The sequence below is a fragment of the Salvelinus fontinalis genome, chromosome 3, assembly GCF_029448725.1.
Source record: "Salvelinus fontinalis isolate EN_2023a chromosome 3, ASM2944872v1, whole genome shotgun sequence".
Classification (NCBI taxonomy): domain Eukaryota; kingdom Metazoa; phylum Chordata; class Actinopteri; order Salmoniformes; family Salmonidae; genus Salvelinus; species Salvelinus fontinalis.
This window is the reverse complement of record NC_074667.1, coordinates 26,574,797-26,854,381: the sequence shown is the minus strand read 5'-3', so window position 1 is coordinate 26,854,381 and position 279,585 is coordinate 26,574,797. Positions and strand designations below refer to the sequence as shown.

The 279,585-nt window shown below is 45.3% G+C and overlaps 7 protein-coding genes across 27 annotated transcripts in view; 3 read left to right on the top strand and 4 right to left on the bottom strand.

Annotated features, from left to right (window-relative positions):
* LOC129842265 (ERC protein 2-like) overlaps window positions 1-42,988 on the bottom strand; it is an 83,952-nt gene extending 40,964 nt beyond the window's left edge. For 3 of the 8 annotated variants that reach the window (XM_055910778.1, XM_055910804.1, XM_055910770.1), the window contains exons 1-2: window positions 42,704-42,986; window positions 32,393-33,232 (exon numbers count right to left, since the gene is read on the bottom strand). In XM_055910778.1, coding sequence (XP_055766753.1) covers window positions 32,393-33,073 — 681 coding nt within the window. In that variant the 5' untranslated portion in view covers window positions 33,074-33,232; window positions 42,704-42,986. Of the gene's footprint in view, window positions 1-2,128; window positions 2,153-32,392; window positions 33,233-42,703 lie in introns of all 8 variants that reach the window. The other 5 variants (XM_055910748.1, XM_055910764.1, XM_055910755.1 and 2 more) reach the window with 4 other exon arrangements.
* A 29,020-nt stretch (window positions 42,989-72,008) lies between these two features.
* On the bottom strand, window positions 72,009-191,584 carry LOC129842252 (protein bassoon-like). Of its 2 annotated transcripts, none has more exons than XM_055910733.1 (13): window positions 191,265-191,584; window positions 179,690-180,071; window positions 160,163-161,143; window positions 109,822-110,688; window positions 100,399-107,040; window positions 86,188-88,294; window positions 84,735-85,765; window positions 84,481-84,595; window positions 83,926-84,081; window positions 79,592-79,647; window positions 79,333-79,469; window positions 78,329-78,552; window positions 72,009-75,704 (listed from the first exon to the last, which is right to left on the bottom strand). In XM_055910733.1, exons 1-10 carry the CDS (start codon window positions 191,441-191,443, stop codon window positions 79,607-79,609), a joined length of 12,501 nt encoding a protein of 4,166 aa, XP_055766708.1. In that variant the 5' UTR covers window positions 191,444-191,584; the 3' UTR covers window positions 72,009-75,704; window positions 78,329-78,552; window positions 79,333-79,469; window positions 79,592-79,606. The 2 variants fall into 2 exon arrangements, with proteins under 2 accessions (XP_055766708.1, XP_055766715.1); XM_055910740.1 differs by having other exon boundaries at window positions 110,479-110,688.
* Window positions 191,585-193,994: 2,410 nt separating this feature from the next.
* LOC129842229 (ubiquitin carboxyl-terminal hydrolase BAP1-like) lies at window positions 193,995-206,947 on the bottom strand. 5 transcript variants are annotated; one of them, XM_055910693.1, is made up of 17 exons: window positions 206,659-206,927; window positions 206,300-206,329; window positions 206,134-206,188; window positions 205,840-205,972; window positions 205,540-205,659; window positions 205,386-205,447; window positions 204,989-205,131; window positions 201,923-202,001; window positions 201,608-201,809; window positions 201,276-201,423; window positions 200,866-201,038; window positions 200,537-200,667; window positions 199,808-200,277; window positions 196,075-196,304; window positions 195,709-195,801; window positions 195,526-195,598; window positions 193,995-195,234 (listed from the first exon to the last, which is right to left on the bottom strand). In XM_055910693.1, exons 1-17 carry the CDS (start codon window positions 206,693-206,695, stop codon window positions 195,101-195,103), a joined length of 2,313 nt encoding a protein of 770 aa, XP_055766668.1. In that variant the 5' UTR covers window positions 206,696-206,927; the 3' UTR covers window positions 193,995-195,100. The 5 variants fall into 5 exon arrangements, 4 of the variants coding, with proteins under 4 accessions (XP_055766668.1, XP_055766677.1, XP_055766684.1 ...); XM_055910702.1 differs by having other exon boundaries at window positions 201,632-201,809; window positions 206,659-206,926; XM_055910709.1 differs by having other exon boundaries at window positions 201,686-201,809; window positions 206,659-206,921.
* Window positions 206,948-211,351: 4,404 nt separating this feature from the next.
* LOC129842205 (helicase ARIP4-like) lies at window positions 211,352-252,245 on the top strand. 4 transcript variants are annotated; one of them, XM_055910654.1, is made up of 22 exons: window positions 211,353-211,610; window positions 220,734-220,923; window positions 222,370-222,775; window positions 226,382-226,515; window positions 227,584-227,754; window positions 228,787-229,016; window positions 229,576-229,758; window positions 229,866-229,999; window positions 230,128-230,324; window positions 230,854-231,196; window positions 231,666-231,843; window positions 232,233-232,457; window positions 234,689-234,807; window positions 235,025-235,149; window positions 235,759-235,858; window positions 236,318-236,523; window positions 237,008-237,183; window positions 237,294-237,490; window positions 243,539-243,723; window positions 244,226-244,315; window positions 248,151-248,243; window positions 248,478-252,245. In XM_055910654.1, the coding sequence occupies exons 2-22, from the start codon at window positions 220,788-220,790 to the stop codon at window positions 249,425-249,427; spliced, it is 4,578 nt and encodes a 1,525-aa protein (XP_055766629.1). In that variant the 5' UTR covers window positions 211,353-211,610; window positions 220,734-220,787; the 3' UTR covers window positions 249,428-252,245. The 4 variants fall into 4 exon arrangements, with proteins under 4 accessions (XP_055766645.1, XP_055766629.1, XP_055766644.1 ...); XM_055910669.1 differs by lacking the exon at window positions 211,353-211,610 and adding an exon at window positions 218,347-219,066; XM_055910662.1 differs by lacking the exon at window positions 211,353-211,610 and adding an exon at window positions 219,074-219,220.
* A 1,643-nt stretch (window positions 252,246-253,888) lies between these two features.
* Window positions 253,889-256,274, bottom strand: LOC129842221 (transmembrane reductase CYB561D2). The gene is made up of 4 exons (XM_055910680.1): window positions 256,125-256,274; window positions 255,647-255,897; window positions 255,476-255,513; window positions 253,889-255,305 (listed from the first exon to the last, which is right to left on the bottom strand). Exons 2-4 carry the CDS (start codon window positions 255,771-255,773, stop codon window positions 254,802-254,804), a joined length of 669 nt encoding a protein of 222 aa, XP_055766655.1. The 5' UTR covers window positions 255,774-255,897; window positions 256,125-256,274; the 3' UTR covers window positions 253,889-254,801.
* Window positions 256,275-262,590: 6,316 nt separating this feature from the next.
* Window positions 262,591-272,607, top strand: rassf1 (Ras association domain family member 1). Of its 3 annotated transcripts, none has more exons than XM_055910591.1 (7): window positions 262,591-263,093; window positions 264,601-265,196; window positions 267,057-267,190; window positions 270,050-270,154; window positions 270,432-270,720; window positions 271,246-271,361; window positions 271,548-272,607. In XM_055910591.1, exons 2-7 carry the CDS (start codon window positions 264,824-264,826, stop codon window positions 271,695-271,697), a joined length of 1,167 nt encoding a protein of 388 aa, XP_055766566.1. In that variant the 5' UTR covers window positions 262,591-263,093; window positions 264,601-264,823; the 3' UTR covers window positions 271,698-272,607. The 3 variants fall into 3 exon arrangements, with proteins under 3 accessions (XP_055766566.1, XP_055766574.1, XP_055766582.1); XM_055910599.1 differs by lacking the exon at window positions 262,591-263,093 and adding an exon at window positions 263,160-263,373; XM_055910607.1 differs by lacking the exons at window positions 262,591-263,093; window positions 264,601-265,196; window positions 267,057-267,190 and adding an exon at window positions 267,970-268,403.
* Window positions 272,608-272,770: 163 nt separating this feature from the next.
* LOC129842184 (tumor suppressor candidate 2-like) lies at window positions 272,771-276,147 on the top strand. Of its 4 annotated transcripts, none has more exons than XM_055910643.1 (4): window positions 272,771-272,936; window positions 273,431-273,678; window positions 274,065-274,185; window positions 275,154-276,147. In XM_055910643.1, exons 2-4 carry the CDS (start codon window positions 273,524-273,526, stop codon window positions 275,217-275,219), a joined length of 342 nt encoding a protein of 113 aa, XP_055766618.1. In that variant the 5' UTR covers window positions 272,771-272,936; window positions 273,431-273,523; the 3' UTR covers window positions 275,220-276,147. The 4 variants fall into 4 exon arrangements, with proteins under 4 accessions (XP_055766618.1, XP_055766599.1, XP_055766594.1 ...); XM_055910624.1 differs by having other exon boundaries at window positions 273,394-273,678; XM_055910619.1 differs by having other exon boundaries at window positions 272,771-273,108.
* The last annotated feature ends 3,438 nt before the right edge of the window (window positions 276,148-279,585 follow it).

Genomic DNA, 279,585 nt, shown 5'->3' with positions numbered 1-279,585 from the left:
CTTGTTCTGGTGCTGCCCCTTGTCCCGGTGCTACCCCTTGTCCCGGTGCTGCCCCTTGTCCCGGTGCTAGCTGTTTATTTAGGGGAAGGTAGTGTTAGGGTGGTCAGTAGAAGGGGTAGAAAGAAGAGGGGAGTGACTATGGTGGTGCGGGGACAGCGTCCTGAACCGGAACCACCACCGTGGTCAACTGCCCACCCGGACCCTCCCCTGGACTTTGTGCTGGTGCGCCCGGCGTTCGCACCTTGGGGGGGGGGGTACTGTAACAGTCCTGACCTATTTATGTTAGTTTTTATGTGTTTATGGTCAGGGCATGTGTTTTGGGTGGGCAGTCTATGTTATCTGTTTCTATGTTGGTTTCGGTTTGCCTGGTATGGCTCTTGATTAGAGGCAGGTGGTTTGCATTTTCCTCTAATCAAGAGTCATATTTAGGTAGGGCATTCTCACTGTTTGTTTGTGGGTGATTGTCTCCTGTGATGTCTTCGTTATGTTAGATGTATTCACTTTTGGAGCTGTTTGGCTGTTCGTAGGTTTCGATGTCCGTTCCTGTTCGTGAGTTTACGTTTGTCCATGTAAGTTTATGTTCAGGTTGCGTGTACGTCGTTTTCTTATTTTGTAGTTTGTTAAAGTGTTTGTTTTCGTGACCATCGTATTAATAATAAAGATGGCATATTTCCCTGACTCCGCATATTGGTCTGAAGATCCTTCTCTCCTCACCTCATCTGAGGATGAGGAAAGCGACAGCTCTTACAGGTAGGAATACTAAGAGAGCCACATTTAAACAAAGCCATCCAGTGAATGACTGAATCGTTGTGTTGCTGGGAGAAACTGATTGTGCACAATCCTTCCCTGTATAGTAGGAAAGTGAAGAACTTGTAGAACCGTGATCCTTCGATAACAGTTTGACAATCCCTGTCGAGTGTTCAAAGTTGGACGGCTGCGTTCAACAGCTTGCACTTTCAAAAGAACGCTTTGCCGCGCTGTCGTCGTGTATGATTGCTGCAGCATTATTGATCATTATCTATCATTATTGTAGGGTGTGTGCTGTCCGTACTGCTGAGTGGAGAGCAGCAGAGATCCGTGCACAGCGCAGTAAACAGTGTTCCCACTGAGAGCTGGAAGTCAACCAACAGCAGTAGACTCAGTGGACCTCTGGGTCCATGCCCATCCATTATGCTGTGTGTTAGGGAGGTGTGTGCGTGCGTGCGCGCGCGTGTGTACGTGTGCAACTGGTGGCTGCTGAGAGGAGGACAGCTCATAGTAATGGCTGGAATGAAGTCAATGGAACCGTGTCAAACATGGAGTTCCATACCATTCCATGATGTCCCTTCCAGCCATTACTATGAGCCCGTCCTCCCCAATTAAGGTGCCACCAACCTCCTGTGGCGTACGCATGTGTGTGCGCATACAAAGAGACAAATACATTACTTGTACATTACTTGAGAATAAAAAAAGACACATCCATTATAGGAAGAAATAAGAAGGAGACTGTGGCTCTGTTCCAATATCCACCCTAGCATGCCACTATACACTGATTGGGCCATGCATTCTTAGTGCTACACTAGTTTGGATATTGGAACGTAGCCTGGGTGTTGAGGTTTAGGGGGCGGGGAAATTGAACAAAACACAGCCTATTTTAGAGTATACTATAGGGTCACAAGGGTCACACAGCAGCCACACCCCTATAGTAGAGCCACACCCAGTAAAGGGAGAACACAGAAGAATTCTACTTGGCAGTGTGTAAGAGCAGGGAGAGGGTCTGACGGACGCGGGTAGGGCTTAGGGAACGGGACAGGCTAAACCAATCACACTCCTTTCGGGTGTGTGTATGGGGTCCAATTAGGAGTGTGTCCAAAATGGCAACCCTACTCCCCACATAGGCCTAGTGTACTACTTTTAGGCAGAGCACACAAGTTCTGGTCAAATGTAGTGCACTCAATTGGGAATAGGGTGCATTTCCGACACAGCCCAGGAGTGTGTGTGTGTGGGGGTGGGGGGGGGGGGGTGGCAGAGGAACAGGACTGCCAGATCTCTGGGGGCACCGAAGACACACGACGACGTCACTCTGGTGGTGACTCTATGTTGTGCAGACACGGCAGCCAGGGCAGCGGTTGCAAACATAGGGACAAACCTTGGTTCTCCTGGCGTCCAGCAGCTGGAGTAGCACGGGCGGAACCAACAGAAGAGAAACATAGCGCACGGAGAACACAGCGTCAGAACAGTACAAAACACGAAGCGCACGTGGAGACCGTGAGCTACAGTGAGAGCTCCCGTGAAGAGCACAAGAACAATGTTTGAGGGACATGTGAGGATGGGTCTGGTTATCCATCCATCCAACCCTCAGATCATTTATCTCTATTCGTTCTGATGGAAATGGTACGCTAAGGAACCTCATGGTACAGTAGAGAACCTCGTGGTACAGTAGAGAACCTCGTGGGATGGTGAGGAACCTCACAAACTCGCACAAAGACATATCAGTCTAATTAGTCTAAAACATCATGGAAACCTTTGTGGAAAAAGAAGGTGAGGTTATTTAGTGGTGAACACTTTCGGCATTAAGTCTCACCAAATCAAATCCAATTTGTATTTGTCCCATGCTTCGTAAACAACAGGTGTAGACTAACAGTGAAATGCTTGCTTACGGGCCCTTCCCGACAATGCAAAGATAATGAAAACAAATATAAATAATAGAAACATTTTTACAAAATTATAACAGAAGGAATAAATGCATAATGAGTAACAATAACTTGGCTATATACGTGGGGTATGAGTACCGAGTCGATGTGCGGTGGTATGAAGTAAATGATGTTGATATGTACGTATAGGTAGGAATACAGTGTTTAGGAAGGATAGATAATTAGCAGAAGCAGCAGCATACATGATGAGTCATAAGAGTTAGTGCAAAAATGGTCAATGCAGATAGGGAGGTGTTTAATCCCGGGGTCCTGAGTTTAGTGATGAGCTTGGAGGGTACTATGGTGTTGAACGCTGAGCTGTAGACAATGAACAGCATTCTCACCAGTGGAAGCTCCTCAAAAGAGGAAGGGGAGGACCATCCTCCTCAGTGAATTTCAGAAAAATGTAAATAATAAAACATTAAAAAAGTTATCATTTTTAGATAGAACTTTACAAATTATATTAATGTCACCAAATAATTGATTAAATCACACTGTTTTGAAATGAAGGTCCACAGTAGCCTGAAAAGCACTCTGTAGGGTAGCACCATGGTGTAGCCAGAGGGCAGCTAGTTTCCATCCTCCTCTGGATACGTTGACTTCAATCCAAAACCTAGGAGGCTCGTGGTTCTTACCCCCTTCCATAGACTTAAACAGTAATTATGACAACTTCAGGAGGACGTCCTCCAACATAGCAGAGCTCTTGCAGCATGAACTGACATGTTGTCCACTCAATCAAAGGATCACAGAATGAATCTCGTACTGATAGCAAAAGCTACAGCTAGCTGTAACTGCAGTGAACAAAATGTAGTGAGTAGCTGACTCAAAGAGAGAGAAAGACAAGAGTTGAACAGTTTTGAACAAATACATTTCTTCAAAAATGAAGGAGAAGCAAGAGAGAGTGAGAGAGAAAGAGAGAGAGAGAGAGCTAGATTTAAAATTCCTTTCACTTACTTAGATAGTGAATGCAGCTAGCTAAGTTAGCCTACTCAAACACCTGGCTCAAACAGAGAGGGATGCTATGTTACCTAGCGGGCTATGCCTATCCAACACTGGAACTCTTCCAAGTCAAGGTAAGCTTTTGGTTTTATAAATGTATTACCACCGGGGCCCGCCGGTGTAACTGCTATACTGCTTTACAACTGTACACTGTACTGCATGATCAAATCAAATCAAATGTTTATTGGTCACATACACATGGTTATCAGATGTTATTGCAAGTGTAGCGAAAGTACAGTATATAGTATATACAGTATATACATATGAGATGAGTAATGTAGGGTATGTAAACATAAAGTGGCATAGTTTAAAGTGGCTAGTGATACATGTATTACAAAAAGATGGCAAGATGCAGTAGATGATATAGAGTACAGTATATACATATACATATGAGATGAGTAATGTAGGGTATGTAAACATTATATTAAGTGGCATTGTTTAAAGTGGCTAGTGATACAATTTGACATAATTTCCATCAATTCCCATTATTAAAGTGGGTGGAGTTGAGTCAGTATGTTGGCAGCGGCCACTAAATGTTAGTGGTGGCTGTTTAACAGTCTGATGGCCTTGAGATAGAAGCTGTTTTTCAGTCTCTCGGTCCCTGCTTTGATGCACCTGTACTGACCTCGCCTTCTGGATGATAGCGGGGTGAACAGGCAGTGGCTCGGGTGGTTGTTATCCTTGATGATCTTTATGGCCTTCCTGTGACATCGGGTGGTGTAGGTGTCCTGGAGGGCAGGTAGTTTGCCCCCGGTGATGTGTTGTGCAGACCTCACTACCCTGTGGAGAGCCTTACGGAGCAGTGGGCGGAGCAGTTGCCGTACCAGGCGGTGATACAGCCCGACAGGATGCTCTCGATTGTGCATCTGTAGAAGTTTGTGAGTGCTTTTGGTGACAAGCCGAATTTCTTCAGCCTCCTGCGGTTGAAGAGGTGCTGCTGCGCCTTCTTCACAACGCTGTCTGTGTGGGTGGACCAATTCAGTTTGTCCGTGATGTGTACACCGAGGAACTTAAAACTTTCCACCTTCTCCACTACTGTCCCGTCGATGTGGATAGGGGGGTGCTCCCTCTGCTGTTTCTTGATGTCCCCAATCATCTCCTTTGTTTTGTTGACGTTGAGTGTGAGGTTATTTTCCTGACACCACACTCCGAGGGCCCTCAACTCCTCCCTGTAGGCCGTCTCGTCGTTGTTGGTAATCAAGCCTACCACTGTAGTGTCGTCCGCAAACTTGATGATTGAGTTGGAGGCGTGCATGGCCACGCAGTCGTGGGTGAACAGGGAGTACAGGAGAGGGCTCAGAACACACCCTTGTGGGGCCCCAGTGTTGAGGATCAGCGGGGTGGAGATGTTGTTACCTACTCTCACCACCTGGGGGCGGCCCGTCAGGAAGTCCAGGACCCAGTTGCACAGGGCGGGGGCTCGAGCTTGATGAGGGTAGACCCAGGGTCTCGAGCTTGATGACGAGTTTGGAGGGTTCTATGGTGTTCAATGCTGGTTACCTTGGTGTTCTTGGGCACAGGGACTATGCTGGTCGGCTTGAAACATGTCGGTATTACAGACTGGGTCAGTGGGAGGTTGAAAATGTCAGTGAAGACAGCGCATGCTCTGAGTACACATCCTCGTAATCTCTCTGGCCCTGCGGCCTTGTGAATGTTAATCTGTTTAAAGGTCTTACTCACATCGGCTACGGAGAGCGTGAGCACAAAGTCATCCGGAACAGCTGGTGCTCTCATGCATGATTCAGTGTTTCAAGCATACAAGGTATTTAGCTTGTCTAATACTCTCCCTTCACGGGGCAGCTCGCAGCTGTGTTTCCCTTTGTAATCTGTTATAGTTTGCAAGCCCTGCCACATCTGATGAGCTTTATAAAAATAAATAAAACAGAGTACAGCAGACAGAAAGTACAGCAGTAGTGACATCAACAACATCAGCTCTAGCCTTTAGATCAGTGCAGATGTTGTCTGTAATCCATGGCTTCTGGTTGGGATATGTAGGTACGGTCACTGTGGGCACGAAGTCGTCAATGCACTTATTAATGAAGCCGGTGACTGATGTGGTAAACTCCTCAATGCCATTGGATGAATCCCAGAACATATTCCAGTCTGGAATACATACAAGGCATTGCAAATGAACACTAGTAATCACACTCCAGGTGAATCATTACACAGTACTGTGATTTATAAAGAATAGGTGTGGTACTATGGGGCACGGTTTCCGGGTAAAAGATTTAGCCTAGCCCTGGATTAAAAGAAAGCTCGATGAAAGTGCTTTTAAATCCAGGGCTAGGCTTAATCTGTGTCTGGGCAACAGCCCCTATATCCTGTGCTGTGGTAATGTGTTCTTCCGCCCAGCAGAGGGCAGTGATCACTCTAGCAGAGTGCTGTCTCTTAGTCTGTCTACTGGACTGTGCCTGTGCCTCTTACTTCCACTGCATTGGGCAACACTCACTTATGTAAGCATCACAGTCTTTTTGGGCCAGTACGCTCAAACCACTTAAAGCCTCTCAAATCTTTACTCATGCTCACAAAACCACATTCGCACACGCTCACCCTGCGTTCTACCATCCTCTCTTACTCACTCTCTTTATCTCCCTCAATCTCTCTCACCCTATTTTCCTCCCTCTCTCTCTCTCTCTATGTTATTTTCTCTCTCTTTCGAACATTGATACACAAACACACAAGGCTGCGGACACCATAATAGACGTAATATGGATTCCATATTGTTGCAAAAACGCCAATTAAAGGGGACAATTAAAGTAAATATGTGGAGAGAGTGCTAAATAAGATTCATGTTTATACATCAGTCATGTGCTGAATAATCATCCATTGAATATTCAACATATCAAAATGCTGCATGTTATTAACTACAGTGCCTTCGGAAAGTAATCAGACCCCTTGACTTATTCCACATTTTGCACGATTACAGCCTTATTCTAAAATAGATTAAATTATATATTTTCCTCATCAATTTACACACAGTACTCTACAATGACAAAGCAAAAATTGTTTCAGAAATATTTGCAAATGTATACAAAAGAAAAAACAAAAATACATGATTTACATAAGTATTCAGACCTTTTGCTATGAGACTCAAAATTAAGCTCAAGTGCATCCGGTTTCTATTGATCATCCTTGAGATTTCTACAGTTCGATTGGAGTCCACCTATGGTAAATTCAATTGATTGGACATGATTTGGAAAGGCTAACACCTGTCTATATAAGGTCCCACAGTTGACAGTGCATGTCAGAGCAAAAACCAAGCCATGAAGTCGAAGGAATTGTCCGTAGAACTCCGAGACAGGATTGTGTCGAGGCACAGATCTGGGGAAGGGTACCAAAACATTTCTGCTGCATTGAATGTCCCCAAGAACAGTGGCCTCCATCATTCTTAAATGGAAGAAGTTTGGAACCACCAAGACTCTTCCTAGAGCTGGCCTCCCAGGACCAAACTGAGCAATCAGGGGAGAAGGGCCTTGGACATGGAGGTAATCATGAACCCAATGGTCACTCTGACAGAGCTCCAGAGTTCCTCTGTGGAGATGGGAGAACCTTCCAGAAGGACAACCATCTTTGCAACACTCCACCAATCAGGCCTTTATGGTAGAGTGGCCAGACGGAGTTTGCCAAAAGGCACCTAAAGGACTCCAAGATTGAACTCTCTGGCCTGAATGCCAAGCGTCACGTCTGGAGAAAACCTGGCACCATCCTTACAGTGAAGCATGGTGGTGGCAGCATCATGCTGTGGGGATGTTTTTCAGCCGCAGGTATGGGAGACTAGTCAGGATCGAGGGACAGATGAACGGAGCAAAGTACAGAGAGATCCTTGATGAAAACCTGCTCCAGAGTGCTCAGGACCTCAGACTGGGGTGAAGATTCAACTTCCAACAAGACAAAGACCCTAAGCACACAGCCAAGACAACGCAGGAGTGGCTTTCGGACAAGTCTCTGAATGTTTGAGTGGCCCAGCCAAAGCCCGGACATAAACCCGATCAAACATCCTTATCCCAGTCTGCTGTTCCCACATGCTTCAAGAGGGCCACCATTGTTGCTGTTCCCAATAAAGCTAAGGTAACTGAGCTAAACGACTACCGCCCCGTAGTACTCACTTCCGTCATCATGAAGTGCTTTGAGAGACTAGTCAAGGACCATATCACCTCCACCCTACCTGACACCCTAGACCCACTCCAATTTGCTTACCGACCCAATTGGTCCACAGACGACGCAATCGCAACCACACTGCACACTGCCCTAACCCATCTGGACAAGAGGAATACCTATGTGAGAATGCTGTTCATCGACTACAGCTCAGCATTTAACACCATAGTACCCTCCAAACTCGTCATCAAGCTCGAGACCCTGGGTCTCGACCCCGCCCTGTGCAACTGGGTCCTGGACTTCCTGACAGGCCGCCCCCAGGTGGTGAGGGTAGGTAACAACATCTCCACCCCGCTGATCCTCAACACCGGGGCCCCACAAGGGTGCGTTCTGAGCCCTCTCCTGTACTCCCTGTTCACCCACGACTGCGTGGCCATGCACGCCTCCAACTCAATCATCAAGTTTGTGGACGACACTACAGTGGTAGGCTTGATTACCAACAACGACGAGACGGTCTACAGGGAGGAGGTGAGGGCCCTCGGAGTGTGGTGTCAGGAAAATAACCTCACACTCAACGTCAACAAAACAAAGGTGTAACAGTCCTGACCTGTTTTATGTTGTTTTTATGTGTTTATGGTCAGGGCATGTGTTTTGGGTGGGCAGTCTATGTTATCTGTTTCTATGTTGGTTTTGGTTTGCCTGGTATGGCTCTTGATTAGAGGCAGGTGGTTTGCGTTTGCCTCTAATTAAGAGTCATATTTAGGTAGGGCATTCTCACTGTTTGTTTGTGGGTGATTGTCTCCTGTGTCTGTATGTATGTTCGTACCACATAGGACTGTAGCGTTTGTTTGTTTCGTTTCGTTTCGATGTCGTCTGTTTCCTGTACGTAAGTTTATGTTTAGTTATGTAAGTTTATGTTCAGGTTGCGTCAACGTCGTTTTGTTATTTTGTAGTTTTGAAAGTGTTTTGTTTTGTTTCGTTACCATCGTATTTATAATAAAGATGGCTTATTTCCCTGAACCCGCATTTTGGTCAGAAGATCCTTCTCTCCTCACCTCTTCCGAGGATGAGGAGAGCACAAGCCGTTACAGAATCACCCACCAACAAACAGTGACCAAGCGGTATGGGAATGCTCGACGGAGCAACAGGAACTTCTGGACTTGGGAGGAGATCTTGGACGGTAGAGGACCTTGGGCTCAACCAGGGGAATATCGCCGTCCAAAGGAGGAATTGGAAGCAGCGAAGGCTGAGCGGCGCTGGTATGAGGAGGCAGCGCGACGACGCGGTTGGGAGCCCGTGAGTAAGACCAAAAAATTTCTTGGGGGGGGGCACACGAGGAGTGTGGCAAAGCCGGGTAGGATACCCGAGCAAACTCCCCGTGCTTACCGTGGAGGTAGAAGGCGTTGTACTGGTAAGACACCGTGTTATGCGGTAGAGCGCACGGTGTCCCCAGTACGCGTGCTTAGCCCAGTGCGGGCTATTCCACCTTGCCGCACTGGGAGGGCTAGGTTGGGCATCGAGCCGAGTGCCATGAAGCCGGCCCAACGTATCTGGTCACCAGTACGTCTCCTCGGGCCAGTGTACATGGCACCAGCCTTACAGGTGGTGTCCCCGGTTCGCCTGCATAGCCCAGTGCGGGCTATTCCACCTCGCCGCACTGGCAGGGCTACGGGGTCCATTCAATCTGGTAAGGTTGGGGAGGCTCGGTGCTCAAGAGCACGTGTCCTCCTTCACGGTCCGGTAGACCCGGTGCCACCTCCATGTACCAGTCCTCCGGTGGCAGCCCCCCGTACCAGGCTGTCTCTCCGGGTTCTCTCTCCTGCTGTTTCCTCCTCTCCAGCGCAGCCGGTGCCTAGACCACGCACCAGGCTGTCTCTCCTTCTCCTCCCTACAGAGCTATCCGTCTCCCCAGCGCCATCTGAGCCATCCGTCTCCCCAGCGCCATCTGAGCCATCCGTCTCCCCAGCGTCATCTGAGCCATCCGTCTGCCCAGCGCCATCTGAGCCATCCGTCTCCCCAGCGCCATCTGAGTCATCCGTCTGCCAGGAGCCTGCAAAGCCGCCCGTCTGCCATGAGCCTGCAAAGCCGCCCGTCTGCCATGAGCCTACAGAGCCATCCGCCAGACAGGAGCCGCTAGAGCCGTCAGCCAGACAGGAGCCGCTAGAGCCGTCCGCCAGACAGGATCTGCCAGAACCGCCAACCAGACAGGATCTGCCAGAGCCGCCAACCAGACAGGATCTGCCAGAGCCGCCAACCAGACAGGATCTGCCAGAGCCGCCAACCAGACAGGATCTGCCAGGGCCGCCAGCGAGCCATGAGCAGCCAGAGCCGTCAGAGAGCCATGAGCAGCCAGAGCCGTCAGAGAGCCATGAGCAGCCAGAGCCGTCAGAGAGCCATGAGCAGCCAGAGCCGTCAGAGAGCCATGAGCAGCCAGAGCCGTCAGAGAGCCATGAGCAGCCAGAGCCGTCAGAGAGCCATGAGCGTCGAGAGCCGTCAGCTTGCCATGAGCGTCGAGAGCCGTCAGCTTGCCATGAGCGTCGAGAGCCGTCAGTCTGCCATGAGCGTCGAGAGCCGTCAGCCTGCCATGAGCGTAGAGAGCTGTCAGCCTGTCATGAGCGTAGAGAGCCGTCAGTCTGCCATGAGCGTCGAGAGCCGTCAGCCTGCATGGACCTGCCAGAGCCGTCCAGTCAGGACCTGCCAGAGCCGTCTAAACAGGACCTGCCAGAGTCCTTCAGCCGGGATCTGCCCCTTGTCCCGGTGCTGCCCCTTGTCCCGGTGCTGCCCCTTGTCCCGGTGCTGCCCCTTGTCCCGGTGCTGCCCCTTGTCCCGGTGCTACCCCTTGTCCCGGTGCTGCCCCTTATTCCGGTGCTGGTCCTTATCCTGGTGCTGCCCCTTGTCCCGGTGCTGCCCCTTGTCCCGGTGCTACCCCTTGTCCCGGTGCTGCCCCTTGTCCCGGTGCTGGCCCTTGTTCCGGTGCTGGCCGTTTATTTAGGGGAGGGTAGTGTTAGGGTGGTCATTAGTAGGGGTAGACAGAAGAGGGGAGTGACTATGGTGGTGTGGGGAGAGCGTCCTGAGCCGGAGCCACCACCGTGGTCAACTGCCCACCCAGACCCTCCCCTGGACTTTGTGCTGGTGCGCCCGGCGTGCGCACCTTGAGGGGGGGGTACTGTAACAGTCCTGACCTGTTTTATGTTGTTTTTATGTGTTTATGGTCAGGGCATGTGTTTTGGGTGGGCAGTCTATGTTATCTGTTTCTATGTTGGTTTTGGTTTGCCTGGTATGGCTCTTGATTAGAGGCAGGTGGTTTGCGTTTGCCTCTAATTAAGAGTCATATTTAGGTAGGGCATTCTCACTGTTTGTTTGTGGGTGATTGTCTCCTGTGTCTGTATGTATGTTCGTACCACATAGGACTGTAGCGTTTGTTTGTTTCGTTTCGTTTCGATGTCGTCTGTTTCCTGTACGTAAGTTTATGTTTAGTTATGTAAGTTTATGTTCAGGTTGCGTCAACGTCGTTTTGTTATTTTGTAGTTTTGAAAGTGTTTTGTTTTGTTTCGTTACCATCGTATTTATAATAAAGATGGCTTATTTCCCTGAACCCGCATTTTGGTCAGAAGATCCTTCTCTCCTCACCTCTTCCGAGGATGAGGAGAGCACAAGCCGTTACAAAAGGAGATGATTGTGGACTTCAGGAAACAGCAGAGGGAGCACCCCCCTATCCACATCGACGGGACAGTAGTGGAGAAGGTGGAAAGTTTTAAGTTCCTCGGTGTACACATCACGGACAAACTGAATTGGTCCACCCACACAGACAGCGTTGTGAAGAAGGCGCAGCAGCGCCTCTTCAACCTCAGGAGGCTGAAGAAATTTGGCTTGTCACCAAAAGCACTCACAAACTTCTACAGATGCACAATCGAGAGCATCCTGTCGGGCTGTATCACCGCCTGGTACGGCAACTGCTCCACCCACAACCGTAAGGCTCTCCAGAGGGTAGTGAGGTCTGCACAACGCATCACCGGGGGCAAACTACCTGCCCTCCAGGACACCTACACCACCCGATGTCACAGGAAGGCCATAAAGATCATCAAGGACAACAACCACCCAAGCCACTGCCTGTTCACCCCGCTATCATCCAGAAGGCGAGGTCAGTACAGATGCATCAAAGCAGGGACCGAAAGACTGAAAAACAGCTTCTATCTCAAGGCCATCAGACTGTTAAACAGCCACCACTAACATTTAGTGGCCGCCGCCAACATACTGACATCCAGCCACTTTAATAATGGGAATTGATGGAAATTATGTAAAAATGTACCACTAGCCACTTTAAACAATGCAACTTATTATAATGTTTACATACCCAACATTACTCATCTCATATGTATATACTGTACTCTATATCATCTACTGCATCTTGCCATCTTTATGTAATACATGTATCACTAGCCACTTTAAACTATGCCACTTTATGTTTACATACCCTACATTACTCATCTCATATGTATATACTGTACTCTATACCATCTACTGCATCTTGTCTATGCCGTTCTGTACCATCACTCATTCATATATCTTTATGTACATATTCTTTATCCCTTTACACTTGTGTGTATAAGGTAGTAGTTGTGGAATTGTTAGGTTAGATTACTTGTTGGTTATTACTGCATTGTCGGAACTAGAAGCACAAGCATTTCGCTACACTCGCATTAACATCTGCTAACCATGTGTATGTGACAAATACAATTTGATTTGATTTGATTTGACATCTCTGGGAGACCTGAAAATAGGTGTGCAGCGACGCTCCCAATCCAACCTGACAGAGCTTGAGAGGATCTGCAGAGAATGGGAGAAATTCCCCAAATACAGGTTTGCCGACCTTGTAGCATCATACCCAAGAAGACTTGAGGCTGTAATCGCTTCCTAAGGTGCTTCAACTGTAACGTCCTGACCAGAGTTCGTATGTGTTTTGCTTGTTTATTGTTGGTCAGGACGTGAGCTGGGTGGGAATTCTATGTTGTGTGTCTAGTTTGTCTGTTTCTATGTTGGGTTAAATGTGTTGCCTGATATGGTTCTCAATTAGAGGCAGGTGTTTGACGTTTCCTCTGATTGAGAACCATATTAAGGTAGCCTGTTCTCACTGTTTGTTTGTGGGTGATTGTTCCTGTGTCAGTGTTGGTGCTACACGGGACTGTGACGGTTAGTGTGTTTTGTCAGTTTGTATAGTGTCTTGTTTTTGTTTGATTAAATTCATTATGTCTAATTACCACGCTGCACATTGGTCCTCTGATCCTTCTCGCCTCTCCTCGTCCGAGGAGGAGGAAGAGCTACACTGCCGTTACATCAACAAAGTACTGAGTAAAGGGTCTGAATACATATGTAAATGTGATATTTCAGTTTTTTATTTTTAATACATTTTCTAAATTTCTAAAAACCTGTTTTTGCTTTGTCATTATGGGGGTTTGTGTGTAGATTGCAGAGGAAAAATTAATATGTTTATACATTTTAGAATAAGGCTGTAACATAACAAAATGTGAAAAGTGAATTGGTCTGAATGCTTTCCGAATGCATGGTAAGTAACACTCACTCGCTAAGTTGAAATTAATTTCTCCTGATTTATGACGTTTTTTTATTCATATTAATATTCCCAGCTAGTCAGTAACATTATGTATTAGTGGGGGAAAGAGGTTGATGAAGTTTTGGCCTTGCAGCGAAGCAACAAAGCCTGGAGTCACTGCAGCAGCTATGTGAATCATAATCTATGACCTGCACACGCACACACGCACGTACACAAACACACACACACACATTATGTGCATCACTTATGACTGTCCAGTATAACTGTCTGTGACCATTTGCTTTATCTGACTATGCATTATACCACAGGCTGTTACGAACGCAAGCTGAACAAAAGACTACACATTCACATACTATATTGGATGAACAGCACTCCCATGCAAATCAATCATCCACCTGAACACTCAAAGACTCAGACCTCCTCCGTACGCACAGTCATGATTCTCCTACCACACAAGTACAGACTCACACACAGAAATTCTCAAATAAACACCCACAACTACACAGAAACACAGAAAGCCAGAAGAGATTATATTTCTCTCTGTCAGGGGGTTCAGCAGGGCCATTGCACATTTATCTTTCTCTCTCTCTATCCCTCCCTCCCTCCCTCCCTCCCTCCCTCCCTCCCTCCACTTTGTCATTTCTTATTTCATTCTATATCATTCTCTCTTGCTCTTTGTCTCTCTAGCTCTCTATCTCTCTTTACTTATCTCTCTCCCTCATGATCAATATTCTGACCTGTTGGAACAGAATTGGAGGATGCGGTCCAGTAAACCATGTTTCATAATTAAGGTTACACACAGGGTTAAAACGAACATCCTCTCCTCTCCCCATCATCCCTTCCCATACACCACCTCCCCTCCTTTCCTCCCCATCCTCCCCTCCTCTTCTCTCCTCCTCCTCCCTTCCTATACCCATTCTCCCCCTCCTTTCATCATCCTATCCTACACTCCTCTACTCCACCCATCCTCTCCTTCCCTTCCCCTCCTCTCCTCCCCCATCCCCCCTTCCTCTCCTCCCCCATCCTACCCTCCACTCCTCCCCCCATCCTCCTCTCCTGTCCCCATCCTCCTCTCCTGGCCCCACCCTCCTCTCCTGTCCCCATCCTCCTCTCCTGTCCCCATCCTCTTCTCCTGTCCCCTCCCTCCTCTCCTGTCCCCATCCTCCTCTCCTATCCCCATCCTCCTCTCCTGGCCCCACCCTCCTCTCCTGTCCCCATCCTCCTCTCCTATCCCCATCCTCCTCTCCTGGCCCCACCCTCCTCTCCTGTCCCCATCCTCCTCTCCTGTCCCCATCCTCCTCTCCTGTCCCCATCTTCCTCTCCTGTCCCCATTCTCCTCTCCTGGCCCCACCCTCCTCTCCTGTCCCCATCTTCCTCTCCTATCCCCATCATCTTCTTCTGCCCCATCCTCCTCTCCTATCCCCATCCTCCTCTCCTATCCCCATCCTCCTCTCCTGGCCCCACCCTCCTCTCCTGTCCCCACCCTCCTCTCCTGTCCCCATCCTCCTCTCCTGTCCCCATCCTCCTCTCCTGGCCCCACCCTCCTCTCCTGTCCCCACCCTCCTCTCCTGGCCCCACCCTCCTCTCCTGGCCCCACCCTCCTCTCCTGGCCCCACCCTCCTCTCCTGTCCCCACCCTCCTCTCCTGGCCCCACCCTCCTCTCCTGTCCCCACCCTCCTCTCCTGGCCCCACCCTCCTCTCCTGTCCCCATCCTCCTCTCCTGGCCCCACCCTCCTCTCCTGGCCCCACCCTCCTCTCCTGTCCCCATCCTCCTCTCCTGGCCCCACCCTCCTCTCCTGGCCCCACCCTCCTCTCCTGTCCCCATCTTCCTCTCCTATCCCCATCATCTTCTTCTGCCCCATCCTCCTCTCCTATCCCCATCCTCCTCTCCTATCCCCATCCTCCTCTCCTGTCCCCATCCTCCTCTCCTGGCCCCACCCTCCTCTCCTGTCCCCATCCTCCTCTCCTGGCCCCACCCTCCTCTCCTGTCCCCATCCTCCTCTCCTGGCCCCACCCTCCTCTCCTGTCCCCATCCTCCTCTCCTGGCCCCACCCTCCTTTCCTGGCCCCACCCTCCTCTCCTGTCCCCATCCTCCTCTCCTGGCCCCACCCTCCTCTCCTGTCCCCATCCTCCTCTCCTGGCCCCACCCTCCTCTCCTATCCCCATCCTCCTCTCCTGCAACTATACTCCTCTCCTATCCCCATCCTCTTCTTCTGCCCCATCCTCCTCTCCTATCCCCATCCTCCTCTCCTGCAACTATACTCCTCTCCTATCCCCATCCTCTTCTTCTGCCCCATCCTCCTCTCCTATCCCCATCCTCCTCTCCTGCAACCATCCTCCTCTCCTGCCCCCATCCTCCTCTCCTATCCCAATCCTCCTCTCCTATCCCCATCCTCCTCTCCTATCCCCATCCTACTCTCCTATCCCCATCCTCCTCTCCTATCCCCATACTCCTCTCCTATCCCCATCCTCCTCTCCTATCCCCATACTCCTCTCCTATCCCCATCCTCCTCTCCTATCCCCATCCTCCTCTCCTATCCCCATCCTCCTCTCCTATCCCCATCCTCCTCTCCTATCCCCATCCTCCTCTCCTATCCCCATCCTCCTCTCCTATCCCCATCGTCCCCTCCTGTCTCCATCTTCCTCTCCTATCCCCATCCTCCTCTCCTATCCCCATCCTCCTCTCCTATCCCCATCCTCCCCTCCTGTCTCCATCTTCCTCTCCTATCCCCATCCTCCTCTCCTATCCCCATCCTCCCCTCCTGTCTCCATCTTCCTCTCCTATCCCCATCCTCCTCTCCTATCCCCATCCTACTCTCCTATCCCCATCCTACTCTCCTGTCCCCATCTTCCTCTCCTATCCCCATACTCCTCTCATGTCCCCATCTTCCTCTCCTGTCCCAATCTTCCTCTCCTGTCCTCATCCTCCTCTCCTATCTCCATCCTCCTCTCCTGTCCTCATCCTCCTCTCCTATCCCCATCCTCCTCTCCTATCCCAATCCTCCTCTCCTGTCCACATCCTCCTCTCTACTCCGGGCTCTATCTCGGGGCCAACTTCAATACAACCATCGGTTGCTCATCTGTGTTCCCTACATATGCTGTTTTAAATGAAAATGTGTACCTACACACTGAAGCAGGATGCAAAGCCGAAATGTCTGTGTACGCTATACCTGATGCAGGGAAAATCACACACACACAAAAAAAGAATGAAGTGTGCATTATGCAACATACTTTTGAGTGCAGACCCATTACACCTGTTATTTGTCTGAATTTGCAGGTTTTACGAACCAGCCAAGCTTCTGGGAGGGTGCAATGGTCCTCTTTTGATTACCCACAGGGGCCCTGGCCTGTCAGTCGTGACTCAGCAGATATTGGGGGAGGGAGAAGGCTGTGGGGGGGCGGGGGGGGGGGGGGGGGGGGGGGGGGTGGTTGTACGGGGAGATTTGGGGGTAGGCTGAAGGGGGAGGTTGTCTGTCTCCAGAGAAGGCTTCTGTTTCCCTACAGAAAAGTCTGTGAGGGAGATTCTGAGGTCTGATGAACACAACACACTCCATCTCCTGGGGTCAGGGAGTAAGATTGGCTGTCCATACCTCTCATAAATACCCCAAGGAGCAAGGGACAGGGAGCAGGCATATCAACAAACACCTTACTATCTCTCAGTTGGTGGAGCATGGTGCTTGCAACAGAAGGGTTGTGGGTTCGATTCCTACTGGGGCCACCCATAAAATGTGTTTTTGCTAGAACATTTCTACTTAAAAACGGCAGATGATTGCGCATAATTGACAACGGAGTGTAAATGATTGGTTAGCGTTTGCACATGGGCTAAGGGGGCAGACACACATAAACACACTGACATGGTTGTGCCAGGCAGCAGAGGCGGTAGCAGCTGCGTCCCCCTGAGAGTGTGTGGGGGGGTAGTGTGTGTGTGTCTGTGTGTGTCTGTGTGTGTGTGTGTGTGTGTGTGTTCTCCCGCTGTTCATATCTGACACATGGACTGGAGCTAAAGCGCTGAGTCAGAGAGAAACACAAATAAACCGCTCACAGCAATGTGTGTGTGTGTGTGCGTGTGTGCGTGTGCATGCATGTGTGTTTCTCACCCACTATCAACCCTGCCATGCAAGCATTGCATGAATAATCATTCAGCCTGAGTTGGCCAACAGGGAATGGCAGTGGAATGGGGAAGAGGAGATAGTGAAGTGAGGGAGAGCTGAGGAGAGAAGAAATGTTGAATGACATAAAGGGTACTGAGATAGTGGAGGCACAGAAGAGTGAAGGCAAGGGAAGTACGAAAGATACAGTTGAAGTCGGAAGTTTACATACACCCTGGCCAAATACATTTAAACTCAGCTTTTCATTGCTGATATTGCTGATATTTAATCCTAGGAAAACTTCCCTGTCTTAGGTCTGTTAGGATCACCACTTTATTTTAAGAATGTGAAATGTCAGAATAATAGTAGAGAGAATTATTTATTTCAGCTTTCATTTCTTTCATCACATTCCCAGTGGGTCAGAAGTTAGCATATACTCAATTAGTATTTGGTAGCATTGCCTTTAAATTGTTTAACTTGGGTCAAACGTTTCTAGTAGCCTTCCACATGCTTCCCACAATAAGTTGGGTAAATGTTGGCCCATTCCTCCTGACAGAGCTGGTGTAACGGAGTCAGGTTTGTAGACCTCCTTGATTGCACATGCTTTTTCAGTACTGCCCACAAATTTACTATGGGATTGAGGTCAGGGCTTTGTGATGGCCACTCCAATACCTTGACTTTGTTGTCCTTAAGCCATTTTGCCACAACTTTGGAATTATGCTTGGGGTCATTGTCCATTTGGAAGACCCATTTGCGACCAAGCTTTAACTTCCTGACTGATGTCTTGAGATGTTGCTTCAATATATCCACCTAATTGTCCTGCCTCATGATGACATCTATTTTGTGAAGTGCAGTCCCTCCTGCAGTAAAGCACCCCAAAACATGATGCTGCCACCCCCGTGCTTCATGTTTGGGATGGTGTTCTTCGGCTTGCAAGCATCCCCCTTTTTCCTCCAAACATAAGGATGGTCATTATGGCCAAACAGTTCTATTTTTGTTTCATCAGACCAGAGGACATTTCTCCAAAAAGTACGATCTTTGTCCCCATGTGCAGTTGCAAACCGTAGTCTGTTTTTTTTTATGGTGATTTTGGAGAAGTGGCTTCTTCCTTGCTGAGTGGTCTTTCAGGTTATGTCGATATAGGACTCGTTTTACTGTGGATATAGATACTTTTGTGCCCGTTTCCTCCAGCACCTTCACAAGGCTGTTGTTCTGGGATTGATTTGCACTTTTCGCACCAAAGTACGTTCATCTCTAGGAGACAGAACGCATTTCCTTCCTGAGCGGTATGACAGCTGTGTGGTCCCATGGTGTTTGTACTTGCATACTATTGTTTGTACAGATGAACGTGGTACCTTCAGGCATTTAGAAATTGCTCCCAAGGATGAACCAGACTTGTAGAGGTCTCCAATTGTTTTTTTGAGATCTTGGCTGATTTTCTTTTGATTTTCCCATGATGTCAAGGAAAGAGACACTGCGTTTGAAGGTAGGACTTGAAATACATCCACAGGTGTACACCTCCAATTGACTCAAATTATGTCAATTAGCCTATCAGAAGCTTCTAAAGCCATGACATCATTTTCTGGAATTATCCAAGCTGTTTAAAGGCACAGTCAATTTAGTGTATGTAAACTTCTGACCCACTGGAATTGTGATATAAGTGAAATAATCTGTAAACAATTGTTGGAAAAATTACTTGTGTCATGCACAAAGTAGATGTCCTAACCGACTTGCCAAAACTATAGTTTGTTAACAAGAAATTTGTGGAGTGGTTGAAAAACGAGTTTTAATGACTCCAACCTAAGTGTATGTAAACTTCCGACTTCAGCTGCCGATGTACTGTACTGTAAGTATTTGAATACTATAGTCTCCCCCTCTCTCTCTTTCTCTCTCTCTGTTTCTCTCTCTCTGTTTCTCTCTCCCTCTGCCTCTCCTTCTCATCCTTCTCGTTCCACCACTCCCTCATCCTCTCCCTCTCCCTCTTCCTCTCCCTCTCCAATATATGCTTTCTGGTATGTACTTGTTCTCAAATCAAACCAAATTGCATTTGTCACATACACATGGTTAGCAGATGTTAATGCGAGTGTAGCGAAAGGCTTGTGCTTTTAGTTCCGACCATGCAATAATCTCTAACAAGTAATCTAACCATATATACCTAAACCATAATGCAGGACAGTGTTTCTCAATCCTGGTCCAGGGGCCCCAAAGTAGTGCACATTTTTGTTCTTGCCCTAGCACTAACACACCTGATTCAATTAATCAACTCATCGCCAAGCCTTTGGTTTGAATCAGGTGTGCAAGGGCAAAACCAAAAATGTGCATCCCTTTCGGAATCTGAGTGTTGGACTCACACTGAAGGGATAGTGGCCTAAATGTCCTAGATCAGGGGTCTCCAACAGGTCGATGGCGAGATACCAGTAGCTCGCAGCCCACCTATGAGTAGCTCGCCAAACAATTCCAAAGGTATATGCAATGTTTCACGTGTTCCATCGCAAACTGTCATAAACAAATCTCACAAGTATCCGACAACGCAAGCTCCCGACTAGTATCTAACATTGTCATTATCCCTGATTAGCCACTATTGGATTAAGAAGATATACATAACACAATATCTGCCCGTTCATTTTCAGCAATATGGCCCCTGTCCCTCTGTGTGGTGCACGCATTTGTCTATCACTGTGTGTGTTGCCAGTTGATGTGATAACCATCTTGTGGGTTGACAGTAATACTTTCCCCCAAAACATTCTCAATTAAATGTTAACTGCAAAGTAGGCTTACCTGGCAGAAGTATATCATTTGTATCTATTATTCGTTATTTTCATCTTTACCATGAAATGAGCAGCAGCAGTACAGAACCATCGCTCGACTGGACCATTAGACGGCACATCCCTCACTCACTAGACAATTAAAGGGCCAGATTCGCAACTAAAGGGATATTACACCAACAACAAAAAAATGTGTTAGTTTTCTTCCAGAACTTCTGATGTGATTTAACCATTGACATGGACTCCGAACATCCAATTCCGTTGTTTTTCCACTCACAGTTGTAAATTTGAGAGTGAAAAACAAAAACAATCGAAAAACCAGGAAGAGTAAAACAGAGAAAACATTTGGGGAAATATCAAACGGAATTTTTTCGTTGCTTGTTGAGTGTTATTTGACAAGGTATGTTGACTGAAAATAGTGCACTACTTCCTCTTGTACACTAAGGACCCGGGAAGAGTTGAAGGGGAGAGGGGAAGAGAAGAATGTGCCTGTTTGAAAGCTAGGGAAAAAATGAGTAGCTCGCGACATGTTGATTTTTTTTTTAAGTAGCTCTCATGCTAGAAAAGGTTGAAGACTCCTGTCCTAGATATACTGTAGCAGAAAAATGACGCTACATGACATGGCCATCATCTATACTCCATTTCTGGGCAGACCGGGTTAACCGTTTGTCATACTGCACAAATGCACCTACACACACACACTGTCATACTACACGAATGCACACACAAACACTAATATCTCTCCCTCGCACTAAGTGTTAAATCATCATCTCACTCACACATCCCTCGACACCTATAGCGAGCGCTCGGCTCCCACCTCATTTACGTCATTGATGTGAGGAAGGTGTGTGTGTGTGTGTGTGTGTGTGTGTGTGTGTGTGTGTGTGTGTGTGTGTGTGTGTGTGTGTGTGTGTGTGTGTGTGTGTGTGTGTGTGTGTGTGTGTGTGTGTGTGTGTGTGTGTGTGTGTGTGTGTGTGTGTGTGTGTGTGTGATGAAGCAGAGGCCTTTGAGGATCAGGTGAAAGACACAGTCATCCACATAGCTATTCATGCTTTTCATGCTTACCACTTGACTTCTACTCAGCAGTATAATCCTCACCCACGGAAGGAATCAAAAATACAAGTAATTTCCGTGCCTTGGCTCAGTTCAAAGAAACTGACTAAAACTAGATATCTGTAATCAGTGAGATGACAAATTTTATTTACACACAAATTGCTGAATTAGCCTAAAAGCCATGACACGCGTTGCTGTGGCGACGGCTGGCTGATCATTCGCTAGGAGCCGACTGGAGCGTCGGACCGGACACCGGGGAACGTTACCATCCGGGAACACACTGACAGCTCCACTCCACCTCGTTAAGCCAGGGAGCTCTGGGAACGCCGAGCGCCGCTCCAGGACTGATAATCCCAGACCGGGATTACTGGCTCTAGGAATGTACTGTTCAGTCCAATTGTCTCATGTCTCAGCTATACTGCCTGGATAGATGGACAATGAGATGCTGTATACCTAACACAAGCTGATCTGGCCTGCTTGGAATAATCTGCTGTTATATCCAGTCTATATATCTACCCTATTTATCTCGTATATCTCTCATTCCGCTCTCCCTCTCTCTCTCTCCCTATTTCCACTCTTCTCATATATCATCCTTAGTGAACTGTCAACTTTTTCCCCTCCCCTCCTCTCCACTCATCCCCTCCCCTCCTCTCCACTGATCCCCTCCTCTCCACTCATCCCCTCCCCTCCACTCCTCCATCCATCTTCCACTCCTCTGATCTAGACTAAAACCCTGTCTGTGATATGGGGCCAACATGTTACTCTAATAAGGCCTCTCCTCTAAAGCTCAGAGGGAAATTGGCCACATAATATTTCCCAAGCAAACAGTGGGCACAGCAACACATTTGTCACCAACCTGCTCCCACATACACACAAACACACACACACACATACACACACACACACACACACACACACATACAGATACACATTCTCACAGCCTGGGAGGAGGATGCAGGCTGTTTGGATCTAAGGAGCTCTGAGGCTGAGCTAGGGGGCTGGCTGGCCATTAGAATGCAGAACTCCCAACAGGAGTGAGAAAACCAACAAGCTCTCACAGTTTCACTGCAGAATTAGACGTTCATCCACGTTCCCCAAACATAACATTTTAAAGTTGCTCCAAATTGTGTTTTTGTTGCTCCTGCTGCTCCATATCATTCCATTTCTCCAAACATCACATTTCTAAGTTAGGGGGGAAAGTTTTGGCACTCATTCCAAATGGTTAAGGTAAGGGTTAAGGTTTTGGATAGGGTTAAAACCCAAATAAAGTACACAACTGTGATCGAACACACAACCTTTTGATCCAGTCATGGGATTACGACCATCCACCACCCCCGTCCATAACGCCCTAGCAAAACCCAAGCCTACTTGATGGTAATAGCACTCATTGTTGCCCCTAGTGGACGGTTTTGAAAGCATGTGGCTGTTCATGTCTGTGTATATGGCTGTTTAGCAGGAACCAACAAACTCACATCTGTGGAAACTGCGTCTCTGTGGCGTGTCGGAGCATAAACACAGCAGTGATATGGGGATGTGCCTCCATTTTCGGGGATTGTGGGGATGATTTTTGACTGCTCATGACTCAGTCGGATATCACACGCTAAGGCCGAGAGCAGCCTCCAGCCCAGCTATCACATCGCATACTCACACATTCACACGCGCACGCAAAAACACGCACACACCGTTATGAGTCGGGATGGCAGTGTTTGACAGCGTGCTCAACTCAACTGGATGACAGTCAACCAAGCCGATGCTAAACAACGATCGCGGTGGCCAGTGTTCAAAATGGCGTGACCAAGGCAGCTACAATAGCAGTGCCTTCAGGTCAGCTAAGACCATCATCCAACTGCATGTTTTAATGATAAGATACTGTTAGTAGAAAACTAGCAGTTCAAAGAAACAGATGTAGGCTAATTGTGAGTCGTTTAAGGGGGTTTGAACCTTGCGTTAAGTCGTTTGAGTGGCTTTTCTCCCCTAAATCTGTCATGCAGGAGAGAACACACTCTTGCTATATTTTTCAGTATATAAATAATGTCGGTGTCACGCCCTGACCTGAGATATCTCTGTTTTCTTTATATTTCGGTTAGGTCAGGGTGTGACTAGTGTGGGTACGTTAGTTTTTGTATTGTCTATGGTTTTTGTAGGTCTATGTGATTTATATGTCTATGGTGGCCTGATATGGTTCCCAATCAGAGGCAGCTGTCTCTGATTGGGGATCATATTTAGGTAGCCATTTTCCCTTTGGTGTTTGTGGGTTCTTGTTCTATGTTTAGTTGCCTGTCTGCACTACTCATATTAGCTTCACGGTTCGTTTTGTTATTTTGTTCAGTGTTCGTTCTTATAATAAAGAAGAATGTACGCTTACAACGCTGCGCGTTGGTCTCCTCCTTACAACGGCTGTGACAGACGGATATTTGCTTCGGCTAATAGTGGCTGTAGGCACCTGGGGCTATTGCAGTGGGCTGCTGCCAGAGTAGACAGACTGAGCTAGACACAGACGGGTCAGAAATGAATACTTCATAATTAATAAGGTAATTTTCTCTTCAGTCAGAGGCTCAACAAGCCTATCATTATTTGGGGTGATAGAACCATCGGATTGGTGCGTGTGTGAGCGCAGTTACATGCACACAATAACACAACTATTGTGGACAGTCAGATTAATATAATAGTTTGATGAAAACATGCACATGATTTGCAAGAACAATTTCCCTAATAATGCTGTTTACGTGGACACATCTGAAATCCGGCTACCTTATGGCAGAAAAACTGCATTGAGAATAAACGTTCTACCACAGCGAACATATTGTTTTAGGGTCAGGACATATACAATTAGTCTGTGAAAACGACTTCTAAGACGCATACATTCAGTTGTTCCGAACACACTTCACGCGCGCTAAAGAGAGAGGTCGCTTGGCTGGCGCTGGCACACGAGCAGATCAAATGCACCGCCCGGAATGCGGATGAGGGCGTGTACATGTCCTAATAATTCAAAAGATTGCTCAGAAAACCAGGTGTTTAAATCGACGCGTGCTTACTTACCATTATGACCGTACACTGATTACGATAAGCAGAGTATGCTGTTTACGTGTCTATAACATAATCTGCCTACTGCCATAATCTAATTTTAATATCCAATTATTAGTGTGCATGTAAACGTACTCTGTGCGTGTGTGTGGGCGTGTTCCTGTGCATGTGCATTCCTCCTATGCACATACGCGTGCACGTGTGTCTGGGTGGGTGTTTGCCTCACAACGCCCTAGCTATGCCAAAATGACTCCCCGATGACACCCCTGTGAATCGAGATACAAGTGAGCAATTACAGTAAGAGCTAGAGTTGCAAGACACAGCTGCTTTGCATTAGCCAAACGCACATTTATTCATGTAGGCTTACTCTGCCTCTAGGGAGGGAGATATCATTCGCGGCAATCAGAGCAAGACCTGACTGTCGTGAGGGCAAGGCAGAGAATCAAAATGGACTCCTGTCCCCCCACACTGTATTTCTTCTCTCATGTTACTCAGTCACACAGACCAAACCTGATGTTCCATTCTCTTCACATTCTCTATGGAAGGTGCAGCGGGACTTTCCCCTCTCACCATAGGGCCCTGTGGTCAAAAGTAGTGCACTAGGTAGGCAATAGGGTGCCATTTGGGACGCAGGCATGGTCCTCTTATACTTGGATGGGTCAAATGAAAAGATCTTCAACTACCCCCCCTACCCACTCTCCCCTCCAGTTCCCCTCTAGTGATCCCAGACTGAGGGTGGTGATACCATCAGGCCAGGATGTTGGGTATCTCTCCCCCAGGCAGCGTGGCAGCGTGGCACAGCTCCAGAGAACCGTGGAGCCACTGAGCCTGGGCACTGCAGACTCTCCTGGCTCCACTGAACAGCACAAAAAGACTTCCTTCAGTTTCAATCTCAACCTACACACACACACACACACACACACACACACACACACACACACACACACACACACACACACACACACACACACACACACACACACACACACACACACACACACACACACACACACACACACACACACACACACACACACAAGACAATCACACAACACTAGAGGTTAAACTAAATACAGAAACGCAAACTCATTTGGGCACAAGGCACGCACAAGGCACGCACATTCACACACACACACAAACACACAGGTTGGAGCCCCAGCCAGACAGGCAGACAGCGTCCTGCTGTAACCTTGAGACTGTGTGGCTGTATCCTGTCTGTAAGTAATGATGAGGGAGGGACCTGTTGGCCGCTAGGAGAGAGCGTCAGAGGAGCTCACTATGACACACACTGCGTCTAGGGTGACCACATGTCCTGGATTGTGCGGGCCCTTTGTCCCTTTGTCCCTTTGTCCCTTTGTCCCGCAACTAAACAATCATGTCCTGCATTTGATCAACAAATTCAAACACCATTCATTTAAAAAAAAAAGTTGCTATGTCCCGTATTTCAGTTAGACATTCCAACCTGTTTGTTTTTCAGTCATATTGCACTTTTGACAAGATATATATCATAAGAATGTGGTACTGGGGAGGTTAAGCACTTCTCCAATCATTGTTGAGATCTGATATTCTGTGCAGGGCAAGACGAGACGTAGGCCAATGTCATATCGCAACCAATCACATTTGTAAAATCCTTTCGGGCTAAATTTCAGCTAACTTGGAGAGGACAGTTAACTACTCACAAAAAGCGTGCTTCTGACGAAGAGATGTACAAAAGTAAGTAAATAGCCGTATTAGACTGAAAGATATAAGGTGATTTCGTCAAACTTGTGTGGCTGTCCATGCTCATTGCTCATTCGACATGTTTGCTGCTACTTCATTCAATCCAGTTTTCAAAGTCTCCCTTCCTAACTGTTCTACCTTCCCTGAGACCAACCAGAAATGTTTCCTTGGCCAAAGATTCCCAGATTATCAGAGAACACATTGGTCTCTCATTTCTGCATCACAAATTTGCCGTAAGGCAAAAGAAAAGCCTATCGGAGCACTTCAATTAGCTTGTTCGGTGCAGAGAGGAGATATTTGTGTGGTGGAGGGGGTGCTTCACAAGAGATGTATGTAAGCTGTCTCGTAAAATCATCAATTCTCCCCACATTTGGGTATTTTAAATGTGGTCACCCAGGGCTACGTCCCAAATGGCAAACTATTCCCTACATAGTGCACTACTTTTGACCAGAGGCCTATGGGCCATTTTTAAAGTAGTGCACTTCATAGGGAATAAGGTGCCGTTTAATTGACTGACTGACCACAGACAAGACCAGGTGGGCCTCACTAGTATGTGATAATGCCCGAGAAGCTGGTGTTTGGAGGATATATTGGCACGCGCGTTGTTCTGGTATGGCAAATATACCCTCCAAACACTGGCTTCATGGGCATGATCACTTTTATACATCGGGTTACCAACATATTCAAGTAATGATTTACATATTTTCATTAAACATCTTATTTTGATTAATTAATTTATACTACCTCATCCTTCCATAAGATATAGTCCCGACAGAAATCTAGGGTTGCTACCCAAGCCGGCTGGTTGTTCATTCTATCGGTTCAGTTGCCAGAACCGTGACCCAGTCGTTAAGTCGTTTTGTTCTAAATCAATGGACGTGACACAGACGTTTGTTCTAAATGTTCCGTTACTATGATGGCTGGCAACGTTCTTATCCCTTGCTTGCTAGCTAGCCATCTTCGGCTAACAGCGTCACGTCAAACACTGCAGACAGAATAACAGAAAAGTTGCTGCCTTTGCGTTTGTTTCAGATGTTTTCATCTGTAAACATCCACAAACAATGAGCTAATGATTCGCGATATCGACTGGCATAGAGCATTTGTTCTCTCGCCAGGACACTGTTCAGAGGAGCGAGCCAACTACACAGCTAACAGAATCACTTCAAATTGAAGCTGGAATGACAGAAAACTAGCTGCATTTTGGGGTTTTCTATTGACATTTCTTTGTATATATCCAATAAAATGATGCTGATTCATGCTGCCTGCCTGTCACGTTCCTGACCTGTTTCTGTTAGTTTTGTATGTGTTAGTTGGTCAGGACGTGAGTTTGGGTGGGCAGTCTATGTTTTCTGTTTCTATGTTTGTTCAAGGGTTGCCTGGTATGGCTCTCAATTAGAGGCAGATGTTTGGCGTTTCCTCTAATTGAGAGTCATATTAAGGTAGGTGTTTCACACTGTTTGTTGTGGGTGGTTGTCTCCTGTGTCTGTGTATGTCGTTGCGCCACACGGGACTGTTTTCGGTTTGTTTGTATGTTTGTTCTTTTATGTAGCCAGTTTTCCCTGTTCGTGCGTTCTTCGTGTTTCATGTAAGTTCGTCGTCCAGGTCTGTCTACATCGTTTATTTGTTTTGTAATATTCCAAGTGTATTTCGTTTCGTCTTCGTCTTTAAATAAATTCATTATGTCTACATACCTTGCTGCGCATTGGTCTTCCGATCCCTCTCTCCTCTCCTCGTCCGAGGAGGAGGAAGAGCTAGAGCACCGTTACACTGCCTGTCTGTCTCATCCCAACTCCCGACACGTTCATTACTATGGGACAGTTTCCCTCAGGATTCAACATTGAAACAATGTTGCAAATATCGGAGAGACAGACAGAGAGGTTAATACAAATCTCCGATGTTGAAAACCAAACGCCAGACTAAAAGAAATGGGAGATAATGTCTAGATGCTTTTTAAAGTGGAGATCAAGTTTATAAATTGGCTGGCTGGGCTGATGGGACAGTGGATTGCGCAGTCAGATGAAATAGTGAATAGGCATTTCAACATAACTTGTGGAATAGACACCGGCTGGAACGTGGTTTTAACCAATCAGCATCCAGGATTAGACAGACCCATTGTATAAAACAGAAAGCACTTGACTGGTTAAGTTAAAGGCTAAGGTTTAGATTAAAAATATAGAATAACGAGTGCCTAGCAATGTATGCTCGCGGCTTGCTAGAATGTTATGGACGGGGATGGCGGATTGGTCTAAGCCCGAGCTCTGGCTGGAAGGCACTAGTTTTGAGTCTTTTTTGCTCCAAGTGGCCATTATTCACGTCATCTCCCGACGTTCTGGGAACCTGGATGCACGTCAAATTCTGCCGTGGAGGTTGGTGGCTTCTTAATTGGGGAGAACGGACTCATAGAAATGGCTGTAATGGTTTCCAAGTGTTTGAAGCCATTCTATTTGCTCCATACCGGACAATATTATTGCCGTTCTCCCTTCAGCAGCCTCCTGCGGACTTCACTGGGGTCCTACACATCACTGTATGTCAGATACTATAGGTGGGCCTCATGTTCAACTATACATCACACACACAAACACACTATACATCACACACACACGCTATACATCACAAACATACTATACATCACACACACACGCTATACATCACACGCACACACTATACATCACACACACAAACACACTATATATCACACACACACGCTATACATCACACACACTATACATCACACACACACTATACATCACACACACACGCTATACATCACACGCACACACTATACATCACACACACAAACACACTATACATCACACACACACACGCCATACATCACACACACACACGCTATACATCACACACACACACACACTATACATCACACACACACACACACACTATACATCACACACACACAAACACACACTATACATCACACACAATATACATCACACACACACACACACTATACATCACACACACACACACACACACTATACATCACACACACACACACTATACATCACACACACACACACACTATACATCACACACACACACTACACATCACACACACACACACACACACTACACGTCACACATTGTGGATGTTACTAATGTTTAACTATACATCACATTGTATGTAAGCCTAACTTCTACCATAATGGACCCTATTCATCTAAAACTGTGCCGTATGTATGAGTTAAATCTATACAGCATACAAGTGTGCCTCCCTTGTCCACTTTCATTTTAATGCCATACTGACAAGGTCACCACGTCCATCCTCAAAGCACTGTATCAAGACAAGACATCCTATCCGGTATGGTAGATATTATGTAATTACCATCTAGCTTTGCCTGCCTAATTAGGTATACAGATCTATCTATTTCCATCTAATCAACCTTCATTTGATAATGTATGTCAGAGAAATCCCATATGGTGCCCTGCAGGACACAGAGAAAATTAAGAGGGAGAGGGGAAGGGGCGATATAGATATAGATATAGAGAGAGAGAGAGAGAGAGAGAGAGAGAGAGAGAGAGAGAGAGAGAGAGAGAGAGAGAGAGAGAGAGAGAGAGAGAGAGGAGAGAGAGAGAGAGAGAGAGAGAGAGAGAGAGAGAGAGAGAGAGAGAGAGAGAGAGAGAGAGAGAGAGAGAGAGAGAGAGAGAGAGAGAGAGAGAGAGAGAGAGAGAGAGAGAGAGAGAGAGAGAGAGAGAGAGAGAGAGAGAGAGAGAGAGAGAGAGAGAGAGAGAGAGAGAGAGAGAGAGGGAGAGAGAGAGGGAGAGAGCGACGGACACAAAGACAGAAGAGAATGGGAGGGAGATAGATAGGGCTAGACAGGAAGAGAAAATGAAAGACAGAGCGAGTGAGAGTAAGATAAATAGATTGAGAGGGAGAAGGGCAGATGGGGAGAGACAGAGAGAGAGAGACTCTCAGACAGTGCTTTGTCCTTGACATTCCTCTCCAGGCCCTGAACCTCCTGCAGACTGGAGACTGGAGACGTGTGAGTGATTTAACTAGGCCGCTCACTCCACCCCCTTACAAGTAACAAACAGAGATGCAGGGGAAAGGCACAGAAACAAAATGAAATTGCGTGTGACTGTGGACATAGCCCGAACAGGATCGACCTGTGGCCCAGTGATGGCTTGTGGGCAAAGATACAGGGGGACAGGCTCATTGTAATGGCTGGAATGGAATGTATGGAAAAGAAACCATGTGTTCGATACTGTTCCATTCATTCCATTACAATCAGCTTATCTTCCTATATCTTCGCCCACCAACCACCACTGAGGTGGCCATTGCCCTGAAATCCCCTCTGGCCTTTCTGTAGCCACTTGTTGTCAAATCACTTGTTGTAATATTGTTGTTGTAATATTCACATATCACTCGTGGACACAATCTAAACAAGCCACCTAAGTGATAAACCAGGGTAAGCATTACGCTTTTACAAAGGGCGGAATTTGTTGTGTTAATACAGTTTATACACTGTGCGGTGTGCTGCGCTAAGACGGGAGAGTTGCGAAGTTGTACTGAATAACGATTTTTATTTTATTTTTATATTCACATTAATATTTAATGTACGCTTCTTACGGTACTCTTTTCAACCTCCCTCTCTTCCTCCATCCCTCATTCCTCCATCCCTCCCCCTCTCCTATTCATTCTGGGGACTATTAGAAACGGAGGTAGAGTACGAGTGGATGACGAAACATTTATGACCACCAACGCCTCTTTCCAAAAAGGTTTCCAAATGTATTAAACAAACATGACAGTGGGATAGTTCTTCGACGTCAGGGAGTGGAGACAGTACCTTGGGAGGAAAATAGAATAGTTAGAGTGACGAGACAGGAGGGAGAACAGTGAGAGATTGTGACCGGAAGGGAGAGAGATAGAGAGAGAGGAGACATATGTCTGTGTGAGTTGTAAAAGGGAGATTGACTAGAAGCGGACAGGAAAACTCCACCCAAAATCTTTTGGTATTTGTTTCAATAGACCATTGATGATATTGTCCCAAAAAGTTTTGTGTGTCAATAATCAATTTTTCAAGATACACTACATATACAAAAGTATGTGGACACGGCTTCAAATTAGTGGATTTGGCTATTTTCAGCCACACCCATTGCTGACAGGTGTATAAAATCGAGCACACAGCCATGCAATCTACATAGACAAACATTGACAGTAGAATGGCCTTACTGAAGAGCTCAGTGACTTTCCGTTATAGGATCTCCGTTATAGGATCTTCCAACAAGTCAGTTCGTCAAATTTCTGCCCTGCTAGAGCTACCCCGGTCAACTGTAAGCGCTGTTGTTGTGGAAACATCTAGGAGCAACAACGGCTCAGCCGCTAAGTGGTAGGCCACACAAGCTCACAGAACGGCACCAAATGGTGAAGCGCGTAAAAATCGTCTGCCTTTGGAACGTCAGCACAAGAACTGTTCGTCGGGAGCTTCGTGAAATGGGTTTCCATGGCCGAGTAGCCGTACACAAGCCTAAGATCATCATACGGATTACCAAGGGTCGGCTGGAGTGGTGTAAAGCTCGCCGCCATTGGACTCTGATGAATCCCGCTTCACCATCTGGCAGTTCGACGGACGAATCTGGGTTTGGCAAATGCCAGGAGAACACTACCTGCCCCAATGCATAGTGCCAACTGTAAAGTTTGGTGGAGGAGGAATAATGGTCTGGGGCTGTTTTCATGGTTCGGGCTAGGCCCCTTAGTTCCAGTGAATGTAAATTGTAATGCAACAGCATACAATGACATTCTAGATGATCATGTGCTTCCAATTTTGTGGCAACAGTTTAAGGAAAGCCCTTTCCTGTTTCATGATGACAATGCCCCCGTGCACAAAGCGAGGTCAGAGACCACCAAACCACAGAAATGGTTTGTCGAGATCAGTGTGGAAGAACTTGACTGGCCTCCACGCCTTTGGGATGAATTGGAACGCTGACTGTGTGTCAGGCTCACTAGTGCTCTTGTGGCTGAGTGGAAGTCCCCGCAGCAATATTCTGACTGCTAGTGGAAAGCCTTTTCCAGAAGAGTGGAGGCTGTTACAGCAGAAAAGGGGGGACCAACTCCACATTAAAGCCCATGATTATGGAATGAGATGTTTGAAGAGCAGGTGTCCACATACTTTTGGTCATGTAGTGTATATAACGTTCAAAATACAGAAATACAGCCAGTATGAGGCTGCGTTTTCTATCATATGATGCAAAAAGCATCATACCGGCTGTATTTCTGTATTTTGAAAGTTGATTGCTGACAACAATGGACATTCGACAATGGACTAATGAAACAAATACCAACAGATGTTCCTTTTTCCAAGTACACACTATCAAGTGTGCACTACGAAGTGTACACTATCAAGTAGCAGCATAGGGGAGACGAGGGGAGAAAACATGTTGTGTTCTAACCTGGTTCTCCTCGTGAGTCACCCTCATTTGCTCCTTGAGGACGGAGGTGCGCGCCGCCTCCTCCTTGCGTATCATCCTCTCCTTCTTCAGCTCGGGGCTCCAGAAGCTCTTGATGCTGTTGGTGGACGAGCCCAGCTTGCTGTCCTTCAGGTCCAGCTCTCTCCTCAGCAGATCGTTCTCCCGCTGCATGTCCCGGAGTGTGGCCTGCATCTCCAGGAGCTCCCCCCCACTGCCTCTCACAGCTTGCCGCAACAGGGCCGACGACACCCCCTGAGGGTGGTGGTGGTGGTGCTGCAGCATGGACAGGGAGCCCAGGTCGCTGTAGGACAGCAGGTCAGCGTGGTGGCCCAGCCCCACCGAGGCGATGTTGGGGCTGCTGCCCATGGCCGTGACGCGGCCCCCGTACATGGCCCGGTTGGAGGCGCGCCCCAGCGTCATGGTGCCCTTAGGGTAGGTGGCGGTTGAGCCCACTCCCTCGTGGTCGCTTAGGTACATGGGCCCGGACGTGGCGTAGGCAGCGTTCAGTGACTGGATGTTCTCCATGGAGAGCGTCTTGCCCCCTCCACCGCCCCCGCCCCCACTGTTGGCCCTCCGGTGGCCCAGCCTGGGGGACCTAGGCAGGCGCGGGGACCGTGCAGGGCTGCTCTCGATGTGGCCGACCGCTCTGGCGCTGCCGTACATGTTCTGGGTGTGGGAGGTGTGGCCTGGGCCGGCCGGACGCTTGCCACGGGGTCCTTACCAGGGGTACGCTGCGACGATCACAGTGCACCCTCACTCTGTAACACACATGGGCGGCTCACTGCATGCCTGTGTGGGTGAAGGACCTCGACATCGACAGATCTGGGGAAAGAGGAATTTGTCATAATAATGACAAGAAATATGCTGCATATTTTATCTGTCAAAAACATACACACAGCATACTCTCTCTTTCTCTTGCTTTCTCTCTCTCTCTCTCTCTCTCTCTCTCTCTCTCTCTCTCTCTCTCTCTCTCTCTCTCTCTCTTTCTCTTGCTTTCTCTCTCTCTCTCTCTCTCTCTCTCTCTCTCTCACTCTCTCTCTCTCTCTCTCTCTCTCTCTCTCTCTCTCTCTCTCACTCTCTCTCTCACACTCTCTCCACCCACACACACACATCCCACACTCCTTCTACAGGGTTTGGTAGGTGTAGTGTCATAAGAAGCAGCTCCTCTCCTCCTGTTCACATTGAGAGCTGGGTGAGTGAGTCACACCCGCCTGTGGCTCTGTGGGCTTCTTTTGCAGGGAGGGATTCCAATTCTAAGTGAACCCACTGGGAATCGTAGCATCACCCTGGCTTCCCCCGGCCCAGGCACTCATCCCAGTCCTATTAGTGCTGACCCCATCAGGAAGCAGAGAACACCTACCTCACTGTGCATAGTATTTAGTACATCTAGTATAGCAACCACAATATCACATATACTCTATGCATAGAACCAAGTATCATACCCATCTGGCATGCCAAGGCAAATGCTCAAAGTATTTGAAGATATTTCAAATGCAGTACTATTAAATCCCAGGATTGCTCTCTATAAATACACTAATACAAACACTATATTCATATATAATACATGTCAATAAGCAGTAACCTCCGGAATGGGTATCGGTTCAAGAATACATCCCCCAGAGTTCAGCTGTGCATGCTTCCATTTCCTCTTCTGGAGCACTCAGCCACATGTAATCACTCCTATCACTCCACACACCAGGGTCATATTCACTAGACCCCAAAAGGAAGCAAATGGACTGAAACATGTAGGGGCTATCTTGATCTTGTCCAATAAGAAACACTCATTTTCATTTTTCGTTTCAAAACGCTTTGCTACATTTTGCACTAACGAATATGACCCAGGGGTAGGCAGAAAGTATACTGTACATACAAATGGAACTTATGCTGTTGTATTGACTCCTTATCAACAAAGGGCAGAACAACTGTATTTTCACTGTCCATCTATAGACCTACATCATACAGGTGTACCTTATATAGCATCCACCTCTTATGTTACAGCTAATATAGCTAAATGTATGTGTACTGCAAATCAATTGTAATTCCCACTCATGAAACAGTACAGAGCAGCGTGTGTATAATACTTATTGTGTAGGCTACTGCTAAGTCGGCCAGATTGTGTTGCCCAGTAGGAGTCAACTCCCTGTGGAGTCACTTAACACCAGAGACTTCAAATGGCAGTCATGTTTCTGGCCATCACATACATGTACATTGCCTTCGGAAAGTATTCAGACCCCTTGACTTTTTCAAAATGTTTGTTACATTACAGCCTTATTCTAAAATGTATTAAATAAAATTAAATCCTCAGCAATCTACACACAATACCCCATAATGACAAAGTGAAAACTGTTTTTTAGAAATGTTTGCAATTGTATAAAAAATAAAAACAGAAATACATAATTTACATAAGTATTCAGACCCTTTGCTATGAGACTCGATAATTGAGCTCAGGTGCGTCCTGTTTCAGGACAGGTGCATCCTGTCCATTGATCATCCTTGAGATGTTTCTACAACTTGATTGAAGTCTGGTAAATTCAATTGATTGGACATGATTAGGAAAGGCACTGTCTATATAAGGTCCCACAGTTGACAGTGCATGTCAGAGCAAAAACCAAGCCATGAGGTCGAAGGAATCGTCCGTAGAGCTCCGAGACAGGGTCTGGGGAAGGGTACCATAAAATGTCTGCAGCATTGAATGTCCCCAAGAACATAGTAGCCTCCATCATTCTTAAATGGAAGAAGTTTGGAACCACCTAGACTCTTCCTAGAGCTGGCCGCCCAGCCAAATTGAGCAATCAGGGGAGAAGGGCCTTGGTCAGGGATGGTCTCTCTGACATAGCTCTAGAGTTCCTCTGTTGAGATGGGAAACACTTCCAGAAGGACAACCATCTCTGCAGCATTCCACCAATCAGGCCTTTATGGTAGATTGGCCAGTCGGAAGCCACTCCTCAGTAAAAGGCACATGACAGCCCACTTGGAGTTTGCCAAAAGGCACCTAAAGACTCTCAGGCTATGAGAAACAAGATTTTCTGGTCAGATGAAACCAAGATTGAACTCTCTGGCCTGAATGTCAAGCGTCACGTCTGGCACCATCCCTACGATGAAGCATGGTGTTGGCAGCATCATGCTGTGGGGATGTTTTTCGGCGGCAGGGACTGGCAGAAGGGTCAGGATCGAGGCAAAAATGAACGGAGCAAAGTACAGAGAGATCCTTGATGAATACCTGCTTCAGAGAGCTCGGGACCTCAGACTGGGGAGAAGGTTCACCTTCCAACCGGACAACGACCCTAAGCACACAGCCAAGACAACGCAGGAGTGGCTTCAGGACAAGTCTGAATGTCCTTGAGTGGCCCAGCAAGAGCCTGGACTTCAACCCGATTTAACATCTCTGGAGAGACCTCAAAATAGCTGTGCAGCAACGCTCCCCATCCAACCAAACAGAGCTTTAGAGGATCTGCAGAAAAGAATGGGAGAAACTCCCCAAATACAGGTCTGCCAAGCTTGTAGCGTCATACCCAAGAAGACTTGATGCTGTTATCGCTGCCAAAGGTGCTTCAAAGTACTGAATTAAAGGGTCTGAATACTTATGTGAATGTGATATTTCCGTTTTTTATTTGTAATACATTTGCAAAAATGTATAAAAAAACGTTTTTTGCTTTGTCATTATGGGGTATTGTGTGTATATTCATGAGGAAAAAACAATTTAATCCATTTTAGAATGAGGCTGTAATGTAACAAAATGTGGAAAAAGTCAAGGGGTCTGAATAGTTTCTTTTTTTTAAACCAGGGCACATATGGCCCTGATTAAAAGTAGTGCACTACATAAGGAATAGCTGCCCTTTTGGATAAAACCCCAGTGTTATCAGAGGAGGACTCGAGAGGATACAGGAGGATACAGGATGGTACTGGATGGTACAGGATAGTACGGGGATAGTACGGGAGGGTTCTGTTGAAAGAAACCTACAGATGAACGGCTGTTTTTAAACGGATAGTGGTGGTGCAGTGTGTCTTTGGGGATAACTGGGCTGTATTCTTCCTTCCTTCCGGGCCACCCTTGCATCGTTTTTTCAGAAGACACGGTTTCCATAGAGACTGCGGTGTCTGGGCTCACAGTGATAAAGCACCTGGTTTTGGCAGTCCTCTTACATAACTCTAACTTAAGTTTCAAAAGGGGAGGGAAAAAAAGGTATTCCTGTGAATTCCGGTGCGGGTGGATAGAGGAAGTTAAAAGGAAAAGTGATGAGTGACTCACAACAGATGGTCTGCTCATCGGTGCCACACACTCTTGTCTCCATGCCAGGGCCAGGGTGAGGGTGAGGGTGGGGACAAGATGGCCACTAGCTTTTCGGAGCCATTATCCGCATGCCCTACAGCCAGACCTGACTTTGCCTATAGCACTGTGCCACCTCCCCCTTTCAGAATCAACTATGTGACGTGGCTGAACGGCTGTCTATGAACTCACACAATACCTGACTTTGCCAATATCTTTACAGGAAATCTCTGCCACCATTCAGAGTCAGATAGCTTTGTGATATGACAACACGCCAGTCTATAAAGGGTATTTGAGGTAAGGAAAGCATTAAGTAGCCTGGTGTTTGGCAATTACAATGACAAGGGGGAGTTGACAAGATGGCATAAATAGATCTGGGACCAGGCTAAGCATTTTGGGGACAAGAAAGAGATGCTGAAGAAATACCTGCGAGAAAACACTTCAACAGAAGCAATTACAATGATACAATGACAGGCGAGAGCAGACAGGGAGTTCAGTAATAACTATAATTTCAGTTTGCTGCAACAAGAAACTTTAAAATGGGATAGGAGTGTTACAAATACAAAATGGCAAAAGTGAATGAAAAAAAATCCATTGGGAGGGATGTAATATGTCAGCCTACATTAGCTGAAAGAAGTGGAGCGGGTGTAACATTAGCCAAACAAGTTGCTTTTTCAGTAGCCAGTCCCTCTGAGAGACTGTAGCTAATTAAACTCAAACGAATTATACAACACACATACTGTATCAGGAAGTTCTGCAATTATTATCTTCAATTGGTTGGCAATGGCTGCAGTGTTTGTGAAGTCTGGAGTGAAAATGTTGGAAAAGCGGCAAGAACTGCATGTGGCCGGCTGAGTTTAGACCCCGGGTCTCCTGGGCCCAACAAGACTTTTCAATCCCGCTGAGCTAAAGCCAACACTCTTAGAAGTGAAGGAGCCTGGAAGAACCTTTTGCGAATGGGTAAATTGCCACTCAGGGGGGAACCTTTTCCGGTGACAAAGGTTCCTCGAGGAACCCCTGTGACATGATGCATATATTTTCGCAAAAATGTCACAGATTGACGTTTATATGCTGATACTGGGCTGCCTATGTAAAGGTTCAAACAGGAACCTTTTTGTGATGGGAAAAGTTAAATGTTTTACCTTTTTAATAAAATATTGCAGCAGCAGCCTATCAGAATATTAGAGGCACGGCTTTCAGATAGTTATTTTTGGCTACGGGTAAGAGTAAATGTCATTTCTGTTTATCATATGAAGTTGAAAGTTCGTACAATAGAAATGTCTATTTTCCTTGAATGTTTATGCATATTACATAATCTAATATTAACAATGGTGACTACATATAGAGCATTGACAGTCATCCAAATGCAATAACTTCTTTATATAGTAATAAAGTGGTAACAAATCCAACATTGGGATTTGCATAGGCTCTTGAGGAACTCATACATGTCTGTAAGCCTCATTGATGCTACAAAAATATCAGTGTTCAACCTTAACATGAGATGACAATACAACAGAAAAGATTAACAGGAAGGAATTTACTCTCACGGGTGGCCAAACATAATTATGTGACTGCCACGCCCTTACTAAGCAACGCCCCCATTCTTCTCATCTGACCCGCTGAGTCATATATTATGCTGTGTTTATATCCAAGTGGGAAGGTTGCATTTTCCAGTTGTGAAGTAGTAAATACAATTTGGATGCATTCACGTGCTTTGAACGTGATGATATACAACGATTGGCTAATGGAAAACAAGCTGTGTCAACCATACACTAAAAGTACAGCTATCATGCTTGCAAACAAATTCTAATGTAAAAAAAAACGGTATAATAGATTGCTTGCCGAAAATGCTGTTTTCAAGGTAATTTCCTTAGTAGGTGATGTCAAAGGTCAGTTTCCCACTAGTGATGACCAGATGGAGGGGCGTTCAAGTTGATGTTTCCCAGTCGTTTGTGGTAAATACCACCTTCCCACTTGGTTATGAATGCAGGGTTAATAATACATTATAAATAACCCAGCATCAACCACCCAACCTGGCTCTTTTTAAAGAAAACAAACCAACTAAGTGAAACAATGCCTGCAACCCAGATAGGTCATACAAACAACCAAGCATTTTTAAGAGTGTAGGCTAGGTTGAAGATACTGTAGCTAACTGCTGACCTAAGCCAACACCTAATAATTATCCTCATAAACAAACGTCATTACCATCACAATAAACTTTTCGGAATTAAAACAGGAGGCTACAGTCATATAATACAATTGGCTTGACAGACAATGTTGTATTATTCAACATTGCTATTAAAATAGTACTCAAATAGGAGTGGGTTATTGTTTACAAGTTGCTAGCTATCACATAAAGCCATCACCAAAAGTCACAAATTTCCATTTTCTTCTGAGTCTGGCAGCACAACAAATCCAATGATAAAATAATAGTATATATGGATTTATAATCAGTGCTTTGCATGTGCCAGCAAAAAAGGTTCCTCCTGGAAACATTGAAAACATGAAAGGTTCCTCCAAGAACCCCTCAACTAACCAATGGTGCAAAAATTAACCCATTGACTGCAATGGTTCCTTGAGAATCTCCAGGGTTTCTCGAGTCACCCCAAATTCAAAGAGTCTTTCTGTCTGTGAAGCCACACCAACACAGTGATGGACTGGGACCATAAATTGGCCCAGGAATTTCTAACACACTGGCCCATTTTCTTCCTCGAGGACCCCATTATTAGCAAGATAATTATAATTTTGTGAAACAACAAAAAAGTTAGACCCGCCCACCTGGCAAAAAAAATGGACCAGACCATCTGGCATTTTCAAGAAATGCTGGATATCCGGTCTGCCCCTTGGTGCATACATCCTCTCTCATGTATTGCTGTCCAGGGCTGTGGTGCTAAATCGCCCCAACATAGTGCCGAATCCACCAATCGCGGTGCTGTCCATGGTGCTGAACTAAGATTCAATCAACACATTGCATAGTAGCCTACCGTAGTAACCACCCCGCACTTATATACATTGTGTGGATGAAGGGCGGGTCGGTTGAATAAAGACATAACATCCATGGTTTATAAGCGCAGATATCGACTCTGCCGCACGAGCATGCTTTTGCGGCACAGTCAATAGCGCGCTGGACTTCGGGTTAGAAGGTCAAGGGTTCGAGACCTGCTCCCTGCCTGTTTCATTTCAATACCTTAAAAGATCCAGAAATGTATCATTCTTGTGTAATTTATATCTATAGTCTACATTGAGGTTTTTATTTTAGGCTATCTGGCATTAGTGCACGAGCCTAAACTTCAGGGCCTAACGGTACTCTGCCAAACAACCTACAGGCCAATCGTCAAATAATTTTTGGAATGGGCAGAAAAAGTGAATGTTGATCCATGGAGGCAAAAAGGACGATGTTGGAGTTAAATTCAATAAGAGAAAAGCTGCGAAATTGAGAGTTAAAAATAAAAGAGAAGGGAGGGCCAGAAAAGTAATGTTTGGAAAGATTTGGTGAAGTGGTAAAATAAGATTATATGTTATGTGTGATGATTGTGAAGCGCTGAACAAATTCGACAGTCACAGGATGGGGGCCTCAAATAGGCCTATGGCACGTTAAGAGAACTGTAGCCTACTGTTCAGATGGGTTAAATGGAAGCTGAAATCTGGACACTGACTCTAGGTCTATACCCTCTCACATAGCCTTAACATTAACTCTTGCAAAAATAAACATTTCTTTCAGTAAAATGATACTCGGGAACAAGAGTGGAGAATTATGATATATTTCTTTCAGCATCTTGAGAGAATGCGACTGCGCAGTTAAATACCGTCTGATAGTATTTCAACCACACAAAATATGAATAGTCGCGGGAAGTATGGGTGCTGCACCACCCACTGAAAAATCAGAATACATTTTTTTTTTTTTTTTTTTTATATTTTTTCACAAAACTAGTGCACTGGGCCTTTAACAGTGCTCTATTTGCGGACCGAAATAGATGTCTTCAGCCGGGACAAAAACTTTTTCCCACCACCCCACAAAATCCATATTTCAATTGTCTCGAGGCTTAAAAATCCTTCTTTAACTTGTCTCCTCCCCTTCATCTATACTGATTGAAGTTGATTTAACAAGTGACATTAAGAAAGGATCCTAGCTTTCCCCTGCATTCCCCTGGTCAGTTTATGTCACGGAAAGAACAGGTGTTCCTAATGTTTTGTAGGCCTATATGATCAGTGTATAGTCTCGGGCGGTGCTGATGGGTTATTTGCAATTGCAGGTGAAAAAAACAGCTGATCCGCGCACCACTAGCCTACTGGTATTTGTATATTTACACCTTTTTTGGCTTCAATCAACCTGCCCAACGATGATAATATTGTTAGACTCGTAAATGCACGTGGGAGGCCTAAATATGGGGCAGCTAAACGCAAGCAGCTGTGATTGCGAGGGGCAACATCACTATTAGATAGGCCTAGTGGCATGGACATCTTCGCGCAGATAGGCCTTACAGATGCTCTGAAAGCATGACTTTCACCCTTTCTGTGCCAATTAATAGTGCTTTAGGTTCTGGTGCTGGCTGCATTTTTATAAGGCAATGTCATTTCCCTTTAATCAACCACATGCAACCTATAAGTCCATCCCTTAGAAACCCTTTATTAGGCCCATAGTGTCCTTTATCTTTGCCATCTTGTTGGACTCGAAATCCACATAAGATCATAGCAGTGTCTCTCTAAATGTCATTGTAAATCAATAATTATACACATCAATGTGGCATCATCGTTGCAGTCACAAATGGTCAATCTTTCATACATCAATACAGTGTCATGGGCTAGAGTGCGAAAACAAACATGTGCACGCACACCTGAACATAATTTCAAATTCACTCCACATCGGCACAACTCTTGCGGCAAAAGGTCAGCTGCATAGGCTAGTGTGCAGAATGGTCATGAAGGAAATCCTATCTGAGCGGAGGCAGGGACATGTTTGGAGATCAATCATTTCAATGAGACAGTGCAGCAGGTTGTCACTTGACCATAATAACACGGGGGGAAAGGATGCATATGGTCTACTTACTAGGTAGAAAATACTGAATGACCATCAACAAGCCCTGTTGCTTACAAGACACCCCACAATTAAAATCCCTCCCCTTGCCTTTCATGATTGGTTGAGAGGATCAGATAGCACAAACACGCCTTTCCTAGTGGCTGTCGCCTCTGTCAGTTAGCCAAAATGAAACGTCGATTTCCGAAGGGGGTTTCGTTCGTTTGAGGGGGACACATGGGTTCTTCTGGTTCTTCTCAATCGATTATTGAAATTATTGAAACATAATACGCTAATGTTAATTAGCCAAATAGCCTCAATTATTTATAAATATGATCCTGGTGTCGATATTGCATAATATTTCTTATTCATAATGACAGCATCTCCCAAAATGTTCCTCTTGAATTCCCCTAATAAGGAAATATATTACATAACGTAAGCCTGAGGCATTACAGACGTTTCTTATGTCGAATTGTTAGTGCCCATGATGTCTCGTGTTTCATGGGAATACATCGTTCTTCTCCAATGCAATGTGAGAATATATGACAGCTAGCCACTATAGATAACATCACATACATTCCAGAGGATTAGGCGCTTTCAGGATGAAATACTACTCTAAAGCCCTGGAAATCTTTTTTGTTGAAAATTAAATAGAGATATGTAATTCGTTTCACCTTTCCTTGATACCAATTCTACTCGAAATGAACTCACAAACCAATTCGATGTTCAACCGAATCAATGACTGAAATATACAAGATGAAAACACATATTGACTTCTACAAATTAGCTTACAGTATGTTTTTCCCATGCATTCATCTACTATGCAATCCAACGAATGAATTGGGAGTGATATTTTACGCACAGATGCATTCCCTCAATCCGTCTAATCGAAAGAGAACCGTCAACCCCATAATATCGAAAACACTTCACTATTTCTGCATGTGGTGATTCGGTGCCGTTCTCTATCATACGTATTTGCGTTGATCTTGAATTAGTCAAAATAGAAATGTACCTTTTTCTACCATTAGTTCCTCTCCATCACCATCCAGAGACAGTAGCGTCTTCCAGCCTCCATTCACACCGGTCTCAGCATCCTGCACTGTCATTGGGTAGCGGACACGCGATCTCTCCCCCTACCCGCTAGGGAGCTGCACAGTCTGATTGTTAAAGGGACAGCCAAGAGAGTCTCGAGCAGAAGGGATGGAACCCATCCTGGAAACGTGACTTTGAGTGTGGAATCACAACATCGAAATCTCACAATTCAACTCACAAACTCAGACTTCCATCCTTATCCTCCTCGCTCTTTGTGGTCACAGTCCTCACGTTTGTATGGATGGTGTAGGTTTCAGGAGTTTCAGCATTGAAAATCCAGCCTAATTTCAGGTTTAATTGGTTGAGGTATTAGGTATCTGAGGTGGAAAATGTGACAAGATCTGCCCCCCACTCCAAACCAACACCCCTGATGATTACATTTACATTACATTTACATTTCGTTTTAGTCATTTAGCAGAAGCTCTCATTTATAGCGACTTACAGTTAGTGCATAAAGGTAGCTATAGGTAAGACAACCACATTTCACAGTCTTAGTAAGTCATCCTCTAGGTTAATTTCACAGTCACTGTGCCATCATCTACCAACAAGCACCATCATTAACTGTGTTCAACCAGAGATTGCTGTTCATCAAGGCGTGCCATCCCCTATAACTCTTATCATTTGTGTGCTTAATTATGTAACCTTTTCTAAATGTCGCAGATGCAGAATAGTCTGTGGTGATTGGCTGAACGATCTCAGGCCCATTTTATTCTAAGCTCCTGCATTGTGAGTGCTCTGATTGGCTTGGCTGCCTTTTGCATTCTAAATGGAACCCTATTCCCAATACATTTATATATATATATACAGTTGAAGTCGGAAGTTTACGTAGACTTAGGTTGGAGTCACTGAAACTTGTTTTTCAACCACTCCACAAATGTATTGTTAACAAACTATCGTTTTGGCAAGTCGGTTAGGACATCTACTTCGTGCATGACACAGGGAATTCTTCCAACAATTGTTTACAGACATATTATTTCACTTATAATTCACTATATCACAATTCCAGTGGGTCAGAAGTTTACATACAACGTTGACTGTGTCCATAAACAGCTTGGAAAATTCCAGATAATGATGTCATGGCTTTAGAAGCTTCTGATAGGCTAATTGACATCATTTGAGTCAATTGGAGGTGTACCTGTGGATGTATTTCAAGGCCTACCGTCAAACTCAGTGCCTCTTTGCTTGACATCATGGGAAAATCTAAAGAAATCAGCCAAGACCTCAGAATCTTTTTTTTTTAGCTTTCCACAAGTCTGGATCATTCTTGGGAGCAAATTCCAAAAGCCTGAAAGTACCACGTTCGTCTGTACGAAAATTAGTACGCAAATATAAACACCATGGGACCATGCAGCCGTCATACCGTTTAGGAAGGAGACGCGTTCTGTTTCCTAGAGATGAACGTACTTTGGGGCGAAAGTGCGAATCAATCCCAGAACAACAGCAAAGGACCTTGTGAAGATACTGGAAGAAACAGGTACAAAAGCATCTATATCAACAGTAAAACGAGTCCCATATTGACATAACCTGAAAGGCCGCTCAGCAAGGAAGAAGCCACTGCTCCAAAACCACCATAAAAAAGCCAGACAACGGTTTGCAACTGCACATGGGAAAAAATATGTTTCTTTTTGGAGAAATGTCCTCTGGTCTGATGAAACAAAAATAGGAAAAAGGGGGGTGCTTGCAAGCCGAAGAACACCATCTCAACCGTGAAGCACGGGGTGGCAGTGTCATGTTGTGGGGGTGCTTTGCTACAGGAGGGACTGGTGCACTTCACAAAATAGATGGCATCATGAGGTAGGAAAATTATGTGGATATATTGAAGCAACACCTCAAGACATCAGTCAGGAAGTTAAAGCTTGGTCGCAAATGGGTCTTCCAAATGGACAATGACCCCAAGCATACTTCCAAAGTTGTAGCAAAATGGCTTAAGGACAACAAAGTCAAGGTATTGGAGAGGCCATCACAAAGCCCTGACCTCAATCCCAGAGAAAATTTGTGGGCAGAACTGAAAAAGCGTGTGCGAGCAAGGAGGCCTACACACCTGACTCAGTTACACCAGCTCTGTCAGGAGGAAGGGGCCAAAATTCACCCAACTCACCCAGCTCTGTTCAGTTGCACTGGGAATGGATGGAGGTCCATAATTCTCCTATCAGGCAAAGACAGATGTTTTGCCACCAACTTTAGCAGGGAGAGCAGAGAGAGAGAAAACAGAACAGGAGAAGAGAGAGATGGAGTGAAGGACAGGAATGTTCTCAAAGCAACCCCTGCTTGGAGGAGATGAAATATCTTGTTGGGATAGGAGGATTATCTTTTTACGACACCAAGGAATCACAATCAACACACAATACAATCTAGTTGCTTGTTTATGAGGCATGGGTGGTCGTTAACGTGCGTGCAAGGTGTAATAGGATGATGAAATAGATTCTTTCTCATGGGTTGGGTTGGAGGTGGTTCCTGACTGTGGTTGTCCTTGTCCTTTAAGCCAGTGAATCAGCCAGCGCCTCTCTCTCCCAGCCATGCCTTGGCATCGTTAATCACATGATGGCTTCTCCCATCGTCATGGTGATGTCAGCCCAGGTTCCTTCCATCCTGTGTACATCCAGGACTGACTGAGAAACGAAGCTGCCTTCGCCACGGCAACCCAGCACGCGTTAAATCAATCTGAGTGCATTACACTTGCATCGCACATAATGACATCACTATAACTGAAACTTACTGGCTCTCCTGAGGATGTGAGATATGTTGATGTTGAAAACAAAATACAGCCTAAAATACAATCACCTTCACCCCTCCTATACAACCAGACATAGACACACACACAGACACACACACACACACACACTCACACACACACATATACACACATATACACACACACACAGACACACACTCACAGATACACACTCACAGACACACATTCACAGACACACACACTCTCTCCGTCTCTCTCTCTCTTTATGAGCTGTCCCGATATGCTAGGGCCTGGAAGGCCCGAGGGCTATAACTGTGATGCAAACATTGACGATGAATGGCGGTGACAGGGACAGGCCCAGGAGACAGGAGCATCAGCAGCATCAGAGTTTAACACACACACACACACACACATACACGTACACACGCACACATGCGAGCATGCAACACACACACACGCGCACACACACACACACACACACACACACACACACACACACACACACACACACACACACACACACACACACACACACACACACACACACACACACACACACACACACACACACACACACACACACACACACACACACCACAGAAGTGGAGAGGGACCTGTTCATTAATCACACATTCATTAATCTATTAGAACCAATTAATCAAAACAGAGCTGACAGTTCACAGGCTGACAGTAAAAGGCACGCTGGTCACAATCTATAATGAAATCTCAATCAGGAAACACAGTGTAAAACATTGTACTGTTTGTATATAGTCAGGTAAGAACTTTCTTTAGCTCCCATCTATTACAGGCCCTATGGAGTTATTCAGTGGGTGCATCCCAAATGGCACCCTATTCCCTATATAGTGCACTACTTTTTACCAGGGCCCATAGGGCCATTTGGGATGTAGACAGTGAGATTTTGCAATGTATCCCTGTCCACATTCTGTCACCGGCCCCGTTAATCCAGTTATTTTTCTCTTCCCAGAGATGACGATCAATACATTGCAGAGGGCCATTAAACCCCCCTGCAGTCCAAACAGCAATGATTCCCATTTTCGGGGTAAAACAAGCCTCTTAAGAAAGCGTAGAGAAACGGGGAGAACGGGGGTAAAGGATTGTTTAATTAACATAGCAATAGGCATAGGCATTATCAAATCAAATCAAATCAAATGTATTTATATAGCCCTTCTTACATCAGCTGATATCTCAAAGTGCTGTACAGAAACCCAGCCTAAAACCCCAAACAGCAAGCAATGCAGGTGTAGAAGCACGGTGGCTAGGAAAACTCCCTAGAAAGGCCAAAACCTAGGAAGAAACCTAGAGAGGAACCAGACTATGAGGGGTGGCCAGTCCTCTTCTGGCTGTGCCGGCTGGACTTTATAATAGAACATGGCCAAGATGTTCAAATGTTCATAAATGACCAGCATGGTCAAATAATAGTAATCACAGTGAACAGGTCAGGGTTCCATAGCCGCAGGCAGAACAGTTGAAACTGGAGCAGCAGCACGGCCAGGTGGACTGGGGACAACAAGGAGTCATCATGCCAGGTAGTCCTGAGGCATGGTCCTAGGGCTCAGGTCATCCGAGAGAGAGAAAGAAAGAGAGAAAGAGAGAATTAGAGAGAGCATTCTTAAATTCACACAGGACACCGGATAAGTCAGGAGAAATACTCCAGATATAACAGACTGACTCTAGCCCCCCGACACACAAACTACTGCAGCATAAATACTGGAGGCTGAGACTGGAGGGGTCAGGAGACACTGTGGCCCCATCCGATGATACCCCCGGACAGGGCCAAACAGGCAGGATATAACCCCACCCACTTTGCCAAAGCACAGCCCCCACACCACTAGAGGGATATCTTCAACCACCAACTTACCATCCTGAGACAAGGCCGAGTATGGCCCACAAAGATCTCCCCTACGGCACAACCCAAGGGGGGCCGCCAACCCAGACAGGATGATCACGTCAGTGACTCAACCCACTCAAGTGACGCAGCTCTTCCAAGGGACGGCATGGAAGAGCACCAGTACGCGAGTGACTCAGCCCCTGTAATAGGGTTAGAGGCAGAGAATCCCAATGGAGAGAGGGGAACCGGCCAGGCAGAGACAGCAAGGGTGGTTCGTTGCTTCAGTGCCTTTCCGTTCACCTTCACACTCCTGGGCCTGACTACACTCAATCATAGGACCTACTGAAGAGATGAGTCTTCAATAAAGACGTAAAGGTTGAGACCAAGTCTGCGTCTCTCTTATGGGTAAGCCGACCATTCCATAAAAATGGAGCTCTATAGGAGAAAGCCCTGCCTCCAGCTGTTTGCTTAGAAATTATAGGGACAATTAGGAGGCCTGCGTCTTGTGACCGTAGCGTATGTGTAGGTATCTACGGAAGGACCAAATCAGAAAGATAGGTAGGAGCAAGCCCATGTAATGCTTTGTAGGTTAGCAGTAGAACCTTGAAATCAGCCTTTGCCTTAACTGAAATAGCCAGTGTAGGGAGGCTAGCACTGGAGTAATATGATAACATTTTTGGGTTCTAGTCAGGATTCTAGCAGCCGTATTTAGCACTAACTTAAGTTTATTTTGTGCTTTATCCAGGTTACCGGAAAGTAGAGCATTGCTGGAGTCTAACCTAGAAGTAACAAAAGCATGGATACATTTTTCTGCATAATTTTTGGACGGAAAATTTCTGATCTTTGCAACGTTACGAAAATGGAAAAACCTGTCCATGAAACAGTCTTGATATGTTCGTCAAAAGAGAGATCAGGGTCCAGAGTAATGCCGAGGTCCTTCACAGTTTTATTTGAGACGACTGTACAACCATCAAGATTAATTGTCAGATTCAACAGAAGATCTCTTTGTTTCTTGGGACCTAGAACAAGCATCTCTGTTTTGTCCGAGTTTAAAAGTAGAAAGTTTGCAGCCATCCACTTCCTTATGTCTGAAACACAGGCTTCCAGCAAGGGCAATTTTGGGGCTTCACCATGTTTCATTGATATGTACAGCTGTGTGTCATCCGCATACCAGTGAAAGTTAACATTATGTTTTCGAATGACATCCCCAAGAGGTAAAATATATAGTGAAAACAATAGTGGTCCTAAAACGGAACCTTGAGGAACACCGACATTTACAGTTGATTTGTCAGAGGGCAAACCATTCACAGAAACAAACTGATATCTTTCTGACAGATAAGATCTAAACCAGGCCAGAACTTGTTCGTGTAGACCAATTTGGATTTTCAATCTCTCCAAAAGAATGTGGTGATCGATGGTATCAAAAGCAGCACTAAGGTCTAGGAGCACGAGGACAGATGCAGAGCCTCGGACTGACGCCATTAAAAGGTCATTTACCACCTTCACAAGTGCAGTCTCAATGCTATGATGGTGTCACGCCCTGGCCTTAGTTATCTTTGTTTTCTGTATTATTTTAGTTAGGTCAAGGTGTGACAGGGGGGGATGTTTGTGTGTATTTGTCTTGTCTTGGGTGGTTGTATTGTATAGGGGGTTTTGTTGAGTGTATGGGGTTGTGTTCAGTATAGATGTTTAGGAAAGTCTATGGTTGCCTGGTTTGGTTCTCAATCAGAGACAGCTGTTTATTGTTGTCTCTGATTGGGAGCCATATTTAAGGCAGCCATTGGCATTAGGCTATTGTGGGTAATTGTCTATGTGATGTTGCATGTTTGCACTCAGTATTATAGCGGTCACGTTCGTTTTGTTATTTTGTATTGTTTGTTAAGTGTTCTTCGTTATTAAAAAGAAGAATGTATTTCTCTCACGCTGCGCCTTGGTCTCCTCACTACGACGATCGTGGCAGAATTACCCACCAAAGGACCAAGCAGAGTGGGAAAGGGCAGCGACAGCAGCAGCAGAAACAGAGACAGGACTCCTGGACTTGGGAGGAGATCCTGGACGGCAAGGGACCCTGGGCTCAGCCAGGGGAATATCGCCGTCCCAAGGAAGAGCTGGAGGCAGCGAAGGCGGAGAGGCACTATTATGAGGCGCTAGCACGGCAGAGCGGCTGGAGGCCCGAGAGGCAGCCCAAAAAATGTCTTGGGGGAGGGCACACGGGGAGTGTGGCAGAGTCAGGAGTCAGACCTGAGCCAATTCCTCCTGCTTACCGTAAGGAGCCGGTCAGGGCAGAATTGGAGGTGAGCGACGCAGACAGTGAAGGAGTTAATGGGGTAATTGGAGGAAAGAGTTATGAGGGAGCTGCTGGTTTGGTGCATGAGGCACGACATCCGCCCGACTGAACGTGTCGGGGAGTTGATGTCACGGGGGACAGCTCTCCATACTCGTCCTGAGGTGCGTGCTAGCCGTCTGGTTAAGACTGTGCCAGCCTCACGCACCAGGCCTCCTGTGTGCCTTCCTAGCCCTGCACGTCCTCTGCCAGCTCGGCGCAACAGCTCTCCCAGCCGTGCTTCCAGTGGAGAGAGGGGGCGTCGTACCGGGCAGGCACCGTGTTATGCGGTGGAGCGCACAGTGTTCCCGGTGCGTGTGCTTAGCCCGGTGCGCAACATCCCAGCTCCCCACATCTGCCGGGCTAGGGTGAAGATCCAGCCAGGGCGGATGGTGCCAGCCCTGCTCTCAAGATCTCCAGGGCGCTTTCACGGTCCGGTCTACCCAGTGCCACCTCCACGCACCAGCCCTCCGGTGGCAGCCCCCCGCACCAGGCTGTCTCTCCGTCTCATCGCTACAGAGTCTCCCGCCTGTCCAGCGCTGCCAGAGCCTTCCTCCTCTCCAGCGCTGCCGGAGTCTCCCGCCTGTCCGGTGCTGCCAGAGCTTCAGCCCCTCAGTCCAGAGGCGCCAGAGCCAATCTGCCCAGAGCTGCCCATCTGTCCTGAGCCGTCAGAGCTGCCCGTCTGTCCCGAGCCGTCAGAGCCGCCCGTCTGTCCCGAGCCGTCAGAGCCGCCCGTCTGTCCCGAGCCGTCAGAGCCGCCCGTCTGTCCCGAGCCGTCAGAGCCGCCCGTCTGTCCCGAGCACCCAGAGCCGCCCGCCAGCCAGGAGCAGCCAGAGCCGCCCGCCAGCCAGGAGCAGCCAGAGCCGCCCGCCAGCCAGGAGCAGCCAGAGCCGCCCGCCAGCCAGGAGCAGCCAGAGCCGCCCGCCAGCCAGGAGCAGCCAGAGCCGCCCGCCAGCCAGGATCTGCCAGAGCCGCCCGCCAGCCAGGATCTGCCAGAGCCGCCCGCCAGCCAGGATCTGCCAGAGCCGCCCGCCAGCCAGGTTCTGCCAGAGCCGCCAGTCAGCCAGGATCTGCCAGAGCCGCCAGTCAGCCAGGATCTGCCAGAGCCGCCAGTCAGCCAGGATCTGCCAGAGCCGCCAGTCAGCCAGGATCTGCCAGAGCCACCAAAGCGGGTATTAATTATGGTGGAGTGGGGACCACTCGCCGCCGTAGGAAGGCCCACCCGGACGCTCCCCTTCTGTGTCAGGTTTTGCGGCCGGAGTCCGCACCTTTGGGGGGGGGGTACTGTTACGCCCAAAGGTGTGAAGAATGTATTTCTCTCACGCTGCACCTTGGTCTCCTCACTACGACGATCGTGACAGATGGGGTCTAAAACCAGACTGAAGCATTTCGTCTACATTGTTTGTCTTCAGGAAGGAAGTAAGTTGCTGTGCAACAGCTTTTTCTAACATTTTTGAGAGGAATGGGAGATTCGATATAGGCCGATAGTTTTTTATATTTTCTGGGTCAAGGTTTGGCTTTTTCAAGAGAGGCTTTATTACTGCCACTTTTAGTGAGTTTGGTACACATCCGGTGGATAGAGAGCTGTTTATTATGTTCAACATAGGAGGGCCAAGCACAGGAAGCAGCTCTTTCAGTAGTTTATTTTGAATAGGATCCAGTATGCAGCTTGAAGTTTTAGAGGCCATGATTATTTTCATCATTGTGTCAAGAGATATAACGTAAACTCGAACATCACCTTGGTCCGTACAATTGCCCTTATTTTAGCGCCCCAAAAACGTAATACTTCCAGATCAACTGTAATGTTAATACCATTGTGAAGCACAATTTCTCCCCTTTACAACAAAATCAATTACATGACCTAAACACTGTCCGTTTCTGCATAATTCAAGCAGGCAATGAGCCCCGTCGGGTCTTTTTAAAAATGGCGGGTGGGGAAGCGAAACTAATGCGTGATAGTGAGAAGGACAGATGTCCTTTTTTCACTCGATCTGTCCAACTTATCACCTTATCGCCGCTAAAATGTAAATAAAACACTATAAAGAGTTTATATAATGTGTCATTACATACCTATTTGAAGGTTTGTGTCGAATTTGAATCAGATTTTTAGGGCGGTGCTAAAGTGGTCTTAGAAGTAAACAGCGGCTTTGAGAAGGATGATCGCATGCAATGATGATGAAAAAAATGACTAGGTATCCCCCCTTACTCCCGTCACTGTCCATTTCTTGTTTTTAAACGATGAGAGAAGTGCTACACCTGGTGGAGAGCGATTGTAAGACAGAAATAGTTGCTTTATGCGTGCTGTACGTTACGACATGACACGTCAAGATGTAACGGAGGGTCAGTTTTTTCAACTTTTCTCCAACACTATAGAGCCATTACCATGTCTATCAACGCTTGAATAGAAACGTAGTTCACACCCCCGATTTTGAAGTCAACACAGTCACTACAGTCCCATTAGTTTTCTTTGTAGCCTCGTTTGAATGTTGCGGTTACGCACATTTGTACGGAATGGGGTGAGTTTACATTAGTACTAAAACACTTGAGTGTAACGGAGGGTCAGTTTTTTCAACTTTTCTCCAACACTATAGAGCCATTACCATGTCTATCAACGCTTGAATAGAAACGTAGTTCACACCCCCGATTTTGAAGTCAACATAGTCACTACAGTCCCATTAGTTTTCTTTGTAGCCTCGTTTGAATGTTGCGGTTACGCACATTTGTACGGAATGGGGTGAGTTTATGTTAGTACTAAAACACTTGAGTGTCTCCCTTGATCCTAGGTCCTGGCAGAGTTGTAAAGACTCGGGACAACTGAGCATTGGAGGAATATGCAGATTTAAAGAGGAGTCTGTAATTTGCTTTCTAATGATCCTGATCTTTTCCTCAAAGAAGTTAATGAATTTATCACTGCTGAAGTGAAAGCCATCCTCTCTTGGGGAATGCTGCTTTTTAGTTAGCTTTGCAACAGTATCAAGAAGAAATTTAGGATTGTTCTTATTTTCCTCAATTAAGCTGGAAAATAGCATGATCGAGCAGCAGTGAGGGCTCTTCGATACTGCACGGTACTGTCTTTCCAAGCTAGTGGGAAGACTTCCAGTTTGGTGTGGCGCCATTTCCGTTCCAATTTTCTGGAAGCTTGCTTCAGAGCTCGGGTATTTTCTGTATACCAGGGAGCTAGTTTCTTATGACAAATGTTTTTAGTTTTTAGGGGTGCAACTGCATCTAGGGTATTGTGCAAGGTTAAATTGAGTTCCTCAGTTAGGTGGTTAACTGATTTTTGTCCTCTGACGTCCTTGGGTAGGCAGAGGGAGTCTGGAAGGGCATCAAGGAATCTTTGGGTTGTCTGAGAATTTATGGCACGACTTTTGATGCTCCTTGGTTGGGGTCTGAGCAGATTATTTGTTGCAATTGCAAACGTAATAAAATGGTGGTCTGATAGTCCAGGATTATGAGGAAAAACATTAAGATCCGCAACATTTATTCCATGGGACAAAACTAGGTCCAGAGTATGACTGTGGCAGTGAGAAGGTCCGGAGACATGTTGGACAAAACCCACTGAGTCGATGATGGCTCCGAAAGCCTTTTGGAGTGGGTCTGTGGACTTTTCCATGTGAATATTAAAGTCACCAAAAATGTGAATATTATCTGCTATGACTACAATGTCCGATAGGAATTCAGGGAACTCAGTGAGGAACGCTGTATACGGCCGAGGATGCCTGTAAACAGTAGCTATAAAAAGTGATTGAGTAGGCTGCATATATTTCATGACTAGAAGCTCAAAAGACGAAAACGTCGTTTTTTTTGTAAATTGAAATTTGCTATCGTAAATGTTAGCAACACCTCCGCCTTTGCGGGATGCGTGGGGGATATGGTCACTAGTGTAACCAGAAGGTGAGGCCTCATTTAACACAGTAAATTCATCAGGCTTGAGCCATGTTTCAGTCACGCCAATCACATCAAGATTATGATCAGTGATTAGTTCATTGACTATACCTGCCTTTGAAGTGAGGGATCTAACATTAAGTAGCCCTATTTTGAGATGTGAGGTATCACAATCTCTTTCAATAATGGCAGGAATGGAGGTCTTTATTCTAGTGAGATTGCTAAGGCGAACACCATGTTTAGTTTTGCCCAACCTAGGTTGAGGCACAGGCATTATGCAGTCTAAAGGAATCTCACGCAAGGCAAGCACATCGGACGAGCCGGGGTCTGTGATTGACAGGCGGGAGAGGCAAACCTTTGTTTCTCTCTTCCACTTTTTCATCCCCTCCCTTTTGCTTACTAAAGTTAGTGTAATTCATGTGGACATATTTAGGGCTGCCGGCTGATTCAATGTCTGTGACTGTTTCAATTAGCTCTCTGCTGGCCTCTGGTGGTTGAATACTGTGTTCTTCACTGAACATCCTCAGCAGGTTCTCTTGGGTAGTAATTATCTTCAGTAATCAGTGATAATGATAGGATACACACACAAACAATCACACATCGTCCTGGTTTCTGTTTATGCATCTGTTCCCATCCCAGCCAGCATCTCTCCATCGTCTCGTTGTTTTTAAAAATGTTTTATTCAACCTTTATTTAACTAGACAAGTCAGTTATGAACCCATTCTTATTTACAATGACTGCCTACCAAAAGGCCTCCTGTGGGGACGGGGGCTGGGATTAAAAATAAAAATATAGGACACACATCACAACATAAAGAGAGACCTTAAGCCAACAACATTGCATGGCAGCAACACATGAAAACACACCGTGGTAGCAACACATGACAAAAACATGGTAGCAACACAAAACATGGTACACACATTATTGGGCACAGACAACAGCACAAAGGCAAGAAGGCAGAGACAATAATACATCATGCGAAGCAGCCCCAACTGTCAGTAAGAGTGTCCATGATTGAGTCTTTGAACGAAGAGATTGAGTTAAAGAGGTCTGCTCTTCCAGTGTCTGAGCGAATAACAAGCAAACAGACGGGAAAGAAAGACACTGTTAGAGATGGTACCTCAGAGACATACACAGATGAAAGGTGTAGGTATTAGCCTGGTCCCAGATCGTTTTATGCTGTCACACGACAATGACCATAGGAGTTGGCATGACAGCACAAACAGATCTGGGACCAGGCTAACGGAATCTAAAGACAAATCATCACCTGGATCGTGAGCTCTGCTGTTGAACCGCTGAGCGCGAATGACAAAAATAATTGTCTTAGTCATTGAATCATAACCAGTAAGTCCATAGACTTCAATTTAATTATCTTTCCATTTCTATGAGTAAATAAGGCAGTAAATCAATAAAGTGACATCATTACTGCCAGGCAGTGAGATGCTTGGAACCGTGGACTCACATTTACAATCAATCATACGTCAGATGGTGTGTGCTATGACACATTCTTATTGTGTGTCAGAAGACCTCTTTCCTGAACGTATTTTTTCATGGTTGGTGATGTGTTATCACTGACAGGTAGACAGTTAGACGTTGTCAGACTAAACGTGGTAAAGAGGTTCTCCTCTAGAGCTTCCTCCTCTGGGTAATTTGGGCTTCTCCTCTGCTTGTCCTAGGTCACCTTTCCCATCAGCACTACAGACAGGGCGAGTCTGAACACAACACATCAACAACATCCCCCAGTGGGGTTATCGGCACAGAGCATGGGGGGGCTGATGGGTAACAAACATGAGCCTGATTGTGTCCCTTGGGTTTCAGGAACTGGCTATGATGACTCAAACATCACCATGTTAAGGCATTTCAGAAACACTTACTGTATGTCCATAACCTGGGTCATACCTGGGTCAAACCTCTGGGCCAGAAGACTTAACTCTGATAGAGCAATTTGGACAATATATTATTATTCTACTACAAAAGTTAGTAAGCCTTGTCCAAGCCAGAATGGTCCATAGACCACAACATATACAATAACAAAACACCTTTGCTCAAATGTTTAGTAAGAGAGTTGTGGTCATGTTTAAAAGGAGCATGTGTGTAGAAGGAGAGCCTGACAAAAATAGAAAGAGAGACATTAAACTACGGAGAGAGACAGAATAGAAGCTGGAATAGGCAGTTAAGTCTGTCTGTCTGTCTGTACATCAATCAATCAATCAAGTTTATTTTATATAGCCCTTCGTACATCAGCTAATATCTCGAAGTGCTGTACAGAAACCCAGCCTAAAACCCCAAACAGCAAGCAATGCAGGTGTAGAAGCACGGTGGTTAGGAAAAACTCCCTAGAAAGGCCAAAACCTAGGAAGAAACCTAGAGAGGAACCAGGCTATGAGGGGTGGCCAGTCCTCTTCTGGCTGTGCCGGGTGGAGATTATAACAGAACATGGCCAAGATGTTCAAAATGTTCATAAATGACAAGCATGGTCAAATAATAATCAGGAATAAATGTCAGTTGGCTTTTCATAGCCAATAATTAAGAGTTGAAAACAGCAGGTCTGGGACAGGTAGGGGTTCCATAACCGCAGGCAGAACAGTTGAAACTGGGACAGCAGCAAGGCCAGGTGGACTGGGGACAGCAAGGAGTCATCATGCCCGGTAGTCCTGACGTATGGTCCTAGGGCTCAGTTCCTCCGAGAGAGAGAAAGATAGAGAGAAGGAGAGAATTAGAGAGAGCCAAGACGTTCATAAATGACAAGCATGGTCAAATAATAATCAGGAATAAATGTCAGTTGGCTTTTCATAGCCGATCATTAAGAGTTGAAAACAGCAGGTCTGGGACAGGTAGGGGTTCCATAACTGCAGGCAGAACAGCCTTCTACATACGTACAGTACCAGTCAAAAGTTTGGACACACCTACTCATTCAAGGGTTTTTCTTTGTTTTTACTATTTTCTACAACGTAGAATAATAGTAAAGAATCAAAACTATTAAAGAACACATATGGAATCATGTAGTAACCAAAAAGGTGTTAAACAAATCAAAAAATGTATTTTATATTTATGATTCTTCAAAGGCGCCACCATTTGCCTTGATGATAGCTTTGCACACTCTTGGCATTCTCTCAACCAGCTTCATGAGGTAGTCACCTGGAATGAATTTCAATTAACAGGTATGCCATGTTAAAAGTTAGTTTGTGGAATTTATTTCCTTCTTAATGCGTTTGAGCCATTCAGATGTATTTTGATAAGGTAGGGGTGGTATACAGAAGATAGCCTTATTTGGTAAAAGACCAAGTCCAAATTATGGCAAGAACAGCTCAAATAAGCAAAAGGAAACGACGGTCCATCATTACTTTAAGACGTGAAGGTCAGTCAATCCGGAACATTTCAAGAACTTTGAAAGTTTCTTCAAGTTCAGTCGCAAAAACCATCAAGCGCTATGATGAAACTGGCTCATGAGGACCGCCACAGGAAAGGAAGACCCAGAATTACCTCTGCTGCAGAGGATAATTTAGAGTTAACAACCTCAGAAATTGCATCCCAAATAAATGCTTCAGAGTTCAAGTAACAGGCACATCTCAACATCAACTGTTCATAGTGGTTTCTTTGCAGCAATTCAACCACGAAGGCCTGATTCCCATAGTCTCTTCTGAACCTTCATGTCTTAAAGTAATGATGGACCGTCGTTTCTTTTTGCTTATTTGAGCTGTTCTTGACATAATTATTAACTATTAAAGGACACCAATAATAAGAAGAGATTGCTTGGGCCAAGAAACACGAGCAATGGACATTAGACCGGTGGAAATATGTCCTTTGATGATCTCCGCACGTGTGGTTCCCACCGTGAAGCATGGAGGAGGAGGTGTGATGGTGTGGGGGTGCTTTGCTGGTGACACGGTCTGTGATTTATTTAGAATTCAAGGTACACTTAACCAGCATGGCTACCACAGCATTCTGCAGCGATACACCATTCCATCTGGTGTGGGCTTAGTGAGACTATCATTTGTTTTCAACAGGACAATGACCCAACCCACCTCCAGGCTTTGTAAGGGCTATTTGACCAAGAAGGAAAGTGATGGAGTGCTGCATCAGATGACCTGCCCTCCATAATCACCCAACCTCAACCCAATTGAGATGTTTTGGGGTGAGTTGGACAGCAGAGTGAAGGAAAAGCAGCCAACAAGTGCTCAGCATGTGGGAACTCCTTCAAGACTGTTGGAAAAGCATTCCAGGTGAAGCTGGTTGAGAGAATGCCAAGAGTTTTCAAAGCTGTCAACAAGGCAAAGAGCGGATACTTTGAAGAACACTTTTTTGGTTTGTTATTTCATAGTTTTGATGTCTTCGCTTTTATTCTACAATGTGGAAAATAGTAAAAATAAAGAAAAACCCTTGAATGAGTAGGTGTGTCCAAACCTTTGACTGGTACTATATGTACAGCTTCCAGAGCAGCAGTCTCAGGCTGCCCATCAGCAGAGCTCCGGTGATGGCGAGGACAGCTATGAACAGGGACTGAGGCCTCCACTTTAGCACCCTGCGAGTCACCACCTCAGCCTGATCATCAGCTGTTCCAGGCGACTGTGTGATCACGTTCTCCGTAGCCGACGTGAGTAAGACCTTTAAACAGGTCAAAATACACAAGGCTGCGGGGCAAGACGGATTACCAGGACGTGTGCTCCGGGCATGTGCTGACCAACTGGCAGGTGTCTTCACTGACATTTTCAACATGTCCCTGATTAAGTCTGTAATACCAACATAATTCAAGCAGACAACCATAGTCCCTGTGCCCAAGAACACAAAGGCAACCTGCCTAAATGACTACAGACCCGTAGCACTCACGTCCGTAGCCATGAAGTGCTTTGAAAGGCTGGTAATGGCTCACATCAACACCATTATCCCAGAAACCCTAGACCCACTTCAATTTCCATACCGCCCAACAGATCCACAGATGATGCAATCTCTATTGCACTCCACACTGCCCTTTCCCACCTGGACAAAAGGAACACTTACGTGAGAATGCTATTCATTGACTACAGCTCAGCGTTCAACACCATAGTACCCTCAAAGCTCATCACTAAGCTAAGGATCCTGGGACTAAACACCTCCCTCTGCAACTGGATCCTGGACTTCCTGACGGGCCGCCCCCAGGTGGTGAGGGTAGGTAGCAACACATCTGCCACGCTGATCCTCAACACTGGAGGTCCCCAGGGGTCTGTGCTCAGTCCCCTTCTGTACTCCCTGTTCACCCACGACTGCATGGCCAGGCATGACTCCAACACCATCATTAAGTTTGCAGACGACACAACAGTGGTAGGCCTGATCACCGACAACGACGAGACAGCCTATAGGGAGGAAGTCAGAGACCTGGCCGGGTGGTGCCAGAATAACAACCTATCCCTCAACGTAACCAAGACTAAGGAGATTATTGTGGACTACAAGAAAAGGAGGACCGAGCACGCCCCCATTCTCATCGACGGGGCTGTAAAGGAGCAGGTTGAGAGCTTCAAGTTCCTTGGTGTCCACATCAACAACAAACTAGAATGGTCCAAACACACCAAGACAGTCATGAAGGGGGCACAACAAAGCCTATTCCCCCTCAGGAAACTAAAAAGATTTGGTATGGGTCCTGAGATCCTCAAAAGGTTCTACAGCTGCAACATCGAGAGCATCCTGACTGGTTGCATCACTGCCTGGTACGGCAACTGCTCGGCCTCTGACCGCAAGGCACTACAGAGGGTAGTGCGTACGGCCCAGTACATCACTGGGGCTAAGCTGCCTGCCATCCAGGACCTCTACACCAGGCGGTGTCAGAGGAAAGCCCTAAAAATTGTCAAAGACCCCAGCCATCCCAGTCATAGACTGTTCTCTGTACTATCGCATAGCAAGCGGTACCGGAGTGCCAAGTCTAGGACAAAAAGGCTTCTCAACAGTTTTTACTCCCAAGCCATGAGACTCCTGAACAGGTAATCAAATGGCTACCCGGACTATTTGCATTGTGTGCCCCCCAACCCCTCTTTTTACGCTGCTGCTACTCTCTGTTTATCATATATGCATAGTCACTTTAACTATACATTCATGTACATACTACCTCAATTGGGCCGACCAACCAGTGCTCCCGCAACATTGGCTAACAGGGCTATCTGCATTGTGTCCCACCCACCACCCGCCCCTCTTTTACGCTACTGCTACTCTCTGTTCATCGTATATGCATAGTCACTTTAACCATATCTACATGTACATACTACCTCAATCAGCCTGACTAACCGGTGTCTGTATGTAGCCTCGCTACTTTTATAGCCTCGCTACTGTATATAACCTGTCTTTTTACTTCTTTACCTACCTATTGTTCACCTAATACCTTTTTTGCACTATTGGTTAGAGCCTGTAAGTAAGCATTTCACTGTATGATCTACACCTGTTGTATTCAGCGCACGTGACAAATAAACTTTGATTTGGACAGACTGGGAGACCAACAGAGAAAGATAGCAAAAACACAGATGTATGCAAAAACTCACACATATTGCCCATGACACACATTTAGACACACTCAGCCATTGGCTCCAGGCAAACTCATACATTGTCATGACTCTCCTGTAAAGATCTGAAGGATCAGGCTACAGTGGGTCTGCTCTACAGCGACTCTCTCTCCCGCAGAGGGGGAGAGGGGGAGTAGGCCACTTTATAGAGGTTGTAAATACTCTGCCTGTCACGTTCCTGACCTGTTTTCCCTTGTTTTGTATTTGTTTAGTATGGTTAGGGTGGGCCTTCTATGTTGTGTGTTTCTATGTTGGAATCGTTGTATTAGCCTGATATGGTTCTTAATCAGGGGCAGGTGTTTTACGTTTCCTCTGATTGAGAACCATATTTAGGTAGGCTGTCCACACTGTTTGTTTGTGGGTGATTGTTCCTGTGTCAGTGTTTGTACCACACGGGACTGTTTCGTTTCGTTTGTTCGTGTGTTCCGTCCTGTTCGTGCGTTCATGTGTTTTGTTCTCAAGTTCAGGTCTGTTCACGTCGTTTGTTATTTTGTAGTTTGTTCAAGTGTTTTTCGTCTTCGTTTAAATAAACGTGATTATGTCTTTAAACTACGCTGCATATTGGTCCAATCCTTGCTCCTCTTCAGATGAGGAGAAAGACGAGCGTTACACTGCCTCTGAGCTCTGGACACAGAGAGAAACTTGCCAAAACTCCTACATCCCCAAAATTGGAGAATTAAACAATATTTATATTTTTGAGAATGTGGAATTGGTCGGTGGGAAATCAAGGAACAGTCATGTTGAGTTTGTTTCACTTGGTGACCTCATGAAGGACAGGAGACACATATTACTGTATATTTGTTTGTATACACTTCTCAGTTATGGGGTTTGCATCTGAATGTTGTATAAAATAAATGATTAAGCATAATAATACTTTTGTAAAGATAACAATGTGATCTTAGTCTTCTAATGAGAATTGTTTTTCCTAGTAATATCCATATTTACGATGAACGTATTCAACTGTATGTATGCAGTGGGTCCATTCTGTTCTCCGGCTCTTTATTATCTGTCCTCACCCCTTTCCTTTGTCTACCAAGCCGTCATATCGGATATCAGATATCCAAGGGTTTTCGACGTTCAGGAATGAGACTGATGAGGTAATAATACATTAATAAGTGACTGTAATCAATAAGATTCGGGAAATAGAAATTCTCTTTTTTAAATCCCGTGATGCCCCGACTTTCTAGTTAATTAAAGTTGACATGATTAGTTTAATCACGTAAGGAATAATTACACATAGAGAATTGATTTGATAATATAACAGTCTTCATTTAATGATAGTCATGTTACGGCACACATATAACACACAACATGCAGAGGTACTCACACTATGTTTGTTTATACCTACTAGCTGCAGGTAAGATAGAAAGTGTAAAAGTGGTGAGTTACCTGGATCGTGGTGGTGGTTGTTGGTCGAGTTGTGGTCCAGGGAACCACATTGGCAATGACCGTAACAGTAGTGGAGCATACAGGCAGGCCATGGTCCTGAGCCCTGACCAGCAGCTCATAAACCATGGGGTGTCATAGGAGAACTGGGCACTGGACACCAGCTGTGCTCCATCCGTGGTAAATCGGTTGTTAGTGTTCCCTGGGAGAAAAGGAATGCGGTAGTTTGTATCTAATCAAATTTACCCGCAAATCAAGCAGATGGTGAATTACATTCCCTCTGATTCATTCTGTCTTGGCTTGGAGGTCTTTGTTCCATCTGGGCTGAATGCTCTGTTTTCTCTCTGGGCTGCATTTTCCATCATTTGTATGATTTCTCTCTGGACTGAATGTTCTGTGTTCCGTCTGTACCTGGGGTTATATCTTGTGTGTTCTGTCTAAACAATGTGTTCTGTCTGGGCTGACTAGTATGCTTACACGCTTAGAAAAAAGGGTTCCAAAATGGTTTCTCAGCTGTCCCCATAGGAGCAACCTTGTGGTTCCAGGTAGATCCCTTTTTGGTTCCAGGAACCCTACATGGAACCCAAAAAGGTTCTACCTGAAACCAAAAGGGGTTCTTTGAACAGTTCTCCTAAACTCTAGATAGCAGCCAAGCCATTGATCACTGATCACTAGTAATAGAGCACATTATGTGATATGGTTGTGTCCCAAATGGCACCCATTCCCTATATAGTGCACTACTTTTGACTAGAACTCTATGGGCCTTGGTCAAAAATAGTGCACTACATGTGAAATGGGATATTTTCTCACCTCCCACAATGCTGTAGGTGAGGGTCTGTCGGGGCTTGTCCACATCCTCACAGTTAACAGTCAGTATGCCCACTCCCTCAGCGTGGAATATATACTGGCACTGTAGTATGGAGGGCTACACTGAGGCGGGTCATCATTAGAATTCTACAAAAACAAGACAGTATATTACTTTACTATAAGATATGGTGTACGTATAAGGTTAGTATTTAGTTTTAAGGATATACATTGTCTTCTGACAGAGTGTCATTCTAACATGACTGCGTTGCCATGAACTCAGTAGAGACCGAGTCGTCAGGTTAGTATTTAGTAACAGGGTTAGTATTTTGTTACAGGGTTACTATTTAGTATAAGGTTGTATCTACACTGAACAAAAATATTAAGGCAACATGTAAAGTGTTGGTCTCACTTTCATGAGCTGGAAGAAAAAATCCCAGAAATGTCTCTCAAATGGTGTGAACAAATATGTTAACATCCCTGTTAGTGAGCATTTCTCCTTTGCCAAGATAATCCATCCACCTGACAGGTGTGGCATATCAGAAATCTGATTAAACAGCAGGATCATTACACAGGTGCACCTGATGCTGGGGACAATAAAAGGCCACTCTAAAATGTGCAGTTTTGTCACAACACAATGCCACAGATGTCTCACGTTTTGAGGGAGTGTGCAATTGGCATGCTGACTGCAGGAAATGTCCACAAAAGCTGTTGCAAGCAAATGTAATATTAATTTCTCTACCATAAGCTGCTTCCAACATTGTTTTACAGAATTTGGCAGTACGTCCAACCAGCCTCACAACCACAGACCATCTGTATGGCGGTGTGTGGGCGAGTGGTTTGCTGATGTCAACGTTGTGAATAGAGTGCCCCATGGTGGCGGTGGGGTTATGGTATGGGCAGGCATAAGCTACTGTCACGCCCTGACCTTAGAGATCCTTATTTATTCTCTATGTTTGGTTGGGTCAAGGTGTGACTCGCGTGGGAAAATCTATGTTTTCTATTTCTTTGTTGTTTTTCCGAGTGTGGTTCCCAATCAGAGGCAGCTGTCTATCGTTGTCTCTGATTGGGGATCATATATAAGTTGTCAGTTTCCGTTTGGGTTTTGTGGGGTGTTGTTTTCTGTTTAGGTTGTTTCCCTGACAGAACTGTGCGCTTTCGTTTTCTCCTTTTGTAATTTCGTTTGAGTGTTTTTGTGAACATTAAATCATGAACACTTTCCACGCTGCGCTTTGGTCTCATTCCGACGACGAACGTTACAGCTACGGACATTTTATCGATGGCAATTTGAACGCACAGAGATACCGTGACGAAATCCTGAGGCCTGTTGTCATGCCATTCATCCGCCGCCATCACCTCAATTTTCAGCATGATAATGCATGGCCCCATGTCACAAGGATCTGTGCACAATTTCTGGAAGCTGAAAATGCCCCAGTTCTTCCGTTGGCCTGCATATTCACCAGACATGTCACCCATTGAGCATGTTTGGGATGCTCTGGATCGATGTGTACGACAGCTTGTTCCAGTTCCCGCCAATATCCAGTAACTTCGCACAGCCATTGAAGAGGAGTGGGACAACATCCCACAATCAACAGCCTGATCAACTCAATGCGAAGGAGATGTGTCGCTTTGCATGAGGCAAATTGTTGTCACACCAGATACTGACGGATTTTCCGATCCAGCCTCCTACCTTTTCTTAAGGTATCTGTTACCAACAGATACATATATTTATTCCCAGTCATGTGAAATCCATAGATTAGTGCCTAATTTATATTTAAATTGACTGATTTCCTTATATGAACTGTAACTCAGTAAAACCTTTGAAATTGTTGCGTTTCTATTCTTGTTCAGTATAGTATAAAAGCTTAATGGAGGCCTCCCTGTTTTTACAGAATATCTAAAGGGTCATGTTTCTTCCTCTTTCATTTGAATAAGGGCTGCATGAATATTCATTTTACTTACCCCATGAACCTCAACCCTGACAGATTTTGAGTCTATTTAAACCAGGACGTTGTCAACTTAGGCTGTTCTCTGGTTCAGTGGGTTATGGTCTTGGTTGAGATCCACAGCTTCAACCGTAAGCAGAAAAGGGGAAGTATTCAAGGTAATGAGGAGGTCCAGGTGTGCATGAAGATGAGGAGCAGGTGTGTGTAATGATAGTGGCCAGGTGTGCGTAATGTGTGAGCGGGAGTAGGCATGACACTGGTTCCCAAAGTCCAGTTGGAATAGCAGGTGGATGATTCCTGTTCCAGGGTTAAACAGAATTAGAGGGTTTGAGAGTCATACTAAATGGTGGGGCTACAGTAGTATAGGGTTTATTTAACAAGGTAGGATTACTAGTTTTAACATAAAAATTAGGGCAGCCAAACTATTAAAACATTTATTCGCATATTAAGAAGTTTTATTGCTTCTTTAATCAGAACAACAGTTTTCAACTGTGCTAACATAATTGCAAAAGGGTTTCTAATGATCAATTAGCCTTTTAAATAATAAACTTGGATTAGATAACATAACGTGCCATTGGAACACAGGAGTGATGGTTGCTGATAATGGGCCTCTGTACGCCTATGTAGATATCCCACAAAAGAATCAGCCGTTTCCAGGTACAGTAGTCATTTACAACATTAACAATGTCTACACTGTATTTCTAATCAATTTGATGTTATTTTAATGGACAAAAATGTGCGTTTCTTTCAAAAACAAGGACATTTCTAAGTGACCCCAAACTTTTGAACGGTAGTGTATATTCTTGAATTATTTGCCATCCTGCACTAGACCTGAATCAGGGTCAATATAAAACTAGTGGGTTGTTTCCGGCATTGCCTGTAATCTTCTACCTGACAGTCTCTGTCTGTGGATCAGACTATGGTTACCACGGGACCCAGAGGAGCATTCGCATTTACACCCACAGATACACAGGAAGTGAAGCCGGGATCGTGTTCACCTGAGTCACCATCACAAACACTGGGACTGTCGCTATGGAGCGGAGGCACATTTAAATATTTTACAGTTAACTGCGTTTGGCTTGATAATACTACATTAGTAGTACAGTATTATATAAAGACAACAGTGTTGCCTTTATTTGAATACTGTTTGGATATCAAATTTGAGGTCCCTCAACATTTTATTCAAGACTAGTTTTGCTGTAATACATGTGTAATTATAACCACACAGACAGGGTAACAGGTACAGTATAAATGTTCTTTCAGACTCACTTGACAGAGAAGGTACTTCGTTATCCGACACAGCAAAGTCTGCTGTGTAGAGATGGTCTCTGCAGTCAGCAGTCATAATCCAGAGTGTTATTAATCTGGTACACCTTTTTTCCCTTCATTTTATTACATTTTTACAATACATCAATTTCCCGGCTCCACCTGTAATCTTGTATCTGACCAGGTGGGGGCAGTCTCGGTCTGTGGCTCGGACTATGGTTACCACGGTAACCCGAGGAGCATTCTCATTCAAACCCACAGATACACAGGAAGTGAAGACAGGATCCTGTTGGTTCACCTTACGGAAGATAACTGCACAGCCTTTCACAAGTACAGTAGAGGAGAAGAGAGGAAAGGGGAAAAGAAAAAATGAAAGTAGTGTTGTGGCTGTGGAGAATGGTAAACGAGGGGCGAGAAATCAAAGCAGAGGGGAGAGGACACGCACAAATGAGTATAGGAAAGACAGAAGAGAAGCGAAGAGACAACAGTTGAGACAAAGGAGTGGAAGTAGGCCTGTAGACTCTTCTCACAATGTAAGAGACGGCTGGCACTCTGGGCCGATGTCATTGATGTCCAGAACAGAGACTGTGATGGTTGCTGTGGCACTTACCTTGTGGACGTAGGTCACCACCAATAGACGGGTCTGATTCAGAGAGGGGCTGGACTCTACATTATAGGTGGTTCTGATGTGATGCCTTTCCCTGGATGCATGGAATAATAGTACCCTGAGAATCAACACTCAAGGGCGTTTAGTTCAAATCAAATTAAATCAAATGTATTTATATAGCCCTTCTTACATCAGATGATATCTCAAAGTGCTGTACAGAAACTCAGCCTAAAACCCCAAGCAATGCAGGTGTAGAAGCACGGTGGCTAGGAAAAACTCCCTAGAAAGGCCAAAACCTAGGAAGAAACTGAGAGAGGAACCAGGCTATGAGGGGTGGCCAGTCCTCTTCTGGCTGTGCCGGGTGGAGATTATAATAGAACATGGCCAAGATGTTCAAATGTTCATAAATGACCAGCATGGTCAAATAATAATAATCACAGTAGTTGTCGAGGGTGCAACAAGTCAGCACCTCAGGAGTAAATGTCAGTTGGCTTTTCATAGCCGATCATTAAGAGTATCTCTACCGCTCCTGCAGTCTCTAGAGAGTTGAAAACAGCAGGTCTGGGACAGGTAGCACGTCCGGTGAACAGGTCAGGTTTCCATAGCCGCAGGCAGAACAGTTGAAACTGGAGCAGCAGCACGGCCAGGTGGACTGGGGACTGCAAGGAGTCATCATGCCAGGTAGTCCTGAGGCATGGTCCTAGGGCTCAGGTCCTCCGAGAGAGAGAAAGAAAGAAAGAGAGAAAGAGAGAGAGAGAATTAGAGAGAGCATACTTAAATTCACACAGGACACCGGATAAGACAGGAGAAGTACTCAAGAGTTAGCTAACAGATATCAGCTAAAGCTAATCTGAAGAAATACAACTGGATGTGATGCTGAACCTGCATTTCTGTTCTTAAAGTTGAAATGACATCATTAACTGTTTCTTACCAGGTTCTAATGATGTCATTTCAACCAGTTTGCATCTTAAAATTGTATTGTCAAGAGAGATGGAATAATGCAGACATGTTGATAGTAACCTAGACAACGCCAGTGGAGTAGAAACAAACCATAGCTGTACTCGATGAGTGCAGTGCCTTTATATATATCTCTGCCGATGTCAACGCTAGCATGCTACTAGCATTCTAAATAGCTAGCACGGACGTTGAGAGTCTGTGGCTGGACATACAGTATTAGTAATAGAAGCAACAAAGGGGCCTGTCTGGATACTACTGTAGAGGAATACTAATATCATAGAGAGAACAATACGGAAAAGAGGTAGATAAGAGGGACATGACATGGCGGGACATGGACTGTAGCGTGACACACACACACCTCCATCCACAATGTGTGCTTGTTTGTGTCATGCTACAGTCCAGAAGCCAGTGTTGATAATATTGTCATTTCTTTCTCATCAACAGAGATCTTTCCACTAGCTGGCTGGACTGGCCTGCCCATACGGTGATAACTCAACACAGCCTCCCTAATATTGTCATATTGTCTTTCTTTGCACCAATATTGAGATTTAAGTGCCCTTTAATATAGAAACTTTTCACCATCATGTTAAAGCCCTAGGTGCTCCGCTCTATTAAAAAAATATCTGCTTTAGCCGACATCCGCATGGCAGTTGTTTAGATGGTGTCGGAGGTGGAATTGCGTTAGAGCTGTCAAAACCACAAGCGGCTACTGGCATTATATATAAACCGGACATTGCCATTGGCTGCACAGAGTTGCATTAGGAGAAATTCCATGCAGCCTTGTTTACACGTTCAAATGTGAGATGTAATCTACACCTCAATTAGGCTGATTGAAATCCTAATTATTTAGTTTGAGCGTAACTATTTCTAATGGCTTACACTATCTCATTCTAAACTTGAAACGCAAGTGGGTTGGGTGTGGCTTCATGACACAATGATCAAGAGCAGCCGCTCACCGATTTGACAGCTCCAACACAGTTAAACCTACGACACCGCCAAAACATCACCCATGCGAGTGTCGGCTATCGCCGGTTAATAATTGATCGGATTGAATCTAGGCCTAGTTATTTTGTTGCATTGACAAAGTCATTTCTGAAGATTATTATTTATTTAATGTGATTGGTGATTCATAAAAAATGTAAAAAACTGTCCCGTTATGTGAACTGAACTGTCATCTAATAGTCAAAACATAGTGGGAAAGCAGGTGAGCTGGTTCTAGTCTCTCTGGACATTTTCTGGTGTTTTGTGGTGGAAAAGTGGTTTGAGCATAACACATCAACCCTGTTCCCCATAGATAGACAGGCTAGACAATTAACAATAAAAAAATGTGTCCCTCCCTGTTGCACAAAAAAACGTTTCCATGCACCCTGTCACCAGGGGATTTATGGCTGATTTAAGATGAAATTGTCAACCCTGTTACTTTATTTGGAACTTAATAGGCACTTCTATAGTAATTGTTTGATTTAACCTCCTGAGATGGCATTTTTTTCAAATTAAAGACCCAATACAGCCATGGTTGATTCAATATCAAATCAATTATAGGTAAGAATTAAGTACCTTTCTGGGATTGTTTTCAATGAAAATGGTCCAAAAAAAGAAAAAAAATGTTTCTTAGCAAGAGCAGTTTCTCCGGCAAGATTTTTTTCACTCTCAGTTTCACATGCTTAGCTAGCAAAAGCAGCTAGCTAGTTTAGCCTACTGAAACACCCAGCTCAAACAGAGGGATGCTATGTTAGCTAGCTGGCTATGACTCTCCAACACAACACTGGAACTCTTCCAAGGTAAGCTTTTGGTTTTACTAATTTATTGCCAGCGGGGCTCGCCGGTGTAACTACTTACTGACTGTACACCGTAACGCATGATTGTAGCGGGTTTACAAACACGTTAACTAAACTCAACCCATTCCGTACAAATGTGCGTAACCGCGACATTCAAACGAGGCTGCAATGAAAACTAATGGGAATGTGTTGGCATCAAAATCTGGGGTGTGAACTACGTTTCGATTCAGCGTTGATTGACATGGTAATGGGCTAAGAGTATTTGAGAAAAGATGAAAAAACTGACCCCTCCGACGCTGTACGTTACATCGTGACCTATCACTACAGCGCGCATTTGCAACTTATTTTGTGCCATACAGCCTCTTTCCACCAGGGGTAGCCCTTCTCTCGCAGACTAAAATCATGCTTCACCATATACACTTGTAAGAAAACTTCATTTTTCATGATTGTTGTCTAAATTAATATAATTATTGCTAATATTAAACTAATATTTCATGACTAGGGTGCCAATCGCATTTTTTTTTGCACGTCATTACTGCGAGCCATCATGACACTCAAAAGCCGGAACAGCTGCAGTTCACTTGTGAGGCTAACGTTAGCGCAGCCCTAAACCCCTCTTCAAATTCAACACAAACCTTCAAACAGGTATGTGATGAGACATTACATAAACTCTTTGTTTTATTTACATTTTAAAGTTGATTAGTTGGACAAATCGGGTGAAAAAAATGACTGTTTTCTTCACACAACATATTTCCCCCTTTCAAGATCACTTCGTAGCCTTCGCTCCCCACCCGACATTTTTAAAAAGACCCGAGGGAGCTCATTGCCTTGTTGAATTATGCAGAGATGGGCATCATGAAGGTCTCGTCATTAATTTTGTTGGAAAGGGGAGAAATTGTGCTTTACATTGGTATTGATATTATAGTTGATCTGGAAGTATTACATTTTGGGCGCAAAAATAAGGTCAATTGTACGGACCAAAGCGATGTACAAAAGTGAGTGAGTTTAAATTAGTTCCATTAGCTATGCTGACTATGACGTTACTTTAGCTATGGTGACAAAGATGTAGGTTGTGTGCAGCAGCTTGGCTTGGAAAGTTTATTTTGCCTGGTCACATACAGTTGATGTGTTGTGCACTGAAGTCCACAAGGGAAGAGGTGAGAGGAGGCGAGAACATGGATGCGAGAATGAATACAACGTGGCTGTGTGTTTACACATGATCAGGGGTGTATTCATTCCGCCGATTCTGTTGAAAAATGTTTCTTAAACGGAAGCTAGCGGGGATAAACATACTGGAATTTGTCCAATAGAAACTCTTATTTGCAACTGTTGGACTAATGATTACATCCTATATCAGCTAGATGCAGCAAGAGTGTGCAAGTATTCAATGTCACTGTCTGTCATCTCAAATTTGTCTCTAGACCTGTGTGCACCTTCGTTATAAACTTCAATTTAAAGGCTAGGTTGTAGCAACCTCATGATGGGTATAGGGAACATTTGTGTCACGCCTGCCCCGGCTCTCCCCCCCCTGGCGCTCAAGGGCGCCAGGCTGCCCTGCATTACGCACTCCTGCCAACATCATTTACACACACCTGCATTCCCTCGTCATGTGCATCAGCGATATTGGAGTCACCTGGACTCACTAAATCTCCTGTTTATTACCTCCCCTATATTTGTCAGTTCCCCAGCTCTGTTCCCCGCTGCAGCATTGTTTGTCGTCTGTCTTTGTGTTTCCGAGTTCTGACACTGTTCCTGTCCTGTTACATGTCCGTTCCTAATTAAAAGTCAACTCCCCGTACCTGCTTCTATTCTCCAGCGTCATTCCTTACAGAATGCAGCAGCCAACACACGAAGCATCGGGGAGTACTGGCGTTCCAGTTGGTGGTGAGGTTGATCCTGGGTCGTCGCCAATGAAACCGGGGGTGCTTAGCCAGCTCATCGGGCTTCCACGCCCTAGCTGGCTCGAGAGGTTTCCTTGCCCAGGTTGGCTCGGAAGGCGCCCATCCCACGTCAGGCCTCAGCCAGATCGTCAGGTCTTGTTTGCCCAGGAGTTTTCTTGTTTTGTTGGTGACGTCGGCTTGGATTCCGCTGCCGATGGACCCGGGGGTGCCTAAGCCAGCTTGTCGGGCTTCCACGTCCTAGCTGGCTCGAGAGGTTTCCTTGCCTTGGTTGGCTCGGCAGATTCCCATCCCACGTAATACACCGCCGGATCTTCGGGCTTCCACGCCGCAGCAGGATCATCAAGCTCCTATGCCTCATCCGGCTCACTAGGTTCCCACGTCCCTGCCAGTTCGTGGGGAGTTTACCCCAGCCGGCTTGCCCAGCGCCCATGTGTCGGCCGGCTTGCCCGGGTGGGATGCCGGGTGGCTCCCCTAGGGGGGATACTGTGACGCCTGCTCCAGCTCTTCCCCCCTGGCGCTCAAGGGCGCCAGGCTGCCCTGCATTACGCACTCCTGCCAACATCATTTACACACACATGCATTCCCTCGTCATGTGCATCAGCGATATTGGACTCACCTGGACTCAATCTCCTGTAAATTACCTCCCCTATATTTGTCAGTTCCCCAGCTCTGTTCCCCGCTGCAGCATTGTTTGTCGTCTGTCTTTGTGTTTCCCAGTTCTGACACTGTTCCTGTCCTGTTGCATGTCCGTTCCTAATTAAATGTCAACTCCCCGTACCTGCTTCTATTCTCCAGCGTCATTCCTTACAATTTGAGTATCATGTAGTAGCCTAAGCCTATCGGTGTTACATTGAGCTGGGTGAATGGAATATGAATGACAGTCATCCAACATGCTGTAATAGAAATAAGGCCATGCTCATGAAATGACACTGACCGCCACTGGCATCAGGAATTGTCTACCACCCAAATGACATCCAGCCAACTTGACACAACTGTTGGAAGCATTGGAGTTAACATGGGCCAGCATCTGTGGAACGCCTTCGACACCTCGTAAAGTCCATGCCCTGACAAATTAACACTGTTCTGATAGTTATTATTATTCAATGCTCCAAGGGGCTCGGCAGAGCTTTGTATTTCTCTGTCATTTCTAGGGAGACAGGCAACAATTATTTCCTTGAATACACTGTGGTGAACAGTGGTTGCTGTTGGCAACCATTTCAGTCAGTCAGTCAGTCATTCAGCCAGTCAGTCAGTGAGAGAACAAGGAAATATAGTAAAGTGGATGAAAAACAAATAACTACAAGAGAGATTTTTCATTTTCTCTTTATTCTTTTTCCTGATTGGAAACAAATTGCAGGGTCATTATTTTCATTAATCACATTACATGACATGATGCACCAAAATGTTACTCTATCTGTTTACAGGAATACACTGAATAGAACACAAGGTTTCACAATGGATACACGACTGATGTTTCGCCCATTGCACTTACAACAGTGAATGACTTGAGTTAAGACTTTTTCTGGATTTTTTGTTGCATTTTCTCTTCGCTTTTTCCTCTTATTTCAATCTCTTTTTTTTTTTTTTTTTATGAACGGATCATGTCCCATCACCTTTGAAACCTCCCGATTGAATGACAACAGAACTCCTGGATAAACCTTTTGCCATGGAGGTATTTCTCCTTGTTTTACAAACACAATATGTATAGAAACTCTACCGAGACCAGATATGTTTTCTGAATACAAGTTGTTCCACTTTTGCCAACAGTCACATACACTGCTCATTTCATCATTATAATCATAATATTTAATCATAATAAATATTATATTATACACAAAAGCACAAAAGTTGGCAGCAAGTACAGCGTGGGGATGCACAAGACGGCCTTACTATGAACTCAGACGCTGTACAGAAGAATCCATCTGTATTTACAGTGACAGTCTGTCTGTCTGTCTGTCCTTGTGTCTCGCTGGACGGCTACAGTCAGGGATGGCTGTTCTGTCACATGCACCTCTTCTCTTATCGACCACAACGTCTCCACGAAGATGGTGAGCATGCATCTATCTATACCTAACCACCACTAAGGACCCTCTGTGATTTAATTCTACCCACACTCATTCATATTAATGACATGAGGTACTTGATTTGTTTTACCTCGCCTTGAAATTGTCAACACTTTTCCTATTGGTGTGTCATATGTCTGTGTCTTTACAGACAGTATAGCGACAAACTGTTACCAGTCAGGCTTGTGCTTTCATTATAAGTGCCCTGATTTGGTAAACGACTGCCTTGGGGTCAGCAGCACGTCGAGTCTCTCGGACTTGGCTGACAGTACTGTAGGTTCCCTCTAGGTTCCCTGGAGGTTCCCTCTAGGTTGGCCTTGGATATGGAAGGTTCAGCGGTTCACTGATTGAGTTCTACACATGCTTCTGTTCATTTAAGGGCGTATCTTTTACTTCAATTTAAGTCACATTTTCACTTAGTCTCCCAGTGAAATGAATGCACGACTAAGTGGAGGTTAGGATTTCCCCCATTGTTCCTCCAACTACTAATAATACCTTGATTTGTTGTTCTTTCAAATGTACCTTTTAGTGGCTTCAAAGCACTTTAATGTTGTTTCCCACGTCATATATTACCACATGAAGCCATCCCGATATGCAGTGAGGCATACGAAACAGTTCTATTTGTTGGACGGTCTGATCGACCAATCAGATACCAGAAACAACCCCCTCCCACCCACCCTTCAGATTATACACCGACCGTAATACGCACAATTACATTTTACATGGAGAATTTCTTGACCAACTGCATCACAGGTTTGTATAGCAGCACGGATTGGACAGTCACTGTAAGCCGAACACGCCACGGCACAGTGGAAACCTGCTCAAGCCACACACACGCCAAGACTTAATGAGGTCATACAAACAGCCGGACGAAGCCAAGCAAACCCATGCTTCTAGCAACAAGATGTTGGACATTCATGACTGACAGTCTATACAGTTAACCCTTTGGCAACAAGTCCCCCGTATGGGGGGTGATGGGGTACTATTAAAACATGCCACAAAAATAAAAACAAGTCTAGATTCAATAGTTCAATATTAAGATCCATACATACAAGTACAAACATGTTCATAACCGTTTTCTGACGTCTTTCAGTTCACAATGATGTTGGGAGTCGTGTGAGTAACATTGGTCATCATGATATTCAACTTTTTTGGAGTCTTTTCCAGTTTCAAAATGAATCATTGCATAGAACATTTGAAATGATGATTGCTTCCAACCAATCCTGTGTGTGTGTGTGTGTGTGTGCGTTAGCGTTAGCGTAAATGTCGAGATTTAGGTGTGTGTGTGGTTATGCAACTCTCTCAGACACATTTACTGATGTTTATCAACATGTTTCAGATATTCCCAAGCACGAATTTAAGCAACATTAACACCATTGTGCTGTATAACGTTTTCTGCATGCTATTGCTTTTAAAATCAACCAGCAAATTATTCAAACACAAGATATTAAATAAGAAAACCATAGACCATTCAAATATAAATAGATTTACCAAAGAAAAACATGAAGAAAAAAAACAGAAGTCACAAATATAAATTCATAAATACACAAATTAATCATTTACATTATCAGTGTTCTAGCTAGATGTATATACATACAGTAGTATACATTTGTGCAAAAACATAAATTAAGAAAGGTATGATATGGACGTTTCAAAACATATGAGGTATACAAGTAAAAAATATGTACCGAATAAGGCTCTTCTTTTCCCAAAAAATACCAGGCAAAAATGATAAGAAACTAAACAAGATGAAAATAAATCAACAAATAGCTCATAAAAAGAAACGAAACAACAACAAAGTCCCAAAGTGCTCTGGGATTGACAACTGATGGCTTTGCGATGGCAAAAAAAACAAAACACAGCCGTGGCCACGCTTACTTGCGCTCCGTTTGGTTCTCTCTTCTGTGTAGATCTCACACTCTCATTGGTGGGGCACACTGGTAGTGTCCTCCTCCTCTCACGATCCTACTCGTCTAGTAATGTCTAGTGGCCCCTCTTCTGGACATGGTGGTGGAAAAAGTATCGAAGAAGATACGGGTTTCTATTCGATTATTATTGTGCGTGCATTCCCATGTCCACGTGTACATGTTGCATTCTGTAGACATCATATCATCACAACAGGTGGACGAGAAATAAAAACACATTCAAAGAAAGGGTCATAGTTCCCTATACTGGAATGTAGAGATCATAGAAACCAAGCATTCAAGGGTTTAATAACAGGGGCATTGTTTGTTTGTTTTGTCTGTCGCCGTAGTAACGTCTTGCCTCCTCCGGTGTAGTAGAGTGTCATAGTTAGCGAAGAAGTCTCTTTGGTACTAGTAAAACCTATGAGCTGTGCACCTCGATCTACCTCCTCCATTGCGTTATAATGGTGATGCTGTAAAAAGGCCCTTTGGGCACAAAAGCGTGGAGTCATGGATGATTCTGGTCAGATGTGGACTCCTCAGACAGACCCTGCATCCCAAATGGTCCCCTATTTCCTATATATGTCCTATATAATACACGACTTTTGACCAGAGCCCAATGGACCCTGGTCGAAAGTAGTGCACTAAATAGGGAATAGGGTGTCATTTGGGACTTGGCCCGAGTAGATGTGGATTCCTCAGACAGAGTGACTTCCCCTCAATGCCCTGTAGAGGGCACTATGAAGCTTCCCTCAACTACAAACGCTCCCATCTGGCCTGGTTTTCCAACAGGAGAACCTCAGCGAGTGATACAAGACATTCAGATGAAAAAACAGCATCCTCTGTTGCTGTCCCCCTGAGCTGAGAGATGCCGAAGCCAAGCCTAAGGTGTGTGACAGCTCCCTGTCCTGTACCTGGATCAGGAGTTATATCTCTCAGGAAGCAGACAACCGACAGGGAGGTGAGGATTCTATGTCTTATTCACTCTCTTACGGGAGCTGTGAGGCAGGCTCTCCCTGGCATTCTGTTGGTGTATCTGAAAACACAAGGTCAAAGATCAGTGTCCCTCACCTGGAGATCATTTCTACTGAGAACTAAAGGTTCCAAAATTCCGGTAACTTTCCCAAAACTCCCAGATTGTCCATCTTCCCGGGTTGGAAGAATCCCAGATTTTCAGTTTATTTCCTCGTGAATCCAGGAACCTTCCAAATGGGATTTCTGGAAAACCAGGGATTTCTGGGAAACATACCAAAATGTTGCAACGCTACGAGAACAATATGCACTGAATCTATACGGTATGTGTTGCATTAGGATCCAATATGTCACAGGCATTTGAATCATATGACAAACACAGGCAAAACACAGGGCATACCATTTACAGTACACAGAGATGTGTTCATTACTGCCCCATAGAGTTCCTGCGACATTATTTTGTTGACATTTTATTTGATCTCTGAGAAATGAAGCTAACTAATTGATTAGTCACTTTATATGTATGTACTGTATTCTAGACATACTGTAGCTCATCCTATGTAACTACTGCTGGACATCCGGTACCTTTTCCTACTTATACATTGTCCAGACTGCCTATACACGACCACATATTTATATTCAGGACTCTGACATTGCTCATTCTGATATTTCTTCATTTCTGTTTTTGTTTTTGTGTGTATGTGTGTGGGGGGGGGGGGGTTATTTGTGTATCAGTGTTGCACTGTTAGACACTGCATTGCTGGAGCTAGATACGTAAGCGTTTTGCAACACCTGCTTTAACATCTGCTGATCTGTGCATGCGACAAATAAACTGTGATTTGATTTGAACGATTTCAGGACTTGATTTCGCCTCAAGGGGGCAGCGGAGAGCTGTAGGGACTGTTATACTGTACCGCGGGAGGGGTAACTATGTGTGTGCGCACACGCCTGCCCTACAGGCAGACAAAAGGGCACACATATACACACAATTCCATTCTCATTCCTCACACATGGTTCAGCTCAGTGTCCTTAAAAGCGAGAAAGAGATGTAAACATACAGTATGTTTCCCATGCCAATTAAGCCCTTTGAATTGAAAATGTCAATTGAATTGAGAGAGAGAAAACAGACAAAAGGAGAGGGAAAGAGAAAGAAACGGGGACAGAGAAAGAGAACGAGAGAAAGAAATGGGGACAGAGAGAGAGAACGAGAGAACCACTGTCTTTATTCACAGTATTCCCTTAAATCCCTGAGCCAGAGCTCATGCAGCATGGAGGGTCATCCAGTGGCTAACATTCTAGTGCCAGACTCTATTTACCATGGGAACCAATCCCACACCCTAATACCAGGGAATTATTGTAAAACTCTCTATAACAATACTTTTTGATGTTGAACAAAGTCATTTATTTTTATTTTTTAAAGCTCCGAGCTCTAAAATAAGGCAATAAATACAAGCTCTACAATATGACTGATTAGAAAGTTTCATCCTAATGTACTGAGTGTTGCTCGTGACCTTTCCCCTCATAGATTAGTTACGCTATACTTCTAACGCGGCTGTACAGTAGTAGGCCACACCCACCACGAGTTGACACCTCACTAAAAGAGACCACACCCCCTATCTAAGACCTCACAACTGGCCAAAGACAGTCACGCTGAGTGCTTCCAGGTTCACTACTCCCCCCTACGTGTCACTGGGCTAATTCGTTTGGCATGGCCCGGTGCCCCGGGTGGGTGGTCATTTCACTTAAGGACCAATGTAATGGCCTAAAATGTGCAAACTCCGCCCACCCGGGCCACCAGGCCCTTGCAAAACAAATTCGCCCACTATGTCCCAAGCCCCTCCCTCCCCGGGCGGCCCACTATGTCCCAAGCCCCTCCCTCCACTGGCGGTTGCAGCCAATCAGAGCCCTGCTGGGATTGTCAGTAATCCCCGGGGCTGAGAAGGCTTGCCTGCTGCTCAAAGAGGCACTGAGCTGGGTTTATCTCTAGATCCCTGCACTGGATCACAGGATCCCTCACCCCCTGCCCCACACACAGAGAGGCACCTGGCGTCACGGCCTATGATATCACGGTCAACCCAACCCAGATGCCATAATAACTAGTTCTAGTAGAGATAGCAGTGGCCAGAAAGAGAAAGCAGGGACCCTATTAGTCTTCATGTGTTTTGAACAGGGGCCCAATAGAAATGCATTGAAATGTATTTTGTTTGCAAAACAATTCTATAGTGCTACTCTCCGTGTAAGTCCGTTCTACCATGTAATGAGGGATTGTTTATAGGTTAGTAAATCATCATTCTGTGGGTTTCACAGTTTGTGTGTGCGTGCGTGTGAGTGTGCGTGCGTGCGTGCGTGTGCATGTCTGTGTGTCCGTGCGTGTGTGTGCATGGAAGGACAGTAAAGCCATAGTTAGTCTGCTCATCCATTGGCTAATTATAGTGCTCTGTGTGGACAAGTGAACGGGTAAACCTCCTGGACCTATCCTGGGCTCTAACCTCTGACCTCTGACCTCTCCAGCAGAGTGAGAACATGGACACAGTCATTCTGTTTACCTGACTTGACACAGCAGAGAACCAATTAACTGGAAATGCACAATAAACTGAGCACACAGAGACACATACACACAGAGACACACACGCACACACACAGAGAGACACACATACGCTGGATTAATGTACATCTGATTTCACTTACAGCCAGCAGAGGCAGCAGCAGAAGTCTCTCTTGAATAGTTTGCTCATGCTTGGGACGCCCGCTCTGACTTGATATCCATCGACTTCGTCCTCTCCTCAATCCTCTGCTCATGTCTGGAGATCCCAGCCAGTGCTGACACAGCATCCACCCATTCTAATTCTGATCATGTTGTGTGCTCATGTCTGGGGAGTTCAGTGCTGACCAGGCATCCTTTGATTCCAGCCCTGATTGGTGGTAACGTGGGTTGAGTGAAAATAGCAAGTGGGAGAAAGAGAGCGAGAGAAAGAAAGAAAAGGAGAGAAAAAAAAGAAGAGAAAAACGCACCCAGCTGGTCAGACAGAATATACAATTACACTACTTAATGAGTCATCAGTTCACTCATGCTACTACATTATGCATTATGCAGACATGGATCTATGTTAATCTATGCAAATATCCAGCTGATACAACACTTTATCCATCACAGTGTGGGACTGCTGCCACAGCTTGAAGATACTGCCTGCATCCCAAATGGCACCTTATTCCCTACCTAGTGCACTTTTGACCAGATATCTATGGGCCCTGAGCAGACGTGGTGCACTATATAGGGAACAGGGGGCCATTGGGGATGCAAATCTGTATCCCGTACTGCATTAAACCTAATCTTAAACATTGGTGATAGTATTACTACTTTGAGGGGTGAGTATTTAACTTCTAAAAAGATGAAAGCTATTTCAATATATTTTAATATTTAATAAACACTCATATACATGGAAATAAGCAGAGGACAAGGGGGATCATGCTGTCCATCCATGAACACACACACACACAAACGGAGGGACACACAGACATACATGTACACACATACACACACACAAACTGGGGCCCACAGAATGATGATTCACTATCCTATAAAAAAAAATCCCTCATTACACCATTTTTCTCCGAAGTCAAGGCCCGCAGCCCCAATGTGTTAAGAAATGTATTCATCTCGCAAGGGAAGGGAGAGGTAATGAGATACTCACTGGTGCGCTCAGGTACCCTCCTCCTCCCTCCTCCTCCGTTTCCTTGTGATAGTGAAATGTATAAAATGCCGTAAACAGTTTCATAGGTTTTTCCAGTACCAAGCCTCCAATCCCTCTCCATCTCAACTCCTCATACCCTGCAAGACAAACACAAGCTGTCCCTCACCCCTGGGACTTCCACAACACACTAGCAAACTGCAAGTGTCAACTAAGTAAGCTTTACGTCTAAGAAAATCACAAAGAAATCCATCGCATTTACCCTCCTCTCTTCCGTTCACCAAAACGAAGTGAACTTCTTGCCGAGGCCAGAAATAGCTGTGTAAAAGAGATCGATGGGGAAGGGGTGGAATGAAAATAATGAAAAAATAATGTTTAAGACAGTAAGATAGTACATTAGTACATTTCACAGAATATTCTGTAGTAGGTGTGTACAGTACATCTTATAAAGGATCAATGTTTGAATTATATTCAATCACTAAGAAAGAACATCACCGACTAAGGACACACACACAGTGGTGTAAAGTACTTAAGCAAAAATACTTTATAGTACTACTTAAGTAGTTTTTGTTCACTATTTATCTTTCTGACAACTTTTACTTCAATACATTCCTATAGGAAATAATGTACTTATTACTCCATACATTTTCCCTGACACCGAAAAGTACTTGTTACATTTTGAATGCTTATCAGGACAGGAAAATGCTCCAATTCACACACTTATTAAAAGAACATTCCTGGTCATCCCTACTGCCTCTGATCTGGCGGACTCACTAAACACATACTTCGTTTGTAAATTACGTCTGATTGTTGGAGTGTGCCCCCGGCTATACGTAAATAAATCAACAAGAAAATGGTGCCGTCTGATTTGCTTGATATAAGGAATTTGAAATAATTTAAACTTTTACTTTTGATACTTAAGTATATTTTACCAATAACATTCACGTTTGATACTTAAGTACACTACCGGTCAACATCTTTTAAACACCTACTTATTCAAGGGGTTTTCATAATTTTTACTATTTTCTACATTGTAGAATAATAGTGAAGACATCAACACTATGAAATAACACATATGGAATCATGTAGTAACCAAAAAAGTGTTAAACAAATCAAAATACAGCGGCAAGAAAAAGTATGTGAACCCTTTGGAATTACCTGCATTTCTGCATAAATTGGTCATCAAATTTGATCTGATCTTCATTTCAGTCACAACAATAAACAAACATGGTGTGCTTAAACTAATAACACACAAATTATTGTATTTTTATTGTCTACATTGAATACAGAATTTAAACATTCACAGTGTTGGTTGGAAAAAGTATGTGAGAAAAAGAAAAAAGAAGCCAATGACTTCTCCAAAAGCTAATTGGAGTCCGGAGTCAGCTAACCTGGAGTCCAATCAATGAGACACGATTTGGAGATGTTGGTTAGAGCTGCCTTGCCCTATAAAAAAAGTCACAAAATGTTTGTTTGCTATTCACAAGAAGTATTGCCTGATGTGAACCATGCCTCGAACAAAAGAGATCTCAGATCTAAGAACTGTTGACTTGCATAAAGCTGGAAAAGGGTTACAAAAGTATCTCTAAAAGCCTTGATGTTCACAAATTGTCCACTCACTAGGAGTGGCCGTCCTGCAAAGTAGACTGCAAGAGCACAGCGCAGAATGCTCAATGAGGTTAAGAGGAATCCTAGAGTGTCAGCTAAAGACTGACAGAAATCTCTGGAACATGCTAACTGCTCTGCTTTTTAAATGTATTTTACCTTTATTTAACTGGGCAAGTCAGTTAAGAACAAATTCTTATTTTCAATGACAGCCTAGGAACAGTGGGTTAACTGCCTTGTTCAGGGGCAGAACGACAGATTTGTACCTTGTCAGCTTGGGGATTTAAACTTGCAACCTTTCGGTTACGAGTCCAACGCTCTAACCACTAGGCTACGCTGCCGCCCCCTGCTGATGAGTCTACGATATGTAAAACACTAAACAAGAATGGTGTTCATGGGAGGACACCACGGAAGAAGCCACTGCTGTCCAATAAAAACATTTCTGCACGTCTGAAGTTTGCAAAAGTGCACCTGGATGTTCCACAGCGCTACTGGCAAAATATTCTGTGGACAGATGAAACTACAGTTGAGTTGTTTGGAAGGAACACACAACACTATGTGTGGAGAAAAAACGGCACAGCACACCAACATCAAAACCTCAACCCAACTGTAAAGTATGGTGGAGGGAGCATCATGATTAGGGGCTGCTTTTCGGCCGCAGGACCTGGACAGCTTGCTATCATCGACAGAAAAATGAATTCCCAAGTTAATCAAGACATTCTGCAGGAGAATGTTAGGCTATCTGTCCGCCAACTGAAGCTCAACAGAAGTTAGGTGATGCAACAGGACAACGACCCAAAACACAGAAGTAAATCAACAGCAGAATGGCATCAACAGTAGAAAATACACCTTCTTGAGCGTTCCAGTCAGAGTCCTGACCTCAACCCGATTGAGATGCTGTTGCATGACCTCAAGAGAGCAGTTCACACCAGACATCCCATGAATATTGCTTAACTGAAACAGTTTTGTAAAGAGGAATGGTCCAAAATTCCTCCTGACTGTTGTGCAGGTCTGACCCGCGACTACAGAAAACGTTTGGTTGAAGTTCTTGCTGCCAAAAGAGGGTCAACCAGTTATTAAATCCAAGAGTTCACATACTTTTTCCACCCTGCACTGTGAATGTTTACACGGTGTGTTCAATAAAGAAATGAAAACATATAATTGTTTGTGTGTTATGAGTTTAAGCAGACTGTGTTTGTCTATTGTTGTGGCCTAGGTGAAGATCAGATCAAATGTTATGACCAAGTTATGTATGAAGAAATCCAGCTATTTCGAAGGGTTCACATACTTTTTCTTGCCACTGTATATTCTCTATTTGAGATTCTTCAAATAGCCACCCATTGCCATGACAGCTTTGCACATTCTTGGCATTCTCTCAACCAGCTTCACGAGGATGTCACCAGGAATGCATTTCAATTAACAGATGTGCCCTCTTAAAAGTTCATTTCTGGAATTTCTTTCCTTCTTAATGTGTTTGAGTCAATCAGTTGTGTTGTGACAAGGGGGGGGGGGGGGGGGTTGGTATACAGAAGATAGCCCTATTTGGTAAAATACCAAGTCCATATTATGGTAAGAACAGCTCAAATAAGCAAAGAGAAACGACAGTCCATCATTACTTTAAGACATGAAAGTTAGTCAATGCGGAAAATTTTATGAACTTTGAAAAAATATCAAGCGCTATGATGAAACTGGCTCTCATGAGGATAAGTTCATTAGAGTTACTAGCCTCAGAAATTGCAGCCCAAATAAATGCTTCACAGAGTTCAAGTAACAGACAGATCTCAACATCAACTGTTCAGAAGAGACTTTGTGCATCAGGCCTTCATGGTTGAATTGCTGCAAAGAAACCACTACTAAAGGACACCAATAATAAGAAGAGACTTGCTTGGGCCAAGAAACACGAGCAATGGACATTAGACCGGTGCCAATGTGTCCTCTGGTCTGGAGTACAATTTTGGTTGAATTTTGGTTCCAACCACTGTGTCTTTGTGAGACGTGGTGTGAGTGAACGTATGATCTCCGCATGTGTATTTCCTCCATGGAGGAGGTGTGGGGGTGCTTTGCTGGTGACACTGTCTGATTTATTTAGAATTCAAGGCACACTTAACCAGCATGGCTACCACAGCATTCTGCAGCGATATGCCATGCCATCTGGTTTGGGCTTAGAGGGACTATCATTTCTTTTTCAACAGGACAATGACCCAACACAGCTCCAGGCTGTGTACGGGCTATTTTACCAAGAAGGAGAGTGATGGTTCTGCATCAAATTACCTGCCCTCCACAATCCCCCGACCTCAACCCAATTGAGATGGTTAGGGGTGAGTCGGACCACAGAGTGAAGGGAAAGCAGCCAACAAGTGCTACGCATATGTGGAACTCCTTCAAGGCTGATGGAAAAGCATTCCAGGTGAAGCTGGTTGAGAGAATGCCAAGAGTGTACAAATCTGTCATCAAGGCAACGGGTGGAATCTGAAATATTACATATTTTTGATTTGTTCAACTTTTTTGGTTACTAAATGATTCCAAATGTGTTATTTCATAGTTTTGATGTCTTCACATTTATTCAAGAAAATAGTAAAAATAAAGAAAAACCCTTGAATGAGTAGGTGTTCTAAAACTTTTGACCGGTAGTGTATATTTAAAACAAAATACTTTTACTCAAGTAGTATTATACTGGGTGACTTTCACTTGTACTTGAATCATTTTCTATTAAGGTATCTTTACTTTTACTCAAGTATGACAATTTTCCATACTTTTTCCACCACTGAACAAACACACACCATACAGAATTTGTTCAACTGTAATTCCTTCCACATCAGACTCTTGTTGTGTCCCAAATTGTACCCTATTCCCTCTATAGTGCACTACTTTTGACCAAGGCCCATAGGGCTCTGGCTAAAAGGAGTGCACTGTATGGGAATAGGGTGCCATTTGAGATGCACCCAGTGTATATGTGTCAGTTTTCCAGTATTCAGGCACTCAGGGCCTTACCATCACCCAGTTTCCCTGCCTGCTCGGCAGCCCCTCCCGCCCCTCCCAGGATATTGGTGAGAACGTTTCCCCCATCCGCTGGGGGCTGGCCTGCCGCTGCACTGCCGATCCCACCAGGCCTGCTACCTATCCCTCCAGGAGGGGCTGCTTTAGAACCTGCAGAGGAACAACAATAGCACTGTCAGATGTCTTTTTTAATTATTTAACCTTTATTTAACTAGGCAAGTCAGTTAAGAAAGAATTCTGATTTTACAATGTCGGCCTACCCCAGCCAAACCCACCCCTAACCCGGACGACGATGTGCCAATTGTGCGCCGCCCTATGGGACTCCTGATCACGGCCGGTTGTGGTACAGCCTGGGCTCGAACCAAGGACTGTAGTGACGCCTCTAGCACTGAGATGCAGTGCCTTACACCGCTGCGCCACTCGGGAGCCCAAGTATGTCAGGGGCTTGTCATTCTGTGTTTGGGTAGTATGTCCTTCTGTGTTTGGGTAGTATGTCATTCTGTGTTTGGGAAGTATGTAATGTGACTATAGGGGAGATGTCAGTCTCACCAATGCCTGTGAGGGGGGGTGTGACTGTCTTGGGAGGCTGTGCTGCTGCTGCCCCCCCAATCGCTGCTGCAGGTTTCGCCCCCCCAATGGCTGCTGCAGGTGTAGCAGGAGTCACCTGTCACAGAACAGAAAGAGAGGGGAACAAAATCATTACTGTCAATCTGTTCACCAAGAGGTGGAAAGTAAGATGGCATACATTTTCACATGACATTCAATGGATCTTGAAATACCAACCTCATCCAAGATGTACTTACGGCTGTGGTTGGTGACTGGCCCGCGGTGGGTCCAGCTGGCTGCCGGCCTTGTGCCGGAGTCTGGCCAGGTTTATCCTGATGCTGTGCCGCTCCTGGTCCTGCCCCTGGTCCTGTCCCTGGTCCTGTCCCTGGTCCTGTCCCTGGTCCTGTCCCTGGTCCTGTCCCTGGTCCTGCCATGGGACCTGGCCCTGCGGTCCCTGGATTGGCCTGAGACCCCCCAGCAGTGGTCTGAGGAAGCTGGCTCTGCTGCAGGGGCTGCTGCTGCTGCTGCTGCTGCTGCTGCTGCTGCTGCTGCTGCTGGGTGCGTTGTTGCTGCTGGCCAGGCTGCTGGGCTGGCTGTCCCCCGTCTGGCCCCTGAGACCCAGGCTGCCTCCCTGACTGGGACTGCCCACTGGAACGCTGCCCCTGCTGCTGGGGCCCCCCTGGACCAGCCTGGGGTTGCTGCCCCTGGCCCTGCTTGGCCCCTGTAGAGGGCACCCCCTCCTGTCTCCTGGAAGATGAGCCCGGCGGCCTCTGACCCCTGCCCCCGGTGCCCTCGCGGTGGTGTCCGGAGGCCGGATCACGGGAGGAGTAGTCCCCAGAGTCTCGGTCTCGGTAGCCCTCCCGGGAGGAACGGGGTTCCGAGCCTCCCCTCTTCTGGGTGGAGGAGGATCCACGGCCCTCAGAGCGGGTGGATGGGTCTTTGGGGTGTGTTCTGGAGGAGCGGCTGGACGACCGGGGCTCCTCGCCAGAGTGGCGGGAAGATGAGTGCCTCGCCGAACTGCCGCCGCTACTGCCATGGTAACCACGGTGGTCACGGGATGATGAGGTGGACGAGGGGTGGCGAGGTTGGTTGTTGTACTCATCCTGAGGCCACAGGTCCTGCTCCTCGGGGGGCTCGTCGTAGTCGTGGTAGGTGTGCTTCACGTTGGCGCTGGTCTGTTGTCTACCTGTGGAGATGTGGCCTGCGCTCCCATGGTGTCTGGAGCGGTTGGCGCGAGCCTCCCTCGGCTTCTCAAACCAGTCCGTCTCCTCCTGACCCAAATGATAGGCTTTTGGACAACAAAGATTAACATCAGTCAGTTTCCTTTTGTTTTGTTATGTGTAGAGAGGAGAAGAAGAGAGACATGCAGACTGAATTGAACCCATGCAGACGACAGACAAGAAGACGGGTCCAAAGTCTCAAAAACATGCAAAGTCTTTCAGAGTCAAACAAAAAACAGCAAAAACGTGTAAAATCACAAAACTCAAAAAATGGAAATGTTTTCAGCATGCAAAAACAGAAAAAGATATACGAAACATAGGCATATGCGGTTTATGCATTGGGCACAACATGCGCGTCTTTTCAAACAGTCACATAACAGAAGAAGGAGCCGTCGTGCTGCTCTGAAGACCACACTTGGCATACAGACTCTTTCCAGCAGACAGAGAGACAGAGGAGGTCAGGCAGTTAGTGGCATTCAGCACCAGTTACCTTCGCTGTCCGACACAGCTGCGTGCATGTCGTCTACAAGGTATGGGTCATCTGGTTTGTACACGTGGCTCCTGGGCAGGTCCTTCATGTGGTGATCCTGGACGTCCGGCAGGGAGTGGCTGGAGCCGTACTGGTTCCTCACGTCATGGGGATCCCCTGGTACCCCGGTGCCGCCTCGTCCGATCCCCACAGGCTTCCCCACGGGGCTGAGGGGGCTCTCTTCCTCTGAGTTCCGTCCACCGCGGTTGCCTCTCTGCGACCGCTCCAAGGCGTCCCTCTCGTAGGACTTGCTCCTGTAGCCTGAGGAGTCCCTGGAGGAGATCTTGTCCATGCCATAGCCTGTCGACCGGGATCTCCCCGAGCCATACATCCGGTCCTCCTCTTCCAGGGCTTCCCGGCTTCCCGGCTGGCCGCCATAGTACTTCTGCTGGTCGTAGCCGCTCTTCTTCACCCCGGACCGGGACACCACGGTGCAGCTGCCGCCGGTAGAGGTGGTCATGGTGTAAGAGGCCAGGTCAGACTCCACGTCCCGCGCCTCCTCGATGGGGGAGAACTTTGAGATCTTCTGCTCCATTCCTTGCTTCCTGTGCTTGCTGCGCTTACCGGAGGAGACCACGGCAGGGGCCAGGTTCTTGGATGGGTGTTTCTGGGGCCCTGGGCCCCCTGGACGTGTTGTGCTGGGGTGTTTATTATAGTCGTCATAGTAATAAGAAGATCCCCCAGTAGTGCTGGTCCGGGGGTCCACAGCGCCCTGCTGGTGGTAGCCCGTGGTGCCTGCAGGCATGTACGGGTCCACAGGCTCATTGCCGTAGCCAGTCTGGCGCACGGGGCCGTTCTCACCGTAGCGTCCTCCTATTGGATGGCCAAGAGCATCAACAGCAGGGCCCGTGTTCTCTTTGGTCAGCTCGCTGATGTCGTCAATCATGACGTAGTTCCTGGGGATATTCTGCTCCAGGTTGGAGGTGTAGAGACCGTCTGCAGCATAGGCTGATGTGGGGCTGTCCACTCCGTGGGTCAGCACAGGTTCCGGGGGGCGGTACTGCCCGTAAGCGTTGGGCATGGTGTTAGAGGAATAGACTGTGCCAAAGCAGGTGTCTGGAGCTGATGTGGCCACCGAGACGGTAGGGTTACTGATCACTTCGTAGTTGGTGGGCAGCTTCTGTTCCAGGTCAGCCAGGGAGGTCTGACGAGGCCTCTGGTGGACAGTAAGGATCTCAGCCTGGGGCTGATAGGACATCCCCTGGCCGGGGTAGGGGCTCTGACCTGGGTAGGGGAGGTGTTGGCCTGGGATAGAGGGGTTGGGAGGCTGGAAACCCTGGTGGCTATGCTGCTGCATGCCCAGGTCTGTATGGTAGGAAGGTTGGCCATAGCCCCCGTGGGCTGGGTAGCCTGGCTGGGTCTGGTAACCTGGGCCTTGGGGTGGGTGTGGCTGGAAGGTGCCTGGCTGGGGCTGGCCAGCTGTTGGGTACTGAGGGGGCTGGAAACCGATCTGTTGGTAAGCAGCGGTTGGCTGCTGTGTGGGTGTGGGCTGGCTCTGTGGGTACTGATAGGCCATGTAGGAGGACGTGGGCGGGTACTGGGAGGCCGGGCCGAGGTCGTTGGTGAACTGGCTCAGTGGCGCCGTGCTGGGCCTCGTCAGCAGACCGTTACCATCGAACGTCCCCGTGGCCGCAACCATCCTCAGGTTGTTAAGCTCGGTGTCCGACATGTAGTCACGGGCGTCGCCCATGCAGCGCATGTAGGCCAGCTCCCTCCTCTCCCTCTCCTTCACCAGGGTCTCCTTGCGCTGATGGATGCCTAGTTCCAGGTACCGCAGCTTGGCGTCAATCTCCTTCTCCTCCTCCTCCAGCTCCTGCTGCTGCTTGCGGAGCTTGGTAGACTCCTGCTCCACGGCCTTCAGCTCGCTCAGCAGGCCAGCCTTAGTGACCCCCTGGGCGGGCCTTGGCAGCACCCTCTGGGGCTGCATCCCCGGTGGGCTGCTGTACATGTGGGACATGGCTGGGGTGACGATGGGGAGACTGCTTTCTTCTGGAGGAGGGCTAGGCAGGGTCCTCTTCACCTTTCTCATCAGAGAGTTCTGCTGCTGCTGCAGGGTGGCCATCTGGAGCTAGAGGAAGAGAAGCACCATTAGGACGACACGCACATAACAATGAACAGAATGCCTGCATGGAAATCAGACTAATTGCACTAAAGTGCTTATGTGACGATTACAGTCCAGTCTCCCTCTTCTACTCATTGTAATTTTTTTATAGCTTAATTCAGAAAATGTCAATTTCATAGAATAGCTTAGCATCAATTTAAGGTAAAATGTATAATTATGTTTCAAATTAGTTTGGGTCCATTAAAAAACACTTCCATCATAAATAAATGAGCAAAAATAATAACCAAGAGCAAGTTTCTTATTAAACAGAACTCTGTAAAAGATGAGTGCTACAATGGGAAGAGACCGTGAAGAATAATGTCCACGTGAGAGAGAATGGACAACCTGGGAGCGATTCTCAGGCATAAATAATGAATATTCTTATTTTCAGAGCCTTATAAAATTCTAATCGTAACATAGCCATCCACCTTTTCCTTACTCATCTCAAAACCAAATGGCAACAACAAACTAAGAGCAATAATAAATCATTGTTCACAGAAGAGAAAAAACAGTCAAACATGGCAAGATTCCTTCTTTCTACTTACAGTTTAGGAGTTGTGTAGACCCATGGTGAATTGAATACGTATCCGTGAGAATGCCATTTTTACAAATGTTGATGAATGGCCAGCACAAATAAAACAAGAAAATATTTGCAAAAATCCTCTTATGATTTCTATGTGTGCCTGTTCCTCTGACAGCCTTCGCACCGAGTGCAGAAGGATCTGACTTTACTTTGACCAGCTGCTAACATGCCGGAAGACAGCAGGGCTGTAGCAGGATGCCTTCACATTGTGTCTCCCCTTGGCATGTCTAAGGGCTTTGCCAGATATAGCGGGGATAGCATGATGGAGAAAAAGAGGGATGGGGTGGGAGGGGGAGTGTGTGTGTGTGTGTGTGTGTGTGTGTGTGTGTGTGTGTGTGTGTGTGTGTGTGTGTGTGTGTGTGTGTGTGTGTGTGTGTGTGTGTGTGTGTGTGTGTGTGTGTGTGTGTGTGTGTGTGTGTGTGTGTGTGTGTGTGTGTGTGAAAGCTAGAAAAGGCAAAGTAGAAAAAATAAAATGATATCAGGGAAAACTATGGAGTGAGAAACAGAGAGGATGGTATAATGGAGTAAAGGGGAAGCTTGCTTGGTGCCTGGCATGGACAGCTGCTCTCCTGAGAACATTCTGTCACGTCCTTTGATGCCAAACCCTGTGTGATGCATATGTGCTCTCACACACGACTCTAGTCTATTCAGTATCACTCTGTTCAGTATTGTGTTGTCTACTCTCTATGCTCTCAACTGTATATAACACAGTTATAATAAAAAAGTTGTTTGAGAACAAATGCTTGATCTCTGCAAAATAATAAATGTATGTATTTATTTTCATAGCAGGTCATTATGATTTACAGTGTCTTAACCCTGTTAGTCCCAAGTATTTTTGCAAATGTATTTTTGCAACACACGAAAATACCTCTAGTTCTGGCTCAGAATGTTTGTGTCTCAATTTCTACATAATCTCTATAATTTTAGAGAAGACAGGACATACACCAGTTGCTACTAAAAGTTACATCTAGGTCTAAACATGAGTTTACCCAGCAAACAGGGGATGTCCTAAGAACATTGGGCGACGTTCCCAATAGGTCCCTTTAAGGGTTTTGGCGAGACGTTATCCAACTGAACGTTCTAGGAACATTGAAACATGACGTTAACCGATGGACCATAAGAGCATGTTCAGTACAGGTCCAAGTTTGGTCCCAGTATAACGTTATGAGGTATTTTGATGGTCATTAGGGAACGTTGGGAAAATGTTCCTATTTGGTTCTGATAGGAAGTTATCCATGGGACATTCAATGACCACAAGAGGACGTTTCATGAAGGTCCCAAATGAACATTGTCTGGGGGACCTTTGTCTACTTCCTGTTATTTACCACGACGTCATTGAGGACCATGTTAGGACTTTTGTAAGATGAACCCGGGTATCTAGTGATGCCTCTAGCACTGCTCTTAAAAAAGTGTGCCATGGCTATAAAAAATTATATATTCTGAATCAGGGCAAGATAGATGTTACGTCTGCTTCCAACTCACACTCTCAAACACGTAGATCCCCTGAATGCAGCTCACTTTCCAGCCCACTTTCCAGCTCCGACTCTCAAACACATAGATCCCCTGAACGCAGATCACTCTCCAGATCCCAATCACCTGAATTCTGATCACCTTTTCACACACCTGTATGTCATTATCACACACTATTTAGTTCAGTTCTTTGCACCCCATCATTGTGAGGTATTGTTTGTTTTGTGACATTTCTATTCGGAGCTCTGTTTTTCTCTGAATTTAATCCTCCTGTGTGTGATCGTTTTTGCCTGCCTCACTAATGACGCCTTTTGCCTATTCCCTGCCTGTACCTTAGCCTGTCGGATTTCCTGTTATCAACCTATTGCCTGATCTCCCGGACGACATTACTAGCCTTTTCCCTGCCTGTACTGTTGCCTTTTTGGACCCCCTGTGTATGACCTTCTGCCTGCCCCTGGACCCAGCTACCTGCCTCCTCCTGTGTATGACCTTCTGCCTGCCCCTGGACCCAGCTACCTGCCTCCTCCTGTGTATGACCTTCTGCCTGCCCCTGGACCCAGCTACCTGCCTCCTCCTGTGTATGACCTTCTGCCTGCCCCTGGACCCAGCTACCTGCCTCCTCCTGTGGTCCTTTACAAATAAACACCTGCTGCTCCCTGCGCTTGAAACCAGCTCTCTGTCTCCCATCGTGTTCATTAAAATAGAGAAAGAAAAAATATATATACTAATTATAATTTTGCGGCAAAAAAGCTGTGGTCAATTAACCATTTCTTTGTGGATTTTGATGTGTGCTTGAGGTTATTGTCTTGCTAGAAGATCGACTTGTGGCCAAGTATCAGCCTCCTTCAGATATACTAGAAAAAAACATCTTGTATGTTATTCCAATTTTTTGTATATTTAAGTATACATTAGTATAGTTGTAATATATTGAAATATACTTTTTTTCGCTTGGGAAGTGAGATTAAAAATAGAGGTTGACGCAGTGCATTTCTTTGCACCCGCTCAAGTAGGCTTTCTACTTTCCTCTGATATTTATTTAGCAAAAGTGATAACACATGATCACTCTGGAGAGACACAAGCAAAAACTCATCACATAAATGTTGCAGCAGCCTAGTCTACACCGAAATATTAGAGATCTGACATGCTGTACGGGATGAAAATGAGACAATATTTCCGTCTGATCAACTGTAGGCTACTAATAATCAAATCAAAATCAAATCGTACTTGTCACATACACATGGTTACTCGATGTTAATGCGAGTGTAGCGAAATGCTTGTGCTTCTAGTTCCGACAGTGAAGTAACATCTAACAAGTAATCTAACAATTCCCCAACAACTACCTAATACACACAAATCTAAAGGGGTGAATGAGAATATGTACATGTAAGTATATGGATGAGCGATGGCCGAGCGGCAAAGTGCAATAGATGGTATAAAACACAGTATATACATGTGATATGAGTAATGTAAGATATGTAAACATTATTAAAGTGGCATTATTTAGAGTGCATTGTATAAAGTGACTAGTAATCAATTTATTCAAGTGGCCAGTGATTTGGTCTAAATGTAGACAGCAGCCTCTCTGAGTTAGTGATTGCTATTTATCAGTCTGATGGCCTTGAGATAGAAGCTGTTTTTCAGTCTCTCAGTCCCAGGTTTGATGCACCTGTACTGACCTCTCCTTTTGGATGGTAGCGGTGTGAACAGGCAATGGCTCGGGTGGTTGATGTCCTTGATGATCTTTTTGGCCTCCTGTGACATCGGGTGCTGTAGGTGTCATGGAGGGCAGGTAGTTTTCCCCCGGTGATTCGTTGTGCAGACCGCACCACCCTCTGGAGAGCCTTGCGATTGAGGGCGGTGCAGTTGCCGTACCAGGCTGTGATACAGGCCAACAGGATGCGTTCAATTGTGCATCTGTAAAAGTTTGTCAGGGTTTTGGGTGACAAGCCAAATTTCTTAAGCCTCCTGAGGTTGAAGAGGCGCTGTTGCGCTTTCTTCACCACACTGTCTGTGTGAGTGGACTATTTCAGTTCGTCTGTGATGTGTACGCCGAGGAACTTAAAACTTTCCACCTTCTCCACTACTGTCCCTTCGATGTGGATAGGGGGGTGCCTCTGCTGTTTCCTGAAGTGCATGATCATCTCCTTTGTTTTATTGATGTTGAGTGAGAGGTTGTTTTCCTGACACAACACTCCGAGTGCCCTCACCTCCTCCCTGTAGGCTGTCTCATTATTGTTGGTAATCAAGCCCACTACTGTTGTGTCGTCTGCAAACTTGATGATTGAGTTGGAGGCATCTATGGCCACGCAGTTGTGGGTGAACAGGGAGAACAGGAGGGGGCTGAGCACGCACCCTTGTGGGGCCCCAGTGTTGAGGGTCAGCGAAGTGGAGATGTTGTTTCCTACCTCCACCACCTGGAGGCGGCCCATCAGAAAGTCCAGGGCCTCCAGCTTGAGACCTAGGGCCTCCAGCTTGATGATGAACTTGGAGGGTACAATGGTGTTAAATGCTGAGCTGTAGTCAATTAACATCATTCTTACATATGTATTCATTTTGTCCAGGGTTAGGGCAGTGTGCAGTGTGATGGCGATTGCGTCGTCTGTGGACCTGTTGGGGCGGTATGTAAACTGAAGTGGGTCTAGGGTGGCCGGTAAGGTGGAGGTGATATGATCCTTGACTAGTCTCTCAAAGCAGTTCATGATGAAAGAAGTGAGTGCTACGGGGCGGTAGTCATTTAGTTCAGTTATCTTTACCTTCTTGGGTACAGGAACAATGGTAGCCATCTTGAAGCATGTGGGGACAACAGACTGGGCTAGAGAGTGATTGAATATGTCCGTAAACACTCCAGCCAGCTGGTCTGCACATGCTTAGAGGACGTGGGTAGGGATGCCGTCTGGGCCAGCAGGCTTGGGAGGGTTAACACGTTTAACTGTTTTACTCACATCAGCCACGGAGAAGCAGGGGTAGGGGGGGGCAGTCCTTGTTAGCGGGCCACGACGGTAGCACTGTATTATCCGCAAAGAGGGAAAAGGAGGTGTTTAGTTTGTCTGGAAGCGTAACGTCGGTGTCCGTGACTTGGCCGGATTTATTTTTGTAGTCTGTGATTTCCTGTAGACCCTGCCACATACGTCTTGTGTCTGAGCCGTTGAAATGCAACTCCACCTTGTCCCTGTACTGGCATTTTGCTTGTTTGATTGCCTTGCGGAGGGAATAGCTACACTGTTTATATTCAGACATATTCCCGGACCTCTTTCCATGGTTAAATGCGGTGGATAGCGTTTTCAGTTTTGCGCGAATGCCGTCATCCAGCCACAGTTTCTGGTTAAGGTAGGTTTTAATAGTCACAGTGGGTACAACGTCTCCAATGCACTTTATTATAAACACACTCACCGAGACAGCGTATAGGTCGATGTTGTTTTCTGAGGCTGACCGGAACATATTCCAGTCCGCGTGATGAAAATAAATCTTGAAGCATGGCTTCCAATTGGTCGGACCAGCTTTGAATGGTTCTCGTCACTGTTACATCCTGTTTGAGTTTCTGCCTATAAGACGGAAGGAGCAAGATGGCGTCGTGGTCGGATTTGTCGAAGGGAGGGCGGGGAAGGGCTTTGTATGCATCGCGGAAGTTAGAGTAGCAATGGTCGAGGGTATTGCGCATGCACGTAGAGTTTAGGTATACTTGTTCTCAATTTTGCTTTGTTAAAATCCCCCAGCTGCAATAAATGTAGCCTCAGGATGTATGGTTTCCATTTTGCATACAATCCAGTGAAGTTCCTTGATGGCTGTCTCGGTGTCTGCTTGAGGGGGAATGTACACAGATGTGACTATAACTGATGAGAATTCTCTTGGTAGGTAAAATGGATGGAATTCTAGATCGGGTGAGCAGAGGGACTTGAGTTCCTGTATGTTGTTATGACTACACCATTAATCATAAAGCATACACCCCCGTCCTTCTTTGTCCCAGAGAGGTGTTCATCTTTGTAGGCGCGATGCATGGAGAAGTATCCACCCCCCAAAGGTACGGACTCCGGCCGCAAAACCTGAAACCAAATGGGGAGGGTAGGGGGGTGACTAGTGTCGGCTCCGGTACGGGTCTTTGCCCCCACCCAGACCACGGGTCCGGCCATGGAGCCGGGTAGAACGCCGTGCCCGGACTGGGCATCGGCGCAGAGGAGGACCCCGGCCATGGAGCTGGGTTGGATGCTGCACCCGGACTGGGAACCGGCGCCGAGGAAGGCTCCGGCCATGGAGCTGAGTTGGCCGCCGTGCCTGGACTGGGCATCGGCGCAGAGGAAGGTTCCGGCCTTGGAGCTGGACTGAACGCCGTGCCCGGACTGGGCCCCGACGCAGAGGAAGGCTCCTGCCATGGAGCGGGACTGGACGCCGTGCCTGGACTGGGCACCGGCGCAGAAGAAGGCTCCGGCCATGGAGCAGGACTGGACGCCGTGCCTGGACTGGGGAGACGCACTGGAGGCCTAGTGCGTGGAGCCGGCACAGGTGGTACCGGACTGGTGACACGCACTTCAGGGAGTGTGCGGGGAGCGGGCACAGGACGTACCGGACAGGGGAGGCGCACTGGAGACCTGATGCGTGGATCCGGCACAAGTGGCACCGGACTGGTGACACGCACTTCAGGGCGAGTGCGGGAAGCTAACACAGGACGTACCGGACTGGGAAGGCGCACTGGAGGCCAGATGCGTGAAACCGGTGCAGATGGCACTGGACTGGTGTCACGCTCTTCAGCACGCCTGTACGGCAGCATTCTCATCGCTACCACCTCTCTCCGGAATAATTTCATCAAATTCCTCCTCCGACTCCAAAACAGACTCTGGCACTCTCCGCTGCTCGACAGCCAGCTCCATGTGCCCCCCCCATCCCCCAAAATAAAATCTTGGGGTTTCTGTGGCCGTGGTCCCCGGTGTCGTCGCTGTCCTTCCATACAAGGAAAGGTATCGTGTCCTCATGTCCTCCCAAGTCCAAAACTTCCTTACCTCATTTTCACGCTACTTGGTCCTTTGTTGGTGGGATATTCTGTCACGGCTGTCGTAAGAACGGGACCAAGGCGCAGCGGATGTTGAGTTCCACATATTTAATTCAAAGAGAAACTTAAACAAAATAAAATATAGCAATAAACGAACAACTAAACGTGACTACATGGTGCACATGCACAAACACAAAACAATATCCCACAAATGCAGGTGGGGAAAAAGCCTACCTAAATATGATCCCCAAATAGAGGCAACAATTACCAGCTGCCTCCAATTGGGAACGAAACAAACCACCAACCTAGAAATCTATAAACTAGATAAACCCCCCAGTCACGCTCTGACCTAAACACCATACAGAACCGAGGGCTCTCTATGGTCAGGGCGTGACATATATATATATATATATATATATATATATATACACTTCCGTTCAAAAGTTTGGGGTCACTTAGAATGTCCTTGTTTTTGAAAGAAAAGCTCATTTTTTGTCCATTAAAATAACATCAAATTGTTCAGAAATACAGGATAGACATTGTTAATGTTGTAAATGACTATTGTAGCTGGAAAAGGCTGATTTTGAATGGAATATCTACATACGTGTACAGAGGCCCATTATCAGCAACCATCACTCCTGTGTTCCAATGTCATGTTGTTGTTAGCTTATCGAAGTTTATCATTTTAAAAGGCTAATTGATCATTAGAAAACCCTTTTGAAATTATGTTAGCACAGCTGAAAACTGGTGTCCTGATTAAAGAAGCAATAAAACTGGCCTTCTTTAGACTAGTTGAGTATCTGGAGCATCAGCATTTTTGGGTTCGATTACAGGCTCAAAATGGCCAGGAACAAACAACTTTCTTCTGAAACTCGTCAGTCTATTCTTGTTCTGAGAAATTAAGGCTATTCCATGCGAGAAATTGCCAAGAAACTTGAGATCTCGTACAACGCTGTGTACTACTCCCTTCACAGAACAGAGCAAACGGGTTCTAACCAGAATAGAAAGAGGAGTGGGAGGCCCCAGTGCACAACTGAGCAAGAGGACAAGTACATTAGTGTCTAGTTTGAGAAATAGACACCTCACAAGTCCTCAACTGCAGCTTCATTAAATAGTACCCGCAAAACACCAGTCTATTTGTCAACAGTGAAGAGGCGACTCCGGGATGCTGGTCTACTAGGCAGAGTTCCTCTGCAGTGGCTGTGTTCTTTTCCCATCTTAATGTTTTATTTTTATTGGCCAGTCTGAGATATGGCTTTTTCTTTGCAACTCTGCCTAGAAGGCCAGCATCCCGGAGTCGCCTCTTCACTGTTGACGTTGAGACTGGTGTTTTGCGGGTACTATTTAATGAAGCTGCCAGCAGCATACCACCCTGCATACCACTACTGGCTTGCTTCTGAAGCTAAGCAGGGTTGGTCCTGGTCAGGCCCTGGATGGGAGACCAGATGCTGCTGGAAGTGGTGTTGGAGGGCCAGTAGGAGGCACTCTTTCCTCTGGTCTAAAAAATATCCCAATGCCCCAGGGCAGTGATTGGGGACACTGCCCTGTGTAGGGTGCCGTCTTTCGGATGGGACGTTAAACGGGTGTCCTGACTCTCTGAGGTCATTAAAGATCCCATGGCACTTATCGTAAGAGTAGGGGTGTTAACCCCGGTGTCCTGGCTAAGTTCCCAATCTGGCCCTCAAACCATCATGGTCACCTAATAATCCCCACTTTACAATTGGCTCATTCATCCCCCTCCTCTCCCCTGTAACTATTCCCCAGGTCGTTGCTGCAAATGAGAACGTGTTCTCAGTCAACTTACCTGGTAAAATAACGGTAAATAAAATAAATAAATAAACATGTTAGAAGCAGCTTTGGCAGTGATTACAGCTGTGAATCTTTCTGGGTAAGTCTCTAAGATCTTTGCACACCTGGATTGTACAAATTTTGCGCATTATTATTTTAATTCTTCAAGCTCTGTCAAGTTGGTTGTTGAACATTGCTAGACAGACATTTTCAAGTCTTGCCATAGATTTTCAAGTCATTTTAAGGGAAAACTGTAACTAGGCCACTCAGGAACATTCAATGTCGTCTAGTAAGCAACTCCAGTGCATATTTGGCCTTGTGATTTAGGTTATTGTCCTGCTGAAAAGTTATTTTGTCTCCCAGTGTCTGTCCAGCAGACTGAGCCAGGTTTTACGCTAGGAATTTGCCTGTACTTAAATCTATTCTCTTTCTTTTTATCCTAAAAAAAACTCCCTAGTCCTTGCCGATGACAAGCATACCCATAACATGATGCAGCCATCACCATGCTTGAAAATATGAAGAGTGGTACTTATTGATGTGTTGTGTTGGATTTCTTTACTACAACTTTTGCAGTTATACTTTAAATCAAATCAAATAAAACATTATTAGTCACATGCGGCGAATACAACAGGTGTAGACCATACAGTGAAATGCTTACTTACGAGCCCCTAACCAACAGTGCAGTTTAAAAAAAATATGGATAAGAATAAAAGATAAAAGTAAAAAGTAATTAAAGAGCAGCAGTAATATAACAATGGCGAGACTATATACAGGGGGGTAACGGTATAGAGTCAACGTGCGGGGGCACCGTTTAGCTGAGGTAATATGTACATGTAGGTAGAGTTATTAAAGGGACTATGCATAGATGATAACAACAGAGAGTAGCAGCGGTGTAAAGGGGCGGGGGGGCAATGCAAATAGTCTGGGTAGCCATTTGATTAGGTGTTCAGGTACCGCTTGTCATGCGGTAGCAGAGAGAACATTCTATGACTAGGGTGGCTGGAGTCTTTGACAATTTTTAGGGCCTTCCTCCGACACTGCATGGTATAGAGGTCCTGGATGGCAGGAAGCTTGGCCCCAGTGATGTACTGGGCCATTCGCACTACCCTCTATAGTACCTTGGGGTCGGAGGCCGAGCAGTTGCCATTCCAGGCAGTGATGTAACCAGTCTGGATGCTCTCGATGGTGAAGCTGTAGAACCTTTTGAGGATCTGACGACCCATGACAAATCTTTTCAGCCTCCTGTGGGGGAATAGGTTTTATCGTGCCCTCTTCCAGACTGTCTTGGTGTGCTTGGACCATGTTAGTTTGTTGGTGATGTGGACACCAAGGAACTTGAAGCTCTCAACCTGCTCCACTGCAGCCCCATTGATGAGAATGGGGGCGTGCTTGGTCCACTTTTTCCTGTAGCCCACAATCATCTCCTCTGTCTTGATCATGTTGAGAGAGAGGCTGTTGTCCTGGCACCACACAGCCAGGTCTCTGACCTCCTCCCCATAGGCTGTCTCGTCGTTGTCGGTGATCAGGCCTACCACTGTTGTGTCATCTGCAAACTTAATGATGGTTGTGTCTGGCCGTGCAGTCATGAGTGAACAGGGAATACAGGAGGGGACTGAGCACGCACCCTTGAGGGGCCCCTGTGTTGAGGATCAGCATGGCGGATGTGTTGTTACCTGCCTTTGCCACCTGGGGGCGGCCCGTCAGGAAGTCCAGGATCCAGTTGCAGAGGGAGGTATTTAGTCCCAGGGTCCTTAGCTTATTGATGAGCTTTGAGGGCACTATGGTGTTGAACGCTGAGCTGTAGTCAATGAATAGCACTCACATAGGTGTTCCTTTTATCCAGGTGGAAAATGGCAATGTGGAGTGCAATAGAGATGTAGTGCCTTATTGCAAACAGGATGCATGTTTTGAAATATTTTTTATTCTGTACAGGCATCCTTTTCACTCTGTCATTTAGGTTATTATTGTGAAGTAACTTCAATGTTGTTGATACATCCAATGTTGTTGATTTCTCCTATCACAGTCATTAAACTCTGTAAATGGCCTCATGGTGAAATCCCTGAGCGGTTTCCTTCCTCTCCTGCAACTGAGTTAGGAAGGACGTGTGTAACTTTGTCGTGACTCGGTCTATTGATACACTGTTCAAAGTGTAATTAATAACTTCACCATGCTCGAAGGGATATTTAATGTCTGCTTTGAACATTTTTACCCATCTACCAATAGGTGCTCTTCTTTGCGAGGCATTGGAAAACCTCCCTGGTCTTTGTGGTTGAATCTGTGGTTGAATTGCAGTTCTCGACTGAGGGACCTTACAGATAATTATATATGTAGGGTACAGAGATGAGGTAGTCAATCAAAAATCATGTTAAACCCTATTATTGCACACAGAATGAGTCCATACAACGTATGTGACTTGTTAAGCAAAGGTTTACTCCTGAACTTATTTAGGCTTGCCATAATAAAGGGGTTGAATACTTAATGAGTTAAGACATTTCAGCTTTCATTTTTAATTCATTTGAAAACATTTCTAAAAACAAAAAAATATGGGGTATTGTGTGTAGGCCAGTGACACAAAATCTCAATTTAATAAATTTAAAATTCAGGCTGTAACACAAAAAAAATTGGCAAAATTATGAATTAAGAGAATGAATACTTTCAAAAAAGCCCTGTAGCTGGCTCTGTGTCTGCTGCTTCTCCTTAACTTTTTAAGAAATTAATTTGTTCAAAACTGCTCAACTGTCTTTCTCTCTTTTTGAGTCAACTACTCAACACATTTTATGCACTGGAGTGCTATCTATCTGTACTTTATGCTTTCAGTACTAGATTCATTCACTGATGCTTTGATTGCGTGGACAACATGTCAATTCATGCTGCAAGAGCTCCGAATCCTCCGGAAGTCATCAAAATTACTGGGTAAGTCCATGGAAGGAGATGAGAACCATTAACATCCTAACAGAACCATTAACCTCCTAAGTGTTGTATTGAAGTCAATGTACCCAGAAGAGGACGGAAAATTGCTGTCCTCCGGCTACACCATGGTGCTACGCCAGAGAGTCCTGTTGAGGATACTGTAGGATACTGTAGACCTTCTTTGCAAAACCGTGTGTTCTAATCTGTTATTTGGTGAGGTGAATATATTTTATATATTTTTTGCAGGGTATGACCTGTTGCATCTTTGCAACCGGGGGTCTCACAGGGTTTTAATGTTACTGAAGTGAAAGTGAAATAATAATGCAACTTATTACATACCTGACTGTTGGAGAGGGCCTGCTGATGATAAGGTGAGAACCTGTTCTTGGCAGGGTCTTCTGAGGTGGGGCTGAGGGGTTTGGGGTCTGACATGGAGCGCTGCACACTCTTGATGGGCCTGGGGAGGCTCTGATGGCGCTGAGGGGACTCGGCAGTGAAGGCTTTCTGCTGGGGTGTGACGTGCGCCTTGTTGAGTTTCTCCTGGGAGGTGAAGGTGGTCTCCAGCATCCGATGGGGTGACAGCGGGGACACGGGGGAGTACAGCACCTGAGGAGACTTGGGAGGCTGGCGAGATGGGGACTCGTTCTGCTGCTGGCCTTGGTAGCCGATATCCAGAGGATCAGGTTTCCTCCTTTCAAACTTGGCCACCCCTTGGGGAGGAGATGGGGTGGAGCCTACCATCTGCATGGTGGTGGAGTATGGGCTGATGGTGGTGGGGACGCTGAGCTGAGGGGCCACCACCCCCTGAGACTGGACCTCTGGTTCGGTCTGACAGGCCAAGCTCTCACCCTTATGGGTCCTCTCTGGAGCAGAGATGTAGTGTAGTAGCTCCACCTTGTTTGTCTCAGCCGCAGTGATGTGGATTGCAGGTGAGACCCTGCCCAACTGGTCTGTCTCAGTCTGGCATGAGGAGTCATTGGTGGTCTGAATGGCTATGCTAGAGGAGGACACTTTGGAGATTCCGTCGGATTTGACCTCCGCGCTAGAGTCTGAGTGCTTGGAGAAGCGTGATCTCCTGCGCCTAACCGGTTGCTCCCACTCTGCTTGATCCTCGTCGTCTGTCTGGACGCTGCAGTCGGCGATGCGCCTGGTTCTCCTGCCCCTACGGTTCATATACCTGTCCTCACCATCTTCATCATCCGTCTGCACGCAGCTATCTGCAATCCTCCTCACTGGCTCCTCCTCTGCTTCATCCCTAAGACGAGGCATAGAGTTCCGCTTCTTCATGACCCTGGACTCCGCCTGATCCTCACTATTTCTGAAGGACATCTCAGAGGCAGAGCTAGGTATAGGCCTTGGGGTCACCACTGTTTGGACCACCTGCCCTTCCATGTGGGGTTGCCAGAACTGCACACTTTGGCCCTCCTGTTGAATCACCCTACCACTCTGGTCACAGATGATGAAACCTTGAGGGGTTCCTCCTCCAACTACTACCCCTTGAGCAGTAGTGGCTGTAGCAGCTGCTGCTGCCGATGAAGCAGCTGCCTCGGCTGCTGCGGCTGCAGCTGCTGCCTCCACCACTGCAGTCTTCTGCCTCTTCTGCTCCTCCAACTGCTGCTGGAGCTGCTGCTGCAGCGACTGAATCTGGTCCAGTTGCATCCTCTGCTGGGCTAGCTGTTCCCTCTGCATGACCAGCTGTGTCTCCCGTTCCGATTGCTGCTGATGCAGGACTTGCTGTTTGATGGTCTGCAGCTCCTGGATCTCGCGCTGCACCAGCATCTGTTCTTTCTCCCTGTGCCTCTGGAGCTCCATGCGGTCTCTCTCCAGTTCCTCATGTAGGCGCATTTGCCGAAGTTTCTCCAGCTCCACACGCTCTCGCTCCATCTGCAGCATCTGCTCTTGCTGCTGTCTCAAACGCTCTTCTACTTTTTCTAGCTCTGGGTCTACGGAAGTAGCAATAGTGGTGCTGGCTGCTGCAGCCTGGAGTGTGGTCTGGGGCTGCAGCTGAGTCTGATGCTGCACTAGAGCCTGGGGCTGAGGCTGAGTTATTAGCTGGGACTGGGTTTGAGTCAGGGATAAAGCTTGAGTTTGAGTTGGTATTTGTTGTTGCATTTGAGTTTGCATTTGTTGCTGTATTTGGGACTGCATTTGTTGATGGATTTGGGCTTGCATTTGAGTTTGTGTATGGGGGTGTGTCGTAACTTTCTGCGCTTGGATATGAGTTTGGGGGGTCTGTTGGTTTGCAGACTGAATTGGCATTGCAGTAGTTTGTACACTCTGTCCACCCATATGAGATACCGGGTGGGCCGGTGGTAAAGTTGCAGCTGTGTGCACAGCGACGGTTGCCAAAGGCTTCCCAAGGTAGACAGGAGCTTCCTGGGTGGAGGTGCTTGTGTCAGGTACATTTCCAGGAACGCCAGCTGTTGTAGGAAACTGGTTGGGAGAAGCGTAACCGTAAGGTCCCTGTGTAGACAGAGGCATCCTTGGGGTCACATGAGGCAACCTGGTGAGGCTAGCCAGTGGTACAGCAGTCACGCCTGCAGGGTAAGGTCGGTATATTCCTCGTGGCATGGGTCGCAGAACAGAGGAAGGCTGGGTGGTTATTGGCAAGGTAGAGGCTATTGGGCTGTTGATGGTGGAGTATGTCATGCCATCAGCGCCTCTCATTGCAGATGGATATAAGGCCCGTATGCTTGCTTGTCTGGCATTGATCAGATTGGTTAGGGCTTGGCCATGTGCAGTGGGCCTACCGTCAGGGCCATAGAGTAGGTTGGCTCGGATTGATGCTAAACTTTGCTGTAGGTTGAGCCTGGCTGCAGGGCCTGCTCCTCTTCCAGCACCATACTGCATCATGTCAGGGTTGCTGTACCGTTGACCGAACTGATCCATAGAGTTCAGAGCTGCACACATTCGGCTGATCTCCCTGGCAGTGGTGGCACTATACTGTGCCAGGTTGGCATCCGGTAAACCTGCCTGACCATAGCTGTAGTCTTGGTTGATGTTGGACATGGAGCCGTATCTTCGCAGGGGTAAGGGAGGACCTGTAACATCTCCTTCATGACGTAAGTCTGTGTAGGATCCATACTGCGCACCCATGCCAAGATATCCTCCTTCGTAGGTTTGATTCATGGTGCTCAGATCCACGGCCAGGTCCCCAGGGTCAGTCCTCTGATAGTACTGAAGCCCTGCATTTGACAGGTTGGTGTCAGACATGGAAGGTTGAAGTCTCCCTCCAGGGGGTATAGGGTATGGAGGGACTCCCTGCATTGGTTTAAGCTCCTCTGGTGCTCCTTGCATTCTTGATGTCTGGTAGCCATTATTTCCAGGTTGTTGTTGTTGTTGTTGATGATGTTGCTGTTGTTGTTGTTGACGTTGTTGTTGTTGTTGTTGTTTCTGCTGCTGTTGTTGTTGTTGTTGCTGCTGCTGCTGTTGCTGCTGCTGCTGTTGTTGTTGTTGTTGCTGCTGCTGTTGTTGTTGTTGTTGCTGCTGCTGTTGTTGCTGCTGCTGCTGCTGCTGCTGCTGCTGCTGCTGGTGCTGCTGGCTTACACTGTAATGTGGGGCAGGGGGTGGAAGGGCGACTTGGGAAGGTTCAGTGGTTAGATTTTTCTGAGTTAAGTTCCCTGCACAACTACCAGTGAAGGGTAGCTTGTAAACGACGTCACAACAAGCCACTTGGTTCTCTGGTTTTTGCATCTGTCCACCAGTGAGATCCAGGACCTGGGGAGGAGGAGGAGGCTCTTTGACCAGCTGAGTCACTGTGGCCCCCTGAGATGTATTGCGGTCTTCCAGTTGGACCATCATGACATGGGGCTTTCCCGTGGACAGGTTCATGACCGTGGGCTTGTTCTTCAACTCCAAAGCAAGCCCACCCTGACAATAGTCATGCTGAGTGTTAGAGGAAGGTGGAGCCACAGACACTGGCTGAGGAGGTAAGGGAGATACTCTAGGAATTGCACTGACACTGACCACAGGCTGAGCAATTCCAATGCTTGTCTGGCTCACCACCAGGTCTTTCTTCAGCAACAGCGGCTGGACCTGGTTTGCTAGGTTATAGCGAGCGAAAGAGGACTGCTGGTGCTGCTGGAGTTGCTGCTCGAGGAGCTGTTGTTGCTGTAGGAGCTTCTGCTGCTGCATCTGGAGCTGCTGCTGCTGGATGCCCAGATCCTCCAGACATGCGTCAATCTTAGGAATGGACGGGTCAGTGATGGGTGTCTTAGTTTGTGTAAGACACATTGCTGATCCAATGCCTTGCCCCAGATCCATACGGTTCTGAAGGGGATCTCCGTAAACCACTGGATGCCCCTTCGGCTGACATATAAACATGGAGGCTGCCACGGTGACTGTTGTTGGAGTGGACGCAGACACATGCGGCTGCTCTTGTGCATTCAGGTTCATGGCTGCATTCAGGTCCTGCACCGCTGTGTGACGGCTGGGTGGTTGTTCAGCATCGAGAGAATACCTCCTTGTATCAGTTGCCAGAGACGTTAGATCCATGCCCTGGTCAGTCATGATAATTGGGGCGGGCTTCATTGGTGCTCTCAGGTCCACCACAGATGCAGGTCCACTCGGATGCATTTGAATTTGGCCCTGCTCCACGACCCTAGAGGTACCTGGAACGTTGGAGATTCTACATAGGGAGATATTTTCCATTGACATTGACCCACGACTGTATGTGGTAGCTGTGGTTGTCATTGTCATGCTCATGCCAATATTAACCCTCTCAGATTGGGGCCTCTGTAAACCGGGTTGAGGGGTTTGGTGCAGTGGGTGCATTTGTGGGGATGTTGGGGAGCTTGTTGAAGGAGTATGTTGCTGATACATGGGCTGACGTATACCCTGTGTTGGCGAGGACAGGGGCGAAGTGGAAGAGTTTACAGTTAAAGGCTTGGCAGAACTGGTGGTGGTCTCAGAGCCCAGAGTTATCACCATTACTGGTGAGTCGGAGGAGGACTGTTGTCTTGCAAGGCGTGGCGACGCTGATCTTTGTGGCGTATGGGCTCCATGTTGTGGCGGTATTGGGGAGGTTGGGCCACCAGCGCCAGGCTGAGAATGTTGTGGGGACCCCCCAGGCCCAGTGGGTCGTAGGGACACCCCAGGCCCTGTGGGTCGTGGGGACACCCCAGGCCCTGTGGGTCGTGGGGACACCCCAGGCCCTGTGGGTCGTGGGGATGGGGAATGAGTGGGGCTCTGTGAGGGAGAGGGAGCAGGGGAAACAGGAGGACTGGGGCCTTTAAAATAAGAGAAGAGGGAGGATGCGATGGAGGGCACTCCAGGGTCAGGAGGAGGCACCCCCTGTGCTGGTCCATGAGTACCTGGTCTTCCAGCTGCCGGGGGGATAACACCCCCTATTTTGGCAGTCTGCGTCCTCATCCTGTCTTGGGTTTCTTTCGATAGATGCTGTGTCACACTGATTCCTTGGGGGATCCCTCTTCCAGACCCACGTGGGTCGTTTGAGGAGAAGGAAACAGGTGCAGAGATCTGTGTGGGGCTGGAGCCAGGTGTTAGGGAAGCTCCAGTGTCTAGATGTTGTTTATTGCCAGGCTGAGGTGCCCCAGCCAGTTGCCTTTGTGGACTTCCTTGTTGTTGACCTGGCCTTCCTGGCTGTCCCTGCTGCTGCTGCTGCAACATCTCTGCTTTCCTCATCATTTCTTCATAAACCTCCTCTGCACTTTTCAGTGTCTTGTCAGACGGTGAAGTGGCAGTAGGTTTTTCAGTGGGGGAGTAGAGAGACATGAACGTGGGGAGGTTGTGGTGGCTTCCTGACTTGTAGAGCTTGGAGCCCATCATTTCAAAGCCCTCTGCCTCTGAATCCATGGAAGGGGAGTACTCTGAGCAAGAGGATCTGTGGAGCTCCTCCATCTCTGCTGCCTGTCTCAGCTCCTCTGTTGGGGATGCATCCTCGATGGGAGAGAGGTTGCTGGGCGGAGTCTTGGATCTCTCTCTACGTCTCTGGGCCCTCAGCTCCTCTTTGTCTCTCTTAGTTTTCCTGGCTGTGCTGCGGATTCTCTGCAGGTCCAGATCTCTCATCTTCTCCTGCTCTCTCAAAAGCTCCTCTTCCTCCCTCAGCTCGTCTTCCTCGGATGAGTCCTCGATGGTGGGCAGGAGTGGGCCATGGGAGCGGTGGCGAGCTTTCCTCTGCTGCTTGGCTTCTTCCAGTCTTTGCCTGCGGCTGGGGCTGCTGTCACTGTCATCCTCCATGGAGGACACAGAGGTAGGGGACGTGCCGGAGGTGTAGCTGGGAGTGGTGGCAGGTAGGGTGGATGAATACTCCCCCCTGGACCGCTCCTCTGGTGATCCAGTCAGGCTCTCCATCTCCAGCTCTGGCTCTCTGAGGTCATGCTCTGAGTTGTTCAGCTCGATGGTCTTAAACCGCCGCAGGCCTCCTTGGGAAGCCATCATACCTTCGTCTTCTTCACCATCAGCGCCCTTGGTGTCCTCTTCAAAACTACTGGAATGGTGGGTGAGGCTGCGTCGTTTCTCCTTCCCCAAATCCTTTTTGTTTTTAGTTTTCTGGTAGCCGTACCCTTCCTCCTCCTCCATCTCATCCTCGTCAGCGCTCATTTCCATGATCTGCCTCCTCATGAACTCCTCATCTGTCATTTCTTTATGGGACTTCTTCTGCCTGGGCGGTAAGGGGGACAGACCACTCTCGCTGCTGTCCTCCACATAGTCGTGGCGCAGCTTTGAGCTGAGATCGTCCGACACTTCCCCATCCGAGTTGTACTCCTCGTCCTGGCCAATGGACAGAGAGTGAGGCCTCCCCCGGCCCTGGTCTGCAGCGGCCTTGGACTTTGACTCAAGCAGCGGCCGCATGGAGCTCTCCAGCTTGGTTATCTCAGAGGGGCTAGAGGGGCCTCGTTCACTCAGCTTCAACCCCGGATCCTCCTGGATCTGGCCTGTGATCTCACCCATGGAGCCGGATATCCCATCTGACGAGTAGCCCGTGTCACTGAGGCTCTGTGTGCTGGACTTGTTGGAATACTGAAGGAAAGAGAGAAAAAAAGAGAGAGGTCAAAGGGCGGTATTCGCATCAGTCTTTTTCCCCCTTGACTTAATTTATTTCTACAGCAAAAAGTCTATTACAGGCATCAGTGCACCCTTTCTTTCCTATCGTTTCACCTAACTCAACGGTAGTGTCACTTTTATGAGCATTTGTTTCACAGATGATAGGGGTTGGAATTAAAGCAATGGAGCTTATACAGGATATATTACTATTCTGGCAAGACACAAGAGAATAATTATATTGAAAGGAATTTAGTCATCTAAGCACATGCAACTATGACAGATAGTGTAACACATACAGCGCCATGAAAAAGTACTTGCCCCCTTTCTGAAATTTTTGCATATTTTTGGTACTGAATGTTATCAGATCTTCAACCAAACCTCATATTAGATAAAGGGAACCTGAGTGTACAAATAAAATAAGTATCACTTTTTTTTGTTATGTATTTAATTAACAAAGTTATGCAACACCCAATTTCCCTATGTGAAAAGAATTGCCCCCTTACACTCAATAACTGGTTGTGCCACCTTTAGCTGCAATGACTGCAACCAAATGCTTCCTGTAGTTGTTGATCAGTCTCTCACAGCGCTGTGGAGGAATTTTGGCCCACTCTTGCATGCAGAACTGCTTTAACTCAGCAATATGTGTGGTTTTTCAAGCATGAACTGCTTGTTTCAAGTCCTGCCACAACATCTGGCAGGACTTTGTGCACCCGAGTGGTGCAGCGGTCTAAGGACACTGCATCCCAGTGCAAAACGCATCACTGCAGTCCCTGGTTCAAATCCAGGCTGTGATTCATCCGGCCGTGATTGGGAGTCCCATAGGGCGGAGCCCAATTGGCCCAGCGTTGTCCGGGTTTGGTCAGGGTAGGCCGTCATTGTAAATAAGAATTTGTTCTTAACTGACTTGCCTAATTAAATAAAAAAAATCTATAATAATAATCTCAATTGGGATTAGGTCTGGATTTTGACTGGGCAAAACAACATTGATTGTGTGTTTTGGATCACTGTCTTGCTGCATGACCCAGCTGCGCTTCAGCTTCACCTCACAGACGGATGGCCTGACAGTCTCCTGTAGAATTCTTTGATACAGAGCAGAATTCAGGGTTCCTTCTATTAAGGCAAGTCGTCCAGGTCCTGAGGCAGCAAAGCATCCCCAAACCATCACACTACCACCACCATGCTTGACCGTTGGTATGAGGTTCTTACTGTGGAATGCAATGTTTGGTTTTCGCCAGGCATAATGGGACCCATGTCATCCAAAAAGTTATACTTAAACTCATCTGTCCATAGAACATTAGAACCATAGAACGTTCTTCCAAGAGTTTTGACGATCATCCAGGTACTTCCAGGTGCTTTTTGGCAAACGTGAGTTAACTTTTTGGACCAGATGGGTCCCATTATGTCTGACGAAAACCAAACACTGTATACCTTTCTTAATAAAATAAATAAAATAAGTATATTTTTTTGTGTTATTTATAAACTCAGGTTCCCTTTATCTAATATTAGGTTTTGGTTGAAGATCGGATAACAGTCAGTATCAAAAATAGGCAAAAATAGAGAAAAATCGGAAAGTGGGCAAATACTTTTTCACGACACTGTATAAATATGACAAAATAAAAAGCTTGAGATAAAAAGTGACAAAAAAACGACAAACAACAATACAACGCACAAAGAAAAAAACATGATATTTTTGCTACATGCTTGTATAATACATTTTCCAATGCAATCACTGCAATACAGTTGAAGAATGACGGAAATAAATGAACAAGTTGATCAAAATATAATGATTAAGTAAAAAAAAAAAAAAAAAGTTTTTTAAAACGGGGCATTGCATGTTAATAACACTGATTAATCACGATCGCAATGCCAGAGAAAGATGACCATATTAAAAGGTAACACAGGCTTAACATTATGATTGATGAAAGATAAAGATACTAAACCTGGTGCATGATAAACAGCTGATGCTTGGGGATAGAGATGACGAGGAGAAAGGGGATAAGAATGATATGCTGCAATGATGATGATAGCAGTGGTGGTAATTAACATTTGAGTCATTTAGCTGACATTCTTATCCAGAGCGACTTACAGGGGCAATTAGGGTTAAGTGCCAAGGGCACACCGGCAGATTTTTTCACCTAGTGGGCTAGGGGATTCGAACCAGAGACCTTTGGTTCCTGACCCAACACTCTAACTGCTAGACTACCTGCAGCATCCTATTTGATATAATGTAATGATCATAGTGATGATAATGGCAGTGATGGTGATGATGCTGATGCTGCTGCTGCTGATGATGATAGTAGTGCTGAGTGATTGACCGGTTATTAAAAAACTAATTGACCAACATCATTAAAAAAATAAAAATAAACTATGTACTGAAATATTTTACTATTTCATAGTAATTTCATATTTTTCTATTGATGGCTAGCCAATGTGGACCTGACGGAGACAATGGAATATTTTCAATGTTTTAGCAATTGAATGTTCACTATTTTTGTCTTTGAAATATCCATTAAAAAGCTCTAAAATCATTTTCATGTCATTATTTCATAATGCACTTAATCTAAAATTAAAAAACGAAAAACATTTCATGATGAAGATGGTGACACTGACGAAGAGGATGACATTGATGATGAAGATGATGACGACGTCGACAACTGTCAAGAATGACTGAAATGAAGGTAAATACAAGTCTGGCGGTAAATCAAGAACAATAACAGTGGTAAAGACGTTGAAGTTGCAAAGTTGCAGGTCGCTCACGTCATGGTGTTTTGACTTCTGCGAGTCTCCAGCAGGTTTTTTCTTTTCATCTTTTGATGTGGTGATGGTCTCAGGTGCTCCCTTCTTGGGCGAGGCTTTGACTTCTGCTTCCTTTTGAGTTTTGGTGGCGACTTCAATTTTCTCCTGGCCCTGCTGCTGTTTACCAGACTGCTTGTTGGGTACACTCTGGTTGGGTTTAGGTTGGGTAGGTGCACCCTTAGCAGGAGAGGGTGCACCCTTGCTAGGGGTGGGTGCAGCTTTGGTATGGGAGGGTGCACCCTTGGCTGGGGAGGGCTGGGCAGGACCCTTACTCTGGGTGGTGGGTCCTGTCTGTTTGGCAGCGGAGGGTGCGCCCTTAGCAGGGGAGGGCTGGGCAGGACCCTTACTCTGGGTGGTGGGTCCTGTCTGTTTGGCAGGGGAGGGTGCGCCCTTAGCAGGGGAGGGCTGGGCAGGACCCTTACTCTGGGTGGTGGGTCCTGTCTGTTTAGCAGGGGAGGGTGCGCCCTTAGCAGGGGAGGGCTGGGCTGTTTTAGCAGGGGAGGGTTGTGCCTTGGCAGGGGAGGGCTGGGCTGTTTTAGCAGGGGACGGTTGAGCAGGCCCCTTGCTTTGGGCGGTGGGCCCTGCCTGTTTGGCAGGGGAGAAAGGAGGGCCACTTACTTGGGCACCCGGTGGTTTCTGTTGCTGTTGAGGACCAGTGGGCCGTAGCCCTGCCTGCTGATTGGGCCCTCTCTGCTGAGGCTGTGGTTGATTGGCTGGAGCTGGGTGCCGTGGGGATCCCATTGGCTGAGGAGCAGGAAGTGGCGTGTCTCCCAGGGCCCCAGACAAAGCTCTCTGGGTCTGGCAGTTCAGACAGAGCCATTCTTTATTCTGAAACACAGACAGAACAAAAAGCGACATTTAGAAAACTGCATGGTACAGGATTGTATAAAACCAAACATTGTCTCCAAACTAAAGATTATACCACAACGATCATTCAAGAAGAAGAACATTTAAAGTCAAGAAGAAACAACATCAACAAAATACTTGTTGGCAAAGTTTAGTTTAAAAGATGTATATGCTGTTCACATTGACGCTCTCCATAGACTTTATCATACCATAGTGAAACATAATGGGGTAGAAGTAGGACGGCGGTAGATGAAAAGAGGTGCTATACTTGTCAAACAACGTGAAAGTACGCTTGAGTAGCATTGAGATGAAAGAGGACAGGAATAGCTAGCTGTCTACACTGCCGCTGTGCTCACAGCAGCACTTACAAATTAAGCGTGCCCTCCTAACCGGGGGAAAAAAAAAAGTAAAAACACGACTCCCCCATAAATCAGCTGTCTGGTAGAAGGTTTAGGCTGCTAATTTCACACTGCCTCTGCGTCCCAAATGGCACCATATTCCCTATATAGTGTACTTATTCTGGTCAAAAAGTAGTACACTGTATATTAATACCGGTCCCACTATGTCATTCTTCTTTCATATGGCTGTAATATACTGTAGAAACGATGTGGTCAGGCTAAGCAATAAAGTACTGTACAGTGAGACTACAGTGGCGGCAGAGAGCCAAGGATTTTAACAGGGAGTGCACTGACTCTGAACACAGGGGACTTGTTTAACATGGACCTTTATGTTGATATGAGAGTCAACACATATGGAGAAAGACTGGTTACTCTTGCTAAAAATTGATTCGATAAAGAGGGAGTGATGGAGGGGTATAAAAAAAACTAAAAGCATCCTAGGGGACCATTACTCAATGAAAGAAATAGCCACCCGCTCACACCATACGGTCAAAGACCAGCATAATAAAGACGGATTCAAAGGATCGGAACTTCTTCCGATTGTGATAAATTGGCCTCAGATTACAACAAGCAGGCAGTGGGATAAAGTCTCGGTTCAAGAAAGATGTTCCGTCCTAGATTTTGGGCAAACTATCCAAGATATATCTATGAAGAAGCGTGTTTGAGGTCAGATCAGGTGCTTCAAGCAGCAGCCGCAGCACAGACGGGTTAGGCCAGAGCTGGCTAAAGGACTCAAACCCCTGTAGTTGTTTAAGTCAACCCTTTCATCTGCATGAGAAGGCTTAATCAGCAGACAATGTTAAGCGCTTTGAAGCACATAGGAAGACGACCGCTGCATGAATACAAATCAGCACTATGGTTATTAGTGTTGAGACACACAGAGACCCAACTGCAATTAGTTCCACAGTCAACTGTTCAGATGTAATCAGCCCTTCACGGAGCAGATAACACTCATCGACAGAGAGTTAGATACAGACTGTCACCCCTCACATTCAATCAACAGCAGGGTTCATCCAAAATGGCACCCTATATCCTATAGAGCGCACTCCTTTTGACCTGATTCCTATGGGCCCTGGTCAAATGCGGTTCACTATTTAAGGAATAGGGTGCCATTTTGGACACAACCAGATAGTCTCCAATGCAGTGCCACCACACCTCTATGGGGGTATTGATTATGTCAACATTCTGCCTGCGGGGGAAAAAGGGTGTAAACCCATCAAAGACAGGATATTAGCAGAAACAGATTCCATTTCCGATTAAAAGAGCTGATCAATGAGACAGAACTACGGTGTCCGTATTAGGACAGCCTTAGTCTCAGCAGGAGTTGTTTTATTCTCAGATCAAATGGGAACATTTAAATGCTTCTATTACCAGGTTATGAAAAGCACAACGAGGGATGGGGGCACCATGTTTGTAGCCCAGGGCCCGTATTTACAAAGCAATCCAGGATCAGGCCCCTCCCTCCCTGTCCATGAAATCTCATTCATGAATGATTTAAAAGGCTAAACTGATCCTAGATAGCAACCATACTCTTCGACGCCTTGTGAAGCTGGGCCCAGAGCCTCAAGGCATGGAGAAATGGCATCTGTGTGTAACGCGTATCGTCGGCGTCAAGGCGATAACAAATAACCTCATAAACACCTCTATAGCCGATTACCATCGGTACCACTGTACCATAGATCCTATCTTTATACGGTGTCCATATTAGGACACCCTCCTCTATTGTTATGACGCCTTCTTTAACCTGCGAGGAGGCAATAAAAGGCTATAACAATAGACTACAAAACAGTCCCACAGCATAAAGCTCATAAAGGAAAAGCACAACACAGGTGTTAAATGAGTAGAGGACACCACTGCTACGCTCCCATAATTCACTGCAGTATACTTTAAATGTCACATTTTAAGCTAAAAAAAGGTGTTAGGAGTTTGGATACACTCCAGAATTGAGTGTGCAGCAGCAGCATGAGGAATGGCAAGTTACAAGTGAGTTACTCTACCTGCAACCTGCTCCCTGCACAAAATGTGTAGCGATAGCGTGTTTATGTTACAAGGAGGGAGGAGATAAGGAAATAGAATTGATCATGAAAAAAAGAGAGAGAACGAGCGAGCTAACGCGTCACATTCAGGGAAATAATTTCGTCACTTTGTCTGTGTGTCTGGACCATGGCCCCTGGAGGCTCCTGATTAACAGGCAGCCTGATATGGATGTTAATCTGAGGGCCCCAAAGAACAGCGGTTGACAGGTACAGTCTCTCCAGCGATAAGGCCTGGGAGTGCCACTCTCGCCACTACTCAGCTCCTCTGCCTTGGCCTTCTCATCTGATGAAAGTGAATTAGTGAATGTATTGGAGTTCGTATGATTGTGTAAATACAGTGCGAGGGTATGCGACTGCTTTTTGGGGTGTCAGTGTGTTTATCAGTCAATGTACACCTGTACTGTACATGTGCAAGTGTGAGACTGTGATGTAGGTGCATGAACAGTGATTGTTAACAGGTTAGAACAGGTTAGAGCGGTGTTAACCGCTGTGTTAACCCATTCCCAGAAAATAATTGCAGGCGCATAGAACCTGTAAACACTGCGCAACAAAGTGGGACTTGAAAGGGGTGTGGTTGATGTCGAGGCAGGCGAGGGTGCGAGCCTGCTACAGCTGTATGAGATGGGACTTTGAAATATGGCGAAAATCGGCAATCAAAATAAACGTTCGATCACAATGGCCATATTGTTCTTGGGAAGCCCAATGGATTCTGAGTTCGGGGGCATACAAAGCACGTATGTGAAAGCTATTTCTAAGATGCATACTTTGCATCACTTGCGCTGCTCGCTCCTTGAAGTCCACAATGTCGGCAGGACGTTCTAAGGGTTATGCTGGATGGTGAATGGACAGAGAGATCAGCCAATTAAAACCGGCGGTTGTTTCGTCCGCTCCTGCCATAGACTTCCAGTCAAGTCCCCGTTCTGAGGCGCTATGAAACCCGACGGTTCGAGAGAGCCGGCTGGTGGACAAGATTAGAGCTGTGTGTGTGTGTGTGTGTGTGTGTGTGTGTGTGTGTGTGTGTGTGTGTGTGTGTGTGATTCCTTGCTTGTGTTCTCCAGTCTAGGCTCATTAGTAACCCAGTGTGGGGGGGGGGGGGGGGGGGGGGGGTGCTCTGCTATGGTTGTGTAACACCATGAGGTGCAGAAACACTGAGGTGTACCTGAGCACCACACACACACACACACACACACACCGCTCTCTCAAACATATCTGGCACACCTTTCCAAACACACCGAGACTTACACATTCAGTAGAGGGATACCGATGGATGTTAAACTCTAACCGCGCTACATGAACGGGAGAGGGAGCGCATCCATCTTCCGACCAATCAGAATATAGTCGTCCATAAAACAATAATTGCACAAAACCACCTAGCTACCTAACCCCAACAAATCCGACTGATACTAGACATAGGTTATTCATGTGAACTGTACAGATAGGACTAGCCTATTTATGATGATGGCCTAAACTAAGCCTAAATTATACATCCTAATAATGGTAATGGTTACAGCATGTTTTCCATGGTCGGTAATGGTTTAATTAGGGACAGTGTGGAACATGGCTGCTAATGATCTAGGCAGATACATCATTTTGCCATGATGAGATATGAAAAGAAACACGACACCAGCATTATGCTGTTCCCAACTACCATGTGTGCAGTGTCCATATCAGGACACCTAACAGAAACTGGATAATCAGTCGACGACGTTACGGAGCTGGGAAACAGTTCTGACGTTAGCCAATTGTATGGTGTCCATATTAGGACAGCCTCAGACTCCGTCCTGCTCGGTCCTGCTGAGGCTATCGTAATGTGGACACCGTACATTTGGCTTCCGTCAGATCTAGAGAGTTTTAGAGCGCATTTTGATCTAAGTGGGCAGTTGGAAAATGCAATTTTCTCCAGCTGGGAAGGAGATAGAAAAAAGGGATGCTGTCAAAGGTTTGGTGAGAGCGAGGGAAAAAATGAACGAGTCTGTACTTTTCAAGGACGAAGCTAACGTATCCCTGCACACGTCTCTTGTGACACTGAAGGTCTATTAGCCACTCACAACAATAGCCACCAAGCCTGACCAATCAACACATCCAATACAGAATCTGTGTCCGAAAGTGCACCCTATTCCCTATGTAGTGTACCGTGCTCTGGTCAAAAGTAGTGCACTACATAGGGTATAGCGTGCCATTTCAGACGCAATCCCACCAGCAAACACAATCAAATGGCCAACAACACCACCAAGGAGAGAGATGGAGGGGGTTATAGGTCATCCTGTATTACATAAGCAGCAGAGAGTATCTCTAACCACAGCACCCTGTGAGCCAGATAATGCCTTCACTAATTCTGCCCAAATCCCGCAGAACCTATACTGAAACAAAATGTAAATGCAACATGCAACAATTTCTAAGATTTTACTGAGTTACAGATCATATAAGGAAATCAGTCAATTGAAATAAACTCATTAGGTCCTAATCTATGGATTTCACATGACTGGGAACACAGATATGCATCTGTGCGTTCTAATTGCCAGCGATAAAATGCAACTGTGTTCCTTGTCTGTAGCTTATACCTGGCTATACCATAACCCCACCACCACCATGGGGCACTCTGTTCACAATACTGACATCAGCAAACCACTCGAACACACGACGCCGTACACTTGGTCTGCGGTTGTGAGGCCGGATTGGACATACTGCCAAATTGTCGAAAACAAGGTTGCATGGCGGCTTATGGTAAAGAAATGTACATTAAATTCTCTGGCAAGAGCTCTGGTGGACATTCCTGCAGTCAGCATGTCAATTGCCCACACCCTCGAAACTTGAGCCATCTGTGGCATTGTGTTGTGTGACAAAACTGAACATTTTAGAGTGGCCTTTTATTGTCCCCAGCACAAGGTGCACCTGTGTAATGATCCAGCTTCTTGATATGCCAAGAAAAGGAGAAATGCTCACTAACAGGATGTAAACAAATTTGTACACATTTTGTGCGTATGGAAAATGTCTGGGATCTTTTATTTCAACTCATGAAACATGGCACCAACACTTTACATGTTGCGTTTATATTTTTGTTCAATGTAGTTGGCTGTTGAAGCGAGAAGGCGAAGGAGTGGAGGGAGTGGAGGCATGCCAAACAAACGAAACACGCTTTGTTTTTTTCTCTCCCTCAAGTGCTCTACTGAGGAGCTAAATATAAACAGGTGCAGGCAGGGCTCTCAGAACTAACCATCTGTGCAGTTTGCTTTTACGTGGAAAACCTAAATGAGATGGAAAATGTGGAATATGGTCAGAGTGTGCGTGTGATGGGGTTGTGTTGGTGTGGGTGTGAGGCGGAAAAAGGGAGCATGTAAAAAGACAAACAATTTACATATTTCGAATAATACACATTACACACTCAGGAGCACACACCCATACATGCATATTCAGACTACACAACCATACATGCATATTCAGACTCCACACCCATACATGCATATTCAGACTCCACACCCATACATGCATATTCAGACTCCACACCCATACATGCATATTCAGACTCCACACCCATACGTGCATATTCAGACCCCACACCCATACATACATATTCAGACCCCACACCCATACATACATATTCAGACCCCACACCCATACATGCATATTCAGACCCCACACATACATATTCAGACACCACACCCATACATGCATATTCAGACCCCACACCCATACATACATATTCAGACCCCACACCCATACATACATATTCAGACCCCACACCCATACATACATATTCAGACCCCACACCCATACATACATATTCAGACTCCACACCAATACGTGCATATTCGGACTCACTCAACCATCCTAACACAGTAACATGGCATACAAACATGTGAAGAAGTTGGCCTGAGGAGAGTGAGTATGTGTGTGTGTGTGTGTGTGTGTGTGTGTGTGTGTGTGTGTGTGTGTGTGTGTGTGTGTGTGTGTGTGTGTGTGTGTGTGTGTGTGTGTGTGTGTGTGTGTGTGGTCCCTGTGTACTGAAATGTCAGCTGGAAGACCCCCATCCATCAACTACAGGCTTATCAATGGATGACACCCAAACAGCAGGAAGTCCCTTTAGCCTTTTGGGGGCTGCGTTCATAAAGAGGATGCTAATGTAAAATGCTAATATGAGATGCTAATAAGCGTTTGAGCAGCTCGCTTCCTGTCACACGTTTGTGCTGCCAAATGTCCCCCTCTCTTGCTCCTTTACTGAATCAGCATAATATCACTGTGTTAGAGACAGAGGGGGAAAGAGGGTAGAGAGACACACACATAGAGATAAGAGAGAAAACGAGAGAAAGAGACAGAGAGAGAGAAAGGAGAATGACAGAGAGAGAGAAAGAGGACAGAAAGAGAAAGAGAGAGAAAATAGAGAAATAAAATAAAGAGGAGAAAGAGAGAGGGGGGGAGTAGAGGGAGAGAGAGAACATAGCCAAACCAGAGGGCTGAGAAGGGAAAGGAGAGTTGTTTATGTAGAGAGTGCTTTGGCTTTTACAGCAGTGTAAATCTCTCTCTCTCTCTCTCTCTCTCTCTCTCTCTCTCTCTCTCTCTCTCTCTGTGTCTAACCCACACCATCAGTTCCTGTGTAGAAGGATAATAGGTCCCATTTAGGACATTGCACCTTTGGGCTTCTGAGACATCCAGACATTTCTAGAACCTGTAAACACTTCCCCCAGAGCAGAACAAAGTATAGATTACTGCCCACTGTGACTGACCGCCCCTCTCCTCACTTCTTTCTGTCTCTCTCCCATCCCTCCTCTCTCCGTCTCTCCGTCTCCCCTCTCTTTTCTCTCCCCTTCCCCTCTCCCAACACACAGTCTGGACAAGACTAACACCAGCCTGCAACAACGTCATGAAATCGATGCAAAAACAGATTAGGATTTGTAAGCAAGAGAAGGATGATTATGAAGCCAGTAATGTAAGGATGACAATGGGTCACTAGATAAGCTCTCCCATAGGGTAGGATGCTGGGTTGCTACAGAAAGTCTATGTCAATGAATGATGGCCTGGGTTTACAGGAAGTAGCAAACTGAGGCACACACACACACACACACACAACTCCCACCCACACACACACACAAATACACACCCTACCACCCTCCACACACACACAACACAGATGGTGCTGCCTGTCATACTGTGTGTTAGAGCGACTTCCAATAACAACACAGGCAGTCCCAGGCAGTAGAACACCATAAACACTCCACCGGTTCACAAAGGACGACGACGACTGTGGAAAGCAACGGAGTCATATCTGTGCTGTTTAACGTGTAGCTACATCGCTATCGGAACGAATTGTGTCGCGTACATAATGGCACCCACATCAAAGCCCAACCTACTCAATCACACCCACACAGACGTATCTTTGTGCGTGTGCAGCCCTGCATGTGTGCGTATGTGCGTGCGTGCCTGCATATGTGCGCGTGTGTCTCATTTGCATGTGTGTCTTGTGCGGTGGGCTAGCTCAGCTCGTTAGTGAGATGATCTCGTTAGTGAGATGATCTCGTTAGTGAGTTGTTAACCTCATTAAGCCACGGGGGGGTAGCAGCACAGGTCAGCTCATTAGAAAGCAATAGGCCCTCGAACACAATAGCACACACCCTTCTCATTACAGTACCCTGGCTTTACGCCGTGTGAAAATATAGTAGTGCACTACACCGGCAGGGAGTAGGGGGCCATTTGGGACGCACCTCTAGTGAGGTGGGGTGAAGAGCAGGAGGAGGGAAACTGGGACAGAAACCAGAGAGAGGCCCCCAGGCCTCAGACCACGGAAATGCTGCATCGCTGGGCCCAGGTACAGGTAGCAGACCAGCCTGTTTCCTGGTGGTCACTGGTCATAACCTGTCATATGGAAACTGCAGAGGGTAAACCGAGAGCTGCCTTGAAATGGCTGGTCTAGGATCAGCCACGAAAGAGAGAGGGAGGTGTGTAGGATGAGGGTGGGAGGAGAGATGTAGGTTTCATGAAGCACTTTGTTTTTCCGCATAGAGATATACACTGAGTGTACAAAACATTAGGAACACCTTCCTACTATTGAGTTGCATCCCCCCTTTTGCCCTCAGAACAGACTCAATTCGTTGGGGCATGGACTCTTCAAGGTGTCGAAAACGTTCCACAGGGACGCTGACCCATGTTGACTCCAATGCTTCCCACAGTTGTCAAGTTGGCTAGATGTCCTTTGCGTGGTGGACCGTTCTTGATACACACGGGAAACTGTTGAGCGTGAAAAACCCAGCAGCGTTGCAGTTCGTGACACAAACCAGTGTGCCTGGCACCTACTACTATACTACTATAATATATAAATATTTTGTCTCGCCCATTAACCCTCTGAATGGCACACATACACAATCAATGCCTCAAGGCTTAAAAATCCTTCTTTAACATGTCTCCTCCCCTTCAACTACACTGACTGAAGTGGATTTAACAAGTGACATCAATAAGGGATCATAGCGTTCACCTGGACAGTCTTTGTCAAGGTGTTCCTAATGTTTTGTACACTCAGTGTACAGTAGCAGAGTATCTATTGCAGCCATAATGAATGGTTCTGGACATACAGAAACATAATTGTAGTTATGTGGTTCTGGAAACAGGGAGTGAGCCACAGCAGGATGCTTCGTGGTTATTCATTCTAATGTTCATATTCTATGGGTAGAGGTCCTTCCATCCCGGCATGGTCGGAGTTCATGTCCTTGGGGCCGGAAGAGCTAGTCTTTCCCCGCCGGCAATAATCAGGGGTTGAGAACAGCAGGTTATCAAAAGGAAAAAGGTCACCACGATTGATCCCCTCACACTCACAGAGGAACCTGCTTAGTCACTGAAACATTGAGTGCGTGGGTGCGTGCGTGCGTGCGTGCGTGCGTTCACTTGCATGAGTGTGTATGTGTATGGGAACGTGTGTGCCTATGCATGTTTGTACAAGTGTGTTTAAGACAGACAGGGCAGCCCATAACTACCAGAAATGTCATCAGAATGTCAACAGCAAATGTGAAATGATGAAAGTGTGAAAGCACAAATAAAGACACTAGGGAAAGGGTACATGTGGTTATAGAAGCGTCAACACTTGTCACCTACGGAGGGAGCCAGAGAAGACACAGTCTCATCTGAATCACAGACAGGGAGATCAAGAGAGGCAGGAAGACTGGGAAATACACACAACCATAACACCGATACACAAACAGAAACGCACAGAGACAGACAAAACACGGATACGTGCTGTGAGTGACGCACACAGATCATCACAAACACACACAGGGGCCTGAGAGCAAACACTTCATGTGTTGTGAAATCTGTTGAGAATGTATTGTAATATTTTTTTAAATTGTATAACTGCCTTAATTTTGCTGGACCCCAGGAAGAGTAGCTGTAATGGGGATCCATAATAAATACAAATACATACACAGACACATATACACGAAGACACACACAGGTACAGAAATTGCTCGTTGACACGTTCTCATATAGAAATGTGAGATTTATACAGATTAGGTGCAAATCAACATTCCTTCATAATGCTTAGAAAAACCTATAAATTTAGCCTATCATAACGATATAATAATCCTACTCAGGCCGGCACAGAATTTGTCACCAAAATCTCAAACACACACATCGGATGTGTCTCAAATGGCACCCTGTTCCCTATATAGTGCACTACTTTTGACCAGAACCCTATGGGCCCTAGTCATTCACTATAAGGGAATAGGGTGTCATGGGGACGCCGCCATCTAGGATACTCCTGCCAGATAATCAGTTCCCAGCAGGACCTTCTCTCCCACATGCTCTCTCTACTGGGTGTAGGAACACACACTGGGACCATGAAATGTCAGCCGTCATTAAATGCCAAAACACACCCCAGTGGCCAGGAATTTCTCAGGTGGTCATTGTCAATATGTATTCATCTGCTCTTTCCTTCGTTGTCTTGTTCTCTCTTTTCTCTACTTCTCTCTCACACACACATACTCTATGTCACACACATACACACACTCTCCCTCTCGGTCACACACACACCCTCTCTGTCACACACATACACACACTCTCCCTCTCTGTCACACACATACTCTCCCTCTCTCTCTCTCTGTCACACACATACACACACTCTCCCTCTATGTCACACACATACACACACTCTCTCCCTCTGTCACACACACACACACACTCTCCCTCTCTGTCATACACACACACACACACTCTCCCTCTGTCACACACATACACACACTCTCCCTCTCTGTCACACACACACGCACTCTCCCTCTCTCTCTCTCTGTCACACACATACACATACACTCTCCCTCTATTTCTCCTCTCTCTCTCCCTCTCTCTTTCTCTCCCGCTCCCTCTCTCTCTCTCTTCACACCTCTGGCCCTGCTCCTCATATCTTTCTGTCACTTGTCACTCACAAAAGTGCTCGCTTGACAGCTATTAATAACCACTTTCCCCCCACTGAAACAGCTTTGTTCTTCATTCCTCAGAGTTTCCTACAACAGCATTTTTCAAACCTCTCCTCGGGGACCCCCAGCCGTTACATGCATTTGAACAATTCCATATACCTGATTCAACTAATCATCAAGCCCTTGACTAGGTGAATCAGGTGTGCTAGTTCAGGGCTACAACAGAATTGTGAAACGCCTAGGGTTTCCCCAGGAGAAACGCCTAAAGTTTGAAAAGCACTGGCCTACAGCGTGCCCTCTTTAAGGCGCTATTGACGAGTTAGCTGAGAACGTCGCGAAAACGATGCGCGCGCTTCAATGGGCCAGAAGGCCCTGTAATGCACAGGTCAAAAGTAGTGCACTACATAGGGAATAGTGTACCATTTGGAATGCAGCCTGGCCAGGGGACCGTGTCTAACCTGTCCTGTCCTAACCTTCACTGTAAAAACAACAACCAAACAACTGTGATTGAGTACCTACTGTATGATGATTAATAAACAAAGATGGAGGTCATCATTAGTACACGGTGTAGTAGCTGGTCATCATAATGATGCTGCTCAGTAGAGGAGAAGCAGCCAGGTGATACTAAATGGCTGGCGTTGAACAGTGAAGGTTAGTGTGGCCCAGGGTCACTGTGAATTATTAACATCAGCAGAGCAGGGGGCCCCACTGCCAGCCAGGCGAGGCTGGGTGAGCCTTAGGGTACTGGGGAAATGTGTCACATACACACACACACACGGGCACACACACAGAGCGGGCTCAGTAAACAGTGGGATCCTATCATTACTCTTTCATCACAATAGTAGTATTCAGCAGTAGAGGCTCCTGAGGAAGGGTAGGACCATCCTCAGTGAATTTCCTAAAAATAAAAATGGTAAAACATTTAAAAAGTTATCATATTAGACAAAACTATACGACCTATAATCACGTCACCAATTGAAACACACTATTTTGCAAAACCTAGTAGGCTTATGCTTCTCCCCCTCATCCATAGACTATCAGAGCTCTTGCAGCAGGAACTGACATGTTGTCCACCCAATCAGAGGATCAAAGAATGAATCTGGTACCGAAAGCATAAACCACAGCAAGCTAGCACTGCAGTGCATAAAATGTGGTGAGTAGTTGATTCAAAGAGAGAGAAAGACAGCAGTTCAACAGTTTAACTAATTAATTTCTTTCCAAATGAAGGAGAAGCAAGAGAGAGAGAGAGAGATTGTCTTTTAGTTTTTACTTTCAGTTTCACTTACTTAAGCAAGCAAATGCAGCTAGCTAGTTTAGCCTACTGAAACACCCTGCACAAAAACACAGGGATGCTGTGTTAGCTAGCTGGCTATGACTTTCCAACACAGCACTGGCACACTTCCAAGGGAAGCTTTTGGTAACTGCTTACTGACTGTACACTGTAACGTTACTGCATGATTGTAGCGGGTTGACAAACACGTTAGTTCGATTAGCTATGCTGACTATGACGTTACTTTAGCTATAGTGACAAAGATGTAGGTTGTGTGCAGCAGTTTGGCTTGGAAAGGTTTTTTCACCTGGTCACAAACAGCTGATGTGTTGTGCACTGAAGTCCACAAGCGAAGGGAAGATGTGAAGGGAGGAGAACGCATTGTTGGGAGAAGGAATACAACGTGGCTGCTATGAAAGTGAACTGTGTCTACACGTGATCAGGGGTGTATTCATTCCGCCGATTCCGTTGAAAAACGTTTCTTAAACAGAAGCAAACAGAACAAAACGGGGATAAACATACCTGAATTTGTCCAAAATAAACTTGTGTTTCTAACTGTTGGACTAATGATTACACCCTATATCAGGTAGATGCAGGCAAGAGTGTGCAAGGCGGTATTGAACGTAACTGTCCATGTGTCACTGTCTGTCACCTCAAATTTGTCTCTCAACCTAAAGTCAGAGGTTTACATTCACCTTAGCAAAATACATTTAAACTCAGTTTTTCACAATTCCTGACATTTAATTCTAGTAAAAATGCCCTGTCTTAGGTCAGTTAGGATCACCACTTTACTTTAAATGTCAGAATAATAGTAGAGAGATTTCAGCTTTTATTTCTTTCATCACGTTCCCAGTGGGTCAGAGGTTTACATGCTACCAAATACGAATTGAGTGTATTGCCTTTAAATTGTTTAACTTGGGTCAAACGTTTCCGGTAGCCTTCCACAAGCTTCCCACAATAAGTTGGGAGAATTTTGGCCCATTCCTCCTGGTGTAACTGGGTCAGGTCTGGTGTAACTGAGTCAGGTTTGTAGGCCTCCTTGCTCGCACACGCTTTTTCAGATATTCTATAGGATTGAGGTCAGGGCTTTGTGATGGCCACTCCAAAACCTTGACTTTGTTGTCCTTAAGCCATTTTGCCACAACTTTGGAAGTATGCTTGGGGTCATTGTCCATTTGGAAGACCCATTTGTGACCAAGCTTTAACTTCCTGACTGATGTCTTGAGATTTTGCTTCAATATATCCACATAATTTTCCTCCCTTATGACGCCATCTATTTTGTGAAGTGCACTAGTCCCTCCTGTAGCATAGCACCCCCACAACATGATGCTGCCACCACCGTGCTTCACAGTTGGGATGGTGTTCTTCAGCATGCAAGCCTCCCCCTTTTTCTTCCAAACATAATGATGGTCATTATGGCCAAACAGTTCTATTTTTATTTCATCAGACCAGAGTACATTTCTCCAAAAAGTATGATCTTTGTCCCCATGTGCAGTTGCAAACCGTAGTCTGGCTTTTTTATGGCGGTTTTGAAGCTGTGGCTTCTTCCTTGCTGAGCGGCCTTTCAGGTTATGTCGATATAGGACTCGTTTTACTGTGGACAGAGATACTTTGTACCTGTTTCCTCCAGCATCTTCACAAGGTCCTTTGCTGTTATTCTGGGATTGATTTGCACTTTTCGCACCAAAGTACGTTCATCTCTAGGAGACAGAACGCGTCTCCTTCCTGAGCGGTATGACGGCTGCATGGTCCCATGGTGTTTATACTTGCGTACTATTGTTTGTACAGATGAACGTGGTAACTTCAGGCATTTGGAAATTGCTCCCAAGGAAGAACCAGACTTGTGGTCTACAATTTCTTTCTGAGGTCTTGGCTGATTGCTTTGATTTTCCCATGATGTCAAGCAATGAGGCACTGAGTTTGAAACTAGGCCTTGAAATACAGGTACACCTCAAATTGACTCAAATGGTGTCAATTAGCCTATCAGAAGCTTCTAAAGTCATGACATAATTTAAAGCTGTTTAAAGGCACAGTCAACTTAGTGTATGTAAACTTCTGACTGGAATTGTGATACAGTGAATTATAAGTGAAATAATCTGTCTGTAAACAATTGTTGGAAGAATTACTTGTGTCATGCACAAAGTAGATGTCCTAACCGACTTGCCAAAACTATAGTTTGTTAACAAGACATTTGTGGAGTGGTTGAAAAACGAGTTTTAATGACTCCAATCTAAGTGTATGTAAACCTCCGACCTCAACTGCATGTTGAAAACTGTCATTCATAGGCTAGGTTGTAGCAACCTCATGATGGGTATAGGGAAGATTTGAGTATCATGTAGTAGGCTAAACCTATCACTGTTACATTGAACTGGGTGAATGGAATATGAATGACATCCAATTGTCCTCCTTCATCTTAAACGGTTCTGACCACCACTGGTATTCAGTAACACCCTCACAGCACCTGTGTGTGTGTGTGTGTGTGTGTGTGTGTGTGTGTGTGTGTGTGTGTGTGTGTGTGTGTGTGTGTGTGTGTGTGTGTGTGTGTGTGTGTGTGTGTGTGTGTGTGTGTGTGTGTGTGTGTGTGTGTGTGTGTGTGTGTGTGTTTACACTATCCTTGTGGGGACCAACATTTCTCACAAGGATAGTAAAATAAGGAAAATTCCAATAAGTTTTTCTCCAGTCCCCAAGAGGAAAAAGGCTATTTTAGGTTTAAATAGGGTTAGGGGTTAGGTTTAATAGCTAGCCGTAGGTTCTGGGGTTAAGCTTAAGGAAAATAGGATTTTGAGAAATCAATCAATCAATCAAGGATAGTAAAACAGACGTGTGGGTGTGTGTTTTAGTTATAAGGTTGCAGCCTGCCACACCCCGTCATGCTGCTTCACACCCAAGCACTAACACAGCCAAGGTCAGGCCAAGTCAGCAGGTATGTGGGTTAATCCCCTGGGACTCCTTCAATGAGCGTCACATGACCAGGGCTGCAGGATTACAGAGGAAATGAAGGATCATCCACTGAGCCAGCCAGAGGGACTGAGCCACAGCTACTGCCAGGCATAGAGATACAGCGCCGCAGATCAGATCAGATCACAACTCTCATTGCATACAGTACATCAGGGGTGTCAAACTCATTCCACGGAGGGTCTAGTGTCTGCAGGTTTTTGGTTTTTCCTTTCAATAAAGCCCTAGACAACCAGGTGTGGGGAGTTCCTAACTAATTAGTGATGTTAATTCATCAATCAAGTATAAGGGAGGAGCGAAAACCCGCAGACACTCGGCCCCCCGTGGAATGAGTTTGACACCTGTGCAGTACATGGTCAGATCTATTTGGCCTCACAGGTGATTTGATACATTGATGCAATGATATAATTGATTTTTGAGAATGTGTATAGGACAATGAGCGTGGTGCATGCAGTGCCAGGGTTGTGGGTTCGATTCCCACTGGGGCCAATCATAAGAAAATGTATGCAGCACTACTGTAAGTCACTTTGGATAACAGCGTCTGCTAAATGGCGTCAATCATAATCATATAACACTGAATATTTATTAGGGCCGGGAATTACCAGGGACCTGACTATATGATATTATCACGATACTGTGGTACCGCTACGATATGTACTGCGATTCTCACTATTCTATATGTATTGCGATTCGATACTGCGATTTTATTGCGATTTAATGTTCCAAACATATTGTTCACCATATGTCCGCTGCAGAGAGACGAGAGCATGAGAAAACACATTTTGATGAGTCAAGGAAATAAAAGTGCTGAAAACTATTTGGTGCAGGTACAGCCAGCCTACTAGTGCTAGCTAACACTACACTATCTACACTAGCAAATAAAATAATAATAACTAGGAGTCAAATATCGATAATATATCGTTCAAAAATAATATTGCGATGTGCAATTGTATAAATGTTTTCCCTTATCACTAATATGCATAGCATTAATGTACCTGTGTTGTGAACCGTTCATTAACTTTCTCCATTGGAGGAATGCAGGAGGAGTACTTACTAATGTGTACAAACAACTCAGTTACTTAGGTGTTTAGGGTGGGGGATCACCTGACATCACTTCCTGTCTCTCCACTAATCGGAGTGATGGATGGATTGGAAGATGGAATGTTCCTACAGTTACAGTAGTTTTTAATATCGCATTCCAGATCTGGACAGATTGTATCGCTGAGCAGAGCAGGCCTGTATTCACAAACTGTCTCAGAGTAAGAGTGCTGATGATCTAGGATCAGTTTAGCCTTTTAGATCATAATGAATAAGATTAGAGGACAAGCTCTCCAGGAATCAACAGCTGTTATCCTCTCCTGAATGGCGCTTCTCAAAAGGACACAAACTTCGAGAGAGTGCCCAGTTGGATATTATCCAACATCGCGTGAAGTAGCCATTTGACAGGGCAGAATTCCTACAGCAAAAAAAAAACACACTTCCACGAACCTTGGACTTTTGCAAAAATAAACAGCGTATTGACCCTTTTTAATAAAGCCTACACCCATAGAGTATGACACAGTTTCTTCAAGCAGAAACAAACTGTCACAGTCAGAGACAGAGTTAGAGTAATGCTGTAGGACAACAGTCTGTCATCGGACATTAACAGTGTGTCTCTGCAGTAACTTTCCTGGGGCTTGAAAGGCAGGGTGGAAGTAGGGCCAGGTCATGTTTTTATGCTCTTTATTTACTCCTTCTGTCCATCTGTGTTCGCCTCGGGACTGACAGGACACGGTCTGTCATTCAGAACTGACAGCACCGGGTCTGTCGTTCAGAAACGACAGCGCCGTGTCTGTCGTTCACCACAGACAGGGCAGGGTTTACAACACTGACAACAGGGTCTCCAAAAGTACAACACAGTCTCTTGACTAACATGACTGTCTAACTCTCAGCACTGACAACTTTGTCCCCGACACAACTGTACATGGATGGGGACGCTGACACAGCGCAGACAGGGTCCCATAGTACTGACATCACTGAAATGGGACAAGACAGGACTAGGGGCCCAACATTTCCAGAAATCCTGGTTGGAAGATTCCCACACACAGGAGGGAATACGGATTTCTCAAAAACCTGGGAATTTGTGGAAAATTTGTGGAATTTTGCAACCCTAGACAGGATGGTCTGGATGACGGGTCTGTCTTCTTTTTGCCCTTGAAAAAACATGTCTGGATCTGTGAGGAGTGGTGCCAAAGGAGCTGGCCTTTGTTTCCACTATCTACACATTAAACCCCAGTCATCCTCCAGACCAGAGCCCACTCTTCTTCCTGATGTACACAGAGCTGGGTTCAAATCGTGTTTGCTTTCTTTCAAGGACTTCATATGCACTTATAGTCCCAAAAATCCAACTCTAGCACTACAGGCAGGCTGAATCGAACACTCAACGTATTTGGGGGAAGGGCTGCTGTTTTACAGGCTCCAAACCAATTGTGCTATTTAGATTTTTTTTTGCATTGTTTGTAACTCATTTTGTACATAATGTTGCTGCTGCCGTCTATTATGACCGAAACGAGCTTCCGGACATCAGAACAGCGATTATGCACCTCGAACTGGAAGAAGATTTTTTCTTTAATGAGTCCGGTGCGAAGGATATTCTGCTTTGTCAAGACAAGGACCAAATCCCATCATCCGCGTGAAGAAAAGACGGAGAAAAGGGGGGAGGAGGGCGGGGGGCCTTTTAAGAATTTGCCGACAAGTAGGTAAACCCCCACTACCATCTGTATTATTGGCCAACGTGCAATAATTGGAAGACAAACTGGACAATCTAAGATTAAGACTATCCTACCAACGGGACATTAAAAACTGTATCTTATTTTTCACCGAGACATGGCTAAATGACAACACGGATAATATAGAGCTGGCTGGCTTCTCCGTGCAGGGGTGTGGGTGTGTGTCTATTTGTCAATAACTGCTGGTGCGCGATGTCTAATATTAAAGAAGTCAGGTATTGCTCGCCTGAAATAGAATACTTCATGATAAGCTGTAGACCACACTATCCACCAAGAGAGTTCTCATCCATATTCTTCGTAGCCGTCTATTTACCACCACAAAACGATGCTGGCACTAAGACCGCACTCAACAAACTGTATAAGGACATAAGCAAACAAGAAAATGCTCATCCAGAAGCAGCGCTCCTAGTGACCGGGGACTTTAATGCAGGAAAACTTAAATCCGTTTTACCTCATTTCTACCAGCATGTAACATGTGCAACCAGAGGGAATAAAATCTAGACCACCTTTACTCCACAGATAAAGACACATATAAGCTCTCCCTCGCCCTCCATTTGGCAAATCGGACCAAAATTCGATCCTCCTGATTCCTGCTTACAAGCCAAAGCTAAAGCAGGAAGTACCAGTGACTCGCTCAATATGGAAGTGGTCAGATGACACGGATGCTGCGCTACAGGACTGTTTTGCTAGCACAGACTGCAATATGTTCAGGGATTTATCTTATGACATTGAGGAGCACACCACCTCAGTTACCGGCTTCATCAATAAGTGCATCAACGACGTCGTCCCCACAGTGACCGAACTTACATATCCCAATCAGAAGCCATGGACTACAGGCAACATCCGCATCGAGCTAAAGGCTAGAGCTGCCACTTTCAAGGAGCAGGACACTAATCCGGATGCTTATAAGAAATCCCGCTATGCCCTCAGATGAACCATCAAACAGGCAAAGCATCAATACAGGACTAAGATTGAATCTTACTACACCAGCTCGGACACTCGTCGGATGTGGCAGGGCTTGAAAACTATTACGGACCACAAAGGGAAACCTAGCCGCGAGCTGCCAAGTGATGTGAGCCTACCAGACGAGCTAAATTCCTTTTATGCTCGCTTGAGGAAAGCAACACTGTAGCATGCATGAGAACACCAGCTGTTCCGGACAACTGTGTGATCACACTCTCCGAGCAAGACTTTTAAACAGGTCAACATTCACAAAGCCGCTGGGCCAGACGTATTATCAGGACGTGTACTGGCCAAATGTCATTACTGACATTTACTGACATTTTCAACCTCTCCCTGAGTCTGTAATACCTACAAGTTTCAAACAGACCACCATAGTCCCTGTGCCCAAGAAAGTGATGGTAACCAGCCTAAATAATTACCGCACCGAAGCACTCATGCCGGTAGCCATGAAGTGCTTTGAAAGGGTGGTAATGGCTTACATCAACACCATCATGCCGGAAACCCTAGACCCACTCCAATTCGAATACCCTCCCAACAGATCCACAGATAACGCAATCTCAGTCGCACTCCACACTGCCCTTTCCCACCTGGACGAAAGGAACACCTATGTGAGAATGCTGTTCATTGACTAAAGCTCAGCGTTCAACACCATAGTACCCACAAAGCTCAACACTAAACTAAGGACCCTGGGCCTAAACACCTCCCTCTGCAACTGGATCCTGGACTTCCTGACGGGCCGCCCCCAGGTGTTAAGGGTAAGCAACAACACATCTGCCACGCTGATCCTCAACACTGGGGCTCCTCAGAGGTGCGTGCTTCGTCCCCTCCTGTACTCCTTGTTCACCCACGACTGCGTGGCCAAGCACAACTCCAACACCACCATTAAGTTTGCTGACGACACAACAGTGGTAGGCCTGATCACCAACAACGATGAGACAGCCTATAGGGAGGAGGTCAGAGACCTGTCAGTGTGGTGCCAGGACAACAACCTCTCCCTCAATGTGAACAAGACAAAGGAGCCGATCGTGGACTATATGAAAAGGAGGGCCTAACAGGCCCCCATTAACATCGACAGGGCTGAAGTGGAGCGGGTCGAGAGCTTTAAGTTCCTCGGTGTCCACATCTCTAAGGATCTATCATGGTCCAAACACACCAACACAGTTGTGAAGAGTGCACGACACCTTTTCCCCCTCAGGAGACTGAAAAGATTTGGCATGGGCCCCCAGATCCTCAAAAAGTTCTACAGCTGCACCATCGAGAGCATCGTGACCGGTTAAAATCATCGCCTGGTATGGCAACTGCTCGGCATTTGACTGTAAGGTGCTGCTGAGGGAAGTGCGTATGACCCACTACATCACTGGGGCCAAGCTTCCTGACATACAGGACCTATATACTAGGCGGTGTCAGAGGAAGGCCCAAAAAATTGTCAAAGAAGTACCAAGTAATAGACTGTTCTTTCTGATACCGCACGGCAAGCGGTACAGGAGCGCCAAGTCTCGGGCCAAAATGCTCCTTCCTTAACAGCTTCTACCCCCAAGCCATAAGACTGCTGAACAATTAATCAAATGGCCGACCTGGACTATTTAAATTGATACCCACCCCGTTTTTAACCCTGCTCCTACTCGCTGTTTATTATCTATGCATAGTCACTTTACAAATTACCTCGACTAACCTGTAACCCCACACATTGACTCGGTACCGGTACCCCTTGTATATAGCCTCATTATTGTTATGTAATTTTCTTGTGTTACTGGTTTTATTTTATTTCATTACTTTAGTTTATTTAGTAAATATTTTCCTAACTCTATTTCTTGAACTGCATTGTTGGTTAAGGGCTTGTAAGTAAGCACTTCACTTGTAAGTAAGCATTTCACTGTTGTGTTCGGCGCATGTGACAAATACAATTTTATTTGAATTTGATACACTGTGTGTCCATTTAATTAGAGAGGAAGGCGAGATCGAGGAAGAGGAGTGTGGGAAGAGCTATTTGTTTCTGTACTGAATGTTCCAAAAGCCCTCTCTATTTCTGCTCGCTCTCTGTTTTCCCTTCTCTCAGTAACAACACACAGACTAATTCTGTAAACACACGGACACACACAGAACTCATATTGTACCAGTCAGCTGCTTGCCACGTTTCTACATTTCTACATCCACACAACACATTTTCTCTTTATTTCATGCTCTTAGTTTTACGGTCAATCTGTCAAATCTGCTAGTTTGCAGGGAGTATAAGGAGGATGAATTAGTGTTTAAGCCCCCCTTGCCACAGAGTCACGCAGCACACGGCATGATGCACACACCGACACACGGTGGTCAGCTCAGATAAGTACTGGGGACATCTCACTCTCTGCTCATTCCGTATTTAACCTCATCTTTACGTGACAAATTAGAAAAAAAGGAGAGATGTCTTTTTCAACTCTAGCAATCCTTCAGTCACCACATGGGCTGAAGGAGTCCCTTCTAATGGTGGCAAGTCCTGGCCAAAGGGGGGTTGAGAACAATTTGTGCTGCCAAATCAAATTGAGGGAGATTTACACACCGGCCAATCAGAATTTGGTGTGATTAAATGCTGACAGAGAGGCCAGGAAGTTCTCAGCAAAGCAATCATCTGTATTAGCAGTATCTATTATCTCAATCATGTGTGTGTGTGTGTGTGTGTGTGTGTGTGTGTGTGTGTGTGTGTGTGTGTGTGTGTGTGTGTGTGTGTATAACAAAGACACTGCTTGACATTCCTACTCAAATATTGTAGCACCTGTTACCAGAACCTAGACTGTATCCCAAATGGAACTCCATTCCCTATGTAGTGTGCATACTAACTATAAAACACACTGAGACGTTTAGCAGGCAGGCAGGCAGGCAGGCAGGCAGACAGGCAGACAGACAGACAGACAGACAGACAGACAGACAGACAGGAGACAGACATCTCTCAGCAACATTACACTGATTAATAGAGCAGTCCACATTAGATCCAGAACAGCAATATAAAAAAAGACTGTTGTTCTGACTTTACAGAAACTGGCCTCAATTTAGATTTTAAAAAACTGGAGTCCATCAGCCTCATATTAGAGTCAGAATGGTGGTTCTTTGGGCTTATCTACTGGCAGATCCTGGGCCTAGGGAATGACACAACAGGCAAAGGAATATTTTTACGGCTGAAATTAGAACCAACATGGCGGCTATTTGGGCCAACTGCATCCAAGATGGTGGCTCTGTTGGTTAGTGCTCATTCGCGCTAATTTCGGAGCCTAGCTGCGAGGTCCGATTGGACACTAAGGGTTAATTAAACGAGGGGGTGAAAGTGAAGGGGACCTACCCAGGGTTCAAAGGTCAAACTCTAACCTGTGGTCCAGGAAGCTAACGTCAGATACCAAAATACACCACTCCTCACCAGCGGGCAGAGCGAAAAGAAATGACATCATAGTGATATCAGTTTGCGGTTGTGTAATGAGGTCATTTCAACCAGTTTCGACTAGTTTCGCTCGCTGGGCCTGTCCTGCTAGCGCTGATGCGTAATCCCTACTGTACCTTCAGTGGTATCTCTTATTAAACGTGCACCAAAAAAGCCCTGTGATCTCACTAATCTACCTATTAATATTTCATCTTCCTCTAAAAAGAGCTTGCAGTACCCAAGCCTTCAAACAGAAGAACATGCATAGCGGCATAGCCTACCTGCCTCTCTCTAAACCTGGATTGAACTTTACAGTAAGAGACAAAACGACTTAATCGTAAAGCTCCAGCACAGAGGCGTATATATAGAGGTCGGTTCACTGCTTCTGTAAAAAAAGACTGTTCTTCTACAGTGACACAATGATCTATTGTAAATGCCCCAGTCCAACCCACTGATACTAATGTGTGTTCCAAATGGCACCCGGTTCCTTATGGGCCTTGATCAAAAGTAGTGCACTATAAAGGGAATATGGTGCCATTTGGGACACAGAATCTAGCCCTGTGACGTCTAAAAGGCCTAACAATAATTATCGCAATGGATGTCTATTTCCACTGAGTGAGCTCTGTGGTCTTTCTCACTGTGGGAGCTGTAGTGCTTCTACTAATGGGAGCTGTGGGAGGCTGTGGGAGGACATGTACTCTTGGCTGAGTGCTGCTGGATAGTAGCCTGGAATCCGAAAAGATATGCTCTGTATTGTGAAGTGAAACAATGGTGAAACAGAGCACATCACATTGGATTCAGGCTAAATAGATAGATAGAACAAACAACAACATGGCCCTAGGTACAACACTTATTGGTTCCAGGTACCTGGAACCAAAAAGGATTCTTCAAAGATCGCACATTTGTTTTTTTGCATTGTTTCACACTTTCCTTTGCCCTTTCTCTTGCACACTCCTCCTCCTCTCCTCCTTTCTCTCGGTACTAATGCCAGAGTTAGCGGGTGTACAGTCACATGTCTGAGGTGCTTTGGGGAACAGCGCAGGCGGAAGAGGAGTGCAAACGAGGTGAATGATGTGGAGAGACAAGGGGACTCAACGTGGAAGAGGGGGTGGAGGACCTGGCCCACCCCACCTCTGAGCCTCTGACAGCAGGGAGAGACACGGCGCAGCAAGGGGCCCCTGGAGCATCGCTGGAGCTTGTTAGCACAGCCACCAGGCCTTGACGATGATGAGTAGTGAAGAGGTGATTAAGCCAACGCCGAGTATTCCTTATAGGCTCTCCATCCCTCATCAGACAGAGAGAGAGAGCGAGAGAGAGAGAGCGCGAGAGAGAAACAGAGGTAGAGAAACCGAGAGAGAGAAACCGAGAGAGAGAAAAAAGGAATGAAGGGCATCTTCAGAACAGGAGGACCAAGGAAAAGAACCAGAGAGGAGAGGAGAGGTAACCAGAGTTCAATATGGTCAGTGGCTGTGCCCTCTGGAAAGTACATTAGATTCATCAACAGAGAGCTTATATTGCTGCAGGGCAGAGAGACCTCAGCACAGCCAGAGGCTGACCACCCAGTCATCTCATAAAAAATGTATGTCTACAGTTCACAGCATCCAATGAGAAATCAAACCAGCCCTTAGATATAGACCACTGCAGTATCTATAGACTAGAAAACCACCCCCTAATACCAAACAAATAACCAAGCAAATCCTTGGCATACAGTAGAGATGCTGTGTGAAAGTCTCCAGGATAAGCCAGCTTTGAGCCCCCTGCCTACCGATCTTCCAACACAAAGGCCTCAGAGCAGAGTCGGGGGTTGGCGTTTAAGCTCCTCCAAAACCAGTAAACATATGTGCTGGGTGCCACATTAATCCACACAGGAAGCTGTCACAGCTGTTTGACACCTCCACTTCCTGTTGTCACCACACTAGTTTTTATTGGCCAATCCCAAATCACGCTAGGAACAGGGGAGGGCAGGATAAAAAAAGAAAAACAGATTTAAGGTGGACTGGTTTAAATGGACCTGAAATTATAAATATTTAGTGCAGTGCTGTTGGAACCATCTTAATTATTCCTGTACTCACAGGCCTGGGCAATTTTATTCCTCGGGGGCCTGAATGGTGTCACACTTTTCCCCCATCCCTAGCAAACACACCTGATTTATACTAATTGTGTTTTTAACTGAAGATCATGATTAGTTGATTATTGGAGTCAGGTGTGTTAGCTGGGGCTGGGGCAAAGTGTGACACCAATCAGGCCCCCGAGGACTGGAGTTGCTCAGGCCTGTAATTGTTGCACATAAACAAAGTGCCACCTTAAAGGAGAATTTTACTATTTAGGACCCTAATCTGTATTTTTGATGTAAATGGCATATTGTAGATTCCAGAGCCTCATTCTGGAGATCCAGGGTGTCCAGAAACATGTCGAAAGGCTCTAAAAACACCCAAATACGTCCTTTTACAAACGGCAACGCTCTCAGTATCATGATGCAGGTCTTTACACGCTGTACAAATTAAATTGTGTCATACCGAATTTGACCCACAAATTTGTAATCCATAATTCCCAAGCGTGCATATTGGCGCGCATGCATGTACACTACCGGTGAAAAGTTTTAGAACACCTACTCATCCAAGGGTTTTTCTTTATTGTTACTATTTTATTAATTGTAGAATAATAGTGAAGACATTCAAACTTTGAAATAACACATATGGAATCATGTAGTAACCAAAAAAGTGTTAAACAAATCAAAATATATTTTATATTTGAGATTCTTCAAATAGCCACCCTTTGCCTTGATGAAAGCTTTGCACAATCTTGGCATTCTCTCAACCAGCTTCACCTGGAATGCTTTTCCAACAGTCTCGAAAGAGTTCCCTCATATGCTGAGCACATGTTGGCTGCTTTTCCTTCACTCTGCGGTCCGACTCATCGCAAACCATCTCAATTTGGTTGAGGTCGAGGGATTGTGGAGGCCAGGACATCTGATGCAGCACTCCATCACGATCCTTCTTGGTCAAATAGCCCTTACACAGCCTGGAGGTGTGTTGGGTCATTGTCCTGTTGAAAAACAAATGATAGTCTCACTAATCCCAAACCATATGGGATGGCGTATCACTGCAGAATGCTGTGGTAGCTATGCTGGTTAATTCTAAATAAATCACAGACAGTGTCATCAGCAAAGCACCCCCACACTATAACACCTCCCCCTCCATGCTTTACGGTGGGAAATACACATGCGGAGATGATCCGTTCACAAAGACATGGCGATTGAAACCAAAAATATCTAATTTGGACTCCAGACCAAAAGACAAATTTCCACCAGTCTAATGTCCATTGCTCATGTTTCTTGGGCCAAGCAAGTCTCTTCTTATTATTTGTGTCCTTTAGTAGTGGTTTCTTTGTAGAAATTCGACCATGAAGGTCTGATTCACAGTCTCCTTTGAACAGTTGATTTTGAGAGGTGTCTGTTACTTGAACTCTGCGAAACATTTATTTGGGTTGCAATTTCTGAGTCTGGTAACTCTAAGGAACTTATCCTCTGCAGCAGAGGTAACTCTGGGTCTTCTATTCCTGTGGTGGTCCTCATGAGAGCCAGTTTCATCATAGCGCGTGATGGTTTTTGCGACTGCACTTGAAAAAACTTTCAAAGTTCTTGAAATGTCTTAAAGTATGATGGACTGTCATTTCTCTTTGCTTATTTGAACTGTTCTTGCCATAATATGGACTTGGTATTTTACCAAATAGGGCTATCTTCTGTATACCCCCCCCCCCCCCCCCCCCCCCAACCTTGTCACAACTGTTTGGCTCAAATGCATTAAGAAGGAAAGAAATTCCACAAATTATTTCAGGTGAAGCTGGTTGAGAGAATGCCAAGAGTGTGCAAAGCTGTCATCAAGGCAAAGGGTGGCTATTTGAAGAATCTCAAATATAAAATATATAACACAATATAACACTTTTTTGGTTACTACATGATTCCATATGTGTTATTTCACTGTTATGTCTTCACTATTATTCTACAATGTAGAAAATAGTAAAAATAAAGAAAAACCCTTGAATGAGTAGGTGTTCTAAAACTTTTCACCGGTAGTGTGCTTCATAATTCTTCTCGCTACTGCAAGCATTTAAGTTAGGGGGATGTGGTTCAAAAGCGCACTAGCCAGTCCACAACAACATGTCTACTGTAAACACAGAGCTGCTCGCTAGCTGCCGGTCGCTAATCTGACAAGCTAGCTCATAATTTTTTCTTTCAAACTACTCCATTACCAACATGTTTGACTACGAATACTAGGAGGAAATGTTCGAATTTGCAGGCGAGCCTTATTTATTTGAACCAGAATACACAGACGAGGATCTTAAACAGATGGAAGATGACAGAGAAAGGAGAGAGAGAGAGACGGAGCAACCAGCAGCTGAGGCCCGACTCAGGACATCTGGGAAATGATGGTGTAGCTGTGGGTAATGCCAAGCGATGCCCACTGAAGACAACTGTATTCGCTGCAGGAAGTGGGACCTGCTTATACCAGCCTTGGAAAATCTAGAATTGTCCAGCGACGAGACAACGTTAACCCGCGAGCCCACCCTACTCTGTGTAACCAGTTACAATGACTTTCCAGCCCTCATAAACCCAGCAGTTGTAGAAACTTTTTACCATGTGCCAAAAATAAACTGGAAGAAGAGAACTTAGCCAGAGGGACCTAATGGTCAGCTATCAATAAAGTAAGTACCGACAGTTTGTGTGTGATAAATAGACTTCCCAGCATTGCAGTATTCATAGGCTGTGTCAAATATCTAATCAGTCACCCATATGTTCATCAGTAGGCCTACATCATTTTATTCTGCTTTCGCACAGCTAGCTAACATGTTTATTTTTTGGGGGGGGGGTGGGCCATATAGACTTGTGGTTTACAGTGTTCTTGGAATGGGGATTGAAAGGCGATTGACTTTGTCGTGGTCAGAGACGAGTGTTACCCAGTTGCGTCGTCAGCACCATCCACAACAAGTACCCCTCGCCCACCGGTGTCGATACTGGATTCAAGGAGGCAGATGGCGCATTCAGAATCCTTTGAAGAACCTTCCAACGATGGCTCATCACCATTCCTTTCCCTTTCTATATCTCCTTTTCTCATTCATTTGTTTTTTAATTTGTTTACTGCAATCCTTCTTGTATCTGCCAATGTGTACAACATCAAATAGGCCTTACTATACATGTAACATATAGCCTTGAAAACCCCTGTGCTATGGATGTATAACAAAACCAAAAACAGTATAATCACCAAGAATTATATTTTGGGGGGAAATAATACATTTCCAATTGAGGAATGAAGAACATGTACAAGAGTTATATTTCACAGATGAAATACATAACAAAATATAGACACTATCTGTAGAAAATCCTCTCTGAACCCTCTCTCTGAACCTGGGAGTTGGGAAAACATTTCTGATTCTCAAGCTGCATCAAGTAGGTTACAATCCCTCGACTAGAGTCTGACTATTGTCTTGCCGTAGAGGGCTAAATGCCTTCTACGCTTGCTTTGTGGCAAGCAACAGTGAACCATGCATGAGAGCACCAGCTGTTCTGGACGACTGTGTGATCACGCTCTCCATAGCCGATGTGAGTAAGACCTTTAAACAGGTTAACATTCACAAGACCTTTAAACAGGTTAACATTTACAGACGGATTACCAGGATGCGTATGCAGAGCTTGCGCAGACCAGCTGACAAGTGTCTTCACTGACATTTTCAACCTCTCCCCGACCCCGTATGTAATACCTACATGTTTCAAGCATACCAACATAGTCCCTGTGCCCAAGAATGGCAAGGTAACCTGTCTAAATGACTTTCGCTCTGTAGCACGCACATCTGTAGACATGAAATGCTTTGAAAGGCTGATCGTGGCTCACATCAACACCATCATCCCAGACAACCTGGACCCACCCCAATTCGCATACCACACCAACAGATCCACAGATGTCACAATCTCTCTTGCATTCCAGACTGCCGATTCCCACTTGAAAAAAGGAACACCTACATGAGAATACTGTTCATTGACTACAGCTCAGTGTTCAACACCATAGTGCCCTCCAAGCTCATCACTAAGCTAAGGACACTGGGACTGAACACACCCCTTTGCAACTGGATCCTGGACTTCCTGACGGGCCTCCCCCAAGTGGTGAGGGGAGACAACAACACATCCGCTACGCTGACCCTTAACACTCCCTGTTCACCCACGACTGCATGGCCGCACACGACTCCAACCCCATCATTAAGTTTGCTGACGACACAGCGGCAGTATGCCTGATCACCACTGATGATGAGACAGCCTATGTGGAGGAGGTTAGAGACCTGGCAGTGTGGTGCCAGGACAAATACCTCTCCCTCAACGTCCGCAAGACAAGGGAGCTGATTGTAGACTAAAGGAAATGGAGCGCCGAGCATGCCCCCATTCACAGACAGACTGTAGTGGAGCGGGTCGAGAGCTTTAAGTTCCTCGGTGTCCACATCTCTAAGGATCTATCATGGTCCAAACACACCAACACAGTTGTGAAGAGGACACAACAACACCTCTTCCCCCTCAGGAGGTTGAAAAGATTTGGTAATGGGCCCTCAGATCATCAAAAAGTTCTACAGCTGCACCATTGAGAGCATCTTGCATCACCACTTGGTATGGCAATTGCTTGGCCTCTAACCGCAAGGCGCTATAGAGGGTAGTGCGTACAGCCCAGTACATCACTGGGGCCGAGCTCTCTGCCATCCAGGACCTCTATACCAGGCATTGTCAGAGAAGGCCCTAGAAATTGTCAAAGACTCCAGCCACCCAAGTCATAGACTGTTGTCTCTACGACCACACGGCAAGTGGTACCGATGCACCAAGTCTGGAACCAACAGAACCCTGAACAGCTTCTACACCCAAGCCATAAGACTGCTAAATAGTTAGTCCGGATGACTATCTGCTTAACTATCTACATTGACCCTTTTGGCACTAACTTTTTTGACTCATCAAATACGCTGCTGCTGCTACTGTTTACTATCTGTCACTTTATTCCTAGTTATGCGTATGGTGGAACAATTACTCAATTGTCACACTTGAGTAAAAGTAAAAAATACCTTAAATGACTGAAGTAAAAGTGAAAGTTACCCAGTAAAATACTACTTGAGTAAAAGTCTCAAAGTATTTGGTTTTAAATATACTTAAGTCCCAAAAGTAAATGTAATTGCTAAAATGTACTTGAGTATCAAAAGTAAAAGTATAAATCACTTAAAATTCCTTATATTAAGCAAACCAGACGGCACCACTTTCTTGTTTTTTTTTTATTGACGAATTGCCAGGGGCACACTCCAACCCTCAGACATAATTTATAGACAAAGCATTTGTGTTTAGTGAGTTCGACAAATCAGATGCAGTAGGAAAGACCAGGGATGTTCTCTTGATAAGTGTTTGAATTGTGTATCTATTATTACATGTTTTAATTTTCTATTATTTCTCTATTATCTTTCTCTCTGCATTGTTGAGAAGGGCCAATATGCGCACACCAGAAATGATCCGTTGAGTTCAACAAAATGGACTAGAACGTTGCGGATAAAGTCTAGTATGACACAATGTCATGTGTACAACATCTAGAGACCTGCATCACGATACTGAGTGCTTTGCCATTTGTAATAAGATGTATTTGGGTGTTTTTGCAGCCTTTGTTCATGTTTTTGGGATGCCCTGGAACTCAGGAAATCAATTGCTGGTGTGGTAAATTTCTCAAAAATAAACCTTCTATTACATCCCATTTACATCAAAAATACAGATTGGGGACCTAAATTGTGAATTTCTCCTTTAAACCAGATTGGGCTTCTGACTCACTCATCAGACATTTAATGCATTGTTTTCAGCAGTGTTGCCCTGATTAATCATCTCACAAGGCTCACTCCAGACTATTCTCCGATGACATGTATTTGTGTGGGTGGATCTTTACAATGGTGTGTTGAGGTTAAGCACCATGCTCAAGGGGATAGCAGTATTCCCTTAACACGGATTACAAGTGCCAACACCCTGGCCTATTAGGTCACCCTACATCATCCTTCTCACTCTACCACTTCTATTCTCTTCTTTCTTCCCCCTCTCTCTCTCGCCCCCCCCCCCCATCTCTCTCTCCTGCCTCTCCCCCCATTCTACCTCTCCTCGTCTCTTTCTCCGACAAATACACCACACATACAAGCCTCCTCCGTCCTCCCATGCGTAGCAGGTCCTAACTGCTGCCTCTCTGAGCTGTTGCTGCTAAATCAACAGTCAACATTGTGGGCATCAGGAGGGCTGAGTGCTCGTGTTGCAACAACAACTGCAAGCAATTCAACCGTCAGTAATTGGCAATTCAATCAATGTGTCAACGGCAAGCAGCCTCCTACTGAGGCGGGGAGACTGGGGGAGGGCGAGAGAGAGGGGGGAACGAGAGAAGACGGGAGGAAAAGAGCAGTCAACGTGGACAGAGCAGAGGAGAGGAGCTGATATACCCAGACGAACAGCAACAGAGAGATAAAGAGAAACAAAGGACCAGCAAGATGGAGAAGAGAGATGAACAGAGAAATAAAGAGTGTGACCACCAGGCACAATAATATGCACTGATGTGATTGTGATGTGCACCCCCTACACACCAAACTGAAGAAAATGGATGGACACGTGGAGGGACTAGCTGAACTTGTCCAATAACAAACTCAAATTCTCGTTGCAAAACGGTTTGGTACGGTTTGCACTAATGAATACGACCCAGGCCAGGGACACAATGCACTAGATCAATGCCTTGTAATGCTATTAATGGTGTATAGTTAAGATGGAAGCTAATTACGTTGCTGATAAAGCATGGTTCAGATGATGCTATCTGTGTGAGGTCTGAATGGCACTGCTAATCCCTATGTGGTGCACTACTTTTGACCAAGGCCCACAGGGCTCTGGTCAAAAGTAATGTACTATATAGGGAATAGGGTGCCATTTGGAATCTAGTCTGTCTCGTCATCACAGGAGAATTAGGCAGGCCAGCTAAACCCATGGTCCCAGTGGGGAGATAGTATGACTTCATGCTCATCCTTTTCATTTGGCACAGCAGAGCCATGCAGGAGAGCTCTCTGTGGGGCCTAATTTGACGCCTGTGTGTGTGTGTGTGGGGGTGTGTGTGTGTGTGTGTATGTGTGCATGGAAATGTGCAGCTGGCGTTCGCGTGTGCGTGCCCACATCCGTTAGCACATGCCTTTGTCTACACTGCATGGCCAAAAGAATGTGGACACCTGCTTGTCGAACATCTCATTCCAAAATCATGGGCATTAATATGGAGTTGGTCCCCCCTTTGCTACTATAACAGCCTCCACTCTTCTGGGAAGGCTTTCAACTAGATGTTGGAATATCGCTGTGGGGACTTGCTTCCATTCAGCCACAAGAGCATTAGTGAGGTCGGGCACTGATGCCTGGCTCGCAGGCAGGGTTCCAATTCGTCCCAAAGGTGTTCGATGGGGTTCATGTCAGGGAGCTGTGCAGGCCAGTCAAGTTCTTCCACACCGATTTCGACAAACCATTTCTGTATGGACCTTGCTGGAAAGGGCCTTCCCCAAACTGTTGCCACAAAGTTGGAAGCACAGAATCGTCTGGAATGTAATTGTATGCTGTAGATTTCCCTTTGCTGGAACTAAGGGGCCTAGCCCGAACCATGAAAAACAGCCCCAGACCATTATTCCTCTTCCACCAAACTTTACAGTTGGCACAATGCATTCAGGCAGGTAGCGTTCTCCCGGAATCCGCCAAACCCAGAATCAACCATCGGACTGCCAGATGGCGAAGCGTGAATCATCACTCCAGAGAATGCGTTTCCACTGCTCCAGAGTCCAATGGCGAGCTTTACACAATGGTGTAAAGCTCGCCATTGGACTCTGGAGCAGTGGAAACGCATTCTCTGGAGTGATGAATCACGCTTCGCCATCTGGCAGTCCGGCACTGCCAATGTTTGTCTATTGAGATCGTTTGTCTATTGTATACACAACGGGTGTGGCTGAAATAGCCGATTCCATTAATTTGGGGTGTCCACATACTTTTGGCTGTGGGGGTTGGCGCGCGAACATGTGTGAGTGCCTTACGGTAGTGATGGAAACACACTCTAGCGCCATGCTGCCGAGGTAGCATGCGGGGGGTCTGCTCTGCGTTGGTGTTTCACCACCCCCCCAGCCCCTCTCCTCACCCTACTTCCTATGAGAGAGACCAGGCAGGCTGGGCATAGTGTAGCAGGCCTGGATGGACGGTGCCAACACGCCAGTAGCCATCTGGCTCAGTATGGACCTCCTGTGGAAGAGAGCCTAGCTAGTGCCATCACCCAGGCAGCAACACTTCCCGATCTAGCATGCTCCCCAATGTTCCGGCATGTTCCGGCATGCTCCCCAATGTTCTGGCCTGCTCCGCTATCATTCCATTGTTTGCTTCTTCGTGACAACACAGCAGCCATGGGTCTGCATCCCAAATGGCACCCTATTCCGTATATTGTGCACTGCTTTACAGAAGCCATTTGGGATGCAGCCATGTTGTGCCATGGCCAGGCGTGTCCAGGCATGTTCTATCGTGTGAGAACGGCTGGTGTGTTATCAAGGGTCTTTACATGCCAGTCGTGATGGAGATGAAGCTAAACTGGAGCATTGTGCGACTGTGAGGAGGCAGCATAGCTGTGGGCGAATGGGAATCTTCGGTCTTAGTCAACGTTGTGGCCTAGTTAGGACGAGGAGTGGAGGCTATATTTATTTTCATTTAACCTTTATTTAACTAGGCAAGTCAGTTAAGAACAAATTCTTCTTTGCAATGACGGCCTAGGAACAGTGGGTCAACTGCCTTGTTCAGGGGCAGAGCGACAGATTTTTACCTTGTCAGCTCGGGGATTCGATCCAGCAACCTTTCGGTTACTGGCCCAACGCTCTAACCACTAGTCTACCTGCCGCCCCTTTATGTGCATTTAATGTTGCTCATAATGTCGTTCAGAAAAATAGAAATATTGCTGTGTAATTTACTACAACTATATATGTATTATCTATTTGATGTCTTATGTCAAAGGTATATTCGACACAGGACCAAATGTTATACTGTAGGCTAAACGACTGTGTTACTGCAAATATACTTAATGTCTACTTAGTGTCTATGTCTTATAGAGGCCTAGAATGTATGTTAGACACAGACAGGAGCATTACCGTGTGGAAGAGCTTGATATTTACTGAAAGAGAAAGATCCATCTGTGAGCTAATGTGTTCCACTGAGACTGTATTACAGAGGGTAACCCTCTTCCCCCTTTGTCTAGTCTACACCTACTAGACTGTTCATATTTGCTCTGTCACAGCTAGGCACTCCTGTGTATTTTAGGGGGCGGGGGGGGGGGGGGGGTCTGTGGGAAACAAAATTAGCGAGTGAGTGTGTGTGTTATATTATGCATGTGTGTGTGCGTGCGCGTGTCTGTGTGAGCAGTGAGCAGTTCCTGGCAGTCCCAGGCCTTTTTACACAGCCATAATCCCTGAACTACAAGAGGCAAATCAATTGGCTGGGCAGAGGGGCTGTAATCCCTGGGTCAGTCGGCATGCCAGGCTGCAGCCACACACCCACTAGGTTCCAATGACCATACTAGCATACCACAATCCATATCTATTACAATGCCTTAATTCTAAGTAGACTAGTGCTAGACTAGTGTTGCTATTTGAATACAGCCACTGGCTACAGGGGTCTCTGCCTGGATATCACAAGGGCCACTCAGGGGCCATGGAGGGCCAAAGAGGAGCCCAGACAAAGGAGTGGACTTATCATAGCCACCGTGTCTTGGTGGTTTAGATTGAATACTGTGCCTAGGTTTCACTTGGTGGGCGGAGATATAGGAGGACAGGCTCGTCGTATTGGCTGAAATGGAAAAGGTATCAAACACATCAAGCACATGGTTTCCGTATGTTCAATATATATTTCTTCCATTCCAGCCATTGTGATTAGCTCGTCCTTTGACATGTCCGCTCACCAGCCACCACTGGTATCAAAGGACCAAGAACAACAGAGTCTCTACTTCCTAAGGCGGCTGAAGAAATTCATCATGCTGCCCCGAGTCCTCTCCGAATATTACCATTGCACCATCGAGAGCGCCCTGGCATCACGGTCTGGTACGGGAATTGCTCCGTCCATGACCGCAAGGCCCTCCAGTGGGTGGTGAAGATGGCCCAGTACATCACTGGGACCGTGCTCCCATCCATCCAGAACATCTACTTGAAACAGTGCCTGAGGAAGGCGCATAGCATCATCAAGGACCCCACACAACCCAGCCACAAGCTGTTCTCTCCTTTATCGTCAGGCAGACGGTATTGGAGCATGAGGTCTGATACCAACAAGCTCAGAGACAGTTTCTGTCTACAAGCCTTCAGACTGCTGAAAATTGAACTGGACTGACAACCTGCACTGACTCTCTGCACCTTAGCACAAATGCACTCACTCATGCACACACATACACACACCCACACAAACACACATATACATCATAACTGCTTCAACCACCCGTGATATACTGCTCAATTTATACACTTGCCCCCATCCCCCCCTTCCCAAAACACGTGTATATATTGGACTATACATTGTGCCTTCCTGTATTATACTTATGCTAAAATGTTTATTCTATTCTACTGAGCCATTTACTTTATGTTCGTATTCTTATCTTCTATTATTTCTTATTGTTGTTGCATTGTCGAGAAGGAACCTGCAAGTAAGCATTTCGTCGTACGATGTATCCCACGAGTATCCCGTATATACAACTAATAAAACAAGGAACACTTAAAACGAAGCCGGTTTTATCCTCAATCAGCAGAGATAGAAGGAGTTCTTACAAGATAGTGTCTAATGGTCTGAGATGGACAGAAATAGAGATAGTGACCTGCAGGGAGTGTCATCACACATATTTAGCCTAAGTCGTCATAGCTCTACAAAACCCCAAGCGCTCATTGGATGAAGTACTTCATATGTCCCATTATCACTGTGCACGTGAAGCCCCAACACACTAGGGGTGATGTTGACAGTGACCAAAATAAATACCCTGACGCCAGTGAAACGGCATCTCTCTCACACACACCAGCACAAACACACACCATCCAACATCACACACACACACTCTCTGAACACCAGGGATCAAACGCAGCATTCTCCCTGTTCCACATTTCATACACTATTTATAATGTTCTCCCTGGATAAATTATTGATGAGCTATATTTTCTATTCCTCTCCCTGCACTTTCTGTACTGTTCTATGAAGGATCTAGTACCCTCACTAACAACCCACTCAGGGCCCGTCTCTCTCTGTGGCCTTTTCCATGGTTGCAAAAAGTGCAACACTTTTGACCATAGCCCTGGTCAAAAGTAGTGCACTATATAGGGAGTAGGGTGCCATTTTGGATGTAAATACTGCTAAAGGAGACAGAACTGTAAGCAGCGGAAGGTAACCATTTCCTGCCATTATTAAAGTATAGTCCCGTTCGGTATTAGATAGAACATCGCGGCCCTGGCCGCCTGTGGTGAAAACAACCTGTGGTTGCCTAAGTTACCCCACTAGCTCACAGCAAAAGTTTTTTCAAAAGGCACATTTTTTGTTGTCTGATTGTTTTAGTCAACTACAAAGCTACATTTAAGAAAAGTACAACATGTCTAAAGATTACTTTTCGACATTGCCTGCTCCCGAGCGTTCTCACTATTTAGAAAAATTTTATATTGTAGGGCTTCCCTCATGCCCCTTTTCATGACGTGCTAGCATCCACGTGAGTGAGCGCTAGCTAGCCACCGACCGGAACATTAAGCTAGCCAAGACCAACACAAACAAAACGGACTATACAGCGGAGGTACAAACGGACTATACTAAACAAATTAAATGTCTTACCTGCAGTGTCGACCCGTCATTCAGGGCAGGTGGGGCAGAATCCTGTTTTGAGCCGCACATTTTTAGCAACAAAAAAATATGTTTTTGGACTTACCTGTTTTGCATGTTATTTTGGCATTAATAGGTGTTTGCAAACTTTCTTGAATAAGGCAGCTCCAAAATGCAGGTGTTTCAGCCTTGCTCGGTGCTTTCCGTGGTGGTGGGGCAGCCAGTGGAAGATAAAGAGCGTAGGTGTTGGTAATGTTCTCTAGTTGCGCCATAATTAGCTGAGTGTTCGGTCATTCGTGGGGACAGTACTTCAATGCCAAGTCTAAGGGTAGACCTCGAAAATTCAAGCCCTTTGTGTGCTGCCATAGAGTTATTTTAGAAGTGCCCATCCAAGAAGTCTCAAGGTCATTGGCCACAGATAATATGACATCAAATCACGTTATATCTACAGTAGCTTTGATTGGACTGATGTCAACGTCATACTTTCAAAATCTTAGCTAGCAGTCATCATCATGAATCAAGTCGACAATCTACTGGCAAATCCTTTTTAATCCTTGTCATATGAAGATAAATTATAGATAGAATGTATCAGTGCTCATCGGTCATTGGACATAAACATTATACAACAAGTTGGAAATCGCAAATTCATCAATGAGTGGTTTGGACGGAATCAGTGACAGTGGCTAACTGCAAGCATTGTAAAGCAATCACTAGTGGCTGTGTGGTCCCCAAATCTGGTATTACGTGTCTCTTTTCCATGTTTAAAATGATAGACATTCAACATTGGCCATGCTGTCAATGAAGCATGATTTGTGCTGCGCTCAAAACAACTGGTAACTCGGAACTGCGAAAACTTGACGTCGGTGAGTTCAAGACAACTGGGAATTCTGGAAAAAACTAGCTGGGAAATACGTTTTGAACGTTCATCCAACTCGGGAACTCTGGCCTCATGATTCAACATTGTTTTTTTCTGACTTCCCAGTTGTCTTGAAAGCACCATAAATCCAGAGAATGCCAGACTTTAATGACAAAGTTGGCCAAGGAAGAACCGCCGTGCCACCTTCCTGTTCAAGTAAGCACAGCAAGGTGAGTCCAAAAATGTCTTGTATGCTGCTGCATAAATTATGCAATATGCCAGGGAGATATGTATACTGTAGCTAAGAAAGTAATACTAAGTGTATGTGCCTCACCTTAATAATTTGGTCTCTTTACCCCTCTTAATTTCCCTAATGTTCTGACTTGGTGGTACACATGTAGCCTATAACCTGTTTTACAGAAATATAATCATCACATTATGTAAGAGCTTTCATTGTCTGCTTATGTGCCCCCTTTACTTATCCTACGGTTCTGACTCGGTGTACAGGGAGAACACTGTAAGAATGTTCTGAATGTTCTGAATTCTCTCGCTGTACATTTCAAAAGTGCTAAACAAATAGTTGTACTTGTCACGCCCTGGCCTTAGTATTATTGGTTTTCTTTATTATTTTAGTTAGGTCAGGGTGTGACATGGGGAATGTTTTTGTTTTGTTGGTTTTGGGTGTTGTTTATGGTAAAGGGGTTGTGTATAGTATATGGGTTTGTGTGGAGTACAGGTTTCTAGTATTGTCTATGTATGTTTAGTTGTCTAGGAGAGTCTATGGTTACCTGAATGAGTTCCCAATTAGAGACAGCTGATTTCGGTTGTCTCTGATTGGGAGCCTTATTTAGGGTAGCCATAGGCTCTCATTGGTTGTGGGTAATTGTCTATGTAAGAACGTTTGTAGCCTGTATGTATGTGCACAACGTTTGTAGCTTCACGGTCGTTTTGTTAGTTTGTAAAGTGTTTTTGTGTCGTGTTCATCTTCGTTCGTGTTAAAATAAAAGAAGATGGCATATTTTCCAACTGCTGCATTTTGGTCCATTAATCCGCCACACGATCGGGACAGAATTACCCACCATAGGACCAAGCGGCATGACCAGCGGCAACAGGAGCAATACAAGGATTTATGGACATGGGAGGAAATTTTAGACCGGGAGGTACCAGGAGAATATAACCGCCCCAAAGCTGAGCTGGAGGCAGCGAAAGCAGAGAGGCGGCGATATGAGGAGCTAGCTCGGAGGCAGGAAAAGGAACCTACAAAGGATCTGGGTTACACTACGTGGGAGGAGATCGACAGGTGGGCGATCAACCCAGGGAGAGTGCCGGAGCCCGCCTGGGATTCTCTGGCGCAGTGCGAGGAGGGATACCGGCGAATGGAGGCAGCACGACGAAGCGGTAGGAAGCCTGTGGGAAAACCCAAAAAATTTCTTTGGGGGGGGCTTAAAGGGAGAGTGGCGAAGTCAGGTAGGAAACCTGCGCCTACTCCCTGTAATTACCGTGGAGAGCGAGAGTACGGGCAGACACCGTGTTACGCAGTAGAGCGCACGGTGTCTCCTGTACGTGTGCATAGCCCGGTGCGGGTTATTCCACCTCCCCACACTGGCAGGGCTAGATTGAGTATTGAGCCGGATGTCATGAAGCCGGCCCTACATATCTGGCCACCAGTGCGTCTCCTCGGGCCGGTTTACATGGCACCAGCCTTACGCATGGTGTCCCCGGTTCGCCTACATAGCCCGGTGCGGGTTATTCCACCTCCCCGCACTGGTCGGGCAACGGGGAGCATTCAACCAGGTAAGGTTGGTCAGGCTCAATGCTCAAGGGAGCCAATACGCCTGCACGGTCCGGTATTTCCGGCGCCACCTTCCCGCCCCAGTTCAGTGCCACCAGTGCCTACACCACGTAACAGGCTTCCAGTGTGTCTCCAGAGCCCTGTTCCTCCTCCACGCACTCGTCCTATGGTGCGTGTCTCCAGCCCGGTATCACCAATTCCGGCACCACGCACTAAGCCTTTTGTGCGTCTCCAGAGTCCTGTGCATCCTGTTGCTGCTCCCCGCATTAGCCCTGAGATGCGTGTCCCCAGTCCGGTACCACCAGTTCCGGCCCCACGCACTAGGCCTAATGTGCGTCCCCAGGGTCCAGTATGCCCTGTTCCTGCTCCCCGCACTAGCCCTGAGATGCGTGTCCCCAGCCCGGTGCCACCAGTCCCGGCACCACGCACCAGGCCTACAGTGCGCCTCAGCCGGCAGGAGTCTGCCGTCTGCACAGCGATGACTGAACTGCTCGTCTCCCCAGCGCCATCTGAGCCATCCGTCTCCCCAGCGCCATCTGAGCCATCCGTCTCCCCAGCGCCATCTGAGCCATCCGTCTGCAATGAGCCTGCAAAGCCGCCCGTCTGCCATGAGCCTGCAAAGCCGCCCGTCTGCCATGAGCCCACTGAGCCGTCCGCCAGACAGGAGCCGCTAGAGCCGCCAGCCAGACAGGAGCCGCTAGAGCCGTCCGTCAGACAGGATCTGCCAGAGCCGCCAACCAGACAGGATCTGCCAGAGCCGCCAACCAGACAGGATCTGCCAGAGCCGCCAACCAGACAGGAGCAGCCAGATCAGTCAGCCAGCCATGAGCAGCCAGATCCGTCAGCTAGCCATGAGCAGCCAGATCCGTCAGCTAGCCATGAGCAGCCAGATCCGTCAGCCAGCCATGAGCAGCCAGATCCGTCAGCCAGCCATGAGCAGCCAGATCCGTCAGCTAGCCATGAGCAGCCAGATCCGTCAGCTAGCCATGAGCAGCCAGATCCGTCAGCTAGCCATGAGCAGCCAGATCCGTCAGCTAGCCATGAGCAGCCAGATCCGTCAGCTAGCCATGAGCAGCCAGATCCGTCAGCCAGCCATGGGCCATCCCTCAGTCCGGAGCTGCAGTCCCTCAGTCCGGAGCTGCAGTCCCTCAGTCCGGAGCTGCCATTCCTCAGTCCGGAGCTGCCCCTTACCCTGGTGCTGCCCCTTACCCTGGTGCTGCCCCTTACCCTGGTACTGCCCCTGACCCTGGTACTGTCCCTGACCCTAGTACTGCCCCTGACCCTGGTACTGCCTCTTACCCTGGTACTGCCCCTTAGTCCGGAACTGCCCCTGAATGCAATGGGGTTAAGGTGGAGGGGGGTCGTTTGGAGGAAGCCTAGGAGGTGTTTAGGTACTGTGGTGACGTGGGGACCGCGACCAGAGCCGGAGCCGCCACCGTGGATGGAAGCCCACCCAGACCCTCCCCTAGACTGTGTATGGTGCGCCCGGAGTTCGCGCCTCAAGGGGGGGGTTATGTCACGCCCTGGCCTTAGTATTATTGGTTTTCTTTATTATTTTAGTTAGGTCAGGGTGTGACATGGGGAATGTTTTTGTTTTGTTGGTTTTGGGTGTTGTTTATGGTAAAGGGGTTGTGTATAGTATATGGGTTTGTGTGGAGTACAGGTTTCTAGTATTGTCTATGTATGTTTAGTTGTCTAGGAGAGTCTATGGTTACCTGAATGAGTTCCCAATTAGAGACAGCTGATTTCGGTTGTCTCTGATTGGGAGCCTTATTTAGGGTAGCCATAGGCTCTCATTGGTTGTGGGTAATTGTCTATGTAAGAACGTTTGTAGCCTGTATGTATGTGCACAACGTTTGTAGCTTCACGGTCGTTTTGTTATTTTGTATAGTTTGTATTAAGTGTTCGTCTTTCATTTAAATAAATTCATTATGACTGCATACCTTGACGCGTATTGGTCCGACCCATGCTTCTCCTCTTCAGACGAAGAGGAGGAGAACGATCGTGACAGTACTGACTACGTCCATCCTAGCTCGCTTATTAATGTCTTAATTGAAATGACGGATTACCACTCGTTGTCCCCTTATGCCATAGTTTGTACATCTAAAGTGACATTATAAACGACATTTGTTTAAGCAAGTCATTCATATCAACTATGTTTTTATAAAGGGCAGTAAATAAGGCTGAATTAACTATTTCGCTGCCAGACAAGGGTCCACTGATAGCCAGGTGTAGCAGTAGTAAGATGTTGAGACAGCTTTATGTAGGCCCAGTTTGTGGGCACTGTTTGTCACCATTATAGTGCAATTAATGTATTGTATTGTTTAGTGTTGTAGTGTGAGAGACAAATGACATATTTAACTGATCTATTTGATATTAATGGTTAACAATTAATATTTAACTAATAGTAATACATTTCTGTCCTACTAGTGTCTGTGTTTTTATGGTCTCCACTCCAGTTCCCTAATCTGGGCGTATGGTCACTAGAGATGGCTTGAGCTGACAAATTAGTTAAAGACTGCATTGCATAGACAATAATGTGTTTTACTAGCGATGGTTTAGGAGTAGAACAATCAAGCATTGTCTCAAAATCATCCTTGCAACTGGGAAACTAAGCCAGGGTGGGGTTAAGACAACAACCCATGCAGATAACAACAGGATGAACCCAGAGTGGATTATGATGCTCCTGGGTCTGCATGGGAGGGGTTGAACCAATCATGACTAATCATTCTTAGTGTCAGCTATATAAAGAACTCTGCATTTGTGTAAAGGTTAAGTTACTCGGTCAAACACTCAAGGGTGTGGGGTCGACCCACTTCATTATTGCAATAATTAATCGATAAAAAAAAAAGATGATTGTTTGAAGAAATAAAAAAATTCTCTCTCAGTATGAATTTCCACGACAGTAGTGGTTTTGCTGGCATGCACCCCACATTGTAATTCTTTTTTGCCCCACCAAGATTTACATGCTAAAATCGGCCCTGCTTACCTGTGATGAAATATTTTCCTCACACCTAGCTACTTGTACCCTACTTGGACCCCAGGTACCCACATTTCCCACGTCGAATTGCACGAAGCCACAGGGTTCTTCTCACATTCTCTATTTCCCTACTATGTGGGGGCATTGCGAGCCGAACCGTAGGTCGCGATTTTATACCTGGTTACATTGAACAACACAGCAGATTTTCAGCCTATTTTGATATTTTTTCACAATTCCTGACATTTAATCCAAGTAAAAATTCCCTGTCTTATGGCAGTTAGGATCACCACATGATTTTAAGAATGGGTTAACGGCCTTGTTCAGGGGCAGAACGACAGATTTTTACCTTGTCAGCTCAGGGATTCAATCTTGCAACCTTACGGTTAACTAGTCCAATGCTCTAACCACCTGCCTCACGAGGAGCCTGCCTGTTACGCGAATGCAGTAAGAAGCCAAGGTAAGTTGCTAGCTAGCATTAAACTTATCTTATAATAAACAATCAATCATAATCTCTAGTTATAACTACACATGGTTGATGATATTACTAGTTTATCTAGCGTGTCCTGCGTTGCATATAATCGATGCGGTGCGCATTCGCGAAAAAGGACTGTCGTTGCTCCAACATGTACCTAACCATAAACATCAATGCCTTTCTTAAAATCAATACACAGAAGTATATATTTTTAAACCTGCATATTTAGCTAAAAGAAATCCAGATTAGCAGGCAATATTAACCAGGTGAAATTGTGTCACTTTTCTTGCGTTCATTGCACGCAGAGTCAGGGTATATGCAACAGTTTGGGCCGCCTGGGGCTCATTGCGAACTAATTTGCCAGAATTTTACGTAATTATGACATAACATTGAAGGTTGTGCAATGTAACAGGAATATTTAGACTTATGGATGCCACCCGTTAGATAAAATACAGAACGGTTCCGTATTTCACTGAAAGAATAAACGTTTTGTTTTCGAGATGATAGTTTCCGGATTCTACCATATTAATGACCTAAGGCTCTTATTTCTGTGTGTTATTATGTTATAATTAAGTCTATGATTTGATAGAGGAGTCTGACAGCGATGGTAGGCACCAGCACGCTTGTAAGCATTCATTCAAACAGCACTTTTGTGTGTTTTGCCAGCATCTCTTCGCAATGCTTCAAGCATTGCGCTGTTTATGACTTCAAGCCTATCAACTCCCGAGATTAGGCTGGTGTAACCGATGTGAAATGGCTAGCTAGTTAGTGGGGTGCGCGCTAATAGCGTTTCAAACGTCACTCGCTCTGAGACTTGGAGTAGTTGTTCCCCTTGCTCTGCATGGGTAACGCTGCTTCGAGGATGGCTGTTGTCGATGTGTTCCTGGTTCGAGCCCAGGTAGCGGCGAGGAGAGGGATGGAAGCTATACTGTTACACTGGCAATACTAAAGTGCCGATAAGAACATCCAATAGTCAAATGGTATAGAGATAAATAGTCCAATAATTCCTCATTTCTCATGTTCTGAGAAAGGAACTTAAACGTTAGCTTTTTTACATGGCACATATTGCACTTTTACTTTCTTCTCCAACACTTTGTTTTTGCATTATTTAAACCAAATTGAACATGTTTCATTATTTATTTGAGGCTAAATTGATTTTATTGATGTATTATATTAAGTTAAAATAAGTGTTAATTCAGTATTGTTGTAATTGTCATTATTACAAACAAATTTTAAAAATCGTCCGATTAAATCGGGAATCGGCTTTTTTCTGGTCCTCCAATAATCGGTATCGGTATCGGCATTAAATTCATAATCGGTCAACCTCTAGTCCTAACCGACTTGCCAAAACTATAATTTGTTAAGAAGAAATTTGTGGAGTGGTTCAAAAACAAGGTTTAATGACTCCAACCTAAGTGTATGTAAATTTCCGACTTCAACTGTACATAAAACAATCAACGACAACGTTAGCTCTTTTACCATGGAGGTCAATGGGAAAGAATGTTTGTTTTCCACAATTTGTGGGCGTGGTTGAGGAGAATTCCTTTTTAAGATGTGAATATCAACTTGGAGTATAGGGTCTGACACTATTCTAGATGCTCTGATGAAAATCCAAGGTTGTGTGCCCAATGGCACCCTATTCCCTATTTAGTGCACAACTTTTGACGAGAGCTCTATTGGCTCAGGTCAAAAGTAGTGCACCACATAGGGAATAGGGTGCCATTGGCAGCCTTAGACACAGGAGGATAAAGCTTCACACTCCTATGCACACACACACACACACACCTGCCTGCAGGACCACAAACACATTGTTTTCTATCAGATGGTCTGTCTTTTATAGATGCTGTTCGCAGTGTGCTGTGACATTTTACATTTGTATAAATGTCAGGAAATCTGGTAATATCGCAATCACACACACACACACCCAGGAGCAGACACACACACACCCAGGAGCGATCATATACACACACACACACACCACCAACTCCATTTAGACCAGATGTAAATTAGAACAGTCTGCTCACACATCAGTAGAAAAAAACAACAATTTATGTTGTTTTATTTACCTGCACAACCAGAGGAACAATGACACTATAATAATATAGAATACACTAGAATAATACAGATTACAATAGAATAATCTCCCCTGAAAGCCAGCATTGGGGAAGTAACTAACACACACTCACAAGGACATCTTATTCACTAGAGACCCATAGAAATCCCACAGCTCTGATTGATGTGAATCACATAGGCTGCTGTAACATACAGGTAACTGACAAAATAATGGAAACACTTGAGTAAATTAGTATTATGAAAATCGGTGATTCCACACAGGTGTGGTTCCTGAGTTAATTAAGCAAGTAGGTGCATTGAAACTGTTCTGTCTCATGGTGGCCCAACACCCTATTAAGACACGTTATTTTGGTGTTTCCTTTATTTTGGCAGTTACCTGTAAAATCTCTCTCTCTCTCTCCTCTCACTCATTATCTCTGTCTCGCACTTTCTTCTTCTCCCTCCCGCTATCTCTCTTCATCTCTCACTTCCATGCTCGCTCTCTCTCACACACAAGGTCTTTCTCGCTCTCTTTCAGTAAACTGTACAGATTAAAATGGGAGCTAAGTCCTCATTTGATATACACTACAGTACAGTCTATATATCCAATGGAAATGAATTATGCATTATGGCTCTCATAGGGCTGAGAGGCATTGTAATCCCAAAAATAATCCCAGATTTTCTACCCCACACTCGTAGGGGAAAAAAGGTGTTATCTAAAACCTTAAAAGGGTTCTTCGGCTGTCCCCGTAGGATAACCCTTTGAAGACCCCAAACGAGTTCTACCTGGAACCAAAAGGGGTTCATCCTGGAACCAAAAAGGGTTCTCGCGTGGGGATAGCCGAAGAACCCTTTTGGAACCCTATTCTCAGAGTGTAAAGATTTCCGGGTTTTCTTCAAAAGCCATGGTCAGATGAATGATTCCTTTCCACTCTGTTGTGTATACAGTCACCTTACTGAGTGCAGTGTTGATACATGCAGTAGCTCCAGGCTCACAACGCAGATGGTCAAACACAGAGGGTTAGCATAGGGCTCTCGTCAAACGTAGCGCACAATAGGGAATAGGGTGCCATTGGGAACGCACACGTCAACACCAGCAGGGCTGCACTCACTTGAGATCCACACACAAATCTTCCATTGACGTCAATGTATTATTTATATAATGTACGGGTAAAGAGCGCAGGCCACGTTAGGATTTGGCGCCCCTGTGACCAAACACATAGGACAGATTTATTTGAATCTCGGTCACCCAGAACTAAAATCGTGCATAATTGCGCCAGTGTTAGAGAAGATACTAGAACGAGGAGCGGAAGCGGAAGGATGAGTTTGACCCTGTCTCTTTGCAAGTTACAGGCATGTCTATGGGCCAAGTGTTCCCTCCTCTTCTGCAATTCGAAAGATGCGAACACCTGCAAAATCGGGATTTGTCTAAATGACCAGTGATGGAAAATCTGCACACCGGAACAAAGTTCCTTGTTTAGTCGTTGCATCTGTTGACAGATGCTACGATAGCAGTTATGTTACGTGCATCTGCCCATGAGAGATTAGACTTCTTAAAATAACCACACACACACAAATACACACAAACACAATGACAGATCACAATGCCCAAGCCTGTATGCAATGAAACTTATGTATTGTAGAGTACACCATGTAAACCACTGACTGGTCTACAGTGGTCCCGCTTAAATGTAGAGACAAGCTATGAAATGTTCTGATTGGTCAAAGGCAGCACCTGCTAGACCCAAGGGGTATATGGGTTGGCTAGTGGAGCTGTCTGTCTGGTGGGGAATGTGGGTAGGCTAGAGCAGTGGTTCTCAAACCTTTCCTCAGCGAACCCCGGCCATTCCATGTATTTGATCTATTCCAGAGCTAGCACACCTGATTCAATTTGTCAACTAATCATAAAGTCCTTGACTAGGTGAATCAGGTGAGTTAGTTCAGGACTACAACAACATTTTGAAACATTTGGGGATCTCCGAGGAAAGGTTTGAGAACCACTGGGCTAGAGAACCTGTCAAATGGTGTCGTGCTGAACGCTGGTTGGCTAAAGGAGCTGTCCGGGGAGGTGGTGCTGAATGGGGGACGGCTATAGGAGCTGTCCGGTGATGTGGTGCTGAATTTGGGTTGGCTGGAGGCGCTGTGTAGTGCAGTGGTGCTGCATGTGGGTTGGCTCGAGCAGGGTCCACTACACAGCGGATTCGACTAATCAAAGCTTGATGATGAGTTAGTTGGTCATTTGAATCAGCTGTGTAGTGCAAGGGCTATAGGAGCTGTCTAGTGCAGTGGCGCTGCTCCTCTCCTCCTTTCCCCATGCATTCGACCAATTACAGCCACACCCAGAACGAGAGAGAGAGAGAGAGAACAGCCACAAATAAACCTGGAGGGAGGGTGAAAGAGATCAAGAGAGGGTTAGCCTACAGCCAGGACAGGAAAGAGGGTGAGACAGGAAAAAAAGAGGGAGAAGGCAGGAAAAAAAGAGGGAGAAGGCAGGGGAAACGAGGGAGAGTGTTTATGTGTGTTAGTCGGGGAAGCATACAGAAGAATCAGCACTCTCCTTACACAGTTCTCTAGCCCTTACCAACAAACATGCAGATACAGATACAACGTAGGCATTGTACCAATTACATTTACATCCGAATCTGCCACAATAGAGCCCAAACAAAACCTAGTCTGCTGATGCAATCTTCAAACACACAAAGGTTTCAGACTGACGCTGCCGTAGAGTTACTCAACACCACAGCGAGACATCTCATCACTTCACTCCGAAACTTTCTGTACCCTTTGGACGTCTCATGAAACTCCTCGGCTCGGCTTGTTCAGCTGCTTCTGAATCCACCCAGGCATCAAAGCAGCGCCTGACAAACGATGTCGCCATGTTTCCATAGCGATCTATCTATCTATCTATAATTGGCCGGAGCCACTGCTACTGGCAGCCAGACGCCGAGGAAGACAAGGCAGGCCCATAACAAGCCCAACACCGGCCACTAATCTTGTTATTACTGCCATCATTCAATTGGGCCTGATTTGCATAATTAAGCTCCGTGATTGGCCTGACTCCTGATTGGCCTGAAAGCCTAACGAGCCTTTGTTCTAACGAGTGGCTTTTTATTTTTTGGTTCTATTGGAAAGAATCAGGGGGTGCGCCTTTAACCCTGTGAGACCCAAACATAAATCCAAATGAGGATTAAAAAAATGTATTACCCTTCAGAAATACTTCTAATAGGCCTCTGATGATGAAAATAATACATTTTTGGATTTTCAAGTTTGTAGAATAATTGTATGTAAGCTTTGCAAAAATGCACCATTGACCTTCAATGGCGGGACAAATTTGAATTCTATAAAAGAAAATCACATCAAATTGGATCAAAAGTGTAAAATTAGGTCATATTTTGTCTGAAATTGCTCAATTGTTCAACTTGATCTATCCAAACGTTAGTATGTTGCAAACAAATTCATACTTTTTTTGAAGGATCAACTATTTTCTTTTCTGCGTATGGAGTACATTGACCTTATTTTTAGTCATATTTGGTTGTCCTTTCCAGTTGAACTTGGAGAGATAGCCATCCTATCTCACTTCTTCACCATAAAATGAATGCTCATCGATTCTGACCTCATACACCAATAATTAAAAAATATATATATATAAATGTTTCTTCTTTTGATACGTAGAGAGAACATCAAAGCATTTTGTTTTCCAGATTTTCATTATTTGGAATGGAAACAACCTCACTTCTGTATTAACATATGAATGTGTCCCTGTGTCTCATTTTTGCAAACCTTTAAGCGCAATTATGTGTTTTTGGAATACTTATAAAACTACCTCTAGCTCAGAATGTTTGTTTCTTAATAAATACAACAACAACAAAAAATCGACATAATCATCTTAGAGAAGACAATAAAAAAAAATGCCAAGTCATGGGCTTGTATGGATGGCTACCAACATCCAGTATGCTTGTTTTTTATATATATATTTTTCTTGAACCTTTATTTAACTAGGCAAGAAAGTTAAGAACAAATTCTTATGTTACAATGACGGCCTACCCCGGCCAAACCCTCCCAACACTGGGCCAATTGGGTGCCGCCCTATAGGACTCCCGATCACGGCCGATTGTGATACAGCCTGGGATCAAACCAGAGTCTGTCGTGACGCCTCTAGCACTGCGACGCAGTGCCTTAGACCGCTGCGCCACTCGGGAGTCAGACAGTATGCTTGTGTAGGGGGGGACCAGTGTGATCTCAGACGAGTGGACAGTTTTCTAATGTTTCATAGGCTACTGATGCCACAATAATACTGACACACACCAAGTACTACTATTTGGGTCTAAGGAGATGAACTAGGTAGTGATGACATCATTTTTTTAGTTTAGGACCGGTACTGGATGCAATTTAGGCAGCGTCGTATTTTTACAACCGTGGGTTAAGAGGGTTAAAGGGGTGAGTCACTCACACTGCCTTGTGAATCACCATAGGTCTTTCATTATGACTCATTGATATTAATGAATGAGTCATCTATTACTCTGAAAGGATCAAACCCAATTTAGTTTTATTGGCCATGTCAATGTCCCTAATGGCATCCTATTCCCCATGGGCCCTGGTCTAAACTAGTGCACTACATCGGGAATAGGGTGCTATTTGGGATGTAACCTAAATCTCCCTTTCCACCACAGGGGGGACTGTTGTGAGTCACAGCGCATCACTTCTGGAGCGACACAATCCCACGTGATTACTAGAGACAGACAGGAAGCAGCAGGAAGAGTGCCCAATAAACCACGGTTTGTATTCATTAGGGGCATTCAACGGAAAATGTTTACAACAGAAAACAAAAACAAGTTCAAGTTGTCCCTCCCTGTTTCAGTCTGTTTTCTTTCGTTTGGTGCCTAATGAATAAAACCCAGATGTATCGAATAGTAATGCCCCTGACACACACCCATGGGGAAGCTTAAATAGAACGCAGGTTTAAGAAAGACAGAGAAAGACTAGGGCAGCCAGAGTGAGACATATTCTATTGCACTATGACATGGCATTTTTATAGAAACACATCCCTAAACTATTCTATCATCTATTTCACCACAGATGGCCCAGTTTTATCACAGGGCACTTGGCCCTTATTCAGACCTGATCAAATCCACCCACATACCTCACACAAAGCTGTGTATCTCCCTCTTACACACTCCCACACACACACACACCCACACACAGGAAGAGAAACCACAACCAACTGAAGACTCCGATGATTAGAGATTAGAGATGAGACCGCTCTTACCTCCAGATGGGGTGCAGGGTTGAATCCACACAGGTTGCAGACCTGGGCGTGACATTGGGTACAGGTGTTGTAGTTGGCCGGCTCGGCCGTCACCCCCACGTTGAGACTGGTCTTACACAGGGGACAGCAGGCACCTTTGGCCTGCTGCTGGGGGGGTCCCTGTTGGGGTGCGTGGGGTCCCTGTTGGGGTGCGTGGGGTCCCTGTTGGGGTGCGTGGGGTCCCTGTTGGGGTGCGTGGGGTCCCTGTTGGCCAGAATGAGTTCCTAGTGGTTTCCCAGCCCCAGCTGCAGGTCCCTGGGGTCCGGCTGGTTTGGGGGCAGGTTTGGGGGGCTGTTGGGGCTGCGGCGGAGCAGCTACTGGGTTATCTGATATGAGGGTGCTGGCCTGGTTGAGGAGGGAGGCACCGAAGCCACCAAAGCCTCCAAACAGCTTCCCAAAGGTCTGCTCGGGGGCGGCGGCCGGGGGCGGAGGCTGGCGTGACGGGGAGCTCCCTGCGCTGCGGGTGTGGTCCTGGCGGAGGGGCAGGGGCTGGTGGGCAGGGGAGCCACGGAGGTCAGGCTGGGATGGGGCTTTGGCCATGCCTGGGAGAGGGACAGCTCCTGGGGGGAGACGAGCCCCACCCTGACCCTGGGCTGGGGCAGGGCCCCCTGGACTTCTCTGTTGCTGAGCGGTCTGTCCCGGGCCTGGACCAGTCTGTCTGTTAGGGCCCGGTGGGGGCTGGGCCTGTGTCGGAGCCTGGTGCTGGGTTAGAGGCTGTGCCTTATGTGGTGCTTGGGGCTGGGGCTGGGGCTGAGGTTGGACCTTGGGCTGAGTTTGGGGCTGGGGCTGGGGTGGGGACTGAGTTTGAGGTTCAGAGATGGGCTCTGGTTTGGCTTGGTGAGACGGAGAGTGAATCTGCTGCTGGCTCTTGGAGCGAGGTGTCTCCATGTCCATTCCCAAAGCTCTCTGCATCTGGCAGTTCAGACACAGCCACTCCTGGACCTACGGTAGCAATAAAGAAGAAATAAAACCGCATTAGCAAGAGATATCTATACAGAGTACTATACATACCCAGTGTCACCAACTGAATTCACTCAAATCATTACGCGTTACCCAATTGGTTTTATTAACAAAAATCAATACATCAATTTCTGAAAACTTTATAGACAATCGATGGATGTTTTTAAGGAACAAATCATATGTCAAATATACATTGAGCAAGAGAACTGGAGCCGTATGCATCAAGCGTCTCAGAGGTCATGTCCCCCTGTCCGTAAAATGCAATCGAAAAAGCAGAACTGATCCTAAATCAGCACTCCTACTCTGAGAAGTTTGATACACCTTGGCTTGTCTCACTAGGAGTCTCTTGTTGGTAAACAGCAGGGCTGATAAATGACGACGTAAGCTTACTGACACATGGCATGGGATCTACCCCCTTCTGTCCTCTCTCACGCTGTCTTGTCTCAGTCTTTCTCTCCTCACTTCCCTCTTCCTCCCTTTGCCTTTCATGTCTTCGCTGTCTCTCTCTCTGCCCCTGCCCTCTCTTTCTCCCAGCTTCTATTTCTTCCACCTTCTCTCTCTCTCTCCTTCTCCTTACTCCATCTTCACCAGGCAGATACTGTAACAAGACAGGAGTGACACGCCCCCCCCCCCCCCTCTCCCTCTCCCCCACAATCTCTCCCCCGCCATCTCTCCCTCTACGAGTTGAAAACCACACCGTCCCTGTCCCCTGTTCCCGCGCCATGAACAGGGGACATGGAGGGTGTGGTCTTCAACTCGGACCTTCAGAACGCAGAACCATGTGGCCCCTAGTTTCACTCACAAACCATACTAATAATGTTCACTAATAATATATGCCATTTAGCGTTTAGCTTTTATCCAATGCGACTTAGTCATGCACGCGTATATTTTTCATATGGGTGGCCCAGAACAAATCCAACCAACGATTCATGGCGTTGCAAGCACCATGCTTTACAAACGGAGCCACACACACACACACAGATTCACACACACACAATGTCAACAACAAAAAAAACAAAGGCCCTGTCTTCCCAGACATCCCTGTTTCATCAACGAAGTATGATTTGAGAGGACTAGCTCTTTCATTTAATGAGTAACGGTGCGTGGGTGAAATCACTGGGGAAGCCAATACAGAAAGAAAAGCCATATTACAACCTATGTGTTGTGATAATGGTGGCGTTTACTCTAAAACCTGGTAGTTCATTTGCCTTGCGACTGTGATATATAGCCCTAAATGCCGAGACAATAGGAAGACACAGTGGCAGAATAAATTCAACCACACGTTTGTTTCATTACAAAACCGGAGAGCAGCATCTGTCCAGTGAAGTCTATGGCTGTCATACAGTACACTCTTTTAGTTTTTGTTGTCCTAGGCTACCTGGCTAAAATACTTGCTTGCTAGGCTAACTTCCTTTCATGGGCAGCTAGTTCACATTAGCATACTACATCTAGCTACGTGTTGAACTTCCATCCTCTCAGGCCAGGGGCACAACAATGTATGAATTTATGGTTGGATCAGAATCGCCGTTATAATCACTGGCCAGTACTGAGAATTTAGTAAAACCACAAGTCTAAATCTCTATCTCCATCCATGGCTAATTTAGGAAAGGAACGATTTTTAGCTAGCTAGCTATCTAGCCACTGGAGGACAACAATACAACGAGATGCAAAACAATTCAAGTTTCTGTCAATAATAACACTTGCCATGTGATGTGATTGGCCTGAAGCCAACGTGTTTTTTTGTGTGCATCAAGACCATTCACAGCTGAGGTCACTCAGTTTAGCTCAATGCTGATTGGCTATTATTTTATAAATGTTTTATTAAGGGAGGCCAAATGCTCATTGGCTTCCCTTGCATTCAATGCTACGGGCGGCAACAATGTAATGCTCTTTCTGACCAGACAGCATCAGATAGATACGCTACACATACTGAGGCAGAGGGGCACTGTTTCGTTTGGGCGGATGCTTTCTCCGGTGAGATACATTCAGCCTCTTGCAAATTGAAGGAAATGTATGAAACACAGAGAGGAAAGATACATTAGTTTCTATGTTTTTTTCTTGATCATTTTTTATGAGAAGCCTGGCTTCCCTTGGCATCCATGAACACACCGCCGCATTTAATGGCTGTTTATGGTCTGTGGAAGTGATTGCAAGTAAATGAGTCCGTTCTTACATCATTAAGTTTCTCATTTGTACTGAGACGTAATGAATCTTGTCTCGCATATTTTTGCTCTGTCTAGCCAGTCTGTACCAGCCACTATTGATCATTGCTCATGAATATGATTCCCTTATTACTTCCATCCGTGTTATTGCTCTGAAGTTCCAATTTTGAACCCCTTCAAAAGCACACAGACACACTTTTCGCTATTTCATTTCATTTCACTCAAAAACACACATCTGTCTAATTCCGCTCACAAACACACAGACGGACACACAAACTCCTGTATTCACTCATACAAACAGACAGACACACAAACTCATATATTCACTCACACCCAGAGACAGACACACACACACACAACATGTCGCCTAAACATGCAGTTCTACCAAGACATACACAGAGTTGTATACGGAAGATTCTCCGATGCGATATGTATTGTATTTACGTATATCACTGTTGGGCTAACATGTCCAGCGACAGCCAAGATGCCATGGCTGTGTTGTGACATGCAGTCCACACCCACTTGGCACACACTGGTTGAGTCAACGTTGTTTCCAAGTCATTTCAATGAAATGAAATGGAACAGTACAGGACTGGTCGTGTCAAGCATATACAGTAAGTAGTGTCCCAAATTGCAACCCTATTTAGTGCACCACTTTTGAGCAGAGGGCAGTGGTCAAAAGTAGTGCTCTAAAAAAGTGTCCTGGTCAAAAGGAGTGCACTAAATAGGGAATAGGGTGCCATTCCAAACAGGGATCGTCAAAACGAGTGTACAAAATCACTTCCAGGGTGCCATTTGGGACACACCCATGGACAGCTAGAGCATATTACAACTCCAGCCAGCCAGGCACGATAGCGTAGAATCATTATGCCTGGTTGGTGAATGCTATAAAAAGAACCCCTCTCGCTGCATGGTGAAGGATGCCTCACCAGATCATACTAAACTTGAAATTACCCTGATATCACATTTGTGAAAGAACTGTGTGAATTGCTGTTCAAATAGTCCAGAGTTCACGAGGTGGAAGCTAAATGAGTATTAGCTATTAGCCACACCAAGTGTGAATGAGGGCTGGTCATCCGATTCCTGTATTGAACTACTTTTGACCTTTGGGACACAGCCGAGATCTCGTATTGTTGCCATAAGCCCGGCTGGACCATAGTAATGGAGAGGGCTGACAGGAGAAGGTTGTTACAGCTATTATTGAGGAGTGCATATTTCCCATGAGGCCTTTGTTGATATTTTGTTCACTGGGTCAGGTGGTCAATGACAACAAGTCAGTGTGTTCCTGGGTCAGTCTGTCTGTCTGTCTGTCAGTGTGTGTGTCAGTCATTCAGTCACAGCAGTATCCCACACCCTGTTTTAGTCCCTGTAGTCTCTCTGAGGTTGGAGTGACGAGGCATTACTTTGAACAGTCAATCAACCCGGCGCGCTCACAAACAGCAGTGTGCTGCAGGGAAAATAGATATGCAAAAAAAAACAAGCCAGGGCCTTGATCAAATCAAGGTTGATCTCTCTCTCTCTCTCTCTCTCTCTCTCTCTCTCTCTCTCTCTCTCTCTCTCTCTCTCTCTCTCTCTCTCTCTCTCTCTCTCTCTCTCTCTCTCTCTCTCTCTCTCTCTCTCTCTCTCTCTCTCTCTCTCTNACTCGTTTACCTATCTCTCTCTCTCTCTCTCTCTCTCTCTGCCTGTTCTGAGGCAATCATGTGAGTCTTTATAAAATGGGATTTCTTTTTTTTCCCTTCATGAAAAAGGCATGAAGTTACAGCAACACTATCGCGGTCTCTCCCCCATTTCATCTTCTGCCCTCCCTCCATCTTGGTCTCCCTCTACATCTTTATCACTCGTTCCCCTGTCCTCATCTCTCCATCGCCGCCCTCTCAATCTTCATTTCTCTCCCATCTCGTCATCCATTTTCCATTACTCTAGTAGTGGCTGGTAGTGTGTGTGTATGTTCTGCATCCTGTCACCTCCTGCCATGGATTGAAGCACAAATTACACAGCAGCGCTTCAGATAGCAATGTTTCAGATAGATAGATAGAGAGAGAGAGAGAGAGAGAGAGAGAGAGAGAGAGAGAGAGAGAGAGAGAGAGAGAGAGAGAGAGAGAGAGAGAGAGAGAGAGAGAGAGAGAGGAGGAGAGAGAGAGAGAGAGAGAGAGAGAGAGAGAGAGAGAGAGAGAGAGAGAGAGAGAGAGAGAGAGAGAGAGAGAGAGAGAGAGAGAGAGAGAGAGAGAGAGAGAGAGAGCGCGTTTGTGGAAATGATTTAGCAGTGAGAAGCCTACAGAGAGCTGGATATATACCATATATCACAGGAATAGACCACAGCACTACCATACTACAACACACACTGTCTAAACACCAGCGGAAAATAAATATGTTAATAAAGTCTAATCGGGATCTATTTTTCTCATACGCCATTCCTCTTTCTTTTGCTCCACTATCTTTGCTGGCTGCCATGTCAAGCTAATGCTAAACATCATCAGGTCTCAGCCAGCCACACCCTCAGTCAAGCAGACAGGCAGACAGAGACACTATCTACATCTGGAATGGCACCCTATCCCCTGCATAGTGCACTGCATAGGGAATAATTTGGGACGCAGGCAGACACAGTGGTTATGTGAGAAATGGTGTAGCAGACCGAGACAGACAAAACAGACAGAGACAGGCATAGGGGGCTCTGGTCGAAGGTAGTGCACTACATAGGGAATAGGTTTCCATTTGGGCCGCAAGCAGACACAGTAGTACTGTGAGGAACGGTGGATCGGACAGAGATGGACCCAGACACAGCAGTAGACAGACGGAGAAGCCATGCCCTGCAGACAAACCTTCTGCAGTACCACCAAGCTGCAGCGGGCTAGGCTACATGGTGCTGCTGAACACTGCAGTCTGGGGAGAAAGGAGGAATTCGAAATGCAGTGGTTTATCAACTAGCACAAAACTGGGCCAGGAGACATCAAAAGGCCTCCCTGTGCCTTTGTAGCGTACACACACACAAATGATGCAAAACACAAACGGGGCGCACACACTTTCTCCAAAAGGCGCTTCCCTCGTTACTAAATGTTGCTAGGCTGGCATTCGAGTTCTGAAGCAGAAACCTTCAGCGGCTGGAAGGAAAACGATGATAGGTGTCTTGAAGGTGATTAGTGGAAAACCTCTCCGTGTTGTGAAAGCCACATCTCGATGTTGTACACCAGGAAGTGACAGGACGTTACAGGCCCAGCAGGGGCTCCGCTAGGGATCCCATAGGACTGGCATCAGATGGAATAAACTCACAGAGTAGTCTGCTTCTCAGTGGTGGCTGGTGGCACTTCGAAATCGGAGGACGGGCACATAGTCATGGATTGGAACGGAATCAATAGAACGGTATGGTTTCCATGTGTTTGATAGCGTTCCATTCCAGCCATTATTATGAGCTCCACTCCCCTCACCAGCCTCCACTGATTCTGCTGCTCAGTGTACGACACCCGTGTTTATCAACCTCCGGTCCGTGAGATGTTGCGGATCGGTTAATAAGATAGTTAACGCCCTAAGTTACAGTAAAGTCAGTTCTACAGAGCTCGGTGTAACGCAAGCGCCCCCCAAAAGAGGACAAACCCTTGTTTCGAGAAACCATGTGTTACACAGAATATTGGGCTGAGTGTGAGGTTTGACTTCGAGGCAGAGAAGCACTCTGTTGACGTTGAAGAGTGAAGCTCTCTGCTCTCCAAATCAACGGAGCCTTCAGCCTTGGTGAGGAATGGGCACATTCTACTGAAGTGAGGTATGGAACGTCTGCCCAAATGATGCATTGGACAGTTCTGCTAGCTTAAGGGAACACATGGAATATTCTATTCAGATAAGGTATGCAATATTTTGTCAAAAGTGTGCTTGGAATGTGAAGTCCGAGGTGTGTCTTAGATGGCACCATATTCCCAACAACTGCCAACGTGCCACCATTACACTCTTAGAAAAACAGGGTTCCAAACGGATTTTTCGGCTGTCCCCATTAGGATAACCTTTTTTGGTTCCAGGTAGAACCCCTTTTTGGTTCCAGATAGAACCCTTTTGGGTTCAATGTAGAACCCTCTGTGGAAAGAGCTCTACATGGAACCCAAAAAGGGATATTTCCGGAACCAAAAAGGGTTCTTCAGTGTTCTCTTATGGGGACAACCGATAGACCCCACTAGATTATTAATAGCACCGTTTGTTCTAAGTGTGTATGGGCCCTAGTCAAAAGAAGTGCACTATATGGGCAATAGGGTACTATTTGGGGAACAGTCAGGGAGATTCTTAGAACGCTGTGGTCTAGTGAGGTACAGTTTGTAACTCTCTAGTTACCAAGGTTAATTATGGAACATTCTGCAGAGGTGACACGCATTTAAAAACAAAACACACACACACAGATGCATGCATACACACACAGACACACACCCGCGCACACACACACACGCATGCATGCATGGACGTACACGTGAACACACACACCCACACATGCACACACACAGACCAGCCCCCTACCCTGGGCGGCAGCTGTCATTCTGTCCCGTGGCTGGCAGCCTGTTATAAACCCTTATTTTATCTGTCACTGCTACAGTATTTAACGAACTAACTCAACCCACAGGCTCCTGCTACAGTATTTGCCTAACTAACTCAACCCACAGCCTCCTGCTACAGTATTTGCCTTACTAACTCAACCCACAGCCTCCTGCTACAGTATTTGCCTAACTAACTCAACCCACAGCCTCCTGCTACAGTATTTGCCTAACTAACTCAACCCACAGCCTCTTGCTACAGTATTTGCCTTACTAACTCAACCCACAGCCTCCTGCTACAGTATTTGCCTAACTAACTCAACCCACAGCCTCCTGCTACAGTATTTGCTTAACTAACTCAACTCACAGCCTCCTGCTACAGTATTTGCCTAACTAACTCAACTCACAGCCTCCTGCTACAGTATTTGCCTAACTAACTCAACCCACAGCCTCCTGCTACAGTATTTACCTAACTAACTCAACCCACAGCCTCCTGCTACAGTATTTGCCTAACTAACTCAACCCACAGCCTCCTGCTACAGTATTTGCCTTACTAACTCAACTCACAGCCTCCTGCTACACTATTTCCCTAACTAACTCAATCCACAGCCTCTTGCTACAGTATTTGCCTTACTAACTCAACTCACAGCCTCTTGCTACAGTATTTGCCTTACTAACTCAACCCACAGCCTCCTGCTACAGTATTTGCCTAACTAACTCAACCCACAGCCTCCTGCTACAGTATTTGCCTAACTAACTCAACTCACAGCCTCCTGCTACAGTATTTGCCTAACTAACTCAACTCACAGCCTCCTGCTACAGTATTTGCCTAACTAACTCAACCCACAGCCTCCTGCTACAGTATTTGCCTAACTAACTCAACCCACAGCCTCCTGCTACAGTATTTGCCTAACTAACTCAACCCACAGCCTCCTGCTACAGTATTTGCCTTACTAACTCAACTCACAGCCTCCTGCTACACTATTTGCCTAACTAACTCAACCCACAGCCTCTTGCTACAGTATTTGCCTTACTAACTCAACTCACAGCCTCCTGCTACAGTATTTGCCTAACTAACTCAACCCACAGCCTCTTGCTACAGTATTCGCCTTACTAACTCAACCCACAGCCTCCTGCTACAGTATTTGCCTAACTAACTCAACCCACAGCCTCCTGCTACAGTATTTGTCTAACTAACTCAACTCACAGCCTCCTGCTACAGTATTTGCCTAACTAACTCAACCCACAGCCTCCTGCTATAGTATTTGCCTAACTAACTCAACCCACAGCCTCCTGCTACAGTATTTACCTAACTAACTCAACCCACAGCCTCCTGCTACAGTATTTACCTAACTAACTCAACCCACAGCCTCCTGCTACAGTATTTGCCTAACTAACTCAACCCATAGCCTCCTGCTACAGTATTTGCCTAACTAACTCAACCCACAGCCTCCTGCTAGAGTATTTGCCTAACTAACTCAACCCACAGCCTCCTGCTACAGTATTTGCCTAACTAACTCAACCCACAGCCTCCTGCTACAGCATTTACCTAACTAACTCAACCAACAGCCTCCTGCTACAGTATTTGCCTAACTAACTCAACCCACAGCCTCCTGCTACAGTATTTGCCTAACTAACTCAACCCACAGCCTCCTGCTACAGTATTTACCTAACTAACTCAACCCACAGCCTCCTGCTACATTATTTGCCTAACTAACTCAACCCACAGCCTCCTGCTACATTATTTGCCTAACTAACTCAACCCACAGCCTCCTGCTACAGTATTTACCTAACTAACTCAACCCACAGCCTCCTGCTACAGTATTTGCCTAACTAACTCAACCCACAGCCTCCTGCTACAGTATTTACCTAACTAACTCAACCCACAGCCTCCTGCTACAGTATTTGCCTAACTAATTCAACCCACAGCCTCCTGCTACAGTATTTGCCTAACTAACTCAACCCACAGCCTCCTGCTACAGTATTTGCCTAACTAACTCAACCCACAGCCTCCTGCTACAGTATTTGCCTAACTCAACCCACAGCCTCCTGCTACAGTATTTGCCTAACTAACTCAACCCACAGCCTCCTGCTACAGTATTTGCCTAACTAACTCAACCCACAGCCTCCTGCTACATTATTTGCCTAACTAACTCAACCCACATCCTCCTGCTACAGTATTTACCTAACTAACTCAACCCACAGCCTCCTGCTACAGTATTTGCCTAACTAACTCAACCCACAGCCTCCTGCTACAGTATTTGCCTAACTAACTCAACCCACAGCCTCCTGCTACAGTATTTGCCTAACTAACTCAACCCACAGCCTCCTGCTACAGTATTTGCCTAACTAACTCAACCCACAGCCTCCTGCTACAGTATTTGCCTAACTAACTCAACCCACAGCCTCCTGCTACAGTATTTGCCTAACTAACTCAACCCACAGCCTCCTGCTACAGTATTTGCCTAACTAACTCAACCCACAGCCTCCTGCTACATTATTTGCCTAACTAACTCAACCCACATCCTCCTGCTACAGTATTTACCTAACTAACTCAACCCACAGCCTCCTGCTACAGTATTTGCCTAACTAACTCAACCCACAGCCTCCTGCTACAGTATTTACCTAACTAACTCAACCCACAGCCTCCTGCTACAGTATTTGCCTAACTAACTCAACCCACAGCCTCCTGCTACAGTATTTACCTAACTAACTCAACCCACAGCCTCCTGCTACAGTATTTGCCTAACTAACTCAACCCACAGCCTCCTGCTACAGTATTTGCCTAACTAATTCAACCCACAGCCTCCTGCTACAGTATTTACCTAACTAACTCAACCCACAGCCTCCTGCTACAGTATTTGCCTAACTAACTCAACCCACAGCCTCCTGCTACAGTATTTGCCTAACTAACTCAACCCACAGCCTCCTGCTACAGTATTTACCTAACTAACTCAACCCACATCCTCCTGCTACAGTATTTGCCTAACTAACTCAACCCACAGCCTCCTGCTACAGTATTTGCCTAACTAACTCAACCCACAGCCTCCTGCTACAGTATTTGCCTAACTAATTCAACCCACAGCCTCCTGCTACAGTATTTGCCTAACTAACTCAACCCACAGCCTCCTGCTACAGTATTTGCCTAACTAACTCAACCCACAGCCTCCTGCTACAGTATTTGCCTAACTAACTCAACCCACAGCCTCCTGCTACAGTATTTGCCTAACTAACTCAACCCACAGCCTCCTGCTACAGTATTTGCCTAACTAACTCAACCCACAGCCTCCTGCTACAGTATTTGCCTAACTAACTCAACCCACAGCCTCCTGCTACAGTATTTGCCTAACTAACTCAACCCACAGCCTCCTGCTACATTATTTGCCTAACTAACTCAACCCACATCCTCCTGCTACAGTATTTACCTAACTAACTCAACCCACAGCCTCCTGCTACAGTATTTGCCTAACTAACTCAACCCACAGCCTCCTGCTACAGTATTTGCCTAACTAACTCAACCCACAGCCTCCTGCTACAGTATTTGCCTAACTAACTCAACCCACAGCCTCCTGCTACAGTATTTGCCTAACTAACTCAACCCACAGCCTCCTGCTACAGTATTTGCCTAACTAACTCAACCCACAGCCTCCTGCTACAGTATTTGCCTAACTAACTCAACCCACAGCCTCCTGCTACAGTATTTGCCTAACTAACTCAACCCACAGCCTCCTGCTACAGTATTTGCCTAACTAACTCAACCCACAGCCTCCTGCTACAGTATTTGCCTAACTAACTCAACCCACAGCCTCCTGCTACAGTATTTGCCTAACTAACTCAACCCACAGCCTCCTGCTACAGTATTTACCTAACTAACTCAACCAACAGCCTCCTGCTACAGTATTTGCAGTACAATACACTTCACTTCAGCCCCTGTTGAAAGGCCAGGATCCTATCTACAATGACTGGAAAGAAAGAAGAAATAGGCTGTTCCACATGACACCCATAGGGCTCTGGTCAAAAGTGGTGCCTATATACAGTGGCAAGAAAAAGTATTTGAACCCTTTGGAAATACCTGGATTTATGCATAAATTGGTCATAAAATTTGAACTGATCTTCATCTAAGTCATAACAGCAGACAAACACTGTCTGCTTAAACTAATAACACACAGACAATTGTGTCTTTATTGAACACACCGTGTAAACATTCACAGTGCAGGGTGGGAAAAGTATGTGAACCCTTGGATTTAATAACTGGTTGACCCTCCTTTGGCAGCAATAACTTCAACCAAACGTTTTCTGTAGTTGCGGATCAGACCTGCACAACAGTCAGGAGGAATTTTGGCACATTCCTCTTGACAAAACTGTTTCAGTTCAGCAATATTCATGGGATGTCTGGTGTGAACTGCTCTCTTGAGGTCATGCAACAGCACCTCATTCGGGTTGAGGTCAGGACTCTGACTGGGCCACTCCAGAAGGTGTATTTTCTTCTGTTGAAGCCATTCTGTTGTTGAATTACTTCTGTGTTTTGGGTCATTGTCCTGTTGCATCACCCAACTTCTGGGTGATGTCCGGTTGAGCTTCAATAGGCGGACAGATAGCCTTACATTCTCCTGCAAAATGTCTTGATAAACTTGGGAAATCTGTCGATGATAGCAAGCTGTCCAGGTCCTGAGGCAGAAAAGCAGCCCCAAACCTTGATGCTCCCTCCACCATACTTTACAGTTGGGTTGAGGTTTTTATGTTGGTGTGCTGTGCCTTATTTTCTCCACACATAGTGTTGTGTGTTCCTTTCAAACAACTCAACTGTAGTTTCATCTGTCCACAGAATATTTTGCCAATAGCGCTGTGGAGCATTCTGGTTCTCTTTTGCAAACTTCAGAAGTGCAGCCATGTTTGTTTTTTTGACAGCAGTGGCTTCTTCCGTGGCGTCCTCCCATGAGGACATGCGCTCCAGTATGAACGTCTTGATATCTTGTATTTACGGTCAAATTCCAAGATGCAACTAAACGTGTGGATACACACGATAATGAGTTATTATAACGTAGAAGTATGGCGTTTAATACAGTTGGTGTTTAATGGAATTAGGACATGTGGGTTTCATGGAGAGATAGTAGCAGAAATCCCAGAGCCTCGGGATAGGAGGGTTTAGGATGCGTCCAAAATGGCAACCTATTCCTATACGGGCCCTGGTCAAATGTAGTGCACTATGACGGGAATAGAGTACCATTTCGGACGCAAGCCCTATTCTCCGTGCTGCAGCTAGCCCAGTTTTCAGACCAGGCAGTTTTTCCAACTAATCTTTCAGCCAAAAGCCGACAAGCTCGCTCTCCAGTTGGTTTTCATTGTTTGACTAAATCATGAATGACTTTGTAATTAAATCTTGATTCCATCATGTTCGCTCCTCATGTGAATTCTCTGAAATCAGCCGATCCTTCATGGCTTCACATTATGGTTTAACCACGTCTGATTTTTATCGCCTTATGCTCTAATTTCATTTCCGCCTTTTCTATCTGCTCTCTCCCTCTTTCTTTGCTGCTTTTCTTCTTATTTTTCTCTCCAGGGCTATTATCTTCCACTCTTCAATTCAGTTCAATTGAAATGGCTTTAATATCCCCAAACCAATGGTTATTGATGCCATGGCAAAGATAGCATGCGATACAGGTCTTCAAAAAAGGGACATCTCTCAATCTCTCTCTCTCTCTCTCTCTCTCGCTCTCTCTCTCTCTCGCTCTCTCGCTCTCTCGCTCTCTCGCTCTCCCCCTCTCTCCCCTCTCCCTGATGAAATGATCAGCCTGTAGACAGCGGAGGATGTTGTTATTGGGACACCTGACTCCCCCGCATAAGACCAGCATGTTATCGTCACATTCCCTTAAAACAAAGAATTCAGTGCTGTCTGATGCAGTCTTATCTCTGTCATAGTAGCTCTTGTTCTATCTAATGCAAATGCAACGCATACGCCTAAAACACACATACACACACTGGTACACACGCATGCATGTGCATCCCAACAAATACACGCATGCATTTACCATACACACCACACACACACACACGTACAAATATAAAATGGGGTCCGGATTAGTTTTTTAATTATTAGATTTTTTTTTTTTATGTAACCTTTATTTAACTAGGCAAGTCAGTTAAGAGCAAATACTTATTTACAATGACGGCCTATCCCGGCCAAACCCGGACGTCGCTGGGCCAATTGTGCGCCACCCTATGGGACTCTCCATCACGGCCAGATGTGATACAGCCTGGATTCGAACCAGGGACTGTAGTGAGGCCTGTTGCACTGAGATGCAGTGCCTTAGACCTCTGGGCCACTCGGGAGCCCAAATTGACACCCTTGATAAAGATGAGCAAAGAATACTGTATCAAATAAATCATTCAAATACGGAGCTATATTGTATGCTCAAAAATAGCTCAGAGAAAGAGATTTTATTTAAGAAGTAATATTTCTTTCCTAAAAAAGATACGGGTCAATATTATTTAATATCATTACTGTTTTCAATGCCTTTCGATATCTCACCTTGCGAGGATAACAGCAGAGGGCCTTTTTCAAAAATGTTTTATGAGTTGGAGAACACATTGAGAGGGATCTTTCCAGATCCTTGAGATCCTTCGTCTGCATGTATGTAAGCATCAATCTAGGTACACCATTAGTGAGGATCAAATAAAATAAAATTTTATTTGTCACATACACATGGTTAGCAGATGTTAATGCAAGTGTGGCGAAATGCTTGTGCTTCCAGTTCCGACAATGCAGTAATAACCAACGAGTAATCTAACCTAACAATTTCACAACAACTACCTTATACACACAAGTGTAAAGGAATGAAGAATATGTACATAAAAATATATGAATGAGTGATGGTACAAAACGGCATAGGCAAGATGCAGTAGATGGTATCGAGTACAGTGTATACATATGAGATGAATAATGTAGGGTATGTAAACATATAAAAGTGGCATTGTTTAAGTGGCTAGTGATACATGTATTACATCAAGATAGCAAGATGCAGTAGATGGTATAGAGTACAGTATATACATATGAGATGAGTAATGTAGGGTATGTAAACATTATATGAAGTGGCATTGAGATAGAGCTAAAAACAGCTTCTCTCGGTCCCTGCTTTGATGCACCTGTACTGACCTCGCCTTCTGGATGATAGCGGGGTGAACAAGCAGTGGCTCGGGTGGTTGTTGTTCTTGATGATCTTTTTGGCCTTCCTGTGACATTGGGTGGTGTAGGTGTCCTGGAGAGCAGGTAGTTTGCCCCCGGTGATGCGTTGTGCAGAATTCACTACCCTCTGGAGAGCCTTACGGTTGTGGGCGGAGCAGTTGCCGTACCAGGCGGTGGTACAGCCCGACAGGATGCTCTCGATTGTGCATCTGTAAAAGTTTGTGAGTGCTTTTGGTGACAAGCCAAATTTCTTCAGCCTCCTGAGGTTGAAGAGGCGCTGCTGCGCCTTCTTCACCACGTTGTCTGTGTGGGTGGACCAATTCAGTTTATCTGTGATGTGTCTGAGCCGTTGAATTGCGACTCTACTTTGTCTCTATACTGACGCTTAGCTTGTTTGATTGCCTTGTGGAGGGAATAGCTATTCGTATTCGTTTGTATTCGGTAATGTTTCCGGTCACCTTGCCCTGATTAAAAGCAGTGGTTCGCGCTTTAAGTTTCGCGTGAATGCTGCCATCAATCCACGGTTTCTGGTTTGGGAATGTTTTAATAGTTGCTGTGGGTACGACATCGCCGATGCACTTGCTAATAAACTCGCTCACCGAATCAGCGTATTCGTCAATGTTGTTGTTTGACGCAATGCGGAACATATCCCAGTCCACGTGATCGAAGCAATCTTGAAGCGTGGAATCAGATTGGTCGGACCAGCGTTGAACAGACCTGAGCGCGGGAGCTTCCTGTTTTAGTTTCTGTCTATAGGCTGGAAGCAACAAAATGGAGTCGTGGTCAGCTTTTCCGAAGGGAGGGTGGGGGAGGGCCTCATATGCGTCGCGGAAGTTAGAATAACAATGATCCAGGGTTTTACCAGCCCTGGTTGCACAATCGATATGCTGATAGAATTTTGGGAGTCTTGTTTTCAGATTAGCCTTGTTAAAGTCCCCACTTACAATGATTGCAGCCTCAGGATATGTGGTTTCCAGTTTACATAGAGTCAGATGAAGTTCGTTCAGGGCCATCGATGTGTCTGCTTGGGGGGGAATATATACGGCTGTGATTATAATCTAAGGGAATTATCTTGGTAGATAATGCGGTCGACATTTGATTGTATGGAATTCTAAGTCAGGTGAACAGAAGGACTTGAGTTCCTGTATGTTGTTATGATCGCACCACGTCTCGTTAATCATAAGGCATACCCCCCCCGCCCTTCTTCTAACCAGAAAGATGCTTGTTTCTGTCGGCGTGATGCGTGAAGAAACCAGCTGGCTGCACCGACTCCGATAGCGTGTCTCGAGTGAGCCATGTTTCCGTGAAGCAGAGAACGTTACAGTCTCTGATGTCTCTCTGGAATGCTACCCTTGCTCGGATTTCATCTACCTTGTTGTCAAGAGACGGGACATTGGCGAGTAGTATGCTCGGGAGCGGTGTGCGATGTGCCCGTCTCCGGAGCCTGACCAGAAGACCGCTTTGTCTGCCTCTTTTACGGCGTCGTTGTTTTGGGTCGCCGGCTGGGATCCGATCCATTGTCCCTGGTGGTGGGCAAAACACAGGATCTGCTTTGGGAAAGTCGTATTCCTGGTCGTAATGATGGTGAGTTGACGTTGCTCTTATATCCAATAGTTCCTCCCGACTGTATGTAATAAAACCTAAGATTACCTGGGGTACCAATGTAAGAAATAACACGTAAAAAAACTAAATACTGCATAGTTTCCTAGGAACGCGAGGCGGCCATCTCTGTCAGAGGATCACTCACACAACTAAAGGACAAAACAGAGAAAATGGCTGATGAAACTGCAGTTCCTCACAATAAAATGGCAGCTCTCAAGATTGTTCAATTCAAACCACAGGTTTTCAATGGGTTTCAAGTTCTGAGACTGAGATGGCTGTTGCAAAATGCAGATTTTGTGGCAAATATAACCATTTCTTTGTGGATGTTGATGGAGTTATTGTCTTCCTGGAAGATCCACCTGTGGCAAAGTTTGTCCTGGTACTGGATAAAGTTCATGATGCCGTTGACCTCAACAAGGGCCCCAGGACCAGTGGAGGCAAAATAGCCCCATATCATCAACAATCCACCACCATATTTTACAGTAGGTATGGGGTTATTTTCGTTATTTTCATGCGTTCTCATTTCAATGCCAAAACCCACCACTGGTGTGCGAGGCCAAAGAGCTCTATTTTCAGGTCATCTTGTCACGCCCTGGCCTTAGTATTATTTGTTTTCTTTATTATTTTAGTTAGGTCAGGGTGTGACATGGGGTATGTATGTGTTTGGGGGTATTTATATGGTAGAGGTGGTGTTGGTGGTAGTGTATGGGTTTGTGTTGAGTGTATGTATCTAGCTGTGTCTATGGGTGTGTAGTTTTCTAGGAAAGTCTATGGTTGCCTGAATGGGTTCTCAATTAGAGACAGCTGGTTTCGGTTGTCTCTAATTGGGAACCATATTTAAGGCTGCCATATGCTTTAGCTGTTTGTGGGTCATTGTATATGTCGACGTAAGTAGTTTGTGTGTGCACTTGCGTTTGAAGTTTCACGTTTGTTGTTTTGTTAGTTTGAATAAGTGTTTTGTGTTCATCTTCGTCGTTGTAAATAAAGAAGATGTATTCATATCATGTTGCGCCTTGGTCCTCTCATTCATGTCAACACGATCGTGACACATCTGACCAAAACACCGGTTCCAATCCAAGTGCCGAGACCATCTAGCAAACTCTAGGAGTTTACATTTGTTGGATGACATGAAAATAGAGGTATTTTTGAGAATACAGTATAGTATTTGAATTACTTATTTTTTTCTAAAGTCATTTTTGCTCCATCTTTATCAAGGGTGTCAATCATTTCGGACCCCAATTTACATGCACATGAGGGCGCGCGCACAACATCCATCTTCCCTTTTCAGATGACTAGATGAGCATGGAGGATTGACAATCCTGCAATTGGTTGTTGGCATATCATGGCCATATGTTAGACCCTGTTAATGTCACTCTAAATTGCATGGCTGTCATGACGCTGTTTTTATGCGGCCTCGTCTTCAGCCTCACACCACCAAAAATGTCTGCGTCTCAAATGGCAGCCTATTCCCTATTTAGTGCACTACTTTTAACCAAATTATATTGGGAATCGGGTGCCATTTGGGAATCATCCAATGAGTTCCATTCCACCAGGATCAGGATGGCACATCATAAATCAACTGTGAGGGGAAGTCAGAGCTGCTGTGTGCTGAACACTAGGACAGTGTCCCAAATGGCACCCCATTCCTTATGTAGCGCACTACTTTTGACCAGAGCCCTCCTATTCTTCCTCCTCCTCTTCCTCCTCCTCATCATCAATTTAGAGCGACATAGACAATGTAATGTCATTGCACCGTAAGTAGATCTGTGCTGTGCAGTAGGCAGGCAGCCACGCAGACCGACTCAGTCCATGGTAACTGGGTTAGAGGTTAAATCTCATGGTCCTGTGCTTTCTCACGGGCTAGATCAAGCGGAACACTCTGCCTCTCTCTCTCTCTCTGTCTCCCTGACAGCCTGTGACAAGCTCACCCAGGGCTCAGCTGAAAAAAATACCAACACCCACGGACCACACTGCTCCCTCGGTTTCTCTGTCTCTCTTACCCTCTCTGTCTATCTATTTATCTTCCTCTCTCTCTCTTTCTTACCCTCTCTGTCTTTATCTATTTCTCTCTCTTACCCTCTCTCTCTCTCTCTGTACAGTAGCTCTTTCGTCCCCATCTAATTCCGTTCAATTTCACTCTTTCTTCCCCTCTCTGAACCCCACCTCCGCTCATCTCTACTCCTCTCCTCCCATTCTCTCCTCTATTTCTTATTCTCTCCTCCCCTCCTCATGTATCCTCTCATTCTCTCCTCTCTTTCCCATTTCAAGCCTGGGGCATCTCATCTCTATCTCTTGTCCACTCTTATTTGCACACACTCACTCCAATATATGTTCATCTCATATACAGTACAGTACAGTACACACTCTCTGTCTCATCACACACACACACACACACACACACACACACACACACACACACACACACACACACACTCTCTCTCCCATTCAGTCACAGACACATTGCTGCATCTCCAGAGGGCCAGTGAGTAGTGTGGTTGGAGCTGGTCCTGGGTCAGTGCCCAGTGGATGGCCAGTCACAGTCCCAGGATTAATTACCTTCCTGTGGGTTATTTACCTTGGCCCTTACCTGGCCCTCCCAACAGGCCTTGGTCCTCGCCACTGGAGGATTCATCACCATCACCCCACCTGCATTATCTTCTCTCTGGAACACTGACTCACTGAATTGCCCATAGGGCTCTGGGCAAAAGTAGTGCACTAGTTAGGGAATAGGGTGCCATTTGGGATGCAGACACTGACTTCCTGACTCACTGACTCTATAAAAACCAACCAACCTGACCAAATGACTCTGTTATAACCTGGACCACCGTCTCTAACCACATTCAACAACCCTTACCACATTCTCTAAACCGGACCGCATTCTCTAAACCGGACCGCATTCTCTAAACCGGACCGCATTCTCTGTTCCTGAGGTCCTGACCCAAACTCATCAGGCATTGTGAAATATGATGATACACAAACAATATCTTGTATAACTGTTAAACAGGTCTATAACTTTGTTTTAAATATATATTCCCCCCCTAACAGTTCCACACAGCCGATCAGAAGCAGGTCCTACCTCGGTGAGGTGCGGGTTGGGGTTGAAGCCACACTGGTTGCACACCGTGGATCGGCACTGGGTGCAGGTGCTGCAGTTTGGCTGGTTGTCCTCTGTGGTGCCCGTCAGGTCGGCCGTCTTACAGACGGGGCAGAGCTTGCTGCTGGGCATGGGGGCGATCTGGGGCACGGAGTAGGGTGAGGTGGGGGTGACGGCGGGGGACACCGATGGGGACCGTCCTGTCCTGCTACTAGCCACGTCCACCTGGAGGTTCTTGCGGGCAACGTGGCTCTGACCCTGCTGCTCCCTCTGGGAGGCCAGGCGGTCCCCCGTCCCAGGCCCAGTCTGGACCCCCGCCTTGGGCCCGGACCCAGGGTCTGTCTGGGGGGGTCTTCCAGAGATGCTGTGGAGGACAGACACACGTTAGACTCTCGCGAGAGGATGTTAGGTTACACCTCAGAAAAACAGGCCTTTTTGGGGTCAAAGATTGAACTGAAACCTCAAAGTGTTAAACGGGGAGCAATGATTTTGAATATCACAAGTATCAACATTTAAACACATGTATTTCTTTGGTCATGAATCCTGAATGAAAGGGTCTTGCAAGTTGCCAATTTGCTTTGGCCAATACCAATATGGGCACGAAAAAGGAAAGACTGTGTGAGCTGGAGAAATGGACTGTTTTCTCTTGGTGAGATAAGAGGAGAACAGCGTTTGGTTCCTTCAAAGAGCGGTGAATGTTTTTTTCCCTTTCTGCTTCACTGCTTCCTCTTCCTCGCCCACAGTTTTCAGCCTTCTGACCCCCTGGCAGTGGAAAAGACAGGCTGAGTCTCACATGGCACCCTATTCCCTATATAGTGCACTACTTTTGACCAGAGCCCGGGTCATAAATAGTGCACTAAATAGGGAATAGAGTGCCATTTGAGGCACAGCCTCAGTTTCCCCTACAGTATAGTAGCTCTGGAGATGGAAGGAAGAAGTAGGCAACTGAACAAACACTCGCCCTCTCCATCACACACACACACCTCGCCAACCCCGCAGTCCGAGTACTGAATCAAGCATGCATACATGTAATTCAAGTAGTGGTTTGTGTTGAGTCTATATGGAATAAATGTGCTGGTGTCTGCAGCCTATGAGAAGTTTCGATAGTATTGAGTCTTGGGTATGGTAGTAAATTGCATTCGCCTATGTTCCTTAAAATGCCTTTCCGGTGAATTGTCTCTGTGGACTTAACACCATGTCTCTCTCTTGATGGAGAGGGGAATGAAAAGATGAGAAGTTGGTTTAATCAGACGTTAGCAGCACTAACAACTTCCCCTCTTGTCTCTTTTTCTCTTTCCCAATCTGCCCTCTCTGCCCCGCAGACACCGGCCCATGGATTGGCTACAGCAATTCAAATAGAAATCCTAGCTTTCCGCTTCCCTGTGAGAACAATAACGCTACGCAGGCCTTTGTTTTGATGCTCGCGTCTTCTTCAAAGTCCAGGAGTCTCCATCAGTAGTCAGGACTCTGTTCGGCAGCACTTCCAGGGCGGGAGAAGGAGATGGAAATGAGGGAAGAGGAGAATGAAAATAGAACTGTTTGTGACAGTGAGTCACTGAAGACGGGCTGAGCAGAGCAGCCGGTTGTGAAGCAACTCAAATCACCTGTCTCTCTCTCTCTCTCTCTCTAGGAATCGTTCTGTTCACCGAAGACCTGCTCACAGAAACACTAGCACTATAAAGGCTCGGCAAGAAGTCTCCTCGACAATGTCTTCCTGGCAGTGTTCCGTATCCACAATAGAATCCGTAATAATGAGCCGAATGAAAATGAGCTGAGCTAGGCTCCCGGTTACATCAAATATACATCTACGAGATGTCAAGTGTCTTATTAGAAGAGCGTCAAGCCTGTTGTTCTACATTGGGCAAAGTGAGGGAGACCTCAGTCGTAATCCCAATTGGACCCTACCGTTGCATCTTTCCAACGACAGAAAATAAATACACACATTCTGCTATTGAGTGACCAGCATGGTTGTAATACTGACCATCAGCTATCACCGTTCAACTCGCGGAAACCAATGCATTTCTCCATTCCATCGTTTACAATTTTATTACTAACAAACTGCAACTAGTTTGGAAAGGGGTCAAATAAAGCAGTATTAAAAAATATGTTTGGTGGCAACTAATATGTTTTATTTGGGTTAAAAAACCTATTGTTATGCTAATAAAGGCTTGTAGAGTGGAATCCCTTGTGGTCCTGACAAAGCCCAAACCTCAGGCGTTAGACAAACAATCACAAACACACACACCAGGCATTAAAACATAACGGCAGGGAGCCACGAGTGGGATAGCAGCGCTCTATGGGATAGACCTCCCCATCCACCTCTTCAAAACATCCACCAGTGAACAGCACTCTGTTGAAAGCAAAGCACCTTGGGATTTTTGCATCTGTTGTTATTAAGCGATGAGAGGAAAGGCAGGTGGTTTGCTTTATCCCAGAGTGAAAAGTATAAACGCTTGGTGCAACTCTCTCCGATAAGCGTCGCTCTGAGTCTGATGCCAGTGGAAGTGAGTAGGAAGCAGAGCCTTTTGTTGGTGTGCGGTGAGAGTGAGAGAGCTAGGCTCCGAACCACCGTGCCAAATACCAATGCTTACATACACAGCTCGACAACGCATCTGCAGTAGGCCCACCGATGTACAGTGTGTGCAGCAATTACCTTCAGTGAAGGCTACTATAGAACACAATATTCTGAGTACAGACAGATATCTATGTTCTCAGTCATTACAAATGAATCCACTGTGTGCAGTGTATCCTCTCAGTACGGAGGCCTCTACCCTCGCTGCACATTTTCACCGCGGATAATAATAGAATCATATAGGCCATTTAGCAGAAACTTCTATTCAAAGCACTTTACAATCATGCGTGCATACATTTTTTTGTATGAGTGGCCCCAGCGGGAATCGAACCCACAGTCCAGGCGACGCAAGCGCCACGCTCTACCGACTGAGCCACGGAGAAAATTGACCAAGACACAATTCCGGTACAGACAGATATTCAGACACTGTCGGAGGTACAACCCCAGCTGCTGTACTCAGCACACAGAGCTCCTCCGTGAAGAGACAGACGGAGCTGACCTCCTCAGCACCAACACAGGGCTGTGCTCACTAATGGCGCTTCATGTGGGACCTTTTAGCAGTGAATTATTCCAATCTATATGGAATATATATTGAAATAAATGGACAGGCAATTACCATTTCCTTTATGAACATGGTCAGTGGCAGGGAACTCAATATTTCAGCAGCAGGAGATGGTGCTGGGGTGTCTCTCAAATGTTACCCTATTCCCCTTTATAGTGCACTCCTTTTGACTCGTAGGTGCTGAAAGTAGTGGAACTATATGGGGAATAGTGTGCCGGTTGAGATGCAGACCGGGTTTCTCTGACTCCCTCCCATCTTTCTCCTGATAGAGGTAATAGTCTGGAGAAAATCTCACACCCCAGAGAGTTTCTTAGTTTGTTCATAGATTTACATCATCCCCTCTGTCTTCTACTGGAAGGGAAATGTCTAGCCAGCTGAGAGTGAGAATTAGATTGTTTCTCTCTCTCTGTGTGTATGTGTGTGTGTGTGTGTGTGTGTGTGTGTGTGTGTGTGTGTGTGTGTGTGTGTGTGTGTGTGTGTGTGTGTGCGCGCATTTGTTTAACAAAGACACTCAAAGACACCGCTTGACATTCCTACTCAAATGTTGTGTGTGTGCACCAGAAAGAGCGATAAGTAGGAACGTAAGAGTGAAGGTCTCGATGTGAACGTAATACGTGGGTACAACATGTTCAGTATTGTGAATGCTCTCCGTTCCAAATATCCGTGTACTGTATGTTTGTGAGACTCCATGGCAGTAAACTGGGAGTACATACATAGGCATTTATGATACAGCCACCACCTATCATCACTATCAGCATGATCAAGTCAACCACTGATGCTCTTTTTACTGTGGAAACAACACCACGGATCATTCAGAGACGAGGTGAAACGTCACAAAGGATAAATAACGGTAGGGAAGAGCTTGTATGTTTATCACAAATGGCCCCCTGTTCCCTTTATTGGGCCCTGGTCAAAAGTAGTGCACTACATAGGGAATAAGGGCACCATTTGGGATGCAAAGGATACAAATGCTGATTACCAACAGCTACTCCCGTGGGCCTTGTGGAGGGGTGTCTGAGTAAGCCTAGAGACACGTGGTTGTCTGGCAGCTACAGCTTGGAGTGCTTGGGTTCATATCATAGACCTCTGTTTTTTCTCTAGGCCATTTCTACGACTACTGCTTAACATGACCAGATGTTCAGCTAAATGAAAAATACATTCTGCATAGTGCAATCTATGCTCCCATGTGCTTCATTGGCATTTTCCACCCTCATCGCGTCTGATGAAGACCTAGGTGTGAAAACGTTGACAATCAACTTCAGTGGCTCAGTCACCACACACACATGGTTTGCATCCCAAATGGCACCCTATTCCCTATATTCTCTATGGGCCCTGGTCAGAAGTAGTGCACTATATAGGGAATAGGGGGCTATATGGGACATGGATTTAGGTCTCACCTCTGTTAGGCAGTTTGTCGGGAATGTGAGACGAAGATAGCAATGAGCCTGTAAAACCACCTACTGGGCTTTTTTAATGAAACATGGTAATGGGTTTCTATCTCTCTCGCCCTCTCTCCCTACCTCTCTCCTTTCCTCTCTCTCCAGAGAGACGGCTACACACATATATGTTGCAGTCTCGCACCGATTGATTTGCCATGGGCTATTGGCTGAGATATCACCATAAAACATAGCCACGGGAAAATGCAGAGCGAACAGCACCAACCCGTCAACCCATCTGTGGTTGTCACAGGCTGGGTGATTTGTGATGTACATGTAGCACCACCCAGAGAGACAGAAATTCACTGATATGCGAGGAGGAATCTGAATTGACGCTCACAGAATTCACCTACTACACATGCAAAAATAGGCATACATACCGCCTGGACTAGCCTCCTGTGATCCAAAGGGTGTACTTCACTGAAAGGAGGGGCCCATAGGATTTTTGAGGGGGATACCCCGGAGCCCCCCCCCCCCCCCCAGATGGCATTTGAGCATGTCATAAGTCATGGCAAAAATGTTATAATTACAGGAGATTTGCAGTAAAAAGGCAACATTTTCTTGTAGCCTCATGGCAAGATGTGTAGAATACCAGGAAATTTGCTTTAAAATGCAGAATTTTCTCAGCCTCATCGCAAAATCTGTAGAATAGCATGAGATTAGCTATAAAACTGAAAATGTTTCTCTCTGCCCCCTGGCAATATGTGGAGAATTGCAGGAAATTAGCTTTCAAACAGCAAAATTTTCGCTCAGCCTCATGGCAAAGCATATAGAATAGCATGACATTAGCTATAAAACTGCACATTTTTCTCTTTGCCCCATAGCAAAATGTGTAGAGTTGTAGAAAGTTAGCTGTTTGTTTCCCCCAAAATCACATATATAAATGATATACATTTACACACTACTGCGACAAAAAGTATGTGGACACCTGCTCGCCGAACATCTCACTTCAAAATCATGGGCATTAATATGGAGTTGGTCCCTGTTTCTGCTATAACAGCCTCCACTCTTCTGGGAAGGCTTTGCACTAGATGTTGGAAAATTGTTGCGGGGACTTGCTTCCATTCAGCTACAAGAGCATTAGTGAGGTCGGGCACTGATGTTGGGTGATTAGGCCTGGCTCCTAGTCTGTGTTTTAATTAATCCCAAAGGTGTTTGATGGGGTTGAGGTCAGAGCTCTGTGCAGGCCAGTCAAGTTCTTCCACACCGATCTGCACAAACCCTTTCTGTATGAACCACGGTTCGTACACGGGGGCATTGTCTTGCTGAAACAGGAAAGGGCCTTCCCCAAACTGTCGCCACAAAGCTGGAAGCACAGAATCGTCTAAAATGTCATGTTATGCTGTAGCGTTAAGATTTCCCTTAACTGGAACTAAGGGGCCTAACCCAAACCATGAAAAACAGCCCCAGACCATTATTCCTCCTCCACCAAACTTTACAGGTGGCACTATGCATTGGGGCAGGTAGTGTTCTCCTGGCATCTGTCCGACCCAGATTTGTCCGTCGGACTGCCAGATAGTGAAGCGTGATTCATCACTCCAGAGAACGTGTTTCCACTGCTCCAGAGTCCAAAGGCGATTTCATTAAGTCCATTTCATTAATCTCCCGACGAACAGTTCTTGTGCTGAGGTTGCTTCCAGAGGCAGTTTGGTAGTGAGTGTTGCAACTGAGAGATGATTTTTACGTGCTACGCGCTTCAGCACTCGGCAGTCCTGTTCTGTGAACTTGTGTGGGCTACCACTTCGCTGCTGAGCCGTTGTTGCTCCGAGACATTCCACTTCAAAAGAAAGACAATTTTAAGAACTGGAAAGGTGGCATCCTACAACGGTGCTACATTGAAAGTCACTGAGCTCTTCAATAAGGCCATTCTATTGCCAATGTTTGTCTATGGAGATTGCATGAATATGTGCTTTATTTAATAAACCTGTCAGCAATGGGTGTGGCTGAAATAGCCAAATCCACTAATTTGAAGGCGTGTCCACACACACACACATACATACATACATACATACATACATACATACATATATACACACACATATATATATATATATATACAGTATATATATTACACACACACATATATATATATATATATATATATATATATATATATATATATATATATATATATATATATATATATATACACACACCTTTATATAGAATATATATATATATATATATACACACACATATACACACAGTACCGGTCAAAAGTTTGGACATGCCTACTCATTCAAAGGTTTTTCTTTATTTTTCCTATTTTCTACATTGTAGAATAATAGTGAAGACATCACAACTATGAAATAACACATATGGAATCATGTAGTAACCAAAAAGGTGTAAAACAAATCAAAATATATTTTGTATTTGAGATTCTTCAAAGTAGCCACTTTTTGCCTTGATGACAGCTTTGCAAACTCTTGGCATTCTCTCAACCAGCTTCATGGGGCATTCACCTGGAATGCATTTCAATTAACAGGTATGCCTTGTTAAAAGTTAATTTGTGGAATTTCTTTCCTTCTTAATGCGTTTGAGCCAATCAGTTGTGTTGTGACAAGGTAGAGGTGATATACAGAAGATAGCCCTATTTGGTAAAAGACCAAGTGTTTTCTTCAAGTGCAGTCGCAAAAACCATCAAGCACTATGATGAAACTGGCTCGCATGAGGACCGCCACAGGAAAGAAAGACCCAGAGTTACCTCTGCTGCAGAGGATTTTTTCATTAGAGTTAACTGCACCTCAGATTGCAGCCCAAACAAATGCTTCACAGAGTTGAAGTAACAGATACATCTCAACATCAACTGTTCAGAGGAGACTGTGTGAATCAGGCCTTCATTGTCAAACTACTGCAAAAAAACATTACTAAAGGACGCCAATAATAAGAAGAGACTTGCTTGGGCCAAGAAACACAAGCAATGGACATTAGACCAGTGGAAATCTGTCATTTGGTCTAATGAGTCCAAATGTGCGATGATTGGTTTCAACCGCCGTGTCTTAGGTGAACGGATGATCTCCGCATGTGTAGTTCCAACCGTGAAGCATGGAGGAGGAGGTGTTATGGTGTGGGGGTGCTTTGCTGATGACACTGTCTGGGATTTATTTAGAACTCAAGGCACACATAACCAGCATGGCTACCACAGCATTCTGCAGGGATACACCATCCCATCTGGTGTGCGCTTAGTGGGACTATCATTTGTTTTTCAACAGGACAATGACCTAACACACCTCCAGGCTGTGTAAGGGCTATTTGACAAAGAAGCAGAGGGATGGAGTGCTGCATCAGATGAACAGGCCTCCACAATCACCCGACCTCAACCCAATTGAGATGGTTTGGGATGAGTTGGACCGCAGAGTGAAGAAAAAGCAGCCAACAAGTGCTCAGCATATGTGGGAACTCCTTCAAAATTGTTGGAAAAGCATTCCAGGTGAAGATAGTTGAGAGAATTCCAAGCGAGTGCAAAGCTGTCATCAAGGCAAAGGGTGGCTACTTTGAAGAATCTAAAATATATTTGGATTTGTATAACACTTTTTAAGTTACTACATGATTCCATGTGTTATTTCATTGTTGTCTTCACTATTATTCTACAATGTAGAAAATAGTAAAAATAAAATAAAACACTTCAATGAGTAGGTGTGTCCAAACTTTTGACTGGTACTGTATATACAGTGCATTCGGAAAGTATTCAGACCCCTTGACTTTTTACACATTTGGTTACGTTACAGCCTTGTTCTAAAATATATAAAATAACTAAAAAATCCTAATTTATCTACACACAATGCTCCGTAATGAAAATAAACAAACTAAAATATCACATTTACATAAGTATTCAGACCTTTATTATTATTTATTCAGTACTTTGTTGAAGCACCTTTGGCAGAGATTACAGCCTCAAGTCTTCTTGGGTATGACACTACAAGCTTGGCACACCTATATTTGGAGAGTTTCTCTCATTCCTCTCTGCAGATCCTCTCAAGCTCTGTCACGTTTTTTTTGTTTTTTTTTATTTAAAAAAAATTCTCCCCTTTTCTCCCCAATTTTCGTGGTATCCAATCACTAGTAATTACTATCTTGTCTCATCGCTACAACTCCCGTACAGGCTCGGGAGAGACGAAGGTCGAAAGCCATGCGTCCTCCGAAGCACAACCCAACCAAGCCGAACTGCTTCTTAACACAGCGCGCCTCCAACCCGGAAGCCAGCCGCACCAATGTGTCGGAGGAAACACCGTGCACCCGCCCCCCTCGGTTAGCGCGCACTGCGCCCGGCCCGCCACAGGAGTCGCTGGAGCGCGATGAGACAAGGATATCCCTACCGGCCAAACCCTCCCTAACCCGGACGACGCTAAGCCAATTGTGCATCGCCCCACGGACCTCCCGGTCATGGCCGGTTGCGACAGAGCCTGGGCGCGAACCCAGAGACTCTGGTGGCGCAGCTAGCACTGCGATGCAGTGCTCTAGACCACTGCGCCACCCGGGAGGCCTACTCTGTCACGTTTGATGGGAAGCTTCGCTGAACAACAATTTTCAGGTCTCTCCGGAGAGCTTCGATCGGGTTCAGGTCCGGGCTCTGGCTGGGCCACTCAAGGACATTCAGAGACTTGTCCCGAAGCCACTCCTGCGTTGTCTTGGCTGTGTGCTTAGGGTCGTTGTACTGTTGGAAGGTGAACCTTCAACCCAGTCTGAGGTCCTGAGTGCTCTGGAGCATATTTTCACCAAGGATCTCTCTGCACTTTGCTCTGTTCATCTTCTCCTCAATTCTAACTAGTCTCCCAGTCCCTGCCACTGAAAAACATCCCCACAGCATGATGCTGCCACCACCATGCTTCGCCGTAGGTATTGTTCCAGGTTTCCTCCATATGTGACACTTGGCATTCAGGCCAAAGAGTTCAATCTTGGTTTCATCAGACCAGAGAATCTTGTTTCTCATGTGCCTTTAGGCACCTAAAAAAAAGTGGGCTGTCATGTGCCTTTTACTGAGGAGTGGCTTCCGCCTGCCCACTCTACCATAAAGGCCTGATTGGTGGAGTGCTGCAGAGATGGTTGTCCTTCTGGAAGGTCCTCCCATCTCCACAGAGGAACTCTGGAGCTCTGTCAGAGTGACCATCGGGTTCTTGGTCACCTCACTGACCAAGGCCCTTTTCCCCCGATTGCTCAGGTTGTTATATCAGTTTTTTGTGATATCAGATTTTTTTTGCAAGAAAACAATAATGTATTCACTTTGTCATTGGGGTATTGTGTGTAGATTGATGAGGATTGTTTATTTATTTTTATACATTTTAAAATAAAGCTGTAATGTAACAAAATATTGAAAAAGTGAAGGGGTCTGAATACTTTCTGAATGCACTGTATATAAAGTATATTATTTGGGGGTGGGGGGTGGGGGGGTGGCTTTCACTACCCTATGTGTTCTGTCTCAGACAAGGCTTACATACAGGCAAAATAAGCCTATATACTGTACATACTACATGCAAAATACAGGCAGCGCTATCTGCTGATGGTATTCTGGTCTTCAGCTTGTGTTATCCAGTCACAATGATGTTAGAGACCATCAGTCTGACAGTTATTTACACACACACACACAGACAGGTCTTCAGCTGAGCATCCTGTGTGTGTGTGTGTGTGTGTGTGTGTGTGTGTGTGTGTGTGTGTGTGTGTGTGTGTGTGTGTGTGTGTGTGTGTGTGTGTGTGTGTGTGTGTGTGTGTGTGTGTGTGTGTGTGTGTGTGTGTGTGTGTTACAAATGAATAATGAGTAGCAAATTAATATTAATAATAAACACACAGTAGGCTAGGCTACATTATACAATTGACAAAAGACCACATGGGGAGGGAAAGCGACTTTTCTTCTTCACGTGAGGCATATGATTCACTAGATTCGGCGTTGATGTAACATTAATCATGAACGTAGCATGCAAACGTTATTTTGCATTCATACGTGGGAAAATATTTACGTTTTATTTACGACATGGTGCTCCAACAGCGCAACCGACCATGTAAAAGGTGCGGCGATAGAAATTATTCAAGAGTTATGGGAACACGTTGACTCAATATGCGTTCATCCCATCACCCCGTCTCTAAAGTACAGTATGTTACTAATCTATCGTTTTTTCTTTTTCTATTGGAATATTCTCTACTGAAGAAGTGATGATTGTATTTTCTACTAAGGTTCTAACGGTCGCCTTTTAGACTGCTATTTAGCAGGTGTTGTAGTCAATTGACGAGAAAAAACAATTGATCTTTCTCTGAATCTACGTCACGTGAAAAGACCACCACAGTCACTGCAGCTGCTTTTCCTCACACGTCACGCCCATCGTGGAATCAAAGTGTAAAAAGCAATGGAATCCCTTATCTACTAAAAGGGATATATTTTAGAGATCACCAAAAGAGAATGTAAAAAAAGTATGAAGGTGGTGTTTCGCTTCATCGTAAAGAGATGGCCCCTCTAGTATATCTACAACCTGATAGCCCAATCTCACGCACACTGTGCGAGAGCGGGCGTGGAATCTTCATCAATGAAAATGTTCAATTTGGTGGCTACAATATGCTTACGCACGCTATAATTATACAGTATAGAGCTGTGACCATTCATGATTTAAAATGTCTACCTTCTCTTTATAGCTTATACAGTAGCCGACTGCCTTACTTTAGCTTACCCGCCTGTTAACGTGAGATTTTAGCCATTTATGCATGACTGTTGCATCACATTTGTACAAGTAACCTATTCAACAAATGGCTACATTGCAAAACTAGGAATAACCTAGCCTATATGGACAATATGTGTTGACAACGATATTGTAAATAAATAATTAAAAACACCAGCTGTAGCCTATTTTCTCCACACTCTGACAAACGGCCACTATAGTCTATAGCTGATCGTCCACTAAAGGCTACGCTACATGACATGCATCACGATAAATAAATATCCTGGAAACAGAAACATTGTTGTTTTATTGTCACGGTTCTGCAGAGAACTGTCCCAGATAGTACCTGTTAATCCCCGGGCCGGCTCCGGCCCCCGTCCCTCCCGTTGGCGCACCATTGCTGGGCTTGATGAGCTGTCCAGAGCCTGCTGGTGCTGAAATGGAAGTCGGAGCCCCCGGGGAAGGGACAGTAGAGCCGGGCTGTCCCGGCTGGCCCTCTCCCTCGATGCTGCCTTCGTTCCCCATCGTCTCTGAAGATGATTCGGAGGAGAGAAACGAAGTTGTAGAGGGTTCTACAGTTAGAATAAAAAACTCAGAGGAAACTCAACGCTGCTCCCCTTCCGCCATCATCACCTATAATTCTGTTTCCTGCACGGAGCACGAGCACTGACGGAAAGACAGAGGACGCGCGCTGACGCAAAAGGGAGTGAGCGCGTACGGGCGCGTGCCCTTAAGTCCTCGTTTGTGTCGCCTGCCAAGACACTTGAACCGCATGAAAAACATGACATTTTCCAATATAGAAGCAATTTAAACACGAAACTGTCATTCATCTCCATTTCCCACTGCATGTTACGTAGGCGTAGTGTTTGTTAATATGCCTACTATGCTCCATGGAGAGGCGTGTCTCTCTAACAGTGGACCAATTAGAGTGGTGCTCTCCAGGTTGTACAACCTGTTATGCTCTAAAGCACTGAGATGGATTGAAAATAATGACCACTAAATAGAACAAACCAAATCTTCTATGAAGCCTGCACGTTCTCTTCCTCGTTAAAAGGCTACAGTCTCAAAGGGCACTAGACAGATCATGCATCCAAAATGGCACCCTATTCCCTATTTAGTGCACTTCTTTTGACCAGGGCCCATAGGGCTCTAATCAAAAGTAGTAAACTATATAGAGAATAGGGTGCTATTTGGGTGTTAGCCAGCCGCCCTGTCCCTTCCAGTACCCCTGTCTGTCCTTTCTGGCCACTGTTTCTGTGACTATTGATCAGTTAACTGTTGATCAGTTCCAGGCGCTGTGCTCAGCTCTGCAGGACCCAGCAGATGTAATTTCCTCCGCAGCTAAGGCTACTCCATCATTGATAATGCTATCTACAATCTCTCCCCTCAGCACCACTCTCATTCATTCACACTCCTGCGAAAAACCCGGTTGTCACTAGCTTCTATAGCCACAAAGTCATAAACCCTGCCTATTTAAAAAAAATATATATCTTAAAGTTGGATTTGAAACTTAACCTTAACCACACTGCTAACCCTAACCTTAAATTCAAATGAATGATAAAAGTGGTAAATAATAATCATGTAGAGCAGTGTCGGCCAGTCCATTAGGCAGCCGCCTGGAGCGGCAGTTTGAAGAGGGCAGCATTTTCCGACACACCACCAACAACACATAACACTTCACATTATTCTGCCCATAAACAATGATAACTTCTCTCACCCAGTGGCATAAGGGCTATTTAGGTGAGTGCCTCGTGATAAGCAGTCCCCAGTTTGCCAAAGGCAGGGGCGCAAAATATTTAGCTTGTCCATGCCCTGCGCGCCTCTCCAGGGTGCTGTTGGAGAGACGCAGCACAGTGGCAGAATGAAATCAACGGGCAGAATGAAAACAGGCATATGGTCAAGACTTAGGTTAAGGTTAAAATGAGGTATAGTTTCAGTGAGGTTAAGGTTAGGATTTGTGAAAGGCATAAAAGTTAACATTGGGTTAGGATACCACCGTCTGCCCCGATTCATTTCCTGCCTAAAATAATGGAGAAAAAAAAATGCCAACTCCAATGTAGTCATGTCAACGCACTGTTGGCTCTGGGTGAATCTGTGTCCCAAATGACACCCTATTCCCTACATAGAGCACTACATCTTCAGGGTGCATGGCCAGCTCTATCATGGTGGTGTGACAATGCCATTGGGTTAAGGAAGATTAGAAGAAGAAACCAGTACACCGGAACAAGCCCTATTTAATACATACACTCAACATTCATAATAACACTTTGGCCCTAAAAAAATTTTTTCAATAACAACCGGAGTGGGTTTTTTACTTCATAATGTTGAGTTGTGCTGACTTGACCAAAGCTAAGATTGAGGCTAACTTGGATTATGTCTTCCTGGTTGTAGGTCTATGTATAATGCTAGGTATTACAATGTGCCTAAACGTCTCCAAAGTGACACTACATTGGAATGAACCCATGTGGCGAGAGGCCTTGCTGACCATGGAGAAGTGTCGATGATATAACTGTGTGACTAAGGGGGTTCAGCAGCACATCCTGGAGCCATTGCTACACCTCGTGGACATAGGCAGCAACTAAACAAAATGGCAGCTTGGACATTCTCTACACTCACTCATCTCAGTTGTGCTGGCTGGCGCATAGGAACACAGCAAAGGCTCTTCGATTCTGTCGGTCTCTGGCCATCTTCACCGTGGCCCTGCTCTACTGACGCGCCTGGAGCTCAGTCTCGACTGTTCTCTGCCATGGTGTCTTGGGCCTCCCCCGCTTACGTCTGCCCTCTGGACTCCAGAGGGTATTCTTCCGTAGGAAAGTCTCCAGCTCCAGCGGTGTCTCAACATATAAAGCTCTTGTAACGGTCCTCGCTATATGAAGCATGTTACAATTCCCACCAATTGGATGAGTCCTATTGGCACGAAGCGTAAGTAAGGTGTTTGCGTTCCACGCCTCAGCGGGTTCGCTTTCCGCTCACAACACTATTCAAATCAGAGAGGATGGTCACGGACTAAACTCAGCCTGCTAAGAGGATAGACGTCTCTGTGCAAGTAATGGAATAAATGCAGTCAAAGCCAAGCCCATGTGATATGTTTTTATCAAATATATGACCCAGAGCATCCACCTATGGCATGATGAGAAGTGAGTGAGGTCAATAGTGCTTTTGATGAGTTCATTGTAGTATTCATGTGACTAGGATTTTTAAAAACCACTTCTGTTACCACTGATGCTGACAGATACATATGTACAGAAACATACAAACTGCTTACACACTCCTCCACACGCATCTCATGCTCTCCAACATTAGAATCTACATTTAGAGATCATTTACAGACTTTAAAAAACATGAGTAGATCTCATCCATTCATTTACAGGACCTCGAAAGGAAATACAGTATATTCCAAATTGCACCTTATTCCCTATAAAGTGCACTACTTTTGATCAGACACCTAAAGATAGTGTACTAAATAGGAAATATGGTGCTATTTGGGACACATAGTCGGGTACTGCCAAAGCATAATACAAGCAAGCAAATAGCGGTGAACCAGCCCTTCTTGACAGGAAAGAGGAGTCACATCACATGATCCGACCAACTCCAAGACTTCCCAGAAGCTTCCTGTGTCCCTCACAATCAGTTGTCACACCTTTGTGTTCATTAGGCACCAAATGGAAGAAAAAGACTGAAACAGGGAGGAACTACCTGGAATTGCAAACAACTCATTTTCATTTGCAAAACGTCCAAAAAGTTTGCCGCCGCGTGCCTAATGAACACGATCCAGTCCACAGTGTGATGGCACAGACAGAGGTCCTTTTACATGGAGACTAGGAGTGCATCCCAAACGGCACCCAATTCCCTATATAGCGCCCAACATTTGATCAGGGCCCATAAAAAGTATTACACTATGTAGGGTTCTGGTCAAAAGTAGTGCACTAGGGAATAGGGTGTCACTCAGGACACAATCTAACATACAAAATGACTCTTCTGCTTACAGTAAAGCAAACAACCTGATTAAACTAATCAACAGATGGTCCATTGGATGAAGTCAGAGACTGACACAAATACAGCAATATGAATGAGTCCTTTTCTCCCTGACGTCACAAGACAGTGTCATGAGTGCAACAAGGGTTTTTGTATTTTCTCTGCTGTAATTGGTGATCGGTGATCCCGAGCAAGCACTCCCTGGGGTCACTGGCGCTTGGCCTTGTAGGGTCGCGAGCGTTTCCTGCGGTCTGGTTTCCTCTGTTTGTGTAGACGGCCGATGCTCACTCCCTGACGACGACGCACAGAGATATTCTGCTCGACCAGACTAGCCAACATGCCTGGAGACAGAAGGAGAGCGAGAACTTGTAAAATTGGTTCCTGTAAAATTGCCTATGATCTAGTAAAATGTTATATCACATTTCCTACAGTTGTCAGAGAGGAAGACGTGGAGAGAGTGTACCATTATGTGGACTACTCTCAGGCAGTGTGGGTCCCTGACTGGACAGTAGGGAGGTTAAATATAGAACAGGGATCAGCTAATACACAGAGAGAGAATAAGACTGGATGTGTGCATGCATGAAATTCCACCTTTAGTTCTACCAAGGGAAAGAGTTGAGAGGTGACCTTACCTTCTTGGGCCAGCATGGATATGAAAGTACAGATGAACTCGTCATAATTATGGGTCCTTCTCTGGTCATCGATCTGGTCAAAACACAGTTCAACATTTCCATTAACACCCACACAGCTTTGGATTTCTGTGACCAGCTCATTAATCCCACTTACTTAGGAACTTGATTAGAATGTATTATAACCTTGTATTTCTTCCTCTTCTCCACCTCCTCCTTCAAAAACACTTCATAGTTGGCGATGTCCGCCTCCACACATTTCAGCAGAGCGAGCAGCTCCTGCAGGAAAACAAGAGGGAGAAGAAATCAACTGGCTGACATTTGGTTATAAACATCAAACTGTTACATACAGCAAGTCAACCTTATTAGCTATTAGACACACAATACAGTGAAAGACGATGAATTGGAAAACAAAAGACATACAAAAACGAGTGGAAAATAGGACAATAACTCGAAAGAAAAAAAATTGAAAAAAGGATTGACGAGCCATAAAAATACAGAAATCTCCAAGGATGTTTCTAGCGAGAGAGAGAAGAAAAAAAAGAGACCTACTTTAGGAGAGTATTTCTCCCCGGAGGGCTTGTTGCTTCCAACGGATTCCGTGGAGATGATCTTTTCCTTTCTGGGTTTGACGTCTTTGCGCTCCTCTTTCACCTCCGCCGATGGTCCCTCCTTACCGTCCTCCTTCACACCTTCCCCCCCTGCTGGGTTGCTCCCTTGCTCTTTTACCTTCTCTGGAGTGCCTACCTTCTCTCGCTTGGACCCCTCAGGTGGTGTATCAGCTGCACAGGCATAGAAACAACATCTATTGCGCAATAAACCCCAACAAATATTCATCATTGCACAATGTATAAAAAAAACGTTTAGGAACCCCCCCAAAAAATAGAGTTTCTTATTAGACAAGTTCAGGAAGTTCCTCCCCGTTTGTCCATTTTCTTTCGTTTAGTTTGTAGCGAATATGTCCCAGCGATCAACTCGCCATCAGATTCAGTGGTGTCACCTTCCATACATTTCTGTCTGGCTAATAGGAATGTGCATCTATCCTTACAAGACGATTTCATGGACCCCGGGTACCCACATTCCCCACGTCGAATAGCGTGAAGCCACAGGGTTCTTCTCACATTCTCTATGTGGGAGCATTGCAAACCGAACCGTAGGTCGGGATTTTATACCTGGTTACATTGAACAACACGCCAGCTTTTCAGCACATTTTGTTATTTCTACAGTTGAAGTCGGAAGTTTACATACACCTTAGCCAAATACATTTAAACTCAGTATTTCACAATTCCTGACATTTAATCCAAGTAAAAATTCCCTGTTTTAGGTCAGTAGGATCACCACTTTATTTTAAGAATGTGAAATGTCAGAATAATAGTAGAGAGAAGGATTTATTTCAGCTTGTATTTCTTTCATCACATTCCCAGTGGGTCATAAGTTTACATACATTCAATTAGTATTTGGTAGCGTTGCCTTTAAATTGTTTAACTTGGGTCAAACATTTTGGGTAGCCTTCCACAAGCTTCCCACAATAAGTTGGGTGAATTTTGGTTCATTCCAAAATGTTGCTGGTGTAACTGAGTCAGGTTTGTAAGGCCTCCTTGCTCGCACACGCTTTTTCAGTTCTGCCCACAATTTTTCTATGGGATTGAGGTCAGGGCTTTGTGATGGCTACTCCAATACCTTGACTTTGTTGTCCTTAAGCCATTTTGCCACAACTTTGGAAGTATGCTTGCGGTCATTGTCCATTTGGAAGACCCATTTGCAACCAAGCTTTAACTTCCTGACTGATGTCTTGAAATGTTGCTTCAATATATCCAAATAATTTTCCTGCCTCATGATGCCATCTATTTTTTTAAGTGCACCAGTTTCTCCTGCAGCAAAGCACCCCCACAACCTGATGCTGCCACCCCCGTGCTTCACGGTTGGGATGGTGTTCTTCGGCTTGCAAGCCTCCCCCTATTTCCTCCAAACATAACGATGGTCATTATGGCCAAACAGTTCTATTTTTGTTGCATCAGACCAGAGGATATTTCTCCAAAAAGTACGATCTTTGTCCCCATGTGCAGTTGCAAACCGTAGTCTGGCTTTTTATGGCGGTTTTGTAGTAGTGGCTTCTTCCTTGCTGAGCGGCCTTTCAGGTTATGTCAATATAGGACTCGTTTTACTGTGGATATATACTTTTATACCGGTTTCCTCCAGCATCTTCACAAGGTCCTTTGCTGTTGTTCTGGGATTGATTTAAACTTCGAGTATGTTCATCTCTAGGAGACAGAACACGTCTCCTTCCTGAGCGTTATGATGGCTGCGTGGTCCCATGGTGTTTATACTTGCGTACTATTGTTTGTACAGATGAACGTGGTACCTTCAGGCGTTTGGAAATTGCTCCCAAGGATGAACCGGACTTCATTTCATTTTCCCATGATGTCAAACAAAGAGGCACTGAGTTTGAAAGTAGGCTTTGAAATACATCCACAGGTACACCTCCAATTGAATCTAATTATGTCAATTAGCCTATCAGAAGCTTCTAAAGCCATAATTTTCTGGAATATTCCAAGCTGTTTAAAGGCACAGTCAACTTAGTGTATGTAAACTTCTGACCCACTGGAATTGTAATACAGTGAATTAAAACTGTTGGAAAAAATTGTGTCATGCACAAAGTAGATGTCCTAACCGACTTGCCAAAACTATAGTTTGTTAACAAGAAATGTGTGGAGTGGTTGAAAAACGAGTTTTAATGACTCCAACCTGAGAGTATGTAAACTTCCGACTTCAACTGTACATGGGCTCCGATAGGATTCATGAACGAGACGTTTTAGTGCGATTCGGTTTGATTTGAGAGCGAATCGATGGGATTCGCTTTGATCCACTAACATTTGTTGCATAAACACATTCATTTTCCATTCTAAATTCAAATCTGCTGCTGATAGAGCTCATGAGTTGGGGCTCTCTGAGCTGGATCTGTCTGAGAGGGCTGTGTGTGTGTGTGTGTAAATTACATATGTCTATGGTGTAGGTACTATGTAGGCACCTGAGCTATAAGGGAGACTAGCTACCACCCCACTACCAGTTTGGGGGGGGGACAATGTAGCCAGTTTTGTGTCGCACCACTTTGATTCTGAAATCATCACCCACTAATTAACTTGTCATTTTTGCAGATTAAGTGTTTGAGCTAGCAATGCATCAATATTTATTGTTTCCAAATTAGCTATTACATAGCACACTTTAGATTTCACCCCCGCAAAGGACATCCAGCCAACTTGACACAACTGTGGGAAGCATTGGAGTAAACATGGGTCAGCATCCCTGTCAAACGCTTTCGACACCTTGAAGAGTCCATGCCCCAACGAATTGAGTCTGTTCTGAGGGCAAAAGGGGGGGTTCAACTCAATATTAGGAAGGTGTTCCTAATGTTTGGTATACTCAGTGTACACCGTTTAAAGCTAAACTACCAAAACTATTGGCGATGGTGAACAAATCAAAATAAAATCTATTGCCAGCAGGGACAGCCAATGAGAGTTGTCTCTCCTGTAGCTTACTTCTATTCTGGTAAAACACAATTTAACAGTGCATAGATAACTATAACCTAGCAAATTATATAGGTTGTCACTCAATATAGCCTAATATCATGCAAGATCAGGAACAGGTTGCCTACCTCACGTTGGTCAGCGCGTGAAGCTGGGCACAGTGTGCAGTTTGACTAGGCTACCGATATGGCCTGGGGTTGTTCGGCATGCAAACTGAATTGTAGACCAATGACTGTCAACACAGTTACATGCAGTTCGACACTGAAAGATGAGAGGTATTTTCAGAAGGTAAAAATAAGGTAATATGAGCAAAACATTTTAGTCAACCGGCGATTTGTAACGTTTCAATCGATTTTCTGAATGATGCATGCTACATTTGGATCGGTTTGTGGCCCGATGCACTTGTTTCTAAAAACATTTGAAATCGGGGGCCGGTGCGTATCGGTGAATCGTCACATCCCTACTAGTTAAAGCATTGTTCAGCTCTTGCATCTCCAGAGCTGTGTCAGTCTGGTATTAGATTAGTATAATCCAGGTATTAATATGGCTTATGTAATTAGGTTTGCAGGTAAGCAGCTGCTCTTTGATAATTAATTTATGATGATAATCTTAAATCCGAGTGCCCATGTTCGCTTCCGCACATGTCCAGTCTCTTACTCTCCCTATCTTGCACACACACACACACACACACACACACACACACACACACACACACACACACACACACACACACACACACACACACACACACACATCCTCACCGGGTGGCGGTACAGCATATATAACACCATCCTCCTGTAGGTGCAGCAGGGCGGTGCTGACGGAGGGCCCTAGCTCTCTAACAGCCCGGTTGTGCCTGGCATCCAGCCTCAGCAGACCCTCATCCTCCCCGAACAGCACCCGGGACAGGTGGGACGCCACGGGGCTGGAGGGCCGTGTGGCCGCCTGGGAGCGAGCCGGGGAGCGCAGTGGCGAGTTGAAGGCGCTGCCCATCTCCGAGGCGGTGTCGGTGCTCTCGTTGCTTGGCGTGGGCGAAGGCTGCGAGGTGGCGGTGATCACGATGCCCCCCGTGCGGCCCTCGGTGCGGACCGAGAGGGGCGTGGCCAGAGCATCCTTCCTCTGGACTTCCTTCTTGAGTTTCTCGGCCAGGACACTCAGCGCCAGCTTGGTCTCCACGCCACCGCCACCTACACGGCCCGTACGTGAACGCAGGCCCGCCTTCCGCCTGAACCTAAACACACATGAACATATGCGAACATTCAAGTTACAGAGGGGAACATTTTGGACTCAAGGAAAAATGTGGTATAACCCTTTTTAGTCTGAATAACACCATCACCTAAGGCCTTTACCACAGTCTTAATGGAAACACCATGCGATAAGGAGCTGACCATAGAAATAGAATGGAAATAGAATAGAAAGAGTGACCATAGAACTAGAATAGAAAGAGAGTGACCATGGAACTAGAATAACTCTAGTTGTGTGGAGCTGACCTGGTGGGTGTGCCTGCTGCTGTGCCAGTTTCTTCCTCCTCATCGTCATCGTCAGAGAAGGGGGGCTGGTTTGCGCCAGGCACCCGGGGACGACCTACCCCCGTCACCCCTGCCGCAAGGTCCTCTTCCTCCTGTCAATCACAGAATAACCAATCATCTACCTTGTCACGGCAAACATATAGTATTGGTCCATGGGGCCGAATGCTAACTTGAGATGTGTGTACGCAGGTCAAGCCTGTCGTGACAATCCATCACACATTGATGTTAATGAGACTTGAGTGTGGAAATTTGAGATGTGTCACATCTTAACCCATCCCCCTCCTGCTGACCTGCATGGGGGACTTGGCGTAGTTGTGGTTGTCCAGGAAGGCGGGCAGGCGCGGGACGATTAGTGTGGGGCTGTTGACAGGCTGCGTGGCTCCCCCTCCCCCCGCTGGGGCGGTTGGTTTCCCCATGGCCTTCCCCTTGCCTGAGGGGCTGGGTGTCGACTGGGACTGGGCTGCTGCAGCGTCCGCAGAACAGGGGGAGAGACAGTCATGAACTCAGGGACATCAGTGGAACTGTTGCAGCACATCATACCCTGAGACATTTTGACCAGCGCCCATATGGCTATGGTCAAAAATAGTGCACTACATAGGGAATAGGGTGCCATTTGGGAGACAACGACGGACTCGCAGAAACCCTTTCTCATGTCTATGAAGAGAATCTACATTGGGGAGGTTGGAGGTGAATGTAATACCTGTGGGAGGAGTCTGCTCAGCCCCCTGTGATGTAACAGGTTGAGGCTCTGCCTCTTCTTTTTTGATAGCAGGGGGGGTGTCCTCTGAGGGGGAGGAGTCCTGCTGCTTTCTGTCCTGGACGAGCTCTGGCTGGGTGACCCGGATCAGCTGGAGAACAGGTGACATTCATGTCAAGTCAATCGGACACACGTGGTCTATTGGTCTGGGTGCATTCGTTTTAGCTCGCCAGGGGCACTGGCTGGGTAGAGTTGGCACATTTTAGACCATTCTATTGATCCTAAAGTCAAATCTCTGCTTAACCAGGACAAAGGGCAAGCTAAAAGGAACACACCTGATGAGATGCACACACACCCACCCACACTTTCTCACTGGGGTGTATCAATTGGCTCTTCTGTGTGGGTTTCCTGACCTGCTGTAATCCCTCCAGAACCATCTGTCTGTTCCTCTTGAGGATCTCTAGTTTGGACTCATACTTCACCCTGCGGTCAGGTACCACTGCCATCAGGTTGAAGCGGATATCATGGTATGGCTCTCTGAGAGGTGAGAGAAAGTGTGTGAGTGTGTGTGTGTGCGCGCGCGTGTGTGTGTGTGTGCTCGTAACATCTAATTCAGTGTTACTGAGGCAAGAGATAGGCCTCAGGCTCACCCAGCTGTGGCCAAGCCAATCCTCTCCATGATGACCCGTCGAGCCTTATCCGTCCACTCCTCCTCCTCTCCCCATGGCCCTGAGAGAGATTGGCGGAGGAAGAAATGTTTAGAATTGACTTCCCCACTCACCACGCTGCTTTCATCTCGAGCCCACGTAGTCACCCTATGGGCCCTGGACAAGAGGAGTGGACTACATAGGGAATAGAGTGCCATTTGAAAATGAGCCACTGTAGTCTCACAGTATTTCGTCAAGGGTTGTATTGCCACACAGTAGATGAGAGAAGTCATAGTCATGTGCTTTACATGACATTACAGCGCTATGAAGACACTAGGCCAGGGGTTCTTAAAATGTATCAGCCTGGGACCCAAATTAGAAATTCTGTGTTTTCCTGGGACCCAAGCTTATGAAAACATGGACCTATGCATAATAATTGGTACATTTCATTGCCCTGATGCCTAAAACAAAATAGACAAAAACAAATAATTTTATGAAATACCCATATACAGTTGAAGTCAGAAGTGTACATATACTTAGGTTGGAGTCATTAGTCAGAGGTTTACATGCACTAAGTTGACCGTGCCTTTAAACAGCTTGGAAAATTCCAGAAAATTATGTCATGGCTTTAGAAGCTTCTGATAGGCTAATTGACATCATTTGAGTCAATGGAGGTGTACCTGTGGATGTATTTCAAGGCCGACCTTCAAACTCAATGCCTCTTTGCTTGACATCATGGGAAAATCAAAAGAAATCAGCCAAGACCTCAAAACAACAGTTGTAGACCTCCACAAGTCTGGTTCATCCTTGGGAGCAATTCCCAAACACCTGAAGGTACCAAGTTCATCTGTACAAACAATAGTACGCAAGTATATTGACATAACCTGAAAGGCCGCTCATCAAGGAAGAAGCCACTGCTCCAAAACCGCCATAAAAAAGCCAGACTACGGTTTTTGGAGAAATTGTCTGATGATATAACTGTTTGGCCATAATGACCATCATTATGTTTGGAGGAAAAAGGGGGATGCTTGCAAGCTGAAGAACACCATCCCAATCTTGAAGCACAGGGGTGGCAGCATCATGTTGTGGGGATGCTTTGCTGCAGGAGGGACTGGTGCACTTCACAAAATAGATGGCATCATGAGGGAGGAAACTGATTTGGATATATTGAAGCAACATCTCAAGACATCAGTCAGGAAGTTAAAGCTTGGTCGCAAATGGGTCTTCCAAATGGACATTGACTCCAAACATACTTCCAAAGTTGTGACAAAATGGCTTAAAGACAACAAAGTCAAGGTATTGGAGTGGTCATCACAAAGACCTGACCTCAATCCTATAGAAAATCTGAAAAAGTGTGTGCGAACAAGGTGGTCTACCTGTCAGGAGGAATGGGTCAAAATTCACCCAACTTATTGTGGGAAGCTTGTGGAAGGCTACCGGAAACATTTGACCCAAGTTAAACAATTTAAAGGCAATGCTACCAAATACTAATTGAGTGTATGTACACTTCTGACCCACTGGGAATGTGATGAAAGAAATAAAAGCTGAAATCTCTCTACTATTATTCTGACATTTCACATTCTTAAAATAAAGTGGTGATCCTAACTGACCTAAGACAGGGAATTTTTACTAGGATTAAATGTCAGAAATTGTCAGAAATTGTGAAAAACTGAGTTTAAATGTATTTGTCTAAGGTGTATGTATACTTCCGACTTCAACTGTAAATAGCAATTCATGTTTCATTTAGCAATTAAATTCATTTTCCACCTTTAAAAACACTCCTACATATAGGTCCAGGTTGGAACTGTTGCTGTTTAAATTCAACAACAAATATTCTGACTGGAATAAACTGATTGATCACCTCACACAGATCACAATCACACAGTAGACCAGAAAACAAACATACAAAACACACACAGAGGTGCATGGCTGGTTGAAGTTTTCAACAAGCAGGTCTATTCTGGGCTCCGTTTTTGACAGTGCAACTCAGAGGTCATGCTCAGCAGTGAGTCCGTTTCTGTACTTGTTTTTTTTTATAAAGATGCCAGAGTTGAGAACCCTGACTCACATAGGTATGTGGTTCCAAACTGGATCAAAACATCTACTGCTTTCTGTCAGGCAGAAGACAGATTCCTGCTGTAGATGAGCAACCCAGAACTGTGCGTGTTTGCCTCAAAAAGCATCTTGCTTTAAAATCAGTAAATTCCAGAATCAAAATGATTACTTGTATTTTAACACAACAGTTTCAACTTAACTTGCTTTCAACAATAACGTCTACAGTAAGATGTACAGTCGTCCTGATCATTTTCCATCTTCATCTGTACTGCTACTTAGGGTTGCAGTAGCTGGCTAGCTTGCTTTGGCTAACGTTAGCTAGCTAGCTATTAGCTGTGTCCAAGGGGATTGTTTGAAAGAGAAACTGACATCGACTACTATGAAAGATAGTACTCCCTTATTTCCGCTGATCATCACCTGTTATAAAATGACAACAATGCCTTCCTAGCTGACTTACTTTTCCACTGTCGAAGCACTGTTTCCTGAAGCATTCTGCACTGTTCTGAAAGAACTCCCTGGGCTCCTCGTTATTTCTCAAAGTTTGTATGAAACCAAGAGAGAGAAACTCATCACTGTATTTGCATTTCATGACAATTGTGCTCAGTCAAAACTTGTGGCTAGCTTGAGTCCATTTGATGACAGCGGTGAGTGATGGCGAGTGGGAATGACAAGTCAGTGGCTGACAGCGCCTCATCTACTGCTGAATGACAGCAGCGTGATCTTCAATAAAACTGCAGAAAAAAGATTGGGTAAACTGCAAAGCACACAGGCATCTCCCTCCCACTCGCACAGCTGCCAAACTGAGCAGAGACCGCAGTTGCACTTAACCAAATCAATTCCAGTAATTACATGAAATAATTATACATTTACTCAGGACAAATCGCGAGCCGCAATTAACAGGTCCGCAACCCACTTTGGGTCGTGACCCATACTTTAAGGCTCCGCTAGGCTGTCTCAACGTGAGTGAACAGTACTACGCTGCTTCCCTTAGTCCATCACAGCGTGCAGTCTCACCGTGGTCAATGGGGTATGCCTTGAGGCCGTCTAACTCAAACAGTCGGTCTTTGATGGGCACGTAGCTGACAAAGTGGAACGCTTCCATGGTCCGTACGGCACTAATCCCATTCTGCTTCTCCGGCAGGTGCCTGGGCTCCGGTCTCCATGGAAACAAGAGAAGGAAGAATCAATCATGGGTGGCAGTCACATTTGTACAAATCAGGGTTGTATTCATTAGTGCACAACGTAGAAAATGTTTTGCAACAACAAATGAAAACAACTGTTTCTAATTGGACAATTTCAGGTAGGTACCTCTCTGTTTCAGCCTGTTTTTTTTATGTGCCTACTGAATAAAACCTAGTTGTAGGAAGGGGCATACTCAACAGGGAGGGACAAACGCAGCAGCACCTCCTACCTGGCATGGCTGTTATGTGCTTTGGCCAGCTCTGGGGCATTTCCAATGGCGTAGCCTTTACTCTAAAAGAACACGAAAGAATGCAATGTAAAATTTGATTATAATCATAACACCACAGCAGAAATTGGAGAGAGGTAGGTGTGTGTGTCCTCACCTCTGGACCGAAGCCTTTAGTGAAGGTCTTCATGCGACTGAGGGTAGTGCCCAACTCAACCCCACTACAGTTCAGGAGCACGCTCAGAAGTGCATGGGTGGCACAGGAGTTGGGGATCAGCTGGGCACAGAAAAAAATAACCGTGTAAAGGAACTCAATGACAGAAAGAAAATAAAAACAATGCGTTCCTCTGACACAGTAGGAAATGATGAAATGCACCACATTATAGCCTCCATGCATGCAAATCACTATTACTGCAAACTGACTGGCCTGAATCTTATAGTCAAGGACTAAACTCACCTGGTGGGCAAAGAACATGTCATTAACAATGTCATCATCAATGACAGAGGTCTCATCCATCAAGGTGGAGACTTTCCTCCTAGACCTTCGCTCCTCAATCCACTTGAACAGGAAGATGAAGCCATAGACAGGACTGGGTGGGGGGGACAAGAGTCAAGGACATCAGAAAGCTGTCCATATATTTGAGTTTATACACAAGTAGGCCTAGGCTATATATACAGTGGGCTGTATATATAATGAGGTTTTCAGAGAGTTTGACACAGTGACAGTAGCTTGATGACCATTGCTCCATACCTTGGACACTTGCTTTGTAGGTCGTATATCTCCTCCACCTGAACCCCCTTCACGCCTACATTACAAACACACATGCAAAATACACAAAGGGATACTCAAACTATGTGGTGCTCACACTTATCCAGTACAAGTTTACTTTATCAACCAACCTGTCAAATCAACTCACCAAAATCCTCCACCAAGAGCGTGAATAGCCCTGCACAGATAAGAAAACACGTTAATTGAAAATGTAACAATGGCTTCGATCATACAAACAGAAACATTGTAGGTAAGTCCTCCTGCTGGTGCAACTAATGAACAATGTAACGTTATAGTACTAACTAGTGTGGAATTGATATATTACAAGCTACAGTAGCTAGCTGACTCATAGCCCTGCGTATAAATCTATATACCGTAATTTGCTATTAAACGTATTGTGTTTACTGGCAGTAAAACATAGAGACGATCAAACAATCTGATTGTAGATTAGATTATATGACAAAGAATTGTTCGCTAACGTTAGCAGCTAACGCATTAGCTTCTTACCCGGGTCACTCTCGAGTTCCAGCCACCCTTTGTTCATTTTTGTATGTAATTACAGTCCATCGACATTTGGCTAAGTACTGAGCCAGTCCATATTCACATAACCACTACAAAAGTTTTACCCAATTAGCTAACGGAACGAAGACATATTCATTTCTAACACAAAAGAACGACAGCTTGGACGCTTTAATTGGACGTCATTCATGTGCGACTTTGATATGGTCGTATTCAAGACTACTATTCTTCTTCTTCGATTAAGTTTAACGGCGGTTGGCATCCAATAAATGTTGCATTACCGCCACCTACTAGACTGGAGTATAACTCCCTTATACCTAGCATATTATTATTATTTTTTTGTTGTTGAATACAACAAATACCCTACCATCTAACAGTAGACTCCCCTAAAAATAATAATAAATACCATATTCCAGTATTTAAATATATTTAGTCCTACTTCAGGCTAACAGTCTGAAAGGATGGGACACCACCCCTTAACACACCCTGTAACTCTTCTGATGTAAAATCAAATTGTATTGGTCACATACACATGTTTAGCAGATGTTATTGCGGGTGTAGAGAAATTATTTTCAGTAAGATTGGATTTTTGGATAGTCTAGCACAAATTCCTCTCTGCAGCTGCCACCACAACCTCTATTTTCTGCGACTTGTGTGGCAAAAATCCAATCTTACTGAAACATAGATCACTTGTTGGTTTTATCCCTCTGTACTGGTACAGGTCTACTACTCACACCACTCCTCTCAGGATCCCTTCCCCTTTATTATTATTATTTATTTTTTAACTAGCCAAGTCAGTTAAGAACAAATTCTTATTTACAATGACGGCCTACCAAAAGGCAAATGGCCTCCTGCGGGGACGGGGGCTGGGATTAAAAATAGAAATATAGGACAAAACACACATCACGGCGAAACAACACAACACTACTTAAAGAGAGACCTAAGACAACAACATAGCAAGGCAGCAACACATGACAAAATAGCATGGTAGCAACACAACAACAACGTGGTAGCAACACAACATAGTAGCAGCACAAATTATGGTACAAACATTTTTGGGCACAGACAACAGCACAAAGGGCAAGAAGGTAGAGACAACAATGCATCACACAAAGCAGCCACAACTGTCAGTAAGAGTGTCAATGATTGAGTCTTTGAATGAAGGGATTGAGATAAAACTGTCCAGTTTGAGTGTTTCTTGCAGCTCGTTCCAGTTTCTAGCTGCAGCGAACTGAAAGAGGAGCGACCCAGGGATGTGTGTGCATTGGGGACCTTTAACAGAATGTGACTGGCAGAACAGGTGTTGTATGTGGAGGATGAGGGCTGCAGTTGATATCTCAGAAAGGGGGGAGTGAGTCTTGCGACAGCTATACAGAGATGACCAGTTTCTGCCAACAGAGGAGTATAGAGTGCAGTGATGTGTCCTATAAGGAGCATTGGTGTCAAATCTGTTGGCAGAATGGTAAAGAACATCTACCCGCTCGAGAGCATCCTTACCTGCCGATCTATAAAATATCTCTCTGTAATCTAGCATGGGTAGGATGGTCATCTGAATCAGGGTTAGTTTGGCAGCTGGGGTGAAAGAGGAGCTATTACCATAGAGGAAACCAAGTCTAGATTTAACTTTAGCCTGCAGCGTTGATATGTGCTGAGAAAAGGACAGTGTACCGTCTAGCCATACTCCCAAGTACTTGTATGAGGTGAATACCTCAAGCTCTAAACCCTCAGAGGTAGTAATCACAGCTGTTGGGAGAGGGGCATTCTTCTTACCAAACCACATGACCTTTGTTTTGGAGGTCAAGGGTAGAGAAAGCTTGTTGGACACTAATAAAGCTTTGTTATAGAGCATTTAACACAAAATCCAGGGAGGGGTCTGCTGAGTATAAGACTGTATCATATGCATATAAATGGCTGAGAGAGCTTCCTACTGCCTGAGCAATGTTGTTGATGTAAATGAAGAAGAGTGTAGGGCCTAGGATCGAGACTTAGGGTACTCCCTTGGTGACAGGCAGTGGCTGATGCAGAAGATTTTAAGACTTTATACACTGCACTCTTTGAGAGAGGTAGTTAGCAAACCAGGCCAAAGACCCATCAGAGACACCAATACTCCTTAGCTGGCTCACAATAATTAAATGGTTTACGGTATCAAAAGCTTTGGCCGAGTTAATAAAAATAGCAGAACAACATTGCTTAGAATCAAGGGCAATGGTGACATCATTGAGGACCTTTAAGGTTGCAGTGACACATCCATAACCTGAGCGGAAACCAGATTGCATACCCAAGAGAATACTATAGACATCAAGGAAGCCAGTCTGTTGATTATTGACAAGTTTTTCCAACACTTTTTGATAAACAGGGCAAAATAGAAATGGGATCAGATTGATCTCCCCCTTTAAATAAAGTACAAACTGTGGCTGCCTTCCAAGAAATGGGAACCTTCCCAGAAAGAAGAGACGGGTTAAAAAGGGTGGAGATAGGCTTGGCGATGATAGCGGCAGCAACCTTAAAGAAGAAAGAGTCTGACCTTTTTGGGTCAAGTTTAAGGAGCTCCTTTAGCACCTCAGACTCAGAGACTGCCTGCAGGGAGAAACTTTGTAGCGGGGCAGGGGAAAAATACGGAAAGGCATCAGGGATAGTCGCATTAGAAGGGGTGGGAGATGAGGAAATGTTGAACTGGCAAGGAGGCATGGCTCAGTCAAATAGGAATCCTGACTTAATGAAGTGGTGATTAAAGTGCTCAATGTGCTTCTTGTCAGTAACAACCACATCATCAAGGGTTTGTTCTCCAGGTCTTTAACCGCTTTCCAGAACTTCTTGGGGTTAGACCCACAGAGAGAGAACTGCTCCTTAAAGTAACTAACTTTGGCCTTCCGGATAGCCTGAGTGCACTTATTATTAATTTGCCTGAACGAGAGCCAGTCAGCCTGAGTATGTGTGTGCCGAGCGTTTCGCCAAATGCAATTCTTGAGGTGGAGTAACGCCGCAAGATCACTGTTGAATCAGGGGCTGAACCTGTTTTTAATTCTCATTTTCTTTATGGGGGCCTGTTTGTAAACAATACCACTGAAAATATCAAAAATGAATGTCCAAGCATCTTCGACAGAGAGAATCAAGTTGATTCTATACCATTTTACAGAGGCCAGTTCATGAAGGAAGCCTTGCTCATTAAAGTTTTTTAGCAAGCGTCTATGACAAATCAGGACAACCGTGATCACTAAGGTCATTACAGAAAACACCAGACTACCAATGATCATTTGCGAGGATAACATCAAGGAGAGTAGCCTTTTCTGAGTGTTTGGAGTCATACCTTGTGGGATTGATAATAATCTGAGAAAGATTTAGGGAGTCCCATTGCTTTAGGACTTGGTCAGGTGGTTTAAGCATGTCCCAGTTTAGGTCACCTAGCAGGACAAATTCAGACTTAGTGTAAGGGGCCAGGACCCATCTTACTCTACTTTCTTCACTGCCTCAGTATATGACAACTTCTGCACTACTCTAACTCTGGAAACCTCAACCTGCCTCTCTCGCACCCCTGGGCATCCCCACAATTAACACAAACCACTACTTTCTCCAATTCTACGCATTAATTTGTCTCATGCCCTTCTGCACACTTCTCACACATAGGAACCTCCCTCCTACACACTACTGCCACATGCCCATACGCTTGACACCTGTAACAACGTAATGTAGTCGGCATAAAAGCTCATACAGGATAATTTATATATCCTAACATCACTTTGTCGGGCAAAGACTCAACATCAAAACTCAAAAGAACAGACAATGACTCTTTTCTCCACTCACGTCACCCTGTCTGCGTTGCACCAAACGATGAGCATCACAACCCCGGGAATCTTCCCCTTCAGTTGGTTAGCTTTCACATTTACCGCAACCACAGTAATCACTTCTTTGAATGGCACCCTTTTCTTGAGAGCAAAACAATTCACATATCTCGGCCCCATTCGTTTAACTCCTGCTCCCTCTGACCAGCAGAAACACATACAATTATCACAATACCACTTCTGGTTACCCTCACCGATTCCACAACTCTGAAACAGCACAGCACCCACCATGAAACGTCAAATGGATCAGCCAAAAGTCAAGGGTCCACTTTTTCCAAAAACTTCACTCTTACGATCCCAGACTCATCTTTATCCTGACCCTGGGTGCAAGCCCTGGGCTACAAGAACTTCACCACACCTACCACCTCCGATACATCGCCCTCATTCACTTATATTTCAACTCTCTCTGCGTACACGTTCTACCATTCTTCTTTAACAAACCATCTCTTTTTTTAACCAACTCAAGCTCACCCTCTTCCTCACTCTCTCTCTCTCTCTTAGACCTCCTCTGCCTCTGTTTTTCCCTCCATTCCTCCTCCGTATTCCAAGTATAACGCTCCTTATGAGAACACTGCACTTCTCCTGCATTACACATTGTTCTTGCCTTGTCAATGGACGCCATTTAACCGGCTGACACAATCTTCTTACAATCACCACGAACCCCTCCGGATGTATCGTTCAACGGTGCATCCCACTTGTCACCGCACAGCTCCGTATCAACCTCAAGACTACACCAGCAGATGGCGCAATAACATACTTTGTCGTGATGTGCATTAATAGAACAATTACATGCTCTAATTTCTATGCTATTAACTTCATGATTTAGTGTTGGCGAGTATAGCATAAACTAAAATCAAATATGATTTTTTTGGACCTTTCCTGATAGCAGTTTTTGGCTTCTTTAAAACAGTTTTTGTCATTCGAGTGTGCCTTCGGGAACCGACTTCTAGCGAGTTGTTTTTCCATCTGTGCAGGGGAACCGTGTTACTGTTACCCTTGAAGAAACAGTGAGGGGGAAATTAAAAAAAAATACAGTTTGTAAAAAATAATGTATTAATCATAAGCATATCATCAATTCGATTTCCTAAGGGAATGCAAAATGTAAGTACATAGTTTGACAACTTTTTGATTCGAACTTCATTTTAGTTTTAGGTTAACAATGTTACATAAGGGGATTTCTTGATTAGCCATCCTCTGGACAATAGACGTTGGCTGAAAACAGCGGCGAATGTATGGTAACATGACGCTAGCTCACTAACAACAAGCTAGCTAGCTGCTCAAACACGCACGAGTTAGCTAACGTTAGCAGGCAGTATTTGGTACGACTCGTTTGTTAATTTTTATGCAACTCGTTGAACGTCAGCTAGCTAAACTGCTGTTAGTTAACTAATTGTGACAAATTAGCTAAGCTAGCTAGCGTAAAATACATTATCTTGGATTGTGATCTGTTTATAGCCAGACATGTAGCTAGCTACGTTAGCAACAGCATCTCTTAGCAATATTTCATCTCAGATGTGCGTTTTAATAAGCCAACATCTCGATATCCGGCTAGTTAGCGTGCTAATAACAGTAGCTATTATGTTGATTTTCGCGAGTTAATAATGACATATCTGACGATGGGCACAAGGTAGAAAACAACAAGTAACTTTAAGCCAGCTAGGTATTTGCTAATGATGCGTCCCTATTCTAGCTAGTTAGCTACCTGTTTATGGTTGCACGTGATGGCTACATACAGAAGCTAGAGTTGGTTATTATCTCTTGCATGTAGCATTTTATGTAACACACTGCGCTATAATTGCTCAATTGTGTGTGTGTGTGTGTGACAGAGAGGGATTGACAGTCAGAGGTTAATGTTGGCATCCATATTATATTGATTAGCAGGAATATTGCCATTGTTGTTTGGAAACAAAATCTCAGTCTCAGATATATTCCTGAACTGTCTTTTCCATGTTACATTTTTGGTATTGCACCACAATAACATATTTTTTTCTTCTCCGAAATTCAAGTAACACACAAGTATCACGCCAAGGTGCAACAATATCTTTATGTTCTATGATTTAACATTTGACACATTGAAATGTCAACAGAATGTAAAAAATATACAGGGGTTGATATTGATTTGCCCTTGGGAGTTTGAATATGCTGGTGAGAAGAGATATATCATCCACATGCTGCTCAGTGTAGTGGTCATATTTGATGCTGGACATACTTGTGGGTCGTTCCATGTCATTTCAGCAAGCTATGACACCCACCATCTTAGATTGTTCTTAAATCGTTCAAACTTTTGAACTTCAACAGAAAAGATTAGCATTCCTGCAACATTATTTTGTTGAAATATTTTGATCTCTGAAAAATTAAGCTAATTGATTGCACCCAAATTGACCATTTTAAATGAATAGGATTCATATAATATATATAGTATCTAACATCTGATTTGGAGAGAACTTTTTTTCTAACAGTGAATAAGACGAGGAATCCAATTAAATGGTCAAACGCCACCCACAGACCCCCCCACGACAATCCCAACCCAACATCAGTATCAGTTCTCAATATCTGATAAGTATTACAGGCTGACTACGCCGATCGCTTCGGAAAATACGAATCTATATTATTCAATTATTGCACCCACACTACTCACGCATGCCAACGAGCATCTGCGTTGCCAAGGGCTAAAATAGAAGTCAGTTCTATTTATGATGCAGATCGCGCTGCAAGTCTTGCCTCTTCCATCTCCTCATTGGTTTATAGAAGCAGGTACCCACGTGCCATCTCCTCATTTGTTATACCCATGTGGGTGACTGAAAGACGAACGAGGTCGGTGGCGGTAATGCACCTAATTTATGAAAGTTGCCAATCGCAATATAAAGTCAAGAGAAGAAAAAGCCTAGGAGGAGAGATGACTAGAAACGATTCGGTTGGCCGTTTTATGTGTGGATTAATTGTTGGAGTAGAGGACCTTGTACATTTCAGGTAAAATAACAACTCAATGTTTATATCCCAGGACAAATTAGCTAGCTAAATAGGACAAATTAGCTAGCAAGTGCAAGCTAGCTAGCTAAATTGCCATAAAGGTTTAATGCTTTTCGACATGTCCCCAAATTAATGTAATTGGTTCAGAGTTTGTTTTGATATTTTAACCTGCGTGTCGTGATCGCGTTTGGTGTGGGGGAACAAAATACATTTATGCACAATGGCACACGCGGACAGCCGGTTTGGGTTCCGTGTTATGGAGCTGTGGCTCAGATTATTGTTTCTTCATGTATTCTCATTGACTTTTGTGCCCCCCCCCCCCCCCCCCCCCCCCGTTCAGAGAAATTAGTAATTGAAGTTGTTAGGTTTATGTCCCATCCTACATCTTGATATTACCAGGTTCTGACCACTAAATGGTCTCTGTTTATCATATATGCATAGTCACCTTAACTATACATTCATGTACATACTACCTCAATTGGGCCGACTAACCAGTGCTCCCACACATTGGCTAACGGGGCTATCTGCATTGTGTCCAACCCACCACCCGCCAACCCCTCTTTTACGCTACTGCTACTCTCTGTTTATCATATATGCATAGTCACTTTAACCATATCTACATGTACATACTACCTCAATCAGCCTGACTAACCGGTGTCTGTATGTCGCCTCGCTACTTTTATAGCCTCGCTACTGTATATAGCCTGTCTTTTTACTGTTGTTTTATTTATTTACCTACCTATTGTTCACCTAATACCTTTTTTGCACTATTGGTTAGAGCCTGTTGGTTAGCATTTCACTGTAAGATCTACACCTGTTGTATTCAGCACACGTGACAAATAAACTTTGATTTGATTTCTTGTTGACGAGGCTGTATTTCCGCTGCAGTCATTTATGTGGCGTCGAGCCACTGCAAAATCGCCACCATGCCCCAAAAATATGGAACATGAAAAAAATATTCCTACCAAGGCGCACTGAAGATGATAAAACAGTCCACATTTAATTTTCCTCTGCAAACAAAACAACTAATGAATAGAAAAATCAAACTACCCCATTGTAGATATTTGTCTATTTACATTGTCGGCTTTGATTCAAGATTTCCATTCCTACTTTATTTATTTCAAAATGTCTAAATAGGCCCAGAGTTAACAGCGGCAACCTTGGGGTAAACCGACACCCAACCTTAAATTGTGATGTGACAGACTACATTTTTAGTTGAACAAGAGTAGTGGCAACCCGGGAAAGTGTTGGAGTGGAAAATGGTGACGTGAAGTAGGTTCTGTGACAAGTACAGACGGGGCATATTACCCCCAAGTTACCCTAACAGATAGGCCTACATATAGTCACTGTGTTTAAGTTTTTTTGGGACAGACAATTCAACAGTAGTATGCTAGCTAGTTAAAGTACCTAATTTGGGATCTATCTAATGATTAGCCCAATAGGGTAAATGCAGATAGGCGGAAGCATGGGGTTGCCTACTGTATTTATTTATAGCCACTATGCTGCATCAGTTGGGCCTCGGGTGATTATGCTTATTGCTAATAGCATACCTGATAATATAGGCTATATGCATGGACCAATATGTACAATTCATTTTAGCAATATATTATTGGACTCATTTCTGTAGGTGGAAGTTATATTTTAAAAGGTGTCAGCATAATTTTATTTTCATTCAATTTGGAGTAGTAAGTCACCAGAACTCAGCTTCTCAGTCTCCCATGACCTTTTCCCCCCACTGCTACACATTTTTCCAAAGGAAATACTGGGACACGGTCTGACGGAAACCCATGCTTTGGTTTTGTTTACCTGGCTAACGTTTCAGCATTTATGGTACAAATCCACATAGGTACCATTGGGAACTTGTTTCTCTTCCCAATATTAAAGATAAAACTTGGCTGGGGGAAAAAGGACAAAGAATATTTTACAGTTCCATTTGAGGACAAAAACACTGAATGCTGCGCCACACAGGTTACAAAAAAGCTTGGAAGACATCTTCGATGTACCGATCCCATGACACTGGGTTTATGAACTGATCACCAAAACAACTATTGATTAAAAAAATATTTTTCAATTAAAATGATTACAAAATTCTTGCTACCAACAAAATGTTATATATATATCTACATGCATGCATACATACAGTGCATTCGGAAAGTATACAGACACCTTGACTTTATCACATTTCGTTACATTGCAGCCTTATTCTAGAATGGATTAAATTGTTTTTTCCCCTCAGCAAGCTACACACTACCCCATAATGACAAAGCAAAAACAGGTTTTTAGACATTTTAGCAAATGTATAAAATCAAACTGAAATATTACATTTACATAAGTATTCAGACCCTTCTCAGTACATTGTTGAAGCACCTTTGGCAGCGATTACAGCATCGAGTCTTCTTGAGTAGGACGCTACAAGCTTGGCACATCTGTATTTGGGGAGTTTCTCCCATTCTTCTCTGCTCTGTCAGGTTGGATGGGGGGTGTCGCTGCACAGCTATTTTCAGGTCTCTCCAGAGATGTTAGATCGGGTTCAAGTCTGCGCTCTGGCTGGGCCACTCAAGGACATTAAGAGACTTGTCCCAAAGACACTCTTGCGTTGTCTTGGCTGTGTGCTTAAGGTTGTTGTTCTGTTGGAAGGTGAATCATCACCCCAGTCTGAGGTCCTTAGCGCTCTGGAGCAGGTTTTCATAAAGAATCACTCTGTACATGGCTCCGTTCATCTTTCACTCAATCCTGACTAGTCTCCCAGTCCCTGCTCTTGAAAAACCTCCCCACAGCATGATGCGGCCACCACCATGCTTCACCGTAGGGACGGTGCCAGGTTTCCTCCAGACGTGACGCTTGGCATTCAGGCAAAAGAGTTCAATCTTGGTTTCATCAGACCAGAGAATCTTGTTTCTCATGGTTTGAGTCCTTTATGTGCCTTTTGGCAAACTCCAAGCGGGCTGTCATGTACCTTTTTTCTGATGAGTGGCTTCAGTCTGGCCACTACCATAAAGGCCTGATTGGTGGAGTGCTGCAGAGATGGTTGTCTGGAGCTCTGTCAGAGTGACCATCGGGTTCTTGGTCACCTCCCTTCTTGCTCAGTTTGTCAGAACGAAACGGTTCCGTATTTCACTGAAAGAATAAACGTTTTGTTTTCGAGATGATAGTTTCCGGATTCGACCATATTAATGACCTACGGCTCGTATTTCTGTGTGTTATTATGTTATAATTAAGTCTATGATTTGATAGAGCAGTCTGACTGAGCAATGGTAGGCACCAGCAGGCTCGTAAGCTTTCATTCAAACAGCACTTTCGTGCGTTTTGCCAGCAGCTCTTCGCAATGCTTCAAGCATTGAGCTGTTTATGACTTCAAGCCTATCAACTCCCGAGATTAGGCTGGTGTCGGAAGTTTAGAGAGAATGTTTCTTCACCATTGGGTACGACATCCCTTCTCCTAAAAGTGTGCACTTGCACACATCTACCCCTTAGATTGAAAAGCATAGGATCGGTGTAAGTTATGGCTGAAGGGAGTTTCTACAATTTGTTAAAATCTTGACGTGCCCACTTGGGAGAATGCCTCTGTCTGCCAGTGTGGGAGGCGTGGGGTTTGTGACACTCAGACCTGACAGTCGTTGCATAACCATCTTAAGGAACAGTGTACCGGCCTTTGTATGTGAGGTGAGAGAAAACGGGAGCGACGACTATAGTCTGCGTGTCTTTGGTTAGCCTATATATCCTGCTGTTTAACACAGTCTGTCTGAGTGGCAAAGGCCTGTTATGTAACGGAGCTCTTATGTAATTGGCCAGCTCGCTCACACTCTTGCCGCCTCGCTCGCTCACACATATTCACACATACTCACACTTCGACACACACTCACAGAGCTCCCTTTCCTCTTTTTCTCTCTGACACTTTGAGAATGCCTTAGGAAAGACGAAGGTAAAGCAACCCACCAAGCAACGACCGTTTTTTTCTTTTACTGTACTGCTCTATTTCATGCATCCCTCTGTCATAGATGATGAATGTACAAAAATGTATCGATTTATTGATGCTAATAACCAGCCTGTTTTACCCAACATAGTAATTTCATACCTCAGATCACTCTCCCCACTTTGCCAAGCTGAAAGGGATAGTTCACCAAAATGACATGGGCATTTCCATGTAAAAATGACCCATGAGCACCAACATGTGAAGTTCATAGGAGCATATCAAATGAAAGCTAAGAGTCTATTTATATATATTTTGAAATCACGGCATATGTACATTTTTCCACCGTTTTCCATCCTAAAAAGGAGGAATGAGCAGACTTTTGATTTCTGGTCAAACAGATGGAAAAGTGGTCTTAGAAAACAACTACCAGAAAAAAAAGTATTTAAAAGTTATTAGAAATAGATCAAAACAAAATAATGTTGACGTGAAGACGCCTGACAACTGATATCAACACTTATATTTAGTTCTGGAAGTTCAAGAAACATTGCCTTGTGCCTTGAAATGCCGTTACCAAAAACCCACGTCCTCATGATGAGGGAAGATAATGAAAGTTCACAGAAGTAACAAGTACAGGTAGCCCTATCAATTAGTTAGTGTTTTTACTGATATCAATTTTGTTTATTAATTAAGTGAATAAAACTCGAAATTCTGTTATTTCAGAAGAATTTGTCACGGGAATTTATACAATTGAATTGATTACATTGGGAAATCATAGTAGTCACAAACCACAGTTGGGTTCACAAGTTTGGACAGTAGAGCAGTGTTTCCCAACCCTGGTCCTCCAGTACCCCCAACAGTACAGTTTCATTGTAGCCCTTGACATACAACACCTCATTCAACTCATTGAAGGCTTGCAGATAAGTTAACACGTTTAATCCGGTGTGCTTGTCCAGGGTTATGATACAAATGTGTAGTGTTGGGGATACCGGAGGACCAGGGTTGGGAAACACTGCAGTAGAGTACAGTAGTGTTGTCATGATACCAGCATTTTTACTTCCATACCAGATTATTATCACAATACTCAATACCAAAACTATACCATGGAAAGGAAAAAAATGCATATTTGCCAAAGTCACAGAATGGCATTTGGTCCAGACAGATAAACTCATCTACTCCCTTGTTCAATCGGCGGCCATCTTTTGAGTTCAATATCAAAAAAAAAAAATTCTGAGACATTTTCCAGAGACAGCCATGTATGCATTAATGAATCAATTTGACTTCGTTTTTACCAATATAACTACATAACAACATATTGGTAATAATTGTATTTGAATGGTATATCTCTTGATAAACTGGCTAAATCAAGATGTAGCCTAGGCCTGTTCACAATACAGGTAGAATGCATATTCAATAGGAGTGTGTGCATGCATTGAGTTAATGAGCTTGTTTTGGGCTGATTTCATGGGGCTACAGATGACAAACAATCTGTTTCCTTTCAGTTTGGGACTTATTTTATTGTACTGTTCAACAACATTTGCATAGAAGTAGTTTATTTTTATAAAAGTGAGCGTTGTCTCTTTAACCAGTAATGACGTCAATCACAAGGCAAGAGGGGAGCAGCGCGTCGGAGCCCTATTCAGTTCGCTGAGGCAATAGATCATCTTTGGGAGAGACGTGAGTGAGCGGTCGATCAGCTTTAAAGTCAGAATATTTAGCGTAATGATTTGCGAACAAAGTCCTGGGGTAGTGAATTTATGTTGGCTTCAGCTGTAAGCTAGCAAGGATAGTTCGCTTACAAAGCTGGAAGATACCGGTATCGTCATGCATGGTAAAGTGTTCTAGCCAGACCAGCCTGTATGGGCATTGTTTTGCAAACAGTAATTAACAGTTTCACAATGCGGTGTCGCATTATTCAAGTGTGTTAACTTCTGTGCAGCGTGAGTGGGGAGCTAACATGATGCAGGCTAAGTGGAGCAGGCTCGCGCTATAAGGGGTACATCGGCTGCGCTGGTACAGACTTGAGCCGCGAGACACATTTGAAAGAAGTACCGAAAGTAACAAGAATTCTAGTACCAAACCATTTTTCATGTTCTACTATCGAAAAGGTACCGAAGTTTTGTTATACCGCGCAACACTAGTACAGTACAGTAAAGAGAATTAGAGTACAATACTGTACAGTAGAGTATAGTACACAGTAGAACACGCGAGTTGAGTACACTATGTTCTGTATTGTACTGTGCTGTACTAAACTCTACTTTATTGTACTGTATTCTTCTGAGCTCTAATGTGCTGTACTTTGATGTCCAAACTTGTGAGCGCTCCGGAGTGGCGCAGTGGTCTAAGACATTGCATCTCAATGCAAGAGGTGTCACTGCAGTACTTGGTTCAGTACCTGAATCCAGGCTGCATCACATCCGGCCGTGATTGGGAGTCCCATAGGGTGGCACACAATTGGCCCAGCGTCGTCCGGGGTAGGCCGTCATTGTAAATCAGAATGTGTTCTTAAATGACTTGCCTAGGTCAATACAGGTTCAATAAAAAAAAACAGACCTCTATGATTGGTTCAGATTTGGTCCAATCTGGACCAACCTCTTGTTTGGGGGTGGAGCTCGTTAAAATACGTGTGTAGAATAATACCCAAAGATGCAAAGGAGGATATTGCATATTTCTACCTTTTTGTGTACATATTCAGGATACATCACCATGAAGAGGATGACATTCCCATCCATAGGTTGCGTTTCTGTGTAGTACAGCTCAGGGACCCATGATGTAATTCTGTTACCGGGTTTAAATCCACTCCGCTTTAAGCTATGTGTTGGGTTAAATGCGGGAGACACATTTCAGTTGAATGCATTGTTGTACAACTAACTAGGTACCCCCCCCCCCCCCTTTCCTTCCTTTGCTTAATGTAGTTCAATAACCAAAATAGATTTTTTTCCCCCAACTCAGCATGTCATGTCGTAGCTGACACACCATTCTTTCTGCAGATATCGTTGAATCTTTAATTCGCAGCAGATATTTCAGTTTTGGGGAAAATATGGCCGCATAAAAAGAACAGAGGGAGATTATACAGAAATGTTGTTACCTAACTTCGTATCTGCACCGTTTTTACAGTAAATGTGTTTTTGTAAAGTAGTCCTTGTTCATGGAGTTCAACTTGGAAATCAATGGTTGTCGTTTGGCATACAAATCTGAGTCTGTAATTCTGTTACCGTGGAATTGCCCACATTGGTTTCCTTACCTTGATTTAGCCTAGGTGAACGATCCCTTTTCAAAGGGGGTCTCCATTTTGTTGTGCTTTGTTTGACCGTTGGCTTTAAGCGATGTGTATTGTATTGCAGGTACTCCCAGTGACTATGTGTGTAGGTAATGCTCTCTGAGCCCTGCAGGACGTCATGTCTGAAGAGGCCATCTCAGGAAGCGACCTGGACCCCAGCGTTAACAGCGAAGACGAGGATCTGGAAGAGGAGGAGGAGATTGAGGATGAAGATGAGGGTGACAACGATGGGGATGATGAAGATGATGCAGTTGGTGAGTGACATGGCTGGTGTGTTGCCTCTGACTTAATACTCACAATTAATACTGGTTCAGAACAGAAGACATTCTAGAAGTGGTTCTGATTCAATCTAAAGACGAACTCCGTTAAAGGTGGAGTCGGGGGTGCACGTTGTGAACAGCGGAGTCGGGCTGACTTCCGCTACAACTGAAAGCGCCAGGCTAAACTTCTACGCCGCTGTAATGCCGCAGCTGTTACGTGCTTTTACATTGCAGCGGGGTGAACCGTGCACGTGCGCAGATACTGTGTACGAGTGCATCGTCTCGCATTGCTCTCACCAGCAATATTCTCGGTTCATGCTGCTGCTCGTGGCAGCGTCATATCGCCGAGTCTCAGTTTAACAATGGTTGCAAAGCTGCCAGCTGCTCAGAAAAAGTGATTCAACTAGTTTTGAAGTCTGTTGCAAAACATAGGCTGTCTGTATTTCAAATGCGATCTAATGTAGTCAACCAATCAGTTAAAAAGTCTGGCACCCTATTCCCTACGTAGTGCCCTACATGAGGGGACCTGGTCAAAAGTAGTGCACTACATTGGGAACAGGGTGCCATTTGGGAGGGAATCAGGCAGTGAGCCGGGCACTCGGGAGAGAGTCTGATCCGCCATGGCCCACATTGCCAGACGGACCAGTTTTGAGCGTGTTAGAGCAGACAGAGCAACAGGTAGGAGAGTTCAGGTCTGGGTTTGATGACTGCTGCTGTAACGAGACTTCCAGCCTGGAGCTGCCGGCATCTGCTCTGAAACTACGTGTTCAATGCCAGGAATGTGAGAGGCTGCCAGGGGTAACACCAGGCAACCCCCGCTCTTACTCATACACTCGGGCCTGACTGTCGAGAAGCATGGGAGTGTAATGAAGACACTGGCTGCATCAACAAATGGCACCCTATTCCCTATTTAGTGTACTACTTTTGTCCAGGGCCCATAGGTTCAGAGCCTTGGGAAAGCCCCACTGACACACACACTCAGCCTGGCTGCCTGGGTGGAGGGGAGTCTAATGAAGACACTGGATGCGTCACCAATGGCACCCTATTCCTAGTGTACTACATTTGACTGATTAGACGTAGTGCACTATTTAAGGGAATAGGGTGCCATTTGGGAGGACAGACACTGTCTGTAATGTCAGTCTGACTGGGGCCGGACAGTAACGTCAGTCTGACTGGGGCCGGACAGTAACGTCAGTCTGACTGGGGCCGGACAGTAACGGTCATGAATGGACCATAGAGAAGATGATCGGTTGGCCCAGTAAACAATACAAGAGTTAGGATTTAGGGATGGTTTCCCTGATAAATCATTAAGCCTGATCCTGGACTAAGAATCTTGTTCATTGGAGATTCTTCAGCTCATTGACCAGACACAGATTAAGCCCAGGCCTGGATTTTAGAATTAGTTGATTGATTGTCATTCTCTGCTCCTCTCTCCCACAGATTGGCCAGAGAGTGGCCAGGGCAGTACAGAGACGGAGACCCAGGGAGGGAGGGACTCCCCCTCAGCTACCTCACCCTCGGAAGAGACTCCCTCTGAGCCCCCGTCTCAGCCCCCCTCCAGGGCTTCCTCCCGGCCCAACTCTAGGCCTGAGTCTCGCTCCCAGCCCCCCTCTGGCCCCAGTTCTCAGCCTCCTTCTCGCCCTGAGAGCCCCAGCCAGGACAAGCCGCCTGCGGCCAAGAAGAAGAAACCGAGGGCCTCAAAGTCCCAGGCCTCAAAGTCCTGCCCTGAGACCCCCAGCAAGGACAAGACCTCAGTTGGCAAAAAGAAGAAACCGAGAACCTCTAAGTCTAAGGAGCCTAAACCTGCTAAACCCTCGAAGACAGTACACATGAGGAAGAACATCAGGTATGTACACTCATCTGTTCGATAACAGGGGATTGAAACCACCTCTAACCACCTCTATCTCCTCTAACCTATCCCCCTGTCCTCTACTTCTCTCCTCTAACCCGTCCTCATCTCCTTCTCTAACCCGTCCTCCTCTCCTCTAACCCATCCCCCTGTCCTCTACTTCTCTCCTCTAACCCGTCCTCATCTCCTTCTCTCTCTTCTCTAACCCGTCCTCCTCAACTCTAACCCATCCCCCTGTCCTCTACTTCTCTCCTCTAACCCATCCTCATCTCCTTCTCTCTCCTCTCCTCTTACCCATCCCCCTGTCCTCTCTTCTAACCCATACCCCTGTCCTCCTCTCCTCTAACCCATCCCCCTGTCCTCCTCTCCTCTAACCCATCCCCCTGTCCTCCTCTCCTCTAACCCATCCCCCTGTCCTCCTCTCCTCTAACCCGTACCCCTGTCCTCCTCTCCTCTAACCCGTCCTCCTCTCCTCTGACCCGTCCTTCTCTCCTCTGACCCGTCCTTCTCTCCTCTGACCCGTCCCCCTCTCCTCTAACCCTTCCCCCTCTCCTCTAACCCGTCCTCCTCTCCTCTAACCCGTACCTCTGTCCTCCTCTCGTCTAACCCGTACCCCTGTCCTCCTCTCCTCTAACCCGTACCCCTGTCCTCCTCTCCTCTAACCCGTACCCCTGTCCTCCTCTCCTCTAACCCGTACCCCTGTCCTCCTCTCCTCTAACCCGTACCCCTGTCCTCCTCTCCTCTAACCCGTACCCCTGTCCTCCTCTCCTCTAACCCGTACCCCTGTCCTCCTCTCCTCTAACCCGTACCCCTGTCCTCCTCTCCTCTAACCCGTACCCCTGTCCTCCTCTCCTCTAACCCGTACCCCTGTCCTCCTCTCCTCTAACCCGTACCCCTGTCCTCCTCTCCTCTAACCCGTACCCCTGTCCTCCTCTCCTCTAACCCGTACCCCTGTCCTCCTCTCCTCTAACCCGTACCCCTGTCCTCCTCTCCTCTAACCCGTACCCCTGTCCTCCTCTCCTCTAACCCGTACCCCTGTCCTCCTCTCCTCTAACCCGTACCCCTGTCCTCCTCTCCTCTAACCCGTACCCCTGTCCTCCTCTCCTCTAACCCGTACCCCTGTCCTCCTCTCCTCTAACCCGTACCCCTGTCCTCCTCTCCTCTAACCCGTACCCCTGTCCTCCTCTCCTCTAACCCGTACCCCTGTCCTCCTCTCCTCTAACCCGTACCCCTGTCCTCCTCTCCTCTAACCCGTACCCCTGTCCTCCTCTCCTTTAACCCGTACCCCTGTCCTCCTCTCCTCTAACCCGTACCCCTGTCCTCCTCTCCTCTAACCCGTACCCCTGTCCTCCTCTCCTCTAACCCGTACCCCTGTCCTCCTCTCCTCTAACCCGTACCCCTGTCCTCCTCTCCTCTAACCCGTACCCCTGTCCTCCTCTCCTCTAACCCGTACCCCTGTCCTCCTCTCCTCTAACCCGTACCCCTGTCCTCCTCTCCTCTAACCCGTACCCCTGTCCTCCTCTCCTCTAACCCGTACCCCTGTCCTCCTCTCCTCTAACCCGTACCCCTGTCCTCCTCTCCTCTAACCCGTACCCCTGTCCTCCTCTCCTCTAACCCGTACCCCTGTCCTCCTCTCCTCTAACCCGTACCCCTGTCCTCCTCTCCTCTAACCCGTACCCCTGTCCTCCTCTCCTCTAACCCGTACCCCTGTCCTCCTCTCCTCTAACCCGTACCCCTGTCCTCCTCTCCTCTAACCCGTACCCCTGTCCTCCTCTCCTCTAACCCGTACCCCTGTCCTCCTCTCCTCTAACCCGTACCCCTGTCCTCTTCTCCTCTAACCCGTACCCCTGTCCTCTAACCCGCCCCCCTGTCCTCCTCTCCTCTAACCCGTCCTCCTCTCCTCTAACCCGTCCTCCTCTCCTCTAACCCGTCCTCCTCTCCTCTGACCCGTCCTCCTCTCCTCTGACCCGTCCTCCTCTCCTCTGACCCGTCCTCCTCTCCTCTGACCCGTCCTCCTCTCCTCTGACCCGTCCTCCTCTCCTCTGACCCGTCCTCCTCTCCTCTGACCCGTCCCCCTCTCCTCTAACCCGTACCCCTGTCCTCTAACCCGTCCCCCTGTCCTCTTCTCCTCTAACCCGTCCTCCTCTAACCCGTCCTCCTCTCCTCTAACCCGTCCCCCTGTCCTCTTCTCCTCTAACCCGTCCCCCTGTCCTCTTCTCCTCTAACCCGTCCTCCTCTAACCCGTCCTCCTCTCCTCTAACCCGTCCCCCTGTCCTCTTCTCCTCTAACCCGTCCTCCTCTCCTCTAACCCGTCCCCCTGTCCTCTTCTCCTCTAACCCGTCCTCCTCTAACCCGTCCTCCTCTAACCCGTCCTCCTCTAACCCGTCCTCCTCTAACCCGTCCTCCTCTCCTCTAACCCGTCCTCCTCTAACCCGTCCTCCTCTCCTCTAACCCGTCCTCCTCTCCTCTAACCCGTCCTCCTCTCCTCTAACCCGTCCTCCTCTCCTCTAACCCGTCCCCCCGTCCTCCTCTCCTCTAACCCGTCCTTCTCTCCTCTGACCCGTCCTCCTCTCCTTCTCTCCTCTGACCCGTCCCCCTGTCCTCCTCTCCTCTAACCCGTCCCCCTGTCCTCCTCTCCTCTAACCCGTCCCCCTGTCCTCCTCTCCTCTAACCCGTCCCCCTGTCCTCCTCTCCTCTAACCCGTCCCCCTGTCCTCCTCTCCTCTAACCCGTCCCCCTGTCCTCCTCTCCTCTAACCCGTCCTCCTCTCCTCTAACCCGTCCCCCTGTCCTCCTCTCCTCTAACCCGTCCTCCTCTCCTCTAACCCGTCCTTCTCTCCTCTGACCCGTCCTCCTCTCCTTCTCTCCTCTGACCCGTCCTCCTCTCCTCTAACCCGTCCTTCTCTCCTCTGACCCGTCCTCCTCTCCTTCTCTCCTCTGACCCGTCCTCCTCTCCTTCTCTCCTCTGACCCGTCCTCCTCTCCTTCTCTCCTCTGACCCGTCCTTCTCTCCTCTGACCCGTCCTTCTCTCCTCTGACCCGTCCTCCTCTCCTCTGACCCGTCCTCCTCTCCTCTGACCCGTCCTCCTCTCCTCTGACCCGTCCTCCTCTCCTCTGACCCGTCCTCCTCTCCTCTGACCCGTCCTCCTCTCCTCTAACCCGTCCTCCTCTCCTTCTCTCCTCTGACCCGTCCTCCTCTCCTCTGACCCGTCCTCCTCTCCTCTGACCCGTCCTCCTCTCCTCTGACCCGTCCTCCTCTCCTCTGACCCGTCCTCCTCTCCTCTGACCCGTCCTCCTCTCCTCTGACCCGTCCTCCTCTCCTCTGACCCGTCCTCCTCTCCTCTGACCCGTCCTTCTCTCCTCTGACCCGTCCCCCTCTCCTCTAACCCGTCCTCCTCTGACCCGTCCTTCTCTCCTCTTACCCGTCCCCCTCTCCTCTAACCCGTCCCCCTCTCCTCTAACCCGTCCCCCTCCTCTAACCTGTCCTCCTCTCCTCTAACGCCATCCCCCTGTCCTCCTTCTCTGCACTAACGCCATCCCCCTGTCCTCTCCTGTAACCCATTCTTCTGTCCTCTAACCCATTCCTTCTTCCTCTCCTCCCAACAGGACGCTGCTGAAGGAGCACCAGATGGAGGCAGTGACCAAAGCAGCCCAGCAGGAGGAGTTAGAGAGGCTGAGGCGTCTGGAGCAGCAGAGGAAGGACTTCATGGCACCACCCGTCCAAGAGTTTTCTCCAGCAGGTGAGAGTCCTATTTCAGCCTGAAGCCCTCTGGACACTGACTGTCATAGAGGGGCTCCATTTCGTGGTTTGTCATAGAAAGGATTCTGTAGGGCCCTATAAAATATTGCATTTTTTTTTTGCCTGATTCCGTTTAGGTTTTTCCCAAATTCCATTTTTCTCTCTTCTGTTTTTCCAGGTTTAAGTTCTTTCAAATGTTCATGTTTTTGCTCTCAAAATCACACTCTTTTTTATATAAAAAAAAACAAGTCCACAACAATGCTTAAACCACATCAGGAGACCACTTTTGAGGTCTCGGAAAATCTAAGAAATTCAGATTTTTGGGTGTAGTGACACTTTAATTAAATTGTGCACCAGCAAAGAGGCCATTGTTTGGTTAGCGATGTTTCTGTAGCGCTCATGTGATGGCAGAGTTTGTAAATTAGAAGACTTCCAAACTTCTCTGCCAATAACAGCTTGTTTTCAGTTTTCCCCTCCTCGCTCAGCACACTCCCATACAGTCCTAGCAAAATGATTTCTTGAGAAACTGCTCTTTTGACCATTTTAAATGAAAACATAGTCTACTTTGTAGTTAACATTTAATTGAGAAGGTTTTTGGGAAATCCATTCCGTCTCTACTAGAAGATGGCTATCATTAGCATCACCTCTGACAGGTTCTCTATTCGCTGACTGCATTCCTGTGCCGTTTCAGAAAGTTGCAGGAAAATATGAATCATTGATGCATTTTGTTAATGTCTTATGAATAGCCTGGGCAAATTAATTACTTTTCTAATAAGCTGAATACATTTGGTTGATTTCCTACCAAGTTCAATAAATGTTTTAATATTGTTGAATATAGTTTTAATGTCTGGATTCCGTCTGCGTTCTCCACAACGCGGATTTTATAGAGCCCTAATTCTTCCACCCCATGGTCGAGGGAGATTTATTTTCCTAACCTCTCACTTATTTCCTGTCTCTCTCTCTGTCTCTCTGACTTTCTTCACATGGAACGTTAAATCCCTTACGTTGTCAAAGTAAAAATAGCAACAATGGTCGGTGCGCTATCTCTCATCTCCCCCTCTCCTCCCAGTGGAAGCGGTGTCAGGGAGGCCTGGAGAGGAGGAGTTTCAGTGCCAGGGGTCGTTAGAGGCTGCTTTCCTAGCCAGGCAGGACGTAATCTGCCTGGACAGCAGTGGAGAGGAGGAGGAGGAGGACGCCAAGCCACCAGCTATCCCCACTATCACACCCACTATCAGAGACGGTAAGACCAGTATAAGGACTGCTAAAACAGAGAGAACAACCATCACACTCTGTCTAGTAGGGTTGTCACGTTGCCGGTATCATAATACTACGATACTCGATTTTCCATGGCAAAAAAATCACAAAGCAGACTTAATTATTTGGTCCTTTTAAAAGGGGTAGTTTGGAATTCTGTCAATGAGGTCCTTCATCTACTTCCCTGTAGTCAGATTAACTTGTGGATACCATGTATGTATCTTCGTTCAGTGTGAAGGTTAGAGGTAGTTTTGCGGGCGTTAGCGCAATGACTGGAAGTCTACAGGAACAGCTAGCATGCCAGCTGTTCCCATAGACTTTGTCATTGCGCTAACACTAGTTAGCAATGGCGCTAACGCTAGCTACTTCTTTCAAACCAAAATGGTATCCACAAGTTTATCTGACCCTGGGGAAGTAGATAAAGGTCCTCATTGCCAAAATCCCAAACTATCCCAGTGATATATGTTTTGTGTGCTAATAGCTTGGGAAATGTGACTCTGGGTGACGACAAAAGGCTGTTTGTTTCCATTTAGGACTGTTTTCCTTGAGAAACGAAGTCCGCTTCTTATTTGATTGTTTCCTTGCTTCCTACTTGCTTCCATTGTTTCCTACTTTTGAGTATAGTGATACAGGTATTGTGACAACCCTACTATCTACACTACAGGCTTCGACCCAGACATTCTAGGTGAAACCTAGTTATAAGGATCCTTGGTTAGACAAACAGGAACATATCACCCACAGTTCTTGGTTAGTACTAAAAATGCTGTATCTAGAGGGAGCACAGACCTCATAATTTACTTCATAATCTATGTGAGTCATAATATCATTTTTAGCTGTCAGGTTATGAATGCTTAATGTCATGAATAGATAGATATACATTTCCCTGCTCTGGACCAAGCCTTCTCTACGTTGGAAATAAGTGTGCTATAAAGCTTTCACTTTTTACATTATTTTGTTTTTTTTACCCTCCCAAAAATAAATAAATACATCTAATCAATCAAATTCTTCCCCAACCCAGACGTGATCGAGCTGAGCTCTGGGGACGACGACACACTGCCGATCAGCAGCGATTCGGCCAATGAAGATGAAGGTGCGGGGGGCACGGAGGAGAGCAGCGGAGCGCACATCAACGACTCACTCAACCAACCAGACGCCCAGGGGAGGGTCCTGGTCAATATCAACCACCCAGCGGAGGAGGAAGACCTGTACCTCGTCCCACAGCTGGCTCGTGCAGTCAAACCTCACCAGGTATTACAGGGGAACTACACTAGGCCGTCACTACGGTCCAATTTCCCGTACACAGATTAAACCTAGTCCTGGATTAAAAAACCTACCATCTCTCACTGGTTAATCTCCATTGAAAGTGTTTTTTAAGTCGAGGACTAACGTCAAGCCATGTCTGGGAAACCGGTCCTAGTCTTCTAGCTGCTGCAGTGGACGCGTGACTTTGGCCGGCGGGGAGCAGAGCGTGAACCACTTTGTCAAGGTGGTCTCGGGCATGAGCCAAATATCGAATTCGTGAAAAAAGAACTGGTGTAATTTTACACTTAGGCTTCATTGCCATTTTGGGGGGGGAGCGTCTCCCGCTCTGCAAAAGTAACGTGGCCAGTGTAGCATGCCTGTTAGCCCTTACCCTGCACCGTGAGACACAGAGGCCAAGGTGTACCGTACACGTATGAAGATAGTTCAGAAGTGACACCGTTCACTTTTTCCATCGCCGGTCTGCTCTTCACTCGGCTCTTGATTCACCTCTCGCGCTCACCCTTTGCTTTCCATTTCTCTCTCCTTTCCTCTCCCTCCCTCCCAGGTTGGTGGGATCCGGTTCCTCTATGACAACCTGGTGGAGTCTCTGGAGCGCTACAAGGGCAGCAGCGGGTTTGGCTGTATCCTGGCCCACAGCATGGGCCTGGGCAAGACCCTGCAGGTCATCTCCTTCATAGACATCCTGCTGCGACACACCGGGGCCCACACCGTACTGGCCATCGTCCCTGTGAGTTCACCGATAGGGAGAGTGGTTGGGTGTGTGGTTTGAGTGTGTGTGTGTGTGTGTGTGTGTGTGTGTGTGCATCTATCTAGCTTTTTCTCTCTCTCCCCCAGGTGAACACGCTCCAGAACTGGTTGGCAGAGTTTAACCTGTGGCTCCCATCACAAGAGGCCCTGCCCCCTGATAGTGACCCTGCCACAGTTGCAGGACGCACCTTCAGAGTCCACATCCTCAATGACGAGCACAAGTATGTAACATTATATAGTAGAGCTAGCTAACACACTGGTGTGTGTTATCTCCATAACACAAAACACACTAACTAGTATGTGTGCGTGTTTACCAATTTTGACGTGTGTGTGTGTGTGCGCCCTACAGAACCACGGTGGCCCGGGCTAAGGTAGTGGAGGACTGGTCACGTGGCGGGGGCGTGCTCCTGATGGGTTATGAGATGTACCGCCTGTTGTCCCTGAAGAAGAGCTTTGTGGCGGGCAGGAAGAAGAAGTCCAAGAAGCCCCAGGGACCCGTCATCATCGACCTGGACGAAGAGGACAGGCAGCAAGAGCTCATGAAAGGTCAGGGGTTAGAGGTCGCTGCAGGGCCAGCTGTAGGTGATCTAGGGCCTGTAGTAGTCTGAGTAGGAGTGCTGATCTAGGATCAGGTCCCACCTGTCCATCTAATATTATTCATAGTGATCTAGAAGGCAAATCTGATCCAAGATCAGAACTCTTCCGTGAGACCCCTGAAAATGAGAAATTGCATACCAGTATAACGAGGAAACAATACAGTATAGTGAGTTGACGTTGGCGAATAATGCGTTATCGACATCTGCATAAATTACCATTATTCAAATGCCAAGGCTGATGTATTTTCTGCACATCAATAACATCATAGTAAATGAAAATGATGGTATTAATCACTACTGATAGTACATTAGAGAACGGTGTTATTTGATTTATTCATCAGGCATTCCCGTAAGCTGTGTTTTACTCTCTCCTTTCTCACACACCTACACACACACACACTCTCTCTCTACTCCTCAATACATTTCCTCAACCTGTGCTTTGCGCTCTCTCTACCCCTCCTCTCCACCTACCCACCCAGGTATCGAGAAGGCGCTGGCCAGGCCCGGTCCAGACGTGGTGATCTGTGACGAGGGCCACCGCATCAAGAACTACCACGCCAGCACCTCACAGGCCCTGAAGAACATTCGCTCCAGGCGACGTGTGGTCCTCACGGGCTACCCTCTCCAGAACAACCTGATAGAGTACTGGTGCATGGTGGACTTTGTCAGGCCTGACTTCCTGGGCACCAGGCAGGAGTTCAGTAACATGTTCGAGAGGCCCATTCTGAACGGGCAGTGTGTGGACAGCACGCCACAGGACGCCAGGTTGATGAGATACAGAAGCCACGTGCTGCATAGCCTGCTGGAGGGGTTCGTCCAGAGGTAAGTTCCACGAATAGGATTTCTCCTGACTTTCTCCTGACTCCTGACGTTGCTCACATTATCCTCCATTCACATATTATTTGCACAACCCTTTCCCCTGACTTAACCAAAATCCTGATCTCAAGTTGTCCAGTAGCCATATGTATCGCGGGTCTCAAAGTAGCAGTGCTGGTCTAGGAGCATCTGTCTATGTAATCTTGTTCATTGTGACCTAAAAGGCAAAGCTGATCCTAAGTCAGTACTCCGGCTCTGCTACATACATACATATACGACCCATTATCGCATTACTGAAGAGCAGAGAACAGCCTTACTGGTGTTTAGGGAGAAGATTTTGGGTGACCCAGGCATCATCCCCAATCCCAAATCAACCCCTAGCCCCTACTCTCTCCTATAGCTCTTTGAATTGTCTAGGTATACTTTCTAGTAATAAGCTGATCTTTGCGCGTTGTTTCCTCCGTGTCTGTCCCAGGCGAGGCCACGACGTGTTGAGGGACCAGCTGCCCTCCAAGGACGAGCACGTGATCATGGTGCGCCTGTCGCCCCTGCAGAGGGCCCTTTACGCTGAGTTTATGGACCGCTTCAGAGAGGCAGGCAACAGCGGCTGGCTGGGCCTCAACCCGCTCAAGGCCTTCTGCGTCTGCTGCAAGGTTAGTCTGAGATGGCTTCACTGGTGCTGTGGGGTTAGACAGACAGACAGACAGACAGATACAGAGAGCCAGGTAACAGCAGCTACACAATTTCGGATGATTTGGAGATGAAACGCAGGGACAAATGCTAAAACTGGGGATATTATCTTGCATTGGATTTGTGCTACAAATTCTAAAAAGTTAGCATTTGGAGACAGTGGCCAGGTAAACAAAACCGAAGCATGGATTGCTGTCATATCTTGTCCATAGACTGCTTACAGGATAAGGAAACCAATATGTAATTTGGGTGAACTGTCCCTTTAAGCAGTCAGGCTAATCAGCCTAATCTTGACACCTGGACCAGAGTAACATTATTTTAGTCCGTTCATTAATCGTGTGTGTGTGTTTAGATCTGGAACCACCCTGACGTGCTCTATGAGACCCTTCAGAAGGAGAACCTGGCCAACGAGCAGGATTTGGACTTGGATGACATCACGGCGGCCGCTAACCCCCGCTGCCCTGGCGCTGGCCTGAAGGCCAAAGCGGCCGACTCGGTCAACAGCCGGTCCAACGTTACCCTGCCCCCACTCAACCCCATCCAGGAGAGAGCCAATCAGGTCATCACCTACGAATGGGTACGCCTTGACACCTCTCTCTGTCTCTGTCCTCCCCACCCACCCGCTGGTTGGTTGGCTGGAATTATGTCATGTGCTTCTCCTGAGTTAGTCTGGTCAAACCACACCGAATGTTGCTGTGTCTAGTACCAGGCTACCTTAGTGTTGGGAAAAATGTAAAATAACACCATTATTGCAAAATTATTGCATGAATTTCCACTGTGGGGATTCTAACGTAGGGCTGTTACTTTGACTGTATTTACGCCACACCAGCAGTCATGATGGCAGTCAAATTCCATGTGACCCTTTAGTCATGGTAATTAGGCTTTTCCAAGGTCTGATGCTGCTGATGGTCATTCGTAGTCTACCATACTTGCTAACTGCCTGGTACTCAGCGCTCTATTGTCCCTCTAATCACTCTGACATCAATGCAAATGTTCTCAAATATCTAATCAAACACTTCATGAGAGCCCATGTTTACAAATGAAGCATTTGTGTTATGTGAGTCCACCAGATCAGAGGCAGTAGGGATGAGCAGGGATGTTTTCTTGATAAGTGTGTGAAATTGACCATTTTCCTGCATTCAAAATGTAACGAGTCCTTTTGGGTGTCAGGGAAATGTATGGAGTAAAAAGTACATTATTTTCTTTTGGAATGTAGTGAATTAAAAGTAAAAGTTGTCAAAAATGGTAAAGTACAAATACCCCCAAAAACTACTTAAGTACTTTACACCACTGGTTTCGAGTTTGGGGATGATAATTTTCAACATCAAAATGCACCTTTTAATAAAAGCATTACGTGCGTAATCGTATTTGTGTGCACATTTGCACTTGTGATCTACTGTCGTGTGGGCATTGCTGTGCTTATTAATGTGAAGAAATAGTCTAATAGTTTAACAACATTTTATGCTAAACGTTCTCATCTGCTGCGTCAGGCTCATTGCTTAACTTTTTATTTTATTATGGTGATTGTATTAATTGGGATCTATCGCATCCCACAACTGTCCCGGACTATGTTTGGAATATTTATTTCTCGCACAGAATAGGTAAACTTTTGTACTATGGGGGATAATAGATTGACATAGGCTAGTGCTTTTGATGTTCGTTAGGCCTACTCATCTTTTTGGTAAATGTGGACAGTTCTTCCGATTATCTTTATATGCACCTCGGAATTGGATAAGGACGAGCGCAGTTGCGTCTCCGATGTGTCTGTCTTCACTTGTAGCCTGTGAGAGACCCGATCACGTGACTGAGAGCCATGTGAGTGAGAGAGGTGCTTCGGCACGCAGTGGGGAAAAGGAAATTCTAATTATTATATTCAGCCCAAGGGCACAATGGCCACTGGCTGCAAAACATGGATTTTTTTAGGTGGCATTACGGCCACACAAAGATGATGCAGCCGGGAAATTTGAGGCATTATCAAGTACTTTTCAAATTGTGAATGAGAGACTGGTGAAGTGTGTACAGCCTGCGCAAAAAACAAAACAAAGCAGAGCTCAAACCTTTCAAGCTACTTTTTTCAAATCATCATTAGTTGCATCATGCAGCCTTAGAATGTATTAAAAATCAAAACATATAGCCCAATGTTTGTATCACAACTAAAGTTACATTTAATAACTCTAAATTAAGCATATTGGAGTACCTGTGTCTTTGGTAACCTCTCAACACAGAATAGCCGTATGTGCGCACTCCCTCAAATCGTTTGGAGAAAATATCCTTCATTTTATTCAGCTATGTTCAATTGTATTCTTCATACTATAATATAAAATAATGCCACGGAATTCTAAGCAAATCTTGTCTGCTAAATGAACTGGTGTAGCCCACAGCCATATGGCATAGCCGGATCAGGGCCTAAAATAAAGACAACTCTATTCTGTTCTTCTGAAATAGACTCCATTTTCTTCATATGATGTTTCTTTAGACCTGTCAACAAAAAAAAAAAGTGATTTATTGTGATGGTGTAGGCTATATTATATGGATTTATTAAACATTTTAAAATGTAGATGTTCCAAAGGTTTGCATCACTGGCTTGTAGGCTATGCGTGGAAGCCAGGAGATGCTAAATGTTTTTATGTTAATTAACAGTCAATTACCGTGAGACCGGCAGTTATTTACTTGACAATCACCGGCTGACAATGTGACCGACCACAGCCCTATTCTAACGTTATATTGTAAAACGTTAGACCTTCCCTTGGTGTGGAAGAATGGACAGCTTCGCTCACCCACTTCCTGTCCTGTTCCATCTCTGTTCAGGCCAAGGACATCATGAGCAACTACCAGACTGGAGTTCTGGAGAACTCCGCCAAGATGCTGCTGCTCTTCCATCTGATCGATGAGAGCGTGATCAGAGGAGACAAGATCCTGGTCTTCAGGTTGGACCTATTCCTACGGCTGTTTCGGAGTGTGTTTATGTACATCATCGGTTTGAATGAAGTGTTTTCTCTATGAGCGTACCCTTATACTCTAACAATGTTGACCTTTTTTTTTGCAGAGGACGAAAATGTGTGTTTTTGCTTTTTAACCTTGAAGTATCCATATGGTTGTAGTTAACTGACTTGAATGTGTTTTTAACGTGTGTGTGTCCATCAGCCAGAGCTTGTCCACCCTGACTGTCATTGAAGACTTCCTGACCAGACGACCAATGCCAGCAGGCCGTGTCTCCCCGGACAACCATGGCCAGAACCAGACCTGGGTCCGCAACATCAACTACTACAGTGAGTCGTCGTGTTCCCATGGCAACCACTACTCCCGGGGCGGTGTCAGTGTCGTCGTTCCCATGGCAACCCTTTGACTCTCTTTCTGTGTCAGCTCAGCTGTGAACCAAGATCCAATTTAGATGCCCACTAACGTACTCTGTTGTTCCAGACTATTAGACCGGAGTTGTTTTCACGGCAAATTGTCCTGTGACATGTACTTGGCTTCAAACTGATAACTTTACTCATCTACACTCTCACTTCGACATCTCAACCATCAGGGCCCATATTCATAATCTCAGAATGGGAGTGCTGATCTAGGATCAGGTCACCTCTCTCCATTCGTTATAATCTCAGCCCGAAAAAACAATGAATGAATCCGAGCGGCCCAGGTGTTTTATTTTGCTTTATGAAGTCATACGGCCCCCTACTGCACTGACCACCGCACTACACTAGATCCACTAGTGAAGTATTTTTGCATCCCAAATGGCACCCTATTCCCTACATAGTGTACTACTTTTTACCAGAGCCCTACATGGGGAAATAGGGTGCCATTTGGAACGCAAGATGATTTGACTGGAATCGTCCCATGATGCTGATGTGGTGAATGTGTCTTGTCTCAACCCCCAGGGTTGGATGGGAGTACGTCTGCTTCAGAGCGAGAGAGACTCATCAACCAGTTCAACGACCCAGAGAACACCTCCACGTGGGTCTTCCTCCTGTCAACGAGGTACTAGACTGTACACACACACACACTGATACGCATAGAAGTGAAATTGCTGTGATCTGATGGCTTCTGCCCTTTCTAATAATTATATTTCTATGCTTATATATTGTTCAATCAAATACACAACAAATGCAGTGTTAACACAGGCAGCCCAATTCTGATTGGTCAAAAGACCAATTAGAGGAAAAACAATCAGATCAGCTCGTTTGCCTATAATTGGGCAAATGATCAGAATTGGGCTACCTGTGCAAACGAAGACAAATACACTCAATTAGACACACTCAATTAGACACACTCACTCACACAGATATTTTTTCACACACACAATTGCATATATTCCCCCTTTTGCATACACTTGATCAGCCGTTCACTTAGGCATATATACACACACACACACACAGGGTAACACACACACACACACTTGTGCATGTTGTTAATAAGCCTGTGTTGTGTGACTTGCAGGGCGGGCTGCTTGGGGGTGAACCTGATCGGGGCCAACCGGGTGGTGGTGTTTGATGCGTCGTGGAACCCGTGTCACGACGCCCAGGCGGTGTGTCGAGTGTACCGCTATGGCCAGAAGAAGCCCTGCCACATCTACCGCCTGGTCTGTGACTTCACCCTGGAGAAGAAGATTTACGACCGACAGGTCTCCAAGCAGGGCATGTCTGGTAAGAGGGGGGGGTGTACAGTGATGCACGATATGACTGTGTGTGTGTGTGGAAATTGCTGTGTGTGGGAATTAATTTGAGATACTTAAATCGGAATGAATGGCAGCGTGTAGAATTTGAAGTTGAATTATGAATGACGGCATAGTACAAGCCAGGAGAGTCTAATTAAGCAAATGGGCCCGAGGAGGTGTGGTATATGGCGAATATACCACGGCTAAGGGCTGTTCTTTGCATGATGCAACGCGGAGTGCCTGGACACAGCCCTTAGTCGTGGTATATTGGCCATATATCACAAACCCACCAAACAGCCTTATTACTATTATAAACTGATTACCAACATAATTAGAGCAGTAAAACTAAACGTTTTGTCATACCCGTGGTATACATTCTGATATACCATGGCTTTCAGTCAATAAGAATTCAGGGCTCAAACCACCCAGTTTTTATAGTTGGTCAGTAACACACTGTGATTGGTTGTGTCCAGACCGCGTGGTGGATGACCTGAACCCGGTTCTGACGTTCACCCGCAAGGAGGTGGAGTCTCTGCTGCACTTTGCAGAGGAGGAGCCTGACCCGACCAAAGCCCCTCCCCAGCCCCACAAAGAGATGGAGACGGTCATCAGCCAAGCCTGTCAGCTCTACCCCCACCTCATCACTAAGGTACGCTCACACACTCACTCTCTCACAGATAAACACTGTCATGCATCACTGTACATCATTACTATGGTTCACGCGCAATCGATCAACCCTGTTGATCTGTACCCTACCAGGAACCCTTCCACCATGAGTCTCTGCTGGTGGACCGGAAGGAGTCCAAGCTCACTAAAGCAGAGAAGAGAGCCGCTAAGAAGAGCTACGAGGACGAGAAGCGTGCCTCCGTGCCCTACTCTCGCCCCTCCTACGCCCACTACTACCCAACCAGTGACCAGACCCTCATCAACATCCCAGCCTTTAACCAGCGCAACTGGTGAGTGACAATCTCTCTCCATTCTCTTACCTGCGCTATCACAGCACTAACAGACAGGTAACTGCTAAAATAAAGGAAACACCAGCATTGTATCTTAGTAGGGCATTGGGCCACCACGAGCCAGAACAGCTTCAATGCTCCTTATACACATGGAATTATAGATATACCTCTCCTTAATGCAACTGCTGTGTCAGATTTTAAAAAACGTTACGGAAAAAACAAACCATGCAATAATCTGAGACGGCGCTCAGAACAATAGCCAAATTAGCCGCCATGTTGGAGTCAACAGAAATACGAAATTACATCATGAATATTCCCTTACCTTTGATTATCTTCATCAGAATGCAGTGCCAGGAATCCTAGTTCCACAATAAATTGTTGTTTTGTTCGATAATGTCCATTACTTATGTCCAATTAGCTACTTTTGCTAGCATGTGTAGTACACGTGTCCAAACGCTCACACAGATGCAGGCAAACGTTGGACGAAAACTTCAAAAAGTTATATTACAAGTCGAATAAACTGGTCAAACTAAGTAGAGAATCAATCTTCAGGATGTTGTTATCATATATATCCAATAACATTCCTACCGGAGCATTCTTTTCAGTCTCTAGAAGTAATGGAACGCATGGCGATATCATGAGGAAAGTGCGTGACCAAGAACTGGCACTCTGCCAGACCACTGACTCAAACACCTCCCATCCGGTCCCACAACACAGCATAAGCTTCATTCCACGTTCTACTGACTGTTGACATCTAGTGGCGTAGGAAGTGCAAACAGATCCATATATTACGGGGAATTGAATAGGCGTTGACTTTAACATCGACCACTCTCAGAATTCTCACTTCCTGTTTGGATTTTTTCTCAGGTTCTTGCCTGCCATATGAGTTCTGTTATACTCACAGACATAATTCAAACAGTTTTAGAAACTTATGAGTGTTTTCTATCTAATACTAATAATAATATGCATACATTAGTAACTGGGACTGAGGAGCAGGCCGTTTACTCTGGGCACCTTTCATCCAAGCTACTCAATACTGCCCCTGCAGCCATAAGAAGTTAAGGACAACAAAGTCAAGGTATTGGAGTGGCCATCACAAAGCCCTGACCTTAATCCTACAGACAATTTGTGGGCAGAACTGGAAAAGCGTGTCCAAGCAAGGAGGCCTACAAACCTGACTCAGTTACACCAGCTCTGTCAGGAGGAATGGGCCAAAATTCACCCAACTTATTGTGGGAAGCTGTGGAAGGCTACCCGAAATGTTTGACCTAAGTTTAAATTGTTTAACCTCTTACGTCTGAAATCCCATTAATTAGCCATTTTGCCACAACTTTGGAAGTATGCTCCAGGTCATTGTCCATTTGGAAGACCCATTTGCAACCAAGCTTTAACTTCCTGACTAATGTTGCTTCAATATATCCACATAATTTTCCTGCCTCATGTTGCCATCTATTTTGTGAAGTGCACCTGACCCTCCTGCAGCAAAGCAGCAAACCACAACATGATGCTGCCACCCCCAGTGCTTCATGGTTGGGATGGTGTTCTTCGGCTTGCAAGCCTCCCCCTTTTTCCTCCAAACATAACGATGGTCATTATGGCCAAACAGTTATATTTTTGTTTCATCAGACCAGAGGACATTTCTCAAAAAAGTATGATCTTTGTCCCCATGTGCAGTTGCAAACCGTAGTCTGGCTTTTTTATGACGGTTTTGGAGCAGTGGCTTCTTCCTTGCTGAGCGGACTTTCAGGTTATGTCGATATAGGACTCGTTTTACTGTGGATATAGATACTTTTGTACCCGTTTCCTCCAGCATCTTCACAAGGTCCTTTGCTGTTGTTCTGGGATTGATTTGCACTTTTCGCACCAAAGTACGTTCATCTCTAGGAGACAGAACCCATTTCCTTCCTGAGTGGTCCCATGGTGTTTGTACTTGCATACTATTGTTTGTACAGATGAACGTGGTACCTTCAGGCATTTGAACATTTTGTGGACTTGTGGAGGTCTACAAAAAAAATGTCGAGCTCTTGGCTGATTTTCTTTTGCTTTTCCCATGATGTCAAGCAAAGAGGCACTGAGTTTGAAGGTAGGACTTGAAATACATCCACAGGTGTACACCTCCAATTTACTCAAATTATGTCAATTAGCCTATCAGAAGCTTCTAAAGCCATGACATCCATTTTCTGGAATTTTCCAAGCTGTTAAAAGGCACAGTCAACTTAGTGTATTTAAACTTCTGACCCACTGGAATTGTGATACAGTGAACAATTGTTGGAAAAATGACTTGTGTCATGCACAAAGTAGATGTCCTAACCAACTTGCCAAAATTATAGTTTGTTAACAAGAAATTTGTGGAGTGGTTGAAAAACGTGTTTTTAATGACTCCCAAACATATGTAAACTTCCGACTTCAACTGTAAGTGTTCAATTGGGTTGAGATCTGGTGACTGAGACACACACACACTCTTTAAACCCCCCCATGCTCATTTGAGACCTCTCTTTCAAAGTCACTGAGACGTTTTATTCTAGCCATAGTAGGTCAAAAACATTGGGCAACTGGGTATTTTTAAGCATGATGATGTTTATTGCTTAATTAACTCAGGAACCACACCCGTGTGGAACCGCCTGCAAATACTTCAATAGGGCTGTGCAAGCCTAAAGTACTACCTATCCAAACAAATGATCCCTTTTAAATCATTGTAACAACTGGCATTTGACAACAAAAATCACCAAATTCCTCTTGGATCACTTGAATTAGGATCTGTATTTGTCTATTTCGTAATATTAATATGTTTATATATCAGATATTATGCATTTTATCACAATTTCCACCGTTTTCAAAGCCCCAAAAGTTGTAAACAAACCAATTTCTAATAATTTAACATTGCTCACCTAATGAAAAGGCCTGAGTCGAACCTAATTCATAGATTTCAAATGTAATTGTTAAAAGGTATTTTCTCATTACCTTAATGAATCTTGTTTTCTGTCATCTTCTGAATCTTCTTTTTTGTCAAAAATAACTAGGTTTTCTGGCCTCCCGGGTGACGCAGTGGTCTAGGGCACTGCATCGCAGTGCTAACTGCGCCACCAGAGTCTCTGGGTTTGCCCCCAGGCTCTGTTGGAGCCGGCCGCGACCGGGAGGTCCGTGGGGAGACGCACAATTGGGCTAGCGTCGTCCGGGTTAGGGAGGGTTTGGCCGGTAGGGATTTCCTTGTCTCATCGCGCTCCAGCGACTCCTGTGGCGGGCTGGGCGCAGTGCGCGCTAACCAAGGGGGCCAGGTGCACGGTGTTTCCTCCGACACATTGGTGCGGCTGGCTTCCGGGTTGGAGGCACGCTGTGTTAAAGAAGCAGTGCGGCTTGGTTGGGTTGTGCCTCGGAGGACGCATGGCTTTCGACCTTCGTCTCTCCCGAGCCCGTACGGGAGTTGTAGCGATGAGACAAGATAGTAATTACTAGCGATTGGATACCACGAAAATTGGGGAGAAAAGGGGAGAAAAATAAAAAATAAAAAACTAGGTTTTCTGTAGGGTGTTCACCCATAAAATGATTTAATTCATTGTTTATGAATCGTACATGGTTTGAAAGTTAGACGGTTTACTCAGAGGATTAAGCACGATTTAAAGTAAATAGTATGTCATTATGGCCATGGTCAAAGAGTGGTCGCTGCTCAATAGAACACTGTCACTGCTCCATGGGCAGAATGGCAGTAACTTCAAACGTCAAGTGACAAGCTAGCTAGTGGCTGCAGCCTCGTGTGTGTGTGTGTGATAACATGGGCTTCTCTAAATGAAATCCACAGAATACCAAACAAAATTGAGCTTCACTTTTTCCACATTTTGTTATATTACAGCCTTATTCTAAAATGGATTGATTAGTCCCCCCCCCCCCCCCTCATTAATCTACACACAATAACCATAATGACAAAGCAAAAAAAATTGTTTTTAGAAATGTTTGCAAATTTAATATCACATTTACATACGTATTCAGACCCTTTACTCAGTACTTTGGCACATTTGGCAGCGATTACAGCCTCGAGTCTTCTTGAGTATGATGCTACAAGCTTGGCAGAGTTTCCCCCATTCCCATTTGGGGAGTTTCTCCCATTCTTCTCTGCAGATCCTCTCAAGCTCTGTCCAGTTGGATGGGGAGCGTCGCTGCACAGACATTTTCAGGTCTCCAGAGATGTTTGATCAGGTTCAAGTCCGAGCTCTGGCTGGGCCACTCAAGGACATTCAGAGTCTTGTCCCGAAGCCACACCTGCGTTGTTTTGGCTGTGTGCTTAGGGTCGTTGTCCTATTGGAAGGTGAACCTTCACCCCAGTCTGAGGTCTTGATCGGAGCAGGTTTTCATCAAGGATCTCTCTGTACTTTGCTCCGTTCATCTTTGCCTCGATCCTGTCTAGTCTCCCAGTCCCTGCCGCTGAAAAACATCCCCACAGCATGATGCTGCCACCACCCATACTTCACTCTCGGGATGGTGCCAGGTTTCCTCCAGACGTGACGTTTGGCATTCAGGTCAAAGAGTTCAATCTTGGTTTCATCAGACCAGAGAGTCTTGTTTCTCATGTTCTGCGAGTCTTTAGGAGCCTTATGGCAAACACCAAGCAGGCTGTCATGTGCCTTTTACTGAGTAGTGGCTTCTGTCTGGCCACTACCATAAAGGCCTCATTGGTGGAGTGCTGCAGAGATGGTTGTCCTTCTGGAAGGTTCTCTCTTCTCCACAGAGGAACTCTGGAGCTCTGTCAGTGACCATGGGGTTTTTGGTCACCTCCCTGACCAAGGCCCTTCTCCCTTGATGCTCAGTTTGGCCGGACAGCCAGCTCTAGGAAGAGTCTTGGTGGTTCCAAACTTCTTCCATTTAAGAATGATGGAGGCCACTGTGTTCTTGGGGACCTTTCAATGCTGCAGAAATGTTTTGGTACCTTTCCTTAGATCTGTGCCTCGACACAATCCTGTCTTGGAGCTCTACGGCGGTTCCTTAGACCTCGTGGCTTTGTTTTTGATCTGACATGCACTGTCAACTGTGGGACCTTTTATATAGACAGGTGTGTGCCGGTCAATTGAATTTATCACAAGTGGACTCCAATCAAGTTGTAGAAACATCTCAAGGATGATCAATGGAAACAGGATGCACCTGAGCTCAATTTTGAGTGTCATAGCAAAGGGTCATGGTAATGAGGCCCTTAGCTAAATCTGCAAATAATAGGAGACAACCATTATGAGTCAGCAAACAATTGACCACATCACTAAAGTCCATTTATACATGTTGGTAAGGTAATGGTTTGAAGGCATACAAGCAAAGAAATGAACTTAAAGGTGCTTCACATAGAGGTTCTGCATTGTGTAATTTCCGAAAATGTCCATAATATATCTCGCGCTAATAGTGGAATGATGGTGTTTGACAGTATTACTTACCCGCCAGTGTGGTGATTGGGTGTGATATTCATCTTTTTGATTTCTCCCGCTAGAGCGGCATCAGTTGCTGTTCTGTAGCACCTTTTTAGCTTGTGCTCATCTAAGGACTACTCATCTAGATGATGCATCATGGGTGAATAAAATTGTATTTAAAAACTGATTGAGGTTTTACAGGAACTTGAAAAGGTGTTACGGTAATGAGACATGTCCACAGACACTGTTTTTATATAATAAACATTTTAGTCAAATGTAAACTTCAGCTAGTTTACCGTTGTTATGAATTATGGAAATACTACAGCAACATTGTGTTTTATTATAATTAAGTTTGTTTTTTCTAAATTAAATTTGTATAAAATGACCTGAGAATTTAATCCGGACGCATTTCGGTAATGAGAATTAGGGGTGAACGTTTACAAAATTCTAAAGAAAATTAGACACTAACATAAACAATGCATCTTACTCTTGAGAACAATAGTATATTTTTGCAGGTGCATCATGGTTTTGTAACTATTTTCTACAGACATGGTTAAAACTGGTTTCATGAGATTCATCCTTCTAGCCTCCAAATTCAACCATGCCATCTGAACCACATCAGACTGTGTATGATCCTCATCCTTGTGTGTTTTGAATCCACTAGGCGTCCCAGAGCTCGGGGTGATGAGAAGCCCGTGGCCAGCGTCCGGCCCGTCCAGTCCACCCCCATTCCTATGATGCCTCGCATGGCGGGCATGGGTGTGGCAGGCTCCAGCTCAGGGGTCGGCTACCCCGTCAACTACCTGCAGAAGGCTGGCGTCTACGTCCAGAGGATTGTCACTACCACTGGTACAATACATTTCCCTGCGGGGACATTTTAAAAGTTTGAATTGAATAGAATTGGTGTTGATTAACACTGATACGCTTGCCCTGGTCCTGTTCATTAGGGCACACTGTAGCAAAATGGTTTGCGACGTAAAATGGAAATTAGCTTTTCTTATTGGATTACGTTTAGATAGTAACTCCCCTTTTCAGAGCACTTTCTTACATGTTGTGCCTACTGAACACGGCCTAAGGGTAAGTTTTAAGAATTGAAGGAATAATTGAAACACTGTGGGGCTGCATTAGGATAGACCCTATAACACCGGTCTATGTCCCAAATAGTACCCTATTCCCTATATAGTTCACTACTTTTGACCAGCATAGGGAATAGGGTGCCATTTGTCATGCAGCTATGTTAAGTTGACCATTCCAACTTGAAGCAATTTTAGAAGGTTAGAATAATTTAATTAAAAAAAAAAAAAAATGATACAAAATCAGTATGTCTAACTCCTTGTTTTTGACCTCTCAGATATAGTGATCCCAGGAGCCAACAGCACCACTGATGTCCAGGCCCGTATCGGTGCAGGAGAGAGTATCCACATGATCAAAGGGTCAAAAGGTAACAAGAACACAGCCTACAGAGCCTTCAGAAATTATTCATACCTCTTGACTTATTCCACATTTTGTTACAGCCTGAATTCAAAATGTATTAGATAATTTTTTTTTATCACCCATCTACCGGTACACACAATACCCAATAATGACAAAGTGAAAACATGCTTTTAGAAATGTTAGCACATTTTATTGAAAATGAAATATCAAATTTACATAAATATTTACACCCCTGAGTCAATACTTTGTAGAAGCATCTTCAGCTGCGACTACGAGGTCTAGGCAGAGTCTGGGTTTTTCCATATTTTTTCCATTTGCCAATGGAGACCACTGTGCTCTTGGAAACTTTCAACACTCTAGAAATTGTTTTATACTCTTCCCCAGAGAATTTTTTTTAAATAATCCATTTTGAATTCAGGCTGTAACACAGCAAAATGTGGAATATGTCAAGGGGTATGAATACTTTCTGAAGGCACTATATACAGTGCATTTGAAAAGTATTCAGACCCGTTCTTTTTTCCCACATTTTGTTACATTACAGCCTTAATCTAAAATGTATTAAATACATTTTTTTCTTTCATCAATCTACACATAATACCCCATAATGACAGAGGGAAAACAGATTTTTAGAAATGTATGCAAATGTATAAAAAACATACCTTATTTACATAAGTATTCAGACCCTTTGCTATGAGACTTGAAATTGAGGTCAGGTGCATCCTGTTTCCATTGATCGTTTTTGATATGTTTCTACAACTTAATTGGAGTCCACTTGTGGGAAATTCAATTGATTGGACATGATTTGGAAAGGCACACACCTGTCTATATAAGGTCCCGGAGTTGAGAGTGCATGTCAGAGCAAAAACCAAGCCATGAGGTCGAAGGAATTGTCGGTAGTGCTCCGAGACAGGATTGTGTCAAGGCACAGATATGGGGAAGGGTACCAAAACATGTCTGCAGCATTGAAAGGTCTGCAAGAACACAGTGGCCTCCATCATATTTAAATGGAAGAAGTTTGGAACCACCTAAACTCATCCTAAAGCTGGCCCCCTGGCCAAACTGAGCAATCGGGGGAGCAGGGCCTTGGTCAAGGAGGTGACCAAGAACCCGATGGTCACTCTGACAGAGCTCCAGAGTTCCTCTGTGGAGATGGGAGAACCTTCCAGAAGGACAACCATCTCTGCAGCACTCCACCAATCAGGCCTTTATGGTAGTTGCCATACAGAAGCCACTCCTCAGTAAAGGGCACATCATCCCTACGGTGAAGCATGGTGGTGGCAGCATCATGCTGTGGGGATATTTTTCAGCGGCAGGGACTGGGAGACTAGTCAGGATCAAGGGAAAGATGAACGAAGGAAAGTACAGAGAGATCCTTGATGTAAACCTGCTCCAGAGCGCTCAGGACCTCAGACTGGGAGAAGGTTCACCTTCCAACAGGACAAGACCCTAAGCACATAGCCAAGACAACGCAGGAGTAGCTTCGGAACAAGTCTCTGAATGTCCTTGAGTGGCCCAGCCAGAGCCCGGACTTGAACCCGATGGAACATCTCTGGAGAGACCTGAAAAAAGCTGTGCAGCAATGCTCCCCATCCAAACTGACAGACCTTGAGAGGATCTGCAGAGAAGAATGGGAGTAACTCCCCAATTACAGGTGTGTCAGGCTTGTAGCGTCATACCCAAGGGGACTCGAGGCTGTAATCGTTGCCAAAGGTTCTTCAACAAAGTACTGCGTAAAGGGTCTGAATACTTATGTAATGTGATATTTCAGTAAAAAAAATATACACTGCTCAAAAAAATAAAGGGAACACTTAAACAACACAATGTAACTCCAAGTCAATCACACTTCTGTGAAATCAAACTGTCCACTTAGGAAGCAACACTGATTGACAATAAATTTCACATGCTGTTGTGCAAATGGAATAGACAACAGGTGGAAATTATAGGCAATTAGCAAAACACCCCCAATAAAGGAGTGGTTCTGCAGGTGGTGACCACAGACCACTTCTCAGTTCGTATGCTTCCTGGCTGATGTTTTGGTCACTTTTGAATGCTGGCGGGGCTTTCACTCTAGTGGTAGCATGAGACGGAGTTTACAACCCACACAAGTGGCTCAGGTAGTGCAGCTCATCCAGGATGGCACATCAATGCGAGCTGTGGCAAGAAGGTTTGCTGTGTCTGTCAGCGTAGTGTCCAGAGCATGGAGGCGCTACCAGGAGACAGGCCAGTACATCAGGAGACGTGGAGGAGGCCGTAGGAGGGCAACAGGACCGCTACCTCCCCCTTTGTGCAAGGAGGAGCACTGCCAGAGCCCTGCAAAATGACCTCCAGCAGGCCACAAATGTGCATGTCTGCTCAAACGGTCAGAAACAGACTCCATGAGGGTGGTATGAGGGCCCGACGTCCACAGGTGGGGGTTGTGCTTACAGCCCAACACCGTGCATGACGTTTGGCATTTGCCAGAGAACACCAAGATTGGCAAATTCGCCACTGGCGCCCTGTGCTCTTCACAGATGAAAGCAGGTTCACACTGAGCACATGTGACAGACGTGACCGAGTCTGGAGACACCGTGGAGAACGTTCTGCTGCCTGCAACATCCTCCAGCATGACCGGTTTGGCGGTGGGTCAGTCATGGTGTGGGGTGGCATTTCTTTGGTGGGCCGCACAGCCCTCCATGTGCTCGCCAGAGGTAGCCTGACTGCCATTAGGTACCGAGATGAGATCCTCAGACCCCTTGTGAGACCATATGCTGGTGCGGATGGCCCTGGGTTCCTCCTAATGCAAGACAATGCTAGACCTCATGTGGCTGGAGTGTGTCAGCAGTTCCTGCAAGAGGAAGGCATTGATGCTATGGACTGGCCCGTCCGTTCCCCAGACCTGAATCCAATTGAGCACATCTGGGACATCATGTCTCGCTCCATCCACCAACGCCACGTTGCACCACAGACTGTCCAGGAGTTGGCGAATGCTTTAGTCCAGGTCTGGGAGGAGATCCCTCAGGAGACCATCCGCCACCTCATCAGGAGCATGCCCAGGCGTTGTAGGGAGGTCATACAGGCATGTGGAGGCCACACACACTACTGAGCCTCATTTTTACTTATTTTAAGGACATTACATCAAAGTTGGATCAGCCTGTAGTGTGGTTTTCCACTTTAATTTTGAGTGTCTCCAAATCCAGACCTCCATGTGTTGATAAATTTCCGTTGATAATTGTTGTGTGATTTTGTTGTCAGCACATTCAACTATGTAAAGAAAAAAGTATTTAATAAGAATAGTTCATTCATTCAGATCTAGGATGTGTTATTTTAGTGTTCCCTTTATTTTTTTGAGCAGTGCATATACATTTGCAAAAATGTATTTTTGTTTTTGCTTTGTCATTGTGTAGTTTGATGAGCGGGGGAAAGGTCATGTTAAAGTATGGCTGTGACGTAACAAAATGTTGATAGAGTAAAGCGGTTTGAATACTTTCCGAATGCACTGTATACTGTAGAAGCTGTGGCCCCATATTTACCTGCATGTCGTCAAATTACTTCTCTACATATTCTAATCCAAATACTGTACACACCTTAGAGAGTGGTTTACAACAGCTACATGGGCACCTGAATTCCCCAAGTTATCTCATTTAGATAAAGGGCTCGGTACATTAACCTAAGCATCAAAACTGACTGGTGCTTCCTTGCAACCTTATTTTTGTCTGAATACCTTTTTATACTTTTATTAGTTGTTGTCGTGAGAGGAGAGCTTGCAAGTAAGCATTTAATTGCACTGCGTTAACTTTTCTGTATCCTGTGCATATGACAAAGTTTGATTTGCTATCATCCATTAACTGGAGTCTTCCTCACAGGTACCTACATCAAGACCAATGATGGCAGGATTTTTGCCGTCCGCTCAGGGAAGCTCAGCAGAGCAGTGCAGGGAGGAACTGCTACCAACAGAGGTGCACTATAAGTTAAATTACATTACATTTGATAAGGAATCCTTTTGACAGGATATGATAGATCCAATTGACTTGGTGAACAGACTACAGAGAGAACCAGAGTGGACCTAGTACCGAGCCCTGGGGGTCACAAGTAGTGAGACCTCATCAATATGCAGACTAAAGGGAATCTAGTTGTAGCACTGTTTGAAAAATGAATAGTTACTCTCCATTTTTACCCTCTATTTTCCTCAGGTTCCCAGGTTTCACTTCACGCCATCGGTAACGGCTGTTCGTCTCCCGCGGAGCGCCAACGGCTGACCCCAGACAGCGCCTTGTGGCCCTCCACCCCCGAGAGCCCCGAGATCCTACGCGAGCTCAGCCACTACGCCGTCACCGCGGATACCGTCACCGTGGGCAATGAGCTGCCATCACCATCGGACACGTTTACAGGGGACAGAGGGGGAGGGGGAAGAACGCAGCAGCACAATCAAACCACAGAATCGGACCACAGCCGGCAGTTCAGAGATGACATCGGAATGAGCATCAGCGACGCTCTGCAACGCTCCAAACGCAAGATGGCCGAGAGCCGTGGACACAAGCAGGCAGGGGGCAAACGCAGCTCGACAGCAGCCGGTTTCCCCGGCCTCTCCCTGGGCAGCGGCGGCCTCAGCTTCCCCCCCCTGAACCAGGCCTTGGAGGGACACATGAGCCACCCGCTGCTGATGGGAGGCAATTCCTCATCCCCCTTCCTCCAGTCAGCAGGACAGACTCTGGGAGACCTGCAGGCCATGTTCCCCTCGGCAGGGGCGGACCTCCTCAACCACGCCTCCTCAGCCACAGGAAGCAACGGACACCTCCCCTCCTCCTCCACCACCTCCTCCTCCACCAACACCATGCCTGTGTCCTCTGCCTCCACCACCCTGCCCCCCTACCTAATGAATCCCAGTGTGGCCGACCTTCTGTCCCCAGGCTTCCCTCTGAACTACAGTCAGTCCCTGCTGCCTGATCCCAGGATGTACCCCAACACCCTGGGAGGAGGCCCAGCCAGCTCTGGAGGAAGCTCCAGTTTCCTCTCCCACTACCCCTCTTCCCCCTCCAGCCTCCTGGGTGCAGCCCTGAGCCGGCCTGACACCCATCACATGTCCACGGACAACGGCGGCAGCAGCTCGGACGATGACGTCATCGAGGTAACAGGACAATGAGCCAGCATTCGTTAACCCTGAGTGGATAAGTTGCAAAAACAAACAACTCCCCGCCCTAACCTGGCTAACCCTCTTAGCCCCCCTCCACACACACACACACACAGACTCCTATGAGCGGGCAAGTGAGAGGGAACGAGGCGTACCTCAATGTGCTTACCAAGACAAAGTAACAAAATCCTTATGCTGAATATCTTACTGAAGAGACTGAAGATTTGCCCGAGCCCCTGAGGTTGGTGAGCCTGAGCACCGGAGACCATGGGTGGGAATGGATGGACTTGTTGTTGTAGGGGACCAGTTGGTTGAACATGGGGCTTCTAAGCACTGCCTCCACCGCTATGTCTTCTAGCATGGCCGTGCAGTTATTTTACCCCCATGACGATTACTGAGGCCTGCCAGGACTCCTCGGAGCGCACATCAGATGGTACTATGTGATCGTCTGTTGGACCGTTTGCATTCAAAATATAAAAAAATTTGATTTTAGAGCCGTTAGCTGTTTGATAGACATTGTAGCAAACCCAGTTGGAAAGGATGAGAAGACAATATACACTCCCCTATAAATTTATTTGGACAGTGAAGCTAACATTTTTACATTTGCCTCTATACTCCAGCAAAATTTGAGATCAAGTTTTTCATGAGGCAACAGTACAAAATATCACCCTTTTTTTGTGTATTTTCATACATACAGTGCCTTCAGAAAGTATTCGCATCTCTTGACTTATTGCACATTTTGATGTTACAGCCTGAATTCAAAATAGATTGAATATGTTTTGTGAAAACATGTTTTGAAAATGAAATACAGACATCGCATTTACATAAGTATTCACCCCCCCTGAATCAATACTTTGTAGTAGCACCTTAGACAGTGATTACAGCTGTGGATCTTTCTGGGTAAGTCTGTAAGAGCTTTCCACACCTGGATTGTGCAACATTTGGCCATTATTCTTTTCAAAATTCAAATTTGTTCATCATTCAAGTAGATGTAAGTCAAAACTAACTTGACCACTCAGGAACATTCAGTCTTCTTGGAAAGCAACTTGTGTAGATTTAGCCTTGTTCTGTAGGTTATTGTCTAGCTGAAAGGTGACTTCATCTCCCAGTGTCTGGTGGAAAGCAAACTGAACCAGGTTTTCCTTTAGGATGTTACCTGTGCTTAGCTCCATTCTGTTTATTTTTTATCCTGGAAAAACTCCCCAGTCCTTATCGATTAAAAGCATACCCGTAACATGTGGTACTCAGTAATTTGTTGCATTGGATTTGCCTATACAATACACTTTGTATTCAGGACAAAAGGTTAATTGCTTTGCCACATTTTTTGCTAAATTACTTTAGTGCCTTGTTGCAAACAAAATGCATGGTGTAGAATATTTTTTTTCTGTTCAGGCTTCTTTCATTTCACACCGTCAATTATGTTAGAATTGTGTAGTAACTACAATGTTGTTGCTCCATCCTCAGTTTTCTTCTATCACAGCCATTCAACTCTGTAACGGTTTTAAAGTTACTATTGGCCTCATGGTAAAATCCCTGAACGGTTTCCTTCCTTTCCGGCAACTGAGTAAGGAAGTACGCCTGTATCTTTGTAGTGACTGGGTGTATTGATACACCATCCAAAGTGTAATTAATAACTTCACCATGCTCAAAGGGATATTCAATGTGTACTTTTTTTAACAAAGGGGTTGAATACTTATTGACTCAAGACATTTCAGATTTTCCTTTTTGAATTAATTTGTAAACATTTTGAAAAACATAATTCCACTTTGACATTGTGGGGTGTTATGTGTAGGCCAGTGACAAAAAAAATCTCAATTCATTTTAAATTCAGGCAGGCTGTAACAACAAAATGTGGAAAAAGTCAAGGGGTGTGAATATTTTCTGAAGGCAATGTATCTGTTTTACCATTTAGAAATGAAAGCACTATGTGTCTAGTCCCCCCATTTGAATACGTAATAATTTTTTTTACATAAGTATTTGGACATTTACTTACAGTGTATTAAAGTAGTCAAAAGTTTCTCCGTGGTTGGTCAGTACCTTTCTCGGTCTGTGATGTCATGTCAAAATCATTGTGAGTGGAATGGATCGGGCCTCAAGGTTCTGTTTCTCCACTGGAATAAAATCTGCAATTGGACATGGAATAAGCCTACTGGAGTTATTATGTAACTCACACTTTTTTGTGGAGTTTCAGTTTACGCTCTACTCCCTATTTCACCATACACTCCTCACAACCTCCACTCTACCCACCCACTACTGCTTACTTCCTTGTCCTCTTCCTTACACCCTGTTTCTAGTTGATCATGGTTTTTTCCACCTCACTTCGGAACCTCAACCTTTTTCTAATTGGCCATGTCTTGTGTCTATCAAATGATTTAGCCAATCATCCCAGTCCTTTTAACAGGGAACACTATTTCCTTGGAGAAGGAATCCCCATCCTCCCTCTCAATCCAAATAGTTTCACTGTGCTTATTATTTCTTAGTGTTATCATGAAGAGAACATGATCTATATGTTGTTTTAAGTAAGTGTTATTTTATAACAACTTGATAATGTTAGCTTGCCTTGACTAGTTTGTCATTTATCTTATTGTATGAATTTACCAAGATTCTTTATTTATATTGATGGAAACAAATTCATCTGCTGTATTATTATTTGATTTTTTTTAATTCCTTTTTTTCCCCCTTCTCTTTTTATCCACGTTGATCTTTTGACCCGTGTCTGTGGAAGAGCAGAGCATTGGCACAGACTGACTGTGTCCCTCCCGTCACCCCCATATGACAACTGTGTTACTTCGTTAATGTTATTTTAACACAATAAAACACACTTCTCCTGCGTTGTTACTTCATTTTATTATTACACTGACAAAAAAAATGATGGGCTTTGTATGTTCTACGCACAGATGTTTTTTGAAGTTACAGTGCATTTGAAAAGTATTCAGACCCCTTGACTTTTTCCACATTTTATGTTACAGCCTTATTCTAAAATGGATTAAATAGATTGTTCTCAACAATATACACACAATGCCCCATAATGACAAAGCAAAAACAGTTTTGTTTAGTTTTCTTTGCAAATCTATAAAAAATAAACTGATCACATTTACGGAAGTATTCAGACCCTTTACGCAGTACTTTGTTGAAGCACCTTTGGCAGTTATTACAGCCTTGAGTCTTCTTGGGTATGACGCTACAAGCTTGGCACACCTGTAATTGGGGAGTTTCTCCTATTTTTTTTTTCTTTTTTCTGCAGATCCTCTCAAGGTCTGTCAGTTTGGATGGAGAGTGTCGCTGCACAGCTTTTTTCAGGTCTCCAGAGATGTTCGATCGGGTTCAAGTCCGGGCTCTGGCTGAGCCACTCAAGGACATTCAGAGACTTGTTCCAAAGCCACTCCTGCGTTGTCTTGGCTATGTGCTTAGGGTCATTGTCCTGTTGGAAGGTGAACCTTCTCCCCAGTCTGAGGTCCTGAGCACTCTGGAGCAGGTTTTCATCAAGGATCTCTCTGTACTTTCCTTCATTCATCTTTCCCTCAGTCCTGACTAGTCTCCCAGTCCCTGAAAAACATCCCCACAGCATGATTCTGCCACCACCGTGCTTCATCGTAGGGATGGTGCCAGGTTTCCTCGACGTGAAGCTTAGCATTCAGGCCAAAGAGTTCAATCTTAGTTTCATCAGAACAGAGAATCTTGATTTGCATGGTCAGAGTCCTTTAGGTTCCTTTGGGCAAACTCCAAGCGGGCTGTCATGTACCTTTTACTGAGGAGTGGCTTCCGTCTGGCACTCTACCATAAAGGCCTGATTGGTGGAGTGCTGCAGAGATGGTTGTCTGGAGCTCTGTCAGAGTGACCATCGGGTTCTTGGTCACCTCCCTGAACAAGGCCCCTCTCCCCCGATTGCTTAGTTTGGCTGGGCGGCCAGCTCTAAGAAGCGTCTTGGTGGTTCCAACCTTCTTCCATTTAAGGATGGAGGCCACTGTGTTCTTGGGACCTTCAATGCTGCAGAATTATTGTTTTTGCTACCCTTTCCCAGATCTGTGCCTCGACACAATCCTGTCTCGGAGCTCTATGGACAATTCCTTTGACCTCATGGCTTGGTTTTTGCTCTGACATGCACTGTCAACTGTGGGACCTTATATAGACAGGTATGTGCCTTTCCAAATCATGTCCAATCAATTGATTTAACCACATCTCAAGGATGATGAATGGAAACAAGACGCACCTGGGCGTCAACCTAATTCATTGGATTGAATGTCATATCTCATAGCAAAGAGTCTGAATACTTATATAAATAAGGTATTTCTGTTTTTATTTTTTATAAATTAGCAAAAATGTCAAACCTGTTTTCGTTCTGTCATCATGGGTTATTGTGTGCAGATTGAGGATTTTTTTTTGTTGATTTTTTTTTTTTTGTAACGTGGAAAAAATCAAGGGGTCTGAATACTTTCCGAATGCACTGTATATGCACATGGAAACATACCAATATGCAAAATGTATTTTTTATTGAAATTACATCAAAATATAGATTTGACAAAACATGTCAACATTGATCAGTAATAATCTACAGTATATTCCATGAATTATGTTCAACTCGACCTTCAATTGCACTCTTGCAGCTGGAAATCTATGAAACGCCCATGTGAGGATAATGGATTTGAATATGATGCGGTTATGATGAAACTATGCGTACATCCTTTCATTAAGACAATTGAGGGTAATGGATTTACAGAATGTATGGGAGCAAACACTACGCTGTTTTTTGACACTTCATTGCAGTCAGCCTACCACATCAGTAAATATGACATCTTACGTATTTGGCTGGAATTTCACACCTTAGTGTAAACTAGCACACAAATGCATCACCTTGTAAAAACAAACCAATCACAAAAAAATGTGCATTGGTCCATTCAAGCCTAAAGGCAAATAAAATCAAGCAGCATCAGTGGCCCCTAGGAGTTGTTTTGCATAGTTAACAACCAATATTAGTACTTCCTTAGACACATAACAGGCTTTCTTTGTCTCCTTGGCTCTCGGATACAAAATACTACTGTACTATACACTACTAAATACTCAAAAAGACCGAGGCCTGTCATCACATGGGGGGAAAAACAGCTAAGCTATGCTCATTGGTGATTCCGTGCACTTTTTTTGCTCAAGGTAGAATTAAAATACAAAGACCAAACTTTGAAATTAGAAATAGTTCAGCAGTAGACGTAACAAAATCATCATTTCACCAATGTAAGGCACTGGTACTTTTGGGCATTAGGCAGAATGCAGGTTGGTCTTCAAAAGATATCCCTACGGCGAGCCTTACAGTAAAGCTTTATTAAAGCTTCATTTGAATACAGTAATAGTTTATGGCTGCTGTTTGTGAGCTTGGTTTTGGCGGCCTGCCTGGTTAGGACACCAGCCGTTTCTTAGCCATGTAGGTATTGGACACCTGGCTCATGATGACCAGGGTGCTGAGGGTAGGGCACAGTGCTGCCAGGTACCAGGTGTATCCTCCCACAGCACCTGTAAACCACACTGAGCATATGCCCAGGAGCAGACTGACACTTCCCAGCAGGTAAGTGACTAGGCCAGACGCTGCGTGGTAGCGCTTCAGCTTAGCCAGGGACCACCCCTTAGCCAGGGAGTGGTAGAGGAGGGGCAGAGCGGCCAGAGACTGCACCCCAACAACACACAATGTCCCCAGGCCCACCAGGCCGTGCCACGAGGCAAAGTGGGGCTTGCCGTTCAGGTGCTTGTTGTAGAAGATGGATGCCAGGCCCAGGGTGGCACAGCTGGCACAGAGGCACTGCAGGATCCAGTGGACACGCCCCTTGGTCTTGTGGGAAAGCTTCCGAATGGGAGAGCAATGTGGAGAGAAGAGGAGCACAGCCTCTGTCATGCAGAGGGAGAACTAAGAGGGAAGAGGGGGGTCAAGAGGAGATGGGGAGAGAACGGCAAGAAAAGAAGGTGAGAGTGGTGGAGGAAAGATGGAATGACCGTGAACTGTTGTAACACTTCTGAGACATTTGAATGAGATGAATTCACAGATTACATTATGCACACACAGATGTGTCACCTTACCGCCAATGTCATCAGGAAAGGGTGCCAGGAGAACAAACCTGAAAAACAGATCAACCCCGAAAATATTGTCTCGTTTCATCGACTCAATATAAAGTATTCCATGTGTTATATGCAGATATGGAACAGCATTGATGGGTGCTCTGCTTCTGGCGCCAAGGCTAGGTTACTCACTTGTTCCAGGCTTGGCCAATACCGTGATAAACACAGTGAAGACAACACAAAGCACGTGAGTCAGTATCCCACATGCGACTTTCCCAAAACTGTAAATTCGTGGCTCTGATTCGGAGAGTTTCGCCATGGTTTCCCGCCTTTCCCTCGTACAAGAGACGGACAGGTAGAACTGTGCGCATCCAACGTCAGGGCAATTACATTTGAACCCACAGCTACCTTTTTACCCCACAAGGGGGAGTTGATTCCTTTTCCTGAAAACAGAAAAGCTGAATTTTTTGTATATTCCTCGAAACATAGTGAAAGTTAATACCAAAGCATAACACCATTAAGTTCCTCACTAAATTGATTCAGTAAAGTATAATATGCTTAACGAGAAAGCTATTGCAAACCGTTATTGACAAGTGAGAGTGGGATAAGCACGTCAAACAGTAGCCTACCACAATAACCACACGTTTTGCTAAATAAGACTAATACCTACCGGAATGTAAATATTTTAATTGCGTAGAGATTATGAAAATGGTCCTTAATTGCGCACAATGTTCTATTCTCAATCAGCATGACTATGCGACGTTTGCTTGACGTTGAAATTCGGGCTGCGGTGTGACGTGGAAAGAATCACTATTCGCTTCCTACTTTCTCAGGTGCATTTTGGGGATTGTGGTTCAGTTAAGCAGTTGCGTTCTAGTATTTCAAAGCTTTTGGAATGCGCTGAGCGCATTCTTCCTTATCATGACCCGACTACATAAAGAGAGGTGTTAATTACTTAATTTCCATTGTGGAACAGGCTGGATTCCAACTGTTGCACCAACACTGTGTTATATTCAGAAGGAAATGCTAAAAAAAAAGGAATGATCATGGAGCACAAACCATCAGCTGGCCTACATTGTCTTTTCTTCACTGCACTGATTAACCTTTCCTAATCATTATTTTACGGGGAAAGTCGGATTTTGCCAGTAGAGCAAGCCCCGAGCAGTAGGCCTAGAGAATGAACAAGGAATCAAGAATACAACAGAATGTCCAGAAGTAGTTTGCTAAATCTTGAATAATGCAGTCTGTAAACTCATCATGGTGCATAATGATCTCTCTGTGGAGCCATGGTATGATTGTAGCATTGTGCTGTGTGTTGCGCACTGCTGTTAAATGGGCACCTGGAATAGGCTACCGCCCATTTCAAACTGCACCACTCAATGGACACAGTGCTCCTCCATTCACTACTCAATGTGCTCCAATTCCTCCCAAACAAGCATGAGACTTGTGCAACACGGCTAGACACTGGAATGACACATTCTCACTAGGGCATAAAGGCCCTCGTCCACTCAGATACATTGCAACCAACTAGTCCTGCAGATAGCTGAAATAATTGCTCCATTTTATGATGCAAGTATCAAACTTGGTACACTAATACTAGATAACTTAAGGAACATTTTAAAGATTGGAGGCAGTCTGGGAAGCCTGTCAGTCACCAGGGTGGCCACTTTCAAAAAACAGCTGCCATCCGAATTTCCTGTTAGAAGAAAATAGGGTAAAATCATTCTAAACAATATAAAAAACTGACTTTAATGTTATCCACCCACTAAATAAACTCCACAGATAACATAGACAATAATTCTGATCATAAAGTACTCATAAGACGTTAATAGGGGTCATATTGAGGTAATTTTGACTGTAGTCCAGCAGCTACATTACTTTTTGGGGTACTTTGTGATAGAGCCACCAAATTTCACACACTAGGGCATGTCTAAAGTATTTTTGGCAATAATGTTGTGGCCCTTTTTAACAACTTTTTAACAAAATATTTGAAAGATATATTTTATTGTGTTCTCTAGACCCGCTCAAACATTTTAATTAATCATTGGGTTGTATGTACCAATTATTTATGGAGATATGGCCATGTGAATCCTGTCCAATATGGCCCTATGGAGCTGGTTGGTGGTCATTTTGGAAAACAATGTATAATCATGGGTATAATGCTGCCGGAGCACACCAGAACGATGAATCAATGTCTCGCAAGAACACTTAGTAAATGATTCATTATGATTCTGTATAACAGCCTGAGCATAATAGCATACTACAACATTACTGTAAGACCAAAAACACCACGTAATATCTTATGACATTTATGGATGATTGTACTGAATGGTTGCGTTTTTTTTCTCATGATGCTGCTATAGAATAAATGTGCACAGATGTAAACAATATAGGTAGGTTAGTCTGTAGCTTGTTAATATCATATGCTCTGAAATCCGCTAAAATAGTATTTACTCTCATCACTCAAGAAGGTTTATATGCATATTCTCATGAAACTGAGTGATTAGAATATTATATATCATTGCAGTCAGTAGACTACAGGGAACACCCATATACCTTTTTTTAGTGTTTACATGTAAACTATTGGAACTAACAATAAAAAACATTTACAAAACACTGTAATTTGGCATGCGTTTGCACCACTTGTCTACTAAAAGTTTAAAGGATACGTATATTTTTTTGTCCATTTCATTGTGTTTTTTAGAACCCCTCAAACATTTTAAGCCATCACTGTGCTGTATGTGCTAATTATTTATGGATATATAGCCAAGTGAATCAAGTCCAATATGTAACCCACCACCTCAATTCGGTCTTATGTAGCAACATTTTAAATTGTGTTTTTTTTAAGTACAGACTCAGAGCTACAGTATGGCATATCATACACTTTAGTTGAGGTACAATGGGAAAGTCATTCTGTTTTGAAAGTTGATTAACTTGTAACCCCACTTTTGAGAAAATGTCCCTTGAATGATTTGGTACACCTACTGGAGAGCTCTTCTTTGTCAACACCCATTCAAGGTGATTTGTCACATGCATAGGATACAGAAGGTGTAAACAGCACAGTTAAATGGTTACTTGCATATTTGCGTAGTAGCAATATCAAAAATAGAAAGTGTGCAGATAAAAATATTGTATAAATATTTAAAAAATATTTGATTATGCTTACCCAGACACACCTGGCTAACTTGATGGGTCATGTAATCATCTGGCGAAGTGGAGTCTTTTGTTTAGACATGTAGCTAGAAAGCTTGCTAAACAATTAACCATAATCCCAGCCCATACAGTACAAATATATTGTCATAGCTAGCCACCATGTATGAAATACTGTAGTATAAGTCTGCTGGTTAATAAAGTTAACCAACTATATTTAATGTTAGCTAGCTAGCTAACATTAGTCTATAACTAGTAATGCAAATGGATTTCTGAGATACAAATAATATTACTACACATATCAAACACGTAACGCTAGCTAGAGAGCCAGGAAGCTAATGTTTGCTAGCTAGCTAACAATACGCTTAAACTTGCAATGAAAATTAGTTTCTGACAAAATTAGAAACGTAAAGTATAATATCTGAAAATGTAGCTAGACCAAATCAAATCAAATTTTATTGGTCACATACACATGTTTGGCAGATGTTATTTCGGGTGTAGCGAAATGCTTGTGTTTCTAGCTCCAACAATGCAGTAATATCTAACAATTTCACAACAATACACGCAATACACACAATATAAAGTAAAGGAATGGAATTAAGAATATATAAATATTTGGACGAGCAATGTCCGTGCGGCATAGACTAAAGTACAGTAGAATAGAATAGAATACAGTATATACATATGAGATGAGTAGTGCAAAATATGTAAACATTATTAAAGTGACTAGTGTTCCATTATGTCACATCTATTCCCGCTCCCCCTCTCTGGTGTTCATTGTTGCCAGTTTACTTATTATTACGCACACCTACCACCATCGTTACACGCACTTGCGCCTCATGAGACTCCCTGGACTCCATCACTTCTATGATTATCTCCCCTATATCTGTCACTCCCTTTGGTTCTTTCTGCAGGCAGTATTAGTTATGTTTCTCATGTCCAGACGCTACTCTTGTTTTGTATTGTTCCATGTTTTTTTGTATTATTAAATTCACCCCTTAGACTTGCTTCCTGACTCCCAACGTCTGCGTTACACATTATTAAAGTGGCCAGTGATTTCAAGTCTATGTATATAGGGCAGCAGTCTCTGAGGTGCCTGTGATGGGTAGTTAACAGTCTGATGGCCTTGAGACAGAAGCTGTTTTTCAGTCTCTCGGTCATAGCTTTGATGCACCTGTACTGACCTCGCGTTCTGGATGAAAGCGGGGTGAACAGGCAGTGGCTTGGGTGGTTGTTGTCATTGATGATCTTTTTGGCCTTCCCGTGACATCGGGTGCTGTAGGTGTCCTGGAGGGCAGGTAGTTTGCCCCCGGTGACGCATTGGGCAGACCGCACCACCCTCTGGAAAGCCCTGCAGTTATGGGCGGTGCAATTGCCGTACCAGGCGGTGATACAGCCCGACAGGATGCTTTAAATTGTGCATCTGTAAAAGTTTGTGAGGGTTTTAGGTGCCAATCTAAATTTCTTCAGCCTCCAGAGGTTGAAGAGGCACTATTGGCCTTCTTCACCACACTGTCTGTGTGGGTGGACAATTTCAATTTGTCAGTGATGTGTATGCCAAGGAACTTGAAGCTTTCCACCTTCTCCACTGCAGACTCTTACCCGTATGCATGGATGAACGCTTGTTTGGCCCATTATGTCAAGTCACTCCGGTTCATACTGACAGTGTGCAGAAAGTATTCTATCACAACTTTTTCCTACAGATCTTTGTCAATAGTGCCTGCTAAATTCAGGGCAGCAATTTTGTTGAGCGCAGCAGCAACACTTTTGCAGTTCTCCATGGCTAACGTTATATCTTTCAAAAAAGCCGCGGTAGCAAGGATCATCTACACATACTGAGCAGCTCATGTTATAGACAGAAGCATGATACATGGCAGACCAATCCGAACGCATCTCTCGGTATGTCCAGCCCATCCATTATCTCAGCCAATAATGGCTAGCGGGAAGGTTCCTGACTTTTTCAGTTGTTAAACCAACTAGGCTCATAATTAAAACATTTGATTTGTATTTACAGATGGTATACAAGTTTGTTATTAAGGCACATGAAAGTTCATATGTTCCAGAAGACATTTCTGTCAAAAAATGCATTTTGATTAAAAAAAATATTGTTTTACATTCAAATGCCTCTCCTGTGAAGTTGTAACACGCAACATACACATAGCTTGAGTAAAGGTAAAGATAACTTAATAGAAAATGACTCAAGGAAAGTGAAACTCACCCAGCAAAATACTACTTGAGTAAAAGTCTAAAGGTATTTGGTTTAAAATATACTTGAGTATCAAAAGTAAATGTAATTGCTAAAATATACTTAAGTATCAAAAGTAAAAGTATAAATAATTTCAAATTCCTTAGATTAGGCAAACCGATTTTCTTGTTTTTAAAGTGTACTTATAGCCAGGGGCACACTCCAACACTCACACATAATTTACAAATGAAGCATTTGTGTCAAGTGAGTGCGCCAAATCAGAGGCAGTAGGGATGACCAGGGATGTTCTCTTGATAAGTGCGTGAATTGGACCATTTTCCTGTCCTGCTAAGCATTCAAAATGTAATGAGTACTTTTGGGTGTCACGGAAAATGTATGGAGTAAAAAGTACATTCTTTTCTTTAGGAATGTAGTGGAGTAAAAATAAAAGTTGTCAAAAAATATAAATAGTAAAGAAAAGTACAGATACCCCAAAATGTTTACTTTAAGATATGTTTACTTAAGTACATTACACCACTGGGTCTTAAGACTATTTTATGATCAGAATGATTATCTATATTATCTGTGGAATTATTTAGTGGGTAGATAACATTAAAAAGTAATTGATGATTTTATCCTATTTTATTCGAACAGAAAAAACGAATTGCAGCCATTTAATAAAATGGCACCCCTGGTTTGATACTTGTATCATAAAACGGAACGATTTCGGGTATATTTGGTTCTTATCTGCTGGACTAAATTGTCTCTTCACTCACATGTGGTCGTAGTATGTTCTCCATCTCCATCTCTCTCTCTCGCTCTCTTTCTCTCTTTCTCTCTCTCTCTGTTTAATTATACAGTACTTGTCTCTTTGTTTCTATTTCAACTGTGTACAAATGGGCAGGAAGGATACAAAATGTTTGACATCATGATAAAGGTGTATTTTACTTCCTCTTGCCTTCTATTGTCCCTCTCAAGAATGAGAAAAAAAGTATGTTTATACAAAACAACTCATCAAATGTAGGAATAAACTATTTTATAATTTATGAAATGGTTTCGGTTCAGGACTTCCAACTGGGCCAGTGTTAATAATGCAACATATTTCTTGTCAAATTAGTTTTGCATTCAGTTCACTAATGTTGGATTACTGGTCAGAAAAGAGCCTGCTCAGATTGATGCTTTGAAATGAGTGGATTAATTTCGGACTCCAGCAGGCAGCAACCATAGCAAATCAGCCATTCAAAACCAATTAACATATTTTTCCAATGGGAAAGAAGGAGAGGATTCCTTCCATTCTTGTAACCAATGGCCCAGTGCCAAACTCTCTCTCTCACTCTCACTTCCCAGTGTTTGTTATCTACTGTGGGCCTCTCAGAGACCCTCCCTCCCTTCCCCTTGATGAAGACAGCGTTTCCTCTCTGAGCAAGGAAGAAGATAAAGGATAACATAAACTCACACTGGGTTCATCATAAAAAGGAGGGAGCATGATAGTTAAAGGCCTACCGTGCAGAGCAGTTATCCTATTCACCTGCTGTTCATTACTTGATTCATTAATCTTGTTCAATATTGTCTGCAAATGCTATACTAAAAACACATTACACTTTAATATTCATACAAAGTACACTAACATCTCTGCTTTCATCTTCACTGTGTGGTTTTGGAGAACAGAGCTCCATATTTCTAACCCGAGGCTTCTCTTCGGGTGATTTCCAAAACATTGAATATTTAATCAGTGAAACAGCCAATTTGACTAGGGCCAGGCTACATTTCGGGGGGTTAGGGTGACAAAATGTCTTGGAGTATCAGATCTTTGAAATATTGTAGAATGCAAAATTACATAGGAGGCCTAGTTAATATCACATCTTATAAAGTGGACTGTTAGATCTCACTTTCTCCCACACCTTGCGGATCGATTTCAGCAACTTCAGCAATGGACAGCTCCCCACTGGCATGCATTTACATTTTTTTTCATTTGAGCACTAACATAATTTCTAGGAATTTAGTCTATATAAATACCACATATAGAAACATTTTGCTTTGTTTGATGGAGAACAGCCTATCCGGGAAAACCTCATGGCATGAAGATTGAGGAACAACATGAAACACGACAGTTAAATACCGGATTAGGCAGCAGTAATCTGACTGCTACAGAGTGCATGCGCAAACATCGAAGAGAGTGACTGTCAGGCAGTTTTGAGGGGAGAAAAAAACGAATTGATGGACCTCAACCTTGGACCCCAGTCAAAATGTAGGCTACCCACGATTAATGTTTAACCAACAATGAGGAGGAGGACACGAAGAGAGGTGAGTTAGTTGGGTAGAAAATACATTTTTACAAATGTGCTGTTTGTGGTGCATCATGTTGGGTCGCGCGCGGTGTCAGTAAACCTGTGTCAGTAAACCCGGTCCCCCGGAGAGCTCAGCGGTCGGATTGAAACTGGTAGTTAACTGGTCGTTATTAACATGGTCATCGATAATAGTGCTGTTCTGGGATGTATAGGATAGTTTTAATAAAATTAAGTTCATAGAAACTGTAGGCTACCTAATAATCTTCGATGTGATGACCTCAATAACAACTCCGATGGTAAATTACAATTTAACATCAATACGCATAGGCTATGTTTTAGTCTAGTCATTATTATAAACGCTGCAAACATGGTCGAGTCTGTGTAACTAATTTGTAACCAATGTGGATAGTTGTTGCGCTGCGCTGCACGTAGTGGTGACCCAGTTGGCCAGGTGTAAATCCGTGCAGCTCTTGTTCTTATTTGTGTCACTGAATTAGTCTATAAGAGACACAAAAGGGGTGCATTGAAGGGGGAACGAAAAGTTTCAACAACAGCTTGGGTTGGGAGAAAACGTATTGAAATTAACTGCATACCTAATATTAAAAAGATAGGTACTTTGCCCTGGTCACAGCTAGGGCACCAGTGGATTTAGGGTGTCCTCTGTCAGGGCTCCTCTTTTATCTGAGATATATCTATTTCAATTTAGAGGGAAGGAATCCCTTTATTCTATATACAGAACCTATAGCCTAAATCAGTGGTTTCCAACTCCATTTTGCTCTGCCCGGAGTACCCCTACCTGAAGTACCCCCTCATGTGCATTTTACCAGTAGGGCTAAGGTCCCATGAGTGTTCGCAGCTATCCCATAGGGATAGGCCAAGTACCCCCAGGGGTCCTAGTACCCCTGGTTGGGAACCACTGGCCTAAATGAGCATGCTGCACATGCTTGGGATAGCAATGGATAGGCTATTGTAATTCACCCTCTCAATTGTATGCATTCCCTAGTAGAATAGTGCCTTTTTTGTCTGCAGTCTATAGTCAAGTATTGTTTTTCCCTCATGTCAATCCCTGCTGAGTGCCTCTTTCCCAACAGTCACAGGAACACAGGTGGCCTGCAATGTTGTCATATTTCTGTCATGTCAAAGGCTATGCTCTCCGCTGCGCTCTCATGCAGGATTAATCTAGTCATCTTGTCCCACATTTTATATAATCTTATTAATTCTAGCTTTGGCCAAGAAATATTAATCTCCTGTTTTTTTTCATTTATAGGATATATGTATATATGTGGTAGTCAGAGCCAGCTGTATTCTACCAACAACTTTTGTTGCCTATTGAATTGTTAAACAGAATTTAAATGTTTCTCTAGTTTTGGTGGATACAAATGAGGCCTGTGATGGCATGGTGAAGGGAATGATTGTAACAGCTGGTATAGACTGCAGTCAGAATAATGCTGAGATGTGATGAAGTCTAATTGTTATTATAGAACTCCGGTATGATTCCTTTTTTTGAATTCCCTCTGATTTAGAGAACCAGCTTGGTCTATGACAGAGCCTGAAGAGGACTCCATGGACACCTGTTCTGGCACATTACACATCACACCGGAGATGGACTAAACCCAGATAGCCACAGTCAACACTTTCTCTGCACCATAGACATCACCTCATCTGACATGGTCAAAGATCTAAATACAGATGCTGTGACGGCCAGTGGATGGATTAGTGCCAGCGAGACTGAGCCGGGTGTAGTCCATGCGAACCATGGGAAGTGAGCAGCCACAAGCCGTTGCCCGGCTGTTTGCCTGGGTAAATGGCATGTCCAAGTGTGAGCTGATTGAGCTGAAAGACCTCAGCCTGAATGATCGCATTGAGCTGGCACCAGACCCACCAGCCTCTCTTCCCCCAGCAGCGCCCCTGACTCCCAGGCAGGTGAGGGCTCCGGAGAGGCCCAGCCACGTGGTCCGGCTGGTGGGGGACAGTGTGAGTGTTGAGGGACCCTCGTGGTTCACAGGTCAGGTTGGAAAGGGACATGACTTCCAGCCCTGCAGCTACACTCAGATCAGCTGGTGCGATTTGTGTGGTGAATTCATCTGGGGCCTTTACAAACAGAGCCTGAGCTGTGCTAGTGAGTACCAATCGTGTGTGTGTGTGTGTGTGTGTGTTTGAATGTGTGCGCGTGTATGATCACTGTCTGTGTTTTCAAGGTTTGGGAGTAACTGATTACATGTAATCCGTTACATGTAATCTGATTACCAGCAAAAATATTGTAATCAGATTACAGATATTTTTGAAAAACTAGATGACTCCTTAGATGACTTTTAAATACACAAAGGATGTTTGTGAAAAATATGTCATGACACGTTTCTGTTTTCTCAATGACATTCAATCAGCATTTTAAAAAGTTGCAAGATTAAACTTGTTCGACCTGAGCAAGTCTGACCACAAGTCAGATACTTTTTGTCTTCTTCTAATGCCTCTTAAGGGGAAAGTAATCCCAAAAAGTAAGAGAAAGTAATCAGATTACGTTTTGGTAATCCAAAAGTTACTTTAATTATGTTTTTTTTGTGGGGGGGCTGGTGTGTCTTTTTTTGCGTAAGGGCCACGTGAGCATGGGAAAAAGTTTATTCCCAAAGAGTCGTTGGACTGCATGCATTTCTGAATCTACAGCAACATTCAAATGTATATGTGTTACATATGTGTAGGTACTATGGGGCTGAGTACAGTAAACTGTATAGTCAAAGCCACTCATTCGCTTCCCAGTGCTATTAATGGGCTCCGGGCTGAAGTTTCCCTTCGTAGAGATCTAGAATCATCTTTCGGACCCCGAATTCAAAATTGACCTCAGATCAGTGTCAAGGGGTAACTTCGCCCTACAAAGTGTTGGGTAGCTACTCTGAAAATATAGTTTTTATTTTACTTAACCTTTATTTAACTAGTTAAGTCAGTTAAGAACAAATTCTTATTTACAATGACGGCCTACCCCTAACCGGGACGACGCTGGGCCATGGGATTACCAATCACAGCCGGTTGTGATACAGCCTGGAATTGGGTCTGTAGTGACGCCTCTAGCACTGAGATGCAGTGCCTTAGACTGCTGTGCCACTCGGTAGCCCCCCAAAGGAGAGTTTTACAAGCTACCAATTACTTCACACTGGAAGAAGTGAAGATACACTAAATCTACCCTTTAGAAAAATAGAGTTTACTTAACTAAAGTTACTTTGAAAAAGTAGTTTACCACATCCAAACTACTTCATCAAAAATTATCACATGTAAATCTGAAATGTCATAGACTACAAATTACAAGAACCCTTCACTTTGGGGTCATATGTTAACAGAATGTGTCATTTACCCTGTTAAACACAACAGTTATGTTTTAAGTGAGAATCAGGCACGTCTGATGCCAAAAAAGAAAGGAAATTATTGCCTACTTCAACAATATTTTATTTTAGTTAAAAAAAGTTGTTTGCAGTTCCAGTAGGTAGCTACACCGCTACATGGCAAAAAAAGTAGTTAACTACTGAAAACACTACCTAGATTTAATTTTAGTTCAACTACTACCAAACGACTGCAAAATGTAGTTAAATTACTAGTTGAACTTCATGTAGTTTACTACCCTTGAACACTGACCCTAGAACACCGACCCGTGGTGAAGAGACTCCTCATTCACGGTTGATGTGGTGGGCAGACTCAACAGCAGGGGGCAGTGACGACCTATATTTACTGTGTTGCTGCTGACCCCAATGCCACACCATCATGAGAAGGCTGCGAGGGTGAATTCAGTTAACTTAACCCCTTAGTGTCCATCCACAAGATGAATGATGATTGGCAGAATAAACCAATTTGAGGCAAAATGCTTGATCAAAAATGTGTGAATGATAATGGTTGAAGCAATCGACCATCCTCTAGTCCTCACGTGAGCCATCTCCCTCTCTCTCTCTTTCTCTCTCCCTCTCTCTGTCTTCTCTGTCTCTGTCTCTCCCCAAAGACTGCAGTTACACCTGTCACTTCCAGTGTCGACCCTTTATCCAGTTGGATTGCAGCACCGATAGTAGACTCCTCACTACCGACCAAACAGATGTTTCTGAAGACCCCGTAGAGACAGACACTGACGTGGATGTGGTGAGTAAGAGATACAAGGTGTTGCAGTGTGTCTCTATTGTTTGTCAGTTTCCTTTCCATTGTAAATGTTATTTCAACAAAGGAGAGGGAATTCATGGAGAACATAATATATAATATATAGTGTGCGCTTAGTAGAAGGGGTAAAAGGGGCTACAATATGTAGTGTTTGTGTATTGTAGAGATAAACCAAGGTCCAAGGTCTGTACTAATCCAACAGAACATAGTCCTGTGATTTGTCTCTGTGTGTGTGGGGGGAGGGGGGGTTGTCTAGGCCTACTGCTTTTTAGTGCCATGTGCTCACGGAGAAAGAGATTTTATTGCCTTCCTCCTGAGACTGCCTGCCAGGACAGCCAGAGACTCATCAAGCAATTTAGGAGAGGGGTGGAGAGGAGGATGTTGCTTGGCAACATCACAATTAAACAGCTGTTCAGCTTTTGAACCAGAGAAAAAACCTATCCTTACATGCATAAAGCATCAAATAATAAAGTCAACACATTTTAATATATTATTCAACACGTCTGTTCTGCTACATATTTTTCTAGGCCGATGTGTAGGCTAGTCTCTTCTTGACAGCACAGGAGCCAGAACAGTCCAATGTGTTTGTTGTAGTTTGACTATTGTTGTTTTTGTGGTGTGGTCTGGACAATGGCCACATGACCAATTGCTTTCACAGCTGGACTTTCCACTTGCTACATTTTTCACGAGAAACAAGGAGGTGCTTGCGCGTATGATGGCAGTAGGGGGAGGGGCTAGACGCTTATTCAGTCTGTTAATTTCACGGTCTGGAAGGGGCAATGGGTGGGACTCAAGAACCACATAGTACTCCCCATCAATTCTAAATCATGTGAAGAACTGATATAACGGAACGAGTAGAGTAGTAGTGGGAATGGTAGAATATTAAAACGTGTAGTGATGAGCTTTTGGTTAAATTTTCCAGTTCAAAGTTTTTCTCGGGTGGATATAATTAATTAATTAATTAGCTAGGCTATGATTGTGACCACTGATGAAAATTGGCGAGGGATCCACAAATATGTTAATATTGTAATATAGAGATATGGCGTTAAAAGAGGCAATGGAAAAGAACCTATCATTTGAGATGACTTGGGGCAGCACGACCAGCAGCGGATACTGTAGCCAGGATGACTCGGACTCGGAGCTGGAGCAGTTTTTCACAGCGCGCACATCCTTCTTTATCAAAGTCAAAAGGAAAAAGGTGAGGCGTCCGCGGCAATTAAAAAAACTCAAGAGAAGTCTGGTCTATCAAGTTGATAACGTACTATCCCCCAAATCATATTTGCCTTTATTTTCTAATGACTATGTAGCCTAAAAGTTTGTGCAATGTCTTTGTTGATAGTCTTCATAGTCTGTTATCAAAATAATGTAGTTTTTTCAGTTCTAAGTGTAGCTGGCCTAATAGGATTTTCTACATGTACATTGCTAGACTCATTTGTGTAATACAGTGACTTAAACATATGTTAATGAATCATAGGGAGAAAGGAGATGAGGCTTTTGTCCCATAGGTTTTGTCCTCTTCAAACATTTGAATAATGCATGAGTTTATCAAATCAAATTGTATTTGTCACACGCGCCGAATACAACAGGTGTAGACTATACCGTTAAATGCTTACTTATGAGCCCTTTCCCCAAAATGCTGTTAAAAAGTTAATAATAATAATAAGAAGAAGAAAATAATAAGAAAAAAAGGAAATAGTAATAAAATAAAATAACAATAACGAGGCTATATACAAGGACTACCGGTACTGAGTCGTGCAGAGGTATGAGGTAGTTGAGGTAATTTAGGCAATATGTACATGTAACATATTCATATTCATTCCGCGCTGAGTAATAGGCTACCACTTAAATAAATTAGCTACAATAGTTTCAAACTGTACAGTTTTCAGCTCATTTGAATATTGTCATGTCATTGCCACTAGCCTACAACAGTCTCAAATTTGCCCTATGGCTATCTACTAGGCTATTACATATGTTGTCAAACTATTGCCATTTGATGCAAGAAAGTAACACACACACAGAAACTCTGTTACTCTACAGAGTTTTCTCAGGTAATATGCAGGTATGTGCAAATGGGGTGCTTACAAAGCTTTACACTGTCCCATTTGTAAATGGCTGTTTTTCCAGATGGGAATTATTCCGTTTTCGCATGACACACTGGAAAATTGGTACAAAGAGATATTGTGATACTGTGTGGAAATTCTTAATATGGTGGTTGGAACTGGCAGATATATGCCACCAAAGCCTATATTTAACCTTTGTGTGTGTGTGTGTGTGTGTGTGTGTGTGTGTGTGTGTGTGTGTGTGTGTGTGTGTGTGTGTGTGTGTGTGTGTGTGTGTGGTGTGTGTGTGTGTGTGTGTGTTTGTGTGTGTGTGTCCTCACTGACTTCCTCTCCTCTGTTCTTGTGGAAGGCGGAGTTTCCTGATGTTCTTGCTAGTTGTGCTTGGTAGGGAGAGAGCAAGGCTGGACACAGATTCCTGCTTGATGTATCTGGCTTTAAACCCAAGGGAGTGAACTTGCTGATTACTGTACAGAAAGAGAGGTTGTGTTATGTGAAAACGTTATGCCAGAGGACATAGGCTGTTGTACTATTGTAATACAGTACCATGCACTAGCTACTGTACGCAGAACGGACATAGTCCACGTTGATTTACCACATGGCTAAACCAATAGCTTGTTTCATTAAAAACTATTTGGGAGATGATAAAGCCTGTTTGTGATAAAGCTGTAGAGTAGTCTCTCTGCTGACATCTTGTGGTTGGATAGTCAGTGAGCTTTGGATTTTGATTCTAGACTCTAGGTCATGGAAGATTGGTTTTGATATTCATCTTCCTCCTCTATTTAAGATTGAACCTATTGACTGGGGGAAACAAGTGCTGTCTGTCGGTGACATCCAGCAGAAGGTGAAGGAATATAATGCTCAGATCAACAGCAATCTCTACATGGTGCTGGTAAGGGATTGTAATTGCACACACACTCACACACACACACACACACACACACACACACATGTACACAACAACAGATGTGCACACACACCTGTGTCGAATCCCCAGTTAACCTCATTCTGTAGATGAGTTGCTGTAAATAATGTCCTGTTTCCTGTGTACGTATGTGGTAATCTGCAAGTTAAAATTTGAGTTCCTGAGGCACGTTATGTTCACATTGTATTGACATGTCCATTGACAATCCGTCTAAGGACTCTGTGTTCCTGTATCCCTCTTTCAGAACCGAGACCGATCATACACTGGCTTCATCAGGGTCCTTTTTAAGCTGACTCGGCCCGTGTCACTCCCACCCGCTCGGAAGGCGTCTTCACCACAGGAAGAGGGACAACAGGAGGGGGAGATTAAGCACCGGACATCTTTCTACCTCCCCAAAGACACGGCCAAACACCTGCACATAAGCTCCCAGACGCGGGCACGTGAGGTCATAGAGGCCCTGCTCAATAAGTTCACCGTGGTGGACAACCCTGCCAAGTTTGCTCTGTTTGAGCGCAGCGAACGTGAAAGCCAGAGTGAGTGTCTGTAAGCAATGTATCCTAAATGCACTGTCATGAACATGCTCAAATCATTCCACTCAATATGATACCAAACACAATGTAATAAAGTGTCAATGTCACTCTCTCCCCTGCCATCTCTCTCTCTCCCCTCCCATCTCTCTTTCTCTCTCTCCCCTCCCATCTCTCTTTCCCCTCCCCTCCCATCTCTCTCCTCCTTTCTCTTTCTCTCTCTCCCCTCCCATCTCTCCCCTCCCATCTTTCTCCCCTCCTATCTCTCTCTCCCCACCCATCTCTCTCTCTCCCCTGACATCTCTCTCTCTCCCCTGACATCTCTCTCCCATCTCTCTCTCTCCCCTCCCATCTCTCTCTCCCCTCCCCTCCCATCTCTCTCCTCCTTTCTCTCTCTCTTTCTCCCCTCCCCTCCCATCTCTCTCCTCCTTTCTCTCTCTCTCCCCTCCCATCTCTCTCTCCCCTCTCCTCCCATCTCTCTCCTCCCATCTCTCTCTCGCTCTCATTTGTCTCTTTCTTTTACTTTTTTAGTATACCTTCGTAAGCTGTCTGATGACGAGAGGCCGCTCCACCTGCGTCTGTGTGCCGGACCCAATGAGAAAGTCCTCAGTCTGGTGTTGAAAGAGAATGAGACGGGGGAGGTCAATGTGAGTACACACCTCTAAAACACGCGCACACATGCATGTGCACACACACACACACACACACACACACACACACACACACACACATTAAGGCTCTTGTATGCTCAATACTGAAATCATGTGCATTGAAAAGTGTTGACAGTGATTATGTAACTTTACTCTTTGAGTTGCTCTCTCTCTCTCCCACAGTGGGATGCATTCAGCTTTCCTGAGCTGCGTAATTTCCTGCGGATCCTTCAGCGTGAAGAAGAGGAGCATGTCCGGCAGATAGTCAAACGCTACGCTCTGGCCAGGGATAGGATGAAGGAGGCCATGGCCAGCATCACCACCCCCGGCTGATGTGATGGCATGATGGGTGACATCATGGTAGAGAGGCATACACACTGTTGACCAGCGGCCACCAGGAGCATGGCACACAATGACACTCTTGAGTTCAAAGTTCAAATGTCTTTAGTGCTGTCCTTGCTGTAGCAGATAGAGCACAGCACAGCAACCCCTGCAGCTGTGAAGGTCAACTAGGGCCAATAGGGGGTTAGATAGGGGGCGACATCGGAAGTCAGAGATCAATCATGAACACATATTTGAGACAGACAGGGTAATAGCAGTGCAAGTTAGGAGAGAGAGTAGAGCTATTTAGTGCAAACCAGTAGGCTACTGCTACGTGTTGTGTGGCCTGGATTGGGCATTACTGTGAAGGACAGGAGGAAGTTATCTGAGGAATGAGGACAGACGATACTGTCATTGACTGGACACCTAGGAGATTTCCTGGTCTGGACACTGCTTAACTGGAGAACTGGAGTTTTTCACTGGGAACATTGTATGTTGCTGCTCAGTTGTTGTGGGGAGGATTGGGTAAATAAAGACGTAACTGTATTGAGCTGTTGTTACTCTCATATTTCCCCTTTGTAATTAATAACAGGATCCTTGAATGTGTCTGACATGTCAATCTGTTGCAGATCAGGGTTGTGTTCAGTAAAGCATACTGCAGCAAAATGTTTTGCAATTGAAAACAAAATTCTGTGTTCTTACTGGGACAGTTTAGGTCTCTCCCCGTTTCAAAAACTTTTTCTTCCTACTGAACATGGCCCAGCTTTCTGGGAAGCCATCTGCCCTAATTACTCAGAGAAATCCTGTTAACTTTTAATTAGCTTTTAATGCATGTTTGATTATGGGAATGAAATATCTAGGGAACAGAATCTATGTTGTAATGTGTTCATACATCCACCTCTAATAAAAATATAACACATGATCTACATGTCATTGAATCTTTATTTTGTTATCAGTGTTGTTGTCATGTTTTACATTGTCCACTTTAGAGTAGGCTATTATTTTTCTTATTTGCTCTCTCTTTCCTCATCATAAAGAACTTTCTCGAACCTTCCATTCTGTATAAAAAAAACTGACGGGAAGTGACGTAAGTACATGCCCTCCATATGATGGAAGTGAGGGAGAGGGTAAAAACGGTGACTAGCATTTTCAGTTTGAGAGAGCTAACGTTAGCTACCTGTGCTTCGAAGACATTCGGCGTCTAAGGAAGTTATAAAATACGACTAATTGACATCAAGCTGAAATTACTCGGTATGTCGACAGTGAATGTTCTTGCAAGCATGCAACCTAAATCAAAGGGAGACGTTTAACGTTAGCTAGCTGGTTAATGTTACCTTGACAGCAAGTATGGAGTTTGTAGCTAGCTAACGTTAGCTATCTGATATTCTAAAAGGCCTTCAGCTACCATATCACAGACACGATGGTATGTTCTGCCAATCAACTCAAGACTTCAACCTGTCTCAGATATGAAATGCTACTGCTGTAAACAGGTCGCTAACCGATAACGTTAGCTGACATTGCTAGCTAGCTAATTGGTTTTGAAAGCTAATAACTAACGTATGCATGTAGTTAGCAGATGATGCCAACATAAGATTCCATGTAATCTGGCTAATATGATTTTTAGTTCAAACAGCAGCTGCCAGAGAAACATGTCACCATTCATCAACGGCTGCTAACTTCCTTTATCTGTAATTCCTTTAAATTGTAGCTACCTACTGTCTTCTCCTTTATAAATAACATCCCAGTCTCAAGACCTGTCAACATCTACATCGAGCATCAACTCGCTACATCTCTCCTGGGTGCAGTCCGGCCAAGAAAATAATGTCCTACAGTTGAAGATGGGCGGGAGTGGCTCCAAAACCAAAGGTTATTGGCCTTTTGCAGGTTCAGGCAGTGGTGATGGTGATCCGACCAAAGAGGGAGTCGACGAACAGTCGCTAGCAAGGATGCGAAGTTTCCGAAATGGGACGCCCTTCGTGTTTACCAGATGGAGGTAAATATAGCATCACAAGTAGCTATGTCATCATAACATAAAGCACATGCTATAAGTCAGAAGACCAGTCACATCTCAGGATTGAGCAAGATTTGAATGTCCTATTTCAACTTTAAACTGAAGTCAATATTGTGCACTTACACAATAGTGTACCCTTTTTATAGGGTAGCTTTCTAGAAACTTCCCCCCACAATGTCAGTAACTCTAGGTCTGTGTCTCGGAGTGTACATAGATCAACACATGGCACATGTTTGACATTCCTTTCTAGCTCAGTGTGGCAGTGAGCGACTGGAGGTTTAAACCATGCAACATCTGTACTGGGTAGACATTTGTCATGCTCTTATTTCTCTGGACCCCACCCAGCAGTAACCTTTATCTGCCTTCAGCTCCCTGTACTTTGACGAGGATGGAGACCTGGCCCACGAGTTCTACGAGGAGACAGTTGTGATGAAGAATGGCCGTAGGAGGGCCAAACTGAAGAAGATCCAGAAAAATCTCATACCTCAGGTAACAGGCCCTTCTCTCAAACTGTCAGAATACAAAATTCAGGGGTGTATTCACTAGGAAACGAACAGGATGAAATGGGGGGTCCTACCTGAATTTGTCCAATAGAAACTGCTTGCTATCGTGTGCACTCATGAATACACCCCCGGTATTACATTTTTTTCCCTCTTCTGATTAACACCTTAGAGTGGATGTCCGCGTCCCTGCGGAAATGTAATTAGCATAAATAAAAATCCCCACATCTGTCAATTTAAGCTATAGATATTTGATTTGTTGCATTAGATGAGCCTCAATCTACACGTCACACTTCCGCATCAGCCGTGAAAGGTGACAGCGCTAGAGCAGTGTTTGTCAGACCATGAGACATCCTGAAAATCAGTTCTCACAATCATCTGTAGCGTCTGAACGGTTTGGCCTACACACTAATATGACCTCTGTGGAAAGGTGAGACTCTAGGACGCCCAAAGGCTTGTCTGAAGGTCCCCTGGTACCAGTAATAAAAAAAAAATGTTTTTAATGAGTTAGTTCCAAAAACAAGGGGTTAAATACATGTACTATAAAAAAAAAAAAAACTTCCTTTAGATATTTGTTCCATCTAGTGAATGTTATTCAATGCGTTTGTGCTAATAGCAGTAAGGCAAACCATTTTTGTTTTATATTTTTTTGATACTTCAAGGGGTCTTAAAATTCAAAATCAAAAAGCTATATGATCCTTGGTATGATCTTCTTAAAACAATTACATATAGCTTAGTAGAACCCCCTCTCCCAGCTCAGACTGTTAAGGGTTAAACATGAATTCCATTATTTTCTGATGTCGTCCTCTAGTCATCTAGTATGCATGATTTTAAATTGTCCCGTCCCCAAACCAGTATATTCAATATGGCAATATCCTGATCACATCTCTGAATGTTACCGGCTAGGTAAATAATGGATGATCATGTGCTTAGTTTTCTGTCTCCTTTCCCTTCTAGGGAACCATAAAGCTGGATCACCCCTGCATCCATGTGGATTTTCCGGTCGTTCTCTGTGAGGTTTGAGGAAGCCTGGTTCCATGTTTTGAGACCAGACTGACTAGCCACTGTCAACTCGGTCCCTTTGTTTCCCCCTCCACCTATACTTTACCCTGAAGCCCTACCCTCCTCTAATCTGCCATGGTCTCCCCATGATGATGTTTGGCCGGGGCGCCCTGACCTGTGAGGACAAACGTGCTGTTGCTCAACACGTGTTGAGACTGCATGACATGCGGCTCTGTAAAGTGTGGCCCGTGTGCAGTCGCGCAACACACAGTAGTGAGTGGTCACTCACGGAGTCCCATCAGTGATCTGTAAAAGATGTCAGAAGATGGATGATGATGATGAAGACATCATTCTGCTCGTGCTACCCTCAACCTATTCAATATATACAATGCAGGTCCTGTGTGTTAGTGGATATGAAATGTGACAATGTGTCTCCTTGTCTGCCTGTCTCGCATTAGTGTGCTCTGGTAGGATGATCCACTGTACTTTGTAAGGAGAATGTAAGAGGCCAATTGACCCATGGGCTGTTAAGTAGAGTAGTGTCTCTCAGAATAGGCCGGAGGTCCTATATCTTTAAACCCCGGCCTAGAGTGAATTTACCATCTGTACAGAGCAGCGAGGGGAACAGATATTAAGGTGTGAGATTTTCCGTTACCTGTTCAGTCTTCAGAGCATCCAAAGTAGAGTTGCAAAATTCCAGCAACTTTCAATACATTTCCTGGTTTTCCAGAAATCCCTGTTGGAAGATTCCCAGAATGGGCAGGAAATCCATTATCCCCCAACCAGGACTTCTTGAAAACCAGGGAATTTATTGAAAGTTCCTGGAATTTTGAAACTATTTTGGATGGGGTAATGATGGGGCTTAACCCATTAGGGCAAAATTCTGAGGTCAGCGGTATAGGAACATTTTAATGGACATTTTACGTCCAGTCCCTGGGGTGGGGGGGGGGGGGGGCGGCGGCAAGTGGGGTGTCGCACTTTTTCCCCATCGTTAGTAAACACTGCTGATTTAAACGTTCTAAACTGAAGATCATAATTAGTTGATTATTGGAGTCTGGTGTGTTAGCTGGGGCAAAGGTGTGACGTGTTTGATTGACTGGCTGTGGTGGTCAATCCTAATCATGAAGCGTCTCAGAGTAGGTGCTGATATAGGATCAGTGTTAACCCTTTGAGATTATAGTCAATCCTACTCCGAGCCGCATTTTAAATATGGGTCCAACCATTGATTTGAGTCTCCCTGGGAAAGTCCTGTTCCTTCGCTGCTTTGGGCGATACATTTAATTGTTAATTTATTATAACTGTTATACAATGGCTTTGTTTAAAAAAAAAAAAAAAAAAAACACAACTCAAAATGTATCTAATTGTGTGTCTGTCCCTTTTTTATTTCTTCCATGCACCATTACGCAAAGACTGCGTTTACACAGGCAGCCCAATTCTGATCTCTTTTTTTTTTTTTTACTGTTCAAATCAGCTCTTTTGCCAATAATTGGGCAAAAGATCAGAATTGGGCTGCCAGTGTAAACACAGCCAAACCCATGTTTCCCTAATTTCAACCGTGAAACTTCTGTGTCCTCTGCCCCTGACTTGTATAAAAGCCGATTTATGGTCATTCCGGAGTCTGTTGGCCGTACAGCATTTACTGCGATGCGGGCATCTGCAGAAGTTCGGGCGTTCATACTTGCGCTTCGCAAAGCTGTTGTCAAGGAAGTGAGTTTGTGTTTATACAGGACATACTGTCCCCACGTACCGTCAACCAATCATGCCAATGTGGAGTGAAACGCAGCTCTCCGCATTGTTACATTTGTGAGGCGCAGGGCAATGCGGTACGGAACTAGATTTGGTGTCCAGAAGCTCCACAATTGACTCACACCCATAAGGAGCTTCCGGATGCAATTTTGGAGTGCCTGGATACAGCCCTTAGTTGTGCTATATTGGCCATATACCACAAATCCCAGAGGTGCCTTATTGCTATTATGAACTGGTTACCAACAAAATTGGAACAGTAAACAAGTCATTTTGCATCATACCTTTCAGCCAATCAGCATCCAGGTCCCAAGCTAACCAGTTTATAAGTCATTTGATTCTGCAGAACCTTTATTTCCCTTTAACCTCCAGTAGTAGTGATTGGCTCAAGCATTTCCCCTTGTGACCCCAAAAGAAAGGAGATTTTTTATTTATTTTTTATCTCTGCCAGCCTGGTCTTATAGACTAGACGTAACATAGTAAAAGGAAATCCAGTACACTCAAATTAGTATGTTATGTTTGCAGTGGCATGCCTGGGGCCTGGGCCTTCAGTGAGGTACTACACAGTCCCACCCTAATTAATCCACCTCTTATTACCATCATTATGATGCCATGGCTCTAGACACTATACATTTAGACAGAAACGCAGTATAACCAGGCATTGCGTCACCTTGAAATTGACAAATTGACATTTTTGGGTAAACAGTGTTTACCCAAAAACATGACACAATCAATGAGTTTTCAATATTTCCCTTCACCTTTTCATTGTGCAGCTCCGTTGCCCTGCGCGCTTGTTCGTTGAGCTGTAGATCCACTCCGGTGTCCCCAAAAGTTTTCAAAAGCACCATTGCTTGTAAGTGCCCAGCCGTACTTTGGTGTCTCGTTGCTGCCTTGGTTAGACAACTCAAGTTTGCAAAGCCAGTGTGGCTCCAGACACCAAATCGATCACTTGCAAATAATAGGCATTCCCAGCAGTACAGTTTGCAGTGCTTCTCGGAGCCTGTGAGCCATTGATAGCGCTCGTAGTTGGAACCCCTTTCCCGCCTATGACAGGCTTTGTAGCGTCGGCGTCGGGCGACCTCTCCTTACAATGTCTAACTTTTCTTGAAAAGTTCGTCTTGAGAATGGCGTTATAATTATATCCTCGACCAAATCGATATCTTCTCCTTCCGCCATTGTGGGTTGAAAAAACAGCTTAGTAGTACGCAAATTAATTTGTTTATCAAATTCAGTTTCCTAGATCTGCATAGACCTGCCCATAGGACCTGCCTCTCAATATTGGTAATCCAATCAAAAGACGTGCACGCACTACACCTGCTAGCTGGCTCCTGTGTAACACTGGAGCCAGCCAGCAGGCGTACAATAGCCAACTCTAAAGCTGATTGGTTGACACAATTTTAATTTCCATTCACTATAAGCTACAAGCGCCCGCACTGTTGATTCTGAAGGCCTGAGGGCAGATTTTAGACCCCTGGCAACACATGATGGCTGAATATGATTGGATAAAAGATTTAACATAAAGACCAGCCCTCCAAATCTCAACCTGGGGCTGGAAGCAGTGCAACCAAGAGGAAAGCTATGAAATGAAGAGTATAACTCTTACTCTGGGGAATAATTTAATACATATTTGTGGGAAAATATATTTAAAAAAATATATATATTCTGATGATGTTTAGGCCAGCAGAGAAGGCCTTGCTGGCCCTGACGGCCCACCACTGTATGTTTGGTATGGTTACATAAGACAGATGGTTACTTAAGGCAAAAACAAAAGTAGGAGTAGATGGGTGGCAAACGGCTAGAAATCCAATGGTTGCGACTTCAAATCTCATGGACAACTTTAGAATTTTAGCTAATTAGCAACTTTTGAACTACTTACTACTTTGCATCTTCTTAGCATGTTAGCCAACCCTTCCCCTAACCTTAACCCGTTTAGCTAACCCTAACCTTAATCCTTTAACCTAACTCCTAAACTTAAGCCTAACCCCTAGCCTAGCTAACATTTGTCACCTAGCTAGAATTCATAACATATAAGTTTGGATTTACATACAGAATAATATTAAATGCTATGAGACCAGGTAAGCTCATGTCCAACAACACCATTGTTCTGGCCAACCAAAGAGAGCATTGCTCTAAGGGACATTTCCAGATGATTGTATTATCAGCCAGTTGTATTGAAGTGTTGGAAGCTTGCCTTATCTAACTGGTATAAACTTCCAGACCTTTCCCTGAAAGATCAACATTGGCACATTCTATTGACCATGTCCACAGACACACACCTCTCTAGCCTGCCTCACAGGGGGATGTTAATTGGATTTCACAGCCCCTATTGGCCACTCTCCCACACTGGTCCCCTGCAGTCTCATTTCCTTGAGTTAATCCCTGTTCCGAAGACAGGCGCTGAGTTCCCTGGAGACAGCAAGATGGGTTTTAATTGGGTAAGGGGTGGGAGTTTCAAATCGAATAATTTATGCCATATGGGCCCATGTAAGCCTGTTTTATATGCTTTTGTCTGATAAATTGCTACCTGTATCCTCAGTTAACTATGAGCTCAATGGAAGAGGTATAGATAGTGGTCAAATCTAGCTGAACATCAGCAGAGCCTTCTAATACCGTATGTCTCTATGTAAACAGAAGGCTCTAGACA

Excerpts from the sequence above, each read along its gene's own strand:
- LOC129842252 (XM_055910733.1), bottom strand. The coding sequence starts at position 191,443 with ATGGGGAACGAAGGCAGCATCGAGGGAGAGGGCCAGCCGGGACAGCCC. Across the intron at positions 84,596-84,734 it reads GCCAGTCACCAACCACAGCC|GTGACTCCTGCTACACCTGC; the intron begins GTAAGTACATCT and ends GTTCTGTGACAG. Across the intron at positions 79,648-83,925 it reads GGCAGGGAAACTGGGTGATG|CTATTTCTGGCCTCGGCAAG; the intron begins GTAAGGCCCTGA and ends TCTTTTACACAG.
- LOC129842229 (XM_055910693.1), bottom strand. The coding sequence starts at position 206,695 with ATGAACAAAGGGTGGCTGGAACTCGAGAGTGACCCGG. Across the intron at positions 206,189-206,299 it reads GCTCTTGGTGGAGGATTTTG|GCGTGAAGGGGGTTCAGGTG; the intron begins GTGAGTTGATTT and ends TTTGTAATGTAG. Across the intron at positions 196,305-199,807 it reads ATATGCTGTACCGCCACCCG|CTGATACACCACCTGAGGGG; the intron begins GTGAGGATGTGT and ends ATGCCTGTGCAG.
- LOC129842205 (XM_055910654.1), top strand. The coding sequence starts at position 220,788 with ATGTCTGAAGAGGCCATCTCAGGAAGCGACCTGGACCCCAGCGTTAAC. Across the intron at positions 229,759-229,865 it reads CCGTACTGGCCATCGTCCCT|GTGAACACGCTCCAGAACTG; the intron begins GTGAGTTCACCG and ends TCTCTCCCCCAG. Across the intron at positions 230,000-230,127 it reads ATCCTCAATGACGAGCACAA|AACCACGGTGGCCCGGGCTA; the intron begins GTATGTAACATT and ends TGCGCCCTACAG.
- LOC129842221 (XM_055910680.1), bottom strand. The coding sequence starts at position 255,773 with ATGGCGAAACTCTCCGAATCAGAGCCACGAATTTACAGTTTTGGGAAA. Across the intron at positions 255,514-255,646 it reads ATTGGCCAAGCCTGGAACAA|GTTTGTTCTCCTGGCACCCT; the intron begins GTGAGTAACCTA and ends TCTGTTTTTCAG. Across the intron at positions 255,306-255,475 it reads CTTTCCTGATGACATTGGCG|TTCTCCCTCTGCATGACAGA; the intron begins GTAAGGTGACAC and ends CTTCCCTCTTAG.
- rassf1 (XM_055910591.1), top strand. The coding sequence starts at position 264,824 with ATGCGAACCATGGGAAGTGAGCAGCCACAAGCCGTTGCCCGGCTGTTT. Across the intron at positions 267,191-270,049 it reads CAGACACTGACGTGGATGTG|ATTGAACCTATTGACTGGGG; the intron begins GTGAGTAAGAGA and ends CCTCTATTTAAG. Across the intron at positions 270,155-270,431 it reads GCAATCTCTACATGGTGCTG|AACCGAGACCGATCATACAC; the intron begins GTAAGGGATTGT and ends TCCCTCTTTCAG.
- LOC129842184 (XM_055910619.1), top strand. Across the intron at positions 273,679-274,064 it reads TTCGTGTTTACCAGATGGAG|CTCCCTGTACTTTGACGAGG; the intron begins GTAAATATAGCA and ends ATCTGCCTTCAG. Across the intron at positions 274,186-275,153 it reads AGAAAAATCTCATACCTCAG|GGAACCATAAAGCTGGATCA; the intron begins GTAACAGGCCCT and ends TTTCCCTTCTAG.